The sequence below is a fragment of the Girardinichthys multiradiatus genome, chromosome 13, assembly GCF_021462225.1.
Source record: "Girardinichthys multiradiatus isolate DD_20200921_A chromosome 13, DD_fGirMul_XY1, whole genome shotgun sequence".
Taxonomy (NCBI): domain Eukaryota; kingdom Metazoa; phylum Chordata; class Actinopteri; order Cyprinodontiformes; family Goodeidae; genus Girardinichthys; species Girardinichthys multiradiatus.
This window is the reverse complement of record NC_061806.1, coordinates 30,969,340-31,257,697: the sequence shown is the minus strand read 5'-3', so window position 1 is coordinate 31,257,697 and position 288,358 is coordinate 30,969,340. Positions and strand designations below refer to the sequence as shown.

Here is a 288,358-nt window from a genome sequence, read left to right as displayed (position 1 = left end):
AATCTACATTTTCTTCACCCGGACTAGTAGAAAGTAAAGCTTGTGTGTGCTTGACACAGAATATGGATTTAATCTAATGTAGAAAACTGTAAAGAAATCTGGAAGAATAAATATCTATGGGAAGAAACTTGTGCCATCAGAAACGGAATCTGAATTGCTCAGACTGAATCTGTATTTGTGTAATTTTAAATTAAATGCATTGGTTTGAAAATGAATTTCACTAAACTGAAACTGAATATAATGGTTTAAAACTGAACTTGTTTGCTTTGAAAACTGTTCGTCCACTGCCCCTGCAGCTGGCTCACCTCACCAGCTGTCAGCTGACCGGGTGGTTGAGGTGCGCTAAACCCCGAGAGAACAGCTGACTTCCGGCACATTGTTTTCAAAATGCCGCTGGGTTTTCCCAATGGGTGGAAGTTAAACAGATATAATTCAGTCAGATGAAATCTAATATTAATGTTTGGTTTATTTATTATAATAATAAGTATTATTATTATTATTATGCTCTGCAAATAAACTGATTTAAACTTTGCTTCTAAAGTTAATATGTTAGTGTTTAAGTTGTTGAAAGCTTTACAAATAAATTAGACAAATGGTATTTCTCATCAATGTATTTTATCTAGTGTTAGATTTTTATATCTAAGAACACAACAAATATTTTCAACATCTTAAATGGCTGAATAATGAACAAGATCATAAAACAATAACATTTTAAAACAAAACAACATTATAAGCCATCAGCAATATGTAAAAGGGTAAATAAAAACCGTGTAGTTATTTACAGTAGAGACAGCGTTATTAACCTTCAGGCTCCATTTGTTCGGCTTCACAGCTCTACGCTTCACGCTAACACGGTTGCTAGGCAACATAAATTACGCTGAGGTAAGGGCAAGAGAAATGCAGACCGACGTAACACCGGCGGCGCACTATGCTAATCTGGCATGTTTAGCAAACAGCTACAGGTAGCATAAGTGTTACTGTTTGACCATCATTTGTTTACATGACGCTTCTTATAGATACTCATTTGACTTGGTGATTGACATCCGCCAAGCTCATGTATGCAGCACTGCTCCAGCTCAACATGCCGTAAAGGAAGTTTAACCTAATGTGAAACGTAAATCGATGAATCTGTGTTTGATTAATCTGTGGCTATCCTCAAGGACCCGGATGTGTGACACAAAAAACTGAATTTTGGAACTGAAATTGAATTACAGACCTGAAAGTGAAAGTAGTCAAACTGAATTTTTAATACAAGAAAATACATTTTAAAAGCAAATGAATTCAGTTTCAAACCATAAAATTCAGTTTCAGTTTAGTGAAACTCATTTTCAAACCAAAGTAATTTCAAATTACACAAATACAAATTCAGTCAGAGCAATTCAAATTCAGTTTCTGATGGCACAAGTTTTTTCCCATAAATATCTCTACAGACAAGAAGAACAATATTGACCTCAATCATGAAATTTTAATTTGCGTGTTCTGCAGCCAGTTATTTCGAAACAGCTTGCCCTGTTATTTGATTCCCTGACAGATAATTGCTTAAGTATCTCTCCTGTATGACCACCTTTTTTATTTAAACAGTGGTTTGCAATAAATTGAGCATTTTTTTATTCTTTTTTCTTTTGAATAAGTGGCCACTGTGAAGAGTTTAAAATAAAATTTTCTCCCTCTTCTGTTATTCTCTTGTATGAAGACTATCATATTAGATGTTAAGTGCAATCAGACATTTTATGTAAATAGCAAACAGATCCAGAGTTAAAGGACTCAGGACAATGTTTTCATGTGGCCTGCATCTGTACTTTCAAGCCAAGTCATGAGTTTAAACATTTTAACATTCGTCTCACAAAGGCTGGAAATTTTAAAGATGCAAAACGAAAATAGGAAAACATCGTTTGAATGAACCCATATGGATTTTAACTGTTTCTCAATCCAGCTGTATGAAACAGACCGGCTGAGGTGCCCTGTTGAGACAATAAACGCTCTGCAGAAATCCTGCAGCAAAACTTTAGCTTGAAGGTCATAAAAAAAATTGTCTGTTGCTAAAGATCAAACATGGAGATTACAATAATCGAAGGGCCTAGAGAGCTGAAATATAGGTCAAATAGAAAATAAAACCAGAGATTTCTATCTAAAAGATTTATGATGAGAGGTTCAATGTGGGTTACTGTTTCTTCCAGAGATCGGCCTACATCTGGTTATCATCAGTCCACAACTACAGCCAGAAAAAAAATCATTTGTACTTTCAGAACATTTTTAAAGATTCCTGAGAGAATCAGAGTCAGAGATTAGTTTTACGCAATACCTCAGCTGTGGTGTTTTCTTTTTTTTTTTACTTTATATTTGTTTGTTTTTGCAGATTTTCTCAAAAGGTTAAATTTCAATTAGCATAAAAAATGCCTGCTGCTGTTTCTGTTGGCGTAAAATCAACATCATGTGAAATAATTTGATTTGCGATGTTAATATTTAATACCATTTTTCAGTGCTGGTTATTCTCAAGCCTGTTCACGAAAAGCTGCTACACTGATCTGAATCTCAACTTTAGCTTTGACCAGATATCTTGTTTGTTTTTTTTTACTAATAGCTGCACATACACGAATGATGAAACTACCCGCTACTGAACACAGCGAGGTGAGCACCTTCATCCCCCATAAATTATAAACGCTTCAGGAGATGCAGCTGCTCTGCGCTGAACTGTGAAAGCATGAGCAATTGATCACAGCTTTGCCTATTGTGCAATGAGATAAGGACCAAATATTTTAGAGCTCTTGTCAGAAGGCATCAACACCAGTTGGTCGTCACATTTCTTCAGGTTTTTTTCCCCTCCCATCAGCACAGGGCTTTGAAGGGGCGATGGCCTTTGCGATGATGAAGTTTAGGGTTTAGACCCGAACAGAGCTACTGCAGCCTCACTTTTAAATGGATTCTGGAGGAAATATGACGACTGCTGCAGGGAAGGAGTCTGGTTGTTTCATTCTTCTGAAACCTTTTGAAAAGGGTAACTTACTGGTCTTTATCATGTGGAATATTGAAATAAATGCCAAGCTTTTATTTTTTTATCCTTCAAACAAAAAGTCTTTTGATTGTTGGAAAACATATTTTGCTGTAAAGTATTAACAAACTATAAGTAAAATTGTATTATTAATAGTAACAATTCACAGTAACCATTCATGATCTATAATAACCCAACTGTTTGTGCAATGTCTCTTCATCATCCTTTCAGCACATTATACATACACATAATGGACAGTTTCCATCTCAGGTAAATACAGTCACCTTATATTATGGGTCTAACACTGTTTATGATATAACAACCAATAATGACATCATCATTTCAAAGTAATTACTGACTAGTCAATAGAAAAAAACTATTATGACAACCCATTTGCCGATTATTAGCATTGGCTTCAACAAAAAACAGCGCCAGCCACCGTGGCAGCATCTTAGAGGCTTTTATAGCTTGTCTGGCAGTGTCCGGCGGCAGAAGCACCATTTCTAGTTGCTACTGCCACGAATTGGGCTTGCTGTCTCTCAGATTCTATGGACCGACCACACGAAAAACAAAACTGCATTAATCTACTTATGTGTCCAACAAAACAGGCAAAATGCAACTTGATTGCTGTCCATCCTGAGTCGCCATGAGCACCTTATCACTTCAGGGTCAGCCTCGGAGTTAGTACATTCTGTTTCTGTTAGATTTAGTCATTTGTAAATGTGTTGCGGGACTCGTAAAAGTTTTTTGCATGTTGTTAAAGTGTTTTCTGAAACACATTTGTTTTCTGAAATGTACATTTGTTTTCTGAAATTTTAATTTGTTTTGTGACATGTTAAATAGTTTTCTCAAGTCTAAATATGTTTTAGGACTTGTAAAAACCTTTCACATCTTCTTAAATTGTTTTCTGAAATCTGAATCTGTCTCAAGCTTTGTAAAACTGTTACAGATTTTGTAATGTTGGTTTGCACCTCCCGGCCACTGTAGATCTGGGCTCTATTTTTATATGATTGTCTCTTCAACTCACGAGATTCAACTGATGGACTGTAATTTGATGGATAACATGGTCCATCCGTGTTAAACCTGTGACCATCTCACTTGACAAAAACTGCATTCTTTATGTTATTTTCTGTTTTTCCCTTCAATTTTGATCTCTTCTGTTATGTTTCTTAAATTATGCTTGGGTTTGGTTATGTGTTTGCTTTTAGCAAAGGGTCGTAGTGTGACACCCAGGTAAACAACGTTTGGCACTAGCCAACCAAAAATGTTTTGGACTCTCTGAAATTTAAATGTGAAATTGCTTCAGACCGTATCAAGTAACAGGTTTAAATATAAATCGCATTACTGTAGTGAAGATATAGGTTAAGAGATTTTTATGCAGTGCAGAAATGGATTGTGGGAGATGTAGTACCTTCTGTTCATCAGGGACCAGCATCTTGCGAGCCTTTTTGATCATCGGCTGAGGCTTCAGCTCATCATCCGAGAAACGGTGCCGCCGTGGGTCAAACGCCTCCTGCCCTGGCACGCTGGACAGTGCCAGGTCTGCCGGATCGGGATCAAAGTTCACCATGATGTCGCTGCTGCCGTTGGCGCCAGCTGGAGGTCCAGGTGGCCCTGGAGGGCAGGTGGAAGTGGGTGAGGGATCCTGGGGCACAGATTGCCCACCTACAGGAAACAGAAGATTTTTTTTTTTTTACTATTATTATTATTTGTTAGACCAGTTTGTTTCTGGACTTTTTCTGTTTAGAGTTCAGGTGAAGTCAAAATACAAAAGTCGCCCTTTGTAATTCCTTACAGAGGTATCTGTATCTTAGTGTTCATATTTAATTTTGCTATCTTTTTGTTTAAAGATTTTTTACGAAAAAGAAGTTAAATAGGTGGTTTTTTTTACAGTTTTCAAAAATAAATTGTATGCTTTTTCTCCTAAAATTATCACCCTAAGATATAAAAGGACAACTTAAACTTAAAATTAAAAAGCTTTAAGATTTCAACCAAGAACTGAATGATTAAGTATAAATTCATCACACACGAACATATTGAAATGTTACTACTTTCTCTATACTGTCAATAGTCTGGTAATCACACTCTACATTCGAATGAACAGAAAATCCTGTTAATTGTCTTTACTGTGCACTTATATTTATATTATATTATATTGTAGATATGTTTGTACTGTTTAACTTGTACTGTATTGCACCAACTACGCCAAAACAAATTCCTTGTATGTCCAAAAACGTACTTGGCAATAAAGCTTTTCTGATTCTGATTCTGATTCTGATTCTTATGTTTCCACTGAAGTGTAATCTGCTTTACGCGCAATTAGGATGCAATAAACACAGAAACAGCAGTTTAATTACTCGTTTGGTTGTCCACTCATCATCATCATCATCATCGACTTTTAGTTTCAACTGCAGATTAGAGTCCATCTGCTCGCAGTGAGCTGCTTCCACATGTCAGAGAGAAGCAGCAGAGCTGAAGGCAAACAGGATGAAAAAGATGGAGATAAGGATCCCAACAGAGAATGAGATGATCATGGAAGCGGGTTGATTTTGTGTCTGGTGAACCCTTTCTGTGTTGATTTGGCCATATATCTGATCATATATCACTATCACTAGATCATATTATCACTGTCTAGGTGAAAGACCCAACAATGACCCGTTTTAAGATGACAGAAGCCCCTTAAATTGAAGTGTGTTGGTATTTTATAGTTTGTTATGTAAAGACCCAAACAAGGACAAGAAAAGCAGGCCCACGGCATCATGGCTCTTCCACTCTACGTAACAGTGAACAAAGAGTCCTTTTCTACACATTTATTATTTTCTTCGACAGCAGACCTACATGGAGAGATTGTTGCCTAGAAGTTCAGCCTTATTCTAATCTGACCAAAGCAAATATATGGTATTTGTAATGGAAGAACAGAAAAGGCTTTACCAGGCTTGCCACCCAGATCACTAGTTGGTATGTAACATCTAATGGTTGTTGTGGAGATTTGGTGACCCTCTGCTGCTCTTCGCTACCTTTTACAAACAGGGAGATTTACAAAAAAGAGTGAGGTGAGCTTAGACTTGGGTCCTTTTTACAGCCTTGTTGTTGTTTTAAACTTTATATTTACTAGTCTGACTATGTATTTAAGTTTAAAATTATTTTCTTGTAGACATTTCCTGACACAGATCAACACACATGCACCTTGCTTTTAAGGAAATGAAGTAATCATGTTTCATTCAAAGACCCAGGATACTCTAATTATCCTAAAAAAACTAAAGTAGAAATTTTACTAATACTACACTTACCTTTACTCTATAAATTGCTAGATCTGCCAATAAGTTTACCACTGGTGTTTATTTTATTTCTTAACATGAGATGTATTTGCCCTACTGAAAAATAAACTCTTTACAGAAATAAAAAATATTAAATTCTTGCATATCTTGTATTGTAAAAAATGTTTGGTAAAATGAAACCATCAGGATATTAGGCTGTTTGGGAGCAACATAAACCACAGCAACACAGTCTGTCCTTTAGGCTTCATCCTAAATCAGAAATGTCCATAAAGGGGATTACGCCTTCGGTCTTGGACATTATGTTCCAATTCATTTCATAATAGTAGTTAAGAAACAAATGCAGTTTTTTTGTCTCCCAGTTCTCTCTGTTGTAGTTTACCCATTTATAGCTATGTTCATTATGACATATTTGCATGCAAGATTAGTTTTTTTTCCATTTAACTTGTAGTTTTGTTTTATTCTACAAACAAATAATTGCAGTGACACAGTTTAACCACCATGTGTCAGTGTTGAGTCAGAAGGTTGCCAGAGTCGCACAGCAAACTGAGGTAAAAATATCGTTTTCTTTCTGTTGTTTGACACATTAAACTTAAAGATCCAGAAATTGGTCACCTGATCAGACATTAATGCTAACTTGTATAAATAAAATCTTGAATCAAACATGCAATATTTTTGTAATTTTGAGCAAAGCACAATAACAGCCTTCATATAATATAATGTACTGTGAGTGTATCAAAATACCAGGAATACAATGCCTACTTTATGTTAAAGCAGCCAGTGGATCATGCTGGTACATTGTGTGCCAGTTAATGTGAAATCCTTCCATGAATCTTTTTAGCCTGCAGCTATTCTGCATTAGCCCATCTTTGCTTTTCTGAAGGTAACACAACAGAACCAGGAATAGTAAGACCATTTTCAGCCATATCTCTGCACTTGCTACTTATCATTACATTTCTTTCCAATGTGTGCTAACAGGAGAAACCTTTTCTAGGTTTAGGAAATATTTTTTCTTTGGAAATAGAGAAATTCAAATGTTTAGAAATCATCCAGCATTAGTCAGAGATGTATTGTGGCAACATTTGTAAGATACTTCAGAGATCTGGGCTCTTTGCCACCCTTTATAAATAGCTGCTTAGATGAACAATATTAACCAAAAAGAGTGGTAGAAGCATCACACATAGATGGTCAAACTGTAAAGAGGCAGGTTTTTCTGCCTTTTCTTATTTGTAACAGCAAAAGTTATGGATTACTGCTTTTAATGAACATATTCCAAATTATTACCTTTAGAACTTAAAGGTTCTACATCAACTGCATGTTTTGCTTGCTTTGCTGTATAGAGTAAATAGTAATTCTTTTGTACAAACACAAAAATTGGAACTGCAAAAAATCACAACTCAATGCCCTACCAGGGCCCTACCGGGGCACGTCTGAGGTGAAGCAAGAGGTGGAGCTCCCCTCGCCCCAAGAAGTCCAGCTGAAAACACTTTACTCACTGAGTGGATATGTAAACGTTGTGAATGCTGGCAGTTTTTACATTTGAACTCCTGATTACTTCCTTCATGAGCAAAGCACACTGGCTCTGGTTTACACTTTTACTTGCCATGTTCTGCCATATTGTGTCGTTTTAATCAATGAGATGCCCTTTTTCCAAATGTAGAGGTTTAATTTACCTCCAGAGTGACATGCAGCCATCACGTTGCTTCATCCTCAGCAGTACTCATTCTGTTAGGCTGGTTCTCTTTGGTCTGTCCCAACTGGAAAGAAGGACTTTACGTGTATCTGGATATTTTGACATCTCAGTACAGACTTTTAATCAATCCAGGGCTTGTAAACACAAGTCACATGGACCCAAAATACTCCCAATTGTTTACTGTACAAAATTGTGGTGACCTGTCAAAGGACGATTTGGCAACAGAGACATTTTTAATCTTTTTCTACAAAAAATGACAACAAAGCTGGCATCAATGCCTTTCTGTGCTAAATAAGTATGACCACACATGTATCGAAAAATATATTGAAACTTACAATGAGCTACTAATTATTAACCTAAAATTTCAAATATGTATGTATATTTAAAAAATTTTAAATCAGACAAAAATAAGCAAAGCAGAAAATAACTTTTATACCTTCACTTAGCAAGTATTTACTGAAGTTGTTAAAAGCTTATATGACTTGTGCAACTATGTCCTCTAAATCCTCTGTGTGTTGCTGTTTTTCTGAGCTTTTGAGAAGTTTTCTTCTATAGTCAAGGGCAAACTCAGAGTTGTCTTGAATTGAATTTTTAGCAGTTAATTTCCACTAAAAATCATCTTAGAGCACTTTACCAGAAAATGTGCAATTTAAATCTAGTTACAAAGGAGCAAAATGTTACTGAGTTGGTGCTAAGATGCCCAAACTATGTCAAAAAAATATCCCCCCTACCATTACACCACCAGCAGCAGCAACCATTCATACAGGGCAGAATGGATTCATGCAGTCACATTGTTCTCGCCAAATTCTAAACATACCCTCCATGAACCTATGTGGCAGCTAATCAGACCAGGTAAAGTTTTTCCACTCATATTGTTAATTTTTTGAGCCTGTGGGAATTGGAGCCTCAATTTCCTGTTCCTGGCAGATTATCATTTTCTGAACAACCCAGACCAGTCTCTCTGGCACCGACAACTACACCACATTCAAAGGCACTTATATCCCCTTTATTCCCCATTCTATTGCTTGGTTTGAATTTCTGCAAGTCATCATCACATCTAGATGCCTACATGCATTGAGTCGCTGCCATGTGATTGGATGATTAGACAAATGCCGAATCATAGATGATTCTGCTATGTATTCAGGGTAAAAATTATAAATCAGGACATCCCTGCTTAAAATCTTTGCCAAATAAGTTGTCCTACCATTCTTTTCAAAACAATGATGGTGGATGAACTCAAGGCCATGATCCTTTAATATATTATTAATAATTTAAGCAATATTTTTACAATAAGCAAATAAAATCCACATCTGCTTCTCAGAAAGGATTCTGCCTGACTTTTTAGGCCTTTAAATCCCATCGCTGGGTGGCCACACAGTCCACTACAATGCTAGCATACTCTGACATACGCTGATGTTTCAACTCTCTGATGGCCTGCACTGGCAACTCAGAAGAGTTACAGCAACAGATCAGCTTCAGTCCCCCACGTCCCCCCTTTCCTTCTTGTGAAATTGAGACCTAGGCGTTTCAGGCCTGGGTTGAACATGCCTGTTTAAAAGGGACCATTGACTTGCTTTGGTTTTTTGGGATGAAATAACCTTTTTAAAGGTAAATCTCCTTGTTTTGGTTTGTAACAAAGACACAATAAAAACACCATTTGAAAATGTTTTTATGCTAAGATGTTCTGTCTGGATGCAAAAGTGGTTCATCCAGTAAATTTAGGATTAGGCTGAAAGTAAGAGTAAATATGCCAATGTTAAGAGAAAAAACTCAAATGGTGTTGCTCCAGAAAAAATTTAATTACAAAAAACATCTGTGTCCTTTGACACAAAATATATAAAAATGGATGCACACCAAGGTGTAAACTCTGCAAGTCTTATTGTACTCTTATAGTACTCTTGCATGTCAATAATGGATCATAGGATATTGAGAATATATGCATCTATCCATCTGGGAGCTGAACAGCACTGATCCTGGATAAGTCTGCCCAAAGCCTTGTCCTGATAAAAGCCATTTTGGGTGAAAAGTTGACACTGATCCAAGAACATGGCTTCTGCTGCTGCCGGGTAAACAGCCGCCTAACGCGGCCCCGTCTGGCTTCATTTCCTGTCTGAGAGCAGAAGGCATTTGGAGGAAGCAGCCGTTGATTCTCTCTGCTTGGATTAATTTAGCTGAGATTATGTGTTTCTCTATTTCTGCATGTGTATTTGTGCAGCAGGCTCTTATTCGCTTATATTGCAGTGAGTAACTGATTAACAATTAACAGAAGATTTAAATTCACTAAATCTGATCATCAGATACTGCAATGGCATGCATAATGACATCAAAAAACATTTGCTTTTATTTTATTTTTAAGATTTGTTTTTCTTGAGCTGTCATTTCACTCAGCAGAAGTCGTGGGCAGACGCCCACAGCAGTAGAAAATAAAGAGGCTCCAGTTTGAGAGTCAGGTGAGCAGCTCTTCCTCTTGCCTAATCTTTTGTTTGAGCCATTGTAAATGTCACGTGATCCACCTACACATAAAGCTGAATATAACAAACCCACAGCTGAAAAAAAAAAGCATTTTGGCAGGAAAGTTGAGCTGAAATAGACGTAAGAAAAAAACACATCATCAAAGCAGAAAACATTTTCAATTTAGACTACGTAATCATATTCTGTGGTCCTAAAAAAATCTGGTTGTCATTTCCTGAATTAGCTCTCTTATGCAATAAAAGGAAGCAAAGCTATTACAAAAAGAATGGTAATTATGCTAATTATACAAGGATGAAGATAACAATTAACATGCAGGAATTACTGTAATTTAGCTAATTTTGTGGACTTTTTAATTGGCTTTTCACCCTTAGTGATTTCTCATTACAACACTTAAAATTGCACTTACAGTTACTAAACTGTACTCTATTTACTCTTCAAAAGAGTTGTTGATACACACAAGATGTCCCACTACAATTCATAGCCATCAAATGCTACATAATGGGAACAGATGAATGATTGTTAGGTTTCATATACCATAATTGTTAAATTATAGAAGAACAGAATGACTTGCTGGTATGTTAAAGAAATATAATAAAATATGGCTGCATAAGTTAAAATATGGCTAAATAAGTTGTGCTTATTCTTTAAGCTATGGACAGTTGGGACCAAAGCTACCCTGAATCTTTATGCTCTCTGACTGCAGGAATCTTCAGCATTATTTTAGCTCCTTTCTTTTGCATCTCCACTAGGGTTGGATATCTCTGCTTAGTTGCTTATACCAGATTCATGTGCAGCAAACACCAATCTCATCCAGTTCGATTTAAATGTCATCTGTGATTCACTCTGATTCATCGTTTTAACACAATATGGTTCAATGCAGTGTAATACGATAATTTATGGTGATGCATGAGAATGAGGCTCGTGATTGGCTCTCAAAGATGAAACAATGTGCTTTGGTGCAATATGAGAAATCTACCAAGAATTAAATGTGTTTATGTGTCTTTTTTGGTAACTCAGGCATCCATATATCAATTCATCCATTGTCTATACCCACTTATTGTGTAGGGTCACGGGAGGGCTGATGCCCGTATCTAGTGGTCATTGGGCAAGAGGCAGGGTACACACTGGACAAGTCGCCAGTCCATCACTGGACAAACAGCCAAATGTTCACATTCTTATACCTAAGTGCAATTTAGAGTAACAAATTAACCTAAAATTCATGTTTTTGGATTGTGGGATAAGGCTAGAGTACCGAAAGGGATTCACAGGGAGAACATGTAAACTCCATGCAGAAAGAGTAACATTGTCTCATTCTATATTATATTTCACATGAAAAATTGCTACCTTCTCCTATGCCAATAACAACAAATAAGACAATGGCTCAAACCACTATGTTATTCTTGACAACTGGAATGAGTTAGAGATGGCAAAGGGCCGCTTTGGACCTGGTCCAGCTCAGACTAGCTCTTAGCCTTAGTCTCTGGGAAATTCGAATCTCACTTTATACTAAATGTAGATGAGTTACAAATTGCATGTACTGTAAGTCATTAAATATTAATAACCTTTTAACACCACATCATTTACAAAGTACCTAACTCTCCCATTAACCTCAGACTGTTCCACAGCCATTTCACCTGGAGGTACGAACAGAACCAAGTTGAACTTGGCGGTTGTACCTAACAGATTTTGAGTGAATAAAGCTGGCCGGATAGTCCCTTGTTATGCTGGTTCTGCAAGAACACTAAGACAAACGCTGACGCCATCATACCTTTCTATTAAGACACATTATCAGGGAATAGACATCCTTCATTTGTGCCTCTAAATATGAAAGTGGTGAGCAGTTTCACATCCAGTTGTTTGTCCCACACAATTTTAAATTGAAGAGTGATTTCACTAATGCTTTTGAATGTAACCACTCTAAAACAACCTGACATTTACATGCTTTTGGTGTGATTGCAGAGCTAACTTGTCATATTCTGCAGCTAATTTTGCAGCCTGCTGTGCTCATGCTGACTGAACCTGCATGAAATTAAATGTTGTGTTTGTGAACAATGCCAAATATTGCTGTTGTGCAATTTAATTTAGCAGTTGGAGATTAAACAGAGATGACTGAAATAGAAACACAGGAAATGCTGGAAAAAATTCAACCAATAAATACTACATTTATAAAAAATGAACTACAAAAGTTTAACTGTTTTACACACATTTGCTGCAATCAGAAAGAAGGAGCACCAAGGAAACGACTATTGGGTCCTAGAAAAGATTTAATTAATCAAAACTGTTCTTTAGTGGCAGCAACGTAGCACTGTGGTAGCAGGAACCTTTGTTGTTCTAATTGTGGCTGCAGTAACTATAAAAAAGTACTACTGACAGCTTTGGGGTTAGCCAACTTTTAGTAACATTTACAACAGCAAGAGTAATAATAGCCACAGCAGCAGTTGTCAGCAGCTATCAGATAAGGACTTTAAACAGTATTTAATTTCCTCTTAGTTTGTTTCTGTCATGGAAGACGTGAAGACAAACTGCCAGCAGCTGTTTTTCTATTTTGTTTTTTTTTATTAACAAGCTGGGAACACAATACAGTGTGATATAAGGACCGTGTTACATAAAGAGGGCTTCCCTCCTCGGAATGTAAACACTGAGGCAGCTCCCCTCTCCACCACCTATTTCTAATTTTAGGCTAAATTCTTCTGTTTCTGACAACATCCAAGATGCAGAGAGATGTCGTTATTACAGACTACAAGATTTCTGCACTATTAGAGATGCACTCATCAGGCTCTTCATGGTCGATACTGATTTCCAGTTTTCTTTGGTCGGACCTGCTAATTCTGATTTTGACTGATATGATTTTTTTTTTTTCTAGGAATGCATAAAAGAAGAAAAGTGCTCCAAGTTCTTTGTTAGAGCTAGTAATTTGGGTTTCCATAATCTTTATTTATGCATCAAAGCGTATGTTCTTGAACATTATCTGATTATTATTACACTCAAAAATGTACATACTGTAGGTTGATTTGTTTTTAGACAAAAATGGTGAGAGTAAATTGGTTTGACACTTATAATGAAACAGAAAAAAAAATCTTATTTTTCTGTATTTGACCTGTCAATCACAGGGTCAGCATCAAAGTCAATAACGGGAAAATTGGCCTCTAATACATATTAATAAAGCCAAATACTATAACATAAGTTTATATAAAAAGATAAAAGTTTATATAGTTATGCTTAATGTCTGCATGCTGTGAGCGCTTGAAACCGAAGTCAAATTCCTTGTTTTCCGCACACAATCTTGGCCAATAAAGCTGATTCTGATTTGATGAGTTAAAAAAATATTTCCAAATACTTCTCTGGACAACAATCCAAAATAGAATTACTTAAAAACAGAAACAGCAATCAAGATGTAGTATGTGTACATTAATAAACATTCAAATAACGAAATCTAAGCACATTTTAGAATGAATATTTCTGGAAATATCCAGGTTAATATGAATATATATTTCACAAAAAATGGGGAGAAAAAATATGATCTGTGTCACTTTACAGTAAGAAACTGAACACAAAAACACAGATGTCGAGTACAAACCAAGGCGGGCCTAGACTCGCACACTTGAACAAACACAAGCAGGCACGTGCATGTTCACATGAGAAAACAACAGAACACACACCAGAAACAACTGAGTCCAGGTGACACACACCGGGAGTGTCATCAAACTGATGCGTGTTATGTCACGGCATTATGGGGATCGTAGTGACCTCCCACTCCTGTCACCGTCGTCCTTCCAAATCACTGCTGAAGCTCTGCCAATGGTCAGATCAGAATATGACACACTGACTGGGCCTCTGACTGCATCAGATGACAGCGTGCAGATACCACATGGCAGGTTTATCGTAACCATAAAATGCTGCTGTTTACTGAAGCCAGCATTGGGTTTTTTCCTGCTCACATTTTAGATAAAAACAGAATTTCATTTCCTTGTTAAGTAAATAGACACTGGCGGCTCCTGACAAACAAAGAAAGCACAAAAACATCAAAGATGCCTCTCTGTTTTATTTAAAACGCTTGGAAAACTCAAGTCTAAAGCAAAACAACTGATGCAGATGACAAAAAAATATTGTGTTTGAGGACTTACCCACCATTATCTAGGTCAAAATAATAAATCTCATATTTCTTTATTTAAGAAATATCAAAATGGGCTAAAACCTGGAAGGTCAAGGGTTTAGAGGAACAAAAGATATGAAATTGGGCACCAAAATTCTAATTACTGCATTTCCAATGTAAATCTCTGTTGTGGTTAAAGGCACTATTCTCGTAATTTCTCACAAGTCTGCACAAAGTAGCTTGAAGCCACATTTATATTCCACTACCTAAACAAATTAAAAAAAAACTTTTTAAGAAAATTCATGTTGCAAAAAGATCTTTTTTGCAAGTTCCATATCCAAATCTCATAAAAACCAAAGTAGCAAATCAATCTATTTACCTTAGGGTTACCTGTTTGTAGCAGTAATGCAGATGCCAATACAAATGTTATACAGCACCCTAATATAAAACACTACCTCTACAAGCAGGGACTTTCTGGAGTTCAAATTATTTCCCCAGTAGGCTATCAGAACACAGACCAGTTGCACATATGGTCCTAAAAATCACTCAAACTAGGGCCTCACAATATATTGTGAATAAATCATTGTCTCGTTATCAGCATATGAAATATTAACAGTTGTTGGCTGATATATTCCAAGTATTGTGAACTTGCATACATGCCTATGTAATTTTTAGCCAGTTGGACAGATTCCCACAGCAGCAGATGCTCACAACGAACACAAATGACATTGCTCAACTCAGTCTTTTGCTGTATGATCACCATCACAGCTGCAGATTTCATCGTACTCTATCAGTTTAGCACATCAGACTCTGGTAGAAAAGAAAATGAATATAAAAGATAATACTATTATGAAGTCTATTGAAAAACGCCTCACTTAACTGAACATAACTGCTCAAAGCATAAGACTGCAAAGTAAGCAGTTAAAAATATAATGTTTAAGGTTAGTCAGTCAGTCATTTTCTACCGCTTCTTCCATAATGGGTCGCGGGGAAGCTGGTGCCTATTTCCAGCAGTCTATGGCCGGGAGGCAGGTTGTTTGATGTCTGTTTGCTTACATATGTAATACAAAATTAGTTGCGATTTAATTGTACAGCGCATCCTGAAATTCCGCATTGTTTATTATACCACAACCTCTTTAAGATCAATGGGGTGAATTTTATTAAACTGATAATGTGCTTTAAAAAAAGGTAGAAACTATTGGACTAATCACCTTTAACCAATCAGACAAACAAGGAAGTGCGTAAGTACCCCTAAGGCCTGCCTTAGGGTCCTTAGTATTACTGTTTTTTAATGACAACTTGTAGAAAAGGTGTGTGGTTTTTAATTTTGAGTACATTTTTCAATCGGAAAAATTACAAATAAAGAAAAAAAGTTTAAACAACTGAAACTCTGACAACTAGGCTGACTGAGGACCCAGATGTATCCTACCACCACACAGTGACCAGTATGGTACAAGAGGCAAAAAACATTGATAAATCTCAAGAGACGGTAGCGAGTTGTCATTGGCTCCCCAAATCACCAAAACAACCATTAGACACAATCTACATGCCTACTGGTTATTCATTGGGCGTGCCAGGATTAAAAAAGCCTTTTCTGTCCTACCAGTAAATGTTCGGAGTTCGCTAGACTTTAACAGGAAATCTGCGCCTGGGTCAGACTGAGCTTCTCAGGAACACAACAAACACTCCAGGTGTGTCTGGCATGAAATGAAGGCTCATCCTTTAGTTGATATGTAAATAAAGAATCATCTGTGGTGCAGGATCTGTGATGCTGTGGGCCTGTTTCTATTCTAATCGCTCAAGGAATGGAATTTTAAACCCTGCCAGATAATGAGGTGAAACATAATGGACAAATAAACAAAGAAATTGTTCACAAGACACAAAATCAGCTTTCTTTTATGGCCATTCCCAGATCTAAACCTTATAGAAAACCTTTGACGTGACCTGATGAGAGAAGATCATAAGATTGGACCCATGACTCTGGACGATCTAGGGAGAATGTGTACAGAGGTCAAAGTGTATGCTCCTACTTTGTGTAATGTTATAGAAGGAGACTTATAGGCACCCTTTCAGCTAAAGGGGATTGTAAAAAGTATCATTAGCAGGACTGCCAAGTGTGCCACAGGTGATTTTGTTAAAAACAATAGTTTCTTAACGCAGAAATCTTCCCCACTGTATAAATGTATTACATTTGAAGTATGAAGGGACTTAAGGGGGGGGCACATTTTGGAATCTGAACAATTTCACTGAATGCCATTTATGCTTTTCAAAACAATATGCTGAGTGCTTTCAAAAGGAAAACGTCTGAACCATTAGATATTTTTAGGTATGTATTCTGTGCCACAACAAAATACATTTTGAGATAGAAATGTGAAAAATGTCAAGAATTAGTGTCTGAACCTTTTCTCCCTTTTCCTCTACTGTTTGTTTACTCTGTAATCTCCACTGCTTCCTCTCCCTGTAAATCTCCCTCTGCTCTCCTCTCCGTTTCCTCCTCCGCCCCTCCCCTCTCCATTCCGTGTCCTGCTCTTGCTTGCATGCTGCCTCTCCAGCTTGGATGATCTCTGCAGCGGCACGTGATGTGGCGGCTGCACATGGCCCGGGCGTGTGAGAGACAGAGAGAGCGAGAGAGATTTCTGAACATGCAGAGCAAACTCTCTACCCCCCTGAAGCACTCAAGCACTCACCCTCCCTCTCTCTCTCTGGCTGTGTTCTGTTACAGAGTGCAGAGTCAGTGTCTCATTTAACCCTTCACTTCCCTGGATTAATCACAGCCTTCCTTGAATGTTAAATCAATGGTTGCCTAAGCTCGGCATTATCATTTTAAAGAGACAGGCACCCAGTTCAGTTGCTGTGCAACCAGCTCAGGATTTTATCCTTTCCTCTCAGGAATTAAGAGTTGAGATGTTTGCAGAAATTATGTTGACTGCTTTATGGTTTCATGTCAGTCTTGAGTTTCAGTTGATGTGGCTCCATGACTTAAAACTGAGCCTATCTGTTACTCTTGTGTTGCTCCAAAGGTCAAGGATGGTTTAATCAGTGCTTAGGTCGGCTGTCTTTCAGAGAAAGTGATTGCACAGATAAGAGCTGCTTCTTTTGGACTGCTGAGCTTTTCCAACACTTGCAGGTTGCAGAAAACAAATAAAATACCAAGTATAAAATAAATTTACATTTACAATTATGGATAGTTCAATAGTGTTAACTCTTAAAGGAATTATTTTTTAAATACGCTACATTACTGTTTATAGTGAACATACTGGGTATATGAAAAAGCAGGATTCATTTGGCTGTATTATTTGTTTTATTAATCCTATTTCCTAATTTCCAGACTTAAAGATATGGTGTCCTCAGCTCAAATCAGACAAAAGAATAAAGACCATGACAAAACTTTGCATAACTATAACCTAAGATGGATTATCACAGATCCTATGATTAAATGTAGGTACCATAATACATCAAAATATGTTCACAATATGTCTGTTAATGTTTCTAAGAAACAGCGAATAATGATGTTTAACAAACTAAAACAATTTAAATTGTTTGTAAAACCAAGAGTAGCATTAGAAGCCTAAACAGGAACCAACAAAAATTACTTCAACAGGAACTGTTTAATATCCTGCAAGGTCACATCTGTAACTTCTGAGCAACTTTCCCTCTAGCATGTGTTAATATTAATTATCATCAAGCAAACAAGGAACAGTATTGGTGTGCTTGGCATGCCTGCCAGGAAAAATCCACTACTACTTGAAAATAATGTTGCAGCATTTACAGCTACAAAATTAGGTGTACGACCCTGGAAATGATTTTTACACCAGTTAGGGAAAAAAAAAACACAACATTTGGCTTAAATAGGGAGAGAGTCAATGAAATATCTGTAAAACACGGTGGGGGTACTATCATGGAGTTGATATTAGTATAACTGTACCATTAACTCACATCCAGGGCAACACTAGCAGCAGCACAGTTCAATCTGAAGCTGCTCTAGAAGGCAGATAAACATCTGAGCTGCCCCTGTTTATCATGATGCATATTGCAGTGTGATACACTGTATTTCCTTTTTTTTTTTCATTTTAAGAAAATATTATAGCCTCAATTGCATAATTTTATTTGATATATATTACATACATCATTTAAAACAGTCTGAGACAATATTATACAGACCTAAATTATTTTAAATGTGCATCTGTGAATACAAACAACGTAACATACAGTACAGACCAAAAGTTTGGACAAACCTTCTCACTCAAAGAGTTGTCTTTATTTTCATGACTATGAATATTGTAGCTTCACACTGAAGGCATCAAAACTATGAATTAACACATGTGGAATTATATACTGAACAAAAAAGTGTGAAACAACTAAAAATATGTCTTATATTCTAGGTTCTTCAAAGTAGCCACCTTTTGCTTTGATTACTGTTCCACACACTCTTGGCATTCTGTTGATGAGCTTCAAGAGGTAGTCACCTGAAATGGTTTTCACTTCACAGGTGTGCCGTGTCAGGTTTAATAAGTGGGATTTCAAGCCTTATAAATGGGATTGGGACCATCAGTTGTGTTGTGCAGGAGGTGGATACACTACACAGCTGATAGTCCTACTGAATATACTGTTAGAATTTGTATTATGGCAAGAAAAAAGCAGCTAAGTAAAGAAAAACGAGTGGCCATCATTACTTTAAGAAATGAAGGTCAGTCAGTCTGAACTGACCTTCAGACTGACTGATGGGGAAAGCTTTGAAAGTGTCCCCAAGTGCAGTCGCAAAAACCATCAAGCGCTACAAAGAAACTGGCTCACATGAGGACCGCCCCAGGAAAGGAAGACCAAGAGTCACCTCTGCTGCGGACGATAAGTTCATCCAAGTCACCAGCCTCAGAAATCCCAGGTTAACAGCAGCTCAGATTAGAGAACAGGTCAATGCCACACAGAGTTCTAGCAGCAGACACATCTCTAGAACAACTGTTAAGAGGAGACTGTGTGAATCAGGCCTTCATGGTAAAATAGCTGCTAGGAAACGACTGCTGAGAACAGGCAACAAGCAGAAGAGACTTGTTTGGGCTAAAGAACACATGAACGGATGGACTCTACATGCCTGGTTCCTACCGTGAAGCATGGAGGAGGAGGTGTGATGGTATGGGGGTGCTTTTCTGGTGACACTGTTAGGGATTTATTCAAAATTGAAGGCAAACTGAACCAGCATGGCTACCACAGCATCTTGCAGCGGCGTGCTATTCCATCCAGTTTGCGTTTAGTTGGACCATCATTTATTTTTCAACAGGACAATGACCCCAAACACACCTCCAGACTGTGTAAGGGCTTTTTGACCAAGAAGGAGAGTGATAGGGTGCTGCGACAGATGACCTGGCCTCCACAGTCACCTGAACCCAATCGAGATGGTTTGGGGTGAGCTGGACCGCAGAATGAAGGCAAAAGGGCCAACAAGTGCTAAGCATCTCTGGGAACTCCTTCAAGACTGTTGGAAAACCATTTTCAGGTGACTACCTGTTGAAGCTAATCAACAGATTGCCAAGAATGTACGGAGCAGTAATCAAAGCAAAAGGTGGCTACTTTGATGAACCTAGAATATAAGACATATTTTCAGTTGTTTCACACATTTTTGTTCAGTATATAATTCTACATGTGTTAATTCATAGTTTTGATGCCTTCAGTGTGAAGCTACAATATTCATAGTCATGAAAATAAAGACAACTCTTTGAATGAGAAGGTGTGTCCAAACTTTTGGTCTGTACTGTATGGGTGGTAACTGTAGAAACTGAGAAGATATCTTCATAAGGTGCCAGGAAAAACAGAAGCATCTCTAAAACATCAAACTTCCACATTATCTGATGCTAAAGAAGCAATAACGGCAATTTTAGTTACCTCTCTACAAAGTAAATACTTATTTCCAGATCAGTTTAAGAATAAGAATTACTGCCAAGTTACCGAAGGAAAAAATACTGATATACTTGTATCTATGGTCAGATGATCCATATTAATATTAAGTATTTAAAACATTTTGTTTGTTAAGATAAAATAAAACCAATTCAGACATGAATTTCAGTTGAACAAGAAGGCCTGGTTTATGAATTCTCAATCTTGATTAGCCTGTTTATAATTCTGGGAACATAAAAAACACTTCAGTGTTATTTTTTCTCTGTTCATCCACCTCTGCCTTTATTGTCAGTCTCCACACGTCTGATTCTCTAACGGATTCTCACAGAGTTTGAAGGACAGGTCAGCCTCGAGCAAAAGAACAACTGTTCAGATGTGCATTGTTTCACTTTTCCATATTTCTCCAGTCTTATCTTATATCATATTTCACCTGTGAGTTTACCTTGCACCACAGGGAATTAGTTTTTTGTATCTGCAAGGGCAGCTCATACTTTTAGAAAAATCTCAATTTAAAGGGACAGACACCTTCATCACTCTCTAACGTCCAATAACAGGAGTGGGAAACAGGATTCAGCCTTTTGTCTGAAGCTCCACTGACTCTCTGCAAACATTTTTGGTTACAAATACTGAGGCAAAATATGTTGGCTTTTATTTTAATATTTATATGGAAGTCCATGTTTCTTTTATTTATCTCAGTACGGTCACAATCAATTAACCCCAGCTTAAATTATATTTCTATTTGTTATTCAATTTACCTCTTTTCAACAAAGACTCCCAGAGTGATCATTCATGTTTTACAGCAGATGAAAACTATCACCGGGATGATTTACAACACCACAGCTGCATCATGTTTTTTATGCTTTGCCTCTCTCTGAGCTGTTCTCTGTTTCTGCTGAGCACAAATTAAAATCAAAGTAAAACATGTGCATGTGGATGAGATTATTATTTCCAGCCTATTTTCCATCAGTCTCTCTGGTTAACTCGCTCTCCCTTTTTTCGCTCACTCTCTCTGCAGCTCCGTAGTAACACTTCAGCTCCACAACGACCTGAGGGATTTCTGGCTGGATGCATCAAGCTCAACCCAGTCACGTGTTTATAATTCAGAATACAGAGCACACACATACACACAAAGAAGGATGAAAGCTTGTTTCCATTAAAGCCAACATTGCTGCATGCAAATGCCAAAACAAAGACAAACAAAGGTGCTCTTAAATGCAAAAAAGGTTCTGCAATGTGCACATACAAAAAGAACCCATTTCTAAAAGCATGCATTCACACAAACACACACAGACACACAGACTATATTCAATGACTGTCACACAATCTCTGGAGGCACATTTGAATTGCAGCAGTGGTAGTCTCTCTGTCCTGACTGAACCTCGGCTCATTTCTCTCCTCTCTCTGTATCTCATTTTATCTGAAGTATATTTTTCACAGATCTCCGCAGCTTATTTCTATTGTTTATGACTTGGAATAAAAATCTGAGCACAAAGTTCCAGGAAGAATTCTCAGAAACAGATCCTGCTGCGCTCCAAATCTCTTGTTTCTCGGCACCAAGATTTTTATCTTGCAAACTCAAAGCAGTTTATTCCGTAAAAAATGTGATAGAGAAAACTATGCCACAAACATCCTCTTAAGTGACAAGGTCAGGGAGGTATTTTCTTCACATCATAGCAACAAGAGGAACAGAGGATGAAGAGAGCTGATTCAAAACTCTCACAATTTACTCAGTTTTTGAAGATTCAACATTTCAAATTGAAGCCGAGCCTTTTGGAGACCTTGAGAAATGTATATAAATAAAGTAAAACTAACAGGTTCTCAGCAGGTTCACAGATACTAAATGGTCAACCTAAAACTACAGCATGAAAGGTTTGTTTGCTTGGACACCTTTACTTGACCAACCTTTAAGGGAGTCCAATAATCACCTAACTGTAACATTTGCCTCATTGTTCTGAATCTCCCTTCATTATAAACTACATTCACACTTCTGCAAGAATAGCTCAAAAAATAATAGAACTTTATATTATGGAGCATCTGGTTAGTAGAAGCAATTAGCATGTCATGTTACCCAACAAATATTTGTTATTTAAAATTACAAAGTTATTATTTAGTTTATTAGGTCGTTAATTGCATCCAGTATACTGGGATATGATTTTTACTCAGGGTTTGTTGAGGGGATAGACCATTGCATATTGAATTAAACAATGAGTTCTTGGCTGCTTTGATTTAAGCAGCAAAAGTATTTAGTTATATTTGTGTATTTGGGTAGTTTAATATTAAATTAAAAAGCAGACTTCACTGTCATATCAATAACAGTATTGGAAAACACAAACACAGCCAATAAATTAACTGAACAAAAGCTTAAAAAACAACACACAGTCTCAGCAACCATTATGTTACTTTTAATGTATTTACAAGCACTTTAATTAATTTTAATTAATTTGAACAATTATGGAGAATGTTGCTATTGTCAATCTTTTTCATAATTTAAGTCGATTTCTAGAGAACACTTCAAGCCTCCTTGATGTTTCATGGACCACAGTGGGTTCCCAGCCCTAGGTTTGGGAAGCCCTGGTTAATAGAACCCATTTTCAACAAGCTCACCAAAAATCACAAAGTCCTCTTCTCTGGAACTGCTCCTGGCTAAGTTTAACGAAGCTAACTAAATGCAGTAGTTTCTCATTTTATTTATAGTCTGTGTCTTGTAGGACAAAACAGCAATTAAAAATACAATAAAAATTATACACTCTAATTGAAATAAAAGAAATTAAAATGGAGGATGGAATGGAAATGCTGCATAAATAATAGATGGGTGGATGTAGGAATAAAAAAATTTAAGTTTTAGAAATTGGGAAAACAAATTAAGTCTGAAAAGATATAAAATGTATTATAGAATATTATATTATTAAAATTATGGAAAGGTGTGGAATTTCATTTCAGTACAAAAAGTAGTAGATTATGAAAAAATATTGTGTATATACACAATATTTTTTCATAATCTACTACTTTTTGTACTGAAATGAAATTCCACACCTTTCCATAATTTTCCATTCTGAGTAGGATCCTTGGAATGTCTTGAAGTAGTTCTAATTTAGAGTTCTGCCTTTGCTTTGGCTTCTCTCAGTTTCTGTTTAACCACTTTTTAAACATTTGTCCCCTCATTCTGTCATCCTTCTTTTAAATGTCTACACATCCGGGAAAATTTAACAAAGAGCTGTGGCTATCTGTTATTTATAAACCATCACACGGGGAGGGATAATGATCATCTTTAGGCCTCCCAGAATTGAACAAAAGCCAGGACAACACAAACAGCCTCAGGAGACCAGCTTCAGAATGAAGAACTTTGTGGATTGAATTAGTAAAAAATTGAAACTGTTGTGTACTCCTCTTAGCCAAAAGAAATAAATAGATAAAAAAGAGGATAAGGCCAGTTTCTGGTACCTCTGGTCCATATCAAACTCCTGGAGATGAACCGATAAATTACGGATATTTTAAAAGATGAAAACAGGCTTTTGAAGAGAGAGTTGACGAACACAGTGTAGGCCATTTATCGCGCAGCGACATGATTAGAGTAAATCCTTCCATGGTTATTTAAATTATTTAATGTAATGTTTGTAGGTCTGAGTTTTCATTCCTGTGCCAGATAACATCACATGCTCTCCATGTACAGATAAAGGAGAATGAAAATGGTTAACTGGTCAAAATATCCAATTGTCAGGTGAAAATAAGTAACATTGCAGAAAGCACTAATAAATTCTACATATTTCCCCCTAAATCATCCCCTTTTAATAATGTGGATTAAATTTACTTTAATTTTCTTTATCTAGAAAAAAGCTCAATTATATAACAGTCAATTATGAAACATGCAAAAGGTCAGATCCAAACAATCAAAAGGTGTGTAAAATTTTCATTATTAAAACTGTTGCAGATTTTTAATCCGCTGACCAAATTCTGAAGAAATTCACTATCACTCACCATTTAGCAACTCAGGATCTCCCATCATGCTTTGCTGCTGTTGAGGTGGCGGCAGTGGCGCCTGTGGCTGAACGGTTTCCAATCCGAGGAGCGAGGAGGAGGAGGATGAAGAGGACATGGAGGAGGAAGAGGAGGAGCAAGGTGGAGGAGATGTGGGAGGACACTGGGAGCTTTGGTTCGGCACTGCAGACTGGGAACTCTGAGAAGATAAGACAAAGGAAGAATATAGTCATATCTTCTGATGCTGGTTTGGAACAAAAGTCTCTTCTCATAAACACAATTAATAATCATAAATTGATTACAAATTGGGTCGGCATGGTCCTCGTTTGTTCCTCCTGTGACACGTGTTCGTTTGTCAAAGGAACTGCGGGGATGGCCAGGGGTCTCTGACAGTGTCATGGGGGGGTTGCCCCCCTTGGTGGGTTGTTGGGTGTTCTGCACCTGTCCTGGAGTGGTGGGCTTCCATCAGGTGGCCTATGGCTCTCGGAGTTGAGTTGAGCCGCAGGGGATGTGCATGGCTCTGGTGGGCATTTCTCCCTCTTGACCTCCCAGGGGCTAGCTCACCAGGTGGAATGGTATTATACCTACCGTGGTCCTTCCTAGTTCCGGCTGCAGCGGTGGGTTGACGCCTACCCGTTGTATTTTGGGGATCTGGGGGGTTCTCCCGTGCTTGGAGCTGGGTGGTCTTGCTGCTGAGGTCCTCAGGTGGCTGAGGACACCTCCTGGGCTTGGCCTGCATAGCGGGAGATGGCAGTGTAGCTAGGTTGAGGGGGCTCAGTGCCCCTCGTGTCACCCTGTGCCTCTTTGGCCTAGGGGTTGCTGCTCCTGTGCTTTACTGACGACCTACCTCTGTGGTTGCCTTATCATTGCCCTAGAGTGATGTCTTGGGTCCTTCTGCCCAGGTCTGCTGTGGCTTTCCGGTGCCGAGTCCACCTGTCTGCTCCTGGGTGCTATGTATTGCAGGCCTTCTACCATTCTTGCCACTCTTACAACTGTGCACCTCCAGGTGACAAACTCGCTCACACCCACTCAACACAAACACATTTATCTCTACTCATAAACTCACACACCCACACAAACACACACACACAATTAAACCCACCCACGGACCAACCAAATGCTTGAAGGCCATACAAACACAGGTTACTATTACATCAGTGTGGCCTGTCTACTTTGATGCTGGATCCAGTCTTGATTTAATAAAGTCAATCAAGCAATTCGGATTCCATCTTGAGGTATCCTTTTTGTAAAGCAATTCTGCCCTGGCAAATGTAGGCAAACAACATCTCTATATGGTATCCCTGAAATGCATAAAATAAAATAACATACTGTCCTAAAGTTTCCAACCAAATCTAATTTCTTTACACACTAATTCTGGGAGTCAAACTGTTTTACAATCTTTCAAAGTCAGTCAGTCAGTCATTTTCTACCGCTTATTCCATAGTGGGTCACGGGGGAGCTGGTGCCTATCTCCAGCAGTCTATGGGCGAGAGGCGGGGTACACCCTGGACAGGTCGCCAGTCCATCGCAGGGCAACACACAAACAACCATGCACACACTCATTCATACACCTAAGGACAATTTTAGAGTGACCAATTAACCTAACAGGCATGTATTTGGACTGTGGGAGGAAGCCGGAGTACCCGGTGAGAACCCACGCATGCATGGGGAGAACATGCAAACTCCATGCAGAAAGACCCCCGGTTGGGAATTGAACCCAGGACCTTCTTGCTGCAAGGCAACAGTGCTACCAACTGCGCCACCGTGCAGCCCATCTTTCAAAGTAGTCTTGATAAATTTTTGTTGAACTTTTGATGGTTCTTCACTTATTTTCTGTTCAGTCTTTTTGCCTGACTGAAGCAGCAGGTCGCCCAGTTTTTGTACAAAAAACAAACTAAACAAAAAAAAAAACTGCAAAGTTGACCAATGGAGGGAAAAAAACAAGTGCTAGGGCTAAAAAAGTAAATACTACTAGAATTTTCTGAACGTCATATTTTTAGGAAAAAAAGGGAAAAGACCAGCAAAGATCTGACCTAGGAAATGCATCATACAGTTGATTATCTACTGTATGCAAAGTTTTCAGCCAATAGCTCAATGGGAATTACCTTGTTGGAGCTTTGACTGTCAAACCGAGTTACATATCTTAAGTATTTATCATAATGTCAAGAAAAAGAATGAGACCAAGTGGTCAAGTAAGAGAAATTGTAAAAACAAACAAAGGAACAAAAGTTGCAATAAAAGAACTACAGAAAGCCTGGAGAAGTTTGCTTTAAATAATACGAATATGTAAAGAAAGCAGGAATGACTTCAGACTTGCATTAAGGATCAACATAGCGTATGCTTGGATCTGATCCTGTTATGACACATTGTGACTTAAGGAAACACTTTGCAGATTTGACAGATAAGTGAGAAGATCTGACACTGCAGAGGATGTTGACTGTGAACAGCTGCTCTGCGTGCATGTGACGAGGAAAGCTGTAGCTGCGACATGTAAACATTAGCCTTTGAAGCATCATTATGCATGCCACTTGGGATTTGAACCTGCAGTGTTTTAGATTTGACAGAAGTGTCACTGTCATGCTGCAGGAATCCATAGCACTGTTTTTAATCCAACATATCAAACTGATATCAAGCTGATTTGCTAAAATAAAGAGAGAGGGGTGCTAACTGTTCTGATATATAGATAATGCAGCAAACTTAAAACTGTAAATATTTAAAAAGTAAAAACTGTTCATCATCATGATCAGCTTCATGTCTGAATGAAAAAAGTTCAGCTGTCTTAGCAGAAGGTGATTTTATTAGGTGGTGTAATGGGCTACAAGATCAGCACCTCTTTGCATAATCTCTAGATCATTCAGGAGTCGTCTGCCCTCTCTGGTAGGGCTCCTATCTTTAGTTCACCCCACGGCTTTCTATAGGACTTAGGCATGGGGGCTAATATGACCATACAGGTTAATACTATGTCTGCTGAACCATTTTTGTGTTGATTTAGCCATATGTCCTGGCCAATTTCACTGAGCCCTTTTCCATTAGTACCTACTCTATTTACCTCAGTTTGGGTCAGTTCTACATGGTTTGTTTTGTTTTCCATTACTCACTACGGGCAGGATCATCAATAGCAAGGCAGCCCCACAGTCCGAAAAGGTAACGTGATGTGATTTGTAGTGACACAAACACAACAATAGCCTTGACTGCTGCACAGTCTATGGCCGCAGTCAGTCTCATAGTGAAAACAAAGAGCCAGAGAAGGTTGAGGGCAGCAAAACAAAGCACTCTGGATCAGTACAGGAGACAGAGGGAAGATATGGAGCGGTTTCAAACTGGAAGGTACAAGCTAGAAGACTTTTGAGGTTAAGTTAATGCTACCTAATGCTAGCTTGCTACACAAGAAGGCCAACGTACAATGATTTAATGGTTAAATATATGAATTCGTTATTATAATATGTATGCTGTGACTAGTAACACTACCCAATCGATGACTGACAGTCTTCTGATGTCACGTTTTCAGCATGCATCTGCTCGCTTGGAACCGCATCTGACCAGGTACTAAAAATAGTAACAGTTCCACGTAACCATTACTAATTGAAAAGCAAGTAAAGCCGCGTGGAATCGGGCTGAATAAGGACTAGTAGAAAAGGTGCAAAAAGCTTATGATACAAGGCATTCTTGCAAGATTACCAGGACTTGCTGAGGAGAAACCGATTCCACACTAGTGCTTTTTGCATATATTATAGAGTAAGATTTGGAGATCAACACACATATGCCTTACTTGAATGGCATGTTCAACTGTCTTTCCTATGTTGAGGTGTTACTAGGAAAAACAAGCCTCTGTATCATGTCATATTTATACTACGGTAGTTGCTATGGCCCAACTACCTTTGTTTCCTGTGTCATAATCTCACCTGGGAGGGTATTTGGGCGCTGGTTGAGCTAGGCCCGTTACTGTGCATCCCCATCCCGTTCTCAGTCAGGAACTCCTCCAGGTCCATGTACTGCAGCTGGAAGAGGCCTCCATCACACGGAAGGGTCCTTTCCCACAGCAGTGGGCCCAGGAAGGCGGACTGGGAGTTGGGTCGCAGAGGGCCAGAGCCTGGGGTTCCTCCTGCCCCGCCGGGCACTCCGTTGTTGATGCCCAGCGAGTCCTCGTCAGAGTCCTGGGGTTTGTCTTTGTCTGGAGGAAATGAAGAAAGGACATTTCATAAAACAAACAGCACACTGAAATGGACTGTGATTGACAATACAAGGTCAGGAAAATTATTTAGTCTCTGTTTTATGCTCCTGGGGTTTATTCAGTAAAATAGAATGTCAAAATCAGCTCTATTCTGACAAGGTGAAACAACTTAAAACTATGATGTTGGAAATATGGAAATGGGGTAACTAGACCCTGAATATGTTTAATGGAGGCTCCAGTTGCAAAGGCAAAGACCTGATTATCTCCTCCACTGAGAGGTAATTAGTTTATCCCTCTTAAATTGCACTCTAACTACGATGTGCAATGATGTATTGATGTTTCAATTAAGCACTAAACAAAGGCCGGTCAAAGCAATGCAGTAAAATGTCATTTCATTTCACAGCTTCATCTTTCCATCAACAGAACAGCTATAGTTGTAATAAGAATGCTTTACAGTCCCGGATAAAAGATCGTAATTACAGCATTTTAAAAAGGAGAAAAATAAAGCACTTTACAGGTTTGATGTTTAGTGGGTAGAGCACTGCAATGACACATTAGATCACACAGCTAAGCCTTTCAGTCTCTGATTTAATCACATATCTAAGTTCAACTAAAAAACATCATACCGACATGATCCAATCATATTTTGCTCTTCTGCTTGATTTGTTCACTTATAAAACACTTATAAAAGATGACAATGTACAGATTTGTACCACAAATTTAAAATAGGGCCCTCCTTCAGGATTTTGCTAAGAAAAGGCAAACCATATGTGTCTCATCCTCCTGGGACCTAAACTCACCAAGTTATGAAGGCTCAAACTTCAAGACTTTAATCAGAATATTTCAAAATGATAATGTCTGGTCTCCCGTTGCTGTACATTTCTGGTCATAACTAAAGATTTTGCTAAGAAAAGACAATAAAGGAATCAATAAGGGACCTGTTTGCATTTTCCGATTTTCAACCCATCAGTTAGCATTTAATATTGCAACACATGTCTGATGTGTTAAGCCACCAGATGCAAATAATAATAGTAATAATAATTCTACAAAAATCTATAATTGTGGTACTGCAGGAAAACGGCAGACCTAAATGTTTTGGCACTTTACACCAGGCTGCTGGGGGTTTTAAAGCTGCCTTAGCCCAAAATTTGACTTTGGCAACATATGGCTTCATTCACATACACTGTCCATGGTCCTGAAATAAAAAAAAATATTATATGGAATGTATAAATATAAATGTCATAAAAATATTGCCAAGTCAAAATGCCAATATATCCCTATCAAAGAAGACTGACTTCTGAAATTAAACCAAAAGGTGACTGAACCTTTAAGAGTGTGCACGCATTTAAGCAACTGTGTTGTTGCGAATCTTGTGTTTATTTATTTGTTTGTTAATTTTTCTTCTGTTTTTTTTTTCTTTCAGCTGAATTGTACATGGTACATGTCAAAATGTATGTGGAAAAAGTTATGAAATTATTTATCATGATCTCATTTTCTGTGCAGACTTTCCACAGCTAATGTACCACTCCTAGACAAGAAAATCTAACAGTACATCCACCAGTTGATATATGTGCTGCCACTAATGTTTTTTTCTCTTTCACTCTCCATAAAGCACTTAGCTGTAGTCATTGAAAGGCGTCTAAAACTTTGACCCCACAGAGAGGCAGCGAGACTGATGGAAAGATAGATGTGAGCTCACCGCATCAATAAACCATCACAACAAAAAAGGAAATCATTCACATTACACAGGGGTGGCAACTAAAATGAGTCCGTAAATAAGCAGTTGGAGCAATGATGTCATTTAAAGATTCTGTGCTAATATTATTCTAAAGAATGGCAATGCTACCACTCCATACTCAATAAATGGCAGACAAAGTTATAAAGCTTGTAAAATAATGAAAGAAGCCTGTAAGAGGGCGGCAGAAAATGGTGCGGGATAGAGTCACTGTGGAAAAGTCTCACAGCGGCCAAGAACTGAACAGCTTCAACACGTGAGTGAAAACAGCATGAAAACAGCTGTGGAGGGACAGACAGACGGAGGGAGAGAGGACAGAGGCCACTTTGTTCATACTAATCTCTCCACAGCAGTATCTTACCACCTGCCTGATTTCTCAGAATTGCCATGAATTATTTCACAGAGCAGAGAGAAAAAACATGTCACCAAGAGCATGGTAACAAACTGCCAGGACAAAAGAAAAAGGGAGTTTTGCATGTTTTATATTGGTCTGTTATGGTATTTATTCCAAATTTCCAAATGATTGAGTAATCTCTTATTTCTTTATATTTTGGTTCTAAGGAGTCAGACTTTTTTAAAGGAGTAATTATAGTGATATTTAGCACACACTCACCATCTCTATTATAAGGTGCAATTTGCTAGTACCACGTTGGACCCCACTTTGGCTTCATAGCTACCTTAATTCTTTGTGGCATTGCTTGAACAATGTGAGAGAAATATTCCTCAGAGATATTTGGTCCATTTTGACATGATAGTGTCACACATTTGATGCACATTTGTCAGCTGCACAGCCAAGATGTGGATCTCCCATTCCAAGACGAGTGGAAATGTTCAAGAAACGGTTTGAAATGGTTTGAGCTCTGTGCACTATCCTGCTGGAAGTAGCCAGCAGAAGATGGGTACATTCTATTCATAAAGGGATGGATATGGTCAGCAGCATTACTGCAATGTACAGATCTCCTCAAGTGAGATAAGAGAATATCCTTCACACCATTAGACCCACCACAAGCAGTCTCAATTGTTGATACAAGGCAGAATGGATCCATTTTTTCCTGTTGCCTGACTCCGAAACTACTATTAAAATGTTGAAACTAAAATAGACTCATTGCACCAGCAACATTTTTTCAGTCTGTTCATTTCCAATTGTGATGAGCCAAAAACTTTAAAAATGCTCAAAACAATCAAATACCATCTGACAGCTTGGACTGAGGATATGAAGAAATGGCAGGGGTGGTTTAAAACTTTTTCACAGTGCTATAATTGATGGCATAAAAGGCTGAATGTCATTACAATAAAAGGTGTGATTGGCAAATTTTATGAGAAGTAAATGTTTTTAGAGGAATTTTCATGACTTAATATGAATTAATAATTTAGAGCAAGCAATCAAAGAATACAATTTAAAACACCGGCAAACTCTTAACATCCCATCTTATGTCAGAGGCAAGTCCTGAACTCTGAACAGTTAAATAATGAAAATACAAGGAGGACATTCCTGCTTTTAAAGATATCCTTAACAAAAAATGTTTGGTGTGTCAGTTTATGATCACACTGAGTTTGTAAAGTCATGAAATTTTGTATTCTAGTTTTGTCTAGAATGATTGGTTTCATGAATGATTGGAAATGATGTTGCTAATAGAAAATGTGCACTTACATTGTCTCCTACGGTTAAATCACACCGTGTTTTTATCTTACTATTCAGCTTTCATAACCCCATGAGGTAGTTTGTAGTTTACTGGAAGAATCTGGAAAAAGTAGCGATTTAAAAAATTCAATACTTTTCAGTGCATCTGTATTACAATGTGTTCTCTAGAAGGTCAGGGTCGTTTTACAACAAAAGCTTTAATGGTTTTAAGAATAAAATTAACAAATCAGTGATTGCTTGTGTACTGTAAACAGCTTTAGGAAGCTGTTGTCACCTCACACAATCTATTAAGAAAGTGAGAAAATAATTCAAACCAACATTACAAAACACCAGTAGATATCTGTAAGATTGATCAGGATGAAAGATATACAAGTACGGAGGACAAATGGATGATAGGAATATGTGCAAGGTGGCACTGTTTAAGGGATGGTAACACTTTAAACTCAAGTCATTTAAGTGCACCAGGGCATGAATTGAGTTCAGTACAGCAGAAAGAATGGATAAGAGACAGGAAAGATATATGATTTATATAAATCTAAGTAAGGCATTCAAGAGACGGGATTTAAAATACAAGAATGGCAGAAGAGATGAATGACTTTGAAAAAGGAGCCACAGTGAGGAGACGGAAAAGAGGAAAACAAACCCTGAGAACATGTAAATGAGCAGAGGGACTCCTTGGAGTGAAAGACAGAGGGATTAGACAAGAAGAGAGCAAGACAGAGGAAAAACTCAAAGATGTGTGAGAGAGAGGGAGAGAAATGTGTGAGATGGAGTGGGTGTTTGCGAAGGCGTCAAACAAAGCTAGCCAGGGGGGGGATAAAAACACAGTAGAGCAAAGGAGAAGCATCCACTCTGAATGGTGGAAAGGGAAAGGTAACATGAACCAGAGGCAAACGGAAAAAAAATCCTTCTTCGTTTTCCCCCTGAACGCATCACCTATTAGCAGAGAATACTGCGCACAATGACAGCGAGGGTAGCGGAAACCTTTGAGATGCTTTCTGGCTCCACGGAGAGCCTGTCAGCTGTGCTCACCATCATCCTCCTCCTCAAGCATAGAGGGAAAAAATCAGGAGGAGAGGGCGGCTGCTGCACCAACAAACCACCAGGGGTCGCCAAATCACACATTCTTTTATTTTTCTCCATTAACGTGTGCTCGGTTTTCTCTATTCTTGTAAGGACTTGTTTTGCGGAAAGTCACAGCTCCAAAGAGGACAGGTTTGTTGGCCTAGCGCTAAACAAAACAGTTTTTGGTGTTTTAAAAGAGTTGGGATGTTTGCAAAAGAAGTTACAGGAATGATCTAGGGATCAACGTAAATCAATGCTCAAAAAGTCACTGTATCGTGTGTGTGTGCATGTGTGTGTGTTTTAGCAGCTGACTGGGAGTTATGACATCTCTACAGCCAGAGAGGAAGAAGAGGCTGCCTGGTTAATATTTTGTATGGCAGCTGGTGGACAGGAAATAATTCAATTCCTCTCTGTGACCTCTGTTTGAACAGTCAGGAGAATCAGACTCAACAAAAACAACCGCTCTTTTTTCCCCCTACTCTATTCTACTCTAGATCAGTGCATTTCACCACCAAATACAAAACAAAGGTGTTAAAAAATCCAGCAGGCCTGCAGAAGGAGGGCTGAAGGGAAACCAGTATGCATGTGAGTGTGTTGAGTAAGCAGCTCCTCTGTATTTTACAATCACACATACCCACTCAGTCACATGCACACACACATGCATACTCCCATAAATAATCCCCCAGAATATTTCTGTAAGAGTCTCTGTAATGATTAATGCCTGCATTTCAGATCCAGGCTCAACCAAGTGATTATTTTCCAAATCTGCGAAGAATGTTGACAAATGTTAAATGTCCATAACATATTATCCATAATCCAAATTCATAACATATTATTTTAATATTTGAAGAAAGTAGATTTTAAATTAATAAAATCCCAAATAAAATATAAGCTAACGCATCAAAGTTTCTTTTTGCTCTTTTCAAATCTCCATGCTTTCTGCAGAGAAGTAAAATGTGCACTTTAAAAATTGAACTTGGGGGAGTATTTAATGCCACTTGAATTATTTAAGTTTTAACAAACCCTGTTAGTTTGTAAATGCAACTTTCAATAACGGTTCAACTGCAACAACATTAACTGATGCTCAAAGAAAATTCACAAAAGGAGTTAGAAACCAGTTAATGTTGAATTTCTGAAAAATAAAACAGGAAGTGCTTATTTTGAAGAGCGGAAAGGTGTTGTAGCGATGTGAGCTCAATGGACAAAGAACCAAAGTCATAAGTACAAAGCATAGTGTGATATCTCTGTGCTCATTATATTGAAGCTAGAGTAAAAATTATCCGATTGTTATGACCCATTAATAGCCAACGTCTGCCAACCTTCCTGGCTAATAAATCAAACACCCTTTCACAGGAAAAATATGCATATCTTTATCAGAGCTGCAGTCTTTGGCTCACTTCAGTTCTTACTTGATGATAGCAAAAAAAAATTAACATTCAAATATAAACAAAATCCTGTTATCTGTGCATATTATTTACTCTAATAATCTACAGTTGACTGCTCACCCCCTCTTCCCCAATTACAAGAGAGACTATTTATGAGACTCGAGTTCCTGAGCTAGTTTAGCGAACGTACAATTGCTAAAAATCAAACTTGCTAGCAAATTTAATTCTAGCAACAGCTCTAATGCTAAAAATCAAACTTGCTAGCAAGTTGAGCTCCTTATAACCTTGAGGAAGCGGTTGCAAAAAAAAAAACAAACAAAAAAAAGACAACTGTACATTTTGGCAATAGATGTCAGGGAAAAGTGTTACACACCACCGCCTTAGAATAAATTCAAAATGATTCGGTAACGTTTTATGATCATCTCCTTTTTTGGTTCTTTTTAACATGGAAGGCCAGACCAGCTAAGCAAAATTATCTTAAACATTCGTTTGAAATAAACTAATTTAGTTCAAAAAAGTACATTTTGTAAATTGCTTGGGAATTTTATTACACGGTGTTTTTTGGCTGTTACATGGTTTCTACTCAGAAATACTCAATATTATATATTTTTTTCTTTTGTATCACACTTGCGTTGGATTTATTTAAATCCACAAATATAAAATGCATCACATTACATTCAGGTATCACTAAAAGGTGTTTTGGAACTTTCTGTGCATTAACGTATTATTTCTGTACGATATCCCAGCACTGGTTCTCTGTTGAGGTGTTTCCCTTTAAGAGACTTTCCATGCCTTTAGGAACCCCTCCTCTGTTCTCACACGCATACACGTGCACCCACTCACCCTTCATCTCGCAGCAGTCCTTGGTGACCCTTTGGTCGGCCTTGATTGGCAGCTGGAGCAGGGACTTCAGGTTGGTCATGGAGGTCAGGTGTCCGCCTTGGGGGCCACTTCCAGCCGGGTTGCTGGCCCCAAACTGCGGACTAGTGGCCCCTGCAGGGAGATCCGGCGGCAAGAGCTGTGTGAGAGGCCTTGACATAACTTCTAGGGGAAATAAGGAGGAGGAGAAGGGGATATGTGGAGGGAGGTGAAGCGGAGCAACCTGCAGAGTTGGAGCTGAAGAACAAAATAAACCACTCTGAGATTGTAGTTAACGTGCGCGCCGTAAAAATGGTGCGCGGACAGGTGAGACGTGCGTGAGATCCTCAATTGAAATCCCGCTCTCCCCTCGGCTCATGTAAGATGTGCAAAAAGGAATGAGATTTTAAAAACAGGGGGGTGGATTTATCTCCAAAATGGCAGCATGCTAGGCAGGTTTAATTCATCCCCTAGGAGTTGCTGTCACCGCTTTTCTTTCGAAACAAGCAGCGCCGCACTTATAAACGACTGATCCAAGTCCTTTCTGAGCGTGTGGATATAAAACCGGTCCGGCTCGGCTGTCAGCTCGACAGATTGCACAAAAATTCCCTCCAGATGGGAGCAACAAACGGCGACAGTAATAATAAAAGCAGAAGAGAAGGCGACTGACTGTAGTCCCATGTACTGAACAGAGAAAGATGATTAGAATCAGCAGAATATGAAGAATCGGGGGTGGCAAGTCTCCAAGGCGGAATAATCCATCAGATCTGAGGTTGAGTATAATAGAAATGATCCGATGGAAGAAATAAAGAGATCCCCCCTAAAGAAAAAATAATAAAATCCAGTAGTGGTGAGAGCCAGCTAGATGAGGGCTCTTATTTTCCTCTCTCTCTCGCGCTCCCTCCCTCTCTCACCTTCACGCGCGCACACACACTCGCGCATTTCTTCTCGGTTTTCGCTTTTCTCCCTCCGCCTGTCAGCTGGAACCAACACGGGCCGCTCGCGTCACGTCACCGCTCACGGGGGAAAGGCGCTCGAAGGCGTGGATCGTTTGCATACATTGGCCACGCCCATAGCGCAAGCCACACCCCCTATGTGCTGCTGTGCCTTCACGTACACGGCCAAGGTGGTAAATAACACTTTTGCCTGTCAGGGTGTAAATAATCCTGAATTGGTTTTTATAGTATTTATACTGGGTTGATTGGGTTGCAGGTTCTATCCTTATCCAGTTATATATATATAACTGGATAAGGATAGAACTTGTTTGTATTTTAAAGTGCCTGAGATGAAATTTGTTGTTAATTAGGGTAAAAAAGTATAATTAAGCTAACCTGGACTAGTTGTTGAAAGCTGCAGTTTCTTTGTCTGATTTTACATTCTATTTGTACTTGGAGGTTGGATTTTTACATTTCCCAGTCAAAAAAAAAGAACAGAAAGTCTTCTCAAAATTCCAACTGAGCAAGTCAGATGTCCTTGAGAAGGTTCAATATCCAAAATGCCCTTCATGCATATCAAAAATGATGAAAACATCCTGTATATACTATTTATTAGTATTGTTTTACTCTCTTTTGGAAAGTAAAACAAAGCGAGTGGTGCATTACAAACAACCATCAATCAGAGAGGCCAGTTGTATGGGAAAAAAATCATAGTTTAGTTAAAAATAGAACTATGAAACATCCTTCTTAGAAACCATCTAAACAATGTAAGATGAGCTGTTTTTGGCTACTAAACATTAACATTTCACTTGTGTTTTTAATGTTTTAAAGATACATTTTAGAAAACCTAAATAAACAATAATTAACACCACCTTAAAAGTGGTCCTAAAGTGAAATTCAGGTCTCATTAAAGCACAAAAGTCAAACCAGGAATTCTGCACAATGGTGAACATTTAACAGCTTCAACATTAAAAATTACCCCAAATAAACCTGATTTATTTTTAATATTCAAACACATACTTTATACTGGTTAGCTACTACATGCAGATGCAGCATTGCCTTTTAATAATAATTATCTGCCAGGTAAATTATCTGATCTAAATATCATGAGTGGAAATTAAACAGTAGCCTAATCTTTAAAAGGCAAAACAAAAAAAAAGGAAAACATTGTAACACATTTTACTTTATTTTAAAAACGATAATATAAGTTAAGAATACAACTTATAACATTAGTTAACTTTACATGATGTTTTTTAGTTGTTTCCCATTTAACAGCAAGTACCTTGTATTTTATTCGCCAGTTTTCCTCGAATGCAACACTATTAACATAAACATGGCGCCTCCTTGAAGTTCCAGCCAATAGCGAGTGTTTGCTGGGATGGTTGCGCTCCAAACGTCGGGTCCCTAAGCTGATTTTTTTACTCCGCCCCTACACTCCTTTCTCACGCTGTCAAATAAACAGCAGGTAAACACCCGCGGACTGAGAATATATCATGAATCAAACGCACGGGGGAAATTCTTCCACGTTTGCTTTTAATTTGTCCACCTCGGTGCCTTTAAGTGAATATTTGTATCCACAATGAAGGGTCAGAGAAAACAGAAACAGATGCAGCCACTTCACATACGTGGAATAATAGGGTCTGGAACATTAAACGTGGCAAAATGCAGTCTAAAATGACTACAACAACTACAGATTTTAACGGTTGTGTTTTACAGTAGCTGCATAAAAATCCGTTAAATCCCGTATAATCTCATAAAAACGGAACGTTTGAACGCTCGCCTCTCGCGCTCTCAACTCCGAACAATCACATGTTCCTCGCACGCGCCCAACTTTGCCTACTGGCTACAGTGCCGCACGGCGATTGGCTGAATCTGGGTCACTCGCAGCCATTCTCGGATCTGCATTGGTTGAAAATAGGTCATAGTCTCCACCCACAACCAAGCATCAGCCACGTGAGATTTGTTTAGCTTTTTACTTCTGAACGCTTAATTAAAGATCACATTTACACGCCTGTTGACTTCCTCAAACTAAAGTGTTAAACACATTAAAATAATAAAAACGATCACTTTATGACTTCACAGAAAAATCCAAAGTAGTGTTAAACATAGGGAAAAACAATACTAAAAAGGACTTTAAACTTTGGGCACTTTTGTAGATCTTTAAAAAATTTGGTTTAGACTTATGTTGTATACTTCTCTTTTTCAGTATTTTCCTTCTGAGGTTGCATGCTGCATAGTATGACCTTAAGGAGAATCACTTGCCAATATGAACAAATGTTTAACGCTTGTAGCGGTTTTTGACCTCATCCATTGTTCTCTCTTAAAACATTTAATTGACCGACCCATAAAACAGGTGCAGCAGCTGCTCTATTAGTATTACAATTCCTAGAAACAGCTTCAAGTTTTTCCGGTGTCAAATTATATTGCTGTTACACACCGTATACATAACAAGGGAATAAAAGGCTAAAATTACCATGCTTTTCACAAACACCTGCTTATCCTTGTTGAAAAAAACTTGCATGAACAGCTTGACTACAATGTTTGATTTGACTTTCACAAGACGTTTACATTTAAATTCTATTTCTTGGATGAAGCCATTTTTAGAGTATATATAAACGGTACCATCTAGTGGCTGGTGTTTGGTAATGCAGTACTACGTTTTCATTGAGTTCACAACAAAAAACCAGTAATACGCTTCTTGCATGTTTCTTTTAGGTTGCATGGTGGTACAGTTGTCAGCATTGTTGCCTTGCAGCAAGAATGTCCTGGATTTGAATTCCAGTCTGTACTGAATTTGCATGTTCTGCCAAAGAATGTGTGGGTTCTTTCTGGGTACTCTGGCTTGCCCCAACACTCTGAAAACATGACCGTTAGGTTAATTGGTCTCTTTAAATTGCACTTAAGCGTGTGTGTTCCCTTGTGATGGACTGGCGACTTGTCCAGGGTGTACCCCACTTCTTGCCCAGCAATTGTTTGAGATGGGCAGCAGCCCTCCTTTCCACCCCTGCAAGGATAAACAAGCAGACAATGGAAGGATGTTTGTTTTAGTGATGGGCCTACAATCGTTGAAATGTGTAAAGTGAACTAATGTTGTAATACAAGACTTCAGTGGAAAAAAGTACTTTAGTATTGTGAGTTTACCGTGCTTACATGAGAGTTGCAATAAAATGAAAATACTATTGTACAGTTAGACTTATGTCAGTCGGTTTCTGTAATCTTCAAATTTATACAAATCTATTTTTAAATGATGTCCACAAAGTCTGAATAAACTTCGAAAGTCGTCGGCTTCACTCTAGGACACTTTGCAATCTACTTCCAAGCTCTAATCTTTAAAACATTTCTTAAAAGCATAAGAATGCATTAGCCTTGCTAAATTTGTATTTGTTGCTTTTAGATTTATTTCGATCAAAATACTGTCAAGCTACTCCAAAGATATTCTGAAATGCCATTAGTAAATGCTAAATAAAGCCACAACTTATGAAGTATAAAACAAATGTATAAAATCACAAAATGTAAAAACTGCATGTTTTCTTTTTTAGGAAGATTGTTACATTCATCGGAATAAAACTTAAGAAGTGATATTTCAGGTTTTTATTCAACGGTTTTCAACAACTCACTTTTAGGCAAAGGATAGTAATCTAGTCATATTACATGTTTTAGTTTTACAGAAAAAAAAAAAAAGGATAAGCACTTCCGGACAGGACCTAAATATGAACTATGTGTACACGTTTTGTTCCAAAAACGGAGCCAGACTGTGGCAATGAAAGAGCAGGTAAACAGGGTTTCAGGAAAAAGGGGGCAAAATGATCACACTGATACATATAGACATCGTTTTACAAAGCCTCAATTCATCCCATCCCACACTTACAATAGTAACCATGATAAAAGAAAACTGGGAGTAAAAAACAGCAAATTATATTTATATATAATAAAATATAATACTAATTATACAGTACACTCGCTATTTCTGTTGTCCTTTTCAAGTCCTGAACAAGTTAACAGCTTTAGTCGTGTTTGCGTTTTATTCACACACCTTAAAAAAACAAAAACAAAAGTAGTGTACAGTATAAAAACATGGTCAGCTAAACTTGTTTCTTTCAACTCTTTCTCAGTAAATCCAGCATGAAGCTGTGCCATTTTCATGAGCTACTTGGTATTAGATCCTAAAGAGATTTTTTTTTTTTCCAGGGGAAATATCTCATCTAAAAAGTGAGTCTGTTCACTGTAATAAACAGAGCAACAAATGAGGACTATACACTTTAACTGTGAATAATGTGAGAAAGAATAAACTGGTATATCAGCCCTATGATAAGCATCCAATTCTTGATTACGCACAAACACGGCAAAAGGGATTTAGACAAAGAAAATCATGGCAAGTTCCTGACGATTTTCAAAGATGCTACAAAAGAAAACACGTGATCTTTAGTTGCTTTACCTTTCAGGAAGAGAAGGCAGATACTTTGGGTGGTTTTGATTTTAGGCCTTTAGAAGTCCAAGTCATTTTATCAACCACCTCTGCTATGGTACTGGGATTGTTTTACAGGTTTGTCCAGGGAAGGGGGTGGGGATATTTTGGTAGTTGAACTAAACCTTCCCCATTTTTTCACCCCATTTTGTTAAAAACATGCTAAACTCTTGGATTATTTAATAAAATATAAACATGAAAAAACAGTCTAGTCTAAAAAAAAGACAGTTTGCGTTTACTGACTGTACTCAGTAAGAACTGTTGATCTTTCAGGCAGGACCAGACCCGGAACTGTCAGTGGGACTGGAGAGTGGTCACTAACTGACGGTGATCTCATCCTTGTCGGTTCCCAGTTTTCAGCCACGATGCCAGCGCTCGCCCCCCGGCAGGAGAACCTGTGGCGGTCCAAAAGACAGGGGTTCCAGAAACGGTGTTGGCATTTGTGGCACTGGAATGTAGCTTGTTTGAGATGCCGACCCCTGTGCTTCAAGGCTTTGTGTAATGATGTGGTGCGTCGCCCACACACCTGGCACCGCAGGCGGGCGTGACGGCCTGAGTTTCTCGATGGGTGTCTGACGGCATGGTGCACCAGCAGGGAGCCCTGTTTGGCATATGTGGCACTGGGACAGATGGGGCAAGGGAAGCGTTTGAGGGGAACATCCATAGAGGTGAGTCCTGTGACTTTGACAGCACCCCCGCACCATGACTTTACTTTTATCGCTCCCCCCTTCATCCTCAGCTGGGCCAAGAGCTTTTTCCTGTTGATGTGTGCCTGCAACCTGCCTTTCTTCCTCCTCAGAATCATCAACTTCCTGCGGGTGTCTTTACTCAACGGAATCCCCACCAGCTTCCCGTCTCTCATGATGCTGTGGATTACTATGCGCCGTTTTTTCTTTCTGTGCTTTCTTGTCTGTCCATGACGCTTTTGGAAGTCTTTTGAGCGGTAGTGAAAAGGGTGCTGCATCTGTTGCTGCTGTTGTTGTTGTTGTTGTTGCTGTTGTTGTTGCTGTTGTTGCTGTTGTTGTTGTTGTTGTTGCTGCTGCTGCTGTTGTTGCTCAGCCACTCCCTGTGGAATGTGGGATGATCCAGCGTAGTTGGAACCCGACCCAGAATCGTAGAACAGTGGAGAGTATCCGGATGGTTGAGACTGGTTGACACGCTGGCCGTTGCGGTCAATGCCGTGTTGTGACAACTTGTGCCGCACCAGGCTGTTGGAGTAGGCGAAGGCTTTGCCACAAACTTCACAGCGAAAGGACTTCTCCAGGCCTACCCCACCGCCGTGGACAGTCTGTTGATGTGCCGTCAGGTGGAAATAGTGTCGGAATGACTTCCAACAAACTGTGCAGGTGTAAAGCCGTTGAGAAGGGGTGCCAGATGTTGGAGACTTTTCTTCTTGGGAGCATGATGAGAAGTAATCGGAGTTTCCAGAGTTGGCAACTTGACTGATAGCAGCAGCAGCGGCTCCACCTTTAATTCTCCGGCCAGTGTTGTCAATTTCACCTTTTCTGTGCAACTTCCCATGCCGAACAAGGCTCTGTGCATAGGCAAACAACTTCCCACAAAGATTGCATTTGTAGTTCTTTTGACCGGAGTGTACAGTCAGATGCTTAGTGAGGTGAAAAGGTTCTCGGAACATTTTACCACACACTTCACATGCGTGAGGCTTTTCCCCTGTGTGAACCCTGTTGTGGCGCCTCAGCGTCTCCGCCCTTCTAAAGCGCTTGCCACAGATCTGACAGCCATACGGCCTTTCTGAGCCATCCCCTGGAGGGGCCGGACTCCTCCTCCTTCTCACGATTGTGTTTGGGTCCCTTTTTTCTCTGGGTTTTCGTGGTCTCCTGGGCTTTGTGTGAGGTAAGCTGGGGTGGGTCAGAGGCATTGTGGAACCGTTTAGGCTAGTTGATGATGGTCCGCCCATGTTACCAAACCCCAACCCCCCCAGCAGACCTCCAATGATGTCTCTCCTTTCTCCTTCTCGACTTTCTGAGTTGATGTCGCAAGAAGCAGCGGCGGCAGCAGCAATGGCTGACATTGCACTGCTAGTGACCTCATCCTCTGAATCATCTAACAGGGAGGATAAGGGAAGGTGGGGCTGCTGCTGCTGCGGCGGTGGGGGCTGCTGCTGTTGTTGCTGTTGTTGCTGCTGCTGTTGATGGTGGTGATGCTGCTGCTGCTGCTGCTGCTGGCTCTGAGGATGGGGATGAAGAGTTGGAGCTAAAGGGGCCTTTCGGAGAGTTTGGCTGTTCAGTTCATTGCCTAAAGTACTCTCTGAGGAATAGAGAGTGGAAGACTGTGAACGCCTGTAGTCATCAACACCACTGTTGTATGGCACCTGGTTCTGGTATCGATTTCTGGAATAATCGGTTGCATACTTGTTATCTGTTATGCCAGTCCCATCATTTGAAATCCCTACCCCACTCTCTCCAGTATTTCCCATTTTACTGCTGCTTGGGTTGGATGTTGTATTAGCCCCACTGTTGGCCCGGTTTTTTGAGCTGCGGGGAGGTTTGCCACAAGCCCCTGAAGCAGCGTGGTTGAGCAGAGACGTGCTCTCACGGAAACAACGCCCACACGCCGGGCAGCGAAAGGGCTTCTCATCATGGATTTTCTCATGTCTTGTGAGTGACTCCCGGCGGTTGAAGGACTTTTGGCAGATGCTGCAGACAAAAGGCCGGTTTTCTGAGTGGGTGACACTATGCTGGATAAGGTGGCCTCTCTTTTTGAACCTCTTCCCACACTCACCACAACAGAATATCCTTTCTGGGCTTGGAGAGTTACAGTCTGACTTCCTGCTTTGGCTTTCTGGTGTCAACCCATGGCTCCGGAGATGCCTCCGAAGGCTGGAGAGGTGAGTGAAGGTTTTACCACATTCACCACAGTGGTACAGGGGTTCGGGTTCGGTCTGCCCAGACGAGCTGTTATGACGTTGTGATTTGGACAATTGCTGGCTGCCATTGGCTACAAGCACAGAAGTGGAACTTGAAGATGTGGAGGAAGATGAGGATGATGAGACGGTGGAAGAGGACTGTTGCTGAGAGGAAGACGAGAGGAGAGAGGAATGCCGTGTCTCACTGCTGATGCCACTTAGCCCAACACTCCCAGATTCCCCTCCTACGAGGCCTGAGGAGGAGCTCTGAGAGTGCCCACTTGAGCTGCTGTTATGGCTGTGACTGCTCTGACTGTGGCTGCTACTTTCAGCTTTTCTCTGGGGCAGGTAACCTGCCATTGCCTTCTTCCTCCTGCTACCCCCACTGGAAGCCGATGTAGACGAGCTGTCTCCTGACTTTGTTGTATCTTCTTTAGATAGAGACAGGTGCAAGGGCAGGGGGAGGGGAAGCCCCGGCTCTTGCTGCATTAATGATGCTATCTGGTTTGAAGAAAGCACTGGAATGCTCTGAAAATCAAAGCCACTCAGTGGGGCTGGCTGAGGGGCTGGATGGAGGGGGTGTGGGTGGTGAGTGTGGCTGTGTGGATGAGATAAGGCATGAGCGGTCAGCTGCTGTTGTTGCTGTTGGGGCTGGGGAGCGGTGTGGCTGTGAGAGGAGTGGAGGGCAGGGGGAGGGGCCAGGGCTGAGTTGGATTCAGTTGCTCCCTGGCCAAGACCCAAACCCAAGTGGTTGTGAGTTCCCTGCTGGACAAGGAACTGCTCAAGGCTACTATTTGTTGGAACACCAGATAAAAAGTACTGGTTGGCAGCGAGCATGCAACTGAACTGTTGGTGTAGACTGCGGGGATCAGACTGGCCGACCAGGGGTACGGCAGTGCTGCCGGAGGGGTTGTTGGAGGCTGAAGCCGAAGTTGAGGAAGAAGGTGAAGACGAAGACGGACCAGGTGAGGGTTGAGGTACAGAGAGACCTGGATGCAGTGAAGGAGGGGGTGGTGCAGGGGTGACCCCAATAACCCCAGTCCCTCCACTACTACTTCCACTGAAGTCAAAACGTCCCATCCCAGAGTGGAGCTGCTCCTGAGCAAGAGCTGCCTCGGCTGGATGAAAAGGCCGCAGAAACTGGGGATATCCGGATGAGGAACTCCCACTGCCACTACTGCTGTTAATCTTGCTGGACTTCCTGGAGCTGTGGGACGATGAGGACGACTGACTTTGGTGGGAGATGGATGGAGGGGCACTCATTTTGGCGAATAATGATGAGGATTCAGCAAAGGCATTGCTCCGAGAGCTCTGAAGGGATCCCAGCCCAAGGCCGGACAACAGACTTCCAGAGGTGTCGGCAGAAGGCTGGTGCTGCTGCTGGAGCTGCTGCTGATGCTGCAGTTGGACTTGCTGTTGGTGGCTCAGTTGTCGTTCCAACCCAAGGCCTTTAAATTGGTGGGCTTGGTGTCCACTTAGCATCTCTAAGATGTCCATGGGGTACTTGCTGAACTGAAACATCTTTCAATATGGCTGTGACAAAATATCCAGAGGACAGAACTATACCTTGCACTACTTCTATAAAACCAGCAGAGCCTTTAGTAGCTTCTGCTTCTGTTTCAGCCCCAAACTTTGAAAGAGCCACTTTAGTCCAACAACAGTTAATGCTTGATTAGCTCTCATAAATGTTTCACTAAGCTTACTTTTATTGAGTGAAGCCTTTAAGTGCTTCAGGTGGGAAGTTATATAAAAGGGTCATAAATAGGAAATTTGCTAAATTACATAAAAGGTCCGTAGTGTGGCTTTAAAGTGTTCCATTTCTTTAAACTGACTGGTAGTCCAACGGAGTGGAGTGTGTTCGTTTTTCCAGAGGAGGATCAATCATCTCTTCAACAGATTTCTGTCCTCAAATGGAGACCTCTGGGTAGCCTGAAGAAAACAAGCCACAATAATATCATCAGTGATTCTGTGCTTTGATTCTGATCAGATGAACCACACACACACACTGTATACACTTTTTCTTGCTTTTAGTAACTCAAGCTTGAAACATACCAACTCAAATAAAAAAAACAACCTGTCAGAGCAATAAATAACTTCAGCTATAGATAATACAGCTAAGATAGAGAATCTTACAAATAACTACCTATTTAGGCTTTTAAAATCTGCTAAAGTGGAATCTTACTGCTGTTATAGGTGGCGACCATGATGAATGTATAATTTTATTTAGGCATTGAAAACGTTTCCTTAATTAAATCTGGATAATTCTTCTAAGGTGATATAAATGTTTGTAAAGTCAAATGACTGCCCTAAAGATTACAATTTTGACAAAATATATCAACTCACAAGATAATTTTAAATATAACTTATCCTATTCTTAATTTTTCAAATGCAGGAATGATCTGTATTTTTTTTTTAAGTTAAAAGTTACCAACTACTCCTTTAAAACATGCTATCAAGCATTGGGATGCGGAGCTTGAATAGGTAAAGCTTTAACAACATAACCAAGGAATATTCAACACCTCAAGCATACATCACAGTTTCATTTATCTCTAAAATTAGGATTTCATCATGAGTTCAATGCATAGAAGACATAGCTATAAAGAACACAGCACAGAGAAAGGTAAAAGCACATTTCTGAATGACTTTAATCAGTTTGCCCAATTTTCAGTATTTTGCCCAAATACTGTGAAGTGCAATAAATACTAATTAAATATATATTAAGACTAAACTTACACATTTAAATACTTTAAGAGGTTAAAAATGACACCATTCAGGTAAATGTAGTCGCTATAGAATATTCATGTCATAGTATAAACATTTTGTATTATGACTATTGTGCTCAACTTCATCGCAGTTAAAGTTCAGCAAAAACGTCATTTACATTCACGCAGTATGTGTATTGTATTACTTTTTATGTTGCAACAATACATCCATTGTTTTAACAAGCAGCTGTAAGCTGTTTCAACTGGTTCGAAAATCTAAGGTCCAGAGTGCAGTGTATATGCTCAAGGCTCTTATACTGAAGATCAGAAGGACGTTTGCTAGCTTGATAAAATAAGACTCCTGTTATTACGTATTAATACCTGTCATGCACAGGTATACCCATGTCACCCATTAAAACATCTGGCTAAAAGTGAACTTACTTAGCATTAGCTGCCAGGCAGGAAGGAGCTGCTGAAGGCTGAGGACTCGAGGTGTTTCCTTCAACAGAAAGTGAGGACAAAACTATCTTCAAAACCCTCCTTAAAAGTTAAAACTAAATACAGCTACATTAAAAACTCTGTGCTCTTCGGTGGTTGAAATATTCCGACCTTACTTCACTGCCTTGTGCCTGCATCTGTGTCAATGCGTCTGTGATGTTAGGTGTATAGTGTTGTTAATGTGAATGCCATTTTAATTTTGAAATAATAATCCTAAATGTAACCATGGTAACCATTTAAAGCAGTAGCAGTTTCCTTCCTAAAACATCGAAGCTAGTTTATGAAGCTGAAAGAAAAAAAACGAATGTGTCTAAGAGCAGAAAACTGTCATCCCTCTGCTTCAGCTGATCAACAACACATTCTAATCGTTCACCATTATTATAACTCCCATCCCTTTTACAGCCTACAAAATATTGCGTCTAAGCAATCCTCTGCAATAACATAGATGATATGTGATGACAACCAAACTTCCATACATTACTTGTAAATTGGAATTGGTTGAAAATTTGAGAAAGTAATTATTTTAATCATCACTGACCACAGCATACCCCTTCTTCCTCCACAGCAACATCTTTGATGTAAATGTTTTAAGTCATCTGCTCGTGTCTGTTAGTCCTGACTTTTCCTCTGGATGACACACACACAAACACAAACACACACACACACACAAAAACATCCATCTCAGGAGGGTTAAGCATTATTTCTGACTCTTTTCTAGCCTTCTGCAAAGCAGTCGACATGGAAACGTCTCCCTTGAGACAAAAAGCAGGGAGGTCAAGCAGCCTTGTATGTGCTGTCACATCCATGTTCGGTTTGAAGCTTGGCAGAATGACAGTAGAGACTCTCGCAGCACAGTGATTTTACCTCAAAGAATTTTGTGAAATACAGCATAAACGTGCTAAAATCAGCAAGTGCAATGACCTGCTGTCGATAGGCATCAGCAGCATAAATCAGAAATGTCAGAAAAGCTGAAATTAAAGGGTGCAGTATTAACTGTAGGAGCAGAGGAAGTGTACGGAATAAAATATGGAAGGAATGAGGGATGCTCAGGAAATGTGAGATAATCCTTGTGTCTTACAGAACTGCAGGTGGAATCCAGGGAATATGGTTCCTTGACTGATTTTAAGCTTCTCTGCAGGTCCTCTAAATGCTAAATCCCAGCTGTAAAATATCTAACAGCACAAACGGATGTTGATTTTACAATCCAGATGTGTTACCTACAAATGATATTAGTGTAGTATCGACTTATAAAAAGAACTACACTCACAATGGTATAAATTTCAAATTTAAATCTGTAAAGTGTTGTGCAACACAACTCGCCCATTTATTGTCTTAAATTAAAGACAATAAACAAGCATTCAGAGATGAATGTTGTAGCAAACAAGTTACACACGGACACGTCTAACACCAACGACTGCATCGCTTTCCAAGTTAGTATCCAAAACATCTCCCAAATATCAGTGAAGACACGAAGAGTCAGTATCCAACATTCTCCCAAACAAGATCACAATTAATACCTAGGTCTACGCACCCAAATTACTAGCCTTTACTCTTTTTGAAACTAGCTATGCACCGATGAGGCTTTTACCAATGTCTGTCATTTCTTCTTTGAGGTCTGAATGGTCTAAATGTTACAAACAATGTCCGTGAAAAATATGCTGCAATTTCCTCTAACGCAGGGAGAACACACGATGGTTTTACAATTATTATTTTGTTCATTGTGGTGTGTTTCAAGGTAATCTTAAATTTTATGTTATGTATGATATTTTACCTTGCTAGGCAGTCTTACTGTCTTTTAAACGGGTTATGTTGTTAAAGGCCCATCTGAAGATAAGCACTGCAAATTAGCAAAGACTACAATGTTAACAGTGTTCACTACACTCGCTGGAGTGGAGATCATGTCATGAGGAAATTTACTAAGAATTAAAATTATTGATTAGGAGCAAAATTCAGTCATAGCGACTGTGCTTAACATGAATTATTTTCCCTCAGGTTGTTGATGATGTGAGAAGATGGCATAACATAATGTTTCCAACTAAAAAGGTCTAAATGTGCAGGTGTCTGTATATGCAGCAGAGCACGCTGATCTACTGATTCATACTAATCATCACGTTGTACTTTTCATAGCTTGACCCAAAAACACATTTTTACCGTACTAATGAACTTTAAAGGTCAACTGTGTAGCTGAGGCCACATAAAGACAGGATGTGAAATTCCAATTTGAGGTGCTGCCTGTAAAATCCGATCACAGGGCACCACTCTGGGTTGCAAAGATTAGAAAAATGGGGAACACTTGAAGGTATATTGAGAATAATCATGTAATTTTTCCTATTGAGCTGTCTCCCTGCAGTGTGACACTCAAGAAGTTCAGACACTATAGAAGTTCAGAATAGAACAAAGGGAGGGTCATACATTTACTGTAATAATAAAAACATTTTATGCATCCTAAAACGTGATGCTGTTGATAAACAAGACCATTGTTAACCATTTTCATAGAGCCATTTTCAAAACTGGACCCTGGTTTAACACAGGGGCAACTTTGGTTGTGCTACCACTGATTATTACATGACATTATTTCGCTTTGTCTAAGGATTCTACAGGATATGAGTCACATAAAACAGATGATTAAACATATGCCACTGACAACTAAAATAAAAACAGTTAACAGAGCTAAAGCTGATGCATGTTAAGAGGGAAAACTGTGCCAGTGAAACTAGCCTCCCTTTGCATCCACTCTGCCTGTGGTGTGTTTTCATGTCTGTGCAGCAGATTAAGCGCCAGTCTTTGCAAAACAAACTGTTGCGATATCTGCAACATGCATAGAGTTACGTGCTTAGTTTTTGATCGCTTTACACATTAAACCTCAAGTATTTCACCAAATGGCACAATGACAATCACAAACGCAACAATGTCATTCTACATCCGCAGCAATGGGACTGTTTACATGAGAGTTGTCTGCTTCTCACCAGCTAATCCACAGATCCGAAACTCCAGCTGGGTGTTAAAGAGAGTGGAGAAATACCCCACTCTGTCCAAACAGGATTTCACAGCTCGACAACCTTAAAAGAGAAGCAGATCGGAGGTCACATCAGACAAATAAGTCAACAAACCCTGCTAACATCTGTCAATACTCTCAACTAGCTAACGTTAACTGCAACAAACGCTGGTCTCACGCAAAATAGAGAGATAAAACTAGAAAAACTAAATTCAGCGCATTTGTATGAACCAGAACACTCAACCATAGAGTTTGTTTTGCATTCTATCTAAACGTTATATAAAAAATAAGCAAAAACAATTCAGAGCAAGACGTATCCCAGTCAGAAGCTATAGATGCTACAAACTTAGCAGAGCCGTTAGCTTCTCGAAGCTAATGTCAGTCCTGCTGGAAGCTGCTTTTGTTTATGTTTTTACCTTCTAAAATACGAATCCTGGTAGGAAAAAGCCACCCAGAAACACGGTGGCAAAAGTGTGAGGACATGGGGGAGTACGTGTGTTCTGAAAGAGGGGGTCCCTACTGCCTGTCACCGGGGCCTTTTTCTTCATCCATGGAAAAGCACCGTGAAAGGCCCGGGATCTCCATCGGCCCAGGATGGCTGCTGCTTCTTTTCACTCGCTAACAAAACCGCTGGCCTGCTCCCGTAGGACCATTGTCTGAGTCCGAAGTCCTACTGGCTCACTGCCGCTCATAACCAACGCGTCCTCCTTATTTATGTCTCGGTCGTGGTTATCCTGCTTTTCTCCCCGGCTTCCAGCTCCAATCCCCGCCTCAGCTGCTTTAGGTGTCCCCCTCAGTAGAAGACGGCTCCCCCGTTGCTGCTGCTGCTAGCGGTAAAATGGTAGTTTCCTGTCTGCATAATGGTTCCGGGTAGAGCCAGGCAAAGGTAAGCCTGTCCGGCTGGAGTGCTCACAGCTTTCAGATCAGATCCAGCGTGATACTCATGAATTAATGAAGCTGTGCGTGTGTGTCTCTCTGTGTTTGCGTGTGAGGCTGTGCATGTTCATGCATTATGCAATAAAAATATAACTGCGCGCATTCTGACACTGTATGTTTTAAGTTCATGTGTGTGTTTTCACACCAAGAGCGTAAAATGTTAATTGGTCCATTAAAGATGTCATTACGGCGCATGCCACAGAACATCGTTTGTGTGTGTGTGTGTGTGTGTGTGTGTGTGTTGGTTGTGTCATGCAAGTTTGTGTGGTTGGTTTCTCTTTTGCATTTCAATTAAGTGCACGCTAATTGTGCACTCAGAAAAATACCTTGTTGAATAAACATTAAAAAAGGGTGATTTTTTTTAAGCAAACTACGTGGCTTTTTTTTTTTTTTTTAAATAGTGTGCCTTAGATTTATTCTCAGAAGTGGGAATTTCTAAATTTTAAGTCGGAAAAATCAAATACAATGTAAAAAGTGAGATTAACTTACAAAGTCTGATGCTTTGTTTTTTTTTTTTTTTTATTTACGCTTGGAAATCTGACTTTCCTATTTCCCATTTAGAGAGACAATAAGAACGCCCCCCTGATGTCGGAAGTCTGTCTTGGAAAGTCGGAGGTCTATAAATTGACTTGTATTAATAATTTTAATTTAATTGAGCAGCCACACGTTCATGTATGATTCTGTATATTTGATGAAATCGATTTTGTAAAGTTGAGACGACCAGTCGTGAGTTGGTGCTATATAAATAAAACTGAACTGAATTGAATTGCAAATACATTGTTAAAAGCTTGTATTGCTATTAGTCATTACAAACACAATTCTCACGTCCCACTGGTTTTCCAGGTTGCAGCTGGAATGTCCTCATATAGAGTGCAACATTATTCACAGATCCAAGCTCCAACTCCAGAAATCAAATAAAACACTGCAAATGTTTAACTTGGAAAACCAGTGGTATTTGCTAAATGTGGCATTAAGTGCTAGAGCTACACAAGTAGATAATGAAATTCTCTAAAGAACATGCTCACAAATGTACATGAGTTGTACAGTACCATATGTGCCTCTGGTGTATTGAAATACACGTTTTATATGCTTGTTGGATATTTAATGCTTGATCTGGGTTTTCAACTTGCAAACAGGACTCAAAAGGAACATGATTGCCGGATTCAAATGATCACTTCTTTCATATAAATTAAACGCAGCATGAGGTCCCTTGCCAACCCTGAATGGAAATTCAATATTGCTGCTGGGCAATCAAAGTAGTGTGAAAGTTGTAGGAACAAACTGTTTATTTGCACCTATAGCGTGCATTAAATGGAAAAAAAATACTTTGTCATTGGCTTGTATTGCTAGCAGTTAACAAAAAACAGGTAGATAGAACCTGCTCAGGTGTGACATTATTCCCAAATACATTTCTAAGACAAATCAGATACAGATTCATTTCATTTGATTCATTTTGACAAAGTTTATAACATGGAAAACACCACAAAATCTTAATACTTAAGAGAAGCGACCATTAATCTTGTATAAATTTGTGCTTTGAGTTGTGTTGAATAAATTAAAGAAAGAGGGTGAAACTGATAGGCTAATGTAAATAAACCTTGAAAATTGGTTCATTCAATGATCGATTTAAAATTAAGGTGGTTTAACCCTGTTAATTACTGCTGTAACCAGCGGTAATAAATACGTTATAAAACTAGACAATTAATCCAGCCAAATGCACATTTTTAGGTTGAAACAATTGTTAAATTCTGGGCAAAAATATTTCCAATCTTTTTATTTTTTTATTTTAATTAAACAGGTAATTTTTAAAGTAACAAACTGACATAGTGCCTTAAATCATCACATCACTGCAAAATGTTTTCTTACACTTGAGTATAGTTTGATATATCCATATTTATCACATTGTAATATAGTTTGGAGAAGTACCTTTCCTACAACTCTACAAAAAAATGTTGGTCCTTGAGAAACACTTTGTTAGAATTGAACTTGATCAAATTATCATTTTCCTTTTGCTCCTCTGTGTCAGGAGCTACTGACATATAGCTTACTATCTACAACATTAACATTTTTCTTTACAAGATTTATGAAAGTGAAGCAAACATACCCATGCATTTCATTGTTATTTTCTTTCCTTTGAAATGACTGATCTGTGTTTTAACTGTAGAAATTAACTAAACTAAATGATCAAACATTCTAAATGCTAATTTCTCTATTTATCTGCATTTAAATTAAACATTTATAATTTTTAGTGTACAATATTCTTCCTTTTTGCTGCTGTGTTCTCTCAGGTGGAGAAACAGTGAAACATGGCTGATTTAGAAGTTATAGCTTTTGCAGAACTGCTCTTTTCCATTTATTTATTGGATTAAACCAATGTCTTGATTCACTGAACAGTTAAAATGAGTAGGAAGGAGGACATCAGCCCTAATGACTATTAAGGAAATGTGTGCCAAGAAACAGTCAATAAGTTAATATTTACAAATATTTGCTTTAATCTTTTAAATCCATCTTCAGGACTATGTCTTTTTTTTTCCTGATTTAGAAATGTAGATTCAGTCATCCAGAAACATAAGGTTTAGTTGGATACATTTTTTTATTATCATTTAAACAGTATGATTTCTACAAACGCAAGAATTCATCACCAATAACAAAAGGGTTGCACATCTGTGAGACCTTTGTTGGGATATTCTTGGAATTAGACATATAAGGGAATGTTATAAATAATTTATCATACAGTTTGAGGTATGCAGAGTAGCTTAGAGAATACAAATATGCCCATGCCTTCCCCCCTGTGGGTAACAAACGCACACATAAATACAGGCACACACCTTCATCAGGGAAATTTTGAACTCAACATGGATTACAACAACAGTAAACAACCTCTTATTAGGGTATGAGGAGAAATGAGTGAGACATCAAAAAATTTTATGACATTTCTAACATCTCCTTATTTTTTCCTCTCAGTTCTTTAAAAGCAAAAAAGACAAGCCACAACATTTTCTTTTCAGTGACAGCGGTTGTTGCCTAAAAATATTTTAACTGACTGACCGACTGACTGACTGACTGACTGTTTGATTCCCCCTGCAACAGCTGCAACATTTTGCACTTCTAGGCCCTTAAAATTCTGTTAAAAATCAGCACAAAGGAAGAAGCTGCATTAAAAACCGAATCTGTCAACCTTGAACCGTGAACCATGTGATAAATCAATGCACTCAGCTGTTACAGTTCCCAGTAACTGCTAAAACTTCTCACCATTTAAGTCTTAAAAAATGTACATTTTGAAATGTTTAAAAAGTCCTTGCTTTGGTGAACACGGCTCAAATTGAAGTGGCGTGAGACTGTCTCTCTTAAAAAAATAAAGAAATAAAAAGGGACAAAAATGAAAGACAAAAAAAGCACTAGTAGGTTGATATGAACGACAATTGCAGTTTGGGTCAAAGTATCGTTTTCGTGATTTATTTTAGTCTAAATGAGATTCAGCATTCCTAAAACAAAGGCGACAGGGATTGGAACACAAATGGCACATACGTTTTAAACAGACGCATGTACAATTAGATACATACACGCCGTGACATCATAAGTCAGCACTGACATCTCTAACACTGGCTTCTGATATCATCATGCGGTCTGTCTTTTCTTCATGATTGCATCAGCTCTTTTTCCCGTGAACACAATAGTTTTGCTTTTGTTTTTCAGTTTTCTTAAACTCCACTAGAAAGTTGTAAAATTTAAATTTCAGGCATATACATTAAAATTCACTGATATAAAAAAATAAATACATGTTTAGATTAAAAGATTATGATAAGAGTGCTCACTGCCTCATTTGGGGCGGTAGGTTTCTCATCAAACCATTAACACATGGGTACATAAAATAAAAAAAAAATAAAAAACTACAAATGGCGGGCAGGAAGCATCACTCAATAACCACCCTGTATCAGTCTTTATCAGAGTTTAACTTCATTATGAAAAAGAAACCCAGACAGAAGGTCTATCTCATCGGCAGAGAAACAAACAAGTCAAAAATATGACATCTTTATGGAAAGCTTTCACCCCCCACAACAATATTCAACAAAATTGTATTTTTGCACAAAGGTTTCTTTGCAGAATTCCCTTGCGTGTTTCTTTTCTCTCTACATGTGAAGAAATCTGTGAAAATAAGCACAAGCATGCCTCCTGACAGATACAAGAAATGAAAATGAGAAGCAGATGCTGTTTAGAGCACAGACACACAAAGATAAATTCAGTTTAGCCCTTAGTGTGAAGTGTCCATTGTTCCCCAGCCCAGAACCTGTCTGCCTCCCTTCCCTTCATTCAAGGTGAGCGGCTGAACTTGCAGGAAGCGTGTGGCGTTGCGCACGAGCGGGAGGGTCTGTTCAATGCCAGTGCGCTGCAAAAAGAAGCTCTCAACTTCACAAGTTACTCGTGAAAAGTTTGAAACATTGCCGGGGGATGTTTATTCACATATTGGTTCCTTTTAATGAGAGGTCTAATTCAAAACATTCTCACTATTACGTTTCATAAATGTACACTCACTAGAATCCACTGTACAAGGCTTTAAGTTAGCGTAAAATGATTACATACTGAATGTTAATTTTCAAGGCCCAGTCACACAAGCATCACTGAAAGTGTGAAACAGTTGGCTTTAGAAGTCATGACCGTGTGGGTTAGACAATTGTTATTGTCAGGCTCCAGCTATGCTACAACAGGCATTTCATTTGATATGTTGGAAAAAAAAAAAAAAGAACTTTAATATTTTTTTTAATATTCTCACTCCAAATAAGAAATAACATTTTTCAAAAAAATCCCACACTGGGCCAATAGGTGCCAGTATTGTTTACATTTAAAAAAACGTCAAAACAAAGAAAGAACAATATGCGCTGCTACAGGTCATTTTGAACCTTTGTAATTTTTTTACTTTGCAGTTTTGGTCTTTTGATACACCATTTTTGTGGATGAAAAGAAGACGTTTCCACGTGGATGTTTCACGCTGACTATGCGTTACTTCATACCCCTCTTTGGGTTGATGCCTAGATGCTTTGACCATTGACAATTTAAAGTAATTTTCTATAATCTACTCGGTTTAACATAAAGAAAGTTTTTCATGTGATGTTCTGAATATCTAGCACATGTTGCTTGCAGTAATTTTGGTTAAATCAGGGGTTATAATTCATAAAAATCATATTTCATAACAGCCAGAATCACAGCCAGAATCAGGTATCAGAATCACAATCAATAGAAAAAAGCTGTAATTTAAATTTATCTCAACATATTGTGCAAAGAAATTAGTTATACATGAGGTTTTTAGTATAATTTTGGCTCTGTATCATCATAATTCATTAAACTACAAATAAAACAAATAGCCACAGTTAGTTGTTAAGTACATGAGTTTAAATACATTGGTACAAAGCCGGGTTAGAGATTAGAGAAGGGCCAACTCGACCTTTGTGCTCAGTTCTGAGCTTGCCTGGATATCCTCCAATTCCCAAGAACTAATTACAGGCCTGGCTTTTTTCACTTGGTCCCCAATTAATTTGGCAGTGATCAAAGTTAGCCAAATTTCTGCCTTGATTAGTTTTGACCAGTGCTTGACGGGTCAAATGCTGAAAAAATGTGTTTTCCCCTTTTCAATTAAAACTTCAATTTTTTTTTGCAAGCACAGCAACAAACCATGTTCAATGTTGAGTTTTGAGTTTAGTTTTCCATTGGATTCAAAACTACTACTTACTACATAACTATAATTAGTGTTTGTTGCATATAATTGTTGACCTAAAACAAAGTTTACATAAAATTATTTTACATGTGTTATAGTCCTGAAAAAGAACACTGGAATTGTGGGGTCAGAACTCTACGAAAACTGGGAATTGGCATTGGCCAGTCAAGGCCTGATTGGTGCATCTTAAGCGCTTGACTGAATTTTATTGGAAGCTTGAAGAGAGCAGTGCTAACATAAGATAAAACATGGTAAAATAACAATCATTGTTGTAGTTTCTAGAAATATCTTTAATCACATTCCTCAAGCACAACATAAACCGATGTCATTGTTTTCCTAAAATCTCTGTCAAATATACAAAGACAAATTTTATTTTTCAGCGAACAGATTTTTTTAGTTTTTTCGGTTTTACAGGATTTATCGTAAGACAACAGTGCACACTTTTGAGAAGCTTGATAACTGCCAAACAAAAGGTGAGTTAATAGGTTACAAATTGCGTCCTTCATGTTGGAATAATAAAGAAAAATCGATGTAAGAAAAATTATAAGGAATCTATTTATTTGGAGATCTGACTTGATTTTGTTGTGAAGTGCTGTTGTGACTGGGCCTTCATGGCAGCAGTATGAGTTGTCGTTGGTGTTGTTTTACTAATAAATCTTTAATTTCTAATCTTGAATTATTGAAGCCATAAAGCCATCAGATGACAGTTAACTGCACTTGGCTCAAGTGATTCAGTAGTTTTACACTGATAGTCCAATCACGACTACAGAAAGCGATGATGGTCTAATCCAGCTTTTACGTTACAAACTGGCTGGGTTTGAGGATAAATATGTTTTCAACTAAGTATACACAAAATCCTACAGGGCTCAGTCATGTTAATATAATCAATATCAAGTTATTTTCATACAAAAGTAACTTGTTTGGTTCTAAATATTGTTATAAATACAACAACAAGCAAACCCGTCTCTCTCCAGGCTCGGTGCTCTTCACCATCCACAGTTGATTCAACGACAGAGGAATTTCTGTCAGAGCACTCGAGGACTCAGAGGACAGTGCAATAAAACTCAAGAACAATTCAACGACTCAGCAGATATCCTTCAATAAAAGTCACAGCGAATACCCAGCAGCCTCTGAGCTGCATTTTTTTTTGCTCTTTTATGAGGAAATTTTTCTTCCTTTTGCAAAGAATGGCTGAATATTCTCTTTTTCAAAACAAAGTGACAAGAAGAGTATCAATTGGCTTTACTAACAAGACATAAATGTTGTCATCAACCATGGTTTTTGTTGTTTTTTAAAGGGGAGCAGCCAGCTTGGGTTAAAACTCATTTCTATTTCCTCTTCATCCCTCTACTTTATTCTCTTGCTGATTGGTTCCCTCTCATCCTTCATCTGTCCTTCTCCTCTCTTTCTCCTCCTCTCACACTGTCACCTCGTTCTTACTCCCAGTCCGCAGTCCCTGCCCCCCTCCTCCTCCGGGGATGAAGTGCAGTTGTTCGATGGTGTTCTGCCTTTTGCTGGCGAAGGCCATGCGTCGGGCGTTGGGGTGGCCTCCGATAGTCCCTGCTCCTCCTCCGCTGTGGCCCCCGTGGGAGTCCCAGCCACCATGCATCCCCATGACAGGCACAGCTGCGGAGCTGCGCTCATGGTCATGGCCTGGTGTCGGGTGTGAGTTCATCTTGATCATGTGGTGGCGATCCATGGACGGCGTGGCACATATGTTCTGCTGTGACTGGGCCTTCTGGTGGTGGCTCAGTCGGCCCATAGTAGGAACCATCCCGCTTCCCGCCCCTCTCTCCATCGTTCCCATTGGCAGACCCATTGTCATCAGGTGATCCTCCAGACGGTCAGGTGAAACGAGGAGACGCTCATGAGACCTGAAAGCATAGAGCCATTTACTTTGACTGCTATATAAACATCTACATGGCACAAACAGTTGGGAGGGGGGAATATTTATTCTTCTAAATTACATGCTATTCTTTACAAACTTGAATCAGGCAAATTCTGAGTCCGTTTCAATCATGGCATCATGGCATACAACATTTTTAAATAATTATTCCTACTGCTGCTAAAATAATTTTAAAAAATTTATTATTGTAGGTATTATAAAGTTATTAACATTTATGGACTGTCTTTTTTTGTCAACCGAAATATTTCTATACAAACAAATTGTATACCTTTCAGCCAACTGACAGGCAGTGCACAATGACAGAGATGTGTGAGGCAGTAATGTCTCAGTTTATGCTCTGGGAACTTCTGTGTTTTCTTTGGCATCTTATTAAGAAGACAGACTGTACTATGGCAAATCTAAGCCTTTTTAAAAGTTACTTAGTAAAACCTCATTGTACCTTGATAAGAATAACCAGCCCTTCCACAGTCAAAGGTATGAGTCAGGTTTAGGTAAAAAAAAGAACCTGCATAATATAAATATCACGACACAGTAAAATGTCTGGACTGTCTTGCAAAACAAGAACCTTTTCTTCTGAACAATACATTAGGCTTGGCTAATACTTCCCAAACCCTGTGAAGAACGTGTAATGATCTGACGATAGCAAATTTCTGGGATCAATTCCAAAGCCATAGTTTGAGAAAAAAACAACACCATGCTTAAATGTGGAAATTTTATTTATTTTTCATGGTCTTATTTTTCTACCTTCCAACAACATGGCTATTTAAGGGATGTGTCCACAGATCTGCTTTATGTTGATCAGGAATCATATAAAACATTGTGTCATCATAAATATGCTTTTATTATAGGTTTTAATTACGTGATAAACCTCTAAGTTCAGACATACTATTATTGTTTATTTTCTCAACAACTCTCTTATTGTACATCTTATTTAATGTCTTTTTCTTCCAAGAAATGTCAAATAGACCAGAAATGATCTGTCATGGAAGTTCAACAGTATGTATCTTCAACTTGTCAGACTTTTGAAACTTTAATGAAATTGTCTCACTCCTTATACAGGTCCTTCTCAAAATATTAGCATATTGTGATAAAGTTCATTATTTTCCATAATGTCATAATGAAAATTTAACATTCATATATTTTAGATTCATTGCACACTAACTGAAATATTTCAGGTCTTTTATTGTCTTAATACGGATGATTTTGGCATACAGCTCATGAAAACCCAAAATTCCTATCTCACAAAATTAGCATATCATTAAAAGGGTCTCTAAACGAGCTATGAACCTAATCATCTGAATCAACGAGTTAACTCTAAACACCTGCAAAAGATTCCTGAGGCCTTTAAAACTCCCAGCCTGGTTCATCACTCAAAACCCCAATCATGGGTAAGACTGCCGACCTGACTGCTGTCCAGAAGGCCACTATTGACACCCTCAAGCAAGAGGGTAAGACACAGAAAGACATTTCTGAACGAATAGGCTGTTCCCAGAGTGCTGTATCAAGGCACCTCAGTGGGAAGTCTGTGGGAAGGAAAAAGTGTGGCAGAAAACGCTGCACAACGAGAAGAGGTGACCGGACCCTGAGGAAGATTGTGGCGAAGGGCCAATTCCAGACCTTGGGGGATCTGCGGAAGCAGTGGACTGAGTCTGGAGTAAAACATCCAGAGCCACCGTGCACAGGCGTGTGCAGGAAATGGGCTACAGGTGCCGCATTCCCCAGGTCAAGCCACTTTTGAACCAGAAACAGCGGCAGAAACGCCTGACCTGGGCTACAGAGAAGCAGCACTGGACTGTTGCTCAGTGGTCCAAAGTACTTTTTTCGGATGAAAGCAAATTCTGCATGTCATTCGGAAATCAAGGTGCCAGAGTCTGGAGGAAGACTGGGGAGAAGGAAATGCCAAAATGCCAGAAGTCCAGTGTCAAGTACCCACAGTCAGTGATGGTCTGGGGTGCCGTGTCAGCTGCTGGTGTTGGTCCACTGTGTTTTATCAAGGGCAGGGTCAATGCAGCTAGCTATCAGGAGATTTTGGAGCACTTCATGCTTCCATCTGCTGAAAAGCTTTATGGAGATGAAGATTTCATTTTTCAGCATGACCTGCTCACCTGCTCACAGTGCCACAACCACTGGTAAATGGTTTACTGACCATGGTATCACTGTGCTCAATTGGCCTGCCAACTCTCCTGACCTGAACCCCATAGAGAATCTGTGGGATATTGTGAAGAGAACGTTGAGAGACTCAAGACCCAACACTCTGGATGAGCTAAAGGCCGCTATCGAAGCATGCTGGGCCTCCATAAGACCTCACAGTGCCACAGGCTGATTGCCTCCATGCCACGCCGCATTGAAGCAGTCATTTCTGGCAAAGGATTCCCGACCAAGTATTGAGTGCATAACTGTACATGATTATTTGAAGGTTGACGTTTTTTGCATTAAAAACACTTTTCTTTTATTGGTCGGATGAAATATGCTAATTTTGTGAGATAGGAATTTTGGGTTTTCATGAGCTGTATGCCAAAATCATCCGTATTAAGACAATAAAAGACCTGAAATATTTCAGTTAGTGTGCAATGAATCTAAAATATATGAATGTTAAATTTTCATCATGACATTATGGAAAATAATGAACTTTATCACAATATGCTAATATTTTGAGAAGGACCTGTATTTGTGAAGGACTGATTCCCTTTTCTTCCCTTCCTCCATCTTTAATGGATCACACATCATGATGATCCCTTTTCATTTTCATTTTCATCTTCTCTAATCTAATTTCTCTATGCTTTGCCTCTCCATCTTAACATAACTGATCATTTCTCATCTTATGTTTCTAAACTCACCTGCGGAGCGTCTGTGACGTGGAACTCCTGCTGGTACTCATCATGGCTTTGTGGTATGGGTGCTGCTGGTTCTTGGACAGGCGGGACAGGGTGTTGCCCTCCCCGAGGGCCAGCAGCTGATCCTGGGAGCGGACACGGCGCGGTGGCCTATCAAAGGAGGAGCTGGTGTAGGGCGTCTGGGAGGGGAGCGGGTATGGGTTCGGGGTGGAGGCAGGGATGAGGAGGTGTGGACGGGAGCCATTGAGGGGCAGAGTGCCCCTGGATCCCAGTGTGTAGTCGCCCCCCCAGGGCAGGTGGTGCTGCGAGGAGTAGAAGGAGGGCGGAACGTTGTTGGAACGACGTTTGGAGCTGTAATAACCCGAGTATTCGTCCAGTTCTTTCTCTGTTTCACACAAAGGCAGAGAGACCAAATTTGTGAAATGTAAGGATGAGTAAACAAACTATTTTCTCCAAACATAGATAAGTTGATGAGAAACTAAAATGGATTGTTTCACAATAATCTTAGTGGGACTCATTTTATCCATGAAACATTCACTACATCTAAATCATGCACCGCATTTCTTTCAGCAACATATCATGCCCTGCTCTAAAGAAATTAAAGAGCAGGTTAGAAATCAAGCATTAACATCTATCAGTTTGAGCTAGAAGCTCATTTTGTAGGCTTTGGTACTCCAACCATAGTGAAAGCCATAATCAACAAAAGAAAAAATAGGAAACACTCGTGACCCTTCCCAACGAAGGAAGAGGTCGACCTACCAGAATCAATCCGAGAATGCTTAAATGACTCATCCAGAAGGTCCAAAAATAATGATAATAGGCCGCAGTTAAGGTCGGTGTCCATGCACAACAATGTATATACATGAAGAGTTCTACAGTGAAAATTACTGTTAATCCAAAAGAACACAAAGGCCCGTCTCCAAGGACATAACTTTGGGTCTACCACTGGTGGGGTTAAGCTCTCTGCCTATTTATTTATTCTTTCAATGTAGATTATTGTGAATCACACAAAAAAGGTTGACAATAATTTAACTTTTTTGTTAGTTGAAGTGAAAGATGAAGAGAAATGGAGTTCAGGTTTAATTAAAAAACATTTTGCTGAAGCAGATAACACATTTCGTGATATTTAGAAAAAAATATAATCTGAATTTCTGATCAGTTCGTCTAAAATAAGTTGTTCTTAAATTCAGAGAAACAATGTTTATTGTGGGTCATCAAATCATTCCACCCCTGAGGCTACATGGACGTAAGTTCTTACATTTAAAAAAGGAAACTTAATTGAAAGTTGATTTTCATATTCAGTTGATTCAAATGATACAATCGTAAAAACACACTTATTTATTTTAATTATGATGAGAGCTTTTCAAACATTTCCTTAAATATGTTCCTTTCATGAACCTGTTCTTTTTTACTGCCCTCTTTTGAGTCCTTCATTCCAGTTATGAAGAAACTATTTTCATTTGGCCACTAAAAATAATAAATAAGATATTTTAAAACCCAGACTGTTGTTCTCCACTGAGTATGTGAGCCATAAGTGCAGTCTTTACTATTTAACACTTTCAATAGAGAAAATGGTGTTTAAAATATAACATATAGCCTCATCCTGGACCTTTCTTCTTCTTTTCTTCTTTTTTTCCTGTTATCAGAACTAATTTTACAGTTATTAATAAATGTACTCAAAGTGGTATGTATGTGTGTTTAATGAGTTTAGTTTATGTTTATATAATAGTACAAAATGTATTACATGTAGTATTTAGAAAAATAAAGCAGTTAACAAATTAATGGTATACTTGTGATTAATTGCTATGAGTTATTTCTTAATAATACTCCACTTTTAAACAACCCAGAGCTTTATGTTTAGGATCAGCACAGAAAATATGAGAGAGAAGAGGGAGGTTTTACTTTTGCACTTCCTACTATGTTTTTCTGGTACCAGGATATATTTTCCCACCTTATCGAGCAACGTTTTTTCTGTCTAAGTGTCGAACTGGACTACAGGACTGGCTGCAGCAATGAGATACAATGTGGTGATCTGAAGGTCTTTTTAATCTGTTTGGTAAAGGTCCATATATTTACACTTCATGATGCAAATCCAGCTAGAAGTTCACAAAGAAGGTTTCTCCTGTTTTTTTTTTTTTTTATCACGGCCAGGCCATTTAACTTTAACTGTAGCTCAGATGAATGTCTACTCTCTGTTCCTCATCATGACCCCGATGATGCTCATTAGTGAACCTCCATCTTATTTCTTGCTGGGCGAATAAGTGATCAGCTGTTGCTGTAGCTAAAACTAACACTGAATTAAAAAAAGAACACCATCACTAACAAACCGTGATGGCTTTTCTCCTTCAGAACATGGGTGACTTGTCATAATTGATGGAAATATGAATTTCTACTCTCTATTAGAAAATGCTGAAGGTGAATATCCTACAATTACTTAGCAAACTCAAGCACACTCATAATAATAACAATACATTTCATTTAAAAACTCCTTTCAAAACAATCAAGGTCACTCTACTGCACAAGTTAAAAGCGTGGCAACAAAGCAAAAACAGAAGAAGTTTGCTGTGCAGTTAACATCATGGAAAATAACTGACTGCTTGCTATGAGAATAGCAACTTCTCTTCAGTGACCAAGAAAGCACACTCTAACAGGAAACACAGAAAAATTGGAAATTTAAAAAGTAATTGGAGGAAAAGAAGCCAAAAAGTAAAGAAATTAGAGATGAAAGAGAGGCAAACTTGAAGTAATATGATGTAAAAAGGACAGGGAAAGAAATGTGTGGTGAGTGCCAACAGGAGGGAGGTGAAATGCTTTGAGAGAGGAGTGTGAGCAGCAAATGAGGAGGTGAAAAGTGGATAAAAGAGAAAGACAATAAGGCATAAGAGAATATAACATGAGAAAGGACTGTATAAAAACAGAACGTAACAGAGGCTGAATGGGATAGGACAGTGTGAAGAAACTAAGTCAAAAGAAAAGTGTTCATTATTTGGAAATATCAGTTTCTGAGCTTTTTGCTCCGTAACCTGAGTCTGCTTTAATCTTAAAAGTATTTCCATGCAAGCAGCTCCCCCAAGAGCCAATTTAAAGCCTGACCTTTAACCAGCCAACTCTCTACTTCTCCACCCGCTCTTGTCTTTTTTCCTCTCTCCTTCCCAAGTCCCCTCCTTTCTTTCTATTTGTTCCTCTGTCTTCACTGTGCTCCTCCATCTTCTCTTAATTTCCACCAAATCTTGGTTTTCATTCTGCCTTTCCTTTGTCTCATTTCCCTTTTTACTCTCCCTGATGATCTCATGTCCTCACCCTGTCCTTCCTCTTCTATTTTCCCTCACTCTGTTTAAGGCCAAATTATCCGCGGGACAAAGAAGTCTTTATTAATGTCGTTTCTGCAGGCAACCACATCAAAGCAGCAGGTTTCATTCAGCAGTGGATGAGAGGCCGTTTTTCCTTCGCTATCTATGTCATACTGACATTTCACTCCCATCATGAAAAATTTGTTCCACAAAAACTAGAAATATATTTTTTGAAAAACAAAATGTGTCATTGATTCACACTGTTTTAAGAGGTGTTAGGCCAGCTGATCATTCTGCAATCACTAATGAAAGATAGGAAAGATAGGGTGGGTGGGAAGGTGCTGCCAATTTCAAGCAGTCATTGGATGAGAGGCAGGGGGAGATCAGTAGTCGATTAGAGGGAAACACAGAGACACAAAACCATGCACACACACTCCTATCTAAACACAATTTAGAGAGACCAATTAACCTAACAGTCATATTTTTGAACTGTGGGAGGAAGCCAGAGTACCTGGAGAGAACCCACACATGCACAGGGAGAACATGTACGCTTCATGCAGAAAACCTCCAGGCCGGGATTCAACCTGGGGCCCTTCTTGCTGCAAGGCAACAATGCTACCAACTGCACCACCATGCACCCCATATAGGAAATATTATAAAGTAATATTCCCAAGACATTTTGCTTCATGGGGTTGATAGGACATCTACAATTTCATATGTGGACTAAAATTAAGCTAAGGGTTTTCTTAAACCTTTGTAGATGTCTAAAACTAAATTTTGATGTACACGTTTGGCCCCAATGAAAGGAAGACAAGCAACAACCATGTGGAAAGCACATCATGATCAACAGAGCTAACCAGCTGCAAGAGCATACTTGGTGACACTTTCCAAATATAAAACCGTCTGAAATCTGTGAGCATTTCAATAATTTGAGTTTCAAGCTTAATTTTTCCCTGTCTCTAAAAAAACCCTGTCCTTTGTGAAATTATATATATATATATATATATATATATATATATATATATATATATATATATGACTATGAATATTGTAGCTTCACACTGAAGGCATCAAAACTATGAATTAACACATGTGGAATTATATACTGAACAAAAAAGGTGTGAAACAACTGAAAATATGTCTTATATTCTAGGTTCTTCAAAGTAGCCACCTTTTGCTTTGATTACTGCTACGCACACTCTTGGCAATCTGTTGATGAGCTTCAAGAAGTAGTTACCTGAAATGGATTCAGCAGCTTCTGTGCAACCATAAATACACAAGGTTGCAAATGTTCATTTAAGTAAAACAAAAAGCTGTAAAAAAAACAGTTATTGCTTAAATTTCTACAACTGTTTTTAATTTGGGCTCGTTTTGGTGGAAATTTGCTCAAAGTAGCTTTTAGCTCATGTGCTCATGAAAATGTCTCAGTGTTTTTCCCGACTGAAATCTCACTGATGGTAAATGCAAGAAAAATTCTGAATGCTCATTACTACTCCACACAAACCTTTTCCTGTAAAAAGAATTGTACTTATTGAATTTCTTTGAAATATTTTTTAAGTAAATTTTTAGTGTGATTTTTAATTATCAAAGCAAATCAGAAATATAATGGGGTATAAGTTGATTTGAGCAGTATAAACAACAAGAAGGAAGTAAAAAGGGTGAGGACAGAAGAGGGAGAGAAAATTTGTAACAAGAAACGAAGCAAAGCCTAGACTAAGCTGCGGATTACATGTCTGGAATCATACTGTATCTGCAATTTTTTATGTTGCTAAGCATCAGATCATCTCATGTCAAATAAGAACAGATCTATTTCCTTTGTCTGCCACCATATTTATAGAAGTGTTTCTCCTTTTGACTGATATGAAATAAGAAAGAGCCTCCTTTGGATTCCGCCTTCACTTTATTGCATCCATGTAGAGCTATGTTTGTTGAACACAGACTCATAAGGATCGTCCTTCATGAAGTAACCATCTGTCACTGGTCTGCAGAGTGACTCCCCTCCCCCTGCAGTCCTCAGCCATCACAGAGTGAGTGAAGCCAAGGCAGACCCCTGCCTTGAAAACCGTTTCCTCCTCATCGAAAGCGGACCAGCGCCCAAGCACCCCTCCCCCGTCTCTTTCCGCAAGTGCCTTCTACTTTACGTTTCTTTCCAATTGGCTCCCTTGACCTCTTATCTTTTACCTTCATGCCGAATTGTCACTCAGCTCCTTTAAAATTCCCCTCTCCTCTCTGTCTTCTGATCAATTCTTCTCTTTAAATTCACTCATTCAACTTTCTCACTCATATTATTCTCATCTGTGCCATTCCCTGTCAACTGCTTTATGCTGATGTTTTTCTTTACCACTTTCAGTCAAGCTTTCAGTCACTTCTTGACATAAATCTTCCTCAAATGATCCACAAAGAATGCAGCAGATTTTAAAACAGGATGATCAACAAAGCTGCTGACCTACAGTAAATGGGACTTTTACATAACCTGTTTTGCATCTATAAAACAGTACATTCATAATACACTGAGATGTGCTCCCAATACTGCCAAATAATGGAAAACATTATACCAGCAAGCAAAACTGAGTAAAATGAAGCAAAAGCACCCACGTTGCTCTTTTCCACTTGTTCTGACAGGTTAAACTGCATTACGGTCGGTCTGACTGATTCTGACATTTGTGCTCCCACATTCAAATCCTCTGCATCTTTCAAAATCATCTCAGAGAGCAACCTTGGTATACATTTTTGACGCTGTCTGAATTCTAGGATGTGATTCTGCAACTTTGCATTTTGTGTCACTAATCCTGCAGCAGAGTGAATAATAATGCACATGTAAATTTTTGACCCCAAACAACACCACCTCTTTTTTTTATTGGTCTGTAATTCATATTGATGATTTTAGTCAACCAAAATTCTCTATGGCTCTGGTGTAGACAACTGTTTACCAAGACTGATGTCATTTTGTCCCAATTTCTGAGTCATTGAAAGCACTAATAAGACTATATACTTTGTTGTTATGTGTGTGCCAATTTTATCAAAATGACTAAAATAAGGACTATAAATTATGCTTTTAGGATCATATCTGGTATTCTACAACCTGATAAAACTATTTTGGATTCAAATGCCTAAATCTCTAAAATACATGATTGCAGAGAAAGTTTAAAAATAAATGCAATAGCATTTTTATTACATTTTGTAAATCAAATGTAATCTTCTTCACAGAACTGCAGGCTTTTGCTCACATTCCAATTGTTCCATCTGCTAAAATTGACTTGCATATGAATAAATATAATGTGAAAATTGTCAACCAACAGGTGGAGCAACAAGAAAAAAAAAAATAGTTTTAAGGGCCCTTAAAACTATTTTTTTTTTCTCTGCACACCTTTAATCATTTAGGCAGGTAATTGCAAAAACACTGGACGTTGTTTTAAAATGTTATATAAATAAATGAAAGTTGTTCTCAAGATTTTGTCTTGTGATTTTGTAAACATCGCGGTGATGTATACATACATTATGGGTCAATTTTGAGAATACTTTAAGAAGTGTATTTCTGTATATAAATAGTATGCTATAAGTAATATGCTAAGCAAACTTACAAGTATATAGTAGTATATAGATGAGTGTACTTGCATACTTTAATGTATAATTTGGTAAACTTTAAATGACCTTGTAACAGTATACTTAAAGTATACTTTTATAAACTAAAAATGTCCCAATTTAGTCTGAAGAAGTATTCAATTAGTATACTTTCTAGTACATTACAAGTACATAGTCAATTGTATACTTGATATACTTATACTTAAACTCAAGTGTACTTAATAAAATGATCTTCAAGTATACTACTTTTTGCTAAGGGGGATGTTTGAGATGTGCACAAAAAGCTGCTGAAACTTTTTATTTATTTTATGATGTTCAAAGTGCCAAGTTTAGGAACCAGGAAATCAAAACAGGATTAACTGGAACGGCACTTAAATGTAATGAGAAGAAAAACATAGCGTAAACATGCTAACGTTAGCCTAGCATTTTGGCATGTTGCTCTGCATGAAAGTATAAATACTAAAATGTTTCAGAGGGAATGTTAATAGCAAACAAAGATAACCTTAGTAAAAACAAAATGTCGTTTTTTTTAATGCTAAATTCATTTATAAAGGATATAAAAAGCAACCAGTAGCAAACTGGCCTTGTGTGAAAAAGTACTTGTCCCCTAAACCTAATAACTGCTTGTGCCACAACAGCACAACAACACCAGACTGTGCAGAGATAAAAGCTTCTTTCACACATATTAACTGGAAAACCAAGCAGGACGTCCTGGCATTTCATTTTCATTAAGAATGATGCCATTACATCTCTGCGGAGGTAGGCAACGCCGAGTTGATCTGTGCAAGTGAAGTGAAAGAGGAGATGGCTAGTGCAGAATATTACTCTAACCAATATCCACTTTCAATTAGTATTTCAGCAAAAGGATAACAATGTACTTTTAAGTACCTGATCTGTAGTTACGTCTGATTTATCTGCAGGAAAACATGTATTGGACAGAACTAATTGATGATCTGTGATCCTAAATATAATGAGTCCCACCTTCCCACCCCTTCCTCTCTTCCTCTCTTTGCTTCTGCATCATCTTTCTACTTCCCCTTATCTTTGAGCCTCACCCAGTTTTTTTAGGGAGCTGTAGCGACTGAGTTCAGGTTTCATGGCCACTTCGTAGGATGGCGGCAGCTGTGCCAAGTTATGGAAGGAGTGGGAGAAAGACGGGTGGCTGCTGTTGTGTCTCATGCTCCCGCTGAGGATGCCACCCCCACTGATGCCGACCCCTCCGGTACCTTTACCGCTTCCTGAAATCATGGTGTGTCCCGATGACAGCTGGGAGGTGTTGTTCATACGGGGTCCACGCTCTGATGAAAGTGAGAAAGATATGGACAGGAGGAAGAAACAAAATAGTGAGTTAAGAGATTGGATGTGAATTAGAAAAACAGAATGGATGCAAGGAAAATAAAATAAAGAGGAGGGGAGAGTGCAAGAATAGTTAAACCCTGGAACTTTTATCATGTTACAAACACAAACTCCAACGTATTTTATTTGGTTTTACATGACAGAAACTCAAAGTAGTGTATAATTATGAATTAGAAGGGAAATCAACATTTTTAACATTTAACAATCTTAAGGCAGGGTTAGGTTATAAAATAATGCTATAATTTTAGTTTCACATGGTGTGCTGTTCAGTCAGCCATCCCAAAAAAAAAAGAAAAAGAGTATTGCATATCGGACAATCATTAAAGACATGCCCATCTATCTAAACTGACAAGTTAGTCCTTACTGAAAGAAAGCAAGTTCGCAAAAACCATGTAAGGGGCGCAGCAAATACTTGAATGAAGATGCTCAGGTCAGTTATGTACAAAATGGAGGCAAACGTTTTGCCTACATGCAACACTGCAAGGAGAAAAAACACCATCCACAACAAGAAACTTGATGGGAAGAAGGATAGATCTGCACACCGAGAAATACTTGGAAGACAACGGTTCTAAATGTTCAGCATTGCCTACAATGAAATGATTTAGGTCAAGGCATATTCGTATGTTATAATGGCCCTTTCAAAGTCCAGACCTAAATATGAGTATCTGTGGTAAGACTTGGAAATAAATGCTCACAAATACTCTCCATCTAGACTGACTGAGCTTGAACAATTTTACAAAGAATGGTCAAAAATGTTTTACATTTCAATCTCAAGACATGCAAAACTGGTACAGAAATGCCACAAAAGACTTGCAGTAATCACAGCAAAAGAGTAATCTACAATCCATTGACTCAGCAGGGATGAATAAAAATGCACACCACACATTTTGAAAAAAAAAATTTGAAAAACATTTTTTTTTCCTATTCACTATTACTACTTTGCGCTTGTATATCAGAAAATCCCAATTAAATTCATTAAAGTTTTTTGTTGTAACGGGATAAAATTAGACAATTCTCATGGGCTACGGACACTTTAACAAGGAACTGTAAGAGGTGATGAAGTGAAACAATATGTTTAAAGGGTAGAGAAAAAGAAAAAAGAAAGAAGGGAAGAAAAAAGGAAATATTTTTTTTAATGAAGAAAGGAAATGAAGAAAGGAAAGGGAAGGGAAGATTGAACAAAGGAAGAAACTACAAGCTGGGTAACTATCAGTGAACACAAGAAGTGTCTCTTAGCTCCATGGCGACCATCTATAAATACAGTTCTGTGCTGTTCATCTAAGGCTGCAACACCAACATATCAGCCACATATAAACACACAAAAAAGACTGATAGCTTCAGGAAGAAACTCAGTGCACATACAGTCACGATTATGGAAAGTGCAAAAGCAGCACATAGATCAGTACACACAGAAATGACTTGTCTTTGTAAGGCTAGCAAGATGGGGAGGAGGGGGGCACAGATGCCTGCTTTGCAACATGTATACTGATATCAGTTACATCATAAAGTATACATACACATTCATATGTGCTGCAAGCAGCAAAGAAACAGAACTGTAAATGAGCCAACATGTGGGTGCACTCAGCAGGGACCTCACATGTGGAGTCTCTATACATTCAAACTGGGACAAATGCTAAGATCTTCAATCAGAACCATGCTGTTTAGTCATAATCATCCGAAGAGGAATCAGAAATGTTAGATCTCTGAAAAGAGACAAAGAGAAACTCTACCTCTGGGAGTGAAAAGTGGTTAAAACTATAGAACAACACTTAACGGTTGCATAACTGTGGCCATTTACTGTTTCCTGTCTTCAACACAGACACTACCAGAGTTCATTCAGGGTGGGAACAGTTATGGGCTGCGATCTTGTTAAGATAACTGCAGGACATATACTGGTCATTGACCATTGACAGTAATGGGCTGTAATGGCCAATGATGTCTCTGTTAAGTGCCACCCAGGGAACACACGCCAAATCGACCTATGTAGTTGTTACACACACACACACACACACACACACACACAAACACACACACACACACACACACACAGTGGGGAAAAAGCAATGCTAGTCTGACATAGTTTCGTTTTAATGATGGAAGTGAACATGATGAAAGCTGTTAGGGAAATACAAGCAGAACGCATCAAGTACTGGACATAACACACTGTGTTTATTTACAAAGATCCAGCTTAGCTCTGACGGTGACCATGTGTGTTCAATGTGGAGAGAATCCTAATGGAAATGTTCTCAGATTTGTTCATTTTATGTGATATTTATCCCCTGTAGCTTCACTGAACTCAATATCCAAATCAACTGAAACATCAGAATCAACTTAACCACTTTAGGGTGTGAAAAAACAAAACGAGTGTGCAAGTTACCAGAACAATCTTTTCAGTAATCTGAAATGGGTTATGTTATTATTCAGTTTTATTTACAGTACAGACCATAAGTGTGGACACACCTTCTCATTCAAAGAGTTGTCTTTATTTTCAGGACTATGAATATTGTAGCTTCACACTGAAGGCATCAAAACTATGAATTAACACATGTGGAATTATATACTGAACACAGAAAAAAGTGTGAAACAACTGAAAATATGTCTTATATTCTAGGTTCTTCAAAGTAGCCACCTTTTGCTTTGATTACTGATCCACACACTCTTGGTATTCTGTTGATGAGCTTCAAGAGGTAGTCACCTGAAATGGTTTTCCAACAGTCTTGAAGGAGTTACCAGAGATGCTTAGCACTTGTTGGCCCTTTTGCCTTCACTCTGCGGTCCAGCTCACCCCAAACCATCTCGATTGGGTTCAGGTCCGGTGACTGTGGAGGCCAGGTCATCTGGCGCAGCACCCCATCACTCTCCTTCTTGGTCAAATAGCCCTTACACAGCCTGGAGGTGTGTTTGAGGTCATTGTCCTGTTGAAAAATAATTGATGGTCCAACTAAACGCAAACTGGATGGAATAGCATGCCGCTGCAAGATGCTGTGGTAGCCATGCTGGTTCAGTATGCCTTCAATTTTGAATAAATCCCCAACAGTGTCACCAGCAAAGCACCCCCACACCATCACACCTCCTCCTCCATGCTTCACGGTGGGAACCAGGCATGTAGAGTCCATCCGTTCACCTCTTCTGCGCTGCACAAAGACACAGTGGTTGGAACCAAAGATCTCAAACTTGGACTCATCAGACCAAAGCACAGATTTCCACTGGTCTAATGTCCATTCCTTGTGTTCTTTAGCCCAAATAAGTCTCTTCTGCTTGTTGCCTGTCCTCGGCAGTGGTTTCCTAGCAGCTATTTTACCATGAAGGCCTGATTCACACAGTCTCTTCTTAACAGTTGTTCTAGAGATGTGTCTGCTGCTAGAACTCTGTGTGGCATTGACCTGTTCTCTAATCTGAGCTGCTGTTTACCTGCGATTTCTGAGGATGTTGACTCGGATGAACTTATCGTCCGCAGCAGAGGTGACTCTTGGTCTTCCTTTCCTGAGGCGGTCCTCATGTGAGCCAGTTTCTTCGTAGCGCTTGATGGTTTTTGCGACTGCACTTGGGGACACTTAGTTTTCCCAATTCTTCAGACTAACTGACCTTCATTTCTTAAAGTAATGATGACCACTCGTTTTTCTTTACTTACCTGCTTTTTTCTTGCCATAATACTAATTCTAACAGTCTATTCAGTAGGACTATCAGCTGTGTACTGTATCCACCTCCTGCACAACACAACTGATGGTCCCAATCCCATTTATAAGGCTAGAAATCCCACTTATTAAACCTGACAGGGCACACCTGTGAACCATTTCAGGAGACTACCTCTTGAAGCTCATCAACAGAATGCCAAGAATGTGCGGAGCAGTAATCAAAGCAAAAGGTGGCTACTTTGAAGATCCTAGAATATAAGACATATTTTCAGTTGTTTCACACCTTTTTTGTTCAGTATATAATTCCACATGTGTTAATTCATAGTTTTGATGCCTTCAGTGTGAAGCTACAATATTCATAGTCATGAAAATAAAGAAAACTCTTGGAATGAGAAGTTGTGTCCAAACGTTTGGTCTGTACTGTATATAGCGCCAATTCACAACACCTGTCGTCTCAAGGCACTTTACAAAGTCAATTCAATCAAATCATACAGATTTCAAGTCAAGTACATACAATCCTATTAATCCTAACTATCAAACAGTGCAGTCGAATTCAGTTTATTATTCAGCTATCCCTCATACTGAGCATGCATGTAGCGACAGTGGAGAGGAAAACTCCCTTTTAACAGGCAGAAACCTCCAGTAGAACCACTCTCAGTGTCAATGTATATGTATAAGCTGGCTGGCACTAACCTGGCTTTTATTAACAGTCAACAAATTTTCAATATTGACGTCAAAGCTGTGGGAATGTAATTCCAGAAGCTCCATCTCAGCCTGCTTCATTCATCCTAAAACCAGTTTAAATGTCTATTTCAGATAATTTTCTAATTGGGACACCCATTTGTGTCCAAGTTTCAACCATCTGAACCAAAGTGTCTCTCTCTGATTAAAAATATTCAGCATATTCAAGAAGACCTCAGAATCCAAGCCTGCAATGAACAGCAAACTGCTGAAAAACCACTGCTACTGTCCACCGCAAAGCAAGTTTTACAACTCAATGGACTGAGAAGGTGCAGATCAAGACAAATGACACTGCTCAAGTATAAATAAATAAACTGTCTTTAGGGGAAAGGTTTTATGGTCTCAGCCAATAGGCCTCAATGACAAGTATTGTGGCCAAGAAAGAACAATGAACCAATTGTCAAACGTGGTGGTCGAACAACGCTATGGGCTTGTTAACAATGGTACTGGGGCATTGCACAAAGTGGGTGGAATAATGAAGATTTGTCAGTGCCAACTCGACACAATTGACACAGTTGGATATTTCCTCAGGACAGTAATACCAAACCCACATCAAAACCGAGATGGGAAAGTATACAGCAGGCTAACATTTAGCTTTTGGAATGGTCTTCCCAAGGTCCCAAGTTTGACATCGTTCAAAACTTATGGACTTTTCTTACAAGCTGTGTCAGTGCCTGTTCTTGTTTTAAAATGTCATTCAAGGTCATTGTCATAAGGTCATATCACCCTTAAAAATGAACCTAAAGGTAATATGATTTTCATGCACAGTATGAATGTATGTAAATGTCTATAGGAATGTAGTGTAAATTCCTTACATTTTTTAATAATTTTGCAAGGATGTGCAACTTGTGCATGGATTTCTAACTTCAGAGAAGAAAAGACACATTGTGCAGGCAGTCAATGCTGATGCTGTACTTGTGTCCAAAGGTCAGGACTCTCCAAATTATCTGCGGCCCATGTGAAAGTATTACATCGGTATACTTGGAGATTGGGAAAAAGTTCAGTTTGTGACTTTAAAAAAAAGCCAGTTAAAATGGAAAAACAAAAAACAAATCCATTAAAAAAGAAAAAACCCAAAGAGAATTGAGCACATGTAATGGAACATGGCCAAAACAGGGCAAATGATCCAATAAAGGTTTAAAAGCTCTGCAACCAACAATGCCCGGTCATTAAAGATCATTAAGGAGAGAAAATCAGGACAGTAAACATCTCTTAAAGATTTTTCTGTTTGACTCAGTTCTGTTATCCATTAGCCCAAATTAAAGCAAGGACAACGAATAACACAACAAAAATATATTTTTGAACTTTAAATTTAGATGTAATCTAAAAACATTAATACATTTTAGTTCTCTTTTTTGATGAAAGAGCATCCTCAGTTTAACATTCATATTCTAAGCTGGTTCTAATCACTGCATTTGCCTTCTTGTATAATTCATTCCAGAGGAAACGCATGTAGGTGTAGAGGCTCAGAATAACTCGCACTAAAACTTAAAAAGTTCAGTGGAAATCACACTGATCTCTATATCATCAGATCTCCATGGTAACCACATTCTGTAGAACCTTCATCAACATTACTTTACATTCAGGAGAAGTTCATTTCATTTCATAGATGTAACGTTCATCCACGATACATCACTAGCATTGCTTTTTGTGTTGTTGGTGCAAAGCCAGGGAAACATGGACTCGGGTTAGAGAGCCGATCTGCTCGCAGCGAGACCTCCTCTCATGTTCGGTGTCAGCTGTAAGCGCACTCGCATGTCACTGTGGCACAGAAATATAAAAAAAAAGAGGAACAAGCACATTTGGAAGCAGGCTTGTGGTGGTAGTGGGAGACGGGTGGTGGGCAGACAGACTTGCAGTAAAGCCAGGGCAGGGCAGACAACTAAACTCACGCTCTTATGAACAACGTGCCAATTTCAACACAGCTTCGACACAGAGAAGCTACAGACAGACACAGAGTTGAGACTGGCATGGCTGTTTTAAGAGTGCACTCCAGCAGGTGGTCACACTAACAAAGACAGACGAATAGGGTGGTCAGGAGGCCGTGGGTCCAGCCGGCAGCTCGTCACCGCCCGAGCTGAATTCGTGCTGCTAACCCCAAGGCTTACCGATGGTAGCAGAGTGTTTGGGGCTGGAAGCAGACCCCTGCTGGTTAAAAGGGTGGTGGAAGTTCCCAGCTGCAAAGAGAGCAGAGCCAACAAACTGAGGGACGACCACTTGAGAGACACAGAGAGCGTCTGTTGCGTAAGCATTTGTGTCAGTAAAGAGATAGAGAGAGACAGCAGTAGAAACAGCAGAGAGAGAAATGGACAGGAAGGAGAAAACAGTATTCCCCTCCAGGAATTATATTTCGGTCCATTAAATTTGTTTCAAAGTCAGAATTTTTCACTAAACTGAATTCAACTGCTAAATCAGCAGAATATAAATACAAAATGACTAATGAGCTTTGTGTAGCTTTTATAATATAAAGTATGCTAATTATCTGAAATAGTATTTTCTGCAGAACAATCCAAATCCTGGAGAGAATGAAAGAAAAACAGCAGACGAGAAAGAGAATAAAGAGCAAAGTAAAAAGAAAATCTTTCATTTGTTTTCATGACTGTGAGCTTCTATTCACCTGCACTGATACCCACCAGAACAGACATTTCACCGTCCCTCAAACCTTATGCAATTATAAAAGCTGTGCATTTCTTCAATAACTGTTTCAGCTTTAACTGTCGACAGTGTGTTAAAATACATGGTCAGCAGGTGAATCAAACAATTCAAATGATTTTCATGTTTTAAGCAAATAACTCTTTAACAGCTTGGAGACTTCAAAAGATTGGGGGAATTTAAGTATAGAGAAATGTGAAGCACAATCAAGTAACAGTTCAAATATAAATATGTCTCTGTGCAGTAGCAATCTTTTAGCTCATCAGATTTATTTTAAACTGCTAATCCTCTAGTCTTTAGGACGACAATTTAAAACTGCTGTATCAGAAATAATGATGGTTCTTTGGAAAGTCTGGGGAATGAAGTACATTCTACATGTATTAAAAGGGACATATTGCCCAGAATAAGATTTTATTGATAATTAAAAATATTGTATTAGCTCACTTGTTTTTGTTGTTTCGGTTCAAAGGCAAGTTGAATTTTCTACCTTTTTTTTTGTCAAACAGCAGCGTTTGACAGCATCTCAGGCCCAGCAAACGTTTTCCACCTCAAGTGCAATTATGTTACTGTTACTGGGTTTGAAGTGGGATTTGAAAACCAGAAGAACATCAGTGATAATTACCATCCCTATCACTCGGGACGCAGTGAGCAAGCCTGATTCGAAGGCTTGTATAACCTGAATGTGACACTGTCGCTTTATGTTTTCACCTCCACAAACATGCGAATATGTTCGGTTTGACTTTGTCACTTACTGCGGTTGTCTTTCATCTGCAGGATGGGGGTGTATAGGCTTTTGGAAGTGCGCCCGTCAGATGTGGTGGTGGTCAGCATGGCAGCGTTGTTCCTCTCTCCCTGCTGCACGGGGCTCGATTGGTGACGCAAAATGTCCACCAGGGATCTGATGCAGCACAGGAATGATGAGAAGATGAAAGCAGAGAAAGGTAAAGAGGGTATCATTGAAAATATGCATTGTTTTCTCTTTAAATGCATGTTTTTTCCTGCTTTTATAATGTCAATCTGTCAGTCATATGAGATATCACTGTGAAAATATATATGCATTGATTAATATTAATGGACTAAAATATGTTTAATGTACATTAATGTTACTCCAGTTTAGATTTTAAATAAAAACTAAATTCAAATGTAAGGAAATTGTCGGGTTGATTATTTCTTCTTTGTGTAGCTAGGGTGTGGACACTGTGGTGCCACATGCTAGGGGGGCCCACTTTGCACTTTGTCTAGCGTTTAATTTGTATATGGTACCAGAGCTCACTTTAGATAACATTGAAACTTTATTTCAGTGAACACCAGTCTGAAGTTGCCCTATGGAATAGGCCCCATCCAGAATTAGTCAAAACTGGCATCTTAGAGCAGACACCAACTGACCCCAGGGTGTAAACTCACAGGTGCTGCCAAGCAGTCGCCAATCAGGCATGTAATTGTCAGCTCCTGGGGTTCCAGAAGCTCAAAACTTAAGTTAATGACAGAAAAAGTTTTTAGGCATTGCCAGGCAAAATTTTGGAATGTTTTAATTGCAGCAACTCACATCCTCAACTCTGTTACTCAACCTAGAAATGTTTTTCTTTACAAATGACCAAATACCAACTTCCTTAATTTTGCGCCAAGTTTATATTCACAAGATCAGTCAGGAGCAGCATCCCGTCTGAAGATCCAGAAGGAGGGGCCCAGAAACCTGCACAAACTACCATGGGGAAAAATAAACCTTACAAACCCACTGTATAGACTAGGGTAACACATGGAACACAGCTGGAAGTCGGGTTTATGTTCATGTAAACAACAGCTTAATAAACTGAGTACATTTGTTTCCAAAGTCAGTTATAGCCATTTTCTCCTCACTGTTAACTTCCCTTTAGGGCAAACTTTAATTAAATGAAATGTGATAATAGTAAACAACAATTCCCTTTTGCATCGCCTTGGTAATTACTACCACAAATCACCCGTCTGCTTTAAATCTGGTGGGTGTTGGAGAACAAATTAAGTATAGAACAGGGTTGAAATTCTAATCGATCAGGTTTTTAATTTGCAAGAAAAAGAAACACCTTTAAGTTCTGTCTAAGTAATAATATACGTTCCTTTATCTAGGCTATATGAGACAGCTCTTCAAAATGATAAGACTGTCGGTCTCACCTGGGCATGTTGACATCTCTGTTGCGGGGTCGACGCGCCACCTTGCTGAAGGTGATCCTGACGCCCACAGCCACCACCAGCGTGAAGGAGATCACCCCTCCGATCACATAACCCGTACTGGTTGAAAAAAATGTGAAGTCAATAAGTGATTTGTTATGCTCTACATGCTAATGACCATTCATATTTCTTTATGTTTGGCTTTTATTAAGGCAGACATTCTGGTAATCTTTTAGAGTGGTGTGAGTTAATTAGTAGCTCTTTAGATTTCTGAAGGTCTTTCAAAGTCTTTCCTTGGACTACAATAATTTTTACATGATTTGGTCATGACTTTCTTAAGAGGAAGATTTCTTTTGTTGTTTTTTGATAAGAGCTGTTAGTTGAATACATAGCAAACAGTAGATGACCTACTGGAGGGTAATGTATCTCTCAGATCCTGCGTCAGGCTGGATTTTATTACTATTTTTAAAAACAAGGCATCTATCTGCAGAAGAGATTTCTCCAGGCCTAACATTCATTCACTTTCCTCATTTTCTTAAGCAAACAGTGCACAATATGATGTGAAGCCAAACTCTAAAGTAAAACTCTGAGAACATGTTGATGAAGACCACTTAATAAGTTAAAAAAAGATTGTGGCTTGTTAAGAGAAACATACTAAGATGGAAGTAGTGGTTTAAACATTTGCACAGAGATCTAAACTAATTAATAATTTGTCTTTTGATTTGCGTGATTCCAGCTGGTTGAAATATTCCACTCCCTGACCTGCTGCTCTGCTGCTGCAGCGTCTCAAAGTCAGGGTCGGGCTTGTTGCCAGTGGGAACGTGGACAGGAACCTGTGTGTCGGCCCATACTGGGGAATTGTAGTTGGTGCAGGAGTCCTGGTCCAACCGGCTCTTCCGGTGCTCGCAGCAGAACCGGTAATGGCAGGTACCACAGCAGTAGACGTACGTGTCCATGGTGCAGTTAAACGTATTGTCAAAGTGCCCCATGACGTCAAAGTAACCCCTGGGGAGCAAAGTTTAAAATACCAATCAAAACTTTCATCAATGCTAGAGAGCGACAGATTCCACTGAGCTTTGAAATCTGGAGTGTGATAAAGGAACAAGTTGAAAAAATCAACACTAGGACAGAATTCAAGATTGTAATTGACAGAAATCATAAAGAAGAAATTAACACAGAGAAACAGTTGGAAGGTTAGGTATGTTTTGGATCTGTGTTCTTGTATTTCTCTGTTTGCTCTGCTTCTGGCTGCCTCAATGTGGTTGCAGTGTGTGGCTTGCCAACGGACAACTGATTTAAAGCTGATTATGTGTTGCCTAGCAACAGCAAGACGCCTCTCAGTGCAGAACATGAGCTTCAGTGGGATCAAGATGAGAGCTGCAGGAGAATCATGATGTTCTTTGCCTTTATGGCATTCAGTGAGATGAACACATAAATGGGCAGAAATAAATTCAAGAGGAAGCTACAGTCACTGGAAAAACAGCCTCACTTCTGCAAATGGTCATACGTTGTAAACTCCCTAAACCAGAAGATCTGCATTCTTGATTTTAAAAAGTTTAAAAATTGGCTTTATGGAGAATTAATTAATGGCCCAACCCCACCTGCTGTTAGGGTATGTTGGCCAGCTGGCTGAAAGAAGTCTAGTACACTTCTCTATTGTTTACAAGACAGATAAATACATCTGTTTGAAAGTATTTCCATTTGTGAAAAACACAAACACTTGTGTTTTAGATGCTAAATCAACACCACCGATCTAGTTAACGGAAGTAACATTGTTTTAAAACTGCAGTTACCAAGTAACAAGAAGCATGTCTGTAAAGCAGCTGACTGCAGGCTAGGGGTAACAACTATCTCTAAGTTTAGCAGGTAATTGTTCTATGATTCTGCCTATTCTATGTATCAAAATCTGAATAACAAAACCCTGGTAGTATTAACATAACGGTATTAACCAATATGTTATTTTAAAAGCAGCAGCGATTGTTTTCTGTAAAATAAATTGGATCATGTTTTTCTTTTAATTATTTGTGTTAATACCAGTCAACTCATGTTTTCACTTAACAGTATACCATGAGATTTCCTTACTGGCCCATATGAGAGAAGTAAGGAAGACAGATCTGTCAGTATGTCTGACAGATCTGTCTTCTTGGTTTCATTCAGATTTAGGCACAATTGTCTTCCTACATATTTAATGAATTTCAGGAATTTGGTCTTTTACTATCACTATGACTGCATGATATCAACGAAGTAAACAGTGAAGATTTATTATAAGACACGACCATGTCTCGGCCCATCTAACTTATGTGATCTCTTTACTATCAACCTGACAGTTTCTACCGGATGTTCTAAAATCAAAAGTAAAATGTTATTAAGCTTTGCTGTGGTGGCCACAAATTTTGAAATAGCTTAGCTCTCAGAACATGGAATTATTATAATATTGTTATTCTGTATTTATTGTAGACCTTTTTAGTTTTTTATTTGTTTTATTCTATACTTATTTGTCTAAATTCTGACTATTCTGCTTTTTTAAAATATGGTAGGCAAATAAATTCAACACTGACAAAAAAAAAAAACATCACAAGACGTTTGTACCTGCAGACATCACCTTCCACCAGTGGGGGCGCCACCTGGGCCCCACTGAGTGGAGGCCTCAGTGGATTTTCCGTCACGTTCCGTGGAAACATCCTCTGTGGGAGGGGTTTCGGAGGGAGTTCAGCCACAGCTGCCGGATCATCATCGTCCTCCATCTCGGCCGCTTTTGGTGCCACTTTGGATCCTTCGGGGGGTTTTGGCTTGTAGCCGGTAAGGAGAAACAAGGTGCTACTTGTTTTACCAGCGGAGCCGTTACTGCCGAGCGTCCTGGCATCACCGTCGCCAGCCCGCCGCTCCACGGTAATCGTCAGGGTGAAAACAGGGAGGCAGGGGAAAAGCAGCAGGATGATGGAAAAGCAAATCATCCTTTTTGAAAGAGTGGGATTCATTGTTCTTGGACAAAGTTATTCAGCCGTGATTTAGAAAAGAAAATCAACTATCAGAGTCCAACTCCAAGATGGTGTCTTGCTAAATTATAAAAACCTTTGTGATGAAAACGTTTTAACTTCAGTTCTTAGTTCAGATGCACACTGTTCAAGTGTGGTTCAGCAGCTGTTTCATGACTGTGTTTGGCATTTTACTCGCTCATCTGAATGTAAACATTTCTCTGGATACAAATCCCTCCCAAAAGCAGCTTGTGTAAACATTGAGGTCTGTCCGAGATTTTAGGCCCTTCACAAACTGCCTGTAAAACAGTTTAATAAACCAGTCAACAAAAACTACACAATATGACTGTGTTGAATGGCACTGAGTTCTGAATAATTAGTTTAGGTCTGTCGACTGACAGAGTGGCATTTCTACCCCCTTGGCCAAAACTCAAAATGTTTCAAAGTGTCAGTATTTACACATTTACAGTAAACAAAAAAGAGGTTGAGGAAAACTGTAAACTCTTAACAGAATGACCAACAGGAATGCTGCTTCAAAGAGCACTGGTTGGCCCTTAAGAAACTGCTATGGAAACGGTGGATTGTAAACATTTAGCGGTGTATGTAAACTTCAAATCGCTCGAACTGATGCTGGATCTATTCTTCTGGATGTTTGGCACTTCTGTTGTCCGGTGTTTAAAAAAAATACTAATCAGACATGGAAAGCAAATAATTTTATTTCAGGCTCTGTGTCTGTAAACAACAGTGATGGCAGCTTCAGAGATCTCAGCTTTGTTTGGCGAACAAGCTGAAAGAAAATCTGTTTGAATTTGGCACGAGCTCCTTCAGTTTGTAGATCTTCTACATCACTCTATCAATTTCCATAATTAACTGTATTAAAAAACTTAGAAGAAGATAATCAGTAAAGGTATGTATGCTTAGACGTTTGGTCTAAACACTGAAATTTAAAAACTGTCAGCTATGATGTGTTGAATGAATTTACTGCAAATGAACAGCATTGAGCAGCATCAAGACTTTCAGGAAATTGTTCTTCCAGCAGCTACTGGAAGGAAAAGATCGGTCCATTAAACTGGAATGTCAATGCATTCAGAACGGAAGCTGGTGACGACTTACAGGAGCTGAAGACTTTATTTTAAAAAAAAAGTACGGGTCTATGTGCGTTCAATACCCTTGCGCGAGTGTCTCTGCTCTGAGTTTAGCTTGGCCCAACAGAAGAGAACAAAAGAGGGCTTAGGCCCGGTTCTAGCAGGGCAGCGAGGTTCTGCCCACAGAACAGACATGAAACAGTCTGGATTCATCCGTCAATGCAGAGGAACACGGGACGCAGACAGGAACTCGACGTGGTCACTGTCGCTGCCACGATTTGAAGCCGCAGGCAATTCCGAGAATCTAGAAAAACGCAGTTAGAAAAAATGCAAACTTATGAAGCTCCTCTTCCATGAAATTTGGGTTTTTTTCACAAACAGTTTCCTCATGGATTCCCTGAATGTGTGTGTGCACCACAACGAAGATCACTTTTTTAGAAAACAAAAATCTAAAAAGCTGTGAGGGGTTTTGCAAGTGTAAAAGTTATCTGTATGGCTGGTGTTCAGTATGGCTTTAGGTTATGCGCTTTTTTCTTCTTCGAAAGATAAAATTATTTTTCTTTCACGTAAAAACATGAGTACAGTGAAAGGTTTAAAATTGCATGTTTTTTTGAGGAGTAAAAAGAAGAATGCTCAAGAGCTCACTGGGACTTGATAAAGGGGGCTTTCATGTTGGTAATCAAGCTCAACATATGGAAGAAACAAGATGACAATGACTGAGAGGCCTCTCTAATGCAAGCAACTGGAAGAAGGAGATAGGCAAAGTGTCAACAGTGTTTCACAGCGCAGACTAAGAGGACAGTATATGTCTAAGCTTTTGAGATAACAGCAGCAGCTGAAGCGGTGATGATGATGGCGGGCGTGGATTTATCTGGTCAAACGTGGCTTGTGTTACCCGTCAGTCAAAACGCCGTTCCGATTTAAAATAAATTCTTCAGACGCCGTCAGAGAATTATCACTGCTCACCACATGCTTCCTCTATCAATCCACAAACTGTTTATAAAGCACTTTGAACCAATAATGCACTGATTATGGTCTTGGCAAGAGAAATCACGCGGTTTTAGTATTAAGAGCAGCAAACACTGAAAGATTAAGTAGTCAGAAGAAAAAAGGTTCTTAATATCATGGTGGACGTCGTAATAGAGGGAGGACTTAAAGGTTTATGTTGGTAAATAAATCAGGTGCTGAGGCTGGTTTAACTAAATATGATTATGTAGAGGAATATAGTTACATTAAATATATATTTTTTGCTTTTTCTTTTGACACAGTCAGTTTGGCATCTGCGTTTGGTCTTGTTGAAGAAGTAAAAGAAGAAGATAAAGAAAAAGGTCCGAAAGCTTCATCCAGGCCATGAAAAACGGAAAAAAAGAACAAAATTAAATTAAATGTATAACAGGAGTGTGAGATTTGAAAGAAGGAAGCTGGGAAAATTCTCCCACTGAGACAGTCGATCTGGTCTGTCACTCTAGTTCGGTCACAGGTCAACAGTTTTCACACTGCAAGACAAGAAAACATGCATCATGTTAGAAATGAAACAGTTAATGCTGCAAATTATGTTCAGAAATATCTCTGTTATATGTTTATTTCGAATAAATTGGCTGTAAAACCCGGGTCAGTATGTACTATGGTAATAGATATTCACACATCACAACAATCACTGAGATATTTGTGAAAAATCTGGTTTTAGCGACATAGTTCATATGAAATTCAGCAAAGACATTTGAAAATGTTTCACATCACCTAAATGTTTTTGTTGGATTAACAATGCAAAACTGTTAAAATGAATAGATGTGAAATATATTTAACCTTTAATTAAAGATGATCTATTAAAGAAAAATCATACCATCAAAAAAAAAATACATTTCCATCCTTAAACAAAAGATCTAACAAGCTAAAGACAAATGATGGCCAGCAACAGGCTGAAACTGGACTAAAGCAGCTACAATATGGGATCCCAAAAATCTGCACTGTGTAGAAATGTTCTTAAATCAACACAAAAACTGACAGATTCTAACAATGCTCATCATTTCCAGATCTATGTCTCTGTCTAACTAGTCAGCTCTGGTTTTGCTTGTTTTTCCATGGTGTGACCTGTCTCCTTTGTCAAACCCGTTTTATCAAAAGCACCAATGTGAACTTTTGGAAGGGCTATGAAAGTCATGGCATGTTTTTGTTTTATAGATTCAACTGATGAAATGACCAGGTTCAGCATAAAATATGCTGATATATATGCAATGAGAAACATGACAGCTGAAATGGCCCTTGGTCTCAGCAGTCCACCGTTAAACAGTAAGCAATGCTGCATAGAAAATGATACCACTACACAGCTGGAACACCATTATTAGAAGTTTAAATGAAGGGCATGCTTCCTATGTAAATTAATGTAGCTGAACAGTTTAAACTTAAATTCAGAGCAAGGGAGTTTTACTTTGCAGAATCTGACTTCCTGTGCCGTAAGCACAGAGACATTTGACTTCCAATATAAAATAACCAAATAAAAAACATTAAATATTTAGATAAAATTTATTTTATGCAGGAAGCCCGCTTTTCAGAATATAGCAACACACTTGTCTTAAAGGTGCTTATGAGCTTCTTCCTCCAAACACACAGCCACACATTAGAAACAGGAGCTGACAGAAAAAAACGGAACTGGCTTTGATAGAGGTAGCGGGGGACATGAAATATGCCGTATGGACTCATCTGACAGAAGGACAGAGGAAGAAATGGATCACAGTTGTGTGTATGTGTTCTGTTCACAGAATAAGGCCTTCAGCGCTGGGAGTGGTCTAGCATCAGACTGCTCTCAGGACCTCTTTATTTTTATAATACAATTGATGGCACCATAAACTGTATGAAATGAGTTACGTTATCAAGTTTTCTTAAGGCTTTGGGTTTACTATAAGTGTTCTACTTCGATAACAGTTCTAGTGAAAAGTTTACATCTGGCTAAAGCTGCTGTATTGGAATTAAAACATTTCTTCATGGTAATAAACATTTGATGCCCCTGCTGCTTTAGCATCATACATTTCAGCTATACTGCAAATGAACATATACATTCATTGGTCCTGAGTAGTCTAGAAAAATGTAGAATTCGATATTATTAAGATCTGGATAATTTGGAAAGGTATTTGAGTTTCCAGTCTTTGTCTCGTATTCCATCCATCCATCCACTTCTTTACAGTCTGTTTTTGGTTCCCTTTTTAAAACACAAACATTAGGGATGCACTTTTTTCTGCAATAACATCAGTATGGGTTGATGTCTTTTCTTTTTTACATATTGGTATCAGTCCCATATGTAGAACTGGGCCGATATCAATAACCAATGTTTATTTCTATCTTGTTGGTGTTTAGTGTGTGTTTCAGTGGGGGGAGGGGGTTGGCTATGTGGTATTTGGTCATGTGACAGTTATAATGATGCAGTGTAGATTTGGGGTGTTTCACTGATGTTGTTTTTGCCCATTTGCGCAGTTGGTAGCACTGTTGCCTTGCAGCAAAAAGGTCCTGGGTTTAACTCCCGGCCGAGGGTTTATGTGCATGGAGTTGCATGTTCTCCGTGCATGCATGAGTTCTCACTGGGTACTCCGGCTACCTCCCACATTCTAAAGACATGTCTGTTAGGTTAATTGGTCTCTCTAAATTGCCCTTAGGTGTGTGAATGAGTGTGTGCATTGTTGTTTATGTGTTGCTCTGCGATTGACTGGCGATGTACCCCCCCCCCCTCTCACCCATAGACTGCTGGAGATAGGCACCAGCTTCCCCGCAACCCACTATGGAAGGAGCAGTATAGAAAATGACTGACTGACTAATATTGGCAAATATCAGTTAGCAGCCACAACAACAACATTAATATTGGATATCAATATCAGCCCAAATTTTCAGATCGTTGCATCCCTAATCAATGTCAAGGCACATCTGCTGTGTCAAGTGGCTGACTGCTCTGCTAACGACTGTAAATACGAAGACATTCCTCAGTAACATCACTCATTATGTCTGGTATTGAGCTGCTTTTTTGCCTCTAAACAAAAACGACATTTTGCAGAGCTTAAAGAAACTATGAAGATAGACCAAATACCGAATTCAGAGCCCATTTACTTTTGGATCCAGAGTCAGAATCATACACCTCCTATGCGAGGGCCTTAAAACAAAAACATACGCCAGCAGTGACTGCTGTTAATTTTAACTCATTTATGACTCATTTTCAGGTTTTTATTACACAAACCAGCCCTATTTTATGGTATCATATATTCATTTGCTAATTACAGATAAAATTTACAGTATTTTCGCCTATGATTCTTGGATCCTTCTACATTTTAGAGCAAACAAAAATGAGATGACCATCAGGACAAGATTCATCTCCTGGAGCAACAATACCTCCAGCTGATAGCAGTGACAGCAACAGCTCCAACAAAAAATAATAAAACACCAACAAGACAGGAGAGAAGGAAAGCTTAGGAAATGAATGACTAGTTCTAAAATATAAGTGTAGTGGAAAAATATGAGAACAGGATGTTCTGGGGTTAGGGTCGTAGCTGACGTGAACTATATCCTGAATCACAATAACCTAAATAGGCCGTCCTCCTCTCTGCTGGAAAGTTCTAGGCGCTCTGCTGCCCTGACAGCTTGGCTTCACATCAGTTTGTCTCGACCCTCCAGGGGCTTTTCCGACCCGCTTCCTCAGATGTCGTAATTAAGAAGCTCCCGCTGACAAACAGCTGAACTTCCACTGGCTTTCTAGGCAGCAAGTGTAATGATTCAATAAAAACTGGGAATATGTGTGCACATATATAAAAGAACGGATTTAACAGATCAACACTTTGAAGTTAATTCAATTCAATTCAAAAATACTTTATTAATCCCAAAGGGAAATTAAATGTTGTTGTAGCTCATATTATGAAGGTTTCTTCAAAGAGTCGTCGTAGATGCTGATGGCTGTGGACAGGAAGGATCTCCTGTAGCGCTCCGTCTTACAGCAGATCTAAAAAAGCCTCTGACTGAAGAAACTGTTGTTGTTGGTCAGTCTCATGAAGAGGATGCTCAGGGTTCTCCATAATGTTCTTCATTTTATGAAGAATCCTTCTTTGCACAATGATCTCCAGAGGTTCCAGAGGAGTCCCCAGAACAGAGCCAGCCTTCTTTATCAGCTTGTTGAGCTTTTTTAAGACCCTGGTTCTGATGCTGCTTCCCCAGCAGACCTCAACACCAGTATGCTGAAGTAAAATCTATTTCTGCTTATCATGTCTGTTGGTTTATTCACCATCGAAGAATTTGTACATGTTGGTTATTCTTAAAGCAGTATATGTTCTTAAATGGAACACAACATAGACTGAAACAAACTCAGAAAGAGGACTGATAAGAAAACAGTAGTTTTTAAATTCTTACTGAGGAAGAATTTAGACCCTGTATTCTGTCTTCCAGGAGATGTGGCTGTCTGTCTGTCCAACATGCCTGTGTGCATGCATGCAAATCCCTGCTGTTATCCCCGTCTTCCTGCTTCTCCTGTCTTCCTGCTGATCTCGGTCATTCGGCTTGCTGTGTTTGAGACACACATGCATGAATTTGCCCTGCCAACTCCCTTCCAGCAGTATGTGCTAGGAAACTGGTATACTTCACTGTGTGCTCAACAGATTTATCACTATTACATGACATACTAAAGATACCCTGACCATATACATTTAGAAGCTGTTATCTGTAAAGATACCCATTATTATTTTGCTGAGATTTTATAAATTTTCTAAATTATTGCTTTTGATACATTATTTGAACATTTTGAATTCCTCCTCTGTGGCCAAAACTGCACATCTATGAGCATGGTTTCAGAGAATAAAGTTATTGAGGTGCCTGAAAGGCTTAACATGCTCTAAAAACACTTTTGTTCTTGGTATTTTCTTTAATAAATAGCTTTTTTATTGTGGGATTTGGCAATACAGTAATCTAGAAAGAAAATGTTAATGTTATTCTATTTGTTCATCCAAACTGCAGCAATTGTCTACTTGAAAATGCAGTTATTTTAAGCGCTGAGTGTTATAAAACCTTAATGTATGAGTAATCCTTCCCTGAGCGATGCAAGCATTCAGAGTTTGGCGACACTCTGTAATGTTGTCCCTCACAAGGATGACGACTTGTAGATCACAAAAAGCACATATGCACCGGTTGACATATGACTACTGTCAGCAACTTAAGTTTCTGTCAAGGCTTATGGTTGCTGAAGAAAAACAGACAATTTATGTAAAACTAAGCTTTGCAAAGTATGCATGCCCATTTACATTTTTCCCAAGGTGTTTTTCTAACAGGTTTTTTTCCAGCAATGCCCTGCATTTAGCTCCATTCATTCTCCGATGAGCTCTGATCAATTTCCCTCACCATTTGGAAGAAAAGCATCCCGCACCATGATGTTGCCACCACCACCTGTCACCACGAGGATAGTGTGTTTAGGTTGATTTGCAGTCTTTTCTGCAACACACATTATGATTGCAATGTGACAAAACGTGCAAATGTTCAACATGTATCACTTATTTTGCAATACACAGTAACAATTACTGTGCAAATCAGGTTGACTGCTCCCAAATTTTCATGAAATGATGTTAGCCTCTTAAGTATGCAGACACAGAATTCAACCAATCAATAATGAATGGGATATTCATAAACCAAAAGGAACAATATAGTCCTAGAGTGTGATTTAAATCAATAATTGTGCACAGTTTGAGCACTAAAGCACAGACGGTGTTCATCTTTGGTCATGTTTACTGTACACTGTTAGTCTGTCTATGTTGTATGCATGCCTGACTTCCACTGGCAACAACACATGAGTTTTAAAGACATAAAAGCCCCCTGACAGGCAGTGACCCCATCCAACATGGCACAAACAGTATCTTTCCTCACTCCATCCAACCATCCATTCACTCCCTCCCTGGCTGTGCGTGGGTTGAAGTGTTTCACTAGGAATGGCTCTGCAGCACTGAAAAGAGAGCATGTAAAACAACAACATAGGATAAAAACGTAAAGATGAAAATTACTCATTTTATCTTCAGGATCGTGCCCCCTATTTTTCTAAAAAATACCAAACGACATTGTTTGGGCTGTCTAGCATCCATATCAACGCTGTCAGTCAGCCATTGTATGAAAACTAGCAGGTTTTAGAGAATTTACTCTCAGTTTACGCTTCCTCATCCACTCACTTCCTTCTCTAACACCTTTCTTTCATCCACCTCCTCGCATTACATTTCTCTGACTGGTCTTTTCTATATACAATCTCAGCCATTCCCTTCTTCCTCTCATCTCCATTAACCCCCTCCTCTCAACACCTCCCCTCTATGAAGCATGCTGGGAAAAGAGCCAGCGCAGAAGGGCATGCAGCAGCAGTAGCACTTGCAACAGTACGGCTCTGTATTCTAACATGGAGTGGGGCAAAGCTTGCAGAGCCTTCAGCATGGTGAACTCTGTCTATAAAGGTCAATGCACTGCCCTTCTGGTGTCCACTGATGCAGTGGTGAAGCAAAACAAGTTTGAAAATAAATATCCATGAATTTACTCTTGTTTTAAGATGACAACATAAATAGCAAAGTATTATAGGAGGTCTGGGCCTCCATTAACGGTCAGTGATTGCAGTGTTGTAAAACGGTTTTTAAAAGCTGGTTCAATGATCTGCTTTTTGCAAGTCTGAACTGTCTGTGCACTGTTATATAACATATATTGCCTCCTGATTTACTCCTGATCTACTTAAACAAAGCATACAAAAGTTTTGGCAATTAATTATTAGCATTTGTATTAATTTACAAATGGTGCACGTTTTAAGCTTTATACCATTTTATTGGGATTTTATGTGATAGACCAATTAAATTGGGAATTATTAGTGTAGGAAGGCAAATAGCATCTTTTTATATAAAAATCTGAAAAGTGTGGCTTGCATTCTGCCCCTTCTACTCTTTTATCCCCAAATTAAATCCACTGCAATCAGTTGCCCCTAGAGACCACAGATTTAGTAAAGAGACTTCAACTGTGGGTAATTTAATGTCAGTAAAATACATCTGTTCTTTGAATGCCTTTAGAGACTTGTTACAGAACAATAGTGAACAAACAGCATCATGAAAATCAAGGAACAAAGCAGAGAGGTCAGGGAGAAAGCTGTTGAGAAGTCTTTAGCAAGGCTAAGTTATAAAACATTTTCCCAGCTTTGAACATCTCATGAAGCACTGTTCCATCCATCATCTAAAATTGGAAAGAGTTTGGCAGAACTGCAAGACTATGAAGACATAGCCAAGGAGAGCAATAATCAGAGAACCAGGTAAGCGGCCCATGGAAACTTTGGAGGAGTTTCAGAAATCAAAAGCTCAAGTGCGAGAATCTTTTGATAGGATTACTACAGGTCCTTCTCAAAGTATTAGCATATTGTGATAAAGTTCATTATTTTCCATAATGTAATGATGAAAATTTAACATTCATATATTTTAGATTCATTGCACACTAACTGAAATATTTCAGGTCTTTTATTGTCTTAATACGGATAATTTTGGCATACAGCTCATGAAAACCCAAAATTCCTATCTCACAAAATTAGCATATTTCATCCGACTAATAAAAGAAAAGTGTTTTTAATACAAAAAACGTCAACCTTCAAATAATCATGTACAGTTATGCACTCAATACTTGGTCGGGAATCCTTTGGCAGAAATGACTGCTTCCATGCGGCGTGGCATGGAGGCAATCAGCCTGTGGCACTGCTGAGGTCTTATGGAGGCCCAGGATGCTTCAATAGCGGCCTTTAGCTCATCCAGAGTGTTGGGTCTTGAGTCTCTCAACGTTCTCTTCACAATATCCCACAGATTCTCTATGGGGTTCAGGTCAGGAGAGTTGGCAGGCCAATTGAGCACAGTGATACCATGGTCAGTAAACCATTTACCAGTGGTTTTGGCACTGTGAGCAGGTGCCAGGTCGTGCTGAAAAATGAAATCTTCATCTCCATAAAGCTTTTCAGCATGATGGAAGCATGAAGTGCTCCAAAATCTCCTGATAGCTAGCTGCATTGACCCTGCCCTTGATAAAACACAGTGGACCAACACCAGCAGCTGACACGGCACCCCAGACCATCACTGACTGTGGGTACTTGACACTGGACTTCTGGCATTTTGGCATTTCCTTCTCCCCAGTCTTCCTCCAGACTCTGGCACCTTGATTTCCGAATGACATGCAGAATTTGCTTTCATCCGAAAAAAGTACTTTGGACCACTGAGCAACAGTCCAGTGCTGCTTCTCTGTAGCCCGGGTCAGGCGCTTCTGCCGCTGTTTCTGGTTCAAAAGTGGCTTGACCTGGGGAATGCGGCACCTGTAGCCCATTTCCTGCACACGCCTGTGCACGGTGGCTCTGGATGTTTCTACTCCAGACTCAGTCCACTGCTTCCGCAGGTCCCCCAAGGTCTGGAATCGGCCCTTCTCCACAATCTTCCTCAGGGTCCGGTCACCTCTTCTCGTTGTGCAGCGTTTTCTGCCACACTTTTTCCTTCCCACAGACTTTCCACTGAGGTGCCTTGATACAGCACTCTGGGAACAGCCTATTCGTTCAGAAATTTCTTTCTGTATCTTACCCTCTTGCTTGAGGGTGTCAATAGTGGCCTTGTGGACAGCAGTCAGGTCGGCAGTCTTACCCATGATTGGGGTTTTGAGTGATGAACCAGGCTGGGAGTTTTAAAGGCCTCAGGAATCTTTTGAAGGTGTTTAGAGTTAACTCGTTGATTCAGATGATTAGGTTCATAGCTCGTTTAGAGACCCTTTTAATGATATGCTAATTTTGTGAGATAGGAATTTTGGGTTTTCATGAGCTGTATGCCAAAATCATCTGTATTAAGACAATAAAAGACCTGAAATATTTCAGTTAGTGTGCAATGAATCCAAAATATATGAATGTTAAATTTTCATCATTACATTATAGAAAATAATGAACTTTATCACAATATGCTAATATTTTGAGAAGGACCTGTACTAGCCCTGCATTCCATACAGCTGGCTTCGATGGAAGAATGACAAGATTGCTGAATTGTTGAATGAAACAAAAAAGTCTTCTCGGCAGTTTACCACAAGTCATGTAAGAAACAAAGTAAACAAAAATATAATTTCTATTTGCCAAATGCCAAAATTAATAAGAAAGATAATATTTTAGAGATTTGTTTTTGTTACTTTGGTCAAATTTAGAAGTTTATATTAACTAAGAATACTATGCCTTAGACAATGTAGGAGAGCCCAGATATCATGGCTTTGTAAGTTTCTGATGGGTTGATTCACAACAATTTAGTTAGCTGGAGGCACACCTGTCAGCGTATTTTAATGCATACATAAACAAACTGCTTTATTCAGTGACATGATGGGAAAAACAGTGGAAATCAGCCAAAATTTCAGGAAGATAACTTTGGACCTTCACAAGTCTAGTTTTATCCATGGATATAATTACCAGATGCATGATGCCACGTTTATCTGTTACAACAATTATACACAAGTATAAACATGACAGAAATGTGCGGCGATCATAAAATTCAGGAATCAGACTGAAAATGGTGCAAAATGTGTGCATCAACCCGAGAACAAAAGCAAAAGATGTTGTGCAGATGCTGGTTGAAGCTGATCAGAGTGTCATTACCCACTGTAACATGAATTCTGCACCAACATGACCTTAGTTAGAAAGAAGCAATTACTCCAAAAGCAACACAAGAAGCAAGATTACAGTGTGCAAATCCATTGAGGGACAAAGATGTTAATTTATCAAGATGAAATTAAGATTAAGGTGTTTACTAGTGACCACAGATCAACTTGGAGAAAATGTTGTAAGCTCAAAAGTCTGAGAACATCATTCCAACTAGGAAGAATGGGGGTGGTAACATCATGCTGTTTAAACACTTTCCTTCTTGACTAGATTTTACTTTTGCATGACAGACTCTTCCAGTATTAAACCCTTAAACACTTTTACAACATACCTCTTTTGCTATTGAGCTCTTTTGTTTTTGGTCTCAGTTTTCAGACTTTGCTGCCTTTTCCATTGTTGCTAAGAGTGTTTGTCGACTTGTCTTGTTTATGATGCTGCTTGAGCAAAGCCGAGTCGTACCATGTGCCTCTGCTCTATCTCTAATTATTTATTAAGAGGTTAGTCATAGCACTCAGGCCTGAAGTTGTGGACAGCTAGCACAATGAGAAAATGAAAACACTCCTCACTGGACTGACACCTCCCAGTTGTCTATGAGGGAGGAGCAGATGTGAGAGGCTAGTTTTTCTGCCAAGCTTATCCACCATCTTGAACAGATTGGATTGTGTGGCAAAAATCCCACTGACTCCACATACATGATTGCAAAACAGGATGTTTCATTTTCACCTTCCCAAGCTGTCTCCAAGAAATGGCACCTCTTGTTTTCAAGGAAGGTGGAATAATTATCACATGGATTAGTTTGACTAATTCAGTTGATGGTCTTTTGAAAGAAGTGGCGGCTTCACAGGTCGGCAGAGTTGGGACTTAACAGCAGAGAGAGAAAAACAATCTGTGTGTGAGATGTCTCACAATTGTCCTCATTTATAGTGGCTGTCAATATCTGCTTCACAGTTATGAATAGAGCATGTGGATTAATAAACTGAGAGGGAGTGATGTAATTAATTAAACAATTTACATACTGCATAGTTACTCTTGACACTGATTGACCTCACAGTATTTACTGAGCTCTGCTTAACTGAACACTCATTTAGTTTCACTACGTTTTTATTTTAAGTGCTTTACAGTTCCAGGGTTTAAGGGGCATAAAAATAATGCTTTTACTCTTTGAGAGTGTAAATCCCACATGTGATAGCAACATTCACATTTTATTTGATATCCTGGAAATATTTAAGGGTTTAATTGTGTATAGGAAGGGTGGTTCATCTTGCAAAACTAAAGACCAGTCAAGAGGAATATGGAAGCAAATCGTTACCATATTTCAAATGAAAAAGCATTTCAGAAATGCTTTTTCATTTTAAGAATGTGGCTGCATTGTTTGACTCATAAATGAAATTAGTTATTAATAATACTATTTGCATTTTAATTTTCTTCTTCAAGACTGCTCATTCTTTCACTTAATTAACATGAAAAAGACATTTGAGATTTATTTTTTAAAAATATGCACCAGCAAATAGATACCAGAATTCAATTTGAAATGTAAAATTTGAAAATGAAAAAGCATTTCCAGAAATACTTTTTCATTTTAAGAATGCGGCTGCGTTATTTGACCCATAAATAAAATTAGTAATCAATCATCCTATTTGCATTTGCATTTTCTTCTTCATGACTGCACATTTTATGCCATAATCAAAAAGAAAACAAAGCAGACATTGCTTTTTCGTTTTCGTGGTCTGCCCGCAAAGTACTGCCCAGAACTCGAAAACGAAAAAGCATTCCGAGCTGCGGGCGCAGAAGAGTGACGTCAGCAGCCGCTCTTCCTCAGCTCCCTGCTGACCGAGCTACCCATCTTGTTCGGTAGGGGGGCGCTGTGCACGTCTGCATTGCATTACATTGCAAACGTGCCAAGCAATTGATTGAATTGCAGCAGGACCGAGCTCAATTTGTGGCATTGGCAGGCAGAACTGGTAGTTCCGCCACAACTCCACAGTTCCGGCGGCAGCTTCGGTGGCAGGCTGTGGCAGTTCCGCCACAGCCTGCCACCGAAGCTGCCACCGGAACTGCCACAGCTTGCCGCACGGTGGCACGGGATTCCGCGAGGATGCCAGAAGGTGCCAGACCGGCCGTAAAAGCTTGCCAATGCGGTTGCCGCTGTTTTTGTGGAAGCTGATGCTGATTATCGGCAAATGGGTTGTCATTATTGCTATAGCCTGTTACCTTTACATAATGATTTCATTATTGATTATTATTTAATAAACAGCTTTAGACCCATAACATAAGGTGATTGTATTTACTTGACATGGAAAATAAATAGCACTGTGTGTATGTGTGACGTGTTGAAAGGATGACGATTTATTGCACAAACAGCCGGTTTATTATAGAGCACGAGCGGCTATTCTGAAGGTCACTCACAGAAAAATATAAATAAATGCTTAAAAACACGCTGGATGTCCCAGGCCATAAAGCTGCCACAAGGATGCCACAGCCTGCCACCGGAACTACCAGTTCTGCCTGCCAATGCCACAAATTGAGCTCGACCCTGCTGCAATTCAATCAATTTCTCGGCACGTTTGCAATGTAATGCAATGCAGACATGCACAGCGCCCCCTACCGAACAAGATGGGTAGCTCGGTCAGCAGGGAGCTGAGGAAGAGCGGCTGCTGACGTCACTCTTCTGCGCCCGCAGCTCGGAATGCTTTTTCGTTTTCGAGTTCTGGGCAGTACTTTGCGGGCAGACCACGAAAACGAAAAAGCAATGTCTGCTTTGTTTTCTTTTTGATTATGGCATAAAATGTGCAGTCATGAAGAAGAAAATGCAAATGCAAATAGGATTATTGATTACTAATTTCATTTATGAGTCAAACAATGCAGCCACATTCTTAAAATGAAAAAGCATTTCTGGAAATGCTTTTTCATTTTCAAATTTTACATTTCAAATTGAATTTTGGTATCTATTTGCTGGGGTACATTTTGAAAAATAAATCTCAAATGTCTTTTTCATTTTAATTAAGTGAAAGAATGAGAAGTCTTGAAGAAGAAAATTAAAATGCAAATAGGATTATTGATTACTAATTTCATTTATGAGTCAAACAATGCAGCCACATTCTTAAAATGAAAAAGCATTTCTGAAATGCTTTTTCATTTGAAATATGGTAACGATTTGCTTCCATAGAGGAAAACGGTATAAACAGTAAAGTATGCTTTAAAACAGGAATACCTTGTGAATGAAGAGTTACTTTTGTGCAGCCATGCAAAGGTTTCCCATCACCAATTATAATTAATGCATCAAGGCATGAGAATCACTGCCCGTGTGCTTATATGTTTTCCTTATTTATGACTAATCCGAATTTCTGGTTATATGACATTAGCTGCTGAGGCTATTTTTAATTATATGGTATTTTGGATAATTTATTTGTCCTTACGCATCAGCTGCTGACCTAAATTTCCTTTCATGGCTCCATCCCAACCAGAAACAGCCATGCAGGATGCTGAGAAAACTTTAAAAAAGCAACTAGAGTGTCACGAAGAATGTTCATTTCTTCAATAATGACTGTAATGACCACTTCACTATTTTATTCTTATAAATGATGTCTGAAGGAAAAGGATTCGTGTTTGTTAAAACTAACCATTAGCACCTGTCTGATCAAGTCTTCACTCCATCACAGAGCAGTGGAGAGACATGCAGGACCAACAGCCATGAAGAGCACAGTCTGTTAGCAACTCAACCTTACATACACGTCTTTGGGCTAATACTGTATAATATATTGCAAATATTACCACGGCAAATGTATAGAGTCTCTCAGCAGCAGATCCTCACACCTAACACATTTTATAGTACCCAAGACACAAAAGGTCAAAAAGACAGTTGCAAGGAAAGATGAGAAACAGGAGGAAGCAAAATCTGGACGTATCACCACAGATCTTGTCAGCTGGAATATCTACCAGTAATATGGTCATCATCTGATTATTTGATTATTGGGGAACCCAACTCTGGATGGTAAGCCCCAAGATGTAACCCATGCATTCAAGGGAAGAAAATGCTAACTTTATACAGCGACAGCATGGCTAGGATTCGAAACAAGGACCCCCTCGCTGCAAGGTAACAGTGTTACAACCATTCAAAAGAACAATATAAAAAATTGTCTCACAAAAAACTGTCCAGAACCTAGGAAATCTTTAAAGTGGATATATCACAAAGGGGAAAGAGAAGGCTCAGTGAGCAGTGACAAAGTCCCAAAGTCAGACTATTGCTTAGATATTTAGCAATCCATTGTTTATCCTAACATTACAATCAATACAAATGCAGCATATTTTAACAGTTATTAAGAAAAACACTTTTTGTCAATTGTCTACAAAAGTGCGCAAGTTTGTTTTTTATCTATCTTTATCTGTTTCTCTCCATCTCTCTATCTTTATCCGTTGTATTTACATACTTACCAAGATCAGTCTTGTACTGCCAGGGGGAGTATTTCCCCTCTGACAGATAGGCCGCGTCAAAACATGTCACCACATGTGTCGATTTTTGCTGCTTGTAATGTGTGGGGCCTGAGGCACTTTTTTTATAGTTAGATGCGGAGTAGGTAAGTTAACGTTGCTACTTTCAGGATAGTGAGTACTGCTATCCTCACAACTCTGGGGGCGTTTAAAAAACCCAGATATTTCAGCTTGTTTTGCAGGTGGTTGTGACATCTTTTCCGTCTGTGTCTCCTGGCAGGATTATGTCACTGCAACACACGTGATGCAGAGAACACAAAATGACAAAGTGTTGTGAAAATAACCTAAATAACAGGATTGTTGTGTTTGTTTAATAAAAGTACAATGTATAGTTCTGTTTTGTATAGGAAATGTAACCTAAATGACTTCTGTTGTGATTTACAGTAGAAAATAAATTTTATATAATTGTTAATTTGACCATCAAGGGGGTGCGAAAGGGGTTGTTGAAGGGGGGCGTCCTTCTAACATAACGAAAGGGGATAATAATTTCACACGGTAGCATATAAACAACATTATTTTTTTGTCTGTGCAACATTCCTTTTAAGCCAATCATATTCTGCCAAAATCGAGCATACCTTTTTGTCCCAGTAGTACTGTAGAGCATAAAACCCATCGCCTAAGCAGTCCAAAACAGCTTTCACAAATACTCATATATCAGTGACAACACTTTAAAATATTGAAAGCTCCTGGCAGAAATTCCTGGAAAACCCTAGCAGTGCAGGCTGTCACCGAAATGACCACCCCCACCAGTCACTGCCACTATTTAAGCGTACACAGGATAAAACCATTAACTGTTACATTGCTGAAACAGAGCAACTGCTTAAAAATTTTATTTTATAATTTATTAACTGTGCGCCATCATATTCATAATGCAAATTCACTTACCAAGTATCCAATATGTTCAATGTGGTCAATCATTTCTTTATTAATCACTATAAGCTCTGTGAAAATTCAGCACCATGACTTCTTTCTAGTAGGTAAGGTCTTTTAAAGGAGAATCTTAATTTAGTTTAAGAAACTCATTCAAGTATAGGTTCAGGTAAAGACAAAGCCTTAAATTCTTCTCAAACATATTTTTAATGTTTTGTGTGACTAATTTAATATTTAAATTATTATTTGATTGATTCATTCTTAAACCAGATTAAAACAGAAAAAAAGAATTGGGAATTTAAAGAAAAAGATTAGAGGGTTACACATTCGCATCCTGTCCCTTTTACCGGACATTGTTCTGCTGAATTACAATGAAGGGCTAAGATTATCTGTTTTAAAATTCATAGTCTGAAGCGTACACCCACAGATGTTGAATCAGGTGGAATAGTCACTGACCGGCATGGTAATGTTTGTTCCCGAAGAAAGCCTTTGTTGAGTACACCACCAGTCATGTACCCACGTCCGGTTATGACGCGCGCACCTGAGACACTCCAAAAGTCGAACGCAGAAACCGCAGCATCCAGGGGAGCAGTCAAGGCCGTTTATCTCAGCACATAAGCCCGTTTCTGGCTTACTCTCTGGGGGACACAGCGCCTGAACACCACCAATCAGATTAATCACCACTGACTCACAAAACAGCCATGATGAATGATGAAAGCCACCTCCTCCTTACGTTCCTTATTGGGAATAAGCTCCTAGGCCAAACAATCCATAGGAGAGCTGAAGTCACCCATCATAAAAGAAAGCACAGCAATTTAAAACCCCGGGCAACTCTGCTTTTTAGGAAATTAAAGAATGCAACTGAAAACAATAGAATAGACTGCATTTAAAAAAATACCTTTTACTTTGGTTTGACAGTTATATCACCAATTTATAATCTGCAAAACATGTCATCAAGAGGCTATACGAAATCTCTCACCTGCTTACACTCCTGTCAGTGAGTCTCTGCATTTCCAAGAATGCCTTCCAACAGCCTGCACAGAGTGGGTGAGAAGTTGCTGATTTCACCCAAAGGTAGGCGTCTAGAGGCTTACAAACAGCTTGAAAGTGTGATCATTCAGCTGTAGTGCACAAATCTATAATCGCAGCTACACCCCTCACTCAAACAGAACATGTCCTCTGGCTGCACTGCAGCTGTGTCCATCAGGGCTTTTCGCTTTGGCCTCATACAGGACGCTGGTGTGGCTCAGCTGCTCTCAAATAGAGCATATGATGGTTGTTTTAAACATTTCACTTTAGATCAACCAAAGAAGAAAACAACTGTAAAATGATTTATCAGTTCAAATTGTAATCATCTGTTAGTAAATTTAAAGTTTCATTAGGTTCTGAAAAATGTTGCCCACATTGTTTATAAGGGCAACTAAAATGTAGATATTATTCCTGGACAACAGTTGGCTATAAGCCATAATTAAGCTTCCATATGTGTGGCTTGTCCTCTAATATCCAAGACAAAGGACCACTTTCATGACCATTTTTGTGAGATTTGTTGTGTGTCAAGTTTTATTCATATGAATTTGCTAAACTAAATACATGTTTGGTCAAAGAATAATGTGAGGAATACTTTCCAGGAATACTCTCGGCTCTAGATACTGTATGATGCTTGTTTGTTGTTAAATATCATTGTGAACTCAATAATTGTGTCGATAAGAGCCTTAAAAAGCGACCTCATTACAACTGCCTGAGAAATTTCAGTATGACATGGAGAGCACTTCTTTCAGAGTCCATCTATCAAAGAAAGAAAGAAACAAATAAACATTGGGTTTTAAAAAAGATGTTAGCTACACTATCTGGTAAAATGTTTCCCAAACTGAAAACAATTTACTGACACAATTTTCTTATCTTCTATAAATCCGTTGTGGAGAGTGTGATCTCTTCTGCCATCATCTGCTGGGGAAGCAGCATCAGAACCAGGGACTTAAAAAAACTCAACAAGCTGATAAAGAAGGCTGGCTCTGTTTTGGGGACTCCTCTGGAACCTCTGGAGATCATTGTGCAAAGAAGAATTCTTCATAAAATGAAGAACATTATGAAGAACCCTGAGCATCCTCTTCGTGAGACTGTCCCACAACAACAGTGTCTTCAGTCAGAGGCTTCTTCAGATGTGCTTTAAGACAGACTTCTAGAGGAGACAGATGTGCTTTAAGACAGACTTCCTGCCCACAGCCATCAGCGCCAACGGCTCATTGAAGAAACCATCATAATGAGCTACAAGAACATTTAATTTCCCTTTGGGATTAATAAAGTATTTTTGAATTGAATTGGAATTGAATTGAATTTGAATTCAGAGGCAACACCAATAAATTATAAATAACTAATCCCAAATAAACCTCTACTTGTGTCGCTGACAACCACTCTTCAGAGTGCACCCTGTTACTGAGTGAGGAAGACTCTGTTTTAGCTGTTTTCCTAATCAGTAAGCTGTTCAGAACTGAAGTCAGCAGTAAAAGGAAACTATATTATATACACTTTTAGCTCACAGGACGGCTAAACAAAGTCTATCACAAGGTGATCCAGTTTATCCTTTTGGACTGTGGATCAGTTGCAGCTTAATGATTTTGCATACTCTGACTGTAATTCAAATATGGTACAAATTTGACCAGCCAGTACTGCCGGTTGATGCCGATGGACAGCATTTATTTTATTTTATTTTAGATTATCACTGACAAATCAAAACCTTCTTAAAATGTCAAATGTGGGGCGCAGCGGTGGCACAAGTGTAAAGCACATGACCCATGCACAGAGGCTACAGTCCTCGACACAGCTGTCATGGGTTCAAGTCCCGGCCTGTTGACCTTTGCTGCATGTCTTCCCCTTTATCTCCACAACATTTCCTGTCGGTCAACTTACAAAATAAAGGCGAAGTGTGCCAAAACATTAAAAACAAATGTCAGATATAGATATATAGATGTATTTTACTCAAAAGCCAACTTGGAAACACCAATCCATTAAACTTAGCTAAATTCAGCAAGCATTTCCAAATAATTAAAGAAATAAATAGAAAACAATTGGACCAAAATACATTTCATGCCTTTATTTTACTAAGGGAAATGTGTGAGACCATTTTTAGGTTTCAAATATAGAATGATTTACAAGTTAGACAGGTTAAAATATTAACTGAAATCATTTGGCATTTGTTTTCAAATAATAGTAAAATGCTGTTTCACGCTGACTGCTCTACCACTTAACAGCATGACTTTGCCTTTGCTCATAATGTAAGTATTTCCAGACCACAAACAGCACAAATAATGGATGAAATATTCTGAATTCTTTTCCAATATCTATTTATAGCTCTTATAGAGGAATCAAGATTTGGCTAAAATTAGTTTTAGCAGGTCAGAACTTTACAAAAAACTGGAGGTCATAAAAATCAGTGACGTAATTCTTAGCTGTGCATCTCTACTATTAATACAAATAAAATCGACTAAAATTAGGTTGCAGTCCTTGAGTCTTAAGCGAGATTTTTCCAATATTTATCACCGTATTTCTTTTAAAAAACTTAACTACCAAGAGAAATAAAATAATACTCAGGGTCAGGATGTGTCAATGGGGGTACAAAGTGGTGAAGGTGAAAATTGACCCAAAGCCTGTTTATATGTGCTTCCATCCATGTGTAATTAGTGATCGGATCAATAGGTTCACATGTTATCCAAAATACGCTTTTAGTTTTCTAGTTTGGTTTCGCAACAATTGAAACAAATATGACGTTTTGCAAAGGGAGCGCTCAGGACAAAATGAGAAATCTGTAATTATCAATCTGGCTTTTTGTTTTTGCCTGTACTGTTGTCATTGGAGACTACACAATGTTGCAGAGGTCAGCCTTCGTCCCTTATAGCAATAAGGTCATGGGTTCAAATCAATGCTTGTTTTTTTCCAGGTACTCCAGCTTTCTTCTATAGCCCGAAGATATGCACGTTATAGTTACTGCTGACTATAAACTGCCCTGAAGTAGGAGCTTGTTGTGTGGTCATGGTTGCTTGTGTTATGTGTCTGTATGCTGGCCCTATGATGGGCTGATGACCTATCCAGGATGTATTCCTCCTCTTTCCCAGTGGGGGCTGTGATATGATCAGGATTCAGCAGATATTCATGGATGTTGTTATTCTGGTAGCTTCATTAAAAAAAGAAATATGCTATTGTGCGTGTGCATCCATAACAAATAGATGGCAGAAACTTAAAGGCAGGTTTTACTTCAAAAAGCTTTGTTTCAGGGAAATTTCAACCAAGTTTCCCTTTGTTACTGTTCAGTAGTTATCACACCAACAATTTCATGTGGCCTAACAAATGAACTCCTAAGAGCCTAAATTACAGAGGATGGGAAAGACTTCCCTAATGTACCCTCACTTCAGATGAGACAGGTGTAGGTGTGCTGCTCTAATGATCCCAGTTAAAACACGTCCGCAACCACACATGGCCTCGCAACAATATGCAGGGTGATTTCATCCACAAACATGCACCCACACACACACCTACACAGATGAATTCCCAAACACACACACACATGCATATGCACACCTACAACTTCACACGGGCACAGTATAAGTCAGGTAAGGCCTGGGTAGCACCTGTGAGGCACATGAGAGAGTAAAGAAGAGGGTGGGGGGCGGTTAGTTTGCAGTGTTTCTGCATCAGAGCGATGCATTAACATTCATGAGGCAATTATGCTCCCTTTAGAGCAAGTCAAGAGTGTGTGCGTGCCAGTGTTTCTGCAAATGTGTGATCAATCCTTTCCTTAAAACTTCAATACATCACACAGAACACACTTTCAGGGATAAAAAAACAAAAAAACAACAATCCCCTAATTTTAGGAAGCCAGATGAGTCAATGTATGGATGCTGCTGCTGCATTCAGAGCATCACAGAAGACACAAAATGGGAGGGTTTTGTTGCATTATGTTGAGGCGTTACTGTATTGTATTGTATTGTATTGTATGCATGCATGGCAGCAGATGAGAGCGAACACCCCCGTGATAAATCCAGTCAACCACACTGCAGCACAAACAACATCGGCATAATGAAGGCGGTGAAATGCCTCTTTTTCCCCCTTTACGCAGAGAGGATGCTGATCCCAGAGATGCGGCACCAGTCACCATTTTCCCCTTTAAAGAGGCGGAGAGGGAGACAATAGCTCGTTTGAACCGATCCACAATGCGGAGGGGATTTTTTTTTTCTTAATCGTCTCAATAAACAGAAGCTCATCAATAAAGCGCACAAACATTGCAGTGCCACACATGCGCCTTAACAGGAAAAATGTGGCATCACCTAAAGCCTCAAAGATTCATTTACGTGTTACTATGGTATCCCTGCAGTGTATAGTGACCGTGTGTTAAATTAATGTGACACCTGAAAAAACAGTCAACATTTGAACACAATGCACAACTAAGACATTACAATCCAACGTCTTCTCTAATTTAACATGTCCTGACAAGACAAAGAGAGATTTTTTTTTTTCGTTTGTACCTTTGTTATCCACGCTCAGTGATCCCAGTGATCCCAGTGTGATGAAATAAAAAGTGTCACCCTACATGTTTAATTGTAATTCCCAGTTCTGGAGAGTGGGAATTGATTAGCCGCAGTGACGCTTTGCTGGCGGTTCTCCTCCAGTATAAACAGAAATAAACAAAAACAAAACAGAATTATATCGTATAAAATCAGCGGGAGGACGTGTCTGCGCAGTAATCCTTCCGAGCGCAGTCACGTTAGTTTAGTTCGGGCGATGCGGTGAACGTCTGACCCGCACCGAGGCTCCGCGTACGTGGCTGATGCTGCTTCTCCTGCCTCACTGAAAGATGTGAGGAACTCTCACTGAGCGCTGCTGTGCTCCGTGGCCAATTCATTGATTGGTTAATGTGGCATTTGACCATGTTCGCATTCCCAAACTGCTGGGAATGACTAACCAATCATAAAGCGGGCAGTTTCAATGATCAGACCCGATTGGCTGAGTCACATTCGAAAGGGTCAATTCCCGGTAAACGCGCACTTCTGTTCTGACCGCTCAGAGTTCGTGTAAATATTAATGCGCTGATCGGAAATGTTCGTTCATATTTACTAACTCAAGGACTACTTGCTCGATAAGCAAAAAGGTCACCAGTAATGAATGACCTTACTGGTAATGACTAAACGACCAGTTATAGATCGCGCAGTTATAACAGTTCTCATTGGTTGAGTTTTAAAAAAAATCATTACAGTTCCAGGTACAAACTGCATCCACTGTCTCTGCTTGCAGTTAATGTTATGCATGGACTGCAAATGATTATTTTATCTCTTAACTTATGCAAAATTCTTAGAAATCATTAGTGATATACGTAGGCCCTCAACATATATGCAAACAGCCAATACAGCTGTACCCAGTTCTTATTAGATGTTTGAGCCAAGAAACTATGGTTACCTGGTCTGTTCTATTTGTGGAAGTAGGCATTTTCACTTTCCAAGCTGAAAATATCAGCTAGAACATTCCCTGAAGTAGAAATGCCCAGTTAGAAGTTTGACATTCGTTAACATGGCCACCACATATATAAAACATTAACATTTTATTTTAATTTGTGATATATGGTCAAATGTTTTTGCAAATTTAGTTCTGCACACACTCATTTTGTAGTGTAATTCATTAAAGTGTTGTAATACACAGTAATGGTCAAAGGTTTTAGACACACTTTCTCACTTGATGGGTCTCTTTATTTTCATGACTTTTAAAATTGTAGATTCTCACGAAAGGCAATAAAACTATGAATTGAACACACATGGAATTATGTTATAAACAAAAAGTGTGAAATAACTAAATATTTTTATATTTTAGATTCTTCAAAATAGTCACCCGTTTGCTTTGATTACTGCTTTGCTCTCTTGGTATTTACTCCTTGAGCTTCATGAGGTAGTCACTTGAAATAGTTTTCCAAAGAGTCCTAAAAGAACTTCCCATGGTTCATTGAGAGACGGCCAAACGGTAATATTTCAGTCATCACAGCAAAGGGCGGCTACTTTAAGGAATCTAAAATATAAAACATATTTAGTTCTTTTGCAATTTTGTGTACGTTACATAATGCCATACACTCACCGGTCACTTTATTAGACACCTGTCAAACTGCTCGTTAATGCAAATTTCTAATCAGCCAATCACATGGCAGCAACTCAATGCATTTAGGCATGTAAACATGGTCAAGACGATCTGCTGCAGTTCAAACCGAGCATCAGAATGGGGAAGAAAGGTGATTTAAGTGACTTTGAACGTGGCATGGTTGTTGGTGTCAGACATGCTGGTCTGAGTATTTCAAAAACTGCTGATCTACTGGGATTTTCACGCACTACCATCTCTAGGGTTTACAGAGAATGGTCCGAAAAAGAGAAAATATCCAGTGAGCGGCAGTTCTGTGGGTGCAAATGCCTTGTTGATGCCAGAGGTCAGAGGAGAATGGCCAGACTGGTCAAGCTGATAGAAAGGCAACAGTAACTCAAATAACCAATCGTTACAACCAAGGCATGCAGAAGAGCATCTCTGAACGCACAACATGTCGAGCCTTGAGTCAGATGGGCTACAGCAGCAGAAGACCACACCGGGTGCCACTCCTGTCAGCTAAGAACAGGAAACTGAGGCTACAATTTGCACAGGCTCACCAAAATTGGACAATAGAAGATTAGAAAAATGTTGCCTGGTCTGATGAGACTCGATTTGTGCTGTGACATTCAGATGTTAGGGTCAGAATTTGGCGTCAACAACATGAAACCATGGATCCATCCTGCCTTGTATCAAAGGTTCAGGCTGGTGGACCAAACCCTCTGAGGAATGTTTCCAGTACCTTGTTGAATCTATGCCACAAAGGATTAAGGCAGTCCTGAAGGCAAAAGGGGGTCCAACCCGGTACTAGCGAGGTGTACCTAATAAAATGGCCTGTGAGTGTATGTGCTCATTCACTGTGTTGATTTCTTCAGTGAGAATTGGCATGCAATGTAAATAGTCCTAAACATAAAGAAAACCATTAAATGAGAAAGGCATTCTAAAACGTTTGACCGGTAGTGTACATTATTGTCAATTTTCTTTATTAAAAGTACACCATGGTTACTTTTGTAAAACAGACTTTTTTAGACATTGAAATTAAAACACAGAATTTTTATTCTGTGCAATTATATATGTGATTTATTATTACTTTAAATTTGCCAGCAAATATTTCACCAACAAAAATTTGCCGAGGCATGGGTGAGTCTTTTAACAGTGCCCAACGCACTGGTGTGTCATGTGATCAAATGAGTGTAATCTGACTGGGTAAAAGCGTCTCGACTCGATGTAATGCTGATTCCTTTTTTCTTGTCATCAGAAGGTCAATACATTTGCAGGTGAATTTTTGCAAGTGAAATGTTTGCTTGCCAGTATAAAGTAAAACAAAATCACATACGTAGGATAAAAATGCAGTTTTATTAATTCAATGTCTAAAAAAAGCTGGATTCTATGGAGACCATACTGTATTTCTTCCATACAAATCCCATGTTTTCTGCCTTGCTAGTTGGGTTTAACGTCATTCTCATATTTAAGTTAAAACTTCCTCAGCAAATGAAACATAACATTATGTAGCCTACTGACCGTTAATGAAGCAGTACATTATCTAACTGTAAGGCTAACTGTGTTTGCAAAACTAATAGTCATATAGGCCTACTTTAAATAACATTACAAACCAATCAGACCTTGAGAACATAGTTCTTATTGGCTGACTTTTATTGTGGAAGACTAGGTACATATGGTGCATACCATTTGTACTTGGAAGTCAGAATTTCCCAGTCCTGAGTTGCAACAGTCAACTGGAAATCAGAAATTCCAACCTAGAAACTAAAGCTTCCTCAGCATCCTCAAAGTCAAAATCCTCTATGGCTGGCATGTATTAATATAAATTAGTGAAAATTGAAGTAAAAATAATTTATTTGCAAATCTGACCGATATCTCTTTTAATCATTTATACAGGTAGTGCATTTAGTTTTGAACATGTGTCTTTAGTGGCTGAGAAGCGTGTTGTTGTCAATTTATACTGGGTAGTAGTTAGCCTGGCAACTTAGCACAACAATTAGCAAATCTTATGTCTTCCACCACGCACCTGGAACACGGTTAACTAGGTGAAAATTGTAGGACTAGCTCTAAATGGAAAATTACATACATTACAAAGTCATAAAGGCCTGCACTGTGTAATCATATGACCAAATTACCAGTCCTGGAGGGCCTAGTTGTCATTGGTGTAGTTTTGGTAAACTGTTGGAAAGCTGGTGAAGCCGGTATGTGAAGCCTTATAGTCATAGCAGAGATTATCTTGCTCACCAAAAGGGACTAGCCATTCTTGACAGAAATAAGAGACTGTACCAGGAATGCAGCAACATCAAAAGCACATATGTGATGCTTATATTTTCAATATAAGGTTTTATCAAACTGCATCAGAATAGGAAGAAGTGTTTAGGAATAAAATTGCTTTTCCCAAAGCAATGACTGCTTGCAGTCAATAACAGCTGTGTTCAAAAGTTCATTTCGAGCATCATCCACTTGACACATATATGTGTCTTTGACAAAATGTCATCAAATTGTACAGTCAGGTTAAAATCCGGTTGATAACACTGCTGGTAAGAGGACAGCTTGTAAAAAGTTCTTTAAAGACTGTGTGATCATCCTCTAGTACTGCCTTCCATTAAGATTAAGGCTGTTTTTTTATTCACCAGAGCGGTGTTTTATTTCCAGGAATGTACCCAACCGTGGGTCTGGCTTCTCTAATGTTCTCGCTATCTGTCAGATGAATTTCTTTTTATGTTGCCCATGGCCAGCCTGTTTCATTTGCATCAACAGTTTCCTGTGACCTTGCACAAATTGTGGCTTCGTAGTACAAATTCAGACAGTTTTGAGATATTTTTTCACATTAGTGGATCTCAAGTACCATTCATTTCAATAATATTTTCTAATCTGAACTTTCAATGGTGGGTTGTTAGGGCTGTTCTGTTAATATATTTGTAAAATTTATCCTTTCTCTTTGTTTTATTATCAGTCTTAGAAGCAGTTAGTTATCAACAATTCAAATTAAAGTTCTGAGAGAGTACAATGTTGAGAGATTTTCCTGCTTCACTAGAACTCATTACATAACGGCTGAATATTGCCTGAATATTGCCTTCACTTAACTCTTTTTTGCCTTCTGATGCACAACACACTTCCACTTGGTCTGATTTTTGGCATTAAATCTTTTGTTCTGCAGAGCAAAAATATCCATAAATGTCTGAAACAAGAGCCACTGAAATTAACCTCTTAAGAATAATAGCACATACATAGATTTGGGGTTTCACTCACAGCTGCATTGATGACTGTCAGAGACTAAAAGACACCCTTTTATCAAGGTTTTGACAGATGAACTTGTGAACTTAAGGGGGGTCATGGGGTCATGGGGGTTGGAGAGGTCATGGCGTCAACGGGTGTGGCCGAGGGGCGTAACCGTGCATACTGATTGGATGTCGTTATTAGGGGCGATACCTTAATTGAACCAATTAAAATACAGGGCTGTGTTCAAGGGTGTTATGTGTGAGACCTTAAATTAACCAATTAAAACAGAGGGGTGTGTTTAAGGGTGTTATTAATGAATTGTATGTTTTTCAAATGTTAATACATCTAAAAAATACATGCAACCTTTATACTTTAAAGGTATACTCAACTTAATGCTGGCCTGTCACATAAAATCCTAATAAAATGAACAGTGTAACCTGACATAATTGTAAGTTCATTTTGCTTTACAGCAGGACCTATTTGCTGAATATATGAGCCAGTTTGAATCAGTTTAAAATAGAAAGACCTAAAAGTAAATAAAGATTGTGCTTCCCTACAGCGATAGAATGAGCAGAACCTTCCACTTCTGCATCAACATCAGAAAGAACAACTCCAAGGCCCTCCTCTGCTAAAATGTTTGTGTAAGAGACAATCTGCACCAACCACTAGTAGAGATGATCTAAACAGAGAAACAAATGAGCTGGGCAAAAAAAGGTACGACAAATATGTAATTAACAGAAACTTTACAAACCCTCACTATACTGTTTCCAAGTTATAAACTGACTCTAGCGAAGATGTGTTTGTTTGAAATCATGAGAGACTCCATTTTGGGAAAGGAATGATCATTTTAGTTTGTAAAACATTTTTTTTCAACTTAGAGCAATAGTTATCTAGGCATTTAGAGACAAACAGTTATTTTCCAACTGAACTTTGTGTCAGCCTCAACCCTCATCTTTCTGATTCAGTCACCATACAGTGTGTGTGTGTATGTGAGGGTGTGTGTGTGTGTGTGTGTGTGTGTGTGTGTGTGTGTGTGTGTGTGACACAGGCAATAAAGTGATTTGACCTCTCCCTACCCCTCCAAAGTGTCAAGACATTGGTTCATGAACAGGTGAAGCCCCCAGTTACGGCCTGGTGTATGTCAAAGTGGCCTGGTGCATGTCAAAGGTCCCTGGTTTCTCACTGGTAATACATGCTTCTAAAATGAAGTTGTTGTTTTGGGATATAGGGAATGTTTATACAGACAGCTTCCCATATCGGAGCTAAGTGAGTTATGTATACCTTCAGAGCAATCCTTTAGGTATCTTGGACAATCCACATGAACAAGTTAAAATCAATATGTAATTCTGTAATTGGACCTCTTCTGCATTTCAGGGTGCAGGCAATAAAAAACACGTTAATTCAGAGTAGTTCCAGAGCAGAGGCATCATAGTTGTCGACATCCGCAACAGCAAGTCTGGTACAGCTAAAAGGTTTAAACTCGTTACACTGAAAATACTAGTAGAACCTAGTTTAAACTTGTTACATTGAAAATACCAGTACAGAAAAAAAAATGTCAGTATATATTTCAGGAAACGCCTTTCTCATGTTTGATTGCAGTGCCCAGTGGCTGCGGGAAAACTTTCTTTGTAAAAAGTGTTTTGCAAAATTGTAACCATGTCATGGATGTTGCTCCTGAAAATATTGCATGGATTTACACTTCTTTTCAGCCCATGTATGCTGAATTGCAGAAGATGAATAAAAATATTACATTTGTGGAAGGATTGCCTCATTCTTTTGAAGATGAAAACCTGTTTCCTCCTGATCAGAATCATATGATTATATTAGACGACGTAATTGCCCAAGCCTCAAATGATGAAAACGTGATGAAGGTCTTTACACAGTTTCGTCACCATCGTAATATGAGCATCATGATGTTAACTAAGAATGTATTTCATCAGGGAAAGTACAGTCGCACCATCAACCTGAACGCTAATTATATGGTGTTGTTTAAAAACCCGAGAGATGAACTGCAGTTGAATATACTGGCCCGAAAAATGTTTCCATCTCAAAAGGGTTTCTTCTTGGAGAGTTTTGAAGATGCGACAAGAGACGCTCATGGATATTTAATCATCAATTTTACACCCACCTGCCCAGAACATTTCAGACTGAGAACGGGCATACTTCCTCACCCATGGCCTGCTGTGTACATGCCCAAAACAAAGTAAGTCATCATGTCTGTGCGTATAAAAAGGAATGTCCCATTATTTAGGGCTCTACCAAGCCACTCCTCAGAAACATAAAGATATTCTCGTACACTGCTCACCCGACTTTCTTCAGGCTCTGTGTGAGATTGCTCTGAATATTTTACAAGGTAACATTAAACTATCACCCTCTCAACACTGACAATTGAAGAAGCAGAGAAAAATCATCAGACTGTTACCTGATAAAAAAACCGGTATAAAACGTAAACAGCTGGCTCTCAAAAGTCGAGGAGGTGGTTTTATTCTCCCCATCTTAAAGGCTCTTGCCCCCTTGATCGGTGATCTAGTGGGTGGAATCATCAGGAGATAATGTCTCAGAACATCGCAGAAGATGCTTCTCATTTTCCCTCATCAATTCAAGCATCTGACCCTGTCAGAGATGTCCATCAGACAGACGGTAGAGGAGAATTTGGATGCAGACATGAGAGTGAAATATTAAATGAGCCCGGTGCGACTTCTTATGAAAAAGTCAAGAAATATGAAGCACTTTTGCAGAGGTATCTGACTCTACTCAAGCAAGGTGTGAAAGAAGAACAGCGGGTGAGTTTGACGCTGCATCGTGACACATCAAGTGAGGTTCCTGAGCATGAGCGGTCCCAAGAAAAGCAAGGCCCAGGGCAGGACCAGGCTCCTTCGGATCACGTTGTTATGGATGTACTGAATAGCCTACCGAAGCATAACTGTAAAAATGCTGAGTACATTTTGAAGAAATTAACCGAAAGAAGTGAGAGTTGGACTTCGCAAAGTGAATTTGTATATAAAGGGAATGTAAAGGGATGCAACATGATTGACTTGTTGAAACATCTCATGCTTCCGTTTAAAACATCTGGAGTGCCGCTACCCCGAGGATGGTCAGATTTTCTACATACCTTGTCAGAGGTAAACATCCCCATATCTTCAGTCATTAACTTTTATGCTCGTGATGAATATAGACGGTTCAAAACAGAGGGAGAGGGATCATCTATTGAAAATGCTGAAGCACCTCCCAGCGTTAAGCAGAGAAGAACAAGAAGAAGGCAGATAACTTTTTCTCTCCATTGGTCGACACTACCTCCCCGATGGATTACATTTTCACCATAAACCGTTATAAGAAAATGAAACATGTAGCCTATTTCTTTTATTCCATAAAATCTTTATTGATTATATTTTCAAGTCTAGATTCGTTCTCTACTTCACACACTGACATATGATGTCATTACACAAATATTAAATCAGAATACAAACAAACAATGAAAAAAAAATTTAAATTCCATAACAATCCAGAAACATCTCCAAAGAGCATGTTCCTTGAGTATAAAATGTACAACTTTGATTAACGACACTTTTCTGATATTCTTTCACAAAGTTAGATACCATTAAATCATTCTTAACCACATCACCAGGGTATTTTGACAACACTTGCTGCAGTGATAATCCGCACGCTCTATGACATAGATAAAAAATACAATGGTGACCGCACACGATGGACAGAGTGTTTTGAAGCTGATTATTATGATACAATATTTTTGAGGAAAAAAATAAAAAAAAAAGCTGGATTGACCATTCTCATCCAAAGTCAGAACAAGCCAGTGCTCTCCGGGCATGTGTGAAGGATGTGTGTTCACAATAAAGTAGGCCGGTCCTGGGAATGTGTCAGCGAACAGCGGCAGCTGGTCCACGCCCACACACCGCAAAACAAATCTCCCAGCAGATGATGCAGCAGGTTCTCAATTTCATGATTATTCATGTCTGATTAGATTAATAATAATCCACCAGCACACGTCTCTTTGAATCAAACTCTAAAATAGAGTCATAACAAGCATAGATGATCAGCGTGGTGGTATGAGGCAACGGGTTTCTGAAGCGCATTTCCAATCTTAAATTCCCACTGGAAACTGGAGATAGAGCATCTGTGTCCTCACCCGGGTTAAGATTAAATGCGAATAGAGAGTATTCTTGATTAAATTCCTGACGTGTTATACTCAGTGGAAGATCTTTTAGATGTCGTCCTGTAGCCGTAAACAAGTTGTAATACTCTCTCACTGAATTACCTTGGTTAAAATTGGGTTGGAAGGCTTTAGCATGAATTTGTCTGCCATCCTTACACAAGGCTAAATATTCCATATCAAAATGATTAAAGTCAAACGGATTGAGATTGCGTGTTCCTGTAAAAGCGTTATGATCCAGTAATGCTATCACCACATACTTGGGAAAGAGACCTAAGAAAAGATTCTCTTGGTTGCATACCCTTGAATTTTCAGGGATGGAATATGTTTTTACATTCACACAGGAAAGTGGATAGAGAGCATTTGTTTCATTAAAGCTGAAGCGTGCCCCAATCGAATGGCTGGAGAGAGAAACTTTTTTGATGAAAAGAGATGCTCCTAATATCCCAAGTTTGAAAGTGGAATCTCTTGCTGCCATGAGACAAAAGGCGTTGTTGGCTCTTGTCAGTTTAATTTTGAGGTCAACGGGGTTTAAAAGAAGTTTCTCGCAGAAAAATATGTCTGTATGCAGGGGGCCTAGGAGATGTACCTCCCTGGAATTTGCCGTAAAGTGCACAGTGTTGAAGGATCAGGAGGAATATGAATGATAACCAATTGGTCTTAGATGTTATATACATCTCTGGAATAGTTTATACAAGTAAAATTTATCTCAGGCTACATTGTGATATCACCGGTCTGAAGTGTAGTCTTATGAGGGTCTTTCTGTAGACAAAATTTACAGGAACGTTTTGGTCCGATTTAATTTCTATGTGGATATTTTCAATATGTCTTCTGGAAACTGATACATCTTCTCGTTAAATATTTTTACTTTTTGAAGTTTATCTGCGTAAAAGGAACCCTGGATAGGTTCCCCGTTTGAATCCTTGAGTTTGTATACAGGAGGAGATCGGGGTATCTGCTCATACACTGTAAGCACTTCATCCGTAAAACTCTGTTCGTATTTTTTGTCAAACACTCCACGTACCTTGGATATTCTGACAAGATCCCCTTGTTTAAACTTTTAGTCACTGAGTCCTTGTAATATCTGTTGGACTTGACATCATACAGATTCTGAAACACTTTAAAGGCATTTTCTGAGGTCACTTCCATAAGGCTCATTTTAATGCTGGAGTGGTAGCTGTGGTAGTAACTTCTAGCTTGGTTTTGCAGGACATCAATGTATCACCGGGGGTTGTTAGCTGTAAAATATCCCAACATCCTTGTTTTCAATGTGCAGCTAAATCTCTCGACCACAGAAGATTTTGTTTCACTCATTGACGCAAAATGTTCAATACCGTGTTTCTCAATTAAAACCTTACATTTCTTGTTAAAAAATTCTTTACCGGCATCAGTCTGAAGTTTTTTGGGGATCTGACTTTCTTTAAAAACTGATTCAAATGCCTTTACCACCTCAGCGGCTGTTTTCCTCTTCAAAACCCGTACATATGCCCTTTTTGAAAAGATGTAATTGACGGTTAATAAATAATTATAACCATCATTTTCCTTGGCCAAAGCTTGCATGTCACAGAGATCGGCTTGGAACTGCCTCAATGGTCTGGTGACAAAAACTCTGTTTCTCGGGAACTTTATTCTTGCCGGTTTATGTAGAGTATAGGTATCTTCTCCTGATAAAAAATCTTTAACTTTTTCAACCGCAACCTTCTTTCCTGTTTCATCTTGCATAACCCTCCTCAACCTATCTATACCCCCTAAACTTCCCGGATTTGAAGGGCTATAATATACTTTCTTCATCAAACGTCTTCCAGCCATCTCTGCCTTATACTCGCTCTGATGATTACTTGTTAAATAATGAGTAAAAACACACCGGAGGGTAGATTTATCCCTTTTTTAATTTAAATTTAATTTTTTCATGTAAACAAGATAAATGTTTTCATATAATAAAGAGTAATTCAGACACATTCGGGAAAAGTAATTATTTTCCCTCTTTATTTGTATTTAATAGTAAAAAGAAAAAACACAATCAGATAATACAGATTAATTCAAACACTGCAAGCTTTTAAACAACACTTTCAGGAAAAGTTATTCTTTTCTCCACTTTAACTGTATTGAATAGTAAAAAAAAGAAGAAAAATCAGATAATGCAGATTAATTAAAGTACTGGAATACTAAAAATGATACAACAAGTCATCAAACATGTGGGATCAGTTTCTCAGTTCGTAGCATTCTGAAATAGTTAAGTTGTTTGAGGTATTTTTCTGCGGTCATACCATCATACATTTCCGCTATTGCATTGTGGATGCCTTGTACTGATTTCAGTTCATGTAAAACCGTCTCTGCAATCGTTTTCACTCTGAAGTCATCTGCTTGTATACGTCGACGTATCAGAAGATTCTGAATAGCAGGAACGAGTTTGGGGTTTACGAGTCGCCGCATGATGCGTTGAAAGTTGATTTGGTAATAATCTAATACCTCCAGGCATTGGTGCTGACGCTGGCTCGGGTGGTTCGTTATGCACCCGTAACAGGTTTCTCTGAGATAGTTCAAACAGGTTATGTTGAATAAATAAAGTATCGCTGTTTTCACCGTATTGATGAGGGCGGTTGAGAACCAACCGTCAATTTCGTCCCCCTGGTTACTCTCATCCTCCACTGAAGGCTGAGGGGCCTGCATCGGGTCCAGGGTCTGTGTAGGGGCTTCGGGAGAGGGTGATTAGCTGGTAATTACCTCGTCCTCCACGACCACTTTCTTGTCTTCAGGCTGGATATTTGCGTCTACAGACTCAGCCATGAATAGCAGTGATGGTGAGTAGAGGTCTGGAGAAGGCAGTTGATACATTTTCATGTTGTATCCTGTAGGTGATGCAGGACTGAAGTGGGTCTCAGAGAACAAGGACGTTGAGGTGGATGGTGAGAAGAGGTCCGGGGAAGGCGGATGATACGGTCCAATGTTGAAGCTTTCATCGTGCTCAGGAGAGAAGTGGATCTCTGCTCGGTGGTTGTAGAGATCCCTGTATGGTGTTTTATCGTACGCCGCACTCATTCTCAAGATTCGGATCTCAGTGTCTGTGAGCTTGCTATTATCCCCCCCAAATATATATCATAGGAAGGGGGCGGGTCCTCAGAAGAGGTTGCGGTTTAGACGTAAAACAGGGAACGTCAGCTTTTTTTTCTCTGACATGACATCAATCCAACAGCGTGAGTTGTGGAAAAGGTTGGAAAGATGCTGTCTTTTTCACTCATCTTCTCTGCCCAAGCTTCAAACGGCAGAGCCAGTATTGTCTTGAATACGCCACAGTCCAGCACAAACAGATCTGAGGGGTTTGTCTGGTTGTTTTTGCGTCTGCTTGCCCAAAAAGACCAGCGACCATTTGCAGTGGTTTTTGACTCCCACACTGCACTAAAGAGAGGTTCTCTCTCAGCTATTTCAACATCGGATGGAATATGAAACATTCTTAACACAGCCCCAGTCATTGTGGGTGAGAGTACACACAGCCAATGATCCATTAAATACCTCGTCTTGATCCAATTGATACAGGCAGAGCTCTTCTATTTCATACATGAAAATATAATCCCAGCTACCACTCAGGCTATATGGCTCCAAAGACCACTCTTCCTGCAGAGTGTCCAGCGGGGGTCTTTGTACCTTGCAAAGGTAGTATGTTGATTTCTTAGGAGCATCCAATTCATGGTATGAATGCTGGTAGACTGTCACTGGGGTTTCGCACAGAACTGACGTGCCTCTTTGCTGACCCGAGGTCTGATTTTCATCCATTGTTGTTGGTAAAGTTGGATCATCATCATCGGTAGAGTATGTTATGACGGGAATTCAGATAGGTATCTCAGATGAGGAAGTAGATGAAATAGATTATGCAGTTGCTTGTTCATCATCTTGGCACACATTGCGTTTCTCCTCCGCTTGACGATTAACTCTCTTAACTCTAGCCATTGCTGAACGGATGTTCTTTTCCAACGAATGCTGCATGTAAAGTGCAGAGCTTTATGCCAGTCTTTAAAACAAACACTAAAGCACGTCCCATTGTTTTGATTGGGTTATTCAAGGTTTAACGAGGCTTACACACACACCCCTCTATTTTAATTGGTGCTGATGCCATACAGTTTCTGATAATACCATATTTGTCTTGTTTTATTTATATCATACACACCCCTCTGTTTTAATTGGTTCATTTAAGGCCTTCCCCATAACACCCTTAAACACACCCCTGTATTATAATTGGTTCATTTAAGGTCTCGCCCTTAATGACGACATCCAATCAGCATGCACGGTTACGCACCTCGGCCACACCCCGTTGACCCCATAACCTCCTCACCCCCATGACCCCCCTTAAGTTCACAAGTTCACCTGTCAAAACTTTGATAAGAGTGTCTTTTAGTCTCTACTGTCCCTGCGGAAGTTTCTTGTGATTTGGATGCAGCTTTCGTCAGAATGATGATTCATTTCAGGGGAGTAATTAAACATCAACGTCAAACGTTTATTGCTTGACTTGAGTCGAGACAAGTCAGTAGGTGTACCTTCAATGGAGCTGCGTTCATTGCTGTCATAAAATCTAACTGTATTGCAGAATAACAATTTTCCTAATTCAAACTTCTAAAAATGTAAGAGTGAATATTGTCTGGCTGGCTCATTTAAAGCAAAATATAAAGAAATTAGGTGTGACTTTCGCACAGTACAGCACACTTTAATTTCTGCGGGTATTTCAGAATGAATCAAAGCCTGGATAAACAAAGGCGTCATCTCCCACGGAGCAGTCTGCCTCTGTACTGCCTGCAGTGTCTCATTTGTAGTCCAGACTTTTGCTCCTGAACTTGGCTGGATCACCAACAAACACATTGTTCTGTTTGGGAGTTTTTTGATATGCACCCTCATATGAGCATTTGTCTCACAATATGCCATTTTTGTCAAATCAAAGCAGCCCAGGCCATTCTGGCAGGAGGCTGTATGGGACCAGAGCTTCATATACAGACTTTTGATTTCTCCATTGTATGACAAGTGCTAGATTTCACTTTCATCTTGAAAAACAAAGAGAAAAGGCATCAATTCAAATTCAATTCAATACAAATTCAAAAGTACATTATTAATCCCAAAGGGAAATTAAATGTTGTTGAATTCCTGCTGGACTCAGTTAATTCTTATACAAGTTGACATATGTTGACCTAACTAACACAAAAATAATATCTAACCCTGTCGGAGGTAGATACTATTTACTGTAGTGTCAGCAGATTATTGAAAATTAGGTCAAATCAGCTGTCTCAAACTTCCGTCCTCGAGGGCTGGCGTTGTACAGGTTTCAGATGCATTTCTGCTTCTGCATACTGAGGAGATAATTCAGCCATTTCATGTTATACCAGGGACACATATAAATGTTGCAGGACACCGGTCCTTGAGGACTGGAGTTTGATACCCTCATTCAGAGGCTCAAGAAACCTTTGCAGGTGTTTTGAGTTAATGACCTGATTATATATATTATATTAATATATATATTTCCAATATTTTCCAATACAGTATTCTAATTTTCTGAGACTGAATTTTTCGTTTTTGTTGTCTGTAAGCCATAATCATAAAAGTACAGGAAATAAAGGCTGGAAATGTCTTACTCTATGTGTAATGACTGCATATAATATGAATTCCGCTTTCTGAAATGAGTGATACAAATTTTTTTACTTTTTCACGATATTCAAGTTTTTTTGAAATGTAGGGAAATGTAGGGAAGTATGCATGTTCCTCTAGAAGCTCTAAAGTCCATAATGATCTCTTTAGTCTTAGAGGTGCTTCACAGTAAGTTGTTCTCTGAGCATCACTGGACCAACTGGAATATCTCCTTTCTGAGAGTCTGATCATTGTCTGAAATGGGACCAAGATTGTTATACTATAAGTATGTATTATTATAATTTATTATAATTCAGGGTTCACCTGACCCTGGGCTCACTATTGTAGTATATATTAATATGTTACAGTAATCAACTTTACAGGGTTAACAGAAGATTAATAATTGTGAAAACATGTCTTTTTGAGTAAATGAGAGCTCTGAAACCATTTTAGGTGGGGTCGCCCTCCCCCTTTTCCTCCCTGCTATGAGCTGTTCAATGGCAGCTTGATGAATGAGAGGAAAGAGGGAGGATGGAGAGTGCAGCAGTAGCAAGTGATAATGCGGTGTCATCAGTTACCTTGACAACTGCAGCCTCTGCATTGAACATGTTAATTATGAATTTTTGGTTGAGGAAATTAGCAAAATCTTGTTCCCTGTTCTTGGCCCGGCCTTTGTAGCTCAGGACTTTATTTATTTATTTGCTCAACGCTGACTTCAAAAACAAGAGAGGAGATATAATATGCAAATCTCTACAGCACTCTGCCTCAAGCACTGGCTTATATTTCTCAGCGAAGAAAAGTTATCCGGATGCAAAAGCTAAAAACAGCGTGAAAAAAAAAAACTATTTTAGAGAGACTAAAGCAAATAAATTCATTTTTTGCATTTGCGTATTTCTAGTTAATTGGTTTGAGCTGATTTTGTATGAAGGAAAAAATCTGTAAAGCTTTTAAATCTTCACAGTAGCAGGTAGGTCAGTTATGCAACAAGCTTACAGACGTGATAATGGAAAATTACTGATTGAATAAGTGACCCCCCCAGGTCAGCAGGTAGTGAACAAAGCAGCGGAGTGTTTTATGCTTGTGACTGTTGGTGTGTCAACCTTTTCAGCGCACAGACGTCAGTGTTAAGTGGGTTTCTGCACTTTCAAGGCTTGGAGTGAATGAGTTGCCCTTTGCAAACAAATTTTCCTCATTATATCATATAAACACATACATTAGGCCTATGTCCTGCTTAATATTTAAATGAGAAAATCTGTTTTTTAAGATCAAGTCAAGGCATTTATTAGAACTATATGTTCTTTAAATTTAATATTTCTCACCACCCATAACAATGATTTCTCCGTATTTTAATTGCATCAGACAGTTATACAGGCCTGCTGTGCTGTTCTTTTTAAATCATTAAACTGCATTAAATTAGACTCACTGAGGATTTGTTTATATGTCATTATTTATTCATGTTTATGCAAATGAATGATTATTTAAAGGCAAACTGTAATGTGTCCCTCAGAGCTTCTCCTCAGGTTGCATGAGTGCAGCCAAGGAAGAAGTTAGGACAAAATGAATATTTTAGTAATGAATACTTGAATACATTTAGGGTTGGCGGTGTAAAAAGTTTTAGACTGCTGTGTTTCTGTGCATAATTTGATATTTATATGACCCATCAATTTAAAATAAGTCTTTCCACACTTTTGATTTTATAAGGTTGTCAATTTAACACAAAAAAATTCTACCTATTTATTTTTCAGGTTTAAATAATACATCCATTTGGAAAATGTATAGTCTTACCTGACAGGAAGGATCTGTAGTTTCCACTGGTTTGGGAGAATCAGCAGGCAAATAAGTGAAGGAGTTAACTACCTTCAGTTTGAATTTTGTGAGAAACAGGCTATAAAACACTTCACATCTTTCTCTGCTGTTTTAAGCAAAATTGCCTTGCCAGGGACTGATGTGTATGCATGGATTCAGAATTTCCCTTTATCATCAGCCACAGAAACCTATTTATTTATTTTTTTTAATTAAAGACTCAGTTATAGTTGATCCCAGCAGATCTTTCCTAAGACCCATTCATCATATTTGCTTCCACGTGAAAACCTGGGACAGAATACAGTTCAAGCCAGGTGTTTATATATGTTCCATAAAAAGATACGTAATCTTTTTTTCTTAGAATCAGACATTAAATCAGACTAAAGTTGCAGTGTTCTGGTTGATAGAATCAGAATTACTTCTGTTTGTTAAATGACACCAGAACTAGTAGAGAAATGTTTTTTTTGTTGAAAATCTTTTCTTGCTTTATTGAAATTGATAAATTTACATATGCCTAGATTACACCTCAAACGCATTGCTTTCTTGTGCTAGATTATTTAAAGATTAGCCAGAAAGATGGGCCTTCTTTATTTTGTTTCATCCTTGGATATAGTTTTCCAGATGCCTCAGGGTACATACATATATACTATACTGTATGTATTGATATACACTGCTCAAAAAAATAAAGGGAACGCTCAAATAAGACATCCTAGATCTGAATGAAATTAAATATTGTCTTTGAATACTTTATTCTGAACAAAGTTGAATGTGCTGACAACAAAATCACACAAAAATCATCAATGGAAATCAAATTTATTAACCAATAGAGGCCTGGATTTGGAGTCACACACAAAATTAAAGTGGAAAAACACACTAGAGGCTGATCCAACTTTGATGTAATGTCCTTAAAACAAGTCAAAATGAGGCTCAGTATTGTGTGTGGCCTCCACGTGCCTGAATGACCTCCCTACAATGCCTGGGCATGATCCTGATGAGACGGCAGATGGTCTCCTGAGGGATCTCCTCCCAGACCTGGACTAAAGCATCCGCCAACTCCTGGACAGTCTGTGGTGCAACGTGATGTTGGTGGATGGAGCGAGACATGATGTCCCAGATGTGCTCAATCAGATTCAGGTCTGGGGAACGGGCGGGCCAGTCCATAGCTTCAATGTCTTCATCTTGCAGGAACTGCTGACACACTCCAGCCACATGAGGTCTAGCATCGTCCTGCATTAGGAGGAACCCAGGGCCAACCACACCAGCATATGGTCTCACAAGGGGTCTGAGGATCTCATCTCGGTACCTAATGACAGTCAGGCTACCTCTGGCGAGCACATGGAGGGCCGTGCAGCCCTCCAAAGAAATGCCACCCCACACTATTACTGACCCAGTGCCAAACCGGTCATGCTGAAGGATGTTGCAGGCAGCAGATCTCTCTCCACTGTGTCTCCAGACTGTCACATCTGTCACATGTACTCAGTGTAAACCTGCTTTCATCTGTGAAGAGCACAGGGCGCCAGTGGCGAATTTGCCAATCCTGGTGTTCTCTGGCAAATGCCAAGCATCCTGCACGGTGTTGGGCTGTGAGCACAACTCCCATTTGTGGACGTCGGGCCCTCATACCATCCTCATGGAGTCAGTTTCTAACTGTTTGTGCAGACACGTGCACATTTGTGGCCTGCTGGAGGTCATTTTGCAGGGCTCTGGCAGTGCTCCTCCTGTTCCTCCTTGCACAAAGGCGGAGGTGGCGGTCCTGCTGCTGGGTTGTTGCCCTCCTACGGCCTCCTCCACGTCTCCTGATGTACTGGCCTGTCTCCTGGTAGCGCCTCCAGGCTCTGGACACTACACTGACAGACAGCAAACCTTCTTGCCACAGTTCGCATTGATGTGCCATCCTGGATGAGCTGCTCTACCTGAGCCACTTGTGTGGCTCAGGTACAGCATGCTACCACAAGTGTGAAAGCACCACCAACATTAAAAAGTGACCAAAACATCAGCCAGAAAGCATAGGTACTGAGAAGTGGTCTGTGTTCCCCACCTAACCCTAACCCTAACCCACCTCCTTTATTGAGTGTGTCTTGCTAATCGTCAAAATTTCCCCCTGTTGTCTATTCCATTTGCACAACAGGATGTGAAATTGATTGTCAATCAGTGTTGCTTCCTAAGTGGACAGTTTGATTTCACAGGAGTTTGATTTACTTGGAGTTATATTGTGTTGTAAAGTGTTCCCTTTATTTTTTTGAGCAATGAATATATTAGTCTGACAAATGAGCCTCAATGGAGTGCATATTCTAATTTATTAAATAGGTCCTTATATATATATATATATATATATATATATATATATATATATATATATACACACACACACACACACATATGTGAACATGGTTTTATTTAGGAGCAACATAGAATGGGCTCAATACAAATGCATGCCACACTTTTCAGATTTCTTTTTAATGACTGAATATTATGGTTTTTTACTTTCCAATTTACATTTATTGTCTGCTTTGTGTTAATCTAATACAGAACTTCTCATTAAAATTGCAATAACAAGGCATAATATGTGGTTCAGGGAGTATGGACATTTCTGTATGGACTGTACATACAGTAGGTTTTAGGCAGGAAAGAAATGTAGAAAAACACATTTTCCCAGAGAAATAACTTTGGTCTAAATCAGAATCAGAATCAGCTTTATCACCAAGTTTGAACAGACAAACTAATAAAGAATATATTTTTAATAATAAAGAATATCTTTTTAAATATTCATATATACACAATTTACTTCACAATGGAAAATAACTTGGGATCAGTCCAAGTATACATGGTGTTGTTCTAAAACTCTGACTGTTAAGTGTTCAACAGATAAACTGCCTGGGGGAAGAAACTGTCTCTGTGGCGGCTGTTTTTAGCAGATAGCACTCTGTAGCACCAACCTGAAGGTAAAAGCCTAAACTGTTTGTTTGCAGCAAGTTTAGCTGCCCTTTTCCTGACCGTAAATCCGGGATAGAGGGAAGGTCAGCCCTGATGATTCTCTCTGCAGCCCTGATTGTTCGTTGCAGTCCTGTTTTGTGAATGAGCCAAACCACACTGAGATGGACGAAGACTGGACAGACTGAATTATGGTAGTGTAGAAGATGACCAGCAGCTTCTTGAGTTGCGTCAGGAAGTACACTCTATGCTGGGCCTTCTTCCTAACATTGTTAATGTGTGAGGAACATCTCAGGTTTCGAGAAATGGTGGTTCCTAGGAGACTCTACAGTAGATACAGTGTTGTTGAGAATGGTGAGGGGGGTATGTGAGGGTAGTTTTGTCCGAAAGTCCACCATCGTCTCCACAGTCTTGAATGAGTTAAGTTCCAGGTGGTTCTGACCACACCAGTGTGCCAGCCGATCCACCTGTATGCAGACTCATCACTGTCCGGGATCAGTCCAGTAACAGTGGTGTCATCTGCAAACTTCAGGAGTTTCACAGACGAGTGAGGTGCAGTCATTTGTGTAGAGGGAGAAGAGGAGTGGGGAGTGAACACACCCCTGGGGGCGCCGGTGCTAATGGTTCATGATGGAATCACAATACCCATAATGACACTGCTCCATCACATAGTGACAATGCTTACAGTACACCAGGGAGTGACCTTACATTCACAACTAATTTTGTGCAGGTATTCATTTTATGTTTTAACAAGATAGCTGAAAGTAAAATATGATTTACAGATTTATAAGTATAACCCCAAACACTGCAAATCTCAATGTTCTCACCTGTTACATAACATGCTAAAGTTTTGTCATGAGATGAGCAAACATATTCATGTGGGACCTTAAATCTTTGCTCATTAGCACAAAGAAGAAGACACCAAGATTTTTTTTTTCTCATTTTGTTTTAAGATTGGATTTTACATTCCTTAAAATACATGCAAACATGACCCTTCTGTCCAAAGAAGATTTAAACCGACTCACAAGGTATCATTCACCCGGGATATTTCCCTTGACCTAATGTATCTCTGGTGAGTTTTTTTCTAGAACTTGTGATTTTCTGTCATTAAAGTTTTAATGATAATATATAATATATTACCACTAATAATGTGGCTCTTAAATATTTATACCATACCATTAACTACAGAAAACCATGAGCAACCTCATTTACGCTGTTTAAACCTCATCATCCTGACTAGATGAAATCATGTTCCTCCAATCTGCTGTTTTGTCCTCAGATAGACTCCTGCCAGCTGCTTTCAAGTGTGTCTTCCGTTTTCATGCAGATGAATATTTTATGAGGCTGTAGGTTTGAGAGGAAAGAGCACCGCTGAACTCGGGTCAGAAGAGGGAGGCTGTGAAGGAACCGCAGATGGACAGGCTGCATGATGGTCTCTGCAGAAATAGCCAGAGGAGTTGGCGCATATCAACCCAACAGTTTGCCAGCTATTCCTCCACCAAAGGCAGCTCTGATGATCTTCTAATTTAGATCTTCACAGCACATATAACAGCTCACTAATGAAAACTACACATGGCAAGTGAAGATATTATTGAACTCGCAGCTCCATGGAGATCAGAAGTGGTAGTTGTTTATGTTGACCGTGCATGCTGTGAATTTTAAGCCATACTATAGCATCAACGGATAAATTGTAATATTAATCTTAGCAGTTTCTCAGCAGGAGATCATTTCTGTGCAACAAACTGAATTAAAGATTTGAGAGTTCATCGGCAACTGTCAAGAATAAGGAGGTTTTGATCCAACACTTATTTGCTGTCATGTTTCATAATAATTCATTTATAGCATTCATAAATAATCTATGCAAGATATTTACTGATCACATTGGAAAATCATTTGCTTGTAGTGAAAAACATACACTCAACCATGATGTGAAACCTAAACCCAGTTTTTATGTTGGTTAATTTCAGAACACTGACTGAGTGACATTTTACAGACATTCCTATGGTAAATTGTTTCAAAGTGATCATTAATAACTCTCTTTGATTGCTTTTAGCACAACCACTTCCCACCACATATCCCATCCATTTTTTGCTTTTCAAAAGTCAGATTTACAGCTTTAAAATGTTTGAAACTCATGTGATAAAATTTGAAGACAAGTGGACTTCTACATTGTCCCTGATGCAACTGGAGTGTGTTTATTTCGCTCTTCACTAATGCAATGTCAATTACGATAGAGCAAGAAGGATCAGTGTAACTACTAAATGTTTCTTACAATCAGAGCTGACGTATAGGGAAACTGTGTGACTTCTTATGTCCCCACTAGTGTAGAGGTGATTGAGCCTTTAAATCACAATTTATGAAGCAGTTGGATACATAACATGGAAATCAGTTTCAATTTGAAGTTTAAAGTACAAGCTACCCTTGTATAAGCTGGTGTTACATGCACGCTGTAATTCTTTGTACGTAGATCAAAACCCTCTTTTTTTTATATGTAATGAAGAAATAATGAAGAAAATGATGAATATAAAATGTATAAAAAACAAGAACTTATCATTTCAAATTCTGCAGGATTTTGATGAAATTCAGTGAGATAAGGTATCTGAGAAAAGGCCACTTTGGATTAATTTGTATGAGCAAAAGAAGGAGGAACTCAAATTCACAGCAGAAAATTCTCTCTCAGCAAGAGATGATCTATAACAAATAGCTCAGAAAGAAGAATGTTTTCAAGACTGAAGCAGAATATGTCTGTAACTTGTCACACTTGTGATATTTAAGTATGGTTTGGATTAAACTGTAACAAGAGAAAGCTGAAAAAGAGAAAGAAAAGGTCAAGATAGTTTTTTTTTTTTTCCATGAGCAAAATTAGAGCATGTGGAGGAGGACAATGTTGCAGAGAAGATATGACTCAGAGGGGGCAGCATGATGGGAGGCACATCTAGAAGAAATGAACCTTTAATGATCCCCCCGGGGATTCACTCCGACTGACAGGAGATGAGGAGAGATTCTGTTGTTTTGCTTAGATGAGAAAGTTCAAACTCGCAGGATTAATCTAGCCAACAATGTAGTATTATGAGACACCTCAACTGTTTTCTCCGGGTTTCCTGAACCCTCATCACCTCCTTCACTGTATTCTCTGAACAGAGAGTCAGTCACACTCCCCAGGATCCTTTTGCGGTCAATACAGCTACATGTTTGGGAGTGTGGGAAAAGGAAGTCTGTCATCTACAAGACTTCTGGTATATAAATCAGTATCAATCTATCAGAGAACAGGGCAAGTTATTCATTTTGTATGCTGTAATGACAAAGCTTTTCCCCTTAACAGAGGAAGCCATCATTAGAAACTACATTTTGTATGTATGTATTTTATCTTTGTCTGAGAAAAAGAAAAAGCATATTTCAGGTGCAGCGGATGACCCATACATGGAGGCTTCAGTTCTCGATGCAGCTGTTCCGGGTTCGAGTCTTGACACTGGAGACTTGTGCTGAATGTCTTCCCTCTCTCTCTCCACCCCACTTCCTGTCATTTGATAAATACGAAAAATAAAGGCTACTAGTACTTAAAACAAATGTGATAAAAAGCCCCCGAAAAATTGCAATGAGGCCATTCCTTTTTCCCAGGATAAGACAAACAATTCTCAGCTTCATGTTGCACCATATGTAAAAGGCTTCAATAAATCTACAGTGATTATTTGTCATAAAACTGCTTAATTCAAAGTGGTCATTGCAGAAAAGCCTAAGAAATGCATTCTTCTCAATTTTACATTTAATAATAACTAATAACTTAAATTGTACTACTTTAATTTAACTAAAATTCAGTTTTTCATTAACATATCTGCAATTACATTTATCTATTCAGCTCTGTCACAATAAAAGTAAGGTTTAAATGTGTTTAGTGATATTGCAGCAGGCATCAATTTACTGTCCTTCAGGAACTGTTTTGAACACTGAACTATATCAAAGACTCATTCAAAATTTCTAAACACAGGAACAGCCTTTTTAGGAAGAATTAACAAACGACACGAGTGTTCTTTCTTTTTTTTAACTCATTGTCTCACAGAAGGTATCTGCATATTAAAATAAGCGAAAGATTTTTCCAGATTTAAACTCCAGCCAATTTGAATGATGTGCACCTGAATTACTGATTTCAGTTTGATCCTCTTGGAGTCTTGTGACTGTTGACTATAGGACAGCTTGTTGCTTTCCTCTACTCAGATATGATGTTCTGTGATTGAGTCATAGTTTAGTTGACCCCTGCAGGCTGTTTTCATGTCACACTCCAGTCAGAGGCTGGACACTGGCATAATGTGGAGCAGACTGTCTCTCGACCATGTACCGACCTGGCTCTGCGGTCTAAGAATCTCTGTGAAGTCTTTCTGTGAAGATGCTGAGGGGTTTCTGAAGCTGCTGTGGCGAGCAGCTGCTCTGCAGCCTCCGGCGCTGCAGAATGTGATAGTGCGGCTGAGAAACTTTCTCAGGGCCTGTTTTTCTTCTTTTTTTTTTTTTCAGTGTCTGCTTCACCACCTCCACCATGCATCTTTGTAGTAGCACATTTGAAAGGATAAGACAGCAGAATGTAGGTCAAAGCAAAAATGGTGTCTTCTTGAGCTCTGGTTTGCTGTAAGGTATGCATGCTCTGGAACAGGAGACGAATGTTCACTTGGCAAATGGAGTAGGCTTTTTGAGCATGTACATTTGATGAATATTTACATTATTTAAATGTGGATAAAGATCAGAAATACATCACACACAAGAATAAGAAAGAAAACTAGCTCATATTTACAGAAAATGTTTACAGAATGAGCAAAAATCTCTCGTTTTGCTCTTATTTTCATCATGTGCAGTCTTTACATCATTTTCTCCAGGGCCGGATAGAGAGAGGAAGGGAACAGGGGAGGGGTGCATGTTTGACGCTGCAGTCGTCGCAATGCCGCTCTCACTGGGCACCCTGCCAGACTTCAGTACAGTCAACAGACAGGGATGACTCAAAACATCCTCTGGCCAGCAGAGTGTGCACCACTCATACCACATACATGAACGAACACACACACAGATACACACCAACATACATAAGTCATGTGAGGTATGGATACTTGCTGAAATATAAACTTGTAAGGGTTCGAAAAGAGGAGCTTCCCTGTAATACCAGAAATTCTGGGATTATTTTGTCAGTTTGGTGAACTTTCACCAAATTATCAGCCTGTTTTGGTGAAATGGACCTGGTTGGTGGAAGTGGTCGATCAACCGAAGGTCTTTAAAAAAAATTTCTTCTGATTTTTGCTGCTTCGCTGATTTTCAGTCGAGTACCTGAACATTTCCAGGGAAATATATTTTTTAAAGCCATTTAACTCTGACCTGTAAATCATTCGGATAGATAGATAGATAGATAGATAGATAGATAGATAGATAGATAGATAGATAGATAGATAGATAGATAGATAGATAGATAGATAGATAGATAGATAGATAGATAGATAGATAGATAGATAGATAGATAGATAGATAGATAGATAGATAGATAGATAGATAGATAGATAGATAGATAGATAGATAGATAGATAGATAGATAGATAGATAGATAGATAGATAGATAGATAGATAGATAGATAGATAGATAGATAGATAGATAGATAGATAGATAGATAGATAGATAGATAGATAGATAGATAGATAGATAGATAGATAGATAGATAGGTAAATTGACAACGGGATGAACAAATGAGTGATAAATGTGTGGAAGGATAGACGAATGGAGGAATGACTGAATGGACAGGTGTACAGACAGATGGAGGAATGGACAAATGGAGGACAGATGGATGAAAGGACAGAAAACTAGATGGACAGATGAGTGAATTACCAAATTGATGAATGGATAACCAAATGGATGGATGGCTACATGGAATGACTAATGGAAAGATAGACAAACAGATGGGTGGATGGATGAATGGGAAATTAGCAAGAAAATACAAATCATCACAGCTCTGTCTCTTTAACTTCCACTGTACATAGAAGGTCAATGGACTGTCTGGCTTGAGATTTCAAGGTTAAAATCTTTGCAGCAAAAACTTTTCAAATCGGAATATCTAACTTCTAAGAATTGTCTGCCTCCGCAGCTCCAGTCTCTGAGGATCAGTATCAGTATACTTTCCTTTTTACTGAAAACTAAATTGATTTTATCTACATCCAGCATCTCATTGTGTGTTACCTACACACAAACACAGAACTAATTTCCCAGGGTTCCAAACAATTAGGCTTGCACATTCAAACTGCATACATGAAAGCTTCAGAAAACAATTTTTATGGACAAGAGAGAAGCTAAACTGAAACAACATCACATTTGCAGACAGCTACCGTGGTGGTGGTCCGTGCTTGGAGTCAGTCATCCGAAAAACAGAATGACAGAGCAGTTTACTGCTGCCTGACTCTGGAAAACTGCAAAACACTGCCATATGGCTGGATGTCTCCATATGTCTCACTGTGACTTACAACTGAGTGAAAACCGCGAGAGGAGTAAACAAACATCACTGCAGAACACGCATATGAAAGCAGGCCGAGTGTAAATAAGTGGGGCGGCTGTAGCCCAGAGGTGAAGGACAGGATGTGTGGGGAGTGGGGCGTATACACACTGCAGAGGTATATTATAGCAGCTGATTTGCCTGTGAGGGAGCCGCTCAGTGGGCAACAGAGGCAGCTGCTGGTGTTAATGTATGTAACCACATGAAAAACACTGAGGCTGGGTCGGTTAACATGGAAGGAGAGAAACATTTAACTCCTTGTCGCTTTTAGACTTTTTTATCTAGTTAAACACAAAAATCTGACAGATGAAGTGAGAACATCTGCTGCTGAACCTGCAGACATCCAAGTTGTCCTGTTAGATCCTCGTTATTTACAAAGTAGGATATTCTTCCAAAATCTGTTGTCATTAAAATAAGAATACATTTTTAAACTTAGATTTATTTACTCACAGTCACAAGAGTGAAAAAGGTTTCCAATGTTTGTCGTACAAGTAATGAAATTATCAAAAACATCTTGAGGCATAAAAGCATCAAACAATTAGTTTTAATATTTTTCAGCATTACAAAAGGGGTCTTTTTTTATTCAGTTGTGCATGATAAATGGACTGAACTTATATAGCGCTTTTCCAGTCATACAGACCACACTAGAGCCACATTCACCCAGTTGCACTCACTAACGCTCACACATTCATACACTGATCGGTAGGCAACTTGAGGTTAAGTGCCTTGCCCAGGGGCACATCAACATTTGGCAGGAGGAAGCTGTAATTGAACCCACAACCTTCTGATTGCAAGGCAACTATTCTTCCTACTGAACCACAGTCGCCTCGTGATATCAGATCATTGGTCCTAATGAAGGCCTACGATAAAAACAGTGATTATTCTGTTATGGAAATCCCTCCACGTGTTTCAACTCTCGTCTGTGAACAAAGTTTGCCTTTACAAACTTTTTAAACCCTTTCATTTAAAAAAGCTAATAAATAAAAACCAAAATGAGATTTAGAAATTGATCTTTGAGTTTACTTATTGTTTCTTGTAACACTTTCCACGTAATTATATAAACAAAAAAAAGATCAACTAATCAAACTTAAGCTTATGTTAAGCTGACATCTTTGAGACACTACTAAGGCCTAATTATTTATCGCACAGAAGGAAAGTGCTTTCTCTTCAAGTAAAACTTTCAGTTAAATTGCCTCTTTTATTTTTATTTAACTTCTATTTTGTAGTCACATTAGCAGTAATATGGTAAAACCTAACTCACCTCTTAAAAGGCGATCACTGGAGAAGGATGAACACAGTCGTCCCATTTAGGTAACTTGCTATGGATATTTCAGTTACAGCATTTGCGATTTGACCTTTATAGGAAGTTGTTCATAACTGATCGCATTCATCAGACTTTACACATTCAGAAAAACTACAATTCAGTATATTGTAATTTTACTCAAAAAAAACCCAACTAAATCAATTTAAAAAATGCAGAGTACATTTAAACAAAAAATGATTTACTGCCTGTTCTGTATTTGTATATCGTTTCAAATTTCTGCAGTATGATTAGTAGAGCCTGACTAAGCCTCTAAAGTTGACCAGTAACAGTGGGTTAGGACCTCAGCAAAGCCGCAGGCTGATCACCTCCATGCCATGTTGCACTAATGCAGTAATTTATGCAAAAGTAGCTATAGGCATACTAAAAGTACTTTTTAGTAGGCAGACATCTGTATGAGCTTTGGGGTGTTCCATTACCTGTAACCCAATCATCAAAACTAAAATAGATATTTAAAAATATGTAATGAATCTGAGTTATACTTTTTGAATTGAGTTACTGAAAGAAATTATTTTTTTTTTTCCAATGAGATGCAACTGTTCTTCCTGCCACTTTTTCTGGTCACTGTGGGAACCTCTAGCTGTATTGTTTCCATTTTCGGGAAAAAAACAAAACAAAAACAAAACAAAGAACAGACAAATTTCTGAAAAGTAACTCTTTATTAATATTTTACAATCCTTTTATCATGGTTATGTTATTTAATTTTTTTCAGCGCCACTTTGCAAGTGTCATAATTCCATGCTGTCTGACGACAACAACAACAACAACAAACAGAAAATAAATGAACGAAACAAAAAGAAGAGGTTTAAAGAATGAGAGTCTGTTCAACACTTTTGACAAGGAGCAGAAAGAGATTCACATTTGAGCTCGACATCTCGTCCCGTCCACTTGTCAAAAATCAGTAAACAAAAAGGGCTAAAAGCAGGACTGTCAGTCAAGTGAATACATGTTGGGTTTTGCGTCTCGACTTTGTGGTTGGCTTTAAAAACAACCCAAACTCCTGTGGAGAAGTAACTGATCTTTAAAAAGAACGCGGATCTCTGTTCTCTCGTTTTTTTAAAATGATTTCCTCACTTCTGGAAAAAAAACCCAAAAAAAAGTAATATACAATCTTCCACAACAAATACAAAATATAAAGATGGTTTCTCTTTCAGCAGCTGCTCCAAACATTGGAGAATATTTATTTTTCATTTTATATATAAAAAAAAAAATAAATAAAAAATTTTGTGAAATGAAAAGGGCCGCTGTCGAGTACGAATACAGGCAAACACTTCTCACATGAGGCCAAAATTAAAAGTACGAATTGCTGCTGAAAGGTTGCTCGCTTGTTGTGCTGGCTGAAACATTTCCTCATAAAATGGTCAATTGAATACTTCCTGAGAAATAAAGGAAATATCTACCTGGCATGAAGAAAAGGAGGAGGAGGAGAGCAGTCTGACAGAGAGAAGGAAAGAAGAGGGAATTATGTGGACCTGACAAAACGAGCCTGTGGTCAGTGTGTCTAGGATGGTACATGGGATGTATCATGTCTGTGTGAGTTAACTGGGAATTTAATTAGATCGATCAGAGTGTAAACATGAAGCAGAGACCTGCAGGACAGAGGAGGAGTGGGCCGCAGTGCTGGTGTTTGTGCTCCTTGGCACAGAGAGGAGGAGGAGGATGAAGGAAAGAAGGAAGCTGAGCTTGTATGAGCATAACAAATCTGGCTGCTGGTAGCATCCAACACCTGCAACACTCATTGCACCTGGAGCTTTTTATGTTGAAGCATCACCTCTTTTAATCTGACTCTGGCTGAATCTAATCAAGCTTACAGTTTTAGTTTTTGCCGTTTTAAATCATCAGGAAGCAGAAAACAATCACACGAATGTTTCTGCGAAGATGAAAGGTCTGGTTTGGCTCTTCACTCACAAATTTCCCAATTAGGACTCATTACAAAATACTGAAGATTTTGACTTCACCAGAAAATCCAGGATATGCTGCTGTTGATCACCTAAACTGCTGGTTTAGTAGAATATGTCCTCCTGAAACCTTTAAGGTGAACTACAGAGCTCAGCGTGCAGCAACCTGAAAAATATGCTGCAACTGCTACTCTAATGCTTTTAAACCTTCAAATGAGCTGCAGATTTATGGCAAATACAGATAAAGAAGTGCACTGTAAATACAACAAAAGTGAAGGACTGCACCTTAAAATCTCACAACAAATACAAGTTAATAAAAAGCTGCAAAAGACAAAGAGCAGAGAAGTGACCTGAGACTCTTACTTCTTCAGATGTGTAAAAAAAGCTTACATCTTAGTTTATGTCTCATTATCAAACGTTTTGGAAGGTAAAAATTTGCCTTGGCAGCTCTGGTCCATTAGTTTGTGTTCCTGGATCATTTACATTTCATTTTATCTGCATTAATTGTGAGATTTTGAAGATGGGAAACTATTCAGTTCTGTTGTATTTGAAGGACCTTTTTAGATCTGATGAAAAACGTTTCTGTAATTGTTTTGCACTGTGTTTTTGCCGATGCTTTATTTAGTTGCAGCAGGCAGATCTCTCTGCCTCTGCCTACAGCCACCACAGTGAAGGTGAATGAAATCCACATCTGTACACCAACATACTCCTTTCTGAATGTTTTTGTCAGGATTTGTTTGCTTTTAAGGTTATAGACAATGAAACAAGTGTATCAAGGACAATATTTTCTCTCCGTTTTGATTCACCTCCTCCATGTTGGTGTGAAGAACTGTCTAGATAAACAGATACCGCCAGAGGAAAGCGACCTGAAGTTAGATTCTATTTCTGTAAAACCGTTTGCTGAGTGTGACATAACGCTGCCCACCAGGTAAGAGTCGGCTACTACCAGCGCCTCTCTGGCTGTTTGTCACCCTCCTCCACCACAGGCCTGACGGAAAAGTAAAGCTGGGCAGGATAAATTTGGACCTTAACAAAAATGCTCTTTGGGCTTTTAAAAGCAACACAACAGAGTTGAGCGAGGCCTGTGGTGCCACCTACGACAAACAGTTACCCACGTCGGATGTTAACGGAAAGGTGAAGGCAGGTTGTTGAAGCGAGAAACACTCGAAGGAGCAGCAGGGTGGAATGACAAAATCTAACATTTTCAGTACAAATGAAAGAAGTATGAACCTCTGCAATCATCTAACAGTGAGGGTAAGGAGTTTTTTTTTTTTTTTTAATGACCCAAAATCAAAATTTTTGTGGAAAAAGAGGCAGAAACAGTTTCTTGTTGCGATACGTTCAACATTCTCACCCTGCTGTGTAACTGCAGGCCAGAAATCTGTTGCAGCACATGTAGGTGACTTCCCGGCTTGTTTTTAAAGGGTATTTAGCCTGTTCTGTGGGTGATTCACCAAATCTTTTTGGTCCTCATGGGACTGAAAAAATGTAAAGCCAGCATAAGAGGAAGAAATAATTCTCTAATTACCAAGACTTTTCATGCCTGGTTGCTGATAAAGGATGCAAATAAAACTATGAGGAGGGGTGGGGGGGGATGGAGGGAAGGAGATGACAGGGTGGGAGGAATTGTCACGATCAGTGTGAGGATGGTAAGGCAGGGTTGGAGGGTCAGGTGGAAGGAAGGGGGTTTCAAATGTGCGCTTGCAAACCTGGCCATCCCCCCTTCCTCACCCCTACTCTGACCCTCCGGTATCCTTTCCCCCAGAGAGCCCTGGTCAAATCCAGGAATGTCAGCAGGCAGATCTTCATTCGTTTGGTTGTCTGTCCCTTCGTCGGTGTCTGTGCACGTCACTGGAGGTCTCGGTCCTCTAGGTACCGGTACTCAAATGTGAAGCCCTCTTTTTTCCGCTGGCCCCACTTCTCATAGTCGAAATAAATGTATGTTCCCTTAAATAAAATAAAAAAAACATTTATGAAATATTGGGAAAAATATATGAATTGCAGTGTACCCCAGAGAGGGGTCCTTAGCACACTTCCAATTTTTATTTACATCTTTTCTCTTAACTGAAGTCAAAACTGTCAAAACCCCTGAATCAATACTTTTCCAGATACAATTTTGCTTATGCTAACATTTTAAAATATAAATACAAAACATTAATATCAGTTTATGACAGATTTTTCTAGACTGGTCAGCCATCAATTATGAAATCTGCAAAAATTAGAGACCATATCAAAGGCTGGACAGGAGGACAGGTTGGCTGCTTGATGGAGAGATAGATGGGTGACTGATGAAATGACTGACATATGATGGAAAAGTGACTAAGTGTTTAGATAGATGAATGGATGATGGACAAACTGATGCATGGATAGGTGGAGAGATGAATGAATAAATCGTTAGATTGATAGATGTTGCAAGGAAACTATTTTAGGCCATGATATGTGAACTAAAGTCAGGAAATTTTCTTTTTCATATTCAGACTGGAAAAATACTAAAATCCAGTTCCATTCTTTTCCAAAGTTTTCCAGACTGTGCAGGAGTTGTGTAAAATCTATAGATCCCAGGGTGTAACTAATCTGAAAGCTCACGCTTTAATTTGGTAAAATTTAGATGAATCAGATTCGTCTCTTTTTGGTCTCCAAATTCCTTCAACTTGCTGGTTCTGGTCTTGGAAAGTTTTCTGACCGTGTGGATGTTGTGTATTTAACTGTAGGGGACTGTAAATCCATACTGACCTGCTCATACTCATCAGTGATGGTCTTGGGCTCTTCGTGCCTCTGAAACCACATCATGTACTTTGTGTGGAACCTCCACGACTGCTTCTTCAGGGCCTTGGCTGCCAGATACTGGGCCTTAGTGCCCTGCACAGAGGAGACGTGAAGAGGAAAATAAAAGGAAAGGCTGCTGTGTTTATAGTGTTTACCATCAGATAACCCAGTTTCTCTGATGTTAAACAAATGTCTGCACTGAAAGTTGGAAAGACATTTAACTCTCTTGTCCGGGTATTTTTTGAAAAAGTTGGAATCTCAGTTTTTTCTTGGCTAAATAAAGTATAAATCAAATAAAAATTAAAAAGTCTTAATTAGAATATAGGATTACCTCTAGGTAGTAAAAGATGAAGAACAACGTTTCCGTGGAAAGCCTCTGGTAAAACTCTACAGTGTCGGAATGAGGTGGTGGCATCTGGTGGTGGAAAGATTGGGTGGGGCAGGGGTTCCTCATGAGGTACTGCCTAGAACGTTATCATAATACATATATTTAATCTAACAAGAGAGGAAAGATGATCATGTTTTAACAGATGATACATATTTATGGACCCATTTACCAATTCAGATTAAAATCTTATCAAAACTCACAAATAAAAAGGGCAAAGTGACAAAATAAATCAAAATTAAATAAATCAAAATTAAGATGAAAACAGTATAACGTTTTTTGAATGTCTTATTATCTTATTGTCGTATTAAAACACTTAATTAACTTCCTAAATCAATAATTAAAAACTATTATATGAAAAAAATATACATAATTGTTTTTGGATTAATTCAATTATGTCATATTTCCTGTGCTGCAGTCCATCAGAAAACAACAAACTGTTGCTTCGGCTTGTCAAACAGAGGTGATTGGTCTGCAGTTTACCTGCTGAACAGGTTAACCATTCAAGCGTTTGGGTCTAACAGTGGTGACTCCCCAGACCCAGTCTGATGACTTGCAACACAGGTCTATACAATAATGATAAAAAAAAAATAAATACCAAACACATTTCATTACTGTATTGTATATGCTATAAATTATTGAAACATTTAAATAAATCGTGCACTTGTATATTTATTTTAACTCAAGTTATGTTATTAAACCAGAAGAGAAATGGTTTGCATGTATATTAGTATAATAACAGTAAAAAAAAACAGTTTTCATATATTTCATATATTACTTTACCTTTTCTTTAGATTATTGTAGTAGTTCGGTTTTGTTTCTTGCTTGTTAAAAACTTAAAAATAGACAAATTCTAATAGAAGTTAATTTGAAGGAAGATTTAGAATATCCAGACTTTTTTTTTGCCAGTAGTTACACAACAGCAGTGACACCATAAGGGTGCGTTTTAAAAGATTGAAAACTTCGATTTTTAAAAAAGACAAATAATATAAATTATCTGGGAAATAAAAACACCATCATAGAGTTCAGGCTCAACATGAACAAGATTGACTCCACACCACTAAAGTTTGCCTTCACTGATTCATAATAAACTCACTCAGTGCATTTTAAGCCAAATTCTGCATCTTTAGATCCTGTGTGCTGTGAAAAACAACAATCACCACATTATAAACTTTAAAGCAGTAGCACTCAGAATATCTGACTAATGTGAGCTCTTAAAATCAAACAGCAGAAATTATCGCTGTGGCTGTGAGCAAAAACCTAACCGCATGTTTGTTTGGAAGTGAATCAGAGTCAGGAAACAGAAAGAGATGGAAGCATTTTTCTGCTGCGACATTAAGACAACAGGTAGTGTTGCAAAAGCTGTCGAGTGTTTCGATTTAAATGTCAATTGTAGCTGTGTGGGCTGCAGATACAGCAGCAGTAAACTGGCTTCTGACGATGGCTGCCATGGATCTGTGCAGCTGTGCTTCATTACTGAGAACATCAGAGCTTTAGAAAATATGAAAAGCACTGCTGATAAAAGTGTCTAAACTGCTTTTCTTGCATGGAAATCAACTGAATCTGACCTTCCTGTAAAACGTGACATCACAAGAAAAAAAAAAGATAAGAACTCAAAAATGAAGATGTTTCATCTTTCTTTAGAGATTAAAGCCTAAACATTTGTTTCAGTGTTAGATTGTACCTGTAGACTTCAGTTCACAGCCGAATTTTGACAAAACGTACATTTCTTTCTTTGAACCAATATGATATCCAGAAATGTAAATGAGTTTTGATTATTGCTGTGTTTAAAAAAAAAAGAAAAAAACAAAGTAAAAATATCCTTATTCATTATTTTCTGAACTATTAAGCAATGTTTGTTTATTTAAGAGCTTTGTTTATCATTTATGACAACTTTTGTAAAGAATTTTATTGGAGACTTTCAACCACCTTTAAAATAGTCAAAAAAAACAAAACAAAACACAAAACCTTCGTTTCGAGTTCCGTTTTCCAGTGGTGACGAAAATGTGCTCTTATTCAACAACTGCAGGTTTGAAATATTTCTACTGGATATTAACATTTTTCTTTGACAAATACAGGAAGCTACAATTTTGTTTATAACATTCAATAAAAGCGTTAAAGCTCGGGAAACGCTCACATGACATCCTGGATCTTCCCAACAGCTCAATAATCCATCAAAATTAATTCTGGTCGGAAACTTGCTACCCTGTTTATTTACTGCTGGTTAAAGCTTGCAAACACATTGTTACCCCATATCGTCCCCGGCATCAATAAGTTTAGTTTCGCCTCCAATCTACTTCCTTTTCATACTTGTAACAAAACTATTTCATACCCATGTACTACCAACACAAATACATTTAAATGATTATGGTAAAGTATTTTGATAAAATACAGAGATAATTGACAATTCAAATCCTCAATCGACTTGAGATACTACTTTCTACAGCCTTTACATTACATCCCATTTCAATTGATTGTGACCTCGTTTCCCCTTTAGACAGGTAAACGTTCATGTTAAATGACGTATTATGACTCCTGATCAAGGGGCATAATGAAATCTTATTATACAATTTTTTTTTGGGTATTAATGACCTTTAATGAACAGCTAGAACAGGATGTAGAGAGAACGGGGAGACTGGCATCAAATGGCCCGAGACTGGGAATCGAACCCCGAACAACTGTGTCAAGGATGATGCGCTCTTCATGTCGTGCCTGCTCTACCAACTTAGCCACCTAGCGCCCAGGACAAAGGCTGGTTGCTGAGGGCAAAAAGTCCCATGGTAGGGCTTTCCTTTTTGTGCCCAAAAAAAGCTTAGAAACATTCTGTCCTTTTACCAACATTTATAAATTGTTATTCTTTGGTGCAGTAATTGGAATCCCTTTCAGACATTAAATAAAATGCTAACGCAAGGTGCATTCATTAGAGGATCTTAAATATTTTTTACAGATGTCTTTCTGTGCTTTCACCGAACATTTTACAATAATTTTAATGAATGATAAGAACTGTGAGAATTTTACTGCACCTGATTCTCTCCGAGTCAGACGGGTGGGGCATGTGCGTCCACGCCGCCTCCTGCATGGCCTGTTTGTAGAGCTGGTCTTTGGAAAGGGGAACCGGCCCCAGTGGACAGACACCCAGTGACGGGAGGATGCTGACTTCTGACAGGGAGGACTGAGGTGCTGACGGGGGCCCCGACGGGGCCGTAGTGCTGCTTGGGAAGATGTCTGAGAAGAGAGAGGAAGAATCAGGGAATGAAATGGTTGAGGTGAAGGGAAGAGACGATGCAGAGGGAGGAGAGACAACAAGAAATAAAGTTCAGTCAGGGATGATTATATCAGCTGAAGTCTTTGTTCAGAAAAGGCTGAGAGTGGGAAGGGAGATGACATTTAGTTCCACTAAATCTGCTGCATTTCTATTTCTGCTCCGTGGTAACCCCCTCTCTGCCCTCATTACAGCATAGGTTGGTGTGAATCCTACCTGAAGTGAGGTGCAGGGAGGACACATCTCCCTCAGTCCCTGAGCTGGGCGCTGCTCGCTCGGCCATGGACCTGCTCAGAGGCTCCTGGGGCTGAGGACAGACAAGGACACTCATGGGAAAATGGATTATCCTGAATGCATGTGCAGAGTTGCTGCATCGTTCTTAGAGGAGGAACGAGAGTTCCCGCTTCACGGATCATGTTGTCAAGGAAATACGTTATTTTACTTTTTGGACTTTATTTTTTGTTGTTGCAACTTCTGTTCCATCACTCCTCCAGGTACATGGGGTGATTTCAACACAAGAAATCAAGGACAAAAGAAAAAAAGAACTCTTTTTGGAAAGATTTTGAGGATGTTTTTATATGTCCTTGACATCTATTATTTTATAACACAAAATTGAAGACACTGCAATCCATGCCCTGTGGCTGCAAAGCAAGCCCTTATCAGCCCCTCACCACCATGCATAACAGTTGGTACCAGGTGTTTGTTCTGATATTCCTAAAGGTTTGCCCAAAGGACATTGTTCCAGAAGTGTTACAGCTTATCAACATGAAACTTCGCCAACCTGAAGTTGTTCTTTTAGGAAGGACAAAAGTTTTCTCCTAGCAACGGTTCCAGACATCATGCATTGTTAAGTCTATCTAACTGTCCTTTATTAACTGTAGATAAACTGAGGCTTTTGAAGTCTGAGGTGGAGTTTTGGGGTCTTTCACAATTTCTCCGAGCATTTCATGCTCTGACCTGTGGCTGAATTTGCTGAGATGTCAACTTCTGGGTAGACTGATAACCATTTGTTTTTCTCTTGTAAAATATTCTTAGAGTAGAAGAACCAACCAAGGATGTGTTCAGGCAGTTGCTTGGAGACGTTCTTATCGCCATTCTGATAGCGATTGGTCATTGCCGATGCCTGATGGTGATCAATTCAAGTGCGTTATCAGTACCCGGATGCTACTTTCCCTCTCCAACATGTTCTCTATTGATGTGAAAAAGGTGTACTTCATTTTCTATATTTGGCCTTAACATTTAGGCTTTGTAGTTCAACAACTACGTTTTATTGAAGAGGTTGGACACAACAATACTTAAATAAAGCCAAGAATAAATCAGTGCTATACAGAGATATATCAAGACACAATACTTCATAGACTTTTTAACTTAAAGATATGTCGTACACCTTGCATCTTATGTCGAAGGCTGTTTCAATTTTACAAATTCTATATATAAATACTACCAAAGTTAGCAGCTTGGTGGCAATAAAACAGTTGTCAGATATAAATTTGGGTTAGAATGATACCTGGTGGGTTTACATAAAACAAAAAGGAAATACTGTTTGTGGCAACCTGCTAGTAAAAAGTCCCAAAAGATCCCAGAAAAGCTTTAGAAGACTTTTAGAAAACCCAAAGACGATCGATCAAGGCCACTTTGAAAATGCACCGCATTGCAAAATTATTCATATCCCTTAAAATCTTTCACATTACAACGACAAACTGCATTATGCTGTAGTTCTACTGGCCAACACAAAGAGTTGCATAATTGTGAAGTGGAAAAAAATTATTATTTTTTATTTTTCTTTACAAATTATCTAGGAAGTTTAGTTGCCATTTGTTTTCAGGCCCCTTTACTCTTTTACCCCTGATAAAAATCCCCTCAAACAATAACTATAAAAACTCAGCTAATAAGTAAACAAAGGCAACCTCTGTGCAAATACAGCTGTTCTATAAAGGCCTGAGAGGTTGATTAGAGAACATTAATTAAAGCATCATTAAGATCGAGGAACACAGCAGACAGGTCAGGGAGAAAGTTGTGGAGAACTTCAAATCAAGGTTTGGATATAAAATATCCCATCATTCTAAAATGAAGAGTATGGCCCAACGGCAAAATGGACCAAAACATGACTGTCTAAACGGACAGACTGGGCAAAGAAAGCATTAATCAGAGATCCATGGTAAATCCGGAAATGCTGCAGAGCTCAATTGGGAGAATTTGTTGACAGGATAACTGTCTGATATGCTCTCCACAAATAATGCATTTATGGAAGAGTGGCAAGACAGCTGAAATGCCAAAAGAAAGCCCAATAATTTCTCTCTATAGTGTGCCACAAGCCATGTAGCAGACACAGCAAAGACGTGGAAAAAGGTGCTCTAGTCAGATGAGACAAAAACGATATGGGCTGCAGAAAACCGATGGTGCACATTAACCTAAAGGCTAATCAGAGATGATGGCAATCTGAATGCCGTTAAATAGAGGACGATCTTGGGAGAAAACCTTGTGGAGACAGAAAAAGACTTGAGTGGGGCGGAGGTTCACCTTCTAGCAGGACAACAACCCTAAACATGAAGCTAAGGTTAAAGCAAACATGTTTTCACCAAAGCAATTACATGTGTTAGACTGGATCTAGATCTACATTTTTATTGAAATCCAATGTCAGAACTATGCACTACTTGTGCTGGTTTGTCCTATAAAATCCTGAATAAAATACAAGTAGTTTGAGCAGTGTAAATGCTTTTGCAAGGCACTATATGCATGCAAGTCTGATTATAAAAAAAAAAAAAAAAAAACTATCAAAAAAGTTAATTTTTAAATTGGAAATTTGGCCAAGCAATACCCAATGCAATTACATGATGCATTAATTAACAGAACTAATTTGGTGCTTCATCTCAGGGGTCAGCAGGGAAAAGGAAAAGGAGAAGATGAGCTGTATGGTTGAATGCATGAGAGGAAGTCCTGTTAATGACTGAGAGCATCGTTTATAAAACACACCTTTATTATCCCACCATGACCAAACTGCATGGAAGAGGTTTGTTTCAGTGTGATGCCGTTTTCTCACCTTGATGCTTTCGGATGACTGGGAGTAGGACAGCGGCCCGTTCTGAAGGCTTCCACCGCTCGTTGTTTTAGCCTCACTGTATGAAGCCGGGGACGGGGAGGTGGACGACAAACCCATGGGGCCAAGAAAACTGGGACCAGTTTCCTTACTGGCAAGGAGGAACAGTGATGTACTCAAACATCAAATTTATACATTTCACATACAGCAACATATGCTGAATAAGGGTTCAAAGTTCAGGCAAACATTTTATAATAAACAATACATACAAAAGACGAAACAAAAAAAAAACAAAAGGAATAAAAAAAATCCCAAAATTTAGGATATATAATGGAGGAGAAAATAAGAGTCAAACTTGTTTCCCTGTTTCTGATTGAATACTTTCAACTTACAGCTGATTGGCTGTGGAGGTCAAAGTTGAGGATTGGCTGCTTTGGGATTGGGTGGCACTGTTGAGGGCAGAGTCTGTTGTGCTATCTGCTACCAGGGCACTGTGACCTGTTTAAGATGGAGCAAACAGTCAAAATGAACTCTGCATCAAAACAAATAAATCAAAAAAAAAAAAAAAAGTTAGAAAACTTCACAAATGATCACTGAAAGACAACAAATTCAATATTAGGTAAGGTCAAATATATTTTGATGAGAATTAGAGTTTGGTGACCTAGATTTTTTGGTCCTGCTGGTGTCAGAGCAACCCTGTGTGCAGTTCTTTCTGGCGCCTCCAATGACATGTGCCTTGCTTTGTACTAGCGCTTAGGCAGGACTGTGGGACGGAGGTCACTTGAAACTAACATTTTCTGATGCCTGTTGTGGTTTTTAACAGAGAAAGCGAGAGGGTATGCACAAACTACACCTCTATCCCAATTTTCAAAATGTATTATAGGTTTTGTTTTAATGACACTGAGGTTAGACAAACTATGTTTTCCCTCCGTTTAGGTGCTAGTTTAATCAGCACTGTGCCTGCGTATGTTAACGGGCAAATTTTGTGCAGCTGAAAAATTAATTCGTAGACATTTTAACTTTAAACCAAAAACTCATGAATAATAGTTAATTTTTAAGTTACTTGAAAATGTTGGTTTTCCTTTTCATATTTTAATTGAGGCATTTCACTGAGGCAAATATTTGTCCATTTCCAGTTCACCGTTGTCATATTCAAAACTAATTTATTTTGTAAATACAACAAAAATAACTTTAAATCAAGCTGGAGGCACTTTATACAGTTGTATTCATCATAAAAATTCCAAGGAGGCTCATTTATCAGAAGTACAAATTTAAAATAAACTTTAAGCAGATTTTAAACATACCTTAAGCCCACTGTATTAAAATAATTTTTTTTATTGCTCTAGTCTTAAATTTTGTGTTTTCAGTAGCTGTAAGCGGAACATCATCATAACAGAAGTAAAGACTTTAGTCTGTGTGTGTAATTATATATTCTATATATAGTGTTGCATTACTTTTTTTTAAACAATTTATTGAAGGGGTCTGTACATAAAATCCATATTTGAATGTGCAAATATCTGTACATTTTATTTTGTGGTATGGGAAAACATTTATTATACAAAAAAAGTAAATACATTTCTTCTGGAGGAAAAAAAATAGTATAGATTATTTTACATTTTATTTGAAAGGCTATTTAAAAAGGTCATGAGTAGCAGCAGTAAACATTTCTGCTACTTAGAGAGACTCCGAGTCCTGAGCTTCTAAATGTGTTTATTTATTTTTTCCATAAATATCTGCACATGGATGAATGGACCTGGGTGGAGATCAGATACTCACTGGTGCTACCATTCTGCTTCTGTTGGCTCGGCGGTCGAATGGACAGGGATGAGCTTCCTCCTCCAACTCCACTTCCTCCTGATCCTGAGCTGCCTCCATTGCTTCCGATAACTCCTATTCCGCTTCCAAGAGCCAAGCTTCCAACGGGGCTCTGAGACCCTAAGGAAGACCCCTGCACCCCTGATTGACCTGAACCCAAACCCAGAATCCCAGATCCGACACTGCCCAATACAGGGGATGTGCCAAGCATGCCTCCTAGTGAGGATGTCGGCCCGCCGACTGCGATGCTGCTGCTACCAATGGTGCCCGCTCCCCCACTGCTGGTCGTTGTGGTGTTGACGCCGCCGAGAGAGCCCGGTAAGCCTGAGCTGCCTGTGCCCGAGGCAGCCGCCTGAGCGTAGGGAGCTGGTGTGGAGCTTGATAGAAGGCCCACCATGGTACTCAGGGATGCCGGCATCCCTGACAGGCCGGAGCTGGTGGAGATGGAGCCTTTGCCCAGAGAGGGCCCCAAACTGAGGTCAAGGCTGTTGGAGACTGCCGTAAAACCAGACTGCGACTGGGGCTGGGAGTTTGAAGTGAGGAGCCCCTGTGTGCTGGGTGGTGAGGACGCCAAGGAGGCGCTAAAGCTGTTGGTGGAGGTGCTGGAGATGGAGATGGGAGCTGAAGAGCTCGCCGAGTTTTTGGCCTGCTGCTGCTGCACCGAAGGGTGAGGTGGCTGCTGCGTGGCGTTGCTGTAGCTGCCAGCTGAAGTGTTGGAGAAAGGACCCCCCACAGTGCTATGATGACTGCCTCCAGAGCTGCCAATACCTCCACCCACAACAGAGACCAGCGAGGATGAGGTGAGCCCCGAGGCGGAAGAAGACGAAGAGGAAGAAGAGGAGGAAGAAGATAATGACGAGGAGGGATTCCCATTCTTCACTGGAGACTGGAAAAAAACAAAAAGATCAGTTTGATTATTTGATTGTCAATTCTGCTACAGAGTAAATTTAATATAAGACTTGCAAATTATTAATACTGATTACAGGACTTCACTTCATCAAAAAGCCAAAGCAATCACTACAGTGGTCTACACTAAGGTTTTAGTGTTTTTACACCAACCTGACTGACTTCACTGTCTGTCGAACGTCCCCTCTTCTTGTCATCTTCTGAGTTCTCCTAGAAAATGCATCAAAATCAGGTTTCAAAGTAGCAACGACATCAGAAACAAGCTGCACCACAAATGATGCAAGGTAAAAAAAATAACAAAAATACATTTCTAAATCTCTTGAAAGTTTTTATTATTTTACATCTTAGAACATTTATCAGAACAACTAACATCTTTGAAAGAAGTTGAATTAATTATATTACAGCATTGCCTTTAACAGTCCAAATGCAAATAAATCTATTTGACTTTATCAAATGAAATCAGAATGTAAATCTATGTAAAAATCTAGATTTTAGGTGATTATACAAACAGAAAATGAAGAAATACTGAGATCTCAGTTGTTTGTTCCAATTCAACATTTTGTTGGTTCCATTACAAAAATCTATGAACAGTTTACTTAAATACTGTTAAAATGTGATCAGTGTAAGTCTTTTGAAAGAGGGAGCACATTCAAAAATATATTAACTGGCTAAGAAGACCGATACCTGCAGATTCAGAGGATCGGTTGCTGGTTTAGTTACTTTCACTGAAGAAAAGAACTTTCAGAATTAATGTTTTATTTACCAACAAAGCAAAAAAGTATTATGCAGATGCTATATTGTATCGGTTGTGAAGCAGTGATACGTGTGTCTATGTCGGAAAATCGGTGGAGTGAGTACACAAAACAAGCAGCGTTGTGTCTTGGGGCCGCCCAGGGAGAGGTAGGGAATTTTCCATTGCAGGATTTCTGCATATTTCCAAATTTTAAGGTCAGTACTTTATCAGACGAAATCCGTCCAGATTTTTCAAAACATCTTTAAAAAGGTCGTTTTTTTTTTTATTAGTTAAATAATTGGACAGTAGAACATCTAATCCCTGCAATGCTTTAGTGTTGGTGTGACCAAAAAAGTAAAACTTAAAATCACTTCTGATTACTGTAATTTAGCATGAAACATTCTCTTGATAATTTTATGAAGTCAATGTTAGTGTTAAACAGTCTCGCAGCAAGCTACAGAAGCCTGTCGAGGTTGAAGTTTACATTAAGCAGCAATAGTTGCATCCCGCACAAAATCTCTCACATTTCTTTTTAATTGCAGATAAAACACCTCTCCTCATCAGAAGTGAACAATACCACAACTCCTACACTTAAATATCAGACCTATAATAACTACTCCAGCTACACTCTGAATGAGGGTGGAGAAGCGGAAGAGATGATATGAAAGCAAAACAACAGAACAGTGAGGGCAGATGGCAAGGCACTTACAATAGCAACAAAGGCAATTATGTTCTGCGTGTATTTTAGATGTTGACGTGCCTTGACTTGAGGTAAATGTAATAATTGACTTAATTTTTCATGATTACCATTAAACCATTTCTCAGGTCAATGTCGAGACAATCTAAGCGATTATTTTGGTGTCAAGTTTCTTTACACTAATAGGTGGATTACAGTTGAACCTCATATTGAAGGATAAAAAAAAACAAAACAAGAGGAGCAGAAATAAAAAGGACAAATTAGTGATTATTTACATAAAATAAAATCATAAAACGAAAATGTTTTCTCACTGTAGTGCAAGTGGCAGGTGAAGGAGGGATTGGCGAGGAAGAAGTGGTGGAGGTCGGTGTGCTGCTGGAGTTCTGGAAGATCTCGTCATCCAAGTGCGAGGGTCCTGGTGGGGAGGTGGCGAGCAGTTGTTGAGCTGGAAGCAACAAAGACACAGAAGGTTTCAGCATCAATCACAAACTTGCATCTTTTGTACAGAATGTTTTGTAGATCAGGGTTTGATCAAGACCAATGCAGCTCAAACAGCTCATGGTTAGTTTCATTTATTCCTTATCGAAGGGTTCAAGTAATCAACAGATATGTACACATCCAGATGTGTAGAGATCTGATTAACGGACTGCAAGAACTGCCAATATTTGTTCAAAGGGTTTCAAGATGCAAGATCTTTACTGCAGGACTAAAAAAAAAATTAAGACATGGACATGTTGGATTAGCCAATGGCTGCTTGTTCCAAAAGACTCCCGCCTTTTCCGTACGCATTTTCTATACGTACGAAATTCATCCAGGTCGAGGTCGTCGTATATATAATCATTCTCCTCAAAGTCTGGATCTTGCGATGAGTCTATGTAGTACTCAACATCATCCTTTGGAAAGAAAGCACATATAAGTGATCAACACACTGGATTCAGTGTTACTTAAGTATCAAGGATTTAAGCTGTGTATTCGTGTAGTTTCTGTCTCTGTGCTCAGAAAGAAAGGTTCAAACAAACCTTGATCTTCCTGATGGAGTCGACCTGCAGCGAGTCATTGTCCAGCATTCTCAGTATTGTCTCCAGCATTCGGATGTGGTACCGATGTTTCTCAATAAACTTTTTTAGTTCCTCGATCCGGTCCTGCTTCTGTAGGACAACAACAACAACATGTCAACTTAATCACACAGTGTTTTATACCCTTAGCTGTAAAACGATTTTATTAACAAAATGTTATTCAACCAAATGCAAAGCTGCATTAATAATTTAACTCCAACAGCAGGGAACAAAACTGCATTTGAGGATAAAAACAGTTTAAAATTTAACAAGTGAAACATGCAGAAAGGTGATTGAGTGATTTAAAGCTGCATTATTAACTGCCACGTGCACTTTACAGCCTAATGTCTCATAAAGCACGCAGGCAGAGCACCACTTTGATTTCAATATTTCATTCTTTAAGTGCTGTTAATTCACATGTGCTCTGAAAGTTGGAGAACGCTCAAATTTCTATTTGCTGTAATTTGCCCCCAGTGTCTATTTAGATAGAACACAATGCGTGGGCCCAGTGGGCATCTAACAAACTGGCCAAATAGAAATTAGTAAAACACACTCACTGATAACGGTTATTAGGCTGCTTACGGATGAGATAAGCAAAACCGAACTTTCTAAAGCATTAACAAAAATGCTGCAGCACCACATTTTCATTCAACTTGCTTAACCATTTTTTTTATGTCAAAATTCCATCCTTTCCAGACTCAAATTAGAGTTTCAGTTTTTTTTTCCAGACATTATTTGAGAATTAATAAAAAAAAAAAAGCTCACTACCAATTTCATGCACATATTTTTTTTAAATGTTGCATCTGTCCGTTTGTTTTTGCTTGTTTTGTAGACCAATGGGACAAGGAATAAAGACAGAAAATACATATTTGTTTCATACTCATATTTTTCCATATGAATCCTTTTCAGGAAACACAAATCAAATTCCAGACTCTTCCAAAATGCAGAGGAACCCTGGAAGTCAAATTCAGACTAGAACTACATCCGAGCGTTTCAATAAGGAACTTTTAACCTTCTAACAAAGGAAATAACTCTCTGACTGAAATAGATAAATCTGTTAAAAACTGTACAAATAAACTACAAACATTGTGTTTTCTGAAATACCTGAACACAGCAGGAGACCAATAATTTACCCACAGTGAGGGAGATGCTTCCTTTAAGCTTTAAAAACGGGGTCATAACCCTAAAAAAAAAAAAATGAGACGCAACCTTGAAAAATCCTCAAACGCAAAAATTAAATCATCTGCTGTTGAACTAGAAAACAAAATGGCTTCCTGACCTTGAATCACAGGTTTCAAACTCCAGTCCTCTAGGGTTGCTGTCCTACAGCTTTTAGATGTCTCTCCTGAATCAAATAATTAAGTCACAGCAGATCTCTGAACTTCGCTACATGCTGTGAAGCCAATTTAGCCATTTAATTCAGGTGGTTTGGACCAATGAGAAATCTAAAAGCTGAGGGACACTCTTGGAGGGGGATTTGACACGTGGTGAAGATGTTTACAAACCAAACTATTTCAACCATTTCACTGTTTTAGTCACAGAAACTCAGCTCCAATGGACAGATTTACAGTCAGAAAGTTTAAAAGAGGATATTTTCCAGACTCACCGGACTTTTTAAGTTAATGTTCCTTATTAGATGAGGTTTTTTTTTACATTCAACAAAATAAGGGAAGGCATTCAGATTAAGTGTGTAATGTCTCATATCCATTTTCTAAAAGTTACAGGTTGTTAGGGCAGCAGTTTTAAATAAAGTACAGAGTATCTTTTCTTTAATACAGAACTATGTCACTGAGTGCAGCTCATCAATGTGTTTTAATACTCTAAAATGTCTACGGTTACTATTAATAAAATAATCACAACAAGAAGTAAAAGTAAAAAAAATATATTATGTGAAGACGTATTTTGCAAACATGCTTAGTTATCTGTGGTGTGCTCATACTGGCAAAATACTTTACTTTGATCATAACTGACAATCGGTAATGTGCTTCTTATTTTATGATGAAGATGAAGACCGTAATTGTCCTCTAGCTTAAAGGGTGTGGTTAGGATTTTGGAGATGTGGAGCACAAACACCCTTCCTGCAGAAGCGTTGATGTTTAATTCCCAACTGTGTCTTCAATGGGCGTCACAACCAGAACCATCAGTAGTCAAGCCTTTGATTTAATTGTTGTTTTTGTTCTTGATATTGGTCACTAAAAGACAAGATCTCATCAGTATTCAAACACTTGTTGACTTGATCCGATGTTTTTGGCCAGCTCCCTCTGATTCTCATTTCCAAAACTGTCTTTGTACAAACGCTCTGCATAGAAACAAGTAGGAAGGACCTTCAGGGAATATAATGCCCGCTGCGCACTTTCTCATTTCACTATCATGACAAATAAACTCCCATGACATTGTATGTACGTATTAATTCATAATTCAGAACATGCACGTTCTGTGTAATGACTGCACTGCCACATCAGTAGGTCCTCTATAAACAAAGTCCCTGGAGAGGACTTTAAAGGGAAAGTTGGAGTCAGAGAGACTTGGTCAATGAGGTTATCCTCGTTGGCCAGAGGCAGAAGATGAAAGCAGGGCTCGATATCTGACCTCTCTGCCAAAAAGGAGACAGTGAGATAAAAGAAGAAGAGCTGTGGGGATGACAAGCTAACAGCAGTGGGAGAGCAATGAAAAGGGAAAGAAATAAATGATTCAGAAACCAGAGCAGACTGACCTCCTTGTCTCCTTTCTTTTTTCTCGTCTGGACTGAAAGAGACTCCACTTCGCTCTCAAACTGGTCCACCTGCATGTTCAACGTGTCTATCGTGTTCTGAGATAAAAGCAGAGGAAAAGGTCAAACAAGGGCAGAGCTCCAGCAAAACATAAAATAACTAGCAATTTGTTTTTAAATTTTAGGCTTCTTTTGCTCTTCAGTTTATTATTACAGTCTAAATGATTTAATTTCTATAATCTTACAACAACGTTTTAAAAATTGGCTTATAAAACTCTTTGTGGATTTAAATTACTTGATTTTGTTAGTTTTTGGCTCGTTTTACCTGCAAAGAAATTATAATTTTCTATGCAATTATTTAAAAAAATACTTACTGTTGGATGATGTTTATAATGAGGAAAAATTTAGAGAAAATTATAAACATTTACCTGTTTTACGAAAAAAAAAAAACAGTAAACTGTATAAACGGTATTTATTCCACTTTTCAATTCAGTGAAATGCATTTAATATAGTATTTTACAAAACAGAGAGCTGAGAAGCACATGACGTCTGATATTTCTGTCCGATAAACAAACTGAATCTTATTCTGAATCTTACTGAAACGTATTCATTGAATAATCCAATCAGAATACCAACAACGTAAAGATTAGTTTATTTAGTCAATGTTTATTTTACAAATAAGCTGCTCTGTTCTAATTACTACATTTGCTCAGTGTGCCAAAGACACTTGATTTTCTTTAGTTTTGGTTCCTCTAGATCTTACTTTCACTTCCATGTTTTACTCATATTTAAGAAACATTGTGGGGAGAACCGTTGTCTTGTGAGCGAAGTTTTACTCAGCCTTCATCTGATTATGTAAAAACTGAAAATTTACACTTATACAACTTTATACCTGGTTCTTCATTTATCCACATACTGTGGAAAATCCGGATTCAATAGTTTGAATGAATGAAAGGAAACTGTTTTTCTCTTTAGGACAAAGCACACCGATCCAGTCCTTTAATCTGGAAGCTCACCGTTAGCCACGTGCCGACCTCTTCTTTCTCCTTCTGCGCCGGGTCCACTTTCTGGATGAGGCCAAGTCCTTCTTTAGAGTACGCTTTTGTCTTGGTTTCTCTTTCAACTATTTTAAAGCGCTCCATTTGCTGCAGGAAAATAAAGACAGAGAAGTTATAATTTCTAAAAGGAAAAAAGTACATAAAATTACACCTCAGAAAATGTAATGAAGCTTGTTTTTGATGGTGACACTAATTGATGATGCAGAATCTCTCCTTATTTATAGTACATTAGAAAAGCCTTGAACTAGCCCTTTTGTAAATTTATACTGTATGATTTTAATGCATTTTTCATAAGGTCCAACATTTTGTCTGGGCACTGGATGCTTTAAATTCTTACCAGAATAGTTGCTCAAATATGGGGAACATGTTTTTCTTAAGCCACTACAACAAATATGATACGTGCACAACCTGGCAAAGAAACTCATTAAAAGCAGATGGTAACAAAAATCTAATTTGATTCTCCTACTGCAGTATATAAAACAAAGTTTGATTGGTGTACAAACAATACTTTTGTACAAGTAAAGCAATTCGTAAAGATAAATTAGCAATAAACTTGTAGAAATAGCTTGTTTTGGGAAACCTCTCAGCTTAAACTTTTTATGTTCATGTGTGAACATACAGTAAGGGTTTCTTTTCAGCGTTATAATAAAAATACTGTCAAATGTATGCATGTATTTTAATATTAGCCAACAAAACCATAAGAAAACTAAATTAGCAGCTTGGGGTTGGAAAAAAAATAAAAACTCAAACATGACAGATGGAGCTTTACTAAGCTGCTTTCCTCCCTCGGTGTGTAAGCAGGTGTCTTGCATGTAACTCATCTGAACAATTATCATTAAAAGGCAAATGAGGCCCGATGGGAAAAGCAGGAACACCAAAGAAACAGCGATGGCTATCTAACAAACTTCACTGTGCTATAATACTCATATTTTTGGATCTTTAATCCATGTAAAAATGTTAGGTGAGGTAGTAACATTTCTGTTTCAAAGCCAAAGGGGCCAGACTGAGATGGTTTTGACATGTAAAGAGGAGGGTGAGTGAGTACATCAGTAGAAGGATGCTAAGGCTGGAACTGCCAGGGAGGAGGTCTAGAGGAAGATTTATGGATGGAGTGAAAGAGGACATGAAGGTAGTGGGTGTGAGAAAAAAAGTTGCAGAAGATGGGGTTAGATGGAGACAGATCACTCACTGTGGTGAGTGATCCAAAAGAAAAAGTCAAATGTCTGTTTTGTTTGCCTTCTAACGCATCTCTAAGAACTCAAACCTTTAGTAATGAGTTTTTATGCCACTTGAGGGCAGCGAAAACAATCCATGAGACCCCAAATGACAAAGATGGAAAATTATAGATTTAAAAATGAAGTCGTCCTGTTAATTTAGGTCAATATTAGCTCTACTTTAATTTCTTCCTGATTTGTGGAAAAATATCTGTCTTTAACTCCAACAAAAGCTACGGTTAGTTTACTGCACTCTGCTTCTCAAAGAATCAGACAAATGGTTCATTTCACAGAATCATTGGTCAAAGTAACCAAGCTTAGGCGTTACAACACAAAGTCAGAGAAGAAGGCAGATCCAATATTCCAGCTTCACAAACAGTCCCAGTTTTTAATATGCAGCAGTGTGTCCTGATGACTTTCATTTGTTGCTGTGCTTTCCGAGACTTTGATTTGGGCTGAAGCAGAAAACAGAAGTTGCCATAAAAACAGCTGCTTGTAAAATGTTGTGACATTGGAGGGTTTATAAAATATGGAAGGATTTAAGCATGTAGTATATGAATGTACCAGCTGTAAAAAAACAACGTGAAGTCAGGCATCTTCACATAAAGGTTGAATGTGGTGCTATATGAAAATTATATTTTATTGTGTTCAACCTTGTTTTCCTCATTATTAAATGATTAAAATCTGTTTTTTATTTTTGCTCATTAACACATTAACACATTTTAATATTATTTTTCCTCTTTGTATTTTACATAAAAATCAAATGTTTTTAATAAGCATATTACATTCAACTAAAACAGAAAAAAAGAATAAAAGATCAAATTTTACATGGAAAGTACTGATTTCATTAAATCTCTGATAACGTTCATGCAGGAAAACATAAGAAGCTTGAATTACATACTTCCAATTTTCACGTGTTGATCAGCAAATGTATTTTTCACTGTAACAAAGATTGGAGAGTTATTATCCTCCCTCTTGGCGGTTCCTACTCACCGTTTCTATGAGTTTGCGGTTCTCTATTAGCTGCCTTTTGTCTTTGATCTCGTTGGATGCCACCCACGTCTTAATCTGGTCTCGTAGGCGCTGCGGGTCCATATAGGAAGAAGATGATACACAGGAATGGTGGAGGGAGGAAGAGTAGGATGCAACATATTAGTGAACTTTATAACACATGCAGAGACTTGTCTTTTAACAGTCATGGATGGCTGAAGCTGACGCAGGCTTCGCTTGGAGTTTGGTCCTCATGACAACGACTACATAGCACATATTTTAAGCTGAAGGAGATGAAATTCAATGCAAAAACATCCCGCTCACAGTGAGCGTCAGCGAAACCTTCTCCGAACGGTCGTCTAGTTTTCACAGAGCCAAGTTAATAAGTTTCTGTCTCATCTGCTTGATGCTTGAAATCAAATTAAGACTCTTTGATACCACGCTCACACAGAAAACACACTAAGAATTAATTTTAATGGGGAAAAAAGAAAAAAGATATATTTTAGAGCAAATAATTTGTAATTTCATACCAATTTAATTTCTTAAACAATTGTCACGTTAGAAACACAAACATTTGTGCAGTTTATGTAAACTTTATATGATTGACGAACAAAAAGTAGCTTTATAATTTTCAAGAGGGAGGAAAAGGATACATGGTTCTCAAAATGTTGAACAAACACTAAGTTTGCAATGCTATCTTTGCAGAGACAGAAACTGTTGAACATTTTCTTTTTAAACCAGCTCAAGTTCAGATTGGACAGAGAACATCTGTGATTTTTTTTCTGTTGGTTTTACGTGTGGGCTTTGACTAGGCTTTTGAAACTAATGATTATGCTTTGACTCAACTGACCAGACCTACTTCTTCCAAATGTTTGCGGTGTCCCTACATGGCTTTTGGCTAGGGATGGAAAATTATCGCAATAAGAATTCAGATTTACAATGACACTTATAGACTCTACAAACAAACCCACATCTATTGTTGGGATAGCTGCTGTTACTCTCTTTTCCACTGTTGATTTTATGACAGCAGCAATAAATATCAATGTCTTTAAAAAATGTGATTATATGCAGTTATTTTGTGCTGTTTAGCGATAGAAATTACACTACGTAATGCAGCTGATATCCTGAAGAATCCTGTTAAATAACCATACGTTTTTTTATTTTTTTTTTATTTGTGATGTTTGTATTTGTGATGGTAGGACTTTCACTACAGCGACCTGCAGTCACAATCATACAACCTGTTGTCAAAAAGTCTGCAGTCACTTTTTATCATCACTTTTATGATTATCACAATAAAAACAAAATGTTGTGATTTAATATAAGTGCATATTGCCCATCAACACTTGTGACAAACCGGAAATGTGACTGTTTATGGCTTTTTATTTGCTTTTCTTCTTTAAAGGCCAGATTGGTTGAGCGCATAATTTATTGTCCAGTCGACAGCTTCTTCTACCTGAGATGTAAATCTCTGCAGCTCCTCTAGAGATACCAAGGGCCTTTTGGTGGCCACTACTTGTGCAGCCTGTCAGTTTAGATGGTATACTTGCAGTTGGGCTCTGCCTGTTCCACTATTGATGATGGATTGAACAGTGCTACATGAGGTGCCTAAAGCTTGGGATATTGCCGTTTACCCTAACCCTGCATCAAATCTCTCCACTGCTTTAACTCTGACCCGCCAACTCTGTTCCTTGGTCTTCATGATGAACAGGGGTTGCTTTTCTTGTAAAAATGTGAAAACCATGTATATTTATTTCTTTGCAATCCTTACACAGAGAAATATTCAAGGGGTGTGAATACTTTTGCAAGGCACAAAATATGGCCAGTAACAACAATAAGCTACTGACCATTGCAAGATTTAATGTTTCCATTCTTTGCTGATACTGGACACAAAAAAATTCAAAACAGACCTTGACAGCAAGAGAAACAGCAGACAATGTATTGACACAAGTGTCCAGAACAGTTTCCGTCCCTCCTTGTTAGCATGACAGCCGCACATAAGTGCTCTCTTCTCTCCCACACACACACACACACACACAAAATAAAAAAGAAATATTGGTGTGAGACTAATGAAAATAGTAATTAAGTTGGAGCCCAGAGCCCTGATTGTTTCATCCTGGTGCCTGCGTGGGGATTTTATCATTGACAAACATTGTTTGTTGGTACACATGACCAGAGAGGACCTTTTGGATCTGTGATGACAAAACTTATGACAACATGTGGGTGGCTGTGAAAGCAGAGAGGTGCTGCAGTTTCCGTATGCCAGCATGTGCAGCTTGCAGGACATTTGGAAACAAAAACAAAGAAGCACCAGTTTACTGAGGCTGGCTGTTCTCTGAAGCCATGTCTTATGTTTCCGCAGCTTGAGTGCTTTCCTGGTACCCTTAAATTACCAAACTAATTTATACGAAGGAAGCTGACAAGATAAATGACCCGGCAAGAGGTTTTTAAAGTTTCCATTCATGTGAACCGCACTTGTTCAGGAGGAGCAATCCAACATTTAAGGACTCAGCTGAAGAGAAACTGGGTCAGTGTTTTAATCAAAAAGACATTAGACCAGAATAAAATCTAATTTCTGTAACCTAAAAGACGCTAGTTCCTAAAAATGTTTCTGCTGACTCACTCATCAAGTATTTAAACCCCTAACAAGTTTGTTAAAAGGTTTCTAAACATTTCTTGCTCTTACCTGGAGCTTTTTAATCTCTTTCTTGAGGTCTGCTTCATATTTCTCCTTCTGGTTTGCATTGGCTGCATTATGAAGCTGCAAAGAAAGAAGAGATAAACATAAATTAGGCATTGGAAAAACAATAGCAATACTACTCAAAATAGATATTTGTTCTGTGGAAAGTTTTAGCAGCAAGTCATGAAAGAACTCTGCAGAGAACCAAAGAACCACTTTAGTTTAACTCAAAGTTCTATGATTTTGATCTGGAAAACTGCTTTTAGAGGACATTTTTAGCTTCAACAGTAACATGGTTCACCTAGAAAGAAAAACTAAACTGGCTTTTAGTTTTTTTAAGTTTTATTAAAAAGAAAGAAAAGTCATCTGTGTGGCAAGACAGGCTTCTGTGAAGCCAAATGAAGCAAAACGACATGATTTAATCACGGCAAATAAGCCATCTGGGATATCTGTTACCAAACAAATACCACTTATGACTTTCTGCCTTTTTATTAAAAGAACTGAACTAATCTGTTTATCTTTCCTGCATAAGCAGTATGACTGTGGTGCATCTTTGTGAGGGAATGATGACCTTTGTTAAACTGCTGAGGTTGCAGATTTCTGATGAAAGTTTAACAAAAAATATTTTTCTTTTATCCAGATATTTACTGTCGAATCAGAGCTCAAATTAGGAAGATAAACAGTATGAAACAGTCAGTAAATGAATCATTTACTGACTGTTTCATACCACGTGACAACAATGTCAGAAAATAAAAGGACAAATATTTTAATAAATGATTATTTAAATAATTTTCTTTGGACAAAACTCTAGTTCTAAATCGTCACATGAAGATGCTCGTTGGTTTTATACAGAAATGAATCAGAGGAATTTTCATCAACACCAAATGCATAATCATGAAGGTGCTGAGGATGTTTCAACTATTTATGTTTTTATTTCAGCACATTTGAGATAAATAAGTCAGAAATGTGCTTTTCGGACCTTTTTTGCAATTTTTTTACCAGACGTTTGATGAACTTTTTGCAGTGCTAAACGTGTATTACCTTTTGCCAAATATCTTCAAACTGCTCCACTCCCTCCGCTACTTTTTTCAGACATCGATCTATTTCCGCTGAAAAAGAAAACATAAAATCAACATAAACAAAAAAAAAAAAACACGTAACAGGCTTTAGTTTAAGCAATCAGAGATAGCTTTTTTGGCAGATAAAAACTGTCTTAATGTGTGAGCAAAGTGAAAACAAATACCTCTTATCTAGTAAATGATCTGGTGCTACTGAACCGATACAGTTAATAACCCTACAGTCAATTTACTTATGAAGTAATTACAATAACGTTTCTACATCAAATAAATTAAATGCTGCCTGTTTGGCAGCTTTTTCTGAGCAGGGTTTCTCCTTTGTAAAACAGGCAACTGCAAGAAAAGAAAAAAATTGCAACAAATAGAAGCAGCACACGTACAAATTGTAGCTGATATCTCATAAAATATGCATATGATGAAAGGGTCCACTGTGCTTAAGAACTAAAGGTGACACACAGGGATATAAACTTCCACGTTAAAAATACGACACATCCCAGAGTGAAGCGACATAAACAGTTTATGACGGATAACAGACGAGTAAAAAAAGATTAATAACGAGACAAATAGTGTAGATTTAGGCTTCCAAATCAACATTATGACCCCGACCACTTATGTCAACAACAAAAACCAACAGGGAAAAGCTCGAGTTAGCTGTAAAGGAGAGGAATTTTTATTATTTTATACCAGCAGTGGCAACATCCGATCTGTTCTCCTGAAGCTCATTTTATTCAAATGACTATTCAAAATCAAAATGACATGATTTTACATGTCAGTAAAATCATGAGCACCTACAACTAAATCAGACAAAAACTCCAAAGTTTTCCTGTTGCAAATATTCTCTTATTGTAAGAATATTGCATTTCTAAAAGCGCCGCGAGGTTAATTGTTTTGTACTGACAGACTTGTCATATCCGTCACCTTTCATGTGCCAAAAACTGGACTGCTGTAATTGGTCAACTTAATTAATGACGATCGGATATAATAATCTGTAGATATTACTATTTTTTTAATGTTTGGCTCCGGACATTAGTTGGATTTGAAAACAAACCGTTCTATAGAGCCAAATGATCCAGGTCCTAAAAGCTTTTCAAACTTCTCAAAGGTTGAAGTGGTGTAAACTTTAGGAGTATTTCAAGTTAGGTGAAGATAAACAGCAGATTTGGCTCTGTTTAAGGTTGTACTGCAAACCCCAGAAGCACATGTGCGATGCATGAAAAGACGACAGCCAGAGGCCACTGATGAAAGGATGTCCGTTTGCTGTGTGTTCCTCCAAATAAGTACTTATGGAAACGATGAAATGAGCGCTTGATGTGTTAATTCTGTGTCTGCATGTGTTAACGAGCAAACTTTCTGCAACCAACTTGTTACATTTTATTTCATCCCAATTTAATCACATTTAGTCATGCAGCTCAGTGTTTTCCAAAGTTGGAGCTGGGTTAGAGTTCAACCTCTGTGGGATCACCAGACCCGCTGCAAATAATCGAACTGACGAACAAAAATGTAAAATGGTAAAAGCAAATAACTGGACTGAAGGTAACTCAGTCCTAGGAAATAGAAAAAAGCAACATTATTATTTTGTTCCGTTTTTTTTTCCTGTGAAGTTTTACATATGACTGAGCTGAGTCCTATTTTTGTTTATTTCCAGTTTAGTCTCATTATATTTGACAATCTGGATCCTCTGACGTTTTTCATTTGTAAATACATAAATTATAAGGTCAGTCAGTCATTTTCTACTGCTTATTCCATAGTGGGTCGCGGGGGAGCTGGTGCCTATCTCCAGCAGTCTATGGGCAAGAGGCGGGGTACATCCTGGACAGGTCGCATACAAACAACCATGCACACACTCATTCATACACCTAAGGGCAATTTAGAGACCAATTAACCTAACAGTCATGTCTTTGGACTGTGAGAAGAAGCCGGAGTACCCGGTGAGAACCCACGCATGCACATAGAGAACATGCAAACTCCTTGCAGAAAGACTCCAGGCCGGGAATCGTACCCAGGACCTTCTTGCTGCAAGGCAACAGTGCTACCAACTGCGCCACCGTGCAGCCCGTGTGAGAAGGTAAAAAGTTCAAATTGATGAAACACAAAAAGATTTGAACGAGTCCAGATAGAAACACAGTTATTGCTTCACCGATCTAAATCACCCCTCCTTGAACCGTCACCTTAACGTGGTGGAGAGGTTTGAGTACTCAAATGATCCTAGAGGCTATGTTGTCTGGGGCCTAAATGCCCCTGGTAGGGTCTCCCATGGCAAACAGGCTCTAGGTGATGGGTCAGACAAAGAATGGTTCAAGAACCCCTCAGAAGAAGAACAAAATATCGAGGCACGTGACGTCGCCCGGTACGGCGGAGCCAGGGTCCCACCCTGGAGCCAGGCCTGGGGTCGGGACTCGTCGGAGAGTGCCTGGTGGCCGGGTTGCTCCTCGCGGCACCCGGCCGGGCCAAGCCCGAAGGAGAGACGCGAGGCCATCTCCCAGTGGGCCCACAACCTGCGGTGGGAACCGTGAGGGACCGGTGCAAAGAGGATTGGGTGGCGGACGAAGGTGGAGACCTCAGCGGCCCGATCCCCGGATGCTTAGGCTGGCTCTAGGGACGTGGAATGTCACCTCGCTGGGGGGGAAGGAGCCTGAGCTTGTGCGGGAGGTCGAGAGATATCGACTAGAAATAGTCGGGCTCGCCTCCACGCACAGCGTGGGCTCTGGAACCCATCTCCTCGAGAGGGGCTGGACTCTCTTCTACTCTGGAGTGGCCCACGGGGAGAGGCGGCGGGCTGGTGTGGGTTTGCTTGTTGCCCCCCAGCTCAGCCGTCTCGTGTTGGGGTTTACCCCAGTGGATGAGAGGGTCGTATCCCTGTGCCTTCGGGTTGGGGAGAGGTCTCTGACTATCATTTCAGCCTACGGGCCGAGTGGTAGTGCAGAGTACCTGGCCTTCTTGGCGTCCCTGTCGGGGGTGCTGGATAGTGCCCCTCCCGGGGACTCCATTATTCTGCTGGACGACTTCAACGCCCACGTGGGGAACGACAGTGACACCTGCAAAGGCGTAATCGGGAGGAATGTCCTCCCCGATCTGAATCCGAGTGGTGTTTTGTTATTGGACTTCTGTGCTAGTCACGGATTGTCCATAACAAACACCATGTTCAAACATAAGGGTGTCCATCAGTGCACTTGGCACCAGGACACCCTACGACTTTGTTGTCGTATCATCAGACCTTCGGCCGCATGTTTTGGACACTCGGGTGAAGAGAGGGGCTGCGCTGTCCACTGAGTTGGATCCGCTGGAGGAGGAGAAAGCCGGACAGACTTGGCAGGCCCAAGCGCAAAGTGAGGGTCTGCTGGGAATGCCTGGGGGAGCCCTCGGCCAGGGATGTATTCAACTCCCACCTCCGGGAGAGCTTTGACCAGATTCCGGGGGATGTTGGAAACGTAGAGTCCGAGTGGACCATGTTCTCTGCATCTATTGTTGACGCTGCTGCCCGTAGCTGCAGCCGCAAGGTCTGTGGTGCCTGTTGCAGTGGCAATCCCAGAACCCGGTGGTGGACACGAGCAGTAAGGGATGCTGTCAAGCTGAAGAAGGAGTCCTATCAGCTGTGGTTGGCTTGTGGGACTCCTGAGGCGGCTGACGGGTACCATGAGTCCAAGCGTGCTGCGGCCCGGGCTGTGGCAGAGGCAAAAACTTGGGCCTGGGAGGAGTTTGGTGAGGCCATGGAGAAGGACTACCGGTTGGCCTCGAAGCGATTCTGGCAAACCGTCCGGCGCCTCAGGAGGGGGAAGCAGTGCTTTGCCAACACTGTTTATAGTGGGGGCGGGGGACTGCTGACCTCGACTGAGGACATTATCAGGCGGTGGAAGGAGTACTTCAAGGATCTCCTCAATCCTGCCATCACGCATTCCGTGGTGGAAGCAGAGGCTGGGGACTCGGGGTTGGACTCTTTCATCACCCAGGTTGAAGTCACCGAGGTGGTTAAAAAGCTACCTCAAATCTCTGGATGTTGTAGGGCTTTCATGGTTGACACGCCTCTTCAACATTGCGTGGCGGTCGGGGACGGTGCCTCTGGACTGGCAGACTGGGGTGGTGGTCCCCCTTCATAAGAAGGGTGACCGGAGGGTGTGTTTCAACTACAGGGGGATCACACTCCTCAGCCTCCCTGGTAAGGCCTACGCCAGGGTATTGGAGAGGAGAGTCCGACCGATAGTCGAACCTCGGCTTCAGGAGGAACAGTGTGGTTTTCGTCCCAGCCGTGGAACACTGGACCAGCTCTATACCCTCTACAGGGTGCTCGAGGGTTCATGGGAGTTTGCCCAACCAGTTCACATGTGTTTTGTGGACCTGGAGAAGGCATTCGACTGTGTCCCTTGTGATGCCTTGTGGGGGGTGCTCCAGGAGTATGGAATCGGGGGCCCTTTATTAGGGGCCATCCGGTCCCTGTACGAGCGGAGCAGGAGTTTGGTCCGCATTGCCAGCACTAAGTCGGACCTGTTCCCAGTGCATGTTGGACTCCGGCAGGGCTGCCCTTTGTCGCCGGTCCTGTTCATAATTTTTATGGACAGGATTTCTAGACGCAGCCAAGGGCCGGAGGGCGTCTGGTTTGGGGACCAGTTGATTTTGTCTCTTCTTTTTGCGGATGACGTGGTCCTGCTGGCCCCCTCTAGCCAAGACCTACAGCATGCGCTGTGGCGGTTCGCAGCCGAGTGTGGTGAAGATAGAGCTGAGCCGAAAAGCAAAGCTCTCAATTTACTGGTTGGTCTACGTTCCTACCCTCACCTATGGCTATTAACTTAGGGTCATGACCGAAAGAACGAGATCACGGATACAAGCGGCTGAAATGAGCTTCCTCCGTAGGGTGGCCGGGCACTCCCTTAGAGATAGGGTGAGGAGCTCGGCCATCCGGGAGGGGCTCGGAGTAGAGCCGCTGCTCCTCCACATCGAGAGGAGCCAGTTGAGTTGGCTCGGGCATCTATACCGGATGCCTCCTGGACGCCTTCCTCGGGAGGTGTTCCAGGCACGTCCCACCGGGAGGAGGCCCAGGGGACGGCCCAGGACACGCTGGAGGGACTATGTCTCTCGGCTGGCCTGGGAACGCCTTGGGTTCCCCCTGGAGGAACTGGAGGAGGTGTTTGGAGAGAGGGACGTCTGGGCGTCTCTGCTGAGTCTGCTGCCCCCGCGACCCGGTCCCGGATAAGCGGAAGACGACGAACGAACAAACAATCTAAATCATAGACTTTAATTTCAGTGTTTTCTGTTCAGTCAATTCTTATTATTTATTGGTTAGAAACTGGTAAATGGTCTGTATCTTACAAACTGAAATCCAGACACACAAACCTCTTCAAAACAGAACCACACGGAAATCTGAGAAATCTGCAGCAAAAAGAAAATAAAGTCCACTTTTTAAAAAAACAGTGTCCCTAACATGAATTTCTATTTTTTATGTAATTTTGTGAGATCCCCTGATAACTATTTGCTCCTTTTTTTACAAGTAAAAAAGGCTATAGGAGTACAGACAGCTTGAATAAACTCCAGTAGAGCTTAAACTGTCTTGATGTTCAGATACTTCAGAGGGGTGTTATTTTTAGATTAAAGGCAGCCTCCTCTGTAATAATACATTACAATTTGAGAAGGCCAAAGCAGCACAACTGGCAGATCATCTCTCTTTCAGGAAGACATTTCTGCAAAGATACATGTTTGTGTTATGTTTTAAATATGACAGCGGCTCTTTAGGGGGAAGCCCAAGTGACACACGTAAAAGGGTGACTGATGCGGATTCCTGTCAAAAACAGCAAAACGGCTGCAAACTTTTAGCCTGCAGTGACAACCATCAATGGAAAATGACATCAAAGTATGTTTCTGCAGGGCAGAGCAAAGCCTCTAGCTCCACTGTCTTTTCCTCACAAAGGTTTGGGTTGGGTAACAATGCCTGTTGCTTTGGATGTATACTCATCCCGAGCGCTTTGAACCCCTCCTACCATCAGTCAACATCAGCTTCATCTCTGCAGTTGCAGAGTTTAAATTTTTAAGTACCGAGAAGAAACAGAGCAGCAGTGAGGAAGGAGTTCCTAAACGATCCGAGGAGAAACAAAAACCCCCCAATATCTGTCGGCATTATGAGCAGACTTTTGCACAAGTGTCAGACAAGCTATACTATCCTGTGCTCATATTATATATTCCCCAAACAAAAAGAAAACCAATCAAAAACATTTACATATCTATGAAAACACACCTGGTTTCTCTTCAAAATAGGGAAAATATACACTGCACCGCACTCATTTTATTCAAGGAAACCACCCTGAACAACCTTTGTCTTTCACACAGTGAGGTTCATATCCCCCTCATAAGCAGCATGTTTCCCTTTGATGGCAACAGCTGTTCATACAGGAGCATAACCACACAGACAGTTGCTCAGTACAGTGAACTAAATTACATACAAGCTTCTCTAAGGCTGGGGACCCAACAGCACAACTTTCAGTCTGCACAGATTATGAGAAGACGAGAAGCTCACACTAACAGACTGGTTTCAGCACATTTTGGTTTTATGACCAAAAGATAAAGATAAAATGTTTCTTTGTAATACTCATGTTGCTGATTTGGAACATTTATTTTTTCATGTGATGTTAGTGGGTTTGGGAATGACTCTTAATGTTGGCCTTACTCAAAAAAAATTTATTTCTGCGAGTTTCCAATATTTCACTTTTCACAATACTCTAAGTTTCTGAGACACTGAATATTATTATAAATTTTTTTTTTATGTGTAAGCCTTAATCATTAAATGACAAGAAATAAAGGAAATATTTCACTCTATGTGTAATGATTCCATATAATATATGAGTTTCACTTTCTGAAATAAGTGGCAAAAATTATAGAACCTTTTATGATTTTCTAATATTTTGAGATACACTTCTAATGTCTGGACTGAACTGCATAAAAACAATTCTCATCAAAAAATATTTTATTCAGAACTGATCATTCTGATTGATGATCTGCAGATCAAACACAGAAAAATACGATTTTTCTTCTGCATTAAAATGCATGACGATTTAAGAATTTAAAGCCTGTAGTTTGATGCATCTTTTGAGTTTAATAAAAATCTGTCAAAAGCTCAGAGACATATACTTCTGTGCTCAAACAAGGATAATGTTTCAATTTCTCCATTTTTGTTGGATTTAAAACTACGAACTCTATGAAAGAACCAGAGAGATGCAACTCAGAGTTTAGCAGCTGTCCTCATTGACCCTGATCCAAATGAAACAAATAAGTGAGTCTTGAATATTGTCAAGCAGATTATTATGAAAAAAAAAAAAAAAAAAAACATAAATCCACCTGGCAGCAGACTAAAAGATCACAACCAAATGCAGACAAGAGTTTTCTTTCCCTTTATATGTTTTCCTGGTTTGTGTATAAAGAAAATGTGAGCACAGCAGTCAAGCCCCTCTGACCTGGCAAGCGAAGAAACCTTACACAACTCACTAAACAACTTACTTGTGAGCGCATGTGATTTTTGTTTAGTTAAACAGTTATTGAAAACAGACTGGCTGAGCAGCAGTAGGTGTGATCGCACAGAATTAACATCTACACATGTTGTTGAGCATTTGCTGTAGCACACTCACAGCGACACACACAAGGGTGCCATCACAGGACTATCAAATCACAACAAATTAAAACCACACAGTCTCTACAGCGCTTCAGGGAGACCATAATGCCTACTGTGGTATTACTTGTGGTAAAGCTCGCCCAGCAGATACTTGATGACACCACAACAAATCCTAGCGCTTATCCGAGTCAACTCGGGTGTTTCGAAGGACACAAAGACATACAAACAAGTATGAGAGCTCAGGCTGAAGGCCTCACCTTGAAGTTTCCTTTTATCGGCCATGACTTATGACTAAGATGATGTCTTCATGCCTTCTTTCACTGCAGGAAAAAAGAAAGAGATATTACCAGGAGAAACACTCACGTTTTCATGAACATTTCTGTAAATGCAGGATTTTTATCAATAACTGGAATATCATCATGTAGAAAGCAAAAAGCTGAGCAGAAATGAAAAGCGATGCAGAGAAAATGGTTTTTCGACAGAGAACAAACCAGCACATGACACATGAATTCTGATGCTTCATTTTGACACAGTTCAGCAGCTGCGAACTGGGATCAGATCAGACGCATTCGGACTCCGATCATAGAGGACAGGCATTACGCTGCACGGTAGGAACCGCATCTGTCCAGGTACTAAAAATAGTAACGGTTAAATGGAACCTTTACTAATGGACAAGCCTAAAAATCGTGTAGAACAGCACCGAACCGCACTGAGTTGGGACTAGTGGAAAAGACTTCAGATCAACCATAAACTTGGAACCACTGACCAGCAAAGTGAGAAACATCTTCTAAGTGCAATAAAAGATCATCCTAGGAAATCAAACAGAAATTCGCAAAGGTTGTGCACACGACAAGAAATTTGACTTCAGCTCCCCTTTGCTCTCAATGAGGACATTTTAAATATAAATAAAAAGGGAAACAAAAATATTTTTTTGTAAATATATATATATATACAGTGTTTCCACAAAAGAGAAGGGCATGCTTGAATTAGTGCAAATATACATGGAAGCGATCTGGGAACTCTGGTGGAAGAAACCGCGACTGGTTTTTGCAAATAGTGCTCTGTAGCCCCGACCTCAGGTCTAAATATGATGGAACATACGCAACAGGATGCTAAAACAAGATTCCAGGATTATGTGTAAAAGAATAAAAGCAGCAAGAAAGCATGACTGAACCCCACTAACCTAGTGTTGGTTCACCAAGTCAGTACAAATAGGTGGAGAAGACTAGCAGGTTTCATTAAATCTAGTTGGTCCAACTAGATTTTTGAATACTTTTTGAATACTTCTCGCCACAGCAGAACTTGGCATGACCGAAGATCATATGACAAGTGTGGAATCGAGTCGGTGGCGTGCAGGTGGCGATGCCAGGATCCCGCGGTCGCTGCACAGGCCGAGTTGCGCTGAGCTGCGAGGGCCTTCAATGCTGCTTGCAACTTTAATTTATTATTATAATCATCTCTTGCAGATTACTTTAATGTGACAATGTCACACAGTAATGTTAATATGGGTACAGCGCACGACACCGACGGCTGGAGGCGGAGCCTTAGCCACCAGTGGTTCTATGCGTAGTAGAGCGAGACGAGTGGAATACAACCAAGCAGCCTTAATAGAGCCAGTGGAAATGGGGCATTAGACTAAAACTCCAGATGTACAGTCTCTAGATGTGCAAAGCTGGTTTAGACATACTCCAAAAAAACCTGCAATAGAAATGCAGCCAAAGATGGCTCCAGAAATTACTGACTCAGAGAGGCTCGAAACGAGTGCATGCTACTTTTTATATTTCATGTAAATCATTTTAAAACCATGAATCATTTATTATCACTTACCAATTATAAAACCCTGCGATGATCTAATAAAAAAACAATATAAACTTTATATGACACAGGTATTGGCTCTTATTGTGGTGTTGCAGGAGGTAAGTATGTGTTTTGATATGAGGAACAGGGTTTGAGTCCCGGTTGCGTCAGGAAGGGCCTCCGGCGTAACAACAAGTCTGTGTGTAAGTTGTACTGACTTGCTGTAATGACAACCTGAATAAGGGAGCAGTCCAAATGACTCCTCCTCCTTTTTGCGAGGTATTAAACTGTCAGAAATAAATATTGGTGCATCTTTACATGCATCGTCAGTGGCGATCATTAGTGGTGATAAAATATCAAAGTAGTTTAAACTCCTTCAGTAAATAACTGCCAGATTAAACAGGCACATTCTCCTTGTTCAGTTCCTCTCTCAAACATGAACTTATGTTTGTAATTCATAAGTTTTGATTTTTCAGCAGCTAACAGAAGTAGGATTCCAATGAACAGCTTCTTTGAAAGCCTGTCTTCCACTTTTTCATTCGGTCGAAAAGCTGGAGTCAGAATCATCTTGACCCAGAGAGCTCAAAGTATGTTCAACAATTTCACATAAAGCAGGGTCAAACAGCACAGACACAATTTCTGACCTACAATCCGTGGAGAGGAATATTTCCAATGCAAGCATTATGGTTCCCTGAGGTAGCAGGTCAGAGTCAGCTAGCAGCCTTAGTTAAAAGTCTTTGAAACAAAGGTAGAAACTTTCTGTTTATGTGTTTAAACCAACAGAACGCATTTTTTAAATTAGGATTCCAAGTGCCCTTTTAAAATCTGTGTTTCAATACCAACTCAGATGCAGAATAATAAGAATATTTTCTTCATAACTAGATAAATTAGACTGCTTTAATGTGGACATGAATGGAATTTGGAGGAATGTTACTGGAATTTTTACAATTAGTCAATGAGCATTTCTTTATATGCTTTAAAAATGTAACTGGCACTGAGAGAAATGCTACATGATGCTGATTTTAGTCTGGGTTAGCACAACACAAACAATCTTCCAATGGTCTAAATCATTCCAGTTTTGCACATAAAAAAATAATAAAGCTCTATTGTTGCTAGTTATATTGGCAAAATGTTCAGAACTGCCAATTTGTTTTAGAAAATGTAAATTATCCCTCATTACATTATATCTTTCCTTTAAGTGGGAAACTAATCTCAATTGAATATTCAAAACATTCCTTAAGCTAAAGCGAAGCGCCAGGAGGTTTGCTGGAGGAGTTACGATCAAAAATCCTTTACGGGAAACTTTCTGCCATCAGTGACCTATGGAGGGTGCCACTTACAAAGACTTCTCAGAATGTAAAGTGTCTGTCCTATTTCTACTCTGTTCTCTCCTGATAGGACAGCGTAAGATATGGGGACTCAAGGACACAACGTGTTTACAACAAAATCTTAAAAAACATAAACATGCTTTGGCAATTATCAAATAATCTCCAATGACTGTAATGTTGGTAAGAATAGGGAAGTTACTGATGTCAAATTATAACGAGGTTTTAAAAAGTTACGGTTCTAGGAAAATGTCCGTCTCATCATCCTTACAGTTTAAATATTTTTTAAGGACATAGCAGAGAAAGTGTTGAGCTGACTGGTTTCTCTGGCTGTATGGTGCTGAGAGTGAACCAGCTCTTGACTCTTCTCTGTCTAATGCTGAACACTGCCAACAAGCTGGCTGAAAGAAGGCTGCTATATTTTTCTATGCTTACAATTAAAGTAAATTCAGCTCTTTGGAAATATTTCTAAAAAAAAAAAAAAAAAACTGTGATATTGTATCATTTTTTTCTCAAAGTTTTTATACCTTAGGAATCTCATACTGGACTAACCATACTGGATCATAACCAATTAAAAACGTGAACATTTTCATCTAAAATCTAAGCACTTGTGCACCAGGTTACATTGTGATTTGTACTTGTTCGTAGGTACAGCCTGAATCTGAAGAAACTGGAGAAGTGGAAGATAAAACCAGAGGCACCGAGCCTTAACATTCTCTCCTCATAAAGCTGGCTTGGACTTAGTTGTTGACAATATAAATCCCCTTAGTGTCAAACCGACAGGAAGAAACATATTTTCTGCTGTGATGCCGATATTTTGCAGTTTGGTTACACAACTGCTGGATTTATAAATCTGACAGGGGAAAAAAAGCAACTAATACACTGTAAGTGTCCTCTGAAAAAATATTGCAAATGTCTTGTAAATTCTGATACTATCTAAAGTAGAAAGAGTCACTAACAATGCAGCTGTCAGCATAAGGTGTCATCAATTGTCAATTGAATATGCATGTGGGCACTGAGGACTCCACACAGAGAAAGCCGTTTACGCTGAAGCTGTTTTCTACAACAGCCTCTGATGCACAGCTGACCTGCAAGCTTTAGTTTTACAACAACATCCCGATCAGACTGAAAAAAACATCGTGTTGACCTTAGGCTAACTTTTCCAAACAGGTGCAAACCACAGTCCTGGAAACACACAGATTCACTCTCACCTGTCTGAACACGACCTCACTCCCTATCTACTAACTAACCAAACAGTAAAAAAGGTGCACATCCCTGCGGACAAACACGGCTAAAAAGCTAGCCTGGATTGTTTATAAACAATGCGGACATCATCAGCGCCAACAGCAGCCTCGGAGCGACAACATCCAATCCAACGCTGGACTACTACACTTCAAAACAAACTCAAGCTCGCGTTTCACCCGCGCACTTCCGGGATAAGTTTAGGTTTTCTGTTTTAAAAACAACAACATTCAGTCTAAGTAGTTGTTAATCAGTGAGAGCTGCAGCTTCCCACCGGCTGCGCTGTTTAATGTGGAAGACTCAGTTTGGAAACGGGAAAGAGGAGCACAGAAGGCACCTAAATCCATACCCTTCAACTTCTGCTGCTAATTTACCTCCGCTTGTCCGTGATGATATTTAGATCCTCTGTCAGTTAACTCCAAGAGATCCTCAGCACTTCAATAATAAGGCTTATTTTTTAAAATAAATTTGTCAATTCCTCTCGCTAAACAATTACCCCGCACATCCAAGATGGCTACCAGGAACACCTCCTCCTCCTCGGATGCCCTGTCGGTCACTGGTCCCGCCTATTTCGCCTGTGATTGGGCAACTTCCACTAAATCACTGCTTCTATTGGTTACAGCTTGCCGTCTATCAAAACTCTGCGCTATAACTACTTCCAGGCTAACTTGGGTTATGATTGGATCATTTATAGAGGTCAAAGGGTAACCTGGCGGCAGTTTTTTCTGGGAAATAGAGTTTTGTTGTGTTGACGTCAAGGATCAGCAATCATGGACAACATTGTCTTTATTTTGGAGCACGTTTAATTTTACGAAAACTTGCCAGTAGACACAGGTTATTTGGTTAAAATTCATTTAACCTTCATACAAGTATATAAAGAAATCAGCTACCTCCATTTTTAAAGTTAAAATTAAAATGGTACCTCCCCTCGATAATTGTAATTGCTGATGTATATCAACCAGTTGAAAGATGAAAGATCTTATGAAACTGGAAAAAAAAAAACTATTGCTATTTTAGCCAGTCTAATATAAGCTTTATGTTAGTTTCATGCTTTGAATGTGTTTGCTTATTTGTTTTTGTTTTTTTAGGCCTTGCCCTTATTTGGTCCTGTTCTATTATGCAAAGTAACAATTGTTATTTTTACATCTCTGTAAAGGTGAATAAAGCATTAAAAAATAAACTGAAAAAAATTGTTTTATACTGCATAATCTACACGACCTTTTAAAAATCATGTTTTGTGAATAGCTGGTGTATAAAACTTGCAGGCTAAAAAAAAAGTACAGTTTCATTCCTATGTTTAGGTTTTGAACAAAGACAAACAAAACAAAACCATACATCCATCATCTATACATGCTTTTCTGTGCATGGTCGTGGGGAAGCTGGTGCCTAACTTCAGCAGTTATTGGACAACAGGCAGGGTACACCCTGGACAGGTCGCCAGTCCATCACAGAGGACAAACAACAATGCACACACACTCATACCTAAGGACATTTTTAGATAGATCTATTAGCCTAACAGTTATGTTTTTGGACTGGGGAGGACACCAGAATACCCAGAAAGAACCCACACATGCCTGGGGAGAACATGCAAACTCCATGCAAAAAGACTCCAGGTCGGGATTTGAACCAAAAAATCTTCATGCTGTAAGGCAACAGGCTACCAAGTGTACCACCATGTAGCCCAAAACAAAAGACCAAACACAATTTCATGAGAGGAAAACTACATATTTATGGCCAGCTAAAGGATAAATTGCACGTTTGTATTCATGAGACCCTGAGAAACAACAAAATAGTATTCCCTGTATTATAGTGTAGATCTGTTGTATAATTCGTATGTAGAGACATATAAAATAAATAGGCTGAGGGAGGAAGTTATCTCGTTCTCCTTGAAGTCCCTCTAAGCTTTGAATACTGTGGAAAAATGCATCAGTACCATTAACATCAGTCACATCTTTGTACCTTTTCGCTTTTTTGCAATTTATATATTAGACTTTAAAAATTTCAATATAATGTACTAAACAATATATGGTGTGATTCACTATTTTACCAGGGAGTTACAATCGCGGAAATATTTGTATTTCTTTTTAAAGAAAAGCTCCTCCTGTGCATTACGTATGTTCTACACTAGAGGGCGCTGATGATTTTTGAGCCGCAACATTGAAGCAGGAATATTTTACAGTTTCGTTCATTTCTCTCACATCTAGAACGCTGTTTTAATTCTAAAAGCCACCGATAGAACATGGGCATTAAATAAAAAAATCTAAGCCCGTAGAAAATGCCCAACATATATAAAAATGACATATTTTTCTTTAACTTCAGTCAGACACAAACTACTGCACCTATTTTATTTTATAACACCATATAACAGTGTAACAAGATTGGTAACAAGATTCTACAAATTGCAGCAACATCAATATTTCTTAGGGAATTACTTCAACTTTCAAGCTGATATATGCAAAACAGTGACAAATAAACTTGTTTTAAATTATGACAAGAAAACAAACTATGCAACTTCAGCATTTATTTTTCTGTGCAAAACACTAAACCACAAAGTCCAAATTATCTCTGTGTTGAGTAAAAAAAATCCCCTTTAAGAAAACTTTTTTTTTCAGGGGCAATCTTTGAAACAAAGTAATACAGATCTTTAGGTAATGTACAAACAAAAGCAAAAACAAAACAACTTAGACACTGAAGGCAACTGTGTTACAAAACTAAATTGAGGAAGGCAAAAGAGAGAGTAAGTAAAAGCTACTCAACATGTAAAAAAAAAAACTTTATCATATAGATCTGTTATATTTAGACTTAATCTTGTGTTTTAGCTTGTAGCAACAATACTGAACCATTTGAGTAACTTTTTTTTAAGGCAAAGGAGAATTTATATTTTCAACAGGACTGTCCTTCTTGGGCTTCCTTTTTCTCAGTTCCTAAACCTGTAGGAGATTGGAAGCAGCTTGTTGGTCTTCTTCATGCTCTGGACTTTGGTGTGCGTCTCCTCATCCATGGTCTTGTAGCATCGACGGGCGTAGTCCAGAAGCTTCTCCTTGGAGGCCTCAAACTCTCCTACCTCAATCACCTGCAGGAGAAAAATAAAGATTTTTACACAGGTGGAAATCTAAGAAAGTTTTATTTTCTGCTAGAAATTCATCATACAGGTATGAGCTTGGGTTAAAGCAATAAACAGACAGACAGCTTCTTAAGCTTCAATGCTTAACAAACATTATTATAACTCATAGTATTGAACTAAAATACAAAAAAACAAAAACGTGTCGTTTCACGTGAATTATTGCTGCCATTATTTTAAGCTGTGAAATTTGTGTAGGCTTTGGGGATTAGTTTCTTCTTCCTTTATTCAAACGACACTAAAAAAACAAAACAAAAAATGAAAAGTTTAGAAGCACAGACTGACTGTGTAGAAGTTTTAAACCACCCCATATTTTTTTGAAGCAAAATGTTCTTCTAGTCCTATACTTTTGACTTGATCAGTTTTCTGAAGTTTTTCCTTGTGTACCAGGTGCTAATTTGAAGTTCAGACCTCATAATCAGCCGAGACAGCACTGTTGATTGCTTACAACATAAGGAAACTTGACTTGCTGAATGCGAAAATCAACTGTCAGTTCGGGAACGAAATCTACAGCAGATGGACTGAATCTGACAAAACTGTGTTGTGTCTTTGTGATAGGCTGTTTCAGTTTAAAACTAGTTCTTGATAAGTTATTAGTTACAGTACGTGTTGTCAAAAAAACCTTTTCCTTCTTTTAGCCTAAAAGCTTTTAATGTTTGATTGATTAAAAGTTAAGGTTAACAAACAAGACATTTGTCAAAAAAATACTGAAAATACTGAACATGTATGTAAAAGCAGCGAAAATCCAAAGAAAAGACCTTCAAAAAGCCCGGAGAACTTTTGATTATGATTTATACAGCTGTTTTAGATCTTAAAATATTCAGATTTCTCTGGTTCTTTAGTCACGAACCAGATGTTCACACCTTTTCTGGGGCCACAAGCAGGAGCTCCGCAATCGGGGAGGTGGAGGCCATTGTGTTTCGGTCGACTCCGTGGATCTGGAAGGCTCGGGACATGCTCCTCACCCGCTGGTAGGTGGACAAGATCTTCTTATAACGGATCAACACCCCGTCTGGGTCTTTAACTGAAAGTCAGAGGTGTACAGACCAGGTGGAATGTGAGATAAATAGCTAACAGTGCTTTAGTTGCAGAGATTCACTTTTACATGCATGTTTTTATAATGTGTAACTCAGTTAACTGAGTTAGAAAAGCAGGCATTGATTTCAGGAGTGTTTAAATAAATTGTAATGCAAATAGGTTTATGAAAGAAATGCCACCCAATGCTAAAATGGGGCTAAGTTTCAAGAGCTTTAAAAAGGAAAGAACCAAAGCGGTTTTTTACAGACCACAGAGATGAATTGTTAACAGCAGAACACCAGTTTGATTGTACTTCCCGTTAGAAGCTGTGTTTCACTTGTTTTTACCTCTTTGTCTCTCCCTCCCATGCGTGATCCTGAAAATCCTCCTCATCTTCATCCGTGGCTCTCCACTGCCACGCCCTCGGGCCTTCTTCTTTGAACCATTCGCCACAGCTGAGTCTTCATCATCCTCCAGCTCTTCGTCCTCCTCTTCCTCAACAAACTCTTCCTCTGTGTAATATTTGTCTTCTTCCAGATGAAACTCCTGCTTGACTGTGAATTTAAAAAAAAAATGTCATAAATACACAGAAAAATTTAAAAAGCCTCTGCTGGCAGTAGTTTACGACTGCTTTTCGTGATCCTCTTTACCGGGTACAGCAATGTTACGGCGGCTCCGAGCTCCTGGGCCCTGGAGGCGTTTCAGCGTCATTCCAGACCTGGTGGTCATTGGGGAAGGAGGAGGTGGAGAGCTGGGAGGCTGGACCTTCACAGTGCGCTGGGCGTCTCCACACCAATCTGTCACTGGATTCAACGGCAACAATGGTAATTAAGAAAAACAGCTTAAGGGTTTCAATATTTTTTAAAGCAGCCTCCTTTACCATCTGTACTCCTCATGCTCACGATGAAGCGGTCCAGCTGACAGCGCAGGAAATTTCGCTCCTCTTCCAGCTCCTCAATGCGTTTCTGTAGCCAGGCATTCTTCTCCAAAGAGACGTAGAGATGAGCCCGCAGGTTAGAAATCAGGATGAAAGGGCTGTACTGGGAATGAAGAGGCTCCTGTATCCCTGGCTCTGATTTTAAAGAAAGAGGAAACAATATGAATGAAATATACACTACCTGCTCAGAAAAAAAGTTACCACCAAAAAAAAAGGTCACACAATCTAATATTTCGTTGGACCACCTTTAGCTTTGATAACGGCACACATTCGCTGTGGCATTGTTTCGATAAGCTTCTGCAATGTCACAAGATTTATTTCCACGCAGTGTTGCATTCATTTTTCACCAAGATCTTGCATTAATGATGGTAGAGTCTGACCGCTGCGCCTGAGTTAGGGTCTGGATTCTGTGGTGGCCAATTCATGTGTGAGAATGAGGGCTCATGCTCCCTGAACCACTCTTTCACAATTCGAGCCTGATTAATCCTGTCATTGTCATCTTGGAATAGGCCCGTGCCGTCAGGGAAGAAAACATCCATTGATGGAATAACCTGGTCATTCAGTATATTCAGGTAGTCAGTTGACCTCATTCTTTGAACACACACTGCTGCTGAACCCAGACCTGACCAACTGCAGCAACCCCAGATCACAGCACTGCCCCCACAGGCTGGTACAGTAGGCACAAGGCATGATGGGTGCATCCCTTCACCTGCCTCTCTTCTTACCTTGATGCGCCCATCGCTCTGGAACAGGGTAAATCTGGACTCATCAGACAATACGACCTTCTTCCATTGCTCCAGAGTCCAATCTTTATGCTTCCTAGCAAATTAAAGCCTTTTTTTCCGGTTAGCCTCACTGATTAGTGGTTTTCTTAAGGCTACACAGCAGTTCAGTCACAATCCCTTGAGCTCCCTTCGCATCGTGCGCGTGGAAACGCTCTAACTTTCACTATTAAACATAGCCTGGAGTTCTACTGTTGTTTTTCTTCGATTTGATTTCACCAAACGTTTAAGTGATCGCCGATCACGATCATTCAGGATTTTATTTCTCGAAGACGATGGGTCCCCACTATCCTTCCAGTTTTAAATAATGCGTTGGACATTTCTTAACCCAATTTTGGTAGTTTCAGCAATCTACTTAGATGTTTTCTCTGCTTGATGCATGCCAATGATTAGACCCTTCTGAAACAGACTGACATCTTTTCCATGACCACGGGATGTGTCTTTCAACATGGTTGTTTAAGAAATGAGAAGCAACTTATTGCACCTGTTGGGGTTTAATAACTTGTTGCCTGCTGAAATATAATCGCCCATTAAGCAATTATCCAATGGGAGGTTCGTACCTATTTGCTTAGTTAAATCTAGGTGGTGACTTTTTTTTGGCCAGGCAGTGTATAATCATATGAAATAAATCCCTCTCAGAGCACAAAGTTTCTGAGCTTTAACCTAACTAATGTCCCTGCAGAAGAGAAGCCTTTCACCTTCAGCACCGTCTTTCCCAACTTTGGTATGGTTTTCAGGTTTATGTGCCTTGTTAGGTTTTCCTTAAATATCGTTTTGCATGCAATCCAAAGTTTTTGCTTTGGACTCATCTGACCACAGCATCATTTTCCAGATGTTTGCTATGTCCCTTACATGGCTTATGGCAAAGTATGCATCTTATGGCTTCCTTTTAAACAATGGGTTTCTTCAACCCCCTTTGATAAAGACCAGATTTGTGGAGTGCATGACGAAAAGCAAACCTGCTGATCGGTTCTCCCAGCTGAGCTGTGGACCTCTGTTGCTCCTTCAGAGTTCCACTGGCTTCTTGCCTGCTTCAGTGATTAATGCTCTCCTGTCAGTTTAAGAGGCTGGTCAAATCTTGGTAGGTTGCAGTTTGCCACACAGTGGCCATTCTTAGATGATGGATTTTACAGAGCTCTGAGAGATTTTTAAATCTTGGGATGTTGTTTTATAACCCAACCATGCTTTAAACTGTCAGGAATGTTCTTTGGTCTTCTTCTAGCAAACCACAGAGGCTTCACAGACTAGCTTAGATTAAATGACACACGGTGGTCTCTTTTTGCTAATTAGGTGACTTATGAGAGCAATCTGATGCACTGGATTAGACTTAGGGGAATCAAAGTAGAGGGGGATGAATACAAATGTACTCTACCATTTTCTCTTATTTACTGATACATAATAAATGTAGTTCTGCATAATGTGACTTACCTTCAATCATCTGTTGCTCATGGTTTAGGTGGTAGGCAGGTGGGCGCTCCACACTCTCTTCAAGGGGAAAAGAAACCTCATAGGCATTTAGATACACACCTCCGCCTCCTCCACTTCTTCCTGTTGCTGATGAAGATGACTGGGAGATGTAGTGCTCTGACACACGAAGAAGTTAGGAGAACATTTGGCAAAATGGGTCAAATATTTTGGTTGGAGATGTAGAAAAACACTATTGCTACAATAAAAAAAAGTACCACATGTCTGTGCAAATGTCTTATATTCTCCCTCTGTAGTATTTAAACTAACTTGCTAGATTTTCTTAAAATCCTTTAAATCATATTTTTCAATATTTCTGCAGACCTTCTGTCAATCACTGTTGTATCAACACATAAACAATAAAAACAAATTTTTTGAAAGCACCTTTTTCCCAGTTACCTGTCAAAGACACAAACTGACCGGATTACTTCAGCTGAATCTATTTTTTTATTTATTGTTGGGTAACTCTATTGTAGAAACTCTGGTCAGGTCAATTCTTCCCTTTGCTGAAGAACATCAACCTTTACTTAATATGAAAATTCCTAAAAGACAAGGATGGAGGTGAAATTGGGAACAAGTCCTGGATACATATTCTGTGGAGGCTTACCTGTGTTTTCTAACTGTTGCGCTAATAACAATGTATTTCTCTGCCATTTGTACATTCAAACACATAAGAAACATGTCCACCAAGGGAGGTTGTATGCTTCTAAATGTACTGTACTTTAATGCCATTATCACTGTTTTGTTAGCGAGGTGGCCATCTTGGATTCTGGGGTTAGGCTCAATGAGAAACTTTTAATTTTCCCATTTGAACGTTTTTGTTAATTTTTTTTTTCTTTCTATAAGACAATAAAACAAACTGAAGAAGTCTACGTCAGCCAGTACCACGGTTTTAAAATTTCTGTTGGTTTTAAAAAAAAAACTATCTCTTCTACTAAAAGAACAGAAATGAATCAAAATCTGATTTCAAAATTGGCAGATAGTCATCAGAACCTGATACTGTAGACGGTTCCATAAAATCATGTTTGGTAATTCTGCTTGAAATATAAATACCCAGTTCGTTTTGTAAAGTATCGCAAATAAAAAAAAAATGTTTTAGCTGCAGTTTCTTTGCAAAGTTTGTGAGCTAAACTTACATCACTACTGCTTTAGAGGATACTCAAACGAAATCTCGTGAGAGTTGTTTAAAAACAGTCCATTTAAACAGTTATTACACAGAAAACACGATTTGTCATAGGTATTAACTAACACAAAGAGCTGAAAACGGTTCCTAACAAAGCTGTGGGGAGATTTTAACGTTCAGGCGGATGCATCCAAAAGTTGCTGTTACCTGGCGTGTTTGTATCGTGTCTGCTGGTTGCGGGATTCATGACAGCAGAGTCTGACAGTTAAAGTTGAAGTGGCGCAATAATAAGGTGAATGTCCGCAGTAGCCTGTTATAATTTATCTCCAGGCGTCTTGTTCGCGGTTATACTTCTGTAATACAGCCTGAAACGGTGCCACATCAGCCGATACGCCGCAGAGCAGATACTCGGCCCACAGCGGCAATTACCTGATTATAATCAGCCTCCACAGGTGGAAGGCACTCAGTTTGGTTCAACTCACACATGCGCAGAGCACCTTCCAGTTACATTACAGAAATAAAAAAAAGTCTGTATGTTATATAGAGAAAGCTTCTTTCTGCAAACATTTTAGGATGTTTCCACCAGAGGATATTATATTGCACGTTTTAACAAAAAATAGTGTACGTTAGTCGCTTCTTTTTATTTATCGCTGAAAGGATAACAATTAGCCTACTGAGGGGAATAAATAAAAGCATGAAGTGCAATATTTGATGTGCAGCGGAAATGAAAAATTAAAATAAAATCTTGAAAACAGGTTTTCATCTATGCACATAAAAATTCTAGTAACGTGAACATTTACAAGAAAACATTTGTTTTGATCAGAGAGTGTAAGTCTCTATTAAAGAAATAGATTAGGCTACTTGAAATTTAAAATGAGTAAAATCATATCTTATCACGTCTTTCTGGTAAAGTATACAACATGTGGGAGTTTGTGGTGACAAACCGTTGGGCTTTGGCTTATGGTTACGTTTGTGTAGCCTTTTCCAATTTGAAAGCCTAAAATGCCGAGATTGTCAGTGAATGCGACAAACCCGCCTACAGAAACGTCTCACCTGAAGGGAGGGGCCCAGGTAGGGGAGAAAAGTAAGAACAGTAAACACGGAAGTGCAGGAAATAAGAGAAAGGAAAAAAAAACTCTTTTGAGCAACACAAGTCGAGCAGAAATCGAACAAACAAGTAAGTACAAAGTTTAAATAATTGTGTTGAATTGTTTTATTTATTCAGAACGAGTTCACTTTGAGCCCTGAAATATCTGCACTCTGTGATTTTAGGTTGTCAACGTGAGATACTTTTAATACTTCCCTCAAGTCATGCTTAAGTCTTTCTGACTGTAATCTCTAACATGTTGCTGTAGGACATCATGTACTCCTGCTACAAAGTTAGCCATTTAATCAGTTACTCAGTTGGTATTATTTCAGTTAAGATAGAGTTTTTATATATACATACAAAGTGACCAGCCGAGATGCATCAGCTTGTGCTCAGTGAGTTTCAGGTAAATGTTAGCATGAGAGCAAATTATAGTAATAAAACCCAAACATCAAGCAACCTATAATAAAAAACAAGATCAAAACCAATAGTCTAAAAAGAAATTAATAACACCAAAGAAAACACAAAAAAGACTTACTACTAAAATTTGAGTAAATAAGAAACACTAAGAGAAAGGAAGGGGAAAAAACCTTGATTGAAGTGCAGTATTGTCCCTTTTTAAAATGTTTGTTTTAAAAAGGAACAGAAACATTTGAGTTGGTATTTCAAATGAAGGTATTCAAATAAGTACAAAAATAACCCTTTTAGAAGCATTTCTCATACAGTTGTGTTAAAATAAAGGCATTGTTTTTAAAAAATGAGTAAAGCTCAAAGTCCAAAGTTCAAAACTACACATTCTGTTCCAATTTAAAACGTGAATAAAAATGTAGCAAATGTGTCATCAACCTATAGAAATTGAGAAAAAAGGAGTATTGGGCTGTTCCATTCTGGCTATTCTTTGGACCATTTGAATGGTGCCTTTCAGTTTTACTTAAACATCTCTCTGATTTTAGCTTCAAGCATTTGAGATCATTTAAACTGAGAAGCTTACCATTTCCTGCAGTTCTTTATATGTTTTCCCCTCTGCAGTCAACATTTTAATCAAATGACCCACTTCACTCAGATCAGAATGTACCACATTCGCTTCACCTTAGAGCCACCTGTTGGACACCTCACTAACTGAAGTCCAAAGTGCTATTATTGTTTAATTCATGTTGCTTCTGTAGTCATCTCTTCCTCTTGTGCACCATGTTGGACTGCTGGTATTGTGTGCACATCTCTATTTATTCACTGTGACTCTATTATGCTGTTGGTTAAAGATAAAATACTCAATTTTCTGCTCTAAATATTAAAGTTCTTCTTTATATCTGTTTAACTCTAACTTTATGTCAGTATTCCACTTGCAAATATTTGCCTTGCTTTGAATATTAAAATAATCAATCTTAAAGTTATTTTTATTTCTTTAATTTCCTCTCTGATTCAGCACTCTTCATGTATCTCATAAGTTCAAGAAAATGTATCAATATATCAGTATATAAAAAGTTCGACATCAGGAAACATGAGAAAGACTTTATGAGTTTTGGATTTAACCAACAAGTAACACAAGACAATATTTATCCCACTGTTTAGGTCTCTTTATGTAAAAATATGTTTAAAAGCATGAGATATGTTGGTTCATCAACAGAATGCACACAGAACTAATGTCTTTTGATGATAAATTGATAACATTATCAATAATGCTAAGTAAATTATATGAAGAGTTTTAGGAGTTTAAAGTAAGTGTTTCTCAGATCAGGGGTTTTTACCTGTTTGTGGAGCAACATAATAATTGTAAATTCATGCTGTAAGTTTTATTTTGTAAGTTTTAATTATTTAATTGCTGAAAAGCACATGATTTTCAGCAAATAAAGCTAACATATTAGGGGAGAAAATAATAATTGCTTAAGAATCTAGAAGATAAAATGGTACCCTAGAATGTAATTTCATCTACAGATCTCACTATCATGTTTACCACTATACTGTGATATTTGTACATAGGTTGTAAGTATAGCAGATGTTTTGTGCTTTAGAAACTTTACAGCTGTAGCTGCTCAATTGTTTTTTATTCATACATCCATTTCTCCTTGCTGGAGGTTTTTAAGTTCTTTCCCTCTTTCCCAGTCTCACCATGGGCATGTGTGATGACCTGTCTCACTGTAAACTGGCACTGGCGTTTGCGGTGCTAATGGATCTACTGGGAGGAGTCTCTCTGCTGGTGGGAGTCTTTGTCTCTTTGGAGATTAAGGGACAAGAATTTGGAGACTTCCTAGTTTATAGTGGTATTTATCTAAATTTTTGTTGTTTATAATGCTGACTTGTTTTTACTGAAGCTGATGTTCATTATGTTATTGTTTGCAGTCAATTTACTGTCTGATTGTATGATTTAGTATGGTACTCCCAGTACCGCTGCAGTGCTGTAAAAATTATTTCTTTCTACAGATTTCTTCTGTTGACGAGGTGAGCCTTTTGGAAAGTGTGTCATGTTACATATGGCATGACACTTACACAGCATTTCAGAAAAAGAGCATTATACCTGCTGTCAGACATGGTGGCGGTAGTGTGATGGTTTAAGGATACTTTGCTGCTGCAGGACCATGAATTTCGCTCCGTAGCCAAAATTCTATCTGGCCAAATGTTTGACCATCAGTTGGTGACCTTAAGATCAAGCACATTTGGGGAATTCAGCAAGACTATGATCCAATGCACACAAGCAGGTCTCCCTCTGAATCGCTTATAAAAAGTCATGGTTTTTGAGTGGCTTAATTAAAGTTCAGACTTAAATCTGATTGAGATGCTGGGGCATACTTTAAACAGGCCTTCATGCTCAAAAACCTTCCAACGTGGCTAAATTAAGACAACTCTTCAAAGAAGAGTCGACCAACATTCCTTGGTGGCAGTTTAAAAAACTCTGTCTGTTATTTCTAAAGCCTGATGGCAGCTGTTGCCACTGAGGGTGTTTGGTTAGTAGATCTTACTTTTTTACTTGGGTCAGATTGCTTTAAATTGTTTCTTTCCCTTTGAAAATAAAATCATTTGTTTAAAATTGCATTTTGGATTTTTTCATGATATCTTTGTCTAATACAGGTCCTTCTCAAAATATTAGCATATCGTGATAAAGTTGCCCTGCGATGGACTGGCGACCTGTCCAGGGTGTACCTTGTCTCTCGCCCATAGACTGCTGGAGATAGGCACCAGCTCCCCCGCGACCCACTGTGGAATAAGCGGTAGAAAATGACTGACTGACTGTGATAAAGTTAATTATTTTCCATAATGTCATGATGAAAATTTAACATTCATATATTTTAGATTCATTGCACACTAACTGAAATATTTCAGGTCTTTTATTGTCTTAATACGGATGATTTTGGCATACAGCTCATGAAAACCCAAAATTCCTATCTCACAGAATTAGCATATTTCATCCGACCAATAAAAGAAAAGTGTTTTTAATACAAAAAACGTCAACCTTTCAAATAATCATGTACAGTTATGCATTCAATACTTGGTCGGGAATCCTTTGGCAGAAATGACTGCTTCAATGCGGCGTGGCATGGAGGCAATCAGCCTGTAGCACTGCTGAGGTCTTATGGAGGCCCAGGATGCTTCGATAGCGGCCTTTAGCTCATCCTGAGTGTTGGGTCTTGAGTCTCTCAACGTTCTCTTCACAATATCCCACAGATTCTCTATGGGGTTCAGGTCAGGAGAGTTGGCAGGCCAATTGAGCACAGTGATACCATGGTCAGTAAACCATTTACCAGTGGTTTTGGCACTGTGAGCAGGTGCCAGGTCGTGCTGAAAAATGAAATCTTCATCTCCATAAAGCTTTACAGCAGATGGAAGCATGAAGTGCTCCACAATCTCCTGATAGCTAGCTGCATTGACCCTGCCCTTGATAAAACACAGTGGACCAACACCAGCAGCTGACACGGCACCCCAGACCATCACTGACTATGGGTACTTGACACTGGACTTCTGGCATTTTGGCATTTCGTTATCCCCAGTCTTCCTCCAGACTCTGGCACCTTGATTTCCGAATGACATGCAGAATTTGCTTTCATTCGAAAAAAGTACTTTGGCTCTGGATGTTTCTACTCCAGACTCAGTCCACTGCTTCTGCAGGTCCCCCAAGGTCTGGAATCGGCCCTTCTCCACAATCTTCCTCAGGGTCCGGTCACCTCTTCTCGTTGTGCAGCGTTTTCTGCCACACTTTTTCCTTCCCACAGACTTCCCATTGAGGTGCCTTGATACAGCACTCTGGGAACAGCTTATTTGTTCAGAAATGTTTTTCTGTGTCTTACCCTCTTGCTTGAGGGTGTCAATAGTGGCCTTCTGGACAGCAGTCAGGTCGGCAGTCTTACCCATGATTGGTGTTTTGAGTGATGAACCAGGCTGAGAGTTTTAAAGGCCTCAGGAATCTTTTGCAGGTGTTTAGAGTTAACTCGTTGATTCAGATGATTAGGTTCATAGCTCGTTTAGAGACCCTTTTAATGATATGCTAATTTTGTGAGATAGGAATTTTGGGTTTTCATGAGCTGTATGCCAAAATCATCCGTATTAAGACAATAAAAGACCTGAAATATTTCAGTTAGTGTGCAATGAATCTAAAATATATGAATGTTAAATTTTCATCATTACATTATGGAAAATAATGAACTTTATCACAATATGCTAATATTTTGAGAAGGACCTGTATTACAATTTGTTAAATGATTGCAATGTACCACCGTACCTGACAGCTGGTTTGAGGTGTTTCTGCTGACATGCTCTGTAATGTTTTTACAATCATTATTTAGCATTATTGCTAAAAATCTTGATTTTGATCTTACCTGTCCAATTACATTATTCCAGGAGTCTTGTGGTTAATTCAGGTAAAACTTTGTAAACCTAAATAATGCTGCCGTTTTCTTTGTAGAGAGAAGAGGCCTTCTTCTTTAATCCTCCTAAACAATCCATATTTGTTCAGTCTTTTTCTAATTGTACTATCATGAACTTTATCATTTAACATAGTAAACTGAGGCCTGTAGAGTTTGAGATGCTGCTCCTGGACCTGCAGGATAAAACCTTACCTTCAAGTTAATTTACTTTTGGGAAGATTGGCAGCTGTCTGAAATGTTTTCACTTATACATGGTTTCTTGCCTTGTAAAATGTTAGATTTGCAAGTTGATTGGAAATGGCCTTATAACCCCTCATATGTTGATTGGCAGGAACAAATACTTTTTTGAGGTCATTGCTGATTACATCTCAGCTTGGCATTGTGTTAACATAAAGTTTGCTCCAGTGTAGCAAACTGGCAGAAATCCTGCTTTTTGTAAAGATGATCAAACTTACAAGGGATCAGTTAATCATGTGCAATTGCTTAGCAGCACCTGGCTGCTACTGCCCCCTATGGTCACAGCAAGGATTGGCCTAAATTTTCCCACAGCTTTTCCATACTGGCTTTGTTTTTTTTCTTTAAATAATGACCGTGTCTTTAGAGCCACGTTATATTATTTCCTGATTTGGAGAACCCAAGACATGATATTGTACTTTCTTTTTACCATGACTGTATGGAGACTGTGCTTAAGTTTAGTCTAAAGTCTGGCAAACTTGGAATCCAAGTTTTATCCGTGTTCCTTTTTCAATTTAAAAGTTGTAGTGAAATTTGACCATAAGGTTATTTTGCCAATAGACTTGTGTTTCAAAGAATTTAAAAAACATAACATACGCTTCTTTCTAATGTCTGTTTAGGGGTCCTTCTCGTTGTCGCGTCTTTGGCCGGGTGGGTGCTGTGGTACAGTGGGAACATCGAAGGCCTGTCGCCAGAGAAGGAGCTTGGACAGATCAGCTCTGCCGTCGACCGAATCGCCCGCCGACTCAGCCGAAAGATCTTCTCCCACCGGAAACACCTAAATTATTCACAATCAAGCTGTGTTTGACAGTATTTGTGGGAGAAAGAGTTACTCAATTAAACCAAGTGTTACAGACATACAATATTCATTTCATCAAATGTATGCCATCTGACCTGCTACAAAGTATTTACTTTAATGCTTACTTTTGAACAGTGTTTGCTTTTTTTACCTGTCATTTATTAAAGTGGTATTTTATCATATATCAATAAATTAATAAAACACTTTTTAATAATTCACTAGTAATGTTATTCATATATTTTTATCTACAAATATTTATTTAACTTAATGTTATAAAAAGAAGAGTTATGCTAAATATAAAGATTAATTTAGTGGTGGATGTTTCTTTTTTGTTTCACATGTCTTGTGGCATTTCAGGCATACTGTAAGAAGAAGCTGGATACCCACCTGTGCCAGGGAAGCCTTGTTCCACAAAAAGGATATTAAAAGATGGTAATTGGTTGATTGACTTTATTAAATTATGTTGCATCTACACAGGATGCAAAGTTACAATGGTGACATGAGTAGAAAGCTTGCAGCACACTGGCATAAAACAAAAGAAAAAAGCTTGTCACACCCACTGTTAGGTTTAGTAAATAATCTGTGATGCTGTGGGCCCCATTTCTCTTCCAAAAGTCTTTGAAGCTTGTTGAAGTGCATGCTATCTTGCACTCTGTCAAATATCAGGATATTTTATATAGAAATCTAGTGTTGAGTCAGATGAAACGGTACTAATCACGGGTGCACCTCAGGATAATGTTATCCCCTTTGCTCCTTGAATGATAGAGGGGATATGAGAGGTAACATTACTTTTTATACGTGTATACATCAGAGGAGTATTGTTTCTCTAGTTCTGTGGAAATTATTGTTACTGAAACAAAACAAATTATTTTCAATAGACATGTTGCAGCAAGTTATGATTAGGGAGGCAGGGTAAAAGTTGTTAGTGACTATAAGTAGCTGGGTACCTTTAATGCCAATTAATTAATGTTTGAACAGATTGCAAATGACAGGTCCTTCTCAAAATATTAGCATATTGTGATAAAGTTAATTATTTTCCATAATGTCATGATGAAAATTTAACATTCATATATTTTAGATTCATTGCACACTAACTGAAATATTTCAGGTCTTTTATTGTCTTAATACGGATGATTTTGGCATACAGCTCATGAAAACCCAAAATTCCTATCTCACAAAATTAGCATATTTCATCCGACCAATAAAAGAAAAGTGTTTTTAATACAAAAAACGTCAACCTTCAAATAATCATGTACAGTTATGCACTCAATACTTGGTCGGGAATCCTTTAGCAGAAATGACTGCTTCAATGCGGCGTGGCATGGAGGCAATCAGCCTGTGGCACTGCTGAGGTCTTATGGAGGCCCAGGATGCTTCGATAGCGGCCTTTAGCTCATCCAGAGTGTTGGGTCTTGAGTCTCTCAACGTTCTCTTCACAATATCCCACAGATTCTCTATGGGGTTCAGGTCAGGAGAGTTGGCAGGCCAATTGAGCACAGTGATACCATGGTCAGTAAACCATTTACCAGTGGTTTTGGCACTGTGAGCAGGTGCCAGGTCGTGCTGAAAAATGAAATCTTCATCTCCATAAAGCTTTTCAGCAGATGGAAGCATGAAGTGCTCCAAAATCTCCTGATAGCTAGCTGCATTGACCCTGCCCTTGATAAAACACAGTGGACCAACACCAGCAGCTGACACGGCACCCCAGACCATCACTGACTGTGGGTACTTGACACTGGACTTCTGGCATTTTGGCATTTACTTCTCCCCAGTCTTCCTCCAGACTCTGGCACCTTAATTTCCGAATGACATGCAGAATTTGCTTTCATCCGAAAAAAGTAGCCCAGGTCAGGCGTTTCTGCTGCTGTTTCTGGTTCAAAAGTGGCTTGACCTGGGGAATGCGGCACCTGTAGCCCATTTCCTGCACACGCCTGTGCTCGGTGGCTCTGGATGTTTCTACTCCAGACTCAGTCCACTGCTTCCGCAGGTCCCCCAAGGTCTGGAATCGGCCCTTCTCCACTATCTTCCTCAGGGTCCGGTCACCTCTTCTCGTTGTGCAGCGTTTTCTGCCACACTTTTTCCTTCCCACAGACTTCCCACTGAGGTGCCTTGATACAGCACTCTGGGAACAGCCTATTCGTTCAGAAATTTCTTTCTGTGTCTTACCCTCTTGCTTGAGGGTGTCAATAGTGGCCTTCTGGACAGCAGTCAGGTCGGCAGTCTTACCCATGATTGGGGTTTTGAGTGATGGACCAGGCTGGGAGTTTTAAAGGCCTCAGGAATCTTTTGCAGGTTTTTAGAGTTAACTCGTTGATTCAGATGATTAGGTTCATAGCTCGATTAGAGACCCTTTTAACGATATGCTAATTTTGTGCGATAGGAATTTTGGGTTTTCATGAGCTGTATGCCAAAATCATCCGTATTAAAACAATAAAAGACCTGAAATATTTCAGTTAGTGTGCAATGAATCTAAAATATATGAATGTTAAATTTTCATCATGACATTATGGAAAATAATGAACTTTATCACAATATGCTAATATTTTGAGAAGGACCTGTATATCCTTAACACATGTCTTCATTGTCTCTATCTGGTGCGTAAGCCCAATTATTTTTTCAGTTAGCAAAAGTATTCCAGAAATTGTGGATCAAAGGTTGGTGATAAGTGCTTTACCTTTTAATATGAAAAATCTGAACATTCAGAGAAAAAAAACTGCAGAGGATTGCAAGTATTTCCTTAAAATTTGTTGGAAAACCACAACGCCAGAGGGATTATTAATGATCCCTTTCACTTTCTGTATGAAGAGTTTATCTGATTAACTTTATGTAGACGTTATAGAACAGCACCAACATTTTGATATTTGTGCAATTATGTTACTGTAATAAAAGGTGTTTATTTTAATACTTTGTACACTTCTTTACTGTAGTTGCCATTAAATGTGGAGGCTACTGTACCTTGGCTTCCCATCTATGCCTGGATCACATACAAAATCGTCCGGTGTTCACTTTCCACTGTTTGCACGCACGGTAATGGACCATCTTACCTAAAAGGCCTCCTCACCCTTCACTGTCCCTTCACATTCTCAGGACTTGCTCCCACACTATAGGAAACTGGGCCTTTTCCAGAACTGCACCTGAGCATCTTCTGCATTTCTTCATTTTAACCAAATGTTAGTTTGGGATGACAGAAACTTAAAACAGGACATAAATTGTACACTCCCATCTTTTTGAGTTTTTCAGTACAAGTTGATTTTTTTTTACAAATTGTGACAACTTATTTAATTCACTTCCCACCTGGTTAATAAAAATGTTGGCCACATCTAGACCTGCAGTTTGATATGTCACTCACTGAAAGTTTCTATAATTAGATCCTTTACAGCTATTTTGACAGGACATATATTACAGGATTTGTGAGGGTAAGAGCTTTGGAAGTTATTTTGGACTGTTCAAATGGCTTTCTACATGAACCAGACGTTCTGTAAATAAAAAAGACCTGCAGCCATCCCTGATTTACTCCTCCTTTGGCTGACCTCACTTTAGGTCATGTGACTATGGGGGTTTCTGTAATAAACATTCTTATTCTCAAAATAGATACCATGAGGTCTATTACAGTCACCAGGTTTCCATGTTGTCTGCTTTATGCTCATGCCAAATCCTCCTTACATAAGACATAACACATAAGAAGTTTATTTGTCATTGCACACTGTTGTCAGCCTTACATTACCACACCATGCCATGCCATACCAGGGTTATTTATAGAGCACTTTAAATTCCCACATGACCAAAGGGCTGTTCACAGAATAAATAAAACAGCAGCCACATAACAATAATAAACCAATAATAAAATCAAAAGGACCTAAAAATAAAAACAACTGTCCTGTATTAAAGTAATAAAACAATCATACAATCAGTCAGAATAAAGTCAAATGGAAATAGATTTTAAAAAAAATGTAATGAGTAAAAAATATCTCAGATGGTGTCCAAGGTCAATGAGAGAAGATGGGTTTTAAGAAGGGATTGGAAAACAGACAGGGAAGAGGCCTGTCTGATGTCTAAGGGGATGGTCATTCCATTGTTTAGGAGCTGCTACAGCAAAAACACGGTCTTCTCTGAGCTTCTTCTTCTTCAGCCCACTCAGAAGGAGCTGATCAGCTGACCTGAGGACACAGGAGAACAGCTCAACAGGTTGGGTGGGGCAAGACCATTAAGAGCTTTAAAAGCAAATAAAATAATTTTTAAATTAATCCAAAAATGTACAGGCAGTCAGTGCAGGAAGGCTAAAATAGGGGAAATGTGGTCAACCATTTGGGTGCCAGTTAAAAAACATGCAGGAGCATTCTGTACACCCTGAAGTTGAGCGATACAGAAATCACTGATTCCTTTATAAAGAGCGTTACAGTAATCCGGCTGAGTGGTTACAAAAGCATGGATTACTGCTGCTGCTGAGAAAGAATTGGCTTTGCTTTAGCTAGCTGTCTCAAATGGAAAAAAAAAACTGGATTTAATAGCTGCTCTGATTTGATTTTCAAACTTTAGTTTAGCATCCACTTTGACCCCTAGGTTTGCAATAGTTGGCCTCATGTACTGGGCCAAGGAAACCAACATCTACATGGGAGGTATCAGTGTAACTCCCAAAGACTGTCACCTCACTCTTTTTCTCTTTGAACAACGAAGTTCAGAGGGACATTTATATCCAGATATAATCTACATTAAAATTAAAGGGGAAAACATATTTTCTAAAAATAGAGCAGGTACAGCATGAAAATGTGGGGGCCTTAAACTGAGCCCCGCAGGACACCACACAGGAAAGGAGCAGAGGAGGAAACATTGCCATCAAGGCAGACACTCTTAGCAAAGTAGGACCTAAACCAGTCCCAAAATATAAAACAAAATAAGTAAAAACAAAAGTCATAAATAAAACAATAAAATGAGAAGAAGAATAAAACAGTGTTAGAGCCATTTAAGGGTCTGCATCTGTGCGGTATACACAGTTGCAAACGAATGGTGGGTGAAAAACGCAAACATTAGAGAAAGTTATAAATTATAATAAACAGTAACAAGATAAGGAATACAGGCAAGATAATCTGTGCATAAATAAATAAATGTGGCAGAAACATGAGTTTTAAAAATAAAATGTAAGCAATATACAATAGATAGAAATGGATTGCACAAATCCCAATGTAAGCTGTGATATATGTGATTATAGTAGTATGATTATATTATATTGCACTGTGCAGCATCACCATCTTTGCTGTTTGACTCTCCGTGTTAACTTTAATCCTCGACTCCTTTCAGTTATAGGATTCCCTTTCCTAGAACTTAATCCAAACCAGGTTGAGGGTCAAAGGTGAGACCGTGGATTGTGTGAGGGAAAGGCTGATCTACAGAGGCATAAAACAAAAAATAACTGCTAATCCAATAAATCCAGACTCTATCCAGCCTGATGCCTGTAGGGGGACCCTGCCGCAAAAGAGAAGAGATGACAGATACTGGATGAGCTGCAACAAACAGGGAGGCAGTCAGAGGTGCACCAGAAAATATGGAGTGTCCACAAGCAGATTAAGTACCAAGAAGATGTTTTGGTCACAAAGCAGGGGGCTTTCAAAATCCTGGCTAATGGCTGAAACTCTCTGCAATGGAAAAAGGGGATTTTTGGGTGCAATCTGGTTCTATCATGGCCTTCATCACATCTGTCCTGTCTGTAACTGCTCCATTTATAAAATAATAGCCCCTGGTTTCCATGTTTTTACTGTACCATCTTTTTGTTGTTGCTGTCATCATAGTTCCAGTTATCATCATATGACATTAAGTATAGTGTCAGTTTTGTATCAGTTGTTGCTGCTCAAAAAACGCTATCTGTTCCTTCTGTTTAAGTTAAGTCCTGGTTTCTGATCCATACAGCTCATCTGGGATTATTCACTTGCACTCCCATTCAGTCCTCTACTGCCAATTTAAAACATGACTGCATTATTTCTTGAAATTAAAGCTGGGTTACCTAAGAATCATGTTATTGTTTTCTTTTCCTAAATGTCACAATATATAATACTATGCATAAACCCCTCACTCTCTGTTATCTAAGTTATGTATGTCTCGTCTATTAGTTACAAAGGCCAATGGTGGTATGCCTCATGGCTTTGTATTGGGTCCAACACTTTTCTTTTTCTATATTAATGGCATTGACAGGGTTTCAAAAGATAAAAACAAATAATTTAATTGTTATGCACTGGTAAAAAAATACAGGAATTACCGGAAAAACTTACCTCATGGGAAACATAAAAAAGTGGCTTTATGTGAACAAACTGGTATTGAACTGGATTAAAATTTATTTTAAGTTATTTTGTATAAAGTATTAAGTATAAAGTCATTCTTGTCAAGAGGAATGGGTCAAAATCCCTTTTGTGAGAGGTTTGGGAAAGGATAACTATAAGGTTTGACCCAAATCATACAATTTAAAGGCTATTCAGCCAAACATTAAGGAAACATCTATTTTTGAAGAAAGTAAAAAAATCCCTAAAAACACAAATCTCTCTTTATTTTTTGTATTTAGCAGCTAGGAATACATTTGGAAATCATAACTGTCTGCTTTAATGTCAGAAAGTAAGAAAGGTATTTTATGTCTTTTATCATGTGTTTATAAAAACCTGGTTTTCAACTTATAAAACATGAAATAAGTGGTAGTGGTGGATTTTGTCTCTTCTTTTCCCCCAGTGGGCCCACCACCTGCACGGGGAACCGTGAGGGACCGGAGCAAAGAGGATTGGGTGGCGGATGAAGGTGGAGACCCCGGCGCCCCGATCCCCGGATGCTTAGGCTGGCTCTAGGGACGTGGAATGTCACCTCGCTGGGGGGGAAGGAGCTTGAGCTTGTGCGGGAGGTCGAGAGATATGGACTAGAAATAGTCAGGCTCAACTCCACGCACAGCGTGGGCTCTGGAACCCATCTCCTTGAGAAGGGTTGGACTCTCTTCTACTCTGGAGTGGCCCACGGGGAGAGGTGGCGGGCTGGTGTGGGTTTGCTTGTTGCCCCCCAGCTCAGCCGTCTAGTGTTGGGGTTTACCCCAGTGGATTAGAGGGTCGCATCCCTGCTCCTTCGGGTTGGGGATAGGTCTCTGACTGTCGTTTCGGCCTGCGGGCCGAGCAGTAGTGCGGAGTACCCGGCCTTCTTGGTGTCCCTGTCGGGGGTGCTGGATAGTGCCCCTCCCGGGGACTCCATTATTCTGCTAGGGGACTTCAACGCCCACATGGGGAACGACAGTGACACCTGCAGAGGCGTAATCGGGAGGAATGTCCTCCCCGATCTGAATCCGAGTGGTGTTTTGTTGTTGGACTTCTGTGCTAGTCATGGATTGTCCATAATGAACCCCATGTTCAAACATAAGGGTGTCCATCAGTGCACTTGGCACCAGGACACCCTAGGCAGGAGGTCAATGATCGACGTTGTTGTCGTATTATCAGACCTTCGGCCCCATGTTTTGGACACTCGGGTGAAGAGAGGGGCTGCGCTGTCCACTGAGTTGGATCCGCTGGAGGAGGAGAAAGCCGGACAGACTTGGCAGGCCCAAGCGCAAAGTGAGGGTCTGCTGGGAATGCCTGGGGGAGCCCTCGGCCAGGGATGTATTCAACTCCCACCTCCGGGAGAGCTTTGACCAGATTCCGGGGGATGTTGGAAACGTAGAGTCCGAGTGGACCATGTTCTCTGCATCTATTGTCGACGCTGCTGCCCGTAGCTGCAGCCGCAAGGTCTGTGGTGCCTGTTGCAGTGGCAATCCCAGAACCCGGTGGTGGACACGAGCAGTAAGGGATGCTGTCAAGCTGAAGAAGGAGTCCTATCAGCTGTGGTTGGCTTGTGGGACTCCTGAGGCGGCTGACGGGTACCATGAGTCCAAGCGTGCTGCGGCCCGGGCTGTGGCAGAGGCAAAAACTTGGGCCTGGGAGGAGTTCGGTGAGGCCATGGAGAAGGACTACAGGTTGGCCTCGAAGCGATTGTGGCAAACCGTCCGGCACCTCAGGAGGGGGAAGCAGTGCTTCGCCAACACTGTTTATAGTGGGGGTGGGAGGCTGCTGACCTCGACTGAGGACATTATGGGTCGGTAGAAGGAGTACTTCGAGGATCTCCTCAATCCTGCCATCACGCATTCCCTGGTGGAAACAGAGGCTCGGGACTCGGGGTTGGACTCTTTCATCACCCAGGCTGAAGTCACCGAGGTTGTTAAAAAACTCTGCAGTGGCAAGGCTTCGGGGGTGGATGAGATCCGCCCTGAGTACCTCAAATCTCTGGATGTTATGGGGCTGTCATGGTTGACATGCCTCTTTAACATTACGTGGCAGTCGGGGACAGTGCCTCTGGACTGGCAGACTGGGGTGGTGGTCCCCCTTCATAAGAAGGGTGACCGGAGGGTGTGTTTCAACTACAGGGGGATCACACTCCTCAGCCTCCCTGGTAAGGTCTACGCCAGGGTATTGGAGAGGAGAGTCCGGCCGATAGTCGAACCTCGGCTTCAGGAGGAGCAGTGTGGTTTTAGTCCTGGCCATGGAACACTGGACCAGCTCTATACCCTCTACAGGGTGCTCGAGGGTCCATGGGGGTTTGCCCAACCGGTTCACATGTGTTTTGTGGACCTGGAGAAGGCATTCGTCTGTGTCCCTCGTGATGCCCTGTGGGGGGTGCTCCAGGAGTATGGAATCAGTGGCCCTTTATTAGGGGCCATCCGGTCCCTGTACGAGCGGAGCAAGAGTTTGGTCCGCATTGCTGGCACTAAGTCGGACCTGTTCCCGGTGCATGTTGGACTCCGGCAGGGCTGTCCTTTGTCACCGGTCTTGTTCATAACCTTTATGGACAGGATTTCTAGACGCATCTAAGGACCGGAGGGGGTCTGGTTTGGGGACCAGTGGATTTCGTCTCTTCTTTTTGCAGATGATGTGGTCCTGCTGGCCCCCTCCAGCCAAGACACACAGCATGCGCTCTGGCGGTTCGCAGCCGAGTGTGAAGCGGCTGGGATGAACATCAGCTCCACCAAGTCAGAGGCCACGATACTCGACCGGAAAAGAGTGGCTTGTCCTCTTCAGGTTCGAGGGGAGTTCCTGCCTCAAGTGGAGGAGTTCAAGTATCTCGGGGTCTTGTTCACGAGTGAGGGAAGAATGGAGCGGGAGATCCACAGACGGATTGGTGCGGCTGCCGCAGTAATGGGGGCGCTGTGCCAGTCCATTGTGGCGAAGAGAGAGCTGAGCCGAAGAGCGAAGCTCTCGATTTACTGGTCGGTCTATGTTCCTACCCTCACCTATGGCCATGAATTTTGTGTCATGACCAAAAGAATGAGATCCCGGATACAAGCGGCTGAAATGAGCTTCCTCCGTAGGGTGGCCGGGCACTCCCTTAGAGATAGGGTGAGGAGCTCGGCCATCCGGGAGGGGCTCGGAGTAGAGCCGCTGCTCCTCCACATCGAGAGGAGCCAGTTGAGGTGGCTCGGGCATCTATACCGGATGCCTCCTGGACGCCTTCCTCGGGAGGTGTTCCAGGCATGTCCCACTGGGAGGAGGCCCAGGGGACGGCCCAGGACACGCTGGAGGGACTATGTCTCTCGGTTGGCCTGGGAATGCCTTGGGCTCCCCACAGAGGAGCTGGATGAGGTGTCTGGGGAGAGTGACGTCTGGGTGTCTCTGCTGAGTCTGCTTCCCCCGCGACCCGTCCCGGATAAGCGGAAGACGACGAGTACGAGTAAGTGGTAGCCTTCCTTCACTCCACTTTCCCTCAATAGGAATGTGTTTGTAAAAAAATTTAAGAACGATGTAATAATTTTGACATTCACCTACATAAAAGAAAAAAATGAAGATGCAAGATATGTACAAGGTGTACAAAAGTCTGGATTCATACCTTGTTACCACATATTTTGCTTTCAAGAGGTGTAGACATTTTTGCAATATCTTAAACTGGTCTTGATCAACCATACTTTGTTCTTTCTGAAAATATTTCATAGATTTTCCTTTCAACAGTAGCTACTTTTTCAGGCATTTTTAGTGCAGCTAAAGCTTGGGTTCAAATGGGTCTTGCAAATAGACAACAAACCTCAACTTACCATCAAAGTTAGGTGAGGTAAGAGGAATTTCTTTTGCTTTTTTTTATAAAGAATCTTTAATCTAACTCAATAATCATTCAGCATGAAAAGGCTCCTTAGTAGTAAATGGTAAATGACCTGTACTTGTATAGCATTTTATCAAGTCTGAGTACTCCAAAGCGCTTTACACTATATACACAGATAGTGGTGAGCTACATTGTAGCCACAGCTGCCCTGGGGATGACTGACAAAAGTGAGGCTGCCATTCACAGGCGCCACTGAGCCATCTGACCAGCATCAGCAGGCAAGACAGGTGAAATGTCTTGCCCAAGGACACAGCGACTGAGACAGACAGAGCAGAGGTTCGAAACCAGAACCCCACCGGTTACAGGACAAACCTCTACCACTGTCACCACCGTCGCCCCAAACTAAACTTAAGGTATGAACCAATTTTTGGATAACACATAACTTTGCAAAGAACCCGTTTTAAAAGGACTTTGTTACAAGCAACCTGTTAGAAAGACACACTATTTCCTCTATTATTTAACCGAATCTATGAAAAAATACAATAGATAACAGCTTGACAGGAATTCTTTCAGGTTTTTAGGGAGGGAAGATGCTTTTCAGACTGGCAGGTAATAAAGGTCCTGCAGAACTTTGACTTGCATTGAATTGCAGCTTAAAATAAGCCAGCTGACTGAACCACAATTACTCTGTAGGACTTAGCAGCAGTAAAAATAAAGCAGACTTGTTTCTGAAACTGCCATGAACCTTGAATAGGTCAGGACTTAACGGTTTAAATCCGGTGGGTGAAGGGTGGCTCTGCTGCAGTTGGTTCGGGATTTAAATGTGCTTAATTAACTAAGTGTTGACTGCTGAATGCTCCATCTGCCCTGCTGTAACTGCAGATCTGTACATAAGGAGACCCACACCTCGCTCTGGGCAGGTGTGAAGGCAGCTCAAAGTTCATAAATAATTTCTATACAGTTTTAATTTGATTATAAAAACACTTATCTGCCTAAATATGGCTTCAAAGATGGATATTAATATGAAACCTACCTAATACATTGTAAAAAATATTTTCTACATTGTTCTAGGGTAAAGGTAAACTAAACTCTTTGGGGATTCTTCTGAAATATGGGCTCTCTTAAGAAACATCCCACCTACCTCCAACTGATCAGGATTCATGCACCACACTGATTTTAGATAGAGCTTTATCGATTTTTTCAAATGCGCAACACTCAACAGTTCTAACAAACATGATCTCTTTTCTGTAGTAAACAACAATGTAGCTCATCTGCTTCAGAAGGCTGGCTCCGTGTTAGCCCCATCAACTGGTGAGACTTCTCGGAGATCTGCCGAACAGACTGGAGAATTAGAACCGATGTTACCTTTAAAGTAAAATAGCTTAGTAAAGTGACACTATTTCACACACAAATAAACACATCAGTGACTTGTATAACATTGGTGTTACAATCTAACCAACCCTAGTAAGTTCATTTGGCTCCTCCAGTCACCTGTATAGCACGTTTTCTTGTTTTATTGCTTTTCCTAAAGTCACATGGTATAATAAAATCCCTATTTATGCAAATACATGACTGTACATTGGTTTGTTTATCCAAAATTACTTAAATAGTCAGAAGATGAAAAAATCACTGTGGATAGGAGTGGCCTCTGTATTGTGTTTTCTAAACTGATTTTTAAAGTTTAAGATCCAACTTGAGGTCCTTATAGTAGTTTGCATACTTGGTGCATGGTGTTAAACGTTTTGTTCAAAGCCTCTCATCTCTTCAAGGAAACTCTGTTAACTCCAGCAGAGACGTTTTGGCACCCTGAGTGAACCATTTCTTCTGCACACACCCAGACCCCTTGGGTGGTGGTGCAGTTGGTAACACTGTTGCCTTGCATCAAGAAAGTCTTTCTGCATAAAGTTTGCATGTTCTCCCCATGCATGCATGGGTTCTCTCTGGGTACTCCGGCTTCCTCCCACAGTCCAAAAACATGACTGTTAGGTTAATTGGTCTTTCTCAATTGCCTTTGCCTATGGTTGTTTGTCCTGTATGTCTCTGTGTTGCCCTGCGATTGGCTGGCGACCTGTCCAGGGTGTACCCAACCTCTTGCCCATAGACTGCTGGAGATAGGCCCCAGCTCCCCTGTGACCCTGTATGGAAGAAGCAGGGATAGAAAATGGTTGGATGGATAAAAGCAATTAATTCTAGAGAGACTAAAAGATAAATTTTTTCCCTTGCCAAAACCCAAAGGGTGTACTGCCATATCTTGCCCTATGGCGGCTGGAGACAGTGACCAACAACCAACAACGACAAAAGAATGAATCCATAATTACCTTTAACATACCAGCTTGGTTTGGAGCTTTCTATGTACTCAGCTTATTCCTCTCACCAATGTCTTGAACTGTGTAGCAAAATTATTGGTTTGGACTTGGATCCATTTACCAGACAGAAAGATCTTTAAACAGCATCTGATCCTACATATTTACTAAATTTCAATATTAAATATTAATCCAGTCATGGCTTTGATAACGATAAAACATACCACCCCCTGACATGGGACCTGAAAGACTTTTCAAGTAATAGCCCTTTGAGAACCACCTCGTTGTTGCTAAAATAATATTTTATAGTATTTTGATAGTATTACTATAATTATGGTACTGTTGGTATTTTTTTACAGTTAAGCAAATAATTTGCAGCAGATGCAATTCAATTTCTAATTTTAGTTAATGTCCTATTTTTTTTAGGTTGATGGTGTTTTAAAATGGCTTTAGAAAAAAATCTTCCTAAGTTATCGTAAATGTATTGCTATACTTTAAAAAAAATTAACCAGTTGGTGGCTTGGAAACCTAAATTCAGCTTTTGTGAGATAATTGTTTCCAATTTCACAAAAATGAAAAGAAAATATCACTAACAGAATAAAAAAACAATAAAAAAAACTTAAATGCAGCCGCTCCTGAATTTGAGAGGTTCGTATGGTGCTGGTGGAGCTCCGCCTCTGAGGGGGAATCCAGTTTAATTGACTTATCTCAGCAGGTGGAAGCTGATTTCCTCTGTTGTTCACAGTGAGAACATCATTGTTAGCACCAAACTGCTCTGCTCATCACACAGGTAGGATGCAAACTGAGCTGTGGAATCTGTTTGGTGTCACTTTATGCTGCTGTTGAATAAGTGTGACTTGGACTTTATTTATTATGGTCTGGAGGTTCTGTAATTTTAATAGTGATACCTAATGATAATGAGCTGGTGTTGGCGTAACTTGTTCAATACGTTTTTATGGTAAGATTTAGGAATGAAAACAGTTTTTTTTTAATGTTCTTAATGATAAAATATATTTCAGGAATTATTGACATTTACTTAATATAGAATTAGTTCTAAAAGTAGTTTAGAGGGAATGTTTGAATGGGACTTTTTTTCCTTGATATGACAGATTAACAAGACAAACATATTATTTTATTAATCACTAAAACTGAGGAAGCTCTCAATGTTTTGCTGTGAAATCACAACAAACTGAGCTGCAGATGGACCCTATTGAAAGTGTTTTCCTGTGTAGGATTGTAAATGTTTGTGATTTCGGACACCATAATGGCCTCTAAAATAAAACGAATTATGCATTTTCTCATCAGAGTTTTGGCTACCTGGCCCCTTAAAATCTTAAATTCTTGACATTCATAGTGGAATTATGCTCTAATTGTTGTTTATAGATGATATACCTTATATTCATGTCCATTTTGATGCAAATTTAGATTGTGCCACCATTCAGAAAAAGGCAGGGTCAGGTTGTGTTTAAATTTGTATCATTACAGAATACCTTAACAAACCCCACAAAAGTCATTGTTGAAAAGGCACTCTATTTGTACTCATGTAGGTTCACACAGCCCAAAACACCACTGAAATGCAAACTTTGATGTTTATTAAAACAGAAAAACAAGAGGTGTTAGTTGGATGATTACATAACCATTAATAGTTAGAATCATTTGAAAACTTAAGAATGTTAACCTGCCAAAATCAAATTAAGATTTCCCAAAATCACGTTGATGATTGGATGCAAAGAAGAGTGTGGAAGCAGAAACATTTCATAACCTTCCAAGTGTTGAACAACAGGAGGAAGACTGGAGGGTGATTCGTCTGCTGTAAGATGTTTCCTGGCCAGCTGATTTAATGTGACTGAGCATCCTCATTCAAATATAGCTACAACATATTACGCTCTTGAATCCTGCAGAACATTGGGGTGCAACACCTTGAAGAACAACAACCAGAAAATTTTAATGAAACTAAAATCTAATTTGGGGATTTCCTCTTGAACCTACATACTGTATGTTTAGCTAGATCATGCCTAACGACACCAAAGTACCACAGAAATCTGTTGCCTTTCATTTCTTATTACAACCATGATGATTCTGCCTGTAGAGTTTAGTTTCAGGCTTGCTTACATCTGCCACGTCTCTCACAGATTTGCAAGTTGCACTTCAGGTCACTCCAAGTCATTTGTCATTCTGGATTATAGCAGCCGTAGAGGATTACCTGCATCTGAGGTTCCAAGTCTTTTTCCCAGTTCTTTTTTTGTGGTTGGTTATTTTGTTACGTTAAATTCCATTCTTAACCCATTTAATGTGGCCCAAGTAAGAATGACTGCAAAAACATCACACACTTTGGGATAATATTAAAAAAATTAATTTAACACAACTGTAATTACAGAAATATGTCACAAGGAAAGCAATTATATCCTATAAGCATGCAGGTTAATGTAGTATTAAGCAAGGGAATATGTGTAGGAAAAAAATGAGAAAATATTATGATTTGTTTATATTAAAATCTGTCAGATCCATTTTATATCAGTCCATGTGGGATTGGGGTAATGTGAAATATGTTCAGCAGTCACACCTACTCCTGTCTCCCTTCAAGGCAGTAGTTTTTAGAAGGAACATAAGTTCCTTCTAAAAACTGTCACAGAACCCACATTTAACTGAGTGAAAAACAAACATTTAAGTTTTGACCTAAGATGAAACATGTCCTTGACACCTCTTACCGGATCTACTCCTAGGCTTAATGAGCTTACCATGTGCCTTCTGCTCTTTTCACAGCATTTGTGTCTATGAGGTGAACACCAGGCCAACACCCACATCAAGAAAAGTATTGCCGCAGTATCATAGAAATAGAAGTCCTTTTACCACTTTATAAAATAGAGTAGGAAACTTCAGAGTTTGAAGTTGTGCTACAAGTGCCAGAGAATAACCAAGGGCTGACAATTTAAACCTATAAATAGGTCCGAAAGATTTCCAACAGCAGCAGTAATGGGTAACAGCAAGAGCGGAGCAGTGTCCAAGGAGATCCTTGAGGAGCTGAAACTCAACACCAAGTTCTCAGAAACTGAGATTGTCCAGTGGTATGAAAACTTCAAAAAGCAGTGCCCAACTGGCCGCATCACGAAAGAGGAATTTCAGAACATCTACCGCAAGTTCTTTCCTGACAGCGATGCCAATACTTATGCCCATCACGTCTTCCGCTCCTTTGACGCAAATGACGATGGCACGCTGGACTTCAAGGAGTACATCATTGCCCTCCACATGACGGCAACAGGGAAGACCACGAGTAAACTGGAATGGGCATTCTCGCTGTTTGATGTGGACAAGAACGGATACATCACCAAGTCAGAGGTCACAGAAATCTGCACGGTGAGTTTTGGATACATGGATAGAGAAAACTGTATCATCCACATAGAGTTTCACATTAGAATAGCCAATATGATTTTAGGTTGTGAAACAGTAAATATTATTATTATACTATTCAAAAATCATTTTAGAAATAATGGAACAAGAAACTCTGGAGTAGATCAATAATAACTAGATAATCACTATTAGAAATGCCTTAACATTTAACTGTTCTTGTAAAACCTTTAAAGAGCTAAAACATATTTTTAAATAGTCTGAAATAGAAAGAGTAAACCATCTTTTACATGGCATTGCTTTTCTTAATTGGAAATCTGCAAATCCCTGTTGATATTCAATAAACTAAATTCTTATTTTACTATGATCTGTGAAGGAAGTTGCAAATCTGTTATCACAAATTTAGTTTACAAAACTTGCAACTCGTTCCTGCCTTGTGAAATTTCTGTTCTCAGAGCAGATAGAAGAACCACTGCAGTGATGTGGCTTTATACATATACATTTGTAAATGATTTCCCATAATTTTGATTTGCTAATCCCAGCAATTTGATTTCTTTTGGATATTCCCAGCCTACTTCTATTACAATTATGGTTCTTTTTTTGACTACACTGCTTGCTTCTTTTCCACGCCTAGTCAAAAGTAGTTCTCTAATTTATTTTTAGCCTGAAAGCCAGGGCCTTCCTCTGGTTAGGTAACATATTTACAGGATTAGACTTTCATTCATGCTGATAAACAGTTTAGGCTTAGGCTGGGGTCCGAAGACAGCTTAGTGACACTACATGGATGCACTTTTCAGGGTAAATTTACAACAATAAGCAAAGCAACAAATATCAATCGCATCGTAATATTTTGCTTGACAGCTCTTACATATTAGCCAAAATACTGAACTTAACTGCTTGGGAGGCACAACTTCCGGTTTCTGTAATAGAAGTTTGTGTATTATTTATTGTCAACTAAATCATCTATTGAGACTTCGTGTCTCAAATCATTCTGATCATTCAAAAAACTAAAACAAAATCTATATATGTGTGGAAGTTATATAGCATTTAATTCAGACAATTAGGTAACAAGCACAAGATGTGAGAGACCAATTAAAGCATAAGAAACTAAACAAACATCTTGAAAGTTACCATTATCAAAACGTGAATTGACAATGATATGTCCTCACAGCATTCATGTTTTTATTAATTATTCAATTACTAAAGTGACTACATAAAAAAAATGTCCACTTTCCATGCAGGCGTTTTTTGTAAACACATTTAAAATTAAAAGATAAATGTTAATGTAATTACTTTCACCAAAAGCTCTTTGATTAATCTGTGTCTCTATAGAAAGATGCTAATATTATTGTGAAAATGGTAGACGTTTAATTCTTCTTCATTTATTGTTATATGGGTCACATTCAATTTTAGTGACCTGAGAAATTTGTTGAAACTTGAGAAACAAATCTACAGGACAACTATCAGAAAGGAAACATGAATAAAATATTTCAATTTCATCAATTTATTTACTCTTATTTTTTGTTTTCAAACAGTCAATTTTCAAGCTGATACCAAAAGATGAAGTGGAAGATCTACCTGAGGATGAAAACACGCCTGAAAAGAGGGCAAACAAACTCTGGAAAGTCTTTGAAAAGGGCGACGATGGTAAGATGAACTTGTATTGATGGTAATAAATAAATCGAAACAGTCTTCATTCTCTAAAGTTCCCTTAAAAAAAGGTTTAGATTTTTTTATTTGTCTTGTAGTATGGGCAGCATTTACAAAAGAATCAATTAAGAATCTGAAAAACAGACTTTCAAGTATTTTATTGTACTTCACTGTCATTTTCTTGAAAAAACATTTAGGAATTGTATGAACTAGACTCCGAGAGTTTTGCTACTACTCTATTCACTTAAATACCTTTTGGGAATTCCAGATTCTAGCAGAAGTAATAAAATGGCATAAAGTGTCTGATCGGATTGCTTCACCTTTCCATTACAAAAAGACAAAGAGTTATTTTTATATATTGCCACTGTTCAATGTGGACCTTAAAGCAATGTAATGCTTATAACTGCCCATGACCAGTGGTGATTTTCGCATGAACAACGCCCTGGGGGAGCCCCTCATTCTGTTACCCTCAGGAAATTAACATGGGAAAAGGAGACCATGTAAACTAGTCTCTCTACTTTCAATTGCAAATAAGGGAAGTTAGGATCCCTGTGGTGCCCCTTTCTAATATCGCCCTGGGAAACAGCCCATACGACTCATACCAAAAACCGCAAGAGTTACATGTCTGCAACTGAAGCCAGAAATTTGTCTCTTTCTAACAATGGTTATAATTCCGTAAAAGATTTTTAAAACTGCCAACATTTCAAAATTTTTTCACATATATGTGAAATCTCCATTCCAGTTTGACCAGAACATTTTACAATAATATCCTTTTAAATCATTTATTTACATTTAATTCTAAATTATATGTGTATATAGCTATGTTTAAACAATGAAGTAAGCATAAATCATGGTATAACTGTATGTTCTGCAATTAATTTTATCTTTTCTAGACCGAGTTGCAGAGGGAGAATTCGTCCAGGGATTGTTGGACAATGAAGACGCCCTCCGTTTGATTCAGTATGAACCTATAAAATAAGTTTTCTACCTGAATGATTCATCTCCCACTGGTTCAGATCATTCTGTAAATGCAGTGGCACCTGACGGTATCCTCACACATTGTGAACACATAAGTGTATATAATGCCCCTTGAAAAATATTGAAACGTAATCTCCTGCTTGGTTTCATATTTGTTACCTGTCCATGTGTGCTGACTGAGTTGTTTGTAGTAAAATTAAGGATACACTTAAAAACTGTGAAACAGGAGGTAATGCAAGGACATTACTTTGACTGCAAAAACAAAAATGCACTATGCTTTACAACAGGTATCTATAAACTGCTGTTTGTCCAATCTACATTTTGGGGGACAGAGAAATCTCTGGACCCATCTGAGACTCAAACTAATTTTTTTACAGTGACTACAGCAGATAACATATATATTTATTTATTATGAATTTCTGATACAGCCAGTATCTAGTGGAAATAAAAAAGGGTAGTATGACGATTTGTTTTGGTGTGAGGATGTACTCAATTCAGTAATAATAATAGTTATTGTTATCCTTTGTGAACCCTGACCAACATGCAATGTCGCTTCATTACTGTAGTTTAATTAGTATCTGACCATTTTCACTTTAACCATGGGGCACATTTTTACATGTTTGATGTTTATGTGATGAATATGGAAAGTAGTCTTGGTCCTGGATGTTCCTTTGTAATATATTCAATAAATCGAAACAATTAAATTCTACTAAAAATGAGAATTTGTTTTTTTTAACTTAATGTTAAATAAAATGCAAAGACATAACATATTTAAGAAAAGTTTGCAATCATTCTGTTCATTGTCATTGGTACAATAGTGTCCTAAAACGTTCTTAGCTAAATTGTTGTTCAATCAGAGGGCACTAATTATATAAAAGTTTATAAAAAGTTTTCAATATTTATTAAAAAAGTAAAATGCTGTGATGACATACTACTTCAAACATTGGTCTTTTATAATTAATGTTAAAGGAGCCTGTTACTATCCATATGGTTGCAGTTGCATAACTGCTGAATTATCCAACCTCTTAAACTACATTTTTAATTACTGTCCTCATACGGTGCCATTCAATAACCACAGAGATGAGTTTATCTATGCCTCACTGCCTGAATTAAGTCAATCCCTTTCACTCTCTCTGTCTTATTCCCATGACTGGTAGAGATTACTAACATAATCTTCCGTTCAATTTCTAAAAACATCTGTCTCAAAATCCAAACGTCTCGGTCACTGTCATCTTGCTATTTTTCCTCTTCCTCGACAGACTTTTCCACTTTTCCAGCAAAGAGGTAAGCTGCAGATAACAGTAAAATGACAGCAAGCTTGATTGTTGAGGTGTTGATATAACTGGCTGTGGTTTTGATAGCACAGCTTCGTGCCTCCTGCTAATGTTAGCACTGTGCGCTCGCTTTTAGCTCCTTAAGGACATCACCTTATTATGTGTTTTGAATAACAATACTAAACAGTTTTGCAATCTGTTTGGTTGCCCTTTTTGCCTTGGGAAACACATGATCCACATGCATTCAGTGATTTTCTTGATGCTAGCGTTAGCAAACTCGTTAACTATGTTGGGGTCTTGTTTAAAAGTTGTATTCAAATATTGTCAGTAACATTATTAATGGGATTACAGTTTTTGTTACTACTGTGAATTCCTTAACTTTTCTCTGCTATTGTTTAGGAATTTTCATTTTTCATGTAGCCTACTAGGGCAGGGGTGTTCAAAGTCAGTCCTCGCAAGGTCCTGACGTTTTCCTGCTTTAACACACCTGATTTAGATTATTGCAGCTCAGCAAAAGCCTGTTAATCAACCATTGCTGTTGTTTGTTGGTTTTGAGGTGAAGTGCCTCAATTGTATTTAAAGAGACCGCAGCAAAACGAGATGGTCCAAAAAGAAGCTTAAAAAATTAGTAAAATGAACGCCTGAGGAGCTAAAATAACGACAAATTTAAACCAAAGCATTGCAGTGCCACTTTATACGGACCACATCTGAATGATTTCAATAGGAAAAGGAAGGATTTAAAAGCATAATATGTCCCCTTTAAGAAAAACTTGACCAAGTAAAAAAACATCACCACAGGTTGCAGTAGAGCATTGTACTGTGTGCCATGCAGCGTTCATTTTAAAATGTTTCTTGCTATTCTGTCATAATTACATGCCTATGTGTGCAATTTGCGGCATGTTCAAATGTATTTTTCAACAGTAACTATGGCTGAAATAACTAAAATCAATTATCCTGAGAAGTTGCAGTTTTAAATTCTGGCTATTCTTAATATAATCACTGATATAACACATTCATTCCCATAAAACGTCTGTGTAAGGCTAGCTTTACACAAGCAAAGTAGACTGGCTTTCTATTAATTATTTTAACAGAATCACAATTCAGAATCAGAATTCTTTATTTGTCATTGCTCCACATGGGTGCAATGAAATTTTCAATTCATTTAACAATAAAATGCTGTGTAATGTCCAGTATGACCAGCTTGTATCCGGCTTGTAACACATATTCACAAAGTTCCTTAGATTTACCAGTCTTAGACTTGTTACCAACTCATGTCCTTATATGAGTACAAGCCAGGTTTTGACTAACTCTTAAACATTTCTGACAGGGCATTATTCTCTTAAAAACTGAAATCTTTCATGTTTGCTTTTATATATTTGAGGTTATATCTAAATAATTTTAAAACTTGGTTAAGACCAGGTAATTTCTCCGTTAAAACCATAGAACTGACAGAAAGAATGCTTCATTTATTCATGGCTCTAAGTAGTAGATGAGCTTCAGTTCAAGAGCTGTGTTACATGTCATGGCAAGTCTTGATGTCAGTGATAATTAAACCGCAACTGAGTTTCTCTTTGCTGTACAGTGTACTGGGGCAATACTCACCAACTCTTATTGAAGAAGACTTGACAGGTGTTTATTAAATGACTGCACTATTAATAAAACCCAAGTATAATGTAAACTTGCAAACATTTTAGGCAGGACAACATTGTAAGCAGACATTAGCCTAGCTGTAAATGTATGGGAATTTTAGGCTAGTGAAAATGAAACTGACTCTGCTAACATTTGCAAACCTGAAAAGTGTTTATGTACAAAAACAAATAAAATGATTGTTCATGTCATGTATTGCTTGCCAGTCTTTAGCCTATGTAAACCCTAGCAAAGCGAGTCCTCTCTTTTCTCCTGCAGAGTGTAATCTATCTCATCCATCTCTCGTTCACACTCCTCACATCCTTCAGTGACACATCCCTCCACAACTACAACCCCATGAGTGTCCATTCTTCCTGTTCCCATTCCAGCTCCTCCCATTGCCCCCATCGTCCCACCAGTGCCGCCCATTCCCATCCAAACTCCACTTCCTCTAACACCCATCCTGCCAGCTCCTCCCAAAGCTGGGGTTCCTCCAGTTCCAACTCCTCCAGTTCCCATCCCAATGCCGCCTACTCCACCTCCAACCAGCAGGGCTCCACCAGCACCACATGCCAAAGGTCCAACCGCTGGTCCCAGTCCTCTTGGCAACAGTGGATCCATGAGGGCCCCCTGCTGGCCAAGCTGAATCAGCTGGCTGACTGAGTAAAACCCTCCCCCACCGGATCGAACAACCTCCTCATAGGAAGGGGCGATGGTAGCAGCTCGAGCTTCCTCCAACCTCAACCTGGCTCTGTGCTTCATCTCGATGATGGTCTTAGTGTACGAGTTGAGTGTTGCCACAGCGGCTGCCATGCAACAACTGAAGGAGAGCCACGCTAACCTGAGACATGGAAAGATTCAAGGAAACGACTCATTGTTTCGTTTTATCATTCTTTTAATTTAATTTACCAATACAACATGATACTGTCTTGCGAAAACCAACAATTTCTCATGTCACATCCAGTCTTCAAGGGTCTCCTTCAAAAATGGTTAAAATGTTCCCTTATGAAATTGGACACCCTGAGAAGACTATGTAACACTGATAAGATTGGTTACTGCAGTTTGATTTCACAGAAAGGGACACAAGATGTTTTTTCTAGAGTTCAAAAACTAGTGATAGTCAAGACAACTTAACAGGTGTGCAACAACCAAAAGTAGTCCTTAAAGGCCATAAGGAGACAAGAGCTCATGCTGGCTGGTTGATGGTTCATCGGAAATGTAGATCCAAAGCTAACTGTGTGGTTCACCACTAACTTGCCTGCTTTTTTCAGAAGTTTCTCTGCTTATTGACACATGCTGAGAAGCAGATTTTGGCCATTCGCAAATTCCAGCATAGGTATGTTGAAGTTGTTATTCACTTGTAATGACACCTGGTAATGATAGTTGAAGGTCTCTAAAATGATATCTTCTCGATGTGGAAGTCTACCAAAACAATGTTGATCATCAATGACTTGTTTAGCTGCATGTCATATTTTTGCTGCTAGCTGGTTAAATAATTGGCTGCTGACAGAGAAAAGTAAACTGACTGATGTGATTGGGTGTGAAGGGATCCAGTTTACATCCAATGAGGGTTCTTCATTTTTTCTAGAACAATTATTTGTTTGAATCATTGCATTTTTATCATCCAACATGGATACTCTTGGTCTGGTTCTTAGAAATGGCATAAATATCAAATTAAACTAAATATTAATAATAAAAAATAATACAGTTTTTCGTTAGAACTGTCTTGTCCAACCATTTTAATAACATTTGTTTAAATTAACAGCATCTGGGAGATAATTTAATCATTTATTTTACCTGCACTTTTAATTAAGGTTTTTAAAACAAGGAAATCACAGAAACGAACTTACGCAAAAGACCATCCATAGTCCCAAGACTGTGGTCTCCAGTCTTTTGGTCCAATGCTCACTGTCATCTGAAATACTGTTGTGTACATCATATGGGCTACCATCCCCATCAAGCCTGGTCAAGATGGAAAGGGTTCATTTAGAAAAGGACAAGAAAAACTGACTTGACATAGGGTCTAAAAACGTATTTAAATCTTTTGGTCAGGGGACACAGCGTAAACTGCACTGTCAACACAGAAAGCAACCACAAAATAACAGCATTCATAACTAATGAAGTTGAAGTGCAAAACTACTTGTGAAAGTATTGTAAGTGATTCATATAAAAACATAAGAAAAGAAGGAGAAAAAAAAAAAAGAAGAAAATTAATATTATCCAGCTTTAAAGTCACAGCTGTCAGAGATTGGTGTTCATATTGTGGTATATTTTGCCAAAAACAGCACATTCTCTAATAATGTACATTTTTGGGTGGAACAGGAAGCACCAAAAAACACAATAAAAAATGTGTGCAATCCAATACTTACAATATAATCACTCACCCGAAAGGACGGTGCACATTGCAGCGTAGGCGTTGATCTTCAAGGAGCTCATCTCCTTCTTGGCACAGAGGCACATCGCTTCGACGCACATCAGGAGGAAACCCATCGCCAGAAGGCCGATGTACATGAACTCACTGATAACAGACAGCCATAACACGCCTGCACGTGTAAACAGGAAATAAGGTGTTTTTATTTGACTTAGGAGCTTCATTGTTGGATAAAATATTAGCAGTCTTCTCTACATTTTCTGTCTTGTAAATTGAAGTACTGTTGTTTTGCCAACCTTGTGTCTCCCCTGGGGTCAGCTCAATGAAGCTGCGACACTTTTCTTCCTGATCATCTCCTAAAAACAAGAAGTTCCACATACAACCATAAGACATCTGGTTCCTGAATTTCTGAATCATTTCTGAGCAGTTTCAGACAGTCATAAATTAGGAATAGCACATCCAGTGCAATCTCTTCCAAATTCTGACAATTCTGTTTTATACTTCTTGAAACCTATGACCATATCTCCTGATCTAAGTCGAGTGATTCCTTTTTGTTTTCCACTGTTCTGTGCATAATTATAGAGTAGATGTCATTTGCACAGATTACCTCCAAAGTTCTTACTGCACATCAGCCATGTTAATGCTCATTTTGACTATGTAGCTGCAGAAATTCAAGTTTATATAAATTAACCTTAAAGAAAGACAAAGAAAAGCATAAAGGATGCAACTTAGTTAAAAACTTTATTTTTATATGTTCATGTTTGTAAATTAACACTAAGATGAGCTATATTTTCTGTTATTTAATCAATAAAGAAATCATAAGTAAATAAATAACTACATAAATAAAATAATAAAAATAAGCAAAACTAAACATTTCATTATTTTAAAACTAAACTGTACTTAAAACGGTAATGGTTAGTCTTTAGGTCTTGTTCCTCTCAAAATGAGTTTCAGTTTTTGTTTTTATTTTTTATAATCTAAAGCTGCCTTTATGATATCACACCTCTTGATAAAAAATGTGCTTTGCATTTACTCTGGTACCATGTAAAGCTAAATTGAAGGGAAATTGTCCTAAAAACACCCACTTTCTATGAACAGTCATGGGTTTGACCTTTTAAAACACAGAAGATTTCGGGCATTTGATGAAAATATGAAGAAAAAATGTCTGTGCTCTTAAAAATGATTTTCACTGTTTTTCTTATATTTTCATGTTTAATTACAGATGAGTTTTGACAAATTAATTATCTAGACCCGTTCTCTCCCTCACCAACCTTCATTGTGTTTTTCACAGGAGAGCCAAAAGCCCGTGTGAAAATATCTCAGCATGTACTTGTCCTCGCCCGTTTCCCAGAGATACTGGACGGCATTGGCCAACTGCTTTTTCCTTATCAGGGCCAGTTCCTCCTTCTGCTGTGGAGAGAGCGTCACGTTGGAAACTGGGTTCTTGGGGTCCAAGGTGGGAGCCTCTGGATGGGAAAAAATGGGACGAATGCAGGAGATCAATGTGATTAAAGAACAAATGGTCAAAATCAAAAACATATGTCGTTAAAAAGAGAATAAAATGAGATTATGCAGTCTAAAACAATGTAGAAGTAATGTTTTTTTTTGTTTTTTTAAGTATTTTAAAGCTACACAAATGTATGAGAAAACTGTACAAAGAAATGCCTCATCTGAATGACATCATGTAAATCTCCCAAACACTGTTCTTAAAGTAAACTGTGATGTTTTTATTACACTGAAATAAACATGCAGAAAAAAACACTATGTACTGAGATTAGAGCATTCATGGGATTATGTGAATTTCAATTGCGATTTGACATTATGCTGCTGCATTTACTTAGTTGAGGAAAGCTAGCAGATTTTATGAAAATTTTGGGATAGTTGTCACAGAGGACTTTCTGCATACACAACTGTGTATGATAAAGATTACGCACAGAATATCCAAATATTTGCAGCCAACTGGCCAATAAATATACATATTTGAAAACACTTCTGTTAAAATGCCAAGTTCTTGTATGAAACAGACTAAAACAAATCAATGTTACATTGATTATGCACAAATCAACTACCAACAAATTAATTTGAGGTAAAACAAATAAAGATATAAAAATAAAGCGGTTGCATATGTTTGCACACCCATAAGCTATACTTTGTTGAACCACCTTTTGATTCAATTTCAGCATTTGATCTCTTTATGTTTAAACTGATCATCTATCATAGTCTGATTAACCAGAAATAAAGTTCAGCTCTTTTTGTAGGATTTTCCTGACATTTTCTCATATGCATCCATTAATGGAGGCCATGGCAGCAAGGTTGGACAGTTTCTAAAGGACCCCACTGTTCAAATACTTTTGTTAGGAGAAGGACAAACAAACATTGCAGAATCATAAATCATAGCAGATCGACGGCCAAGATGAAGAAATGGGAAAACAATTTGACAACACAACAATAGGTTGCTAAGAAATTAAAAGTTGTGCTGAAAGCGCTGCAGAAATTTCTGTATAGCAATGGTTAATTATGTTCTACAGGGGACAACAATCTCCAGCATTCTCTATATGTTTGGACTAAGATTAGATTTGCAACACAGAAGCATTTTCTATCAAATTAAAAATCCAGTCCATGCTAAAATCTCCTTAAACCTTGAGGGACAATGTGTTATAAGCATCAACAAAAGAATACCATACTTAATGTAAAACATGGAGGTGGCACAGTCAAGCTCTGGGGTTACATTCCTTCAAATATAATAGAGGTTTTGTGTCAAGTAACAATTCCAAATACAAGTCGGATTTGCCAAACGTCTCAGCTGTCTACACGAAAAACAGCTTAACATAAAGAGGAATTACATTTTCAGCATCACAGAGATTTAAACCAGAACGGTCAAGTGTCCAGAACCAAGTCTAAAAGAAATACTGTGCAATAACCTGTATATCGCTGTAGATGAGAAATCCTTACAATCTGAAACTGTTGACTAGTGGAAAAGGCAAATATTGCCTTGTTGAGATGTGGTGTGCTGATTGACTAACACCAACAAAGACTAGATGCTGAAATTTGATCAAAATGCGCTTCAACAGAGTATTAGTTAATGGGTTGCCTGGTAGCAACCAGACAAGTTTTTACTTGATTTGTTTTGTTGTTTTTCAACTCAGTTGTGCAAGATATATTTCACATTAAAGGTGAAACAAGTTTTAAAAATGACTAAATTTAAGATTTCTATTTTTGTTTCACAAGAACCTGGCAATTTAACAGGGGTGTATAAACTTTTGAGATCCACTGTAATTTATTCAGTAAAAACATTCTGAGTCATGTTAAAGGCAAATTCTGAAATGTTTTAGATCACACAGACCACATTTTAAGGTCAGAAGTTGTGCACAAAAATTAAACTAATTTGAAAATGTTTGACCTGCAGTGGTATTTGTTTCCATGGGATTTATTTGTCAAGGAGAACTTCATACACTATTTAAATATTGATAATAATAATAATAATAATAGCAAACCTTTTTACCAGACTTCTGGTGTGTTCAGAGGCTTTTTAAGCATATTTAATCTTAAAATGTTGACTCTTCTGGATATGGATATAGAGCCATAAGAAGAATCCTTACAAATGTCACAGGGCTAGCACACCATTCTGAGCTCAGTCTTTTAATATTGTGGATGATGATTGACTCATGCATCTGAGTAGGTTCCTAATAATATTCATATTTGAGTAACTGTCAGTTGTTTGGTAAAAGATTTGTCAATTATTGACATTTGTATTAAGAGCAAAATTAAAATAAAAGTAGACCTCTTCCTGTTTGCAACATGGAGACAGAAATATGAACTGGATCCAAAACTGGGAAGTGTTTAAATTCTTTAACTGATATTAGATGAAACAGTTTCACAATAAAACATCAAAAATAAACAACACAAAAACATGACTTGGAATATGCAGTGTCATATTGTTCCACTGTATGTGGTATTGAAATGACCTTTATTTCTTTTTATAGTTTGCCTCAGAGGAGACAGTTTTTATCATTTTATTAAAGCTGTGATTGTTAATTATTATTCATATATTCTGAAGTTTTTTCAGAGGTTGTCTTTGAAGTCTGGATGCCAATTCTCTCATTTTCTGTTCAGATGGATTGCATGCTTAAATAATTTAAAACGTAGACCACTGGAGGAAACAAAACGCAAAGTAGGGGGGTCTAAAAAACAATGTCTTTATTAGCTGAACAGTTTCTAAAACAGTTGTCTTCAAGAAACAGGAAACAATCCAGAAAAGACCTGAGAAATGCATCGTCCTTTATGTGACCATCTAATGTATGCCAAGTCCATTAGCTAGGATCTGTTTAGAAATCACGTTGGTAAGGTAATATTTTCTGTCTTTCAGATTGTTATTTTGGGTATTTTGGCTGTGTGTAACAAAGTTTTAAGATCCAGTTTTAAACCGAATATTTTCTAGGTTTTGTGTCACAACAGCATCGTTAGGCTTCCATCCCTTGAGTTTAGGAGCTTTTTTATAATGGAAAGATTAATAGGTGAGTTAGAAACTTTCCTCTGAAATTGGATAACAATCAACTCAAAATGAGCAACAAAGCAGTTAATGTCCAAAGGAAAATGTTGAAAGACTTCCAACCTTAATTGTAGCTGATAGTTTGATCATTTCCAGCCTCCCCAGACTCACCTGTTGTATATGGCTGGCTGTTGTTCTTCCCACAGTTCTTCATCTTGACCGGTGACAGGCAGACTGGCTTCACCACTTTATGTGTTCCTTCACACCAGTAGGAGGTGCAGAAAGCCGACACGGACATCGTTAGGGCCAGAGAGGTGAGAGCCAGGGACAGCAAGGTGCGGTTACGTCTGGACATGTTCTCCAGCATTGTTACTGGTCGACCTGACTGAAGTCAGTGGAGAAATGTGGCAGGTGGGGGAGTGATACCTAGAATTTACTTTGAGGTCCCTAAAATGGCAAGAGGCGCCTGACTGGTTCTGGTGCTAGCTGAAGCATTTCATGTAACATGAGGACAGCTCTGGGAAAAGTCAGGCAAGATGCAGGGTAGCTGATTGAAAAATTGAGTGATTCATGGAAGATGGAAAAGAAGAAACTAAGGAGATTAGAAATGTCTGAGATGAAGAACAAAGCTCGGTGAGGAAGATGAGGAGTGGTGAACAGGTGGAAAGAGGGCGGGGTCTGAGGAACAATATCTGATGAGAATAGGTCAAAGAACGGTGGAGGAAAGAAAGATAAAGTGCTGGGATTTAATCAAGTTGAGGCAGATGTGCGGGCTGGAAGTTGCATGAGGAGCTCCAGCTGTTGTGTCCTCATCAAAGCCGTCTCAGCTGGTGTCCCTGCTGTAGTATCTGTTACAGAAACTCGGGATTTACTGCACAAACAAAGCAGGTTATCAGCTTTAAAGTTAGGAGCTTTGTTTACTGAGGGTATTACGGCACCAGCCTTGTATCTAGCCCATGTTTCACTTTGCCATTATGGCTCATCACACATCTGTTTTTCCAACGATTTCTTCTTCCCGCTCCAAGACCAATTTATATCTTGTCCGGATTTTACATCTAATCAAGTCCAGTCTCATGCACATGCCCCTTCTCAACTTGTTCCCTTACCATTCAGAGAGGGGTTGGGTTAAAGAAGGAGTGATTAGTCCAGGACCCCAGGCCTGCCTCTGGGCCTGGTAAATCTGTTTTAATCTTGGGTAAGGTGGAGGAGATTAATGCCCGGTGACTCTCATGCTATACCTATCAAGACAATAAAGGAAGAAAAATGTTGACATCTGGCCAAAACCATCATGAAAAGTTAAAGCATATCCTGAAAGATTATCAGTCTATCACGTCATTGTAACCCTAACAGCTTAATCCGAAGTCAACTGGGATTAATCTTTGGTTCTTGGAGACATTTCACCTCTTATCCACAAAGCTTTAAGAGTGAAGGGAAGTTCCTGTCATTTTACATCTCATTGCCTCATTAGTACCTTAGGAGCTCTTGTGCTGTTAACCTATTTATCCATCTGTCTATGGCAACATGAATGGGTTACAAATTTGGTCTTGTGAAAACAGATTTCAGCTACATAAAATGAAGCTTTGCCAACTGTTCTAGTATCTTCACCTTTTACATGATGGCTGGTTGAGAAACAACTCACCTTTGAAGCCCTAGCTTCAAAGATGCCCCTTCTTTGTATTTTCCCCCAAGCAATCAGAGATTCTTGTACTCTTTTGATCAAGTAGTCTTGATCAATAGTTATCCAGTTTTTATTGCTCTTTTCACTAGACTTTGGCTGCTTTTTAGGTTGTTTTCAATCCAGTACTTGACCACCTTGAAGGTTAATGTCTTTTTGCTAGTCCATTTAAGTCTGATTCATCCTATGAATTATTCAAGCAAAAACGGCTCCTGAAAGGAACAGATAAAGCAGTGCTATCTCAACTAAGGAGCCTACCAAAAAATATGGTATGATCTAATTTGTTTTGTTGAATCTCTAAAAACGTCCCAAAATGAAGAGATCACAAGACTTTCCCAATTGAGGCATTAAATTCCAGCTCCCCAGCCTTTATCTGGTTCTCTCAACTTACAATAAAATGTGTCAAAGAAGATTTGTGTTCTCAAGATGAACTAAAAAGTGAAAGTTTTTAGTTTTAAAGCACATTAACAGCAAAAAAACACATCTGACACTCTTTCATCTGACAATTAATGACAACTGGAGCAATTCTGATCACTGGCATATCTGCAGGTACTTCAGTACCAAGCTAAAAGTTGTTAACTAAACACTTGTCCAAACATGTACTAGATCTCTCAGATACCATTTCTGAACTTATGGGGTTTTCACAATAACTTTCTGATACTGTTCATATGCTCTAGAAAGGTCGGGTTTGGTCTGACACTTCTTATTTTTGTTCCCCATTTCTTCGCTTCACTCATTTGAAGTGGACCATACACAATACAATGTTACAGTAAGGTACACATCTGGACAGAAAACAATAGAAAGAGCAGCCAAAGTCCAAAGACAAACTTCATATGAACATGAGAAAACATGCAGATTTATTGATTAAGACCAATTTCACAGGAAACCTGAAGCAAAGTATAAAGAAATCGGCAGCGTTTTAAAATTGCTCTGTAAATTATCCTAAAATTAAAGAGATAACTCATTTTACCATCATCACCTTTTATACAGAGGCACCAAGAATTGATTTAAATGATCAAAAAAATTTGCTGTGGAAATCTGGGGAGCACCAAGTGGATATGCGCTGTTCTTCATTTTAAAATATGTGTTTACACTAAATGAGAACAGCAGAGTTTTAATAACTGCTCTCTTATTTAAACAATTCTAATACATAACTACTGTATTTATTGATTTTATGCTAAATTATGTCCAATAAATTACCATGTGCTGAATACTGAACATTCTTGCTAACTGTATTTCTATCTATTTTAAATTGATATAGTTAAATCTTAATAAATGGCCTGCACGGTGGCACAGTTGGTCCTGGCAAGAAGGTCCTGGGTTCGACTCCTGGCCTGGGGTCTTTCTGCATGGAGTTTGCACGTTCCCCTGTGCATGCATGGGTTCTCACCGGGTCCTGAGGCTTCCTCCCACACTCCAAAGACATGCCTGTTAGGTTAATTGGTCTCTCTAAATTGTCCTTAGGTGTGTGAATGAGTGTGTGCCTGGTTGTTTGTGTGTTGCCCTGCGATGGACTGACGACCTGTCCAGGGTGCACCCTGCCTCTCGCCCATAGACTGCTGGAGATAGGCACCAGCTTCCCCCACGACCCACTATGGAAGAAGCGGTATAGAAAATGACTGACTAAATGAGAACAGCAGACCAGTAAGATTAATTCCTGAACATAACCAGCCATGGTGTAACATGGTGAGATGGATTTAGTCAAACAATAAAGTTTTAAATGTCACACTTCAGACTCACTTACACCAATAACTTTCCAGAAGTGAACATGCTGATCTAAATAACTGTGTGAGTTTTAATAACTGCTCTCTTATTTAAACAATTCTAATACATAACTGTTGTATTTATTTGATTCTATGCTAAATTATGTCCAATAAATTAGAATGTGCTGAATACTGAACATTCTTGCTAACGGTATTTCTACGTATTTTAAATTGATTTAGTTAAATCAATTATCATGGTCTCATAATAAAATTATCATTTGTCTCAAGAGAATATGAGTGGCTACAAAACAACATCTGGAACATTTTCCCATAACCCCTACAGTCTAGTTTTTGATCATTCGTGATCTCTTTTTAGCTTTTCCACATATTTCAGCTTCCTAAAATTTTGAATATGATCGTACATTGTCATAAATTTTTGAGTAAATAACAGCAATGTTCACATAAAATAACATGAGGTGATGTGCTTGGCTAATCTTTTTCTGAGAGCTGTGCATCTCATCAGAATGAGCTGCAATCTTTTCCCTTAGGGGTGGGATTAGAAAATCCAGCTGCAGCTGGAAGAGCTACATTTTTGATGAAAAACCCTCACACCGCAAGAAATCATTGCAACAAATTAAAAATAAAATATCACTTACCGAAGTTGGTTGTACAGATGATGTTCACTTTGTGTTTCCTTCAACTTTCTTCAATAATAAATTCAGGTTTTCACACTTTTTCTCTTGATTCCTTCATCATTCCTGGTTTCCAGCAGAAACCCACCCACATTCAATCTAATCCTCCCAAGTCCATCTGTTACTTTCCAACCCCTTTGCTCTTCAAACTGCATCCATCCTTCCATCATCACAGCCTTTTCCTTTCTCTTGTTGACTTCACCTCTCCTTTCTCATGCAGCCTTCCTGACCCACAACAACTCATTTAACACCATGGTATAGAACAGCTTGGAGCTGGATGAGGGCACTAGTGATAAACTCTGATCGTACGTGCTGCTTCTTAAGCTTTGACCCTCTAGCACAATCCAGCTCAGCTGCACAGTTGTGGACAGATGTTTACACACACTTGTCAGGGATCTGATTGTCACAGCATTATTGGACTTTTAGTTGGACTTTTTTAAACATACAAACACATTCTTAAACATTTTAATAAAATAAAAACATTTCATAAAATATTGTATAATCACCTGCTATTTTATTTAGTTTTTTTGTGTTTGGTAAGAAGAATACATTTCTATAGGAATACAATTTTTGCTTCGACTTTAGGAAAACAGCTCCCAAAGCCATATGTTAACCTTCTTTACTCAGACTACCCCATGTTTTTTCAGTTGTCCCTATTGTTTGGTGAATTATGCAAATGCGAAGAATCATGAAGAAGGCCTCGCTCATTAGTCCAGAAACTTTGTGACAGCAAAATGACCCAACATCGTGATATTAAGACCACCATGCCTTATAATGGCATAATTGTGTTTTAATGGTATTTGAGCAAATCCTTTTTATGCATTCAAACCATTTAGTTTTGTAGTTGTGTTCACGCCACTTAAGCTCTAACTGCAAAACCTTCTTCGATCCTATAGAGGTGCACATTTTTAAGGAATGACCGCATTTTTGGACAGCAGAAAAGTCCATAAGATGTTAATGTGCTTGAAGATCTTCATATGCCATGCTAGTACCTGGATTTTCATTTGTTTTTTAAAATACACTTTGTATTAATTACAGTAATTTTAAAACCATGTGCTAGCAAGTTGTCCCATTCTTTAGTTATGACCAGAAATGTACAGCAACGGGCCACCAAACATTAACTTGTCAAAATATTCAGATTAAAGTCTTGAAGTTTAATTTTTATTTTTTTTGAAATAATAAAGTCTATAAATTATCTGACATTTTTAAAGCATACAACTACAACATTAATCAAAAGTCTGTATATTTCATATTCATATTGAAAAGTTATATTTAATTCTCCAGGTTTTCCTGTAGTTTTTTACAGTTTTCCTTTGGACATCGGCTGCTTTTTTACTCATTTTCTGTTCGATCCTTGTGCCTTACCATACTGGCTTAACCTGAGCAAAATAAACAAATAGAGCACAGAAAAAGAAGAGCTGGCGTGAAAATTCAGTCAATTATTATTTGAGACTCATTGGTAAGATGTGGTTAAAGGTCCTAACAAGGTTAAATGCTTAATGAAAGAAACAAGCACTTTCCTCTGAAAATAATCAGTCACTGGTCTTAAAATGAGTAAAAAAGCAGTCAAGGGACAAGGTGTAGTTAAAGAAATACAGTATTCATTAGACGTTGTTTTGTTTGTACCTTCAGGTTAAAAAAAGGCTTTTTATCTTACATTATTTTCAATCATTCAATCAGCATTTTTTCTTATAAAGCTTTACAACATAAAAAAAGGAGACCAAAGGGTAACTTCAGTTACTTTATCTTTACTAGTAAAACACTGCTCTGACCTATTTGCTGACATTGCTTGCTCTTTATGTTGGCATTAGATGTGTTTGTTACTTATTAATCTTAATCAATTCAAAGCTACAAAGCTGATGAACAGTTACTTTAAATGGTACCAAAAGTTTCACAAGTAGATTCACTGCATCAGGAAGACATTCAGTTTCTGCTCTTTTCCATTCATAGTAACCACTCAAAGAGCTTAACACTGTAGCCACATTCACTCAATTGCACTCACTAATGCGCACACATTCATACACTGATCGGGAGGCAACTTGGGATTAAATGCCTTGCCCAGGTGCACATTGACATGTGACAAGCTGGAATCAAATCCACATCTTTATTGCAAGACAACTACTCCACCCACTGAGCCATAGTTGCCAAGTTTCATTTCTCAAGATGGTAACTTTAAAATGTTAACAAGAAAAACAATGATGGTTTTATCATGACAGATTTTATTTCAGACCGAGATTAATCTGTTCTCACCAGATTAATCTCACAGAGGTTGAATCAATTAAATGGTTTGTCATCAGCAGGCAACAAACTCATCATGTTTCCATAATTCTAATTATGATGGATCTAGGTTGCTAAATAAAGAAGCCTTTCCTGTGGATTATGTTATTTGAGATGCTTGAGCAACAAAAGGCAACACAAGGACTTGACTGACCCGTTTTGTCCTCATGTGACACGTCTCTCTGTTTTTACACTCTAAGCTTCTCTCAATGAATGGAAAAACTGAGATCCGGCTCAGCTGGATATCCTGAAATTACTCAAAAAACAATTCTGTAATGGCCTCTCCATTATCTTACTTCTCTGGAATAATCAGGACATAAATGAAAAGGGAAAGGTTGCTGTAAGCAATGAGCTCAAATGAAAGTGTGCATTTATCTATATATATATTTATATATATGACCAAAAAAAATGGCCTGCACTTTTATAGCACTATAATGTCCAAAGTGCTTTACATTACAATCAGTCATCCACCCATTCAGAAACTGACAGTGAGGCTCATATATATATAGATAGATAGATAGATAGATAGATAGATAGATAGATAGATAGATAGATAGATAGATAGATATGTATCTATCTATATATACAGGTCCTTCTCAAAATATTAGCATATTGTGATAAAGTTCATTATTTTCCATAATGTAATGATGAAAATTTAACATTCATATATTTTAGATTCATTGCACACTAACTGAAATATTTCAGGTCTTTTATTGTCTTAATACGGATGATTTTGGCATACAGCTCATGAAAACCCCAAATTCCTATCTCACAAAATTAGCATATTTCATCCGACCAATAAAGAAAAGTGTTTTTAATACAAAAAACGTCAACCTTCAAATAATCATGTACAGTTATGCACTCAATACTTGGTCGGGAATCCTTTTGCAGAAATGACTGCTTCAATGCGGCGTGGCATGGAGGCAATCAGCCTGTGGCACTGCTGAGGTCTTATGGAGGCCCAGGATGCTTCGATAGCGGCCTTTAGCTCATCCAGAGTGTTGGGTCTTGAGTCTCTCAACGTTCTCTTCACAATATCCCACAGATTCTCTATGGGGTTCAGGTCAGGAGAGTTGGCAGGCCAATTGAGCACAGTGATACCATGGTCAGTAAACCATTTACCAGTGGTTTGGACACTGTGAGCAGGTGCCAGGTCGTGCTGAAAAATGAAATCTTCATCTCCATAAAGCTTTTCAGCAGATGGAAGCATGAAGTGCTCCAAAATCTCCTGATAGCTAGCTGCATTGACCCTGCCCTTGATAAAACACAGTGGACCAACACCAGCAGCTGACACGGCACCCCGGGCCATCACTGACTGTGGGTACTTGACACTGGACTTCTGGCATTTTGGCATTTCCTTCTCCCCAGTCTTCCTCCAGACTCTGGCACCTTGATTTCCGAATGACATGCAGAATTTGCTTTCATCCGAAAAAAGTACTTTGGACCACTGAGCAACAGTCCAGTGCTGCTTCTCTGTAGCCCAGGTCAGGCGCTTCTGCCGCTGTTTCTGGTTCAAAAGTGGCTTGACCTGGGGAATGCGGCACCTGTAGCCCATTTCCTGCACACGCCTGTGCACGGTGGCTCTGGATGTTTCTACTCCAGACTCAGTCCACTGCTTCCGCAGGTCCCCCAAGGTCTGGAATCGGCCCTTCTCCACAATCTTCCTCAGGGTCCAGTCACCTCTTCTCGTTGTGCAGCGTTTTCTGCCACACTTTTTCCTTCCCACAGACTTCCCACTGAGGTGCCTTGATACAGCACTCTGGGAACAGCCTATTCGTTCAGAAATTTCTTTCTGTGTCTTACCCTCTTGCTTGAGGGTGTCAATAGTGGCCTTCTGGACAGCAGTCAGGTCAGCAGTCTTACCCATGATTGGGGTTTTGAGTGATGAACCAAGCTGGGAGTTTTAAAGGCCTCAGGAATCTTTTGCAGGTGTTTAGAGTTAACTCGTTGATTCAGATGATTAGGTTCATAGCTCGTTTAGAGACCCTTTTAATGATATGCTAATTTTGTGAGATAGGAATTTTGGGTTTTCATGAGCTGTATGCCAAAATCATCCATATTAAGACAATAAAAGACCTGAAATATTTCAGTTAGTGTGCAATGAATCTAAAATATATGAATGTTAAATTTTCATCATGACATTATGGAAAATAATGAACTTTATCTCAATATGCTAATATTTTGAGAAGGACCTGTACACACACACACATATACAGGTCCTTCTCAAAATATTAGCATATTGTGATAAAGTTCATTATTTTCCATAATGTCATGATGAAAATTTAACATGCATATATTTTAGATTCATTGCACATTAACTGAAATATTTCAGGTCCTGTATTGTCTTAATACAGATGATTTTGGCATACAGCTCATGAAAACCCAAAATTCCTATCTCACAAAATTAGCATATCATTAAAAGGGTCTCTAAATGAGCTATGAACCTAATCATCTGAATCAACGAGTTAACTCTAAACACCTGCAAAAGATTCCTGGTGGCCTTTAAAACTCCCAGCCTGGTTCATCACTCAAAACCCCAATCATGGGTAAGACTGCCGACCTGACTGCTGTCCAGAAGGCCACTATTGACACCCTCAAGCAAGAGGGTAAGACACAGAAAGAAATTTCTGAACGAATAGGCTGTTCCCAGAGTGCTGTATCAAGGCACCTCAGTGGGAAGTCTGTGGGAAGGAAAAAGTGTGGCAGAAAACGCTGCACAACGAGAAGAGGTGACCGGACCATGAGGAAGATTGTGGAGAAGGGCCGATTCCAGACCTTGGGGGACCTGCGGAAGCAGTGGACTGAGTGTGGAGTAGAAACATCCAGAGCCACCGTGCACAGGTGTGTGCAGGAAATGGGCTACAGGTGCCGCATTCCCCAGACCTGGGCTACAGAGAAGCAGCACTGGACTGTTGCTCAGTGGTCCAAAGTACTTTTTTCGGATGGAAGCAAATTCTGCATGTCATTCAGAAATCAAGGTGCCAGAGTCTGGAGGAAGACTGGGGAGAAGGAAATGCCAAAATGCCAGAAGTCCAGTGTCAAGTACCCACAGTCAGTGATGGTCCGGGGTGCCGTGTCAGCTGCTGGTGTTGGTCCACTGTGTTTTATCAAGGGCAGGGTCAATGCAGTTAGCTATCAGGAGATTTTGGAGCACTTCATGCTTCCATCTGCTGAAAAGCTTTATGGAGATGAAGATTTCATTTTTCAGCACGACCTGGCACCTGCTCACAGTGCCAAAACCACTGGTAAATGGTTTACGGACCATGGTATCACTGTGCTCAATTGGCCTGCCAACTCTCCTGACCTGAACCCCATAGATAATCTGTGGGATATTGTGAAGAGAACGTTGAGAGACTCAAGACCCAACACTCTGGATGAGCTAAAGGCCGCTATCGAAGCATCCTGGGCCTCCATAAGACCTCAGCAGTGCCACAGGCTGATTGCCTCCATGCCACGCCGCATTGAAGCAGTCATTTCTGCCAAAGGATTCCCGACCAAGTATTGAGTGCATAACTGTACATGATTATTTGAAGGTTGACGTTTTTTGTATTAAAAACACTTTTCTTTTATTGGTCGGATGAAATATGCTAATTTTGTGAGATAGGAATTTTGGGTTTTCATGAGCTGTATGCCAAAATCATCCGTATTAAGACAATAAAAGACCTGAAATATTTCAGTTAGTGTGCAATGAATCTAAAATATATGAATGTTAAAATTTCATCATGACATTATGGAAAATAATGAACTTTATCACAATATGCTAATATTTTTAGAAGGACCTGTATATGTTACATAAATTACATATTGTCATGGGGTGAAAATTTGGATTTCATTATCTTCAGATTTTGTTTTGTTGTTGTAAACTTTCTTCGCCATACGAACCATTTCCAGCACATTGCCCTTCCACTGGTTGGGGGGAAAAGAAATAAAGGAGTACAAAAACACAGCACAAGCTGAATGCATAATGTCTGTGAGTCCTCCTTCCAAAGCTTGGCCAAATCCTTCACAAAGTTACACAAATAGAAATACAGTACTGTGCAAAAGTTTTAAGCAGCTGTGGAAAAATGTTGTAAACAAAGAATGTTTTCAAAAATGGAAGTGTTAATCATTTATTTTCCTCAATCAGCAAAATGCAGTGAATGAACAAAAGAGAAATCTAAATCAAATCAATATTTGGTGAGACCAACCTTTGCCTTCAAAACAGCATAAATTCTTCTAGGTAAACTTGCACTCAGTTTTTGAAGAAACTCGGCTGGTAGGTTGTTTCAAACATCTTGGAGAACTAACCACAGATCTTCTGTGGATGTAGTCTTTCCCACATCCTTCTGTCTCTTCATGTCATCCCACACACTCCATGATGTTGAGACCTACCTAAAACCTTTGCGCAGCAATTTTAATTAACGGGGAGATGCCGTTGTGGGGTCTTTATCGCCCTCTTGTGGTGATTTCTGACATTGCGAAAGGTGTAATATGTAAAGTCAAAATTAGTCATACTCTGGCAGATTTAGATTTTAAAATATTTTCGTCAAACAGAGTTTTTTTTCTGATAGGAATATGACAATAAAACAAGGGGTTTAATAATAAAAAAAAAACGACAACTTTGTTTTAAATTACAAAAAAGAATGTCAAAAATCATTGACACCCTACTCATTAATCAGTGGAAAAGGCTTTACTGGCTCTGCAGGAACCAAACCATTCTTACAAATGCTGAAAAGCTTTTTGCATGTTTCTTCTTGTAATTTTGATTTTATCTTTTGCAATAAGCTACAACTCTCTGAGGCTGGAAAAGCTCTTTCCAATCACCCTAATCTTTAGTTTCCTCTAAACATTCTCTTTCTGTTCCAAGTCTGGATGGTGGCAGAGCCAATCTGCAAAGCAATCATTTTTCTTCCAGAAGAAACAAATTGTTCAAATTTACAGGTTGATTTAAATATAAAAACAAGCTGTGTTAATATATTAAATGTTTATTTGACACTGTTGAAATATAACTTTGTTACTGGTATTGATTATGCCTTTTCTTATTTTACCGCTGCTGAGGGGAGATGTCCTCTGGTGTGGAGCATTACTACAGACAGGAAGTGGTGATTAGGCGTTGCTATCTGCACTTCCATCAAGGGGAGGACAGAGTGGCCAATTGCCCTTAATGCTGTTTGTTTTCTTTGACTGAGTTGTTAATTTAGTTGAACTCATGTTTACTTATTAGTAACTAATTAATTGTCAGTCAGTAATTTTCTACCGCTTATTCTGTAGTGGGTCGTGGGGAAGCTGGTGACTATTTCCAGCAGTCTACAGGCAAGAACTAATTAATTAATTGTAAACAATTAACAATCAATTGTTTACTAATTAATTGTAAACAATTGATTGTTGTCTTGAATTTTGTGGTAAGTAAACCCATCCATTTTCAAAATCTACAACTGTGTCCTCCTTATATCTTATATATAATAATCCTTATTGGTCTATCATACAGGTGTATGAATAATTTAGAGTCTTCTGACATATTAGGACATGGATATTTAGTATCAATACTGAAACAATACTGACAATTTCCAGTAATATAAATAAACAAAAATGGAAGGAAATACATTTGAAATGTTTCTTTAAAATGCTATAAAAATGCAATTTTGTTTAAGAAATAAACCCTCATATTTTTTTTTATATTAAAAATGGCCAAAATTATACATAAATGTATTAGAGGTATACATTAAGCATTTTGAAAGAGGTTTGACCCTGTTTTAACCTCTGACGTTTTGGTAAATTTGCTCCTGACTGCTGCAGTAAGAATGAACACCCTGATAAGATTGAAAAAATAGTCTGAGGTCTGCAGAAGACGCTAATGAATGTGGTAAAGGACCGACCATCGCACTGTAGAGGACAAGTGAAAGACATTCAAACCAACTGTCAACATACTCAGGTCTAACAAGCCAAAGAAACCTTACCCTAAAAGCAGACAGAAGAAATAGAAATCAAGTGCTATACCTTTATCTCACTGAGATGCTCTGGAGTGACTTAAAACCGTTTGTTCAAACAGTACACCCAGAGACTGGTAGATGGCTACAAGAAGCATCTTCGTGAAGTTATTTAAGCCAAAGAGCAACTTATAGTGAGTAGGGTGTCGTAACTTCTTCCTCAACTAGATGCTGTTGATATCTTTTGTTAAAATAGTAAAAATGGCTCATTTTTGTTTTTCACCTGTAATTTAATCACTTTGATTACCAGAGATTAAAAATGACATTAAGCTTTTTTTAAATAGACAAATTTAGACAAAGCACAATGTTAGAGGCAACATAATCAATTTTATTTCTCAAATGTACTGTACACCGTCACAGTTTACAACACAGTTTTAAAGATAAATACAGAGCAAAATAAATGTATTTCATACAAAATAAAATCTGAAAAAAGTCCCCAGTCTGACTGCCGCACAGCCAAAATCCTAACAGCCTCAACAGACAGACTTTCTTTGTTTATGTAGACGCTTCATCTGTTGTGTGAGGCTCAGAGCTGAGAAAACCTGTAGGAAGACAGCTCAAACGTCTTCAAGAACCATTGTTTGAGGTTCAGACACCTTCTGTTTAAGTATTTAGGATGACCAAAACCTGACCAAGAATCCAAGTAAGCATAAATTCAGGTTTCATTCATTCTAATTTTTCAGTGGACTAAAAGAGTGCAAACAGTTTAAATGAAGCCATTGCTGAAGTTATTTTGCTACCAGCATGGCTCAGAATAGGCTGAACCTTTAAAAACTCAGTCCCCTCACCTGCTGCTAATTTCTCATGATGTTAAACCAGGCTTCATGTCGCTGGCCACAGAACTACATAAATGGAAATTAAAATCCTATTATTTACCATTTACAGCAGGTGTAAAGGTAAATGATACTGAATTTCATTTACACACCAAAAACATAAAGGCCGAACTTACTCTTACACACACGTACATGTAGTGTGCACACACACACACATATATATATATATATATACAATAAGAGGATGTGCTCAGAGTGCATGCATGCACCGCAGTAGGCTCAAATTCAGCTTTTAATTGAGCCATTGGAGCAGCTCAACATTTCATTTTCGTTGGGACAAAGTAGGCATGTTCTCTTGTATGAGGTCTCCTAATCAGAGAAGATGAGATGAAGCCACCAACAATTACAGCTGAATCTGAAACCAGTAAACTGTCATGTAAGTTCACCTGATTTTTGTCTTCGTTAGAGGCCACTACTGCGTCAATAACTTATAAAGCAATAAATAAATCAATAAATAGTTCCATAAATAGTTATCTTGATTGTAACACTTTGATATACAGTATAATTCAAGGTTTATCAGTAATTACTTCCACTATTTACATCAGCACACCACACAGTGTGCACACACTTCACACACACAAACCAGCTTCAAGCACATGCACATTTCTCTTAACAAAAGAATCACACAGATACACAGTTACTCTTTAGTGTTTCCCTAAAGACACTCAAAGGTTTTCTTTCCCAGACTGATTTAATGGTTTATTCTGGTGAATGCTTCTATTGTATGACAGTTTGCACACATTACCTGCTGACATGTTTTTTATTTGGACATTATGAGGAACAGATGGAATACAAAAGGACTGTTTTAATCAAGAATCATTTACTATTTTATAAGAATACACCATGGCAACATTTAGGTCATTTACGGCCATATAAGTGGAAACAATTTGTAAATGGTCCTGAAATAGAAAAGCTCTACAAGGTCAACGTTTCTTACATTTTACCAAGCTTAATTTCACAACCTTTTAAACAAAAGTCAGGGGCCAATTATTGGGAAAGAAAATCACGGTTACTTTTTATTGATCTTTAATAAATATTCAGCTTGACTCAATCGGAGGTGTTAAACTGTTAAAACAGGAATGGATTGTTATTGTTGTTCATCATCTCATTTGGTTCACTGCTTATGGTGTCTTCACTTTTTGTCTGTGGGGAAACACTTATAAATGGATTTACATCTGCTGAGTGAACTCCAAAAAAACTAGGTGGAGCATCTCCTGTTCCCAAAATATTCCCTACAGTATATTCAAAATGCAACATTCCAACTCCCCATTGTGTCACAGGTGTTGCTATTCCAAAAGCTGGAGCATCCTGAGCTGCATGAAGAACATGGGCAGAAGAATGAGGCGTTCCCAGAGCATGTAACGGTTCCTTAAACTGGAGAGTTTCAGCAGAAGGACTGGCAGCCCCAAAAGAAGAATGAATAGCACCATGAGTGGGTGCTAGGCTGGAACCAAAAGGATTATAATTTGGGGCTAAAGTTTCAGCGAAAGCCCCTGATCTGGCTGAAGGACCAGATATCGGGCCTTTGAATGTGCCTGGGAAATGAGTGCGAGTGATAAAAGGAGGCAGGGGAAGGAGTGAGGGTGGGATATGCAGTTTGAAGCATTCCAGCAAAGAGAAAGTGCACCAAAGTGGAGCAGAGAGAAAAATGAGAACATGTCGGCAAGTTACTGTACTCTACTTTCTACAAAGGGTAACTTTACAGAAGGTCATTAACATTTGCTACATACATCTATATGCGACAGTAAGACCACAAAGGAGGGATGGGTTTGTACAAAATCATCATAAGCTTTTCTATATAAACCCATTGATAACTGCTGGTCAATCACACAATCTTAGCTCCTTTTTATAAAACTTTTTTTTTTCTGGTGTGCTTGTGAAATATCACCACAGAAGCAATTATATGTTTTGGTTCCAAGTAAAACTAATCATGCCTCAAGTGATCTGCAAGTAATTATCCACAAACGTTGTGTCCCTAAGGGTATTTGTGACCCAGAGTGATGCTTTTTTTTTTACCTTACCGATGGATTGTGTTTGGGCGGCGAGCATGTTGACGAGGGGCTGTTTGGCTTTGGGGTTTGGGGCAAACAGATTGTCCAAGTCAACCAGTGACGCCCCCGTAGGGCCCAAAAATGAAGCAGTCTTTCTACGAATCTCCTCTTCCTTTGCTGTATGCTTTCCTGAAATAAAATACAGGTCCAATGCTACTCTAAAAGGTGTTTTCTATAGGGGACATGTCAGAGAGGAAGAGAGAGCAAAGTGGAAGAAAAGATTAAGATTATTAAGTGACTGATGCCTAAAGTACAGATGATGTTAAGTAGAAGTGTTAAAGAAAAAAAGGTTTCACAAGCAAAAGCTTTTTTCTATAGATGAAAATCATAAAATAGCAGAAAAATTTCTATAAACACAAACAAAGCCACACATTTCGGATTATAGAATAGCAATTTTCTGTATTGCACTAGGTCAGCAGGCAGAAAAATATCATACATGCATTTCAGTAGACTAATCAGAAGTAGGTTTACATAATCAGAGCAAAGCATCTTAGAGCTTATTGTAAAGTTGACAATCATGGTATGCTTTAATGAATGATTGAGGGATGATCACAATACATAAAAAAATAACAACTGTACTTTACCTGCAGAATTGCCACTTGCATTGCTTGGTGCACCCCAAGGATCGTTGACTTTAGATGAACCGTCTCCAAACGGGTCGCCGGATTGGGAGGAGTCTGAGGGAGGAGCAGATGTACCCCATGCATCATCTGATGCCACTGGAACAGAAGCTGAATAGGTAAACAAAACAGAAGTACAGGTTTAAACTGCAACAGCAAAACTCAAGCTAGGTCGTACCTTAAAGGATAAAGCATATATTATTCTGCAATAGCCAAACGCTTCTGAAAGAATGAAAGAAACATTTTTATTGTGATTTGTCGAATTTATTACAGTGTTTTTGATATTCTACTGTTAACATGTGATCCAAAGAAATGGATGCAGCTTGCAACTGTGTATGTATTAGTCAGTTGCAGATTAGGTTAATCAGTGGTTTTCCAAAAATGATGTGGTTGTAGTGCAATACCTGGCTGTTGTGGGAAAGACAAACCTAGGCTGCTCCCAATAGCGTCATGCATGCGAACATGCTTAAATGAAGGCTAGAGGAACATTTTGATGTGTGGCACAAATGTGGCCAGCATTATGAGTGGTCAATAATCCCAGATAAGAGTTTTATAAATGCTCTCCATTGATTGTAAAAGTAAAATTGCCCACAGTGATTGTGAGTAGGGCTGACACACACACACACACACACACACACACACACACTTTTGTGAACAAAATAGTGTGTCTATAAGTAAAACCTCAAAACAAGAAGCAAGAATATCTGAGAGGATACTCAAAGTCGAAAACCTGTGAAGGTTCTGGAATGCTCCAGCTTCCTCTCCAGTCCAAATAGATGCATGTTTTAGTCCAGTGTGATTCACATTTCCAATGTATTTCTGAGTCTGCATGGTGCTGCTTTCTACAATATCTGTGAGGGACAAGCCATCTGTTCTGTTGTTGTGATGGACTCACTCTAAGCTTAATAAAACAGGAATAGAAAATGTTGGACATTAATTACAGAAAACTGCTAATCTTCAAGTTATCATTATATCAGCTACTGTTCACTGAACAGCAAAGCCTTTGTGGTGGAAATTTTAATCATCTGTATCTCCCCAGTAGGGCATGCTAGGAGTCTGTATACCCAGATAATACAGAGTGAATGGATCTGCTATTTTCTTTTTTGGATAATTTATCTCTCACAGTCAACTAGGACACAAAAACTAAATTGATATCCTTGTGAGAACTACTTTTATTCTTTCTTCTGTTCTGTTTGTTGCTTCTTCTCTTCTGAGTAGGCAGTATTAAAACCTCAGCTTTGTCACCCCCTATGAGCCTCCTGTGAAAACTTCATACCTCTGAGTTAAAAATAGTACAGATATAGGTGCATGCTGGGAGGTTCAACAGCTTGCGTAAGTGGATACATACAGCCATGTCGAGGGCCATGTTGAGTTATTAAGACTCAAAGGTTTGGAAGAAAACACTGGAAAAAGTTCCAGCTGCTGATCAAACTGGAATCTTAAATATTTGTCATGTTCCAAGAACTGAATGAGAGTTTAAGAATTTTTTCAATTGTTTCTTACCCGGGGCTCCCCATGGGTCATCATCTGGTTTGGATGCATCTCCAAATGGGTCAGAATCATCAAGTGGTAATGAGCCGTCCCCCCAGGGATCACCACCCTTTGTTTCCTTTGAGGCACATGGTGCCCCCCAAGCATCAGAGCCTTTGGCAGGTGGAGAACTGGCATGACCTGCAGTTTCTTGGGGTGAGCCTACTGTAGGGGCTCTAAAGGGATCTGAAGAAGCCTCTGTTGGTGGACTATAGGGCACTGTAAATGGGTCCTCTGTTGACGGTGTTGTTGGTGCATCAAAGGGGTCTTCTTTTGTAGCTTTTGACGTTGTAGAAAAAGGATCCTCCTTAGTTGGTGTTGTTGGTGCAGCAAAATGATAGTTTTGAGCAGGTTCGGTTGGTGATGAAAATGCCGCTTTAGGTGGCGTTGTGGGACCAGTAAATGAGTCAGCTTTAGGTAATGTTGGTTCTGCTAATGGTTCTTCTTTAGGAGGTGTTGATACAGGAGCAGTGAAAGGATCATTTGCTGGGACACTGAAAGGATCATCTTTCAGTGTAAATGGATGGTCTTTTGAAGCTTCAAACGGATCATTCTTGGGAGCACCAAATAGATCATCCTTAGGAGCATTAAACGGATCCTCTTTCGAAGTTTCTTTGGAAGCACTAAATTGATCGTCCTTTGGAGCACTGAATGGATCATTTTGTGGAGCACTAAATGGATCACCCTTGGGGGGTTTAAATGGATCATCTTTTGGAGCACTAAACAGATCGTCCTTTGGAGCAACAAACGGATCGTCCTTTGGAGCAACAAACGGATCGTCCTTTGGAGCAACAAACGGATCGTCCTTTGGAGCAACAAACGGATCGTCCTTTGGAGCAACAAACAGATCGTCCTTTGGAACATGAAACGGATCGTCCTTTGGAGCATGAAACGGATCATCCTTGGGAGCATGAAACGGATCGTCCTTTGGAGCAACAAACGGATCGTCCTTTAGAGCAACAAACGGATCGTCCTTTGGAGCATGAAACGGATCGTCCTTTGGAGCATTAAATGGGTCGTCCTTTGGAGCATTAAATGGGTCATCTTTTGGAGCAACAAATGGATCCCCGTTGGAAGAACTGAAGGGATCTGGTTTATCCTTTGGAGCAGTAAATGGATCTTCTGTGTCTTTGGGTGCGTTGAAGGGATCAGGTTTGTCTTTTGGTGCCGTGAATGGATCCTCATCAGTTTTTTCTGCCACGAATGGATCTTCAGTTTTGGCAACACCCCATGGATCAGTACTAGGTTCTTTGGGAGCTCCCCATGGATCTGTTTTTACTTCCTCCTCCTCTTTCTCTCCAGCCCATGCATCACTTTTTGTGTTATCAGCTTTTCCTGCATCCTCCCATTTAAGCTCATCTTCGCTCATCTTGGCCTAGAACAAGAAAATAGAGAATTGTCAAAACAAACAGGCTGTTGATCAGAAGGTACTGTACTGTTTTGTTTTGTGGAGCAACAAACTTGCTTGAATCCAGGTAATTTTATTTAACATTTGCAGCTTTTCCCTGGTTACATCTCACTGTATACATTGGTGGATGGGATAAAAAAAAGTGGGTAGCATGCGTGTTCCTCATCCCACTTGTTTTATCTAACTCACCCGTCTCACAGCATCTTTCTTCTCTGCTTCTTGTCGAAGTCGCTCCTCTTTGCGAGCAGCAAAAGAAGCGGTCAAGTCAGCCACAGATGGAAGGTTGTCCAAGCAAGGAAGCCCTGAAGCTCCAGCAACATAAATGGGTTTGTAGTTTGGATCCTTGATATTGTCTGTGGATGATGCTAGTGGGAAGAGAAAGGAAAGAAAATATCATAATCTGCATGAGATGCTCACACAGGTAAACAAGGGAAAATAATATGTTCAGCAGTTATACTTCAAGCCAGAATATCTCACCAGCAGAACCTTTGGATGTCTTTTCTCTGGTCCTCACAGCAAACTCTCTCTCTGCCTTCAGTTTTTCATCATCCTCCATAAGAACAAGAACAACCTTCGCCTTCTCTCTTACATTCACTCCCTATGACAAATGTTTTAACAATAATCTTTAATCTACGTAACTAGTAACTGACCAGGCATGGGCCAGTTAGATGTATCAAGGTATGGTAAGGTTTTAAAGAGTTAGAATGTCTAAACTGCAAGTATTTCACATCCTGCTGCTTCTGTGGTTAAAGGTGCCTTTGATAAATTATCAGACTGACTGGCACTGAGTGTACTGATTATAAAGTTGTGCAGCACTGCACCTACCCCCACTTGTTGTTGCACACTGCTGATCAGCAGCCTGAAAGAAGGCTTCCAAGATATACAGACTCATCGTTGTGTTGAAACTAGAGGAGTGCAACCCATCAACTTAGGAGGTAACACTGTTTTAAAACTACAGTTGGCAAGCTACAGTCAGGATGTCTGTTAATTAGCCAAATACAGGCTGGCTAGTCCGAATAATTAACCACCTATAATATCAGCCAGCCGTGCTTGTGTTACTCAAAATGCACAATATTCTGTGCAATAAACACCAAGTAAATTTAGGGTATTTATTTAATTTTTTATGCTTTTCTCTGTATCAAACTTAAAATAACCAAAAAATGTATTTTATCGATAATAGTATTAGGACTGTAATATTCAGTGTGCTATACTACTTCAGCAGCAGTTATTTTAACTGCTGCTGAAGTAGTTAGTATTAAACAACAGAATCATGTTAACAGATCATGTTAAACATTTTGGTTTAAAACTTTTTTGTACCTGCCATGATACCATGAATTGTTTCACCACAGGTTGTTAAACCATGATACTTTCATACCGACCCATGCCTAGTTCTGAAAATATGAATAGAAATTTACATGTACGGAAAAACATAACACTTTACAAAATATCATAATCATAATTAATTTTTTTGTATATATAAAACAATTTTCATTCAAGTCCTGCAAAAGCAATGACCACTGTGAATGCTTCCTCTAAAGGCTAAAGGCCTTTACTGAGTGTTTCCAATCTTGTTTTACACCAAACCAAAAGGTTGTGAGGTTAAAAGGCAATGAATATTTTAGTACCAATAATGGATACTCTTAATGCAGTGCATAAACCATTTGCTGGTCATGTAGAAGGCTAAATGCTTCAGATACAAACAAGCATCACCTGATCTTTGCCATCCTTTTCCACAAAGCGATACTCTGTGAGAGCTTTGACGATGTAGATGTTTTCTTTCATTTTAAGCAGCACACGATCATCACCGGTCTTCAGGAGGTATTCCAATAGAGTCAGAGACTGGGAAGAAAATTACAACGCAATCAACATATTACTGTAGCAAATAAATGGCAGCAGTTTTGCCTTTTTCTTTTCTTTTTTTTTTTTGCTGTACAAATGTCTAATGATTAAACGGTGAGGAAATGGACAAAAATTAACATTTGTAAATAAAAAATTAGCAATGTAAATAAAGTCAGCAGAAGCAGATATTTGTGTTGACCACTACTAAACTCATATGGTTAGATTACTGTGAGAGTTAGTGATATGCAGGATTTAATTTCCAATAAAAAACTAAACATCTCAATATAAAACAGAGAAAATGACATTGCACGATCTAACTGAGTTTGGTTTATAAAAACAATCTGATTATGAATTCTATTTAATTGAAGTTTAACAACTAAAACTTTTTGTACTTCACCTCAACTATACTGAAAAGGGATTTTAAATTTTGCAACAATGTGTATTACAGAGTAACTTGAAGATTTACCTCGTTTGGTCACATATTACTAACTAAGGATGTTGTGCTATGCTGTCACCACATGCATTTATATAATGACATTACAAATAACCATACAAATCAACATAAATCATACTTCTATGTTTTTGGGGGTATTTGTGTGCTCATTGGAAATTAGAAAACTTAGTTTGTAACTGATTACTAACTCAACATAAAGAAAAATAGAATCACTGAGCAATAGTGCAGAAACAGAAGTTATGTCTTTGTTTGATGTTGCAGATTGCATATGGACCAGTGATGACATTTTAGCCACACAGATGTCAAAATTCTGAATATATACAAAATATTATAATGTTTAATTGAATATCTAAGCACTTGACAAGGACTATATAAGCACATCAAAGTTCTTTAATCAACTGTTCAACAGAATTACCCACTTTTACATGAATAAAGCAAAAAGTGCAAATGGCAGAATGCTGGCATTTCTAACAAAACAATTAAAAATCTTTGGACTCAGTAACTCTTTCCAATGACAGCAAGGTCCATTATTAAGTGACCAAATTTTGCAGCAACATTTTGTGTCCGCATATTTCACTTATGCGGATTTTTTATTGAATGTACTGACTATTCACAACAAAGTACCTAATTATGCACTTAAGTGTTCTCAATTACTTGAACATAAATAAAATGCATTTATAATGTTTATTTGTATTTTACACACCTTTTTGGTGACACACACGCTCAATTTTATCGTGTCCGCAGTGCAAAGTGGTAAACCTTCTCAGAAAATTTAGGCCATCTGATTCCAAAACTTTTATTTTTTTTGTAAATAACTTGATAAACTAGACTCAACTTTATCTCAGTATGCAATTTAATTTGGTGGATAATTTTTTTCTGTTTGCTATTTTATCCATTTTTTATACGTCCCAGTAGTGATTTTCCACCCTGTTAGAATGTGTGCAATTGTCTTCCAAAAGGGACCACAATTCCAGAAAAGCCATTTACAGGAAGTGACATCATTTGATTTTGGAGGGATTCAACTGTGGAACAGGAGGTAAGCCTCAATTGTGATTTTCTCCCTACTTGTTTTAATCTTAAACATGTTACACCTGTATGAGTCAACCTTAAAATTCCATTCTGTTATGTCAAATTATGGGTTATGTTTATTCACTTGAAAAAAAAATAAAAACATATTAGAATAAATTATTCAAGGTGTGTTATTCTGTTGAAGGTTAGCTAGCTAAATGTTGATCACTTTAATAGCTTCAGCTAGATTAGCTAAAAAAATTCCACCCTGTTGGGTTCCACCCTGTTAGGTCTCTGAACCCAACAGGGTGGAATGGGGACCTAACAGGGGGGAAATATGAGTAAAGAGTATTACTTTGAATTATTATAATACTTTTTTTATGTACAGATGTGTATCTATGTATTTTAAAAGTGTAATACAATAGAATGCATCATGGAAAAAAAAAGTTGTTGAAAAAAAATTGTGAAATTATACACATTTGTTAGGAAATGGCACCAGCGCTTAGTGCAGCGGAGCTACAGCGTTGGTACAGGGCAAAGCGTGATGCAGACCCAGAAAGGAGAGCCAGGTACCTGCAAAAAGAACGAGAAAAATGGCAGCAGGACAGAGAGACAGGAAAAAAGAAAAGAATTGCAGACCTTACTGGGCGAGAAAAGCGTGCCCAGAGGAAAAAGTGGAGGAAAAGAAAGAGAGAGGCAAAAGCCAGGGAAAAGGCCATGGGAAAGGCCATGGCAGTAATACCTATATATTCACCCTATACACCCGATACACCTAATGCCCCGAATACACCAACAAGTCCTTCATCTCGGCCCAATACACACAATACTCGCAATAGGCCTACTTCCAATGTACCAACAGGCCCCTCACCTGCAGAATATTCAAGGTTTGATCTCTGAATTGCATTGGATTATTTGTTACTGTAGGTTCATTCTTAAAACACGAGACTAGAAATGCATGTTAAACTTGTGTTGTGATTTTTTTCTGTTTTAGGCAAAGAAAGTTAGGCCAATGTCAGAAAAGAAGAATTAAACAAAGGCTGGAAAAAGAAATTGAAAGGCTTACAGTTTTTCTGGCAAAACAAAAAGCAAAAACAGAAAAATACAGAAAGAGGTGGCAACGGAGTCAGCCCAAGACCTATCACCAATCACCTCGAGCAAAACTTGACAGGATCCCTGATCGTTCTGTCCCTCTGAGTATACGCAGGAATCTACTGCTGCATGGTTCAGTTGTGGAAGAAATACAAAAAAAATACCAAAACACACAAAAAGAGAGAGAAAAACAGATGCTTATAATGCTGGGAAACATCATTAAAAAGTATAAATTACAGACACTTGCACAGAAGACCTTTGGATTTTCACAGAACAGAACAAAGTTGCAGGTTGAGATCACATCATTTAACTGGAAAGCAAGGAATATAAGGGAAGCTGCAAAGGAGAAGTTGGTAGCCTTCTTCTTAAGAGATGATGTCAGCCGAATGACAACTGGTAAGAAAGACACAGTCACTAAAAAGAAGCAAAAGAAGCAGAAAAGGCTGCTATTGGATACTTGCAAAAACTTCTACAGAAGGTTTCGATCTGAAAATATTGACCAGGTGTCCTTTTCCTTTTTCTGCAAGTCAAGGCCATTTTGGGTTGTACGACCCACTGAGAGTGATAGAAAGACATCTCTCTGCAAAATCCACAAGAACACTGAGTTCTTGGCCAGCACCCTCTACAAGTGTGGGCTTTTATCAACCAAAAACCTTGAACAGTTGGCTGATGCGATAAGTGTGCAACTTGGACTCAAAAGCTTGCGCATATGGAGAATGTGACGCTTGCAGCACCACAGCTGTACCTACACTTAGACATGCCTCCAACAACATGATTACCTTCTTCCAGTGGGCCACAGAGACCTCCACCTCAGGTGAGGAGAAAACATCCATCATAACGGTCAAAAAAGAACTCACTAAGAGTGAAGATGAAGTTGTTGAGGAATTCCAGGAACGCATGGTGAAGTAACATCTCTTTAACGTTCGCTGGCAATACAAGGCCTATAGGAAGCTTAGAGAAATTCTCCAGAGCCATGAATGTTTAATTCATGTCGATTTTAGTGAGAACTACAGCTGTAAATATGCCAACGAGGTACAGTCTGTGCATTTTGGGGGGTCGCATCAACAAGCGACTCTACACACAGGTGTATTATACACAGCAATACAGGAGGCTCCCCTTACCTTCTGTTCAATATCACCATCGCGAAGACATGACCTTCTGGCAATCTGGGCTCACCTAGATCCAGTCTTGGATATGATTCAAGACAGATTTCCCAGTGTCAGCTGGCTCCACTTCTTCAGTGATGGGCCTGCCACTCAATATCGGCAGAAGGGTAACTTTTTCCTTCTTTCATCTGAACCACTCAGAAGAGGCTTTGATGTGACCTGGAATTTTTTCAAAATTCAAAAGGGCCCCAGATGGTGTTGGAGGTACCCTAAAACGCTCAGTCGACAGGCTTGTTTTCATGGGGGAGGACATCCCTAATGCAAAGATGCTGTTCCTCAAGCTGAAGGAGCAGGAATCAGTTGTGGAGCTCTTCTTTGTAAGTGAGGAAAGTGTGGAAGCAAAAGTGAATGAAATGCTGCAGGTAAGACAATTTTGAATGGTATTCAAGTTTTATCTTGAATCTGTCCATATGTATGTCTTTCAAAACTTATCTTAAGTCTACTATAAGTAACAAGATTATCAGTAATCTCCTTTGAAATTATCAAATTAACATAATTGGCAACATTCATATTGTTATGACCTTGCCATAGTGAATCTACACCATCAAATACAATCTAGTCAACCTTGTACAAAAGTTTTTGTACACAGTTTCTCACAGTTATTCATGGTGTATTTTCACTATAACAAGGGTACAAATTCTTACTTGAAATCAAACCAAATGGTGTGGTGATTTCAGGTGATGGAATACTGCCAGCGTTATGAGGTATACTCCCTAAGAAACATCTTTGTCATTTGTCTTTTTCCTTTTTACACACTGTAGGTTCCCCCATTGAATCTGGTGAAGGGAACAATGAGGATCCACCAGGTGATCAGTAGCTGTAAAGGCAAAATCCACTACAGGGACATCACCTGTGTGTGCCAGAGAGAGGAAGGGCTGATTAACTGCCCATGTTTCGATGTAAAAGAGGCAATCTTTCAACCGGATGAGGAAACTCACAGGAAAGGAGCCATAACGGCATGGCAGCCAGAAGTCATCACAGGTGACCATGTTGGTCGATGGTGTGTGGTCAAATATGACCATGACTATTATCCTGGCATCATCACCAAAGTGGAAGATGGGAACATTGAAGTGAACTGTCTCCATAAAAAAGGAATCAACAAATACTACCGGCCCAGCCCAAGGAAAGACATCAGTTGGTATGATGACAGCCAGGTACTTTGCCTGACAGAGGAGCCAAATGCTGTCAATAAAATATATCTGCAGCTCAGTCCTACCACATGGAGGTTAATTGAAGAGCAGATGTAGTCTAGATGCCCATCAACCTCATGCCATTCATGAGATGGTTTGTTTGTCAATGTTAATTACCAGTTCATGTTTGATGTTAACTTGTAACAATCTTGTGTTGTTTTTACCAACTGCTTACTTTCCACTGATTTTTCATGTTTAGGAAATGTGCTAAGGTGTTTCATTGTTTTTATATGAATCACAAAATAGCCAAAATAAAATATTTCTTATTTAAGTCTTCTCTATTATTCTGAACTGAAGTATGCTTTGTCTCTTCTCATTATGCTCTACATCTCATGTTCCATGTATCATGGAACCTCGTGCACACATTTAATGTAATGTTTTGTTTCCTTCAGTTTTCACAATTCAAGGAAATCAAGGAGGACATACAGCTGACATCCAATTTCTGTAATTCCCCATTATTTGGAGTTCCAGTCATTCTAAGTGGCAAAAAAAGATAGAAATTATCAGACAAACAAAGATTTTCCACCCTGTTAAGTTCTGTTCCACCCTGTTATGGTCTGCTCCACCCTGTTAGTAAAGATTTTTATTTAAATAATTTTTAAAAAGCATTAACTAATGTGAATATCTTTGTGCCATATCCGGGAGTAATGAACATTAAATGTATAGATACATAAAGGTTTTTAAAACTATCAATATTTTCCATGCTGTCAGTAAAAATGTGTAAAAATTATAGCGTACATTTTATATTACAAACATGTCGGTGTTGTAACAAAATATAAAGAAACTAAAACTTGAAAAAAAATTTTTACAAACGTTATGAAGCTAAAATGTTGCTGCAAAAAAAGAATCACCCAATTACTTCTACACAAAAATGGAAAAAAAAACAATTTCAATATATCGATTCCCATCATCTTCCTCACCTTGTGGATATGTCTCCAGTTCTTGTCGTCCTTCAGGCGTTTCCAGAGCATTGTCATAATCTCACTGCAAGCCACGGCGTTGTAGGTAAGATCAGAGATGTCAGCCATCTGAGAGCTAGATGGACCCCATGGATCGTTGGATGTCGCTTCTCTAACCTGCAAAAGAATCAAAGGGAGCAGTGTAAGTGTCTAACAAAGCAAAAGGATTGATTAAGTCGATTAGACTATTCATCAAAACAATAAAAAATCTATAAAATGCCTGAATACCAAATATAAATCTTGATTCTGCTTTAATCTGAGGTACAGATCATAATAACGAATCTGCTGTCAATACAAACGTATAAGACCCTAATGCTGTGAATTGTTAATTTTCTGGATGCAGCTGTACCATAAAGTCCCACCGTTAACACAGAGCATTATGCAATAATGTTAACCTGAAGGAACATTACAAATCAAGAAATGTCAAAAAGTAGATGTTACTTTTCAAAGACAGAAAATACATACATACAGCTTAGTCATTATTAATGATGACTGACAGAAGACAAATGGATATATTTCAATTTTAAGAAGTTAGCAAAAACATGAAGAACACATCAAGAAAGGAGAGTCAACAAAAGAGGTTGCAGGTTGTTTAGCTGACCTGTATAACTGCTGTAGTTACTTCAACAAAACTCTAGCATTTACCAGATCCTTTTGAAGAGGTACTAAACTTTACAAAAATTTGCAGTTTTTTCATGTAACTAAAGCAAACGGTAAAGACTCAAAAAGTAAAGATTTACAGCAGTACAGTACTAAGTGATATATTCCCAAAGAGCCTACTGAAGAATAGAACATCAGTGTGATGATCCATTGAAGGACTAAAATTGGCCTTTAATATTTAAACATCTCCTTATTTACACCTGCTTTTCATCAAGAAGTAAGGATAAGTAGTCTTGAGGTAAAATAATTCTACTACTAATAAGAGAGCAGGACATTAAGATTAACACAAGTTTAATTTGATATATAAGTCCAATGATTTCCAATGCATACTTGAATACAAAAGAATAATACAAAACAAGAAAGATTACCTAAGGCCTTAGGGAGAGACTCGACTCAGCAAAGCTAGGTTGTATTCACCGAGTGGTCTGTCTCACTATCAGTGCTAAAGCTTTTTATACCTTTAGTGATCTTCAAAACTGACTGCTGAAACCTCCCCTCCAGGAATTATTTACGAAGCTACAGGTCCCTAATGACGTTTTCTACATTTCTGTGTCGCCGCTGTAAATCAGCCACCCCCCATGGGAGTACTTTATTATCTAAACCATGCCCAACAACCAGCATTTTACTGCTTACAGCTGCTGGCAAACATCCTGTCCTGAGTTTGACCCTTCTTCCAGCCTGAAGTCTGCTGTGACCTCTCCCCTGCTGTGACCCCTCTCCCCGTGGTCCTAGGTTCACAATACATGATATATTTCAATTTTATGCATACCCATGCAAACTGAACACATAATATGAAACTAAATTATTTTAATTCTCAACAGTAGGAAATTGTGGCTTTAGACCAAAAAGACAAAGGTATGCAGGAAACCTCACCAGCCATTGTGGACTAGTGCAGATTGCCAGTACTTAAGACAAAAGAGCAAATTGCTACACACTAGTCAATACGCTGTTACTTGTCACTCACTAGTCATTATGCTGTGACTTATTACTCACTAGTGAAAATATTGTGACATGTTACTCAGTAGTGAATATGTTGTGATATGTTACTAAGTAGTGAATATGTTGTGACATGTTTACATACTAGCCAATATGATGCATCTTGTTACACACTAGTCAGTGTGATGCAGGAGCCTTTCTGCATGGAATTTGCATGTTCCTATTGTGCAAGAATTGGTTTTCTCTGGGTGCCAGTCCAAGCACATATACTGACTAATTAACTAGTGCAACCTTATAGAAAGAAGAATGATATAAAGCCATATTCTGAGTAACAAGAAGTTAAAAAGTGTTTATTCTATCTATTCTAGGTCTATGCATCAAATGACAGTAATCAAATCTTAAAGATAACACGATAAAAACGGTAATGAAAAATTAATCTAGGCAAGAGTGGGAATAAAGTAACTCCTATTTAAAATATAATTATTATAAATTATATCATATTTTAGTTTAGATTTTTTCATGCCATAATAAAACCACTGTGAAAATCTCAAACCGGCAGATACCTAGTGTTTAGCAATATATGTGTGGTTGTGAAATGTTTGAAGGATACATTGTATTGACATGAAGTAACGCTTATTGTTAATTGAGCACTTAACAGGTAAATTGTAATTAAATTATTAACTTACTGGTCAATATTAAACTTCCGGTTTTAAGCGTTACAAGTATGTTGTACAGTATGTTGGATGTTTTAGAACAGAATAGACACAGCCCACCTATCAGTGTGAGCCTGATATCCCCTAAGATGCATTTTAATTTAGTTTCAGTCATAGTCTTTTCACAAAAATCTCATTTAGTTTTAGTTGCATTTTGGCCACTTGTAGCCATTTTAGCTTTGGTTAACCAAATCTTACTATATTTTAGTTGACAACATTTCCTTTAAGTTTAAACGACAAAAATATAAAAGCATAGAGGAATATCTGTTTAGGTTCTCATTTAACTTAAAAAGAAAGTTTATTACACCCAGAGAAAATATTAATCCTAGAATGAAAAGGTTTATTCATTCATTCATCTTCTATACCGCTTATTTCATAGTGGGTCACACGGTGGCTGGTGCCTATCTCCAGCAGTCTACGAGCGAGATGCGGGGTACACCCTGGACAGGTCGCCAATTCATCGAAGGGCAACACAGAGACATACAGGACAAACAACCATACACACACTCATTCACACCTAAGGGCAATTTTAGAGACACCAATTACGCTAACGATCATGTTAAAACGTACATTTTGTCTTAACCATATTGTATCAATATAATTCAAATGGGAAAGGAAAACATAGTAACATAATTTTTAATGTTTTGGCATCTGATTTTGATCAACTCTCCAGCAGCATAACATCATATAAGGATAACATGCAGAACAATATTTTGTGTACAGATGTGTTGTGTGCAGGCTGTGTTGTGTGCAGGCCCTTGGTGTGCCGCTTCATGCCAGAAAGCTGCATTTCAGCTGTTACTTGGACCTACATTCTCAATATATAACCATATAAAGGATGATTGGTGGTACCTAGTGAGCCACATTAAAAACACTACAAAAATGTGTTCAGTTTACCTTGACCTCAGCCTCAGAGTAATTCTGGACCAGGTTCTTCAGCTGTCTTCGAAGCATTGAAGATGTCATGTTGTCCAGCAAAGGTGGGGTATGCAACCACCACAGTCTGTTTAAGAGAAAAACAATAAGCTATGTGTTCTAGGAGCAATGCTTGAAAGATCCAAAAATAAGTACATTTAAACACATACAAATGGATAACGGTAGATACCTTGATTGAACTTTGCCTCGTTTGTTGAAGTATTAGTTTAAAAAGCTTGCGTGAAGGTTGTGGATCAGTGACCTTTCATCCTGTGGTTCTCTCTGTCTCCTGACTGTACCGGTTTGTATCAGAGATTCAGGAACCAGGTCCTTACAGCTGCAGAGACGGAACCAGTCAACATTAAAAGGTGCTGAGGCGACGTTTAGAAAAAGGCCAGATGATTATGACAGTGACGCCAAACAGGCTTGTTCCCTCCAGCGACAAAAACGGATCCTCACCTAGGTTTGCCAACTGTTTTGCTAAGCTATAAGCTAGTTAGCATGGTTGTGGAAAAAGATCAGTTATAACCCTGGCATATTATGGGACAGCAGAGTGTTTATTCTGGTCTAAAGCAGCTAAACGCAGTCGCGCTTACAAGGATATAATCCAAGAATCATTTTTCAGCACCTCGGAGAGCGACGGGGAGCTACCGTCAACATGGCTAACGGTCCATCGCTGGTGTCAAGTTTGCAGGAATTAATTTACATATAAAATAAAATGCTAATCATATGATGTATTTTAGGTCAAGAAACGGGCACTGTTTGTAGCTTAAAATAGCACTAAATGGCATACCATTTTTTTTTTTTCAAAAATAAATCAGACGTATTCAAGGAAAATAAAGCACCTACCAGAGATATTCAGGAACCTTCGAGCAGACACGAAGCAGCGGTTTCCGCTTCCGCTGATATCAGCACATGCACCAACCCCCCACCCCATGCGTCCACTCCCACCAGATTTATTTATGTATTTATTCATTATACGTTAGTTTTTCACATAACCCGATTTTTTGCACTCCATGGCCATATTTTATTGTAACCGTAGAAAACTCATATCAGCTTTTCTAAGTCCGCTATGTTGTAAAAGCTCTCTCCCTTATGGCAGAACGTTGTAACATATAATCTACCCCATGTGGCCGTCAGCAAACATGTTGGTGAATTTCTGACAAAAATTGGCATGGAGTGTCTACCAGATAGAAAAATAAAATAGTGATAATAATAATTTATTTTTCAAGTCAATTTGTATTGAAAATTTTAGACTTGCAAATTATATATTCTCTGAAGGAACAGAGAAATTGGTTTTGTCGGGGTGGCAAGAATAAGAACACAGTTCCTTTTGGTCTGGATATTTCATATTTCACAATAACGCAATATAGAAATCTTGGGAAGCCCTTATAGGTCCCTCTCACGACAACATAAAATAATAACGTTTTTGTTGGGGACCCAAAGACAGGGGAGCAGGAGTGTGGTAAATAAACGAGATTTTAATGAAGGTGCGAGTGGTTACTACACTGACAACACTAGAGTGGGAGAGACCAATGATGATTTCCCAGAAGTTCTACATTGTTGATAACTATGACATTTCTTGGCCAGGAAAAAATGTTTTTCGTAAAAGACCAAAATCTATCTGTTCTTGCGCAGTTTCTGCAATCTTTTCTTTTTGCCTGTTTTATTTGCTATTCATCTGTTTGCACCAACAGGGCTGCATGGTGGCACAGTTGGTAGCACTGTTGCCTTGCAGCAAGAACGTCCTGGGTTCGATTCCTGACCAGGGGACTTTCTGCATGGAGTTTGCATGTTCTCCCCGTGCATGCGTGGGTTCTCACCAGGTACTCTGGCTTCCTCCCACAGTCCAAAGACATGCCTGTTAGGTTAATTGGTCTCTCTAAATTGCCCTTAGGTGTATGAGTGTGTGTATGGTTGTTTGTGTGTTGCCCTGCGATGGACTGGCGACGTGTCCAGGGTGTACCCTGCCTCTTGCCCATAGACTGCTGGAGATAGGCACCAGCTCCCCTGTGACCCACTATGGAATAAGCGGTAGAAGATGACTGTTTGCACCATAGTTGTTATATTTAAGGTTCACTGTTATGTGTTGTTTGCTATCCAGTACACTGTATTACTGTCCCTTCACTATATTAATTTTCTGTTTGTTTGAACATGCTAGATGCAGCTTGAGTCCACACAAAACTAATCTTGTTCAGCTACATGCTCTGTATGTTTAAGAATGACAATAAAGCAGAGTTGATTTGAAAATGCAGAAAAGCCTGTAACTGACAGATAATATCTTCTTTTTTAATAAATCAGTTTTAATAAGTCAGTAGGACCACCTATATTTTCACCTAAGTTGGACTAATAATCAGCTGTGTTCTGTCATTTTGAGAGTACCAGCGGTGTAATAAAATTTAAAAGTATACACAAAATAAAACAGTATCAATCACCTAAAAAGGGAACCCCAGTAGTGTAAGGGGTCCCTAATCATAAATTGCTACATATTTAATTATGTCTGTTTACCAAAGCATCAAACTATGATGACTTTCCTGGCACAAAATTCATAAATTCTTTTAAGTCTTAATTAAGAATTGTATTTTAAAGACTGGATTTAAAATTAGGATTATTCTGTATAAAACTGACTGACAATGTTAAGAATTTTGTGCATAAGAAGTTATGCGCTCCAAGATGCCCCCTGTTGATCTATGAGCCTGAAAGCAGAGGCTTGGCTCGCCTATGCTTTAAACCAACTATGGTACAAAACAAACAAACAAACAAAAAAAAAAAAAAAAAAAAAAAATCGGTGACAATATAAACCTTTATTATTTTTTGTGCAAATGGTGATTACAAAAATATTTTGTATTCCCCGGTTATCAGAAGGAAAAAAAATATACACCCTTGTTTAAAAGCAGTAGAGGCTGTGGTACATAAAAACAGAGACAAAGACATAAAAGAGCAAAATACATAAAATTCAATCAGCACAGTATTTCTTTTTTGGGCAGACATTTATAATTATATTAAACACAAGTCATTTACAATATGATGAAAAAAACTGTTTACAAGTTACAGTGGCATTGTAGATATAAAACTTATTTTATGTAATGTGTACAACAGCCTTTTTTTTTTTTATGGGAACGTGTGCTTGTTGACATCTGGATCTTCGAGCCCAGTATCCATTAGCTGGAATTTCTTTAAGATGATTAACATGTGAAATGGTTGAAATTTAGATTTTGGATATGAAAATAAACACTCTTGCTTTGTTGAATTGTTCACCTTGCCAATAAAGAACTGAATTATTTGGTGTGAAGAACCTTGTTTCTTTATTACATGATAACAAGTCTTGCCATACCCACGAACCCAGTTAGAAATGAGCTGAACGAATGACTCACGACCACGGTCCTCCTACATCAGTACTCGGGATAAGATGGCCGCTGAGGGAGAGTATGAGTCGATCTTGTGCGTTAAACCAGATGTCAACGTTTACCGCATCCCGCCTCGTGCTTCGAACCGCGCGTACAGGTAAGCCAACACCTGCGGGGTTTAAAACAGAACTGTTTGTTGGGTGGGGGGTTACGGGTGCTTGGTGTAGATCGGATCCGACATTCACATAGACAGTAAGCCAATGAGTTCCACTAATGCAGATGAAACTGTTGTCCTTATGCTTTGTTATGTTTAAAACATGCCCACGGTGTTGGAGAGTTCAGTTTTTGACTCCTTGTGTGGTGTAATGGGATCGGGTTATTTGTCTTCATGCCGGCAGGATCAATATGGGCAGGTTGCCAGAACAGTACCCAACTCCCTTCATCAGTTAGAGGTGTGATTGAATGTACTACTGACCCGAAAAGCAAATTAGAAACTAAAATCAGGTTTTGCTTTTCATTATCAGAGATGCATAGATTTTTTGGGATAAGGACTACACGGATACCTACTATTATGAATGAAAAGTTACAAAAGCACAGTATAATGATGGGATATTTAATAAATGGTAAATGGATTGATAGTACTTTTCTGATCATACGACCACTCAAAGCGCTTTGTACTGATCCGCAGATCAGTAGGCAACTTGGGGTTTAGTGCCTTGCCCAGGGGCACATCAACATGTGGCAGGAGAAGGCTGGAATATATATACAGTACAGACCAAAAGTTTGAAAAAACTATGAATTAACACATGTGGAATTATATACTGAACACAGAAAAAAGTGTGAAACAACTGAAAATATGTCTTATATTCTAGGTTCTCCAAAGTAGCCACCTTTTGCTTTGATTACTGCTCCGCACACTATTGGCATTCTGTTGATGAGCTTCAAGAGGTAGTCACCTGAAATGGTTTTCTAACAGTCTTGAAGGAGTTCCCAGAGATGCTTAGCACTTGTTGGCCCTTTTGCCTTCACTCTGCGGTCCAGCTCACCCCAAACCATCTCGATTGGGTTCAGATCCGGTGACTGTGGAGGCCAGGTCATCTGGCGCAGCACCCCATCACTCTCCTTCTTGGTCAAATAGCCCTTACACACACAGCCTGGAGGTGTGTTTGGGGTCATTGTCCTGTTGAAAAATAAGTGATGGTCCAACTAAACGCAAACCGGATGAAATAGCACGCCGTTGCAAGATGCTGTGGTAGCCATGCTGGTTCAGTATGCCTTCAATTTTGAATAAATCCCCAACAGTGTCACGAGCAAAGCACCCCCACACCATCACACCTCCTCCTCCATGCTTCACAGTGGGAACCAGGCATGTAGAGTCCATCCGTTCACCTCTTCTGAGCCGCACAAAGACACGGTGGTTGGAACCAAAGATCTCAAACTTGGACTCATCAGACCAAAGCACAGATTTCCACTGGTCTAATGTCCATTCCTTGTGTTCTTTAGCCCAAACAAGTCTCTTCTGCTTGTTGCCTGTCCTCAGCAGTCGTTTCCTAGCAGCTATTTTACCAAGAAGGCCTGATTCACACAGTCTCCTCTTAACAGTTGTTCTAGAGATGTGTCTGCTGCTAGAACTCTGTGTGGCATTGACCTGTTCTCTAATCTCTGAGCTGCTCTTAACCTGCGATTTCTGAGGCTGGTGACTCGGATGAACGTATCGTCCGCAGCAGAGGTGACTCTTGGTCTTCCTTTCCTGGGGCGGTCCTCATGTGAGTCAGTTTCTTTGTAGCGCTTGATGGTTTTTGCAACTGCACTTGGGGACACTTTCAAAGTTTTCCCAATTGTTCGGACTGACTGACTTTGATTTCTTAATGTAATGATGGCCAATCGGTTTTCTTTACTTAGCTGCTTTTTTCTTGCCATGATACAAATTCTAACAGTCTTTTCAGTAGGACTATCAGCTGTGTACTGTATCCACCTCCTGCACAACACACTTTTTTGTTCAGTATATAATACCACATGTGTTAATTCATAGTTTTGATGCCTTCAGTGTGAAGCTACAATATTCATAGTCATGAAAATAAAGAAAACTCTTTGAATGAGAAGGTGTGTCCAAACGTTTGGTCTGTACTGTATATATATACTGTATATATGCCCCTAGGCAAGGGGTGTACTTTTTTTTAATGTGATTGCAGTTTATTATAATTATGAGGCACAATTTTATTTGCATCACATCAGAGCAAAGCGTGGTTCTGAGTTTAGTTATGTCATTGCAGTACAGCAATGATACAAATTCTAACAGTCTATTCAGTAGGACTATCAGCTGTGTACTGTATCCACCTCCTGCACAACACACTTTTTTGTTCAGTATATAATTCCACATGTGTTAATTCATAGTTTTGATGCCTTCAGTGTGAAGCTACAATATTCATAGTCATGAAAATAAAGAAAACTCTTTGAATGAGAAGGTGTGTCCAAACTTTTGGTCTGTACTGTATATATATACTGTATATATGCCCCTAGGCAAGGGGTGTACTTTTTTTTAATGTGATTGCAGTTTATAATAATTATGAAGCACAATTTTATTTGCATCACATCAGAGCAAAGCGTGGTCCTGAGTTTAGTTATGTCATTGCAGTACAGCAAGGAAGTTGAAAATACTTTCGAAATAATTGTGGAAAACTTAAGCATTCTTTCAACTTTTTTCAGTTTAATCCCAACATATTTGTATTACGTTGAGCCTTAAGACATTACATTAGAAGCAGACAGAAGACCTGCATCTCTGAAACTGCTGTCTGTTACCTTTTGTCTGCAGGGCAGCTGACTGGAAACTAGACTCTCCGGACTGGTCTGGTCGTATGAGAATAACAGCCAAAGGCAAAGTAGCATACATCAAACTAGAAGACAAAATCTCAGGTTCGAAATGAAGATAGTTTACTTGATTTTTTTTTTTACTCTGAGTCACACTCCCTGGATGGTGGGAGTCCTGCTGTTGTGACTATGAATCTGAGAATATTATTTATTATTAATATTTTAATAATTTATCAAATAATATTTTCGGTCTGTTAAGGGTTGTCCTGTGAATACCAGTCCAGTAAGGCGATGGTATTAGGACAAAATCAAAAGGGTGAGCCAAGCTCTGACATTATTGAACAGCATAAACCCTGCACACACATGGAATGAAATCACACAATTTCTTAAAATACAAGAATTTATTAACAAAAATAAGTCAACTCAAAGTCAAACATATTTCAATCAACAAACTCTTTACTATGCTAAAACAATCCAACTAAACTACCAAGCAGAATTAAAGAATAACGAAGATTAATGGGCTATGAACAATATAAACAAGTTGATTAAAGATGATTGAAAACCATGACCAAAAGAGTGATGCAACATTACCATGCAATGTTTATGTTTGAGAACCAAGGATTATCTTGACGGATCTGGAAATGAAGTTAAGTTAGTCTTGGAACCAACTTAGGCAATAATCAGCAAACCTTTAGACAACCATTCACAATGCAAGATAAGATAAAATATTATTTTATTAAAATAATGTTTTAAAGAATGATCTGTTGAATTAAACCAACCTTCTGGCTGACTAATTCTCAATGGTGTCTCATTATCTGACTTTATTTATTGAAATAATATTTAAAGAAATATTAATAAGGAAATAGTAAAATATTTAGGGAGGTATTTTGGAAAAGAACCAAATCTTTCTGGAGAAATGGGGCTTAATGGTGTTTACTTATCAAATTTAGCATAATAATGTTAGGGAAATATTATTTACTAGATTGAAAAACTAACAACCTTTCTGGGTAAATATTGTTTGGCAGCAAGCACGTGTCCTTACCTGTTAGCAATTAAAGCTAACAAAAGAAGCTGATAGCTTAGCACCAGAATCAAACACACACGTTTAAAAATAGTGTCAATAAAAGGGTTAAAATTCATAAGCGCGGACGGCGCGTTATGGACGATCTTCTGTGTTTAAAATCACCCTTCAAGTAAAGTTTGTCTTAACTTTAAAAACACACAAACACAGAACACAAAACGGAGCACCTGTGTTGCAGATAGCCTGCTAGCACCAAGATAGCTGAGTTCAACACAAACAAAACCAAACTTCATAAAATGAAAAACGTTCAGATCATAAATCTTTCTCTATTACTCTGCCCAAACTCTAACCTCGTATGAACCATACTGAGGAGTTGTCCGGGCGACAACGAAGTTTGAAGAAAGCTCTGTGAACAAAGGGTTAGCTTCCAACTAACCTCCGGAGCAGTGCCTGGGCGGCCCGTTCTGTCCGCTGACCAAGCTGCACGTTACCACGGTGATGCGGCTCCTGTTGTCCTCCTTTCAGACCGGGAAAAACCGCTCCACATGGCTTTGTAGAGACAGCGTCTCTACTGGGGACTACTCTGGAACACAGTTTGCTTCTGCAGGCCTCAGAGAGAAAGTCAAGCAAAATGCTTATACCTTAATTTCCCCTTTTTATGAATGAATACCGGGTACACAAAGAGTAATTCATCCGTACTTAACTTAGTGCATATGATCGATGATCGTATGACACCCTTGGATCCAGTTTGAAGAGTTTATGTCTGATTGCCAGCAAAGAGACATTAGCACGCTGTCTCCCCTGCCAGCCTCGGATGGTGTCCGGGTGGAAGAGAAAGGACCATTGGAAAGGTGGGGGTTTTATACGGGCAGTGGCATCATGGAAAGTCCGCTGCTACCCCCCTTTCCCCTTCTGAAGTTGTGCTGGAAGTCGGTTAAATGCAATTTATTTTGAAAGTTCCAGAAAAGTTTGTACTGGAGTTTTAATGTTGAAATCCATGGCTGTGGTCCCAACACTGCCAATGCTTACACTTCCACTGAGAATGAAAACACATCTGTGTTAAGGTCATACAGACTGCATGCACATTACTGTGCTAGCATTAAATGCAAGTACTCTTGACACTTATGCAGTTTGAAGTAAATAAGCTGTACAAGATAAACTGGTGCTATTATTTCTCTACGGTTTTTACACATGTGCCCTGTGGTCCTGCAGGGGAACTGTTTGCCCAGGCACCTGTGAAGGAGTATCCTGGTGTTGCAATGGAAACTGTCAGTGATTCCAGCAGATACTTTGTTCTGAGGATACAGGATGACAACGGTGAGGATATTGACAGTGGCTTTTAACAGTTTTTACACCCTTCGAATGTTTGCATGCTACAACCACAAACTTCTGAGTTTTTAATGTAATTGTTTTTGGTGGTTTACCAATAGAAAGTAGTGCAGAACGGTGACATGGAAGGACAAGAATACATGGTTTTCAAAAACTGAAAGGTTTGGAATGCATTTGTATTGTGCTGCTCTGAGGCAATACTTTATAATCATCTTTCGCTGCAGTTATAGCTGCACATCTTTTTGGGGTATGTCTCCACTAGCTTTGCACATCTAGAGACTGACATTTGTTTCTATCCTTCTTTGCAAAACAGTTCAAGCTCAGTCAGATTTGATGGAGAGTGTCTGTGAAGATAAATGTTTAATACCTTCCACACTTTGTCAAAGACTTTGACTGAACTAAACCATTCTATGGGAGCTCTTGCTATATGTTTAGGATTGTTGTTCCAGTTTAAATTGTTTTTCAGTCCTTAACAGGTTTTCCTCCAGAATTTATATTTAGGTCGATCTGTCTTCCAATCAACTCAGATCTGCTTTCTTGTCCCTACAGCATGATTCTGCCACTGCCAGGTTTCGCTGTGCTGATGGTACATTCAGAATGATTTCCAAAGTTTTCTGCCAAGCACAGCATTTTGCATGAAGTGCAGAAATCATCTGATCAGAGCAACCTTTTCCAAATATTTGCTGATTTTCCTAAATGACATTTTGCAAACTGTTACCAGGACCTCTTATGGTTTTCTAATAACAAAGTCCTTCTTATTACCACTCTTCCATAACAGCCAGATTTTTGTAGTGCCTGACTAATATTTGTGGTGTCGACAGGATTATTCCACTTGAGCTTTGGATCTGTGCAATCCTATTGGCTGCTGTTCTTTTTAATGGTCTCCTTGCCTGGTCCATCAGTTCAGATGGATAGCCATATATTGCTTGGTTTGCAGTTGTGCCATACCCTTCCCATCTTCAAAAGATAGACTGGACAGTACTCTGTGAGATGCTCAATGTTTGGTGTATTGTTTTATAACCTAACCCTGCTTCAAATGTCCCCATTACTTCCTGACATATCTGCTGTGTTCCTTGTTCTTCAAGATGCTGTTTGTTCACTGATGTTCTCTAACAAACCTCTGAGGCCTTCACAGAACATCTGGATTGATGTTGAGAATAAATTACACGTTAGTTAGTTAGCTATTTGACCTCCAGAGGAAAGTGGTTGCATGGATTTCATTTTAAGGTATTGAGTAAAGGCATTTTAATACAAATGCACGACTTTTGTTTTTGGTTAGTGAAAAATGTTATACCATATATCCTTTTTGTTCCACTAAGAATTGGTCACTGCCTTTTGTAGCTCTATCACTTAAAATCCCAATAAATACAGCAAAGTCTGTTGTAATGTGACAAATGTGAAATATTATAGGCAGTACAGGGCCTTGCGAAAGTATTTGGCCCCCTTGAACTGGTCAACCTCTTGCCACATTTCAGGCATCAAACATAAAAATATAAAATTCAAATTTTTTGTGAACAATCAACAATAAGTGGGACACAATTGTGAAGTGGAATGAAATTTAATGGATGTGTCAAACTTTTTTAACAAACAAAAAACTGAAAAGTGGGGCGTGCAATATTATTCGGCCCCCTTACGTTAATACTTTGTAGCACCACCCTTTGCTGCAATTACAACAGCAAGACACTTGGGGTATGTCTCTATCAGTTTTGCACATCGAGAGACTGAAATTTTTGCCCATTCTTCCTTGTAAAACAGCTCGAGCTCAGTGAGGTTGGATGGAGAGCGTTCGTGAACAGCAGTCTTCAGCTCTTTCCACAGATTCTCGATTGGATTCTGGTCTGGACTTTGACTTGGCCATTCCAACACCTGGATACGTTTATTTGTGAATTATTCCATTGTAGATTTGGCTTTATGTTTTGGATCATTGTCTTGTTGGAAGATAAATCTCCATCTCAGTCTCAAGTCTCTTGCAGACTCCAATTTGTGCAGTGTATGACTGATTGTTGTCCTATGGACAGACTCTCCCACCTCAGCTGTAGATCTCTGCAGTTCATCCAGAGTGATCATGGGCCTCTTAGCTGCATCTCTGATCAGTCTTCTCCGTGTTCGAGATGAAAGTTTAGATGGACGGCCGGGTCTTGGTAGATTTGCAGTGGTGTGATACTCCTTCCATTTCAATATGATTGCTTGCACAGTGCTCCTTGTGATGTTTAAAGCTTGGGAAATCTTTTTGTATCCAAATCCGGCTTTAAACGTCTCCACAACAGTATCTCGGACCTGCCTGGTGTGTTCCTTGGTCTTCATGATGCTCTCTGCGCTTTGAGCAGAACCCTGAGATTATCACAGAGCAGGTGCATTTATACGGAGACTTGATTACACACAGGTGGATTCTATTTATCATCATCAGTCATTTGGGACAACATTGGATCATTCAGAGATCCTCACTGAACGTCTGGAGTGAGTTTGCTGCACTGAAAGTAAAGGAGCCGAATAATATTGCACACCCCACTTTCAGTTTTTTATTTGTTAAAAAAGTTTAACACATTCAATAAATTACATTCCACTTCACGATTGTGTCCCACTTGTTGTTGATTCTTCACAAAAGATAACATTTTTATATCTTTATGTGTGAAGCCAGAAATGTGGCAAGACGTTGACCAGCTCAAGGGGGCCGAGTTATTTCGTAAGGCACTGTATACAACCTTTTTGCATGTCACTGTAGATATATTTATTCCACATCTCTGCTTGAAGTCTATCACCACATCCATGGTGGATCTCACATCAGGATTGTCATCTGTTGTGTGCAGGCCGCAGTGCTTTCATAGGAGTTGGCTTTGGGGACCGAGGAGACGCCTTTGATTTCAATGTGGCTCTGCAGGATCATTTCAAGTAAACAAGATGGTTTTAGCTAAAATAAATTGTTCTGCGTAAAAATTAATGCTAAATGATTTTGTTTTACTTAACACTTAGTTTTAAATTGAAGAAATTCCAAGATTTTCCACCCCAAGCTTGTTTAGAAACCAGTTTCCAAGCATCCATTGGACATTATGCAAGAGACAAAGCCGAATCACTTTACCTGCACATGTAATGGGGACTTTTTTGTAAGGGGTTATTTGTTTTGAAGTTTTAAAAAAATCTATTTAAGCAAAAGTGCTGTTGTTGTCCTGCAAACAGCTCAGGTGCATTGTTTTTGAATCCATGCTGATTTTTTTTTTTTTGTCTCTGTGGATCTTTATAGGTGGGTGAAACAGGAGAGTGAAATCAGTAAAAGCAATCAGCTGGGGGATTCGGCACCAAAGCTGGATTTGGGCTTTAAGGAGGGACAGACCATCAGACTGAATATAGGAGTAAGAAAATAACCAGATTTTTTTCAATTCTCTGAATTTTTTTAAATTTATATAACAGTTTAAGTTAAAGTCAAAGCCTTATATCTTTAAAAACTCTTAAGTGAAACCTATGGTAAAGTGGAACTAAAAATACAAAGTAATGCAGTTAAGTTAAGTTTACAAATTAGATTTACAAAAACTGAAATGTGTCTAGAATCTAAAATACTCGTCAAAGCTTTTAATGTTGTCGGTTTCAGATTGTTTTGCATCACAATAAACATGCATTTCAAAGTACAAAATGTTCTGAAAATAAACATAAGTAAACCAGCAATGGTAGTTAATAAAAACAATCTCAGTTTAGATGTTTTTTTTAAAGATTATTTAGAACTCTTGAAAACAGACCATGAACATGCTCAGAACATGCTCTTCATCCTTTATCTTGCCTTTATCTTTTGTTCCATAAATAGCAGGGTAAAAGGAGGGATAAGCCCCGTCCACAAGGCTCAGCAGGAGTTGGACTTCTTCCACCACCACCTGGAGGGAAGATAGCTCCGCCTCCTTCTTCAGGCTCATCTAATCACAACATAGTTCCCCAGACAGCTGGCACAGGTAAGTAGAGCACCATACTACAGCTGGACTAGGTCAAGACTGCATAGATGAGAAGCAAATTATTCTACTGTGTGTGTCAGGTCTGGTAATCATGGAAGAATCCCGCCTTGCGCTGCTTTTCCCTACATGAGTAACCCATTTTCACAGTCATTAATGGGAGAATATTTGTCTTCTGGTTGTGGGAAATGAATTTTAAAAAGTGTGTCAGTTGTTGCTGCATGAAATGATTTTCAGATTACTTTGTCTCTGTCAGGCTGCCTGTTGGAGTTGGACAGCAGTAACTCCAACACAGTGGTTCAGTCAAATCAGACTTCAGATCTACATTTGGGAGACTTTTCAGCTCCAGCAAGGTAGACCACAATTTTACCGGTGTTGTAGATTTTGTGCCTATTGTCAACACTTAAATTGTCATGATTATGCATGGATTTTATTTCAAGCCATTATTATCATTATGATTTCAGCCATTTTTTTCTCATTTTGTTAACAGCTGTGGTTAATAAGGTTGAATGTCTTTTGAGTAATGTGAATTTGGGAGAGAGGATGCCTTATACAAACACAAGTTTTGAATGAGAATCTTTGAACAAACTCAAACTAATCAGTTTGTGTGTTTTGACTTTCAGTTCTGTTACTCCTCCATCAACGACTCAAAACGCCACAAACTGGATCCAGTTTTGAGCCGTCACTGCTTACATCAGATGTGATGTTTCATCTCGCCTGCATTTGTGTCTATGGCTTCCTGTGAACCACACTGAGAGCAAATCCCACGCACTCACCCTCCTCAAAGCAGATATGACAGACACTGTCATTCTGTTAAATTATTTCACTGACAAAACAACTTGTATTCTCTGTCATAACCTGCTGACAGTAAATGAAGCATTAATGAGTTAAAGCCATGATATGAAATGAGCCATCTGCCACACTATATAAGGGCTATGTCCTTCATGTGTCTGCATCAGTTCGCCTGTAGGAGTCTCTCTGAGCAGAGATGCCTTTTGGGCTGAGATGTATTTACATTTTATCTGTGTGACAGCTCCCTCTGCTGGCACCAAAGAGTACTAAATGTCTAAAAAAGAGAGCACTTTTGAAAACCTGGTGAGAACAACATGCAAAGAGTAAAATAGACTGAGAGATGGAGAAAGATACTAATTTAAAGTGAAAGATCAGAATATGTCTATAATACATCAGGATTTAGCTCTTAAATCTATTTTTTTTAAATTACTGTTTTAAAAGAAATAGAACAGTATGGAAAAACATTTGAGATAATTAGACATAACCCCTCAAACCTGGTGTAGCTATCCTTTTGGCTGGAATTATTTAATTGGTTAAAAACCTCTTCATATAAATCTAAATGCAGTCATAAGTGTTAAAAACTGTTTTTGAATGTGAATGTCAGCATACAAACTGTTGCTGTTTTACTTTGTCCTATTAGTCACCACGTGAATTAAAAGTATGATACAGAGTTCATAGAGCTCATTTAAAGTTGTTGGTTTATTACTGAGAAGGTATGGTATCTCATGCATGGGTGCATGAGATATTTCTCGGGGTATACAGAGTCCACAAATTAATGGTTATAGTGTAAAATTCTATATTTATTACAGAGGACTTTGTCTACTAGAACAAGAATGGTGGTTGCAAATACTGTTCTCCATGTTTTTTTTTTCATCCTTACTCTGTATTTTGAAGAAGCACAAAGGTTAAAGGGAAAATAAAATAACCTTATGTGAATCTGGTGCTCAAACAGAATGAAATGCTTAAATATTTGAAAAATATCCAAATATCAAAACAGCATCTGTTCAAAGTAATATGGACACTATTTGAGCTGAAAAAAAGAACAACCCTGTGTAGTAAAGACGAACAGGATCAGAAACTCCTCTTTTCCTCTAAGAAACTCAACCTGTCTATAATAACTTCTCCTTTACAATATTATAGGGATGCTTTTCTGTGACGGTTATCAAATCATAGCTCTGCTTTTGAAATTTACTGCTTTCCATGTGATTACTGTCGCTGAGTCATAAAGTTTCGTTTGAAGTAAGCAGTGCTGCTGGACCTTTTTAAACATTGCTTTGGCTTTGACCAATTCTAATTTAAAAGAGAAATGGGACTGAAAGTAAAATGTTTGGTTCAAATCCAAGACTGAGGTTTTGTCTGAGTGGACTAATATTGTGCTATACAATAAAATAAATAATTTCTCCACAGGTAGACTTGTAAACATATTTAATGCCTTTCAGTATGTAGGAAGTTATAAAGACATTTTTACAGTGAAATATCTTGAAAATTACAGTTTATTTAAGCAAACTGCTCTTTGGTAAAACATCTTGACTGATAATCAAGAAATCCTTGACTTTCCTGAAGGTGTTTTGTTTCAGGTAAAACTGTTGCCTGTTAACTCAGGATGGAATGAGCTGGTCTGGTCTGTAAAATTAAACATTTTTCAGTCAGGGTCCTAAAACTCACCAGATGTGTTAACATTTCCTGGAATTAACCAAATTGTTTGCTGTTGGAAATTCGAAAGCAGCAATCTGAGCACTGAAGGAAAAACTAAATGATTGTGTTGCTTCATTCTGAATGTGTTAAGGCAGCAAATTAAATGTCAATCTTTTTGCTAAAAAATCTGATTATGAATTTATTTATTTGTTGTTATTGACTGTGAATAAAAACTGTCTGCATAGATGTTTAAGATGTTCTGTGATCAGATCACATAACTGGCAGTAAGATAAAAGACTGACTGGTTATGTTGTCGTGTGTGTTATGTTTACATTACTTATATTGCCAGATAAAATATCATGTCCTTCATTTATTGCTTCTTCCATTCTCATTGTAAATTCACTGGACTAACTTGATTTATGAGCAATTTAATGAGAGAGAGCCAATAAAACGTTTCAAAGAATGGATGAAGTCTGTATTTTTATTTAACATTTCCACTGGAGTGGTCTTGTAGACAGGCTGAGGTAGTAACAGTTAAATATTTTACATTGATATGAGACAGAGATACTCACCAACCTCGTTATTAGGTACACCTTGCTACTACCGGGTTGGACCCCTTTTGCCTTCAAAACTACTTTAATTCTTCATAGCATAGATTCAAGGGTGTAAAACATCCTCGGACATTTTAGTCCATATTGAGATGATGGCATCATACAGAACCTGCACATCTATGATGCAAATATCCTGCATCCATCCATCCTTCCTTTCTTCCTTGCAGGGTTTGTAAGTGGGGGTGGGATGGTGCCTGCCTGGTAGATATTGGGCAGGAGGCAAGCAATAACGCAGAGCACCACCGTTCCACTCCATCTTAAATGTGCTCCATTAGATTGAGATCTAGTGACTGTGGAAGCCACTGGAATACATGAAACATGTAATGTTCAAGATACCAGTTTTGAGATTATTTGCACTGTGTGACATGGATAAGTATCCTGCTGGGATCTACTTGGTCAGCACCCATGCTCTGGTAAGCTGTGGTGTTCATGTTCTAAAATAGTGCAGGGAGCTTACATATACATTTTTTAAGGATAAAGATTCTGAGAGGTCTAATACTCGAATGTTGTCAATAATTTGTAGAATAATTCCATTACAAATCAGCAAGTAGAGAAGGAAATAAAAAAATTAGAGATATGAAAGAATGAGAACTTTGTAAAAACAGCAAATGTTCTGGCATCCTTTCAGGACAGGAAAATGTGATCACAAAATGGGCAGCAGTAATGTTTATTTTAAAAAGAAGGCGGTGAACTGGACTTTTGTTGCTTGACAACTGAATCTTGTATCTTACTTTTGGTGTAACTGTATTTAGACACAGATGCACAAAGAAATGAGACTTGATTGCTTACAGTTGTGGAACGGGATGTGGAATGTCACCTCGCTGGGGGGAAGGAGCCAGAGCTTGTGCGGAAGGTCGAGAGATATAGACTAGAAATAGTCAGCTCGCCTCCACACACAGCATGGGCTCTGGAACCCAGCTCCTCGAGAGAGGCTGGACTCTCTTCTACTCTGGAGTGGCCCGCAGGGAGAGGTGGCAAGCTGGGGTGGGTTTGCTTGTTGCCCCCCAGCTCAGCTGTCTCGTGTTGGGGTTTACCTCAGTGGATGAGAGAGTTGCATCCTTGCGCCTTCGGGTCAGGGACAGATTTCCCCAACACAGGAGGTTGGAGACATAGAGTCAGAGTGGACCACCTTCTCCGCATCTATTGTCGATGCTGCCGCCTGTAGCTGTGGCCGTAAGGTCCGCGGTGCCTGTCGCGGCATTAATCCCCGAACCCGGCCAAGCGTGCCACGGCCCGGGCTGTGGCAGAGGCAAAAACTAAGCCCTGGGAGGACTTCGGTGAGACCATGGAGAAGGACTACCAGTTGGCCTCGAAGTGATTCTGGCAAACTGTCTGGTGCCTTAGGGGGATGCAGTGCTTCACCAACACTGTTTACAGTGGGGATGGGGAGCTGCTGACCTAGACCGGAGACATTATCATTCGGTGGAAGGAGTACTTTGAGGATATCCTCAATCCTGCCGTCACACATTCCCTGGTGGAAGCAGAGGCTGGATACTCGAGGTTGGACTCTTTCATCACCCAGGCTGAAGTCACTGAGTTGGTTAAAACACTCCATGGTGGCAGGGCTTCTGGGGTGAATGAGCTCTGCCCAGAGCACCTCAAGTCTCTGGATGTTGTGGGGTTGTCATGGTTGACATGCCTCTTGGGGTGGTGGTCCCCCTTCAAAAGAAGGATGTTTTCCAACTATAGGGGATCACACTCCTCAGCCTCCCTGGTAAGGCCTATGCCAGGGTATTGGAGAGGAAAGTCCAGCTAATAGTTGAACCCCGGCTTCAGGAGGAGCAGTGTGGTTTTTGCCCCGGCTCTGGAACACTGGACCAGCTCTATACCCTCTACAGGCTACTCGAGGGTTCATGGGAGTTTGTCCAACCAGTCCACATGTGTTTTGTGGATCTGGAGAAGGCATTCAACTGTGTCCCTCGTGATGCCCTGTGGGGGGTGCTCCACAAGTACGGAGTCGGGGACCCTTTATTAGGGGCCATCTGGTCTCTGTAGCGGAGCAAGAGTTTGGTCTGCATTGCTGGCACTAAGTCGGACCTGTTCCCGGTGCATGTTGGACTCCGGCAGGGCTGCCCTTTGTCACCGGTCCTGTTCATAACTTTTATGGACAGGATTTCTAGACGCAGCCAAGGTCTGGTTTGGGGACTAGTGGATTTCGTCTCTTCTTTTTGCAGATGACGTGGTCCTGCTGACCACTGAGAATAGAGTGGGGGATCGACAGACGGATCGGTGCGGCTGTTGCAGTAATGTGGATGCTGTGCCGGTCCATTGTGGTGAAGAGAGAGCTGAGCCCAAAAGTGAATCTCTCGATTTACTGGTCGGTCTACGTTCCTACCCTCACCTACGGCCATGAACTTTGGGTCATGACCGAAAGAACGAGATCCCGGATACAAGCGGCTGAAATGAGCTTCCTCCGTAGGGTGGCCAGGCGCTCCCTTAGAGATAGGGTGAGGAGCTCGGCATCTGTGAGGGGCTCGGAGTAGAGCCGCTGCTCCTCCACATCGAGAGAAGCCTGTTGAGGTGGCTTGAGCATCTATATCGGATGCCTCCTGGACGCCTCCCTCGAGAGGTGTTTTAGGCACATCCCATCGGGAGGAGGCCCAGGGGACGGCCCAGGACATGCTGGAGGGACTGCCTTTTGCAATAAAATTGCACAAAAATAAAAGCTGCCAAACATTTTTACTCCAGAAAATGTTAAATCCTTTACTGTAAGAATGCCCGTGACCACAATTTAAGGCAGGACAAAAAGGTCTGAAAGGTTTTATAAATGAACCTCAGTGTATTGGTATTAATGCCCTTTAGGGTTGAAAAGGAATATAGAGATAGAATTTAATTCTTTACATAGTGAAGTGTGCAAATAATGAATGTTTTATTCCACACATTCAGTTTTCCAATAATTTTATATCAACCTGCAGAGCTTGTGCAGTTTCAATATGAGTATAAACCCATATTGAAACCATTCAAAGGCCTGGCTGTCTCAAGCTGGCACTAACCACTCTGTACACTAAGAAGCTTGTTAATGAGGAAACAGAGACAGTCATAGTAGAAGTGAGAAATGTTGTGAGACGTTAGGACATGACTTCACTGAGCTGCAGCTTTTAGCTCTGCTGACAGACGGAAACAGAGAGCAACAGGCAGCTGGACAGATAGAGAACGGATCTCCCTAAAGATTAATCAGGAACATTATTCATCTGGCACAGAGTTTGTGATCAAATCAGTTCACTTCCTAGGCAACATCAGTCTTTGTTTATGTTAACTGTATATCCTATATACAGGTCCTTCTCAAATAATTAGCATATTGTGATAAAGTTCATTATTTTCCATAATGTCATGATGAAAATTTAACATTCATATATTTTAGATTCATTGCACACTAACTGAAATATTTCAGGTCTTTTATTGTCTTAATACGGATGATTTTGGCATACAGCTCATGAAAACCCAAAATTCCTATCTCACAAAATTAGCATATCATTAAAATGGTCTCTAAACGAGCTATGAACCTAATCATCTGAATCAATGAGTTAACTCTAAACACCTGCAAAAGATTCCTGAGGCCTTTAAAACTCTCAGCCTGGTTCATCACTCCAAACCCCTATCATGGGTAAGACTGCCGGCCTGACTGCTGTCCAGAAGGCCACTATTGACACCCTCAAGCAAGAGGGTAAGACAGAAAGAAATTTCTGAACGAATAGGCTGTTCCCAAGAGTGCTGTATCAAGGCACCTCAGTGGGAAGTCTGTGGGAAGGAAAAAGTGTGGCAGAAAACGCTGCACAACGAGAAGAGGTGACCGGGCCCTGAGGAAGATTGTGGAGAAGGGCCGATTCCAGACCTTGGGGGACCTGCGGAACCAGTGGACTGAGTCTGGAGTAGAAACATCCAGAGCCGCCGTGCACAGGCGTGTGCAGGAAATGGGCTACAGGTGCCGCATTCCCCAGACCTGGGCTACAGAGAAGCAGCACTGGACTGTTGCTCAGTGGTCCAAAGTACTTTTTTCGGATGAAAGCAAATTCTGCATGTAATTCAGAAATCAAGGTGCCAGAGTCTGGAGGAAGACTGGGGAGAAGGAAATGCCAAAATGCCAGAAGTCCAGTGTCAAGTACCCACAGTCAGTGATGGTCTGGGGTGCTGTGCCAGCTGCTGGTGTTGGTCCACTGTGTTTTATCAAGGGCAGGGTCAATGCAGCTAGCTATCAGGAGATTTTGGAGCACTTTATGCTTCCATCTGCTGAAAAGCTTTATGGAGATGAAGATTTCATTTTTCAGCACGACCTGGCACCTGCTCACAGTGCCAAAACCACTGGTAAATGGTTTACTGACCATGGTATCACTGTGCTCAATTGGCCTGCCAACTCTCCTGACCTGAACCCCATAGAGAATCTGTGGGATATTGTGAAGAGAACGTTGAGAGACTCAAGACCCAACACTCTGGATGAGCTAAAGGCCGCTATCGAAGCATCCTGGGCCTCCATAAGACCTCAGCAGTGCCACAGGCTGATTGCCTCCATGCCACGCCGCATTGAAGCAGTCATTTCTGCCAAAGGATTCCCGACCAAGTATTGAGTGCATAACTGTACATGATTATTTGAAGGTTGACGTTTTTTGTATTAAAAACACTTTTCTTTTATTGGTCGGATGAAATATGCTAATTTTGTGAGATAGGAATTTTGGGTTTTCATGAGTTGTATGCCAAAATCATCCGTATTAAGACAATAAAAGACCTGAAATATTTCAGTTAGTGTGCAATGAATCTAAAATATATGAATGTTAAATTTTCATCATTACATTATAGAAAATAATGAACTTTATCACAATATGCTAATTTTTTGAGAAGGACCTGTAATTGTCTAATGTTGTGTTAGCCTGGCATTCATATGTTGGGAAAACCCAATGTGGTCCAGAAAAAAAATGGTGAAAAGGTCTTGATATTGGTTTTTATGCAAAATAATGTAAGAGTGCATCAGAGTTCCCTTATGGAAGCACGTTGGTGGTAGTATCATACTGCTGGAGTGTTGCTTCCAAATGACATGAAAAAGTACTCCACTACAGACCTGAATCCATGCAAGGAAACCAGTGAGTTTAAATCAACTCTGCCAATTCTTACAAGAGTGTTCAAATATCCATCCATATTAAAGGCAAAATGTGTTGACAGCTACAAAAACAGTGTGGTTGAGGTGGTTGAGTTGGACAGGACCAAATATTAGTGGACGTGTGCATACAGTTCATTAAATGGGAATATGTATTTTCTTTTGAAAATAACAACCTTTAAGTATTTATTAAATTATTTTCATTAAGCCCACATTCTGTGTAATTTTTTATTGGTCTCATTTTATATTCTAATGGTGAATGTCATGGTTTTATTAGCTGTAAGCATAAAATCATCATTATTTAAAGAAATAAAGGCTTGAAAACATACTGTATGTAATTAATCTATATAATGTGTTTCACTAACTGAACTGAGTTACTAAAATAAAATTGTTTTCGAATAATATGAAGATGTTTAATATGATTACATGCATGGATCAGAGAAATCCACAATAAATTAAAACCTGTGTACCAAATCAACTTGTTTCTTGCATAGTTTCACCCTAGCAACATAGTAATTCAAATAACTGTCCCAAATTCATCAATTAATGAGCTCTGTGACCACAATGAGTTACTGTAAACATCTGACCTGAACTATATGTTCTGGGTCTCAGTGCTTTTCTGATCTGGGTCACCCCATGCTGTCACACACATCTAGCACATCTCTCCAAGATGCCTCACCTGTCATCATGATTGATAATTAAAAGAATGTGTCACAGTCTAGTTTAAATTACCTAGAGACTTTTCTTACATGTGCTACCCCTGCAGGCTCTTTGAAACTGTTGTTTCCTTTTTCAGAGAGCTCTTATTAGCAGTAGTTTATAGATTTAACCCACAAGGTTCAGACTGTTCAGTACCATAAGTACAACATTTCTAACATGAGCTGCTTGAGTCCCAAATCCAAGTTTGGATTTTCTCTGAATGCTCTCAATGAGTACTTCTTGCACTCAGAAAAAATGCTTTATTTAGTTTATTTTTCTCTTTCTCTAATTCTTGTTGTAGTTTTAAGAAGCTCAGGAAAAAGTCAAATTTTTCTAAAAACAATATAAAGCTCTGAGCTGAACTGTTTTGGACTAATTAGTGCATATGGACTTATCTGTGCTGATTTGATGTAAGTCTAATTAAATCCCATGTGAATTGGGAACTAAACAGCCTTTTTAAATGAAACTATTCTTTCATGTAGATTAATAATTGTATAAAGAGAGGTTGCAGAGAAGCCAGGTATACAACGTTTTTTCCATTAGAAGGCAGGTGTAAAAGATAACAACAATGCCGCCTGATCCCAACTATACTCAGTTTGGTTGCTGTAAATAACCAGAATAGAATAAAACACTAAGCCCTAATATAGTCATAAAATGTAAAAAGAAGATGGATTCATTTTGTAATAGCTTGTGTTTAATTCCAGAGTCCAAGCTATGACTTCACTAAGTGACAATAAAACAAAAAAAAGTAATCTAAATTTTTATTTGATTTATTTTTCATCAGAATTAAATGTAATTAATTGAAATGGCAGAGAAGTGTGGTCAAAAGTTTCAAATGGGCCATGTTTTTGTCTATTAAGCTGTTACAACCCTTCTTCAGTTAAACAGAAATCTGTCCTCCCAAAGCTGCTTGAATACGTATTTCTAACCCTTGAACCTTTCCACATCTGGGCACATCTGGGATCAACAGTAAAATTCACAAACTTCAGTAAATTTATTGAATTTGTAATGTGAAAATCCGACACAACATCATCCGCTGAACATCACCCTAACATACCATCCCTATGATGAAACATGGCGGTGGCAGTATCATGCTGTGGAGATGTTCTTTTTCTTCAGCTGGGACATGGAACCTGAACACACGGTATTCCTGAAGGAAAACCTTTAGGCCTTAAAAGACTTAAGACATTTGTGGAGGTTCACATTCCAGAGGGAATGACAATAATGAACATACAGACAGAGTTACAATGGAATAGTTTAGATCATAGCATATTTTTGTTCGTAACCTGCCACGTTAAATAAAACTGAAAATCTTTGGCAAGACTTGGAAATCACTGATTGTGGATGATCTTCATTCATATTTTCTTTCACTTCCTGATTAATAGCCGCTTTGCGTTGGTCTACCGCATATAATCCTAATAAAAGTAATAGATGTCTGTGGTTGTAACCTGACAAAATATACAAAAGTTTAAGTCATATGAATGCTCTTGTTTGGATCATGCTGCTTCAAAGGCCCCCAGCTTGAGACTCTATAAGGTCAAGAATTACATGTTGGGTCAAACCAGGTGCTGGTGAACTTCTTAGCACTGGTTTGAAAGATTTAGGAGCTGCTGGGTTAAACAGTGACAGAAATGGGGTCAGAGCTAAAAGGTCAAATATCAAAGTTGTTGATAATGTCATTTTATCCTGAAGGTAGCTTAAACAGACTTCTTGAGTTAATTTGGGTGTGCAACTGTGACTGCTTATTAGTAAATGCATTCATATCTCACTTATGTCCTTCAATATTTATTACTTTGGTGAGACAGGTATGCAAATACCCAATGTGTGAACCTGAGTGTGCAACTTGTCTGTTTGTAATGAATCTATATAATGTGTAACACTTTGTGAGTTAAGTTACTGAAATAAATGACATTGTCAATAATATTCTAAATTACTAAATATGACTGTAGACTGTTAGAGATTTCTTTAAATTGTTTTATTTTTAAGCTTATTCTACTTTGTTTAGTTTTTGATGAGCTACAATAACATTTAATTTCCCTTTGGGATTAATAAAGTATTTTTGAATTGAATTTTCCGTCTTACACTGACTTTGCAGAAGTCCTTTTTTTGTATGTTTTTGTCTTCATCTCTCTACTTTTTATTAGAATTTGGCAGCAATTTAGTATTCTGCGGTCAGCTGCTGCTCACAATCTTTCCTTACTCTGACTTCTGCTGACTTTCTCTTTGGAGCAGATGTGCACATATTTTCTGGCAAATAGATTATACAGTAGCCTTCTTACCCATGTTCTCACAGTGAGAAACACAGACAGGAGATTAATGTAATAATTATGGGCTGAGAAAGACCAGAGTAAAACAGCGTCCATCTTCTTTTGTTTCCTGGTTGCATCCTTTCCTCACTGTATCTGTAACCTTTACAAAATGTTAAGTAAAAAAAAGTGATTCATTTAATGGTCAATGCTTGTCAAGTCTCAGTGTTTGATCCATGTTCATCGTGCCAGTTCTGAAATCTAAAAACTACCCTGCACATTGCACTTGCATGAGAATATGTGTTCAGTGTGACTTGGCCGGATGATAAGGCTAAAGATCCTGGCACGTCTGTGGTGCTGAAAGGTTTTAATGTCAAACTGATGACTAAGTGTCTATTTATAAAAACACCTGGGGAAGCTTTCCTGATTGACTTAATGGTGTGCATCTCTGCATGTGTGTGTAATATATTCACATCATTGTATAATTTTACCTTGGCATTACAGTGAAATGAAAATGAAACAACGTAGTCTGATTATGCTGTAATGTGCTAAAATGTTTGGTTCACTACTAATAAATTTTGTTAGGCACAAATTTCAGCTTTTTGTTTTTAAACAATTTTTTTACTCCTGCAGAGGTCTGCCTGTGACTGTAGAATGAACTCTAGACTTGCTTATAGCTTGGCTCTACTGCAGTCTACATACCATTCATGACCCAGCTTGACGCATTACACTCTCCAAAGTCTCGATCCAAATATATCACAGGGCTCCACAGGCAGTGTCTTACAAGGACATGGTAGTATTGCAGCTCCACTAAACTGTCAGGATCCACTAGTCTTTGTGTTTTTGTTTTGCTTTGTGTTCTCATCACTTCAGGGTTTATTCCTGTTAGTAAGGTCTTGCCTCATTCAGTTTATATCTCTCTTTTGTTTATTATTGTTGTTAATGTCTTACTATATAAGTTTTTTCTTTTGTGTTTAGTTTCTGACTTATTTCTTGTGTTTCTTCCTTTCTGCATTTGTTTTTTCCTCTTTTGATTTGTCTTTGTGTTTTAGTTCAGGTCCTTCTGTGTTAGTCGTGTTTATTGGTCTCCTTTCTCTCATCTCCCTGCTTTACACTCTCCCACAGCTGATCTGAATCCCTCTGAGCTCACCTGGTTTCACTTTCCACCCTTTCTTCAGTATTTAATCTTTTTGGATCCTGTGGGATTCTTCTGTTACACTCATCCTAGGTCCATGTACTGTCCATGTACTCCTCATATCAGATATGTATGTTCGTCCATTTCTTTCATTAACTCATCTGCCAGTCTTTTCTGGGTTTTGGGTCTACCGCAACCTGAAACCCTGACTAAAATGCAAATAATCATCAAAACTGCTGCTGTTAAATTGTTTTTCAAACTGTAAAATCAAGATCAAGCTATATATTTTAACAAATGTTTTGTTTTCTCCTATTGATTAAAATGTTCAAACGTTGGGAGTAGGTATTGAACAGTCTCAGAAATATCTGTAATTTTACGGCAGAATTCTAGCAGTAACTGTTATTCCAAAGTACGGTAGAATAGCATTAAATTTCACATCTTTTTTGTTGTTAGAATTAAGAATGACGACTGCCAGTAAACTACTGCAAAATAATGGTGCAATACAATATTTCTTTCTAGGATTAACGTTTTCTTTGGCATTCACAACTGTGACAATAAGCATTCATCCCCCAATGTTAACGCATTAAAAGGGTAAGTAAAATCACTCTGGACAATGAAAATTATGGTTTTGCGTGGTATAAAGTCAAATTAGACCAGACGTGCTGTTATGTCCTTTGTCATAGAGTTTACTTTAGACGAACACATATATTGGGCCACAGTCAGGTAGTAGGGATTTTATGGTGAAAAGTTAAACATATATATTTTTTTATATTTAGCCATTAGCCAAGTACTTTTTGCCTAAGATGTGTCTAATACAAAAGCAATACAGGACCACATTTCATCTTTTCATAGCCGTAAACTCTAGCTAGCATTACCATCTGAACCAGTGCTACGTTGCCATTAACCGTGCATACAAGCACAATACCGAATGTAGCATTAATTACAGCTGATTCTCACAGCTGAAAAGTGAAGTCTGATGTAGTTTTCTAAATTTATTTTTTGTTGGCTTTTAAGTTACTTTTTTTAAATTGCAAGTTACATACAATTTCACCGTGTCCCAGGACCACATACAAGGTCCAGTTTGAATTTGCTGGTTTTCTAAAGTCAGTTATTATTGTCAGTTTTATCTTTTTTGGTACCCCGAGATTTGAAAAAAGAAAAAAAAAAACATTCCTAAAATTGACATTGTGCAACATGTTTGTGAGGAAAAATGCAACAAAAACTTCTTTCTCTGTCCATTATAGGTGGCAATAAGCAACTAGTGGCTGGATGGACATTCAGCGCTGAAGGCCACATAATCTTTGAGGACGTCCAGCCAACATTTTTGACAGGACTTGCAGCAGTGTTTGCTCATTTCTACATATTCAACCAGAAATGTCATTCTAAAGTGTTTTCAAAACACTTTCCAATGAATATAACACAAAAAATGACAAGATTAAAAAGATATGAAGCCAGTTATAATTAACAGTTGACAAAAGTGGGGATGTATTATCTTAATATGTTTCAAAACAGCATAATGTCTCCAAATTAGTTCAAGAAAACCTTTTATATTACATGCCTTCAAAGTGCCACACTATTTATATTTTCCAAATTTTTTTTTTTTTTCTCATTTTGGATTGTGTTTTTTAGGGGCTTCATTGGGGTTAAACCAGAAAGGGGCACAAAGACCAGAAAGATGGTGTCCAAAAAGACAGGCAAATTAATCCATAAGAAACTGCAGACAGTTTTTCTTTAAGAACATTGTTTTTTTGTTTCTATAGGATTGTAAAAATGTAACAGCTAAACCTAGTTTAGGACACTGCAAACTGTAAATGTTCATTTTTTATTCCAGTGTTATTGCAACCATGACTAATTATTGACTTTGATGGTCTAATTTCTTTTTTCACTGAGGCATAGAAATCTGCTCATTTTCTTTTATTTGTTAGAATATAAATGTAAATGGTTTGTCTGTTTGTTCGTTTCTGTCCTGAAGAATGTTATTATTTGCTAAATGGGTTAGGATAGAATATGTGTGAAGAGAAAACTGCTGTTCTCAACTGGTCAAATGCTGCCAGTTTTTCAGGCTTTAAAATCAGAAACAAAATAAAAAACTATGCAGAGTACGTAGGCAGATACCACTGAAATGCTTTATATTGAAAGTCACATTTAGTTTGACAAACAACCACATAGCCAAGCAACAAACCAACCATTCAAGTACTTCGGCACAGAATGCTAGATGCACTGACCATAGCAAAATTAAACACTGACAGTATCTGTAATCACTTTGTAGTTTTTATAATGAACAAACAAGTTATGGTTCTGGTTCTGTGTTTTAAGTCTCCTCAGTCACTTTTCCTGACAGCTTAGTTTGATGTCTTTGACATCTACTACTTTGACTACTCATAACTATTTCACACATTCCAGATTCTGAAAAAAACTAAATACAGGTCTTTCTCAAAATATTAGCATATTGTGATAAAGTTCATTATTTTCCATAATGTCATGATGAAAATTTAACATTCATGTATTTTAGATTCATTGCACACTAACTGAAATATTTCAGGTCTTTTATTGTCTTAATACGGATGATTTTGGCATACAGCTCATGAAAACCCAAAATTCCTATCTCACAAAATTAGCATATCATTAAAAGGGTCTCTAAACGAGCTATGAACCTAATCATCTGAATCAACGAGTTAACTCTAAACACCTGCAAAAGATTCCTGAGGCCTTTAAAACTCCCAGCCTGGTTCATCACTCAAAACCCCAATCATGGGTAAGACTGCCGACCTGACTGCTGTCCAGAAGGCCACTATTGACACCCTCAAGCAAGAGGGTAAGACACAGAAAGAAATTTCTGAACGAATAGGCTGTTCCCAGAGTGCTGTATCAAGGCACCTCAGTGGGAAGTCTGTGGGAAGGAAAAAGTGTGGCAGAAAACGGTGCACAACGAGAAGAGGTGACCGGACCCTGAGGAAGATTGTGGAGAAGGGCCGATTCCAGACCTTGGGGGACCTGCGGAAGCAGTGGACTGAGTCTGGAGTAGAAACATCCAGAGCCACCGTGCACAGGCGTGTGCAGGAAATGGGCTACAGGTGCCGCATTCCCCAGGTCAAGCCACTTTTGAACCAGAAACAGCGGCAAAAGCGCCTGACCTGGGCTACAGAGAAGCAGCACTGGACTGTTGCTCAATGGTCCAAAGTACTTTTTTCGGATGAAAGCAAATTCTGCATGTCATTCGGGAATCAATGTGCCAGAGTCTAGAGGAAGACTGGGGAGAAGGAAATGCCAAAATGCCAGAAGTCCAGTGTCAAGTACCCACAGTCAGTGATGGTCTGGGGTGCCGTGTCAGCTGCTGCTGTTGGTCCACTGTGTTTTATCAAGGGCAGGGTCAATGCAGCTAGCTATCAGGAGATTTTGGAGCACTTCATGCTTCCATCTGCTGAAAAGCTTTATGGAGATGAAGATTTCATTTTTCAGCACGACCTGGCACCTGCTCACAGTGCCAAAACCACTGGTAAATGGTTTACTGACCATGGTATCACTGTGCTCAATTGGCCTGCCAACTCTCCTGACCTGAACCCCATAGAGAATCTGTGGGATATTGTGAAGAGAACGTTGAGAGACTCAAGACCCAACACTCTGGATGAGCTAAAGGCCGCTATCGAAGCATCCTGGGCCCCCATAAGACCTCAGCAGTGCCACAGGCTGATTGCCTCCATGCCACGCCGCATTGAAGCAGTCATTTCTTCAAAAGGATTCCCGACCAAGTATTGAGTGCATAACTGTACATGATTATTTGAAGGTTGACGTTTTTTGTATTAAAAACACTTTTCTTTTTTTTGGTCAGATGAAATATGCTAATTTTGTGAGATAGGAATTTTGGGTTTTCATGAGCTGTATGCCACAATCATCCGTATTAAGACAATAAAAGACCTGAAATATTTCAGTTAGTGTGCAATGAATCTAAAATATATGAATGTTAAATTTTCATCATGACATTATGGAAAATAATGAACTTTATCACAATATGCTAATATTTTGAGAAGGACCTGTATTTGCTTAAATTATAACAATTACAAAACAGTTCTTGCAAGATTCATATTGAGGAATATAAACAGTATTTTAAGCTAATACATTGTATAAACACATACATTTTCATCTTATAAAATGACAATGAATTTTTTGATCACATGTGCAGTAATCTCTTAATTAATCAGGAGTCATCTGGAGTTGTCTCCTTTAACTTCATACAGCCATGTTTGCTTACCGCTCTCCTCTCCCCTCCATCTCTTTCATGGATTTAATTGCATTCTTCCCAGGGTTCTTCTTCCTCTCCCTCTCCAGTCTCATCCTCTCTTTCTCCATCAGCCAGTGGTCTCCAAGGTAGCTCAGAGCATCCTCAGGTCGTCCTCGAAGTTGTGGCCTTGGATCGAGAAGCGACTGGAAGAAGGAGCACGCTAGCTGCGTGAAACATGCAAACTGAGGAGCTACAGCTGAACGGTCCTTATGTCCGTTTCCCTTTAGATCAGTGGTCTTCACTGTGGTCTCTGTTTGTGGCTCTGTCCACACATCCAGTTCATCATTGGGGCTTTTTGCAATGTCAAACCAATCTCGATACTTCGTGTAGGAGCAGCAGTCACTGGCTGTCTCAGCCCAGGGGTGACTGCCGGTGAGCATGGCGTATGTTAGGATGCCTAAAGCCCAGCTGTCTGTACTGGGCTCCACGGACGCCCAAACTCTCTGCTTCTCTATCTTTTTCGTATCCTCATCCTTCTTACAGTTACCGTTTTCATCATATTGGGTTCTCCAGCTGTCCTCATTTCCTCTAGCAATCTCAGCCTCTGGGGTGCAGTAAGGAGAACTATACCAGACCTCTGGAATTCTGGTTCCCCTGGCCTTCACCTGGGGAAAAATAAAAAGATATTTACCACATTTACACAGTTGGCTGCTATGTTTTTATTGGTCTGATAAGATTGCTTTTAGAATGACCTATTATGCTTTAATTTAAAAATAAACCACTTTTGGACTAACCATGCCAAAGTCTCCCAGTTTGACCCATCGACATGTAGAGTCACACAGGAAGACATTTTCAGGTTTGACATCTCTGTGGACAAAACCGAGGGAGTGGAGGTGGGACAGAGCTCCACACAGCTGGGACACCACCCGCTGACAACAGCCCTCCTCCATCCCTACCTGGAGAACAGGTGGACCAAAACTTTGAGTTATCCCTTTCTCAGATCTGTTTCTTTCCATTCTCTATCATTTTCTTACAAATAATCGTTTGCATGTTCAGAGTCATACATAGGAACTGTTTTTTTGTCCTTATTAGTCTCTTTGTAGTTCATATGACACACCCTTAAACCCTTGTTACATACCTCAGGTGTGATAACATCAAAGAGATCACCAAAGAGACTGGCTTGCTGAGCAAAGATGTAATGTGATGGTGTGGAGTAAGCAATGCCCAGAGCTCTGGTCAGTGACGGATGGGTGCAGAATGATAGAGAGAGATTGTACTCCATCAGAAAAGAGAAAAGCGAGGTGGAGTCACGAGGGAAGAACTTCAAGGCCATCGGAGTTCCTGAGGGATCCGAGGGAAACATAATGAGTAATGTCTTTTTTACTTTTAAGTTTCGTCTCTTGGCACAATGTGGTTTTGGTTAATTAAACTTCTCACCTCTTTTCCTGTGTACAGCCAGCATAACCTTTCCATATGAGCCTTCACCCAACAGCTTTAGGACCTTGAAGTGCTCTGACGTGTCCATTGCTGTCAGAGATTGAGCCGTCAGATGACACATCTCTTCCAGAAGCTTTGTGGTAGCCTGGACAAACAGACAAAGAGTGCTGGAGTTAAAGTGGAGTCATCAAGACAGAAGGTTAAACATCTAAAGATTTTAATATTACTTCAGAACAGCTTATGTTGTATAAAAGACTTTTGTCAGAGTTCTCATGACTGATAAAATGTCAAATTCGAACACCTGGATATTATTCTCAATGACTGTTTTTCTCCTATTAACTTAATCCCTGAGAGCCTTTGAGAATGTAAAGCAAATGTTTCAGCGATAATTGTCGCCATGGTGATGTTGATAACATTTATCCACAGGTATAAATATGTCTGTTAATAGCAACACGAAATCCTGTCCCACACACTAGTCTTGAATTTATCTGTTGATGTTTCCACTGCAGCTGACACCTCTCAGGCCAGGATTAGGTGTTAACATACAGATCCAAGCAGGGGGCAGCTCATTACAGCTTATTAGTGTTCAAATCAGAGCTGCAAATGTGCTGGATGCATGCTCTGAATATCTCAGTGAAGCTTCGGTCACACAAACAACTTCACTCTGGAGAACGTTTTGTGCACTTTAAGCCATAGACATTGTTGGGTCTATGTTAGCAGAACAGAAGAGCCCCGAGTAATTATAGTAACAATTACAGTTAAGCGCTGACAGCTTTAGATTTAAAACAATCTATACAAATAATCTTGATAAAGATTTTTCCAACATGTTTAATTTGTTAAGATAAATGATCACAATAACATTGGAAATATACAGAAACCAGGTTAGGGTCAGTAGTTATAAGATGGGTTTCATTTTAATATTTTAAAATAGATAAGTTATTTATTTTTCAAAATTTATACTCATTTTCTTGGTTGGATGAAAATTATTTTCAATCCAAATCTGCATGGGGTATGAATAATTATGGGCTTAACTGTGCATTATATTCTGATGTATTTTTTCATACAAAATGAACCGGTGTAAAGACAAAAACAGGCACTTAATATAAAGAAACAAGATAATTATACATAGTAAAATATATCATACTTTGTAGATTTATAAAAATGTACTTTCAAAAAAAGACAAAATCTGAAACAAATCCTTGCAAACTTAAGGAAATTATCTTTCCAGGATAGTTTGTTGTATCACACCTGCATAATATTTTATGTATTTCTTATCTGCAGCTAATAATAGCCTGTTGTTGCACCCTCATAGTGATGTTTGTAATTATTTTAAAGCTTTGTTTAAATGTGCACTGGACCCATTTTTATTCCGGTCTGGGTTTTTTTTCTGTTTAGCTCTTTAAATTGCTTTAAATTTGCTTTTTAAATGCTAGAGTGGAATTGTTAACCTTCAGTATGATAACTGAAGCTATTTTACTTTCCAGATTAATGTAAATGATTAAAAATTGAAGGCAAAAATTTTAATCATGCTAGAAAAAGCAAATGAAATGGACAGCATAATAAATCCAACCTGATACCAACATTATGATTTAAAATGCAAACAGCAAACGTTTTATTCCCTTTAAATTAGGAAGGAAATGTGGTTGTAATGAACACTTTGCAGATAATACCATGCCTAATTATATCTGGGTAACATAATTAAATTATAAAGAGGCAGTTTATCCAACTTGCAGAAACAGATTGTTATGATGTCTACATTTTTGGTGCATTTTTGTCAATCCATGTCGCTTTGGTTAGATTTGAGATGTTAATCTTTTTTTATCGAATTACTGTCACTGTTTCTGAATATTATGCCTAAAATATTTAAAAATTTTATTTACATTGGTTTAAAGACAGAAAACAAACTTTAATTAATTCCATCTCTCCATCACTGGTTATAACAGGAGAGATTATACTATTTTCATCTAAAATATGTGCACTAAATCATTAACTTCTGAAAGTGTACATCGTGCTTCATTTGCAATATTAATTATACTTCATTGACAATCTCTACACCGCTTCTTACTTACTGTCATTTTGTAGTTCTGGTATGATGTTGCTCCTTAAATCTGACCAACAAAAATCACTCCTGAGGACTTCATGCAGCAGGTGCAGCAGTCAATATTTCTCTCCCTGTGTTAAAATCAGAAAATGATGAGCTCTGTGTCTCCAGTTCTGGTCTTGATGTCTTCTGTTATTCTCCAGAATATTTGAATTGGTTAGATAGACGTTTTCATGTTTTCTGCAACTGCAACTTTGATCTCAGACTGTTTTGTCCTCACGTCCTCCCGTCTCCCTGCTTTCAGTCTACTGCCGCTGCTGCAGTGCAGAACAGACCCTGAAGGGTGTCATGTATAATTCTGTATGGGGTTGTGCAAAAGAGACTGTGTGTGTATGTGTGACACTTTCAGTTTAATAATTTTGGTCATCTTTGCTTTCTCTCATTTGGGTTGTTGAGATCCTCCAATATTTTCAAAAAAACCAATAAAGAGTTTTATAAAATCAGCAACTTCAAACACAGGCAATGAATCCTAAAGATCAGGTCAAAAAACTTGGGGTCATGTTTGATTCATGAACCCCATTAAACTGTAAACAAAAATAATCTGGAGAACATTGCGAGAGTGTGACTATTTCTCTCCCGGTCCGAAGCAAATACCTTAGTTGAGACTTTTGTGACCTGAACATAATCCATGTGTTTGGACACTTTAACACAGTTCACAGCGTCAGTAGCACTTCAAAAATGAGATCCACTGAACAGGCAATGTTTTAAAATATGAAACATTCATAAAGACAACATTTGCTGGCATAATATTTCTGGCAAAAGTGGACACTTAATTAAAAAATAAATAACAAACAGCTACACATTGTTGTAAAATTATCAGAAAAATGCCTCTAATTATAATTATTATTAATAGAAAAATATAATTGGAAAGTCCAGAGGGCTTTTATTCATTAGGTGGACATGCAAAAAGAAGTGTTTTGAGATGACGTATACTAAAATACATTTCAAAGCCAAGGAAAGGCTGCAAAACACTACACTAAGTTACTGTTTTACATGTTAATGAAAGAAAAGGTTCCAGATGGTTCCTCTGCTGATAGCATCTAAAAAAGGAAGAATGTCATGGTCTCCTGACCTTTTATATAAAAATAAATTGTATCTTAATTTTTTTTTATATTTGCATTGACCCATACTCAAACGTTTCACTTTTTTGTGGCTCACATTTAAATCTCAGATCAAGACAGTCAATCAGCAGCTCTTTCATGTTACGTCATCATTTTTCTCTTCACCCTATCTTGTAGTAAAACATGCTCTATGTGTGTTGATTTTAAACTAAGCTGTGACTTTGGGCTGCAGGAAGAATTACAGCTTGTAGAGAACATCAATAACTTAAATTTATGAATCAGTTACAGGCAGACATTTAAACCTTAAGCTTAATTCTAATTGGTGAATTTCTGTTTTAACATTCCTCCAAATGCAGATATTGTGAAAGGTGAAGGTCTCTCTTGAGTTGTCTGTATTTAGCTTCTGTCAGCCAGTAAATTCTCCCACGTCCCTTTTACTCTCTGCACACGGAAACATGTTTCTCCCTCGCTCCGTGTTCAGGGAATGGATTTTCCACTAACACCCAGACCCCATGTGATTTGTAAATCCCACTGTCAGCTGTCATTTGTGGCCACAGTCTACTCGGCTGTAGACAGCTTACTCTGTTACAATGAATGTCTGTCTGTGTGTAAGATCATCTGTCTGATGCCCTGTCAACACGCTGGCATTATGTAAGTTTCTCTGTTACCTCAGTTCAGTCATACAGTTCACAGCTGAACAGCAGTCTGTATCTTTTTATGTGACACCCAACTGTGTGTGTATGATATTTACCTTAGTGCTTTATGAGTGTTTGCATTTCCACAACAGTTGTGGCGTTTACTGTAACATATTTCAGATGCAGTGCTCTGAAGGCAACATTGAAACGATCAGTTCCTCTAGAGCAGGGGTTTCCAAACATTTCAGCCTGTGACCCCCAAAATAACAGTGCCAGAGACTGGCGACCACCTCTATCCTTATAGTCTGATGTCTAAACGCGGCAGCTATCTCAGTGAGCTCTCTCACAAACTGGTTAGAGATATTTTAGAGCAAGCTGATAAAGAAGCTGGAGGTACTCACTCAGAGTTTTTGGTAAATAAATTAGAATTAGTTATTGGAGTTATTGCCACACTTTCCAGTGAAGACATTGATCTGTGAGTCCTAGAAATATTGGAAGAAGTTGTCTTTACTTGCTGTGTGAAGCAGCCAATCAGATGTCCGGGTCTGTCGAGTAACAGCCCTAATCCTGCCCACTGAATTTTGAAGGCTCAAGTTGACAATCATTATTTTATGGGACATTTGATAGTACATTTATTTATGTCCTGATATATTTATTTATTTAATTTTGTTAGTTTTGGCCCTCCATACACATCAGGGGTCACATCATGATGATTCTGAAAATCATCTAGTGACCCCCAAGTTGGAGTCTTTCAAACGCCCAGCACCTCAACCCTTACTCTGGGAACTACTGGAACTAGAGGAAGATTACAGTGAAAACGGTATATTGTAATAAGACAGAATCAATGTATTGAGTTAACAGGAGCCTCAGTAATTCCTTTATCTGGTTTTAAACAAGGAATCCACTTAAAATATTTGTAATTTGTTACAAATATAATATAGAATAGAAATCTCCTTCATTGTCCCGCTGTGTTGAAATTCAGTATAGATTTTTTACCGTAGCATTCACATTTTGGTCTCCTACTAAGTCAGTCAGACTTCTACCATACTTTCTAATATGGTTAATTTTTTTCCAATATTGAACTAAATATTATCCTGCACACAACATTCATCCACATGATAATAGTTTACAGTACTAAAAGTCTACTGTTTCATTACATGCTCCTTTTGACGGATGTTGTCCAATTATATCTGGGTAAAGAGTCAACATGATAACAACATTGTGGATACAAATCACAAATTACTATTTTGTTTGTTTGCTCATTGTACAAAAATAAACAACCATATTTATGTTTCAGTTGTTTATTTCATTAATGACATTAAATATATAAAACCAATACATAATAATTGTATAAATAGTATAAGTTACAATAACAATAATACATTAATATTATATATGACATAAAACATTTATTAAAAAAAAGAGATGCCTGCACCTCAAAGCTCAAATTACAAAATATAAAAAACTGATAAATAGCATTCTAAGTAGGTTAAAAAAATAACAGAAGAGTTGTTACAAAATGCATATTTCCTATCATTTTGTTTATCATTCTGATCAACACCTTGTAGGCACTTTGAGTGTAAACAGTCTCAGTGGGAGTAAAGGTCGCAGGTGACAGTGCCTCGGAACAGTGCATAAGTACAGTTCAAATGGCTATATGTAAAAGAAAACATACATTACTTTAAAGCTATGAGCTAAACCTACATTCAACTTTATTTTTAAAAGAAAATGGTTTGACTCTCAGTTTAAAGAGAAATGCTTTGTAAACAATGCACCACTAATATCAGTTGCACCACATGGAGATGATTCTGAGTCATACTAGTCGCATTATGCATCAATATTATTCAAGGCATACATTTTTAAACAGACACATTTTCCTCTATTTGACAAACATTTAAGCAAAGTTGAAATAGCCATGTCATGCCAGTGGGTAGCTATGTTGGCATCAGCGAAAAACAGTCTGAGAAAGACTGGAAATTCTGCTAAAATAAAATAAACCTCTAACTTATTGACATTTTTAACCTTTTGTTGTCAATAATTAACCACACAGCTGATGCATCATGATGGCAGAGTCAGAAAAAAGCTAATCACATATAAAAAAATACTTTGGGCACATTTGTTTTTGCTTCCTCTGGGTGGTCTTTAGACAAACAAATAAAGGGTATGAGAAAATTAGACTCCATCTTTGTCTTCCCAAAACCTGCGTTTGCCAAATTAATACACTTTGAAAACTATTTCTAAAACTTTTTTTCTAAAAATACTTTTTGCATTAAACCTATATTAAGTTGAGAGTAGATGCACATGCCACACAGCTAACTTTTAAACATGTCCCACCATTTGAAACCTTTTGTTTTTGTTTGAGCATTCATTAGTTTTTACACAGTCTCATAAATGTGGGAAGTGTTTGGGGAAACCAAATGTCTAAACTACACTACAGATGGAAAAAGGAGGAGAATAAAGTTAGGCCTCTGGTAGTTGCTACGATGTTTTGGCCAGCACCAATACAGTGGATTTTTGTACTCTGTCATCTTGAGGTAGTCCACTAGAATAACACAATATTGCTTAAAAACATTCTGGAGTCAACAGTGGTATTTTTGTAGATGTTTTTTGTGTCCCTTATGGCTGTCTGGGGCAGCCGGATAGGCGCTTTAAGTACCGCAAGACTCGTTTTGACGAATCACAGAAGGCTTTTAACCTGTCAGAGATTTCTATGGAGTACAAAAGAGCATCAAAGGCATTGGAGACAGCTGGAAGGTGGGGAGCCGTTGATTGAAGAGCCCCTTCATTTTGCTGAAAAAAACAAAAACAAATTAGCAACAATGAAATCCCATTAACTCATAAACAAATCTGCATATTGATGAAAACAGGGCAACACAGCCAAGATTGGATGAATTTAACTGGAAAAGAGAAAGAAACTCAAAGTTGTGTATTTCATTACTGACATAAATAAATAAATAAATACATTAATTAATTAATTAATTGTAGCCGGAATACTCTGTCTCTCTTTGAAATTGTGATAATATAACCAAGAAATGTGATTAAAATTATATTAAATGTTGTTTTTACATTGTCCCATATGGTGTTCTTTGATGATCTAATTACCAGTCACAAGAAAGTATCAAAATAAAAATCATTTTCAAAAGGTTTTAGCAAACTTAGTTTACTTTTGAATCACCATTTTAAATGTACTTTATTTATTTTAAGCCTAACCATGCTTTTTGGACATATCTTAGATTCATGTTTCACTCTCATATCAGCATCTTTTTCACCATAGCATTATTTAATTTGCACATATCAACAGTTTTTGTTCTAATGTTTAGAATTTTGTTTTTATGGCGTCACTGAAACTTTTCACTTAATCTGATTAAACAAGGATGGGAAGACCTACCGGGTGAAGACATTTTTTAATGAGTCCGGACAACTGCAGGAGGTGGGAGCTGGCGCCCTCTTCTGTCTGAATTGGCAAACTGACATTTGTTTTCGCTACTTTCAACCAGTCTATATGAAATAAGAAGGACTGAGTGTACTCATACAGCTGAGAGAGAGATTCATTAACCTGCAGGCACATAAAACACACAGTCCCCTATTTAATACATTTCTGACATATTTATCTGCAGCATTTAAGAGTAAAGAGGTGAGATGTCATTTTAATCTTTAAACCTTATAGTTTAATACCTTAAGTGACCTGAAATGCCTAGCAGTGTGTTGTAGGTCAGGAAGGCTGTCCAGCTTTGGTTTGACTTCATCAAAATGTTGGAGTTCATCTTTTTCCTGTTCAAAACACAACAAGGAGTAGTAGAAAAAGTAGAAAAACAGTAGAAAAACATTTATCAATTTGGTCGATATAACAGTAAAAGTTTAAAATCCCAGAACTTTTTCCTGAGTCATAGTAAGAAAATCTATTTCATTTGTTGCAAAACTGTTGCTACATCAAGGAAATGCTAGTAATTTGAATAGGATGTATGAGCTATGATTCAGGAAAAAATAAATAAAAAATTGTAACTGTCAAAGAGATCAAGGTTAAGTCTGAAACAAACCTTACCAAGTCATGGATTTTGTTCGATAAGTTCATCAAACTTTCCACCTGATGGATCATTGATCCAAACAATCCACAGTGGGAGGAGCGGCGGGTGGAAAGAGATGAAGATCGGACAAACAGCTCAGTCAGAAGCAGCAAATGGAACAGACACAAGGAGGGCTCATGAATTACTGTGAAAACAAGAGAAAGATGCCAAAATAAACCCACTGAAAACACTTTTGGCTTCATAAAAGGTTTGTCTGTGACAACAAAGAAGTGGTTTTCCTTCAAATGGAATCATCAAATCCAGTCATGTTCCAAAAACAGTTATTTCACTGACTAACAGTCAGCTTTAGTTGTACACACAGCTGCGCAGGCAGGTGTGTGCAGGGCTTCACCTACTAGCAACACATCTTAGATTTTCTCCCTTATCCTTGACCCGCTGTGGTTGTGATCCAGTGAAAAACCACAAGTCTGCATTGAAGCTTGTTTTCAGTTCTACACCTCATGACGCAGAAGAATAATATTGAGACAGCTGCAGTCAGCTTGTAATTTGTCACGACAGTAAAGAGGCCATTTGTCTGACATAATTGCTGCAAGTTCCTGCCAATTCAAGCACTGTAAAGCAAAAAAACAAAGACAAAAAGAAACTCCAGCCATTATCCACTCAATACCCTGAAAAGGAAAACATTTATTTTGATGCTGCAATGCACTCCTTGTTGCATTACTCATTTAACGGTTTAATCAGATAAATATAAAGTATCCTGTCGTCTAGACATTTACAGTCATTCTAAAAATCAGATAAGAGCTGTAAGAAGTTTGATCTCTGTGACGGGACAAAAGTGGTTGTGGTGTGGATGGATGTTTAGAGCGCAAACAGATCAAATACAAAGAGATTTCTGCACAAAGATAGCTCGTGCTTCTGGGAAGAATAAACATGATACAAACAGCTCACGTATAAGTAAGAAACATGGTTGAAATATAGGTTCAAATCTCCGTTGGGGGACTTTTTACATTGAGTTTGCATGTTTTCTTAGTCTGGCTTCCTCCCACAATCCCAAAACATGTATAGTTGGGTTATTGGCCTCTCTAGAATAACCTTACAGTCTGACTGTGCACATGGCACATGTATGGCTATAGGTTTCTGTGTTTCCTGTCCAGAGCGCAACCCGCCTCTTGTCAATTGACTGCTGGAGATCTGTAGCAGCAACTCTGCAAGAATTAGGCAGGTGTAAGAGATAGATGGATGCTATAGGCATGTTTGAAGGATATTTTAACTTACAGTTTTCATCTGTTACATTTTTCTGTTAGTAAGTGCTAATGTTTGTATCTTAAATCTTTTATTGAGTGATATTAGCCTTATTAACTTTCAGTCTGTATTAAATATTTAGTTTCTGTTATTTTGTTAGGTCGTAAATGATTTCGTTGAACTGGTGATGACTTTAGTTTAGACATGTTTAGTAGTTTGTGCTGTATAACTATATTTTCTATAAGACTCTGTATTTTCCTTTCTGTTCTTCCTTAAAGTCGTTCCCTTTCTTTCTGCTGCCATCTTTAGAAGAAGCCTCTAAAATAATACTGATACAAAGCATGTAGCCTCTTCATATTTTGGCATCTGTGTCCTCATTTCGCTACAGGCTTGGGCATGTTTCCACACAAACAACAACTGCTGGACTGTGAGGTGGGTCAGTGCATTTGCTGTGCAGCCAGTCTGCAGTGTCTCATATTTTAGACATCTGCAAGTACTTCATGCATCATAAAGGAATGGGTGCATTAAAGCAGATGGACTCTCACAGAAAATAATTAAAGTTAATAAAGTAGAAATTAGTGTTGCTTGGGAGTTTGTCAACTCTGTGCAGTTATGTCAATGTGTATATATTTGTGAATTTTCTAAGACATTTAAGAAAACTTAAATTGTTTGCAGCATATCTAAAAATACAGGCTAAATATTTGTAACAAATGCATAGACTTTTCAGTTTAAGCATCTCATTTAGTGTTTGGTAAATCAGATGGAGAAAAAAATTATCTAGGAATTAATGGTTTAAATGTTGTAGTTTAAACTTTCTTAATCATTAATCATCTTTCCTCGAAGAAATAACGTTCACATCAAGATTAGCCCCTGTCTGTAAACCTGTTCACTGATTTATGCAAGCTTAAAAAACCCAAACCCCAAAGCAACAAAGAAACGGATTGTCCGTTAGATGTGTTAGGTCATGCTTGAGGAATGTGAGCTATGCAGGGTTCTTTTTTAGAGCGCACTTTGGGCCTTCTGTTGGTGTGACAGAGATGAGCATGCCCACCGTTCTGACTCAACTGTCTGTATGTGGTGACATCAGCAGACTGACGCCTCAGGCTGTGCTCTTTACAGAGAAACATCCCCTTTGTCAAGAGTGTTGGGCAACTTCAGATACTTTTACTGCCTCTCAGACACTAAAATGAGTCTAATGTATGGGTTTATCTAAAGGAAGGAGGTTGCCACAGTGGTTATCTACTTATTTTCAGCATTCATCTGTTTTAATTTCTAAATGTTATTTAATCCAATGTTGCATTAAAGTCCTTACAGCTGAAATACCTTAAAAGGAAATCAACTCACTAAATCAATGTTTTAGGCCATATAGATTTATGTTGGCTAACTTTAGGTAAGTGGCTTTTTTATTGCAGCAATATGACATATATAAGAAGAACACAAACCTGTTTTACAGGTCTTTTACATTTTGAAAAGTGGGTAAGAAAAATGTGAGTTTTTGTTACTAAAAATAAACATTAATATATTCAAATAACTTGTTACGCATCTTTTTAGCAGTGCCAGTAACTGTGGAGGGCATAACTAGAAGACAAAATGAATTGTCTTTATTCAAAACACTCCTGATGTGTACAGAACTGTGATTTTCTGTATGTATTTTTTTCCAAGGTATCTGAGTATTTAGATTTACATGAAAATAAATGCAGCAGACACAATAACTCATAGTCTACCAGGTGTAAATAATTAAGCTTAATGTTGACGTTAAATCCATTTTTTATATAACTATAATTATAAGTTGGATGTGACAGTGTGCCCGGAGATGTTTCTGTAGATCAGTTTCTCAAACTTCATGGTCAAACATCCTAATCGGATTTTTACATAAGGTCAAAGGTCTGAAATAGTAATTGATGAGCAGCTCCCTTTAATTCAACTTACAAGTGCAAGAAATTTCACTTTTCGCCTACAACTGTTGGTTTGTGACCCCAATTTTTGACAGCAAAGCATATAGGAGCACTTACATTTTTTAGAGATTTTTAACTTAAACTTGACCAATTGAATAATTTTACAGTAGTAAATTAGTTTACAGACTGTTTTATGGCCGTTTTAATGGAAACATTAGTATGAAGGCTAAACTGACCCTTAGATTGTTGAAAAACCCTAGATTTGTTGATCAACTTTGTTGTAGACGATTCTTCATGATATGTGCTTGAATTTTAATGTATTCTGTTGAATGTGTAAGATTTCTTTACTTGCGTAACTACAGCACAGGAAGCTACTGTTTAAATCTAAAAGGCTTCAGTCCGTTTACTATTAAAAAAATTTGTGGTTGGATTGCACTGAACACTGCGTCCAAAATGAGGAACGCCAATCTAAATAGATTACTTAATCACAGTTCTCTTTCAGATAAATATCTAGTCAGGCATTTGAATTGATTAAGTGTAAAGCTATCTGTTATCAGCTGTAATCTTGGTTTCATGCAGCAATAAAGCAGTGATGGTTTTGTAGGACCCACACTGGAAAACTGGAATACCTTCAGTTAGCAGTTGGAAAATTACTGAGGAAGAAATCAGCAAAAACCTAAAGAGAGAGACAGAAAAAACTGAAGAAAAACATCCAACGGCAGGGCAGTGTACAGTCATGTATCTGGCTGAGTAAACAGCAGTGACAGCATTACAGCTCACAGTAAAATTGCTTTAGAAGCAGAGCGTATGGGCTGTCTTTGATGTGTGGAGCAGGCTGTTTCGTCAGAACACATTTACTCAAACATGAAACACCAACAAGTGCGTGCAGTGTCTCACATAATCGCCTGCTTCCGCAGTTTCCGTTTGAGTTCATGCCCCTGTTTTTTTTCTGCTTGGTCAGACAAACAAACACAGGAGTTTCCTGTGTGTGCTCAGTGGACGCCTTATTTCCTCTGCTCTCTTTGCTTTTACTCTCAAGGACAGCAGATCAACTCATGAACAGGTGCTCTGTTCACTACAGAGAAGTCTTGGCTTTGACTTTCATAAATTCATGCTTTTCTAATGTTTAATTTTTTTTTTTTTATTCCATGCTCTTGCTATGAACTGGGTCTTGTTATTAAATGTAAAATATGCATGTTTAGACATGCACTATTAGTAGTAAAATGGCAAATAGGGATAGTTTTTCCCATATTCCACCATTTTAACTTTAACTTACTGCTTCTGTGAGATAGTTTGAAACTTCAGGGTCTGGTTTTAATCAGAAACAGGCAGCTGCTTCCAGCTATTAACCCACTGAAAACCCCCGCTCCACCACGCATCAAACAAAAAAAAAAAAAAAAACAGACGCAAACTCGCTGGTGGGTTTAAAACCTGAAAATCAAACACTTCTTTTAGCATCACCGAGTTATCATCTGATTCTTCAGCTGGACAAAACAATATCTTTGAAACAAGCAACATTTCTGCTGTCAGTCACAGTTCATGCCAACTGCTTCTTGCGTCAAATATATGCATGTGAAATAAAGTTTAGAAATGGAAGTCAGTGTTATATTATACAACTAGAAAATGGATGTGAAATCAGCAAGCTTTTTGCTTGCTATCACAATTTTTATCAGCTTAACAGTTCACAGATTTAATTAAAAAGCAATTAAGCCCCTTTCATTAGCTTATAATAAAACATCAGTTCTATCATTGCATGATCAGGGTTAGCAGGCTTTTGATGTAAATCCAGTTTCAGAGTGTAATTTACAGATAAATTCATTGTACTCTTTCAGTAATTTCCTCTTATGTGTACTGTCCTGTAATGACATTTTGCTTAGTTTTTAAGGTTTATGCATTGATTAGACATTATCAGCTAAAGGTAAATCTTCTAATGACCTTAATCTCTCTGTAATGTATTGATTTTAACAGCAGCAAAGGAAGAAAAAACCTCTGGTTCCATGAGAAAGGTGAACATAATCTAAAAAAATGTGTCTTGTCTGTACAAAATGGATATTGATAGTATTAAATGAGCTCTGAGTAACTGAGTAGATGTAATCAGCCACAGTTTAAAGTTACAGCGACCTGTTTCCTGATCTTATACACTTGGCACGTGCAGTGCAGCGATACTTCAGGCTATAACTTTCCCCTACACAAGTTCAAATGTATCCTTGTAATCATCACTCTTAATTTCTCTGATCCAGCAGCTCTCACATGACTCATAGACTATTCACAGTGTCAGCATTTATGGAGACAGAGACATGAAAAAAACAAGCTTCTTGACCACAGCGGATTTTTAATTTGCAGTACCAAATATGATCACTGGAGGCAAACTGGTTTAAGTGCTGACTCATCACAGGATTGATGAGACACCAAACAGAGACCCTGCAGACTAGGTTACTGCAAGAGATGTGCAATGACAACATTGCTGTCTGCAGCAATGTTGTCATTGCAATGTTGTCATTGCTGATTGCAATAGGATTCATGTAATACTTTATTCTATGAATCTCGTAACATTAGGGATGGGCTGACGAGGAGGATAAAGACAGTAGTGACTCACAGACAATAGCTCTCTTTCTTCTGAGTTATTCAACCTACAATGGCTTTTGTGACATAAACTACTCTATATGATCTAGTAAAATTACCCAGTAAAAGAATACCAAACAAAATAGACGATTAATAAATCTATCACAAGCTCACAGGATACATTAAATACCTTATCTTACTGTTGTTGAACTATAAAGGTTCATTTGACTAAACTCTCCACAACTTAAAACTTCACTATCTGAATCAAGTTTGAACCTGTAATTTCCCCTAATATTAGGGTTTTTCACTGTTTGCTAGAAAGACCAGAGCAGGCATCATAACATCACCAGCCTTCTTGGTGATGCTGTGCAGCACTAATACAAAACTGATCACTGCTGCATGTGGAGTGAGAAGTCTGTCAGTCATTTAACACCAAGACTCTGTCTCCTCTTAATGACGTAACACAGATGAGTAAACACAAAGTGGGTTCAATCTGGCAGCATGATACTTGCATGTTCTCTGATTTACATTATATATATGCTTATTTGTTTCCAGCAAATACTGACTGACCAGGCTGTGATTTATTTATTTATTTTGATATCCTTTCATTAAATTGATTTTATGCTGTGCATAATGGTACATTTTGATGATACACAAGGTAAATGTCCTACAATGGAAATCAGCAATTTTATTTGAACAGATTCCCTTTTTGGAAGTAAAAAACACAAATGGCATCATTTAGGCACTTTTGGCAAAATTTTGCCAAAATGCCAGCTCCACTTGGCACACTGCCCACTAAAATGTTTGTGGAACAAATGTGATTCGGTTATGTCAGTCATACTTTGCTACAGTTTTAGTCAATATGTTGATTAATAAAGTCTCAGGCTTTTGTTTGGTTTTCACATGGATTTCTATGGTATTTTGCGTTTTTAATGTAGAGGAATTTACGCGAGAGTAAAGAAAATAAATAATTTTCTTTGTTTAAGAACAAATAAATCAGGCATAGTAACAGATGCAATAGTGTTTATACTGAAAAAAATATTCTTTTATCTAGATACAGGTACCAAAAGTTTGCATTTATACCTTATATCTGTGGAACTATTCTTGTATTTGTTGTGTATCTTCAGGCGGAAATTGCTTCAAAAAAAACCCTTAAGGCTTAAAAGGCTAAGGTACAAAAATACATCAACTTCCAAGTTCTTGGACTTGTTGAAAGTATTTGGGGAAATCCCTTACACACACACACACACACGCACACACACACACACACACACACACACACACACACACACACACACACACACACACACACACACACACACACACACACACACACACACAAACAAAGGATCATCCAATCACAGCTAAGCTAAACAGTGAGTTAATCAGAATCCACATTAAATAAAAAACACACATGCCTGAGCCACAAACTGAAAAAGCTTTTCATTCATTCATTCTTTCACTCACTCATTCATTCACTCTCACTTTCAAACATTCTCAGGCAAAAAGTAAAAGTAAAGACCACGTGTAGTAAATACCCCCCCCATTACTACCACCTCCTCCACACAAACACACTCCCTCTTACACACACACACACACACACACACACACACAAACACATGATGTTTTACTCTAAAAGTATGATTAACTTACATTTCATTTTTCGGCTCCTGCTGTAGTAAACAAAAGTCCTTCTGAGTCCAGTGTGAGTACTGTACGTGTGTGTGGATGTGTTTGTGTGGACAAAATGTAAACGTTCCCTTTTTATAGCTTGGAGTATGACACATCACCTGAGTCATCAGACGTAGCTGCCGCCTGAGCTTCTACGCCCACGCCGTCCAACCTCCTCTTCTCACCCCCTTTATCTAAAAATGCTCCAAATTTCTTTGTTT

At 38.8% G+C, this 288,358-nt stretch overlaps 12 protein-coding genes and 1 long non-coding RNA gene across 22 annotated transcripts in view; 4 read left to right on the top strand and 9 right to left on the bottom strand.

Annotated features, from left to right (window-relative positions):
* dbpa (D site albumin promoter binding protein a) overlaps positions 1-36,253 on the bottom strand; it is a 41,054-nt gene extending 4,801 nt beyond the window's left edge. The window contains exons 1-4 of the mRNA XM_047384006.1: positions 35,228-36,253; positions 28,289-28,557; positions 24,387-24,585; positions 4,401-4,654 (exon numbers count right to left, since the gene is read on the bottom strand). Coding sequence (XP_047239962.1) covers positions 4,401-4,654; positions 24,387-24,585; positions 28,289-28,557; positions 35,228-35,423 — 918 coding nt within the window. The 5' untranslated portion in view covers positions 35,424-36,253. The remainder of the gene's footprint in view (positions 1-4,400; positions 4,655-24,386; positions 24,586-28,288; positions 28,558-35,227) is intronic.
* A 3,500-nt stretch (positions 36,254-39,753) lies between these two features.
* Positions 39,754-50,663, bottom strand: LOC124879431. Of its 6 annotated transcripts, none has more exons than XM_047384001.1 (3): positions 50,120-50,167; positions 49,675-49,767; positions 39,754-45,437 (listed from the first exon to the last, which is right to left on the bottom strand). In XM_047384001.1, exon 3 carries the CDS (start codon positions 45,027-45,029, stop codon positions 40,878-40,880), a length of 4,152 nt encoding a protein of 1,383 aa, XP_047239957.1. In that variant the 5' UTR covers positions 45,030-45,437; positions 49,675-49,767; positions 50,120-50,167; the 3' UTR covers positions 39,754-40,877. The 6 variants fall into 6 exon arrangements, with proteins under 6 accessions (XP_047239957.1, XP_047239959.1, XP_047239960.1 ...); XM_047384003.1 differs by lacking the exon at positions 50,120-50,167 and adding an exon at positions 46,652-46,709; XM_047384004.1 differs by lacking the exons at positions 49,675-49,767; positions 50,120-50,167 and adding exons at positions 46,652-46,709; positions 47,247-47,335.
* Positions 50,664-53,213: 2,550 nt separating this feature from the next.
* Positions 53,214-83,824, bottom strand: shisa7b (shisa family member 7). Of its 2 annotated transcripts, XM_047383978.1 has the most exons (8): positions 81,080-83,824; positions 79,253-79,495; positions 78,494-78,610; positions 77,098-77,243; positions 75,802-75,870; positions 69,017-69,259; positions 61,093-61,474; positions 53,214-58,223 (listed from the first exon to the last, which is right to left on the bottom strand). In XM_047383978.1, the coding sequence occupies exons 1-8, from the start codon at positions 81,466-81,468 to the stop codon at positions 57,767-57,769; spliced, it is 2,046 nt and encodes a 681-aa protein (XP_047239934.1). In that variant the 5' UTR covers positions 81,469-83,824; the 3' UTR covers positions 53,214-57,766. The 2 variants fall into 2 exon arrangements, with proteins under 2 accessions (XP_047239934.1, XP_047239935.1); XM_047383979.1 differs by lacking the exon at positions 75,802-75,870.
* On the top strand, positions 81,249-84,161 carry LOC124879417. Its single transcript, XR_007041031.1, has 2 exons — positions 81,249-81,379; positions 83,819-84,161. It is a non-coding gene; the product is annotated as an uncharacterized LOC124879417 (long non-coding RNA).
* A 47,682-nt stretch (positions 84,162-131,843) lies between these two features.
* cnot3b (CCR4-NOT transcription complex, subunit 3b) lies at positions 131,844-169,985 on the bottom strand. 2 transcript variants are annotated; one of them, XM_047384142.1, is made up of 19 exons: positions 169,809-169,985; positions 165,328-165,390; positions 157,448-157,515; positions 156,413-156,487; positions 153,733-153,822; positions 151,484-151,612; positions 150,471-150,566; positions 147,722-147,850; positions 147,505-147,595; positions 147,014-147,147; positions 145,426-145,482; positions 144,328-145,252; positions 142,944-143,049; positions 142,555-142,702; positions 139,731-139,821; positions 139,276-139,477; positions 136,199-136,331; positions 135,835-135,960; positions 131,844-135,048 (listed from the first exon to the last, which is right to left on the bottom strand). In XM_047384142.1, the coding sequence occupies exons 2-19, from the start codon at positions 165,350-165,352 to the stop codon at positions 134,950-134,952; spliced, it is 2,724 nt and encodes a 907-aa protein (XP_047240098.1). In that variant the 5' UTR covers positions 165,353-165,390; positions 169,809-169,985; the 3' UTR covers positions 131,844-134,949. The 2 variants fall into 2 exon arrangements, with proteins under 2 accessions (XP_047240098.1, XP_047240100.1); XM_047384144.1 differs by lacking the exon at positions 169,809-169,985 and adding an exon at positions 169,404-169,759.
* A 1,780-nt stretch (positions 169,986-171,765) lies between these two features.
* Positions 171,766-178,318, bottom strand: ccdc106b (coiled-coil domain containing 106b). Its single transcript, XM_047384342.1, has 7 exons — positions 178,086-178,318; positions 176,720-176,875; positions 174,453-174,644; positions 174,223-174,375; positions 173,920-174,126; positions 173,419-173,579; positions 171,766-172,507 (listed from the first exon to the last, which is right to left on the bottom strand). The coding sequence occupies exons 1-7, from the start codon at positions 178,123-178,125 to the stop codon at positions 172,352-172,354; spliced, it is 1,065 nt and encodes a 354-aa protein (XP_047240298.1). The 5' UTR covers positions 178,126-178,318; the 3' UTR covers positions 171,766-172,351.
* A 599-nt stretch (positions 178,319-178,917) lies between these two features.
* Positions 178,918-185,065, top strand: tmem238a (transmembrane protein 238a). Its single transcript, XM_047384310.1, has 3 exons — positions 178,918-179,055; positions 181,066-181,223; positions 184,673-185,065. The coding sequence occupies exons 2-3, from the start codon at positions 181,073-181,075 to the stop codon at positions 184,858-184,860; spliced, it is 339 nt and encodes a 112-aa protein (XP_047240266.1). The 5' UTR covers positions 178,918-179,055; positions 181,066-181,072; the 3' UTR covers positions 184,861-185,065.
* A 12,889-nt stretch (positions 185,066-197,954) lies between these two features.
* On the top strand, positions 197,955-203,913 carry LOC124879953 (recoverin-like). 2 transcript variants are annotated; one of them, XM_047384815.1, is made up of 4 exons: positions 197,955-198,021; positions 199,995-200,585; positions 202,112-202,223; positions 203,120-203,913. In XM_047384815.1, exons 2-4 carry the CDS (start codon positions 200,205-200,207, stop codon positions 203,203-203,205), a joined length of 579 nt encoding a protein of 192 aa, XP_047240771.1. In that variant the 5' UTR covers positions 197,955-198,021; positions 199,995-200,204; the 3' UTR covers positions 203,206-203,913. The 2 variants fall into 2 exon arrangements, with proteins under 2 accessions (XP_047240771.1, XP_047240770.1); XM_047384814.1 differs by lacking the exon at positions 197,955-198,021 and adding an exon at positions 199,366-199,445.
* Positions 203,914-205,577: 1,664 nt separating this feature from the next.
* On the bottom strand, positions 205,578-217,299 carry LOC124879952 (germ cell-specific gene 1-like protein). Its single transcript, XM_047384813.1, has 7 exons — positions 216,999-217,299; positions 213,136-214,202; positions 209,747-209,941; positions 208,772-208,831; positions 208,489-208,647; positions 207,955-208,066; positions 205,578-206,945 (listed from the first exon to the last, which is right to left on the bottom strand). Exons 2-7 carry the CDS (start codon positions 213,329-213,331, stop codon positions 206,351-206,353), a joined length of 1,317 nt encoding a protein of 438 aa, XP_047240769.1. The 5' UTR covers positions 213,332-214,202; positions 216,999-217,299; the 3' UTR covers positions 205,578-206,350.
* An 8,285-nt stretch (positions 217,300-225,584) lies between these two features.
* epn1b (epsin 1b) lies at positions 225,585-243,574 on the bottom strand. Of its 2 annotated transcripts, XM_047384659.1 has the most exons (11): positions 243,498-243,574; positions 242,839-242,985; positions 242,631-242,736; positions 239,386-239,541; positions 233,430-233,558; positions 232,197-232,317; positions 231,909-232,084; positions 230,285-231,686; positions 228,746-228,892; positions 228,132-228,290; positions 225,585-227,645 (listed from the first exon to the last, which is right to left on the bottom strand). In XM_047384659.1, exons 3-11 carry the CDS (start codon positions 242,697-242,699, stop codon positions 227,179-227,181), a joined length of 2,826 nt encoding a protein of 941 aa, XP_047240615.1. In that variant the 5' UTR covers positions 242,700-242,736; positions 242,839-242,985; positions 243,498-243,574; the 3' UTR covers positions 225,585-227,178. The 2 variants fall into 2 exon arrangements, with proteins under 2 accessions (XP_047240615.1, XP_047240616.1); XM_047384660.1 differs by lacking the exons at positions 225,585-227,645; positions 228,132-228,290 and adding an exon at positions 228,305-228,333.
* A 2,424-nt stretch (positions 243,575-245,998) lies between these two features.
* On the top strand, positions 245,999-257,975 carry necap1 (NECAP endocytosis associated 1). The gene is made up of 8 exons (XM_047382962.1): positions 245,999-246,152; positions 248,808-248,908; positions 251,037-251,141; positions 253,961-254,042; positions 254,392-254,500; positions 254,947-255,088; positions 255,342-255,438; positions 255,709-257,975. The coding sequence occupies exons 1-8, from the start codon at positions 246,058-246,060 to the stop codon at positions 255,761-255,763; spliced, it is 786 nt and encodes a 261-aa protein (XP_047238918.1). The 5' UTR covers positions 245,999-246,057; the 3' UTR covers positions 255,764-257,975.
* Positions 257,976-271,329: 13,354 nt separating this feature from the next.
* si:ch211-171h4.3 (serine/threonine-protein kinase SBK1) lies at positions 271,330-275,293 on the bottom strand. The gene is made up of 5 exons (XM_047384423.1): positions 275,015-275,293; positions 272,946-273,090; positions 272,647-272,849; positions 272,303-272,464; positions 271,330-272,173 (listed from the first exon to the last, which is right to left on the bottom strand). The coding sequence occupies exons 1-5, from the start codon at positions 275,018-275,020 to the stop codon at positions 271,535-271,537; spliced, it is 1,155 nt and encodes a 384-aa protein (XP_047240379.1). The 5' UTR covers positions 275,021-275,293; the 3' UTR covers positions 271,330-271,534.
* A 2,857-nt stretch (positions 275,294-278,150) lies between these two features.
* On the bottom strand, positions 278,151-288,198 carry il11b (interleukin 11b). Its single transcript, XM_047384407.1, has 5 exons — positions 288,120-288,198; positions 280,785-280,951; positions 280,418-280,513; positions 280,131-280,298; positions 278,151-279,532 (listed from the first exon to the last, which is right to left on the bottom strand). Exons 1-5 carry the CDS (start codon positions 288,124-288,126, stop codon positions 279,359-279,361), a joined length of 612 nt encoding a protein of 203 aa, XP_047240363.1. The 5' UTR covers positions 288,127-288,198; the 3' UTR covers positions 278,151-279,358.
* Positions 288,199-288,358: the final 160 nt, after the last annotated feature.

What these genes read in the sequence shown, in the direction of transcription:
- LOC124879431 (XM_047384005.1), bottom strand. Translation starts at nt 45,029, where the DNA reads ATGTTTCAGTTCAGCAAGTACCCCATGGACATCTTAGAGATGCTAAGT.
- necap1 (XM_047382962.1), top strand. Translation starts at nt 246,058, where the DNA reads ATGGCCGCTGAGGGAGAGTATGAGTCGATCTTGTGCGTTAAACCAGAT. An exon ending in CCATCAGACTGAATATAGGA is followed by an intron (nt 254,501 to 254,946) that starts GTAAGAAAATAA and finishes TTCCATAAATAG; the next exon opens with CAGGGTAAAAGGAGGGATAA. An exon ending in TCCCCAGACAGCTGGCACAG is followed by an intron (nt 255,089 to 255,341) that starts GTAAGTAGAGCA and finishes TGTCTCTGTCAG; the next exon opens with GCTGCCTGTTGGAGTTGGAC.
- LOC124879953 (XM_047384815.1), top strand. Translation starts at nt 200,205, where the DNA reads ATGGGTAACAGCAAGAGCGGAGCAGTGTCCAAGGAGATCCTTGAGGAG. An exon ending in AGGTCACAGAAATCTGCACG is followed by an intron (nt 200,586 to 202,111) that starts GTGAGTTTTGGA and finishes GTTTTCAAACAG; the next exon opens with TCAATTTTCAAGCTGATACC. An exon ending in CTTTGAAAAGGGCGACGATG is followed by an intron (nt 202,224 to 203,119) that starts GTAAGATGAACT and finishes TATCTTTTCTAG; the next exon opens with ACCGAGTTGCAGAGGGAGAA.
- shisa7b (XM_047383978.1), bottom strand. Translation starts at nt 81,468, where the DNA reads ATGAATCCCACTCTTTCAAAAAGGATGATTTGCTTTTCCATCATCCTG. An exon ending in AGAGATGTCAACATGCCCAG is followed by an intron (nt 77,244 to 78,493) that starts GTGAGACCGACA and finishes GTGCTGCATCAG; the next exon opens with ATCCCTGGTGGACATTTTGC. An exon ending in GCAGATGAAAGACAACCGCA is followed by an intron (nt 75,871 to 77,097) that starts GTAAGTGACAAA and finishes CTCTCTTTGCAG; the next exon opens with CTGGGAACTTCCACCACCCT.
- ccdc106b (XM_047384342.1), bottom strand. Translation starts at nt 178,125, where the DNA reads ATGAATCCCGCAACCAGCAGACACGATACAAACACGCCAG. An exon ending in CCGTAACATTGCTGTACCCG is followed by an intron (nt 174,127 to 174,222) that starts GTAAAGAGGATC and finishes TTAAATTCACAG; the next exon opens with TCAAGCAGGAGTTTCATCTG. An exon ending in TGGGAGGGAGAGACAAAGAG is followed by an intron (nt 173,580 to 173,919) that starts GTAAAAACAAGT and finishes TCTGACTTTCAG; the next exon opens with TTAAAGACCCAGACGGGGTG.
- il11b (XM_047384407.1), bottom strand. An exon ending in GGCATTTCAGGTCACTTAAG is followed by an intron (nt 280,299 to 280,417) that starts GTATTAAACTAT and finishes ATGTGCCTGCAG; the next exon opens with GTTAATGAATCTCTCTCTCA. An exon ending in TTAAAAAATGTCTTCACCCG is followed by an intron (nt 279,533 to 280,130) that starts GTAGGTCTTCCC and finishes TGTTTTTTTCAG; the next exon opens with CAAAATGAAGGGGCTCTTCA.
- tmem238a (XM_047384310.1), top strand. Translation starts at nt 181,073, where the DNA reads ATGGGCATGTGTGATGACCTGTCTCACTGTAAACTGGCACTGGCGTTT. An exon ending in AGACTTCCTAGTTTATAGTG is followed by an intron (nt 181,224 to 184,672) that starts GTATTTATCTAA and finishes ATGTCTGTTTAG; the next exon opens with GGGTCCTTCTCGTTGTCGCG.
- si:ch211-171h4.3 (XM_047384423.1), bottom strand. An exon ending in TTGATGTTATCACACCTGAG is followed by an intron (nt 272,465 to 272,646) that starts GTATGTAACAAG and finishes CCTGTTCTCCAG; the next exon opens with GTAGGGATGGAGGAGGGCTG. An exon ending in AACTGGGAGACTTTGGCATG is followed by an intron (nt 272,174 to 272,302) that starts GTTAGTCCAAAA and finishes ATTTTTCCCCAG; the next exon opens with GTGAAGGCCAGGGGAACCAG.
- epn1b (XM_047384659.1), bottom strand. Translation starts at nt 242,699, where the DNA reads ATGACATCTTCAATGCTTCGAAGACAGCTGAAGAACCTGGTCCAGAAT. An exon ending in GACATCCAAAGGTTCTGCTG is followed by an intron (nt 232,085 to 232,196) that starts GTGAGATATTCT and finishes TCTTCCCACTAG; the next exon opens with CATCATCCACAGACAATATC. An exon ending in AGAAAGATGCTGTGAGACGG is followed by an intron (nt 231,687 to 231,908) that starts GTGAGTTAGATA and finishes TTCTTGTTCTAG; the next exon opens with GCCAAGATGAGCGAAGATGA.
- cnot3b (XM_047384142.1), bottom strand. Translation starts at nt 165,352, where the DNA reads ATGGCCGATAAAAGGAAACTTCAAG. An exon ending in AAAAGAAAGGAGACAAGGAG is followed by an intron (nt 147,851 to 150,470) that starts GTCAGTCTGCTC and finishes GTTGTCCTACAG; the next exon opens with AAGCAGGACCGGATCGAGGA. An exon ending in ACTCCATCAGGAAGATCAAG is followed by an intron (nt 147,596 to 147,721) that starts GTTTGTTTGAAC and finishes TTCTTTCCAAAG; the next exon opens with GATGATGTTGAGTACTACAT.
- LOC124879952 (XM_047384813.1), bottom strand. Translation starts at nt 213,331, where the DNA reads ATGCTGGAGAACATGTCCAGACGTAACCGCACCTTGCTGTCCCTGGCT. An exon ending in CTGTGAAAAACACAATGAAG is followed by an intron (nt 208,832 to 209,746) that starts GTTGGTGAGGGA and finishes TCTTGTTTTTAG; the next exon opens with GAGATGATCAGGAAGAAAAG. An exon ending in AATGTGCACCGTCCTTTCGG is followed by an intron (nt 208,067 to 208,488) that starts GTGAGTGATTAT and finishes CATCTTGACCAG; the next exon opens with GCTTGATGGGGATGGTAGCC.